The sequence below is a fragment of the Leptodactylus fuscus genome, chromosome 8 (assembly GCF_031893055.1).
Source record: "Leptodactylus fuscus isolate aLepFus1 chromosome 8, aLepFus1.hap2, whole genome shotgun sequence".
Taxonomy (NCBI): domain Eukaryota; kingdom Metazoa; phylum Chordata; class Amphibia; order Anura; family Leptodactylidae; genus Leptodactylus; species Leptodactylus fuscus.
Genome location: NC_134272.1, coordinates 8308599 through 8596956, shown reverse-complemented (window position 1 = coordinate 8596956; position 288358 = coordinate 8308599). Strand labels below are relative to the sequence as shown.

Here is a 288358-nt window from a genome sequence, read left to right as displayed (position 1 = left end):
AGGGTGGGGAGACGTGACGTCTCCCCTCCCAGTACCTGCCCACACTCTCCTAACGCGCCCACACTCTCCTAACCTGGGAGGCAGGGGCAGCGAGACAAAGAAGAACGAGAACACCGGGCACCGGACCAGCCATCTCTGCAGGTAGGTGGACACCAGGGGGGACTAAGTAGCCAGAGGATTAATAAAAAATCACTGCACAGCGTGGATTCTAACAATTCAAGTGTTCAATGGTTAGATTCCATGCTGTATAGTGAATAGGATTGATTTTAAAATCCGATCTCCAATTAGTAAAAAAAACCATTGACTTGCATTGGGATTGGAATTGGGATCGAGATCGGGTTCGAATGAAAAATGATCGGAAATCGGATTTTAACCCATGGACCCCATAGACTATAGTGGGGTTTGCCAGTGGAATGGGGGACGGAATCCCTGAGCAGTTACACAGTGTGAACCCGGGCCACACACATCTTAAATCTCATTCACGCCACTTCTGAAGTCTTTGCGTGGCCCATGACAAACACCTAGTGGTTTCGAATTGTTTCAGCCACAGTATCTACAGTTTCTGTATAGAAGACATTTAGCAAATGATTAATCTCCCGCGTTCCATACATTTGCAACTCGAACAGTAAACTTTTTGAACTTTGTAACAAAAATTGCTCTTCCTACGACCAAGTTTTATGGGGAGATAAGTGGAGACCCTTTGCATGGATATCTCTGAAGACATCGAATCCCCCCCCAGCCTTCTCTTCTCTAGACTAAATACGTTTCGATTTGATAATGTTTCATCATAACTAAGTTCTTCCGTCTCTCAGATTCATCAATTTTCCCTTCTCTGAACTCGCTCCAGCTTTTTGATATCTTAGTTATAGACTGGTGATGAAAACCAGATGTCTTGCTGAAGACGCGGTGACGCCACTGCTGTATACATGGGTAGAAGAATATTTTTTTGTGTTTTCTAGTACAAAGCAAAATCTTGTTGGTTTTTGGTGCAGCAGACCGACATTGCATGCCGAAATTGAGTTTATTATCAGAAGTTCCACCCGATTGTCCTGTGTGGACTCATCTATCAACAGAGGGACATCCAGTATCCTAAAAACAAAAACATTCCTCGGAATCGGAGTGATGGTGACTCAATAGTTATCAATGATATTCCATGTCATGCTGTTTTATACATTTGGCATCCCTTGTGTATGGATCCTGAGCCCTCTCCATACAGGCCCACATGCCTAAGCACATACAGTCCTATGAAAAAGTTTGGGCACCCCTATTAATCTTAATCATTTTTAGTTCTAAATATTTTGGTATTTGCAACAGCCATTTCAGTTTGATATATCTAATAACTGATGGACATAGTAATATTTCAGGATTGAGGTGAGGCAACATCAGATCCCGGAGAGGTGAGTAACAGTATTTATTATGTTCCCTCACCTCCCCTGGGGCTCTGAATATTATAATGTGGGGGTCTGAAAAGACCCCCTAGTATAATAATAGTTCAGGGATGGGCCACTATGTGGCATAATAGAGTTGGGTGCACTACTGTGGGGCATAATAGAGGTTGCATAAGCCACAGTGGCCCCTGCAACCTCTATTATGCTCCATGGCCACTGTGGGACATTATATATATATATATATATATATATATATATATATATATATATATATATATATATGGGTTGGGTGCACAGAGAGGTGAGGAGTCAAAAATGTATGTGTTGAAAATTTTACAGAGTCAAGTCACAGCTGGAAGAAGTGGTCATGGAAGTCCAAAGGGAAGACATCTGGATATGAGTGAGCCTGGAAATGTGGGAAGACGTCTCCTGTAAGCAACAAAATATCACTGCACCATATTCACTGTAATGTTACCGCTAGCACACACCCACAAACCACCCCACCCCCCGCTACCTGATGCAAACGATCAAACAATATTGCGCTGCCCACCCAATTCCCCTGTTCCCCCTCGGTCTTCAGTCTGGGGGATGGGGGGGGGGTCGTCTTTTGATCATACGCAGAAGGCAGCAGAGGGGCTAGGTTCACCTCTGGTCGGTAGCCACTACGCAGTTTCCTTGCTGCAGTTTCATGCTGGGAAAAGTGTGAACAACTCCATGAAAGATGAGTTGCGATCAGCTGCTTGAGTTGGATACATTGTTTATGAGCATAGCAATTCCCCAGTTTATGGAAAGTTCATAGTAAGAGACCTCCAGTCTTCTATTTGTTCACTGAATAGTTGAAATGTGTTACTAATTGCTTATATGTTTTGGTGTAATTAGCACCAATTACCATCTCATTAGTACTTCAGTTTCTCAGGGACTGCGTGGGTTAATGGCCTTAACTGAACTGCAAATGTGTGCAAATACTTCCCTTGTTTAAGCCATGAGACAGACTCTGCTAGTGGTCTCGGGGATGGATCCTGCTTATGTAACTCAGCGCCAATGGTAGGTGCCAGTAGATGATCCTCGCCCTTTCTTCTGGTGACCATGTTACCCTAAGGAGCTTGGATCTACAAGATCATTGATGTTAAATGCTAACATGATGACGAGCACTACTAGAAGATGTAGCGTAGTCTTAGATTCACAGGACCAAGTTTCACCCACATTTCCCAGCCTGAACAGTATACCAGGAACAGGACTTCTAGCTGTATAGTTATCTAGGATGCTAGGAGGAATCCCTTCCATCTTGTCTTGTACGGTCCTCATAGCCACTCCTGAGATGAATTAGAGAGGTTTTACTGCTTCTGACTGACCATGATTGTCAACCATTTATGAAGGAGTTAAAGTCGGGACATTGGTGTCAATGGCTTGGCCTACTGACTCCACAGTCCTGGTGACGATTTGATTCTCCTATCTCATAGTGGTCACATGTTGATACAACATAACTGGAGTTTAGAAAACAAAGACTGACCAAGAGCCAGGAATCATCCTTTGTTGTCTACTTTCCTTCCCCATGCCGATAGGGTTGAGCAATCGGGATTGGAAAAGATTGGATCCCGATCGTCGATCGGGCAAATTTTACAATCGGGATTGGGATCGGCTAGAAAATGATCGGAAATCGGATTTTGAAATCTCAAGATCGTCTCAACTCTAAAAGTGACTTTTCCCATAGAGAAGCATTGACTAGTGTTGAGCAATCGGGATCAGGAAAGATCAGATCCCGATCGGCGATCGAGCAAATTTCACGATCGGGATCGGCTGGAGAATCATTGTAAATCGGATTTTGAAATCGATCCTGAAATCTCAAAATCGGATCAACTCTAAGAGACAACTAAAACCAATTCGCTACCCAACTATAGAAGTGACTGGACCTTTCCTCCTACTGCCATCTTGGCGATCCTTGACCAAGTCTCAAGGTATACGGGGTTCCAGGGATTACTGCAGCAATGTCGATACATGGCTGGTTAAGGGTAAATCAGTAGTGTAGAGACGCAACGTGAATCTCCTGAAACGCTGTCTCATTTTTTTTTAGTTTTTGAAGTTTTTTTCCATTAAAGGGGTTAGTTAAGATAAGACATAAAAAGTAAAGAACGAAACAGCAAAACAAATGACCTGACTTTGAAATATCTTACTTTGAATTACCAGAGGGATCAGACAGCCATTTGCTCGTCTTTTGTTCTTCTTCTATCTCTTTTTGTACACTTTTTGCATCTTGAATTTGCAAACTCTCTACCTTTTGCCAGTGCTGCATTGCATTATTAATGCAAATCCCTTAAATCTGACATAAATGTGTTTTCTCTGAGAAGCGAAGTGAAAATGACCTAAATTGAATAATCTGAGCATCTTCGACACTACTGGCTGCTTGATTAATGGCGCTGTCCACTAGACCGGCTCTTCTGTTTACATCATAAAGTACTTAGCTCAGCACCTGGGAATGTCTGAAGGTTGTGGTCTTGGCTGCATATTATGGTGTTTATTATCGGGACAGATAGTGGGACCTCTATAACTAACACTGGATCGGTGAAGAGTCTAAAGTTGACCCTACACATCAAACTCTAGTCGTCTCTCCATACGCATGCACGCTAATCTCAGACAAGACTGCATGTGTTCTCCAATGGGATGTCATGTACTTTTTGGGGGTGTCTTCTACTACATGAGAACAAAAGGATCAAGCCTATTGAAATTCAACATAGAAGCAATTTTTCCCCTTTACGTCAACTATGGGTGAAGAGTTTGGAGCCAGTTCCAAGGGTTGGCCAGTAATGCCAAAATATGCAGGTTTTGCTCAAGTTCCTCGGAGACTGGAAGAAACACTGGACTCACTGCTAAAGTTGATTGCACTTGATAAAGGAATCTGTTGAAGCCCGAAATGCGTCGTACTGTCCCGCTGTATCCGTTCTTCAATAAAAAGGTTTAGCAAGATCTTCTGGACTGTGTCGTGCATGTACACCAGAGAGCGCAGAGTCGATGTACATAAACCTCAGGTCTTTTTGTGTTAATTGAATATGTTTAACGGGATTGTGCAGGATTAGAAAACATGGCTGTTCTCTTCTTCTCAGGATATGTCTTCACTTCTGTTAGTCACATGGCCATGCTGAAGCTCGTTCGTTTCAAAGATGTGAGGTCATTTCTTGAGAAGAAGAAAGCAGCCATGTTTTCTAATCCTGTACAACCCCTTCCCAACATCCGCCGTACTAGAACGGCAGACTCTGGGTGTTTAAAGAGGGAGTCTGCTCGGGTGTCAGCCGGCCACCAAGTTTTATACAGCAGACAACCAGCGCTAATGCGCGTGATCAGTGCCTGCACCAATTGCGGGCATTGAACTCTCTGGCGCCTGAGAGCGGGAGTCAAGAACAAAAAAAAGAAAAATGCCCACGGTGGAAGGTGTTAAGCAACCCCTGTCTTCATTCTTAATCCTATAACAAAAGAATAGTTGTCACTGTATGGTTCTTCAAAGTTATTTGTCAAAGGCTGTTTTGGATGAGTCAAACAAAATTGGGGTGTTACCCTTGGTCACTGAAAGTAGGTCATTGACTGGGCAGTCAGATTTGATCCTATCAAAATAAATTTGGTCCAAATTGAAAGTGTCCCATTTGCCCTTAAAAGCTGGTATATGGTCCAAAAACAAAAAACGTTAAGGGATCCTATCATTGAAACTCAATTTTTTTTGTCCCTAACATGTAGGAATAGTCTTAAGAAAGTCTATTCCTCTCCTATCTTTAGATATTTTCTCTGCGCCACCGTTTGGTATAAATCCTGGTTTTCGTCGGTATGCAATTGAGTTCTCTCGCAGCACTGGGGCATCCTCAATGCTGCGAGAGAATTCTCCAGCGCGCCTCCATCTTCTTCAGGAATGGGCTCTCTTCACATCTTCTTCCGGCACTGGGGGACAAACTTCTAGGCCTCGAGCAAAGGGCAAAGCCAACTGCACATGCCTGCCGGCCACAAGAAAATGGCCGCTTACACAGTATTGTAAGCGGCCATTTTTCTGTGGCTGGTAGGCATGCGCAGTTGGCTGCCCGAGGCCTACAAGTTTGAAGCCAGCGCCAGAAGAAGATGCAAAGACAGCCCATTCCTGAAGAAGGTGGAGGCGGTTCTGGAGAATTCTCCCGCAGCATTGGGGTTGCCCCCAGTGCTGTTTGAGTGCTGGGGACCGCCTACAACGCTGCGAGAGAACTTATTTGCATACCGACGAGAATGGGGATTTTACCGAACGGTGGCCCAGAGAAGACATCTAAAGGTAGGAGAAGAATAGGCTTTAGGGACAAATAGGGACAAAAAATTGATTTTATTGATAGGATCCCTTTAACAAGTGGTTCTAGGTCATTGACCTACTTTCAATAACTGAGAGTAACTGATCTATGACAGCTTAATAAGATCGTGTGCTGGTGGTTACTCTCGATCATTGACAGTAGCATGCCATGTGTCCGAAATGTCCAATACGCAACTTTTCAGGTCAAATGGAGCTCTTTCCATTCAGACCAAATTTATTCACACTAAATTGAATCTGACTACCAATTTGAGGGAATACGACCCGACAAAATTCATCTTGGAGGAAAGAAGGCTTCAAGATTCTCCAAGGTCTTCCAGATCACAGCTGATAACTTGGGACGCCACCAGGGAAACCTTTTGTGATTGGTTCGATGTCAAGGAACCCTTCCAACAAATAGGGATTGTCCAAAGCAAGAAGGTCGTTGGAATGACTGACAAAGCTAATTTTGGAATTGTACTATGGCCATGATTTTATGGTGATTCACATCAACATGGCGCCCAAGCCTTATTCCAACTCAGATCTACCTCTCCCACTGAGAAGAGACCCACAAAATAATCAGAACATGGTATAAGCTACTGTATATTAATTCTTCCCATTCTTTCCTTTATCGGAGGACCCATACATTCATCTGACTAAGTCAATGGCCCAGTCCTGGTGACGACCATCATCAGGCTTGGATTTTCTTGTAAGAGAGTAACACACGCGCGTCTATCGAAACAGTAAGATTGGGTTGGGTGAGAAAATGCCTTTATGCAAATAAAAAGCGGAAAAATATTTGAAAAACATTAGTAACTTTTTTCTTACGGATGGAAGACTTTGCTTGGCGCGATTCTTTACAATGACTTGATCTTGAATTGTTTTCTCCCTCTTTCAACTCTCACATAAGAAGCTAAGAAGGAATAAGATGCTCTCCTTGACTGGCATTACAATTGTGTTGTCAGACAACCGGCATCTTTCATTGTATAACGGCATTATAATGGTGTCTGGGAGCAAAAAATAGTTCTGCTGATTTTTTTTTTTTTTTTTTTGTGAACAGATTCATCATTACTGTAGACCAAAGTGACAAGTGAGTGAGCAGAGAGAGGGAGCGAGCGGTGTCTGTTACATTAGATAAACCTTTTTAACTTAATAGGCATTACAGTGTTGCCAACTTAAGTGAACGAAACCATGACAGCGAGACTCAGCCACGAACGCGCCGCGCCAGGAAGACGTCGCTATAATAATGGAAAGTTTGAAAAAAAAAAAATCTTATCAGCCGTTCTATTCCATTAATTATCTGTAATGATCCAATTTACGACGTGGCTACAGGGAAAGTTATAATAAAGGACAGATAGACGTCCGGTGCAAATGGTTCGCCTATCGGAAGCCTCTGATGGGTAGCCGTAGTTTATGGCATGGCGTGGCGTGGCGTCGATACAGTCCACAGGTCTCGCGTCTTGCAACTTAAATTTACCGGATGCCTTTTTGTTGCTGAAAATGAGAAGATTGGAATGAACTTTATTAAGCAAGACAACGGATGGAATCCATTAAGACTGGACTTTCTGCCCCTTAATAATTCTTGCCCATCTTGTGTGGTTTCATCTGTGGGGTTGGACCGATCTTGAGATTTCAGGATCGATTTTTAAAATCCGATTTCCGATCATTTTCCAGCCGATCGCGATTGTGAACGTTGCTCGATCGCCGATCGGGATCTGATCTTTTCCAATCCTGATGCTCAACCCTACTCCTCTTTCAAAATCTAAATCTACACGTCATGCGAAAACCAGTTTTCCGGTGTGAATTATAGTAAATCGCTCTGATTGAAGTATCCACCTCTCGGCCCGTCTCAATCTCTGCCTTGCAAAAAAACAAGTGTCAAGCAGGTCAGAAAATTGAGAAGGTGGTGTATTAGTGCAAATGACTGTGCACCAAAAAATACACCACCTTTGCACCAGAAAATGGACACACCTAGTTTAGCTAATTTGTGAAACTAGTAACAAATGATCAGACAGCACCAGCAATGCAAACGGGGAATACACAGAAGTACCTACAATGGAATGGCAGAATAATGAGCTGCCTTACTTGCGATGGCGATTCACATCCTGCTTCTAGCCAGACTCTAGCAAATATCCAAGTTTTCCAGGCTTCTTAAGGACCCTCCTTCACCATTCATGTCTGAAGTCTGAATGACTTAGTCTGCATACTTCACCACATTTTCTTGTCTGCTGCCTGTCCTGACCTCTGCCTGTCTTCTGTTTATGACCAAACTCCACCTGTCTTGACCTGCACCCTGTATGCTACTGAGTGGGTCCACATTGGTTATTGACCTTGTTACAATTGGTCCTAATTCACAGGAACATAAAAAACAGCTGTAATATAATGTCACACAACCGTTTTTGCTTTCATTGGGTCTATTCACATGTTTGTTTTTTGATGTTACATTGTAACTGGCTTTCATATAAATCCTACTTTTGACCATTTCAAGGATCTCTCAATAGACTCGAGCCTATGAGGTATGCATGAAAACGGAGGCCCTATGGATGCCTAAGGGTTGTCAAAAAATGGACCATTTGTCCATTTTTCATAGCGGTATATTGTCCACGGTCATGTGGATATAGTCTAACAAATATCTAATAGTGCAAACAGTCTTCTCTTATGGGTAGACCCTCAGTATGTATTGCACAGATATTGAACAAGTTAGTGGCCTAGGTAGGGATTGATGTACTGAGTTTTATGGCACTTATCATTGGGTTTATATATTATTTTATTACATATCCTATTGCAAAGCCCACTTATTCTTCCAAAATAAGAGGGACGTATGTAATATGTTACATTTTTGCAACAATATAAATAATATTCCATGACTTGGCTCATACAACAAGCACAATAGACCTCGAATAAATTGATTTATTGACATGTCTACGAAAATTGGGTTGAGATCTCTCTTGCCTTTGTGCTATGGCTATTGATGGATGTGCCTATTCTCATACACATTCATTTATTTGCACACAAACAGCCTCGTCCATCTACATATTTCCAACTACTGCAAAGTATAAAATCTATAAATTACAACCCGGCCATAAATCTTTTTGAGAGAAAGTGAGCACTTAAAGCAAACCCGTCACATTGACTCTGCCGGCAGCATGTTATAGAGCAGGAGGAGCCGAGCGGGCTGACGTATAGCTTTCTGGGGAACGATTCAGTAGAACTTGCAATTAATGAGTGAACAGGTTGGTGAAGGGTCAGGGTTTTTTACGAGTTTTTCAAAAATTTCAGCTTTGGCCAAACCCAAGATTTTGGGTGGCTCACTGGTCCTGCCAAGGACAACATCTACAAGGAGTTTGTATGTTCTCCCCGTGTTTGCAGGGTTTCCTCCCATACTCCAAAGACATACTGATAGGGGGGAAAAAAATGTTTCAAAAATTCATAAAGAACCCGGATCAGGATCTTTTCCCACAATACATATGACAAATTGTCTTTAAGCTTGATGTCATTCTTAACACAATGTTGTCTCCTTGCGCTGATAACTCTATAGCAGTCGGGGCTTTGTTTTTGTGATTCCGAGCTCTAGATCCACAGCGTAGACATAGAGATAAATGATAACATTCAGCCTGCCTGCTGTTCCCACTATATATAGCTCATGGGCTTAGTGTATACTGGTTTATGACTGGTCTACTGCACATAAACACAGTGGAGGAGATTTACTAAGCTAAATGTGCAAGAATTCTGTCTTACTTTGTACCAGAAAACCAGGATGGCGGCTGTAGGATACATTTATGTCTTACAGACAGGAGGAATCTTGGCCAGGTCTTAGGATTCAAGATGTGACAAAGGGATGGGGATCAAGACGTGACAATGCCCAGAATACACTAAAATTGTAGAGCAAATTTTTGCAACAAAGTAATCCAACTAAGGTGGTATAAGACTAGACAGTTGTCAGATGCACCAGATGTATCATCCAACCTCTGAGATAAATCTATTGTATTTTCAGACTATCCAGACTAAGGGGCTGATTTATCATCTCTTGTATCGGGATAAATCTGGAATTTCAAAAGTGACCGTTTTTAGCGAAACTCAAATTTTGTTCACAAAAATTGTAACGTTTTAGCATTTTCATAACTGCCAGGTCAGGGACTGCTCGAGCTCAGGGATTTAGGGCGAGTTCCCGGTTTGCACAATCCGGCGAGTTTCCCTCTTCTGCCCCGCGAAACTGGACAGGAGATGGAAACCCGGCGGTCAGTTTTCAAACCCATTTACTTGAATGGGTTTGCAAAGTGACTGCCCGTGTTTGTCTTCTGCCTCTCCGGTCACAAAGTCGGACATGAGGGACAAGCGGAAGACGCACACAGGCGGTCACTTTGCAAACCCATTTGAGTGAAGTTTCCGTCCCCTGTCCTGTTTCTCGGGGCAGAAGATGGAAACCTGGGGGATTGGCTAAACCCGACACTGGGCGCAGATGGAAACCTGCGCTAAATCTCTGAATTCGAGGAGTTATGAAAATGCTAAAATGTTACAATTTTTGTGAACAAAATTTGAGTTTCGCCAACAATGGTAACTTTTAAAAATCCAGATTTATCGTGATACAAGAGATGATCAATCAGCCCCTTAGTCCGGGCGCAGAGGGGAACCCACCCTTACTATGATTTGCACCTGAAAACCAAAGCCAGTTATAGCCGACTGGTGTAGATTTCATTCCCGAGAAGTAGCAAAATTATGAAGAGGCTGAAGCCAAGAAATAACTCTGCCACATCTCACGCCAATGGAGGAGAAGATTAAGGGTTGGGCACGGAATGTCAGTGTTGGATAAACTGACCCCTAAATTTCCACTGTTCCCAATACCCTTTGTGAATGTGGGCCTGTTTACAAATGTGAAAACCAAAACCAAAAAGTTAGATATTTATTAGAAATATTCAGTGTCTCTCCATATCCCCCAATAGTGACACCAGACAAAATAACATGACTTTTACATTGGTCACCCATAAATAGAGTTCTGCGTTTGTGACTAAGAGGAACGCCACATCTGACCCGTCCTCGTGTCTCCCGCACATGTTCTCTTGTATCTGTTTGACATGTCTGCCGCTCGATACTCTCATCTGGTTTGCTGTGCTGCCGAGTGTGACAATGCTGAGCCTCATGAATATACAGCAGTATTAACATAGATATAGATTGGCCTGTCTGTTTGTGTTTTTATGATATGGCAAATCTTTTGATATATAATCCAGCATTTCTTGTATATATAATGTCAGACTAAATCCTGTGTTATAAGACCATATATCACCCAAATGCCAAGTCCTTCCCGTATGCATGATTAAAATGCACCCCATGTGATTAATGAGCTGGTATTGCCGGCACTTAGGATGGAAGACGGAGAGGCAGGTTATTCGGTGAGGTCTAATAGGAATACATAGTACCGGCATTATAATAACGTAGGAAGAGAATGGTGTACAGTACATAGAATAAGACCTAGACTCCGACCTTAGGGGTGGGATTGGACCATCGGAGATAAGTGGTCCACCATAGTTGCCCCTTTGCTTGTGGGTGGTAAGAACCGTTGTTGGACTTGCCGTACAGTCTTTGCCTAGTAAGGGGATACGATATCAACCCAAGGGCTACATTTTGCCTATGGGCTGTGCCGTCGTGGTGCCTTTGGTGGTCCTGAAAGTAGAGGCTTCACATGCTGTGGCCTTCCACCATGATGGAAAATCTCTTTATCAAAGAAGTTTTTTAACACCTTTCAGGGTTTTTGGTCAGTCTGGTCTGGGATTTTGACCAATATGTTTCTGCCTCCCATCTATTCTGCATTTCATGTACCATTGTTGGAATACAACCCAGAGACCAAGAGGAGCAGCAGTACAGGGTTAGTCTGGAATCTTGGAACCCGCATGAGCTGAGTTACCTACTTAGCACTAGACATGGCTGAACCCCCCAAATTTGTTTAGTTTCTAGGGTTCAGCGATTGGGATCGGAAAAGATTGGATTCCGATCCCGATCTTTTCCGGCGAGATCGAGGTCGGAGGTTATCTCAAGATCGGCTCAACTCTATTCATGTATATATCATTAGTAAGGTTGAGCAATCGGGAAAGATCGGATTCCGATCGGCAATTGAGCAAATTTCACGATCGTGATCGGCTGGAAATCGGATTTTAAAATCGATCCTGAAATCTCAAGATTGGCTCAACCCTATTAGTTTTGGGTTCAGCTTACTCATGGTCCCAGATCTGTTCCGATAGGATGGGAAATGACATTATTATACTCTGGGGTCTCTTCAGGTCCAACGAAGGGGAACAAAAATATAAAGAAAATCACACTCTCCTTCCCTCACCACTTTGGACCTACTCATGGCACCAAATGCTCTCTTCCAGTCTCTTTGATGACATCATGTGCCCGGATCACCAATGAGGCTTTTGATTGTATCATGGTGATGACACTGAGCAACATGACATCAATCACAGGCATCATCGGGGACCCCAGGCACATGACAGAACCTAGATAGTAGGGTTGAGCCGATCTTGAGATTTCAGGATCGATTTTAAAATCCGATTTCCGATCATTTTCCAGTCGATCCCGATCGTGAAATTTGCTTGATCTCCAATCGGAATCCGATCTTTTCCGATCCTGATCGCTCAACCCTAGTCAATGCTTCTCTATGGGAAGCATCTTTTAGGGTTGAGCCCATCTTGAGATAATCTCCAACCTCGATCTCACTGGAAAATATCGGGAATGGAATTCCGATTGCGATCGTGAAATTTACTCAATCGCCAGTCGGAATCCGATCTTTTCCAATCCTGATTGCTCAACCCTACTTCTTTGTACTGGTTTGAACTACTCTGAAGACTTCTTGTAACCTCATGGACTTGTATGCGCTTCTTTGGTTCGCCAACATCAAGAACAAGCAATGGAAGTGGGGAGTAAACTATACTGGTCACCCTTTGGGTAGGCTGGCATTGCCAGAACAAAGGATCGGGCACTTGCATAGTTGACATGTTCATTCCTTTATCTGTAATGGAAGGGTCAACAAAACTATACACATGGTTGGCCAGTTCCATCAATTTCGGAGGGGTTGCTTAACACCCTAATCTACGTGTATGGACACCTTTACTGTCAATAGAGTTGTACTATGCAAAGTATGAGGTTGGGACAAGTGCGTCAGGTAAGACATATCGGCGTTGGAGTCTGGCGCCATATCTGTTTGCATCTTTCCAGACGGCCTTATATCGGAGCAGCTTGCAGTAATTAGAAGCATCAGGACGGCTGATCTGGGCGATAACTCTGCGGCTTCTCTCTGCCTCATGATTTATTGAGTCCTTTTGCAAATCCTCCCTCTTAGTAAAGGAAATAAAGTGTGATAAGAAATTCAGTGGTTGTGTCGACTCCCCGAGCCCTTCCCTGCAGTACTGCTGGCAGGTCACATAGAAGGGCAATACACTGGAGCGGACGCCTTATTGATCACTGCCCCAGGGGTTGACAAGTGAATAAAGGAATAATAGAAAAATGGAGTTAAATACGCCATTCAATGCGCTTCGTAAAGGAAAAACACGCTCGGCTAATGCCATCTCTTCAAGGTCTGGTGCAACAAACTGAGAGCACTCACCCATGTAACGCTCTGCTTAACCTATTCCTAACCTATTCACTCTTGTGTTGGTTTGTAATATGTTATAATTTAGTGTTTGGGTTCTGGCGTCTTATATAATGTAGGAAAGAAGTCTCCGACAGCTCAAGAGATCGATTACATACATTAGATATAGAAGTGTAGGGTTACTACCATACCATAATACACACAGTGATGTCACAGTACAGAGATAATACACACAGTGATGTCACAGTACAGAGATAATACACACAGTGATGTCACAGTACAGAGATAATACACACAGTGATGTCACAGTACAGAGATAATACACACAGTGATGTCACAGTACAGAGATAATACACACAGTGATGTCACAGTACAGGGATAATACACACAGTGATGTCACAGTACAGAGATAATACACACAGTGATGTCACAGTACAGAGATAATACACACAGTGATGTCACAGTACAGGATAATACACACAGTGATGTCACAGTACAGGATAATACACACAGTGATGTCACAGTACAGAGATAATACACACAGTGATGTCACAGTACAGGATAATACACACAGTGATGTCACAGTACAGGATAATACACACAGTGATGTCACAGTACAGGATAATACACACAGTGATGTCACAGTACAGACATAATACACAGTGATGTCACAGTACAGAGATAATACACACAGTGATGTCACAGTACAGGATAATACACACAGTGATGTCATAGTACAGGATATTGCCATATAGGCCCAAAGCCTTTTTTTTAGCAGTAACAGCCTGTTGCCATGCAGGCCCAAAGCCTGTGCTAGCAGTAACAGGCTATTACTACTAGTACAGGCTTCGGGCCTATATGGTACTGCTAGCAAAGGCTTTGGGCCTATATGGTAATATCCCAGACCACGTAACGTCTGGGACAATATCATATAGGCCCGAAGCCTGCTAGGGTTAACACTGGACCTTCCCTGGGGCTCCGATTATTATACTTGGGGGTCTGATAAGACCCCCGAGTATAATAATAACGGTAGTTGGATCGCAGCCTGGGCTCGGGCCTACTCACTACTGCCCTCCCTGGCCTATAGTGCAAGGGGAAGCTGGGGCGACAGTGAACAGGTCCGGGGAGGTTAGTAAATAGGCCGCTACCTGCTGGGGATGCTCAAGCAGGTAGCGGCCTATTATAAAACAAAAAAAAGTTATTATACTTACCGATCTTGCTGCTGCTCCCATTGCCGCCGCCTCCTCTTCTCCCGGCAGTAAGACGTCTGCGTATCAGCGTAGGCGGCATGATGACGGCACCTATGCTGAAACACAGAGGTCAGCGCAGGAGAGGGGCTGCTCGGGTTTTTTTTAAGAGCGTTATTTTAGAGGAAAAAAAAGTAAAATAAAGAAAATAATAATTGCTTGCACTGCCACCCCCTCCGGAGCACGTGGGGAACAACAGCTGAGTTGCTCCATGGTGTGTCAAATTGAGGCACATTTTTGGCCACTTCTAGTAAATCTGAACCATTTTCTAAAAAGTTGTGGCTTCAGCTATCACACATAAGCAATGTTATAAAACCAAGTCACCTCTGTAAGTCTCGGAGCCAGGCTTTGTCGTCGGACCCATGAACCCGTCCTGGGCGTCTTAGAGTCTCATTGTGACTTTGGTGATACGTAAAGGGTTAACTCTCCTCCTTCTCCTCCAATCCCAGCGAAGACTAAACTCCCCGGAATCTTCAGCGTTTTGTATTTCACACTCAGATGCTTCTTTTAGTTGCACCAGATCTGCCGCTAATTGCTTATTCATGCCCGGCAGTCTCAGCAGGACCTTATAAGACGCCTCAGCTTCTCTACACGCAGCCAGTATGCCAATAGAAAATTAATTTTTAAACCTCTCTCGCCAAGTTGTGTGAAAAGGAATTCAAAATAAGGAGATTTCATTATGAGTAATGTGTCAGCCTGCATTATCCGATGCTTTGCAGGAGATAAAAGGCAACACGGAGGGCTCTTAAGGTGGCAAAATTTCCATATTTGTTTTAAATTGTTATTATTGCTGCTTCGTACAATGACACCAGGAGCAACGATGGATGGAGAGCAATTAACCGTGTGCTGCCCGTCACCGTGCCGCTGCTGCCGGCTACCTCCAAGCCCTTGGCCAGGAGAGAGGATTTGGCAGGCGCTACTGATCTGATTTTCTGCAGCAAAGTTAACACTAAAGCAAAAGTCAAACTAAATAAAAGATGTGAAAGACGCTATAAAGTGATGAAGAGAACACTGTAACAGTCTCAGAAATGTACTCGCAGCATCATGGGGTGTGAAAAGTTTTGCAATAGATATTGAATGCTCCGGGGGATCCAATCTCTGTAAAAAAAAATAGAAATCCTACTATTTCGTGTATGCGGATCCTATGAATAGGTGCAGTTACAAACTAACCCCATGGGCCTATGCACATGAGGCCTGAAAAGACTGGCCCGTATATTAGATGGAACTCCCAGTCCAAACCTGGCCAGGAGACAGGCAGTGGCATAACTAAAATCTTGTGGGCCCTGATTCTAACTTTTATCCGGGGCCCCCTATCCCCTCTGCAGAGCGAATTCTTGATAGAGGCGGTTACGGGCTCTGAAGCAATAGCTTAGATACTTGAAAGGGATACAGCTTTAGTACTCACAACTGCAGTAATGAAGAATACAGTGAGTGTATTTCATGCTCCACCATGGTCCCCACATAGTATAACGGGCTCCACAGTGGCCCCCACACAGTATTATATGCTCCACATTAGCCCCCACACAGTATTATATGCTCCACATTAGCCCCCACACAGTATTATGTGCTCCACAGTGGCTCACACACAGTATTGCATGCTCCACATTAGCCCCCACTCAGTATTACATACTCCATAGTGGCCCCCATACAGTATTATATGCTTAACATTGGCCCCCACACAGTATTGCGTGCTCCACAGTAGCTCACACACAATATTATATACTCTAAAGTGGTCCCACCCAGTAATATGTGCTCTATAGAGGCCCCCACACAGTATTATATAGTCCACAGTGCCCCCCACATAGTATAACGTGCTCCACAGTGGCTCACACACAGTATTATATACTCCATATTGGCCCCACACAGTATTATGTGTTCTATAGAGGCCCCACACAGTATTATATACTCCACAGTAAGCTCCTATACAGTATCATATTCTCCCAAGAGCCCCCACCACCCTAGAGCTAGTGCTAGTAATATAATCTGGGGTCGGCTCTTTCTCCATCCTCCTGTCTGTGGCATCCTTTACTGTCTGGTGACTGAGGTTTCACGCTCCAGACGGCACTGCTGGGGCCTGTGATTGGGCCTCGGTGGTCATGTGGGTCGTGATGATGTCATTAATTACACCGGCGTGTCCCATGTGAGCGCTAGAGACTAGGGTTGAGACAATCTTGAGATTTCAGGATCGATTTTAAAATCCGATTTCCGATCATTGATTTTGCTCACTCATCGATCGGGATCCCATTTTCCCCGGTCCCGATCGCTCAACTCTAATTGTATATTATATTTACTATAGGGATGAACCGATCTTGAGATTTCAAAATCCGATTTAGATCATTTTCCAGCCAATCCCAACCGTGATCGTGAAATTTGCTCGATCGCCGATCGGCATCGGATCTTTCCTGATCCCGATCGCTCAACCTTACTGGGGACTGATCATAGGCCCCAACAATGAGGTCAGGAGCGCGTGACCACAATTACCGGCTATGGATGCTGAGTCCAGAACATGTGAGTATAAGTATTTTTCATTTTTGTTCACCTCCTTTGGCCCCTGGTGACAGGACTCCTTGCATCATAGTGATGCATAATGCTAGGGGTCCCAGCCTCCTCATAGCTGGACAGTCAGAGACCTCCAGTGCCATAGATCACCATGATGCATGGAGTCCCATCTACTAACTAGGAAATGTGATAGAGATGAGATAGATAGATAGATAGATAGATAGATAGATAGGAGACAGATAGATAGATAGATAGATAGATAGATAGATAGATAGATAGGAGATAGATAGATAGATAGATAGATAGATAGATAGATAGATAGATAGATAGGAGATAGATAGATAGATAGATAGATAGATAGATAGATAGATAGATAGGAGATAGATAGATAGATAGATAGATAGATAGATAGATAGGAGACAGATAGATAGATAGATAGATAGATAGATAGATAGGAGATAGATAGATAGATAGATAGATAGATAGATAGATAGGAGATAGATAGATAGATAGATAGATAGATAGATAGATAGGAGATAGATAGATAGATAGATAGATAGATAGATAGGAGACAGATAGATAGATAGATAGATAGATAGATAGATAGATAGGAGATAGATAGATAGATAGATAGATAGATAGATAGATAGATAGGAGATAGATAGATAGATAGATAGATAGATAGATAGATAGATAGATAGGAGACAGATAGATAGATAGATAGATAGATAGATAGATAGATAGGAGACAGATAGATAGATAGATAGATAGATAGATAGATAGATAGATAGATAGATAGGAGATAGATAGATAGATAGATAGATAGATAGATAGATAGGAGATAGATAGATAGATAGATAGATAGATAGGAGACAGATAGATAGATAGATAGATAGATAGATAGATAGGAGACAGATAGATAGATAGATAGATAGATAGATAGATAGGAGATAGATAGATAGATAGATAGATAGATAGATAGATAGATAGGAGACAGATAGATAGATAGATAGATAGATAGGAGATAGATAGATAGATAGATAGATAGATAGATAGATAGGAGATAGATAGATAGATAGATAGATAGATAGGAGATAGATAGATAGATAGATAGATAGGAGATAGATAGATAGATAGATAGATAGATAGATAGATAGATAGGAGATAGATAGATAGATAGATAGGAGATAGATAGATAGATAGATAGATAGATAGATAGAAGATAGATAGATAGATAGATAGATAGATAGATAGATAGATAGATAGAGTGGCGTAACTACCACCATAGCAGCGGTAGCAGCTGCCACAGGGCCCGGGACATTAGGGGCCCGGTGACAGCTGCTACTGCTGCTGTCATTATGCTCGGAGGTCTTTTCGGACCCCCGAGTATAATGATCGGGGCCCCCTGTTGTGGAATACTTTCCACCAACAGGGGGCCCCGAAGCTGCAGCAACGGCTGAGACACAGGAGCTGCAGCTCGGGCTCCTGTCAGCGCTGCAGGACGCTCCCCCTCTCTCCCCCCTCCCTTTCTCTGCTGTCCTCTGCCCACCAATGAGAGGAGGAGGCGGGGCTTATCCCTGCCGTCCTGCAAGAGCAGAGGAGGAAGAAGCTGCTCCAGGAAAATGAAACTGAAGCTACACAGGTAAGTACTGGGGTTACTATACTTATTACTATCAGGCATTTGGGGGGATTACTTGTGTTTTAGTAACTCCATGTGCCTCATATTAATAGCAGTTAACCCCATCATCTCCCTCACATTAACCCCTGTGTGCCTCACCATAAGAGTTACTGATATGTGAGACATACGGGGGTAATAATAATGAAGATACTTTATTATTACCTCCATGTCTCTCACATATCAGTAACTCTTATGGTGAGGCACACAGGGGTTAATGTGAGGGAGATGATGGGGTTAACTGTTATTAATATGAGGCACATGGAGTTACTAAATTGTAATGCACAGGACCAGATTTTTTTTATCCACAATTTGTCCTGGTATAGCGGTCAGCGGTGACAGTATTTAGTCCTGTAGGGGCCACTAAGGGACATAATACTGTGTGCGGGGCCACTAAGGGACATATTACTGTGTGCAGGGGGCCACTATTGGGTATAATACTGTGTGCAGGGGCCACTATGGAACATAATAGAGTGCGCAGGAATGCGTAGGAGGGACTCGGTCGAGATCTTCGGTGTCGGGGGGGCCCCATGTCAAAAGTTCGCCACGGGGCCCCGCCATTCCTAGTTACACCACTGGATAGATAGATAGATAGATAGATAGATAGATAGGAGACAGACAGATAGATAGATAGATAGATAGGAGATAGATAGATAGATAGATAGATAGATAGATAGATAGATAGATAGATAGACAGGAGATAGATAGATAGATAGATAGATAGATAGATAGATAGATAGATAGATAGACAGGAGATTCTCTCACATTTAGGTTACTCTGAGTCAGTCATTATATATTGATGGCTCCTCGGGGGTTGGATAGAGGTGAGGACCGCCCTGGAGGGGTGTTCTACAACCCTCTGATCAATGTTTGGCTCTCATGAGGCTCAGGATTGTCTCCTATTAGAGGTCTTTACACTTCTATGTAATGCAATTTTTTTTTCTTCTGAATTAATGATGATAGTTTACGATTGAAGATAGAAAGACAGAGAACCAGATGTGTATCTGCCCGCACTGCCTGATCCCCCGCCCGCCATGAGTTATTTTCCCTGTAATCCTCAGTGATGGATTATATATACTGCACATTCTCTGGTGTCTTCAGGCCCCCTTCAGCCTATTCTGTGGGACCATGGAGGTCAATGATTGGCCCTTAGAGGTCAGGTGAGGGGTGTGTGCTGTTGAGATCCAATGCAGCCCATCACAAGAGATCCCAGAACAGACAAGGGAAGGATTTGGCCTTAACTCAGTTCCAGTAAAGAGGAAACATGGGGACATTGTTTATGGCGGCCCCTAGTCATATTTTTGCTTGAGGTCCAAAAATGCCAAAAAAAAGTCCACCCTTGAGAATAGTGTGTGCCATGTCCTGGGGTGCTGCATTGCCCTCCCTTTGCCCATGGCCGTGCCACCTTCTTGCTTCACTTCAGCTCACAGATATCCACGTTACAGATTTAAGCAGAAATAGATCGTTACAGATGACAAATGAAGATGTGAAAAGGGGCGAAGAGATGGCGAAGCCGAAAGGAAAGTAATAACTGTATTTAGAGAACTTTTTGTCTCCGAAATGAGTTTTGATGGATTGTTTCAAGCAAGTGAATCTGGGACAAAGTGGCAGAGAGTTCCAAGGATTAGTGTAATAGCCGTTAGGTCAAGCCAAGTACTTAATCATCTAGGAGACTCCTCACCATAAAGCACGATGAATCTTTACAGTGTCAAGGTAAGATGCCTTAAACCTCTTAACAAGTCATTACTACCGATAGAAAAAATACATTACAGAGCTATTCCAAGGGCCCTGCCTAGATTGTAGCATCGCTCACTGATGATAAGAACGTGGCTCAGCCTAACAATATCACATATACTGTAGGTCTAATGCGTTACTCATCCTGAACTTCCTGGTTCCTAAAAAGGCTACAACTACAGCAAAACCTGATCATCGGGACAAAAAGCAAAAGGTAAGAAACTCTAAATGTGGACCACCCATTATAAAAGAACTTCTCCTAAATGAATAGTCCAGGTGAAGATAAGAAACTTTATCATGTATCTTAGTAAAGAAATCTGTTTCCTACTCCCCTTACATAGAAGTCTACGGAGAAGAGAGCTGGGAAAGACACAAATGCAGCTGATAAGCTCTGCTACACTTTGTCAGGGATACTGTGGTATCTTCAAGATAAGAGTCTACCGTGTCATAGACTAATTTATCAGCTTCATCCTTTCCATAGACTTCTGTGTGTGAGATGGATTCCATGTCAATAAACAAAAGAAGGGGAAAAGCCTAAAAGTGGAGAAGGAAACAGATTTCTTTAATAAAATCCATTACAAAGTTTCTTGAATTCATGTGGTTTTATAGTTTGAGGGACCCTTTAATTCTGATATGATCCCTTATCATTGGTGATTCATGAGAAATTGAGTGACGCTCCCTATTCTATAGTAAGGTGCAATGGAGCCGCATTCCCTTGGTGTGGCCTCTTATAGAATTTTTGGATACATTGTAGGATTTTAGTAAAAATAAGGCACATAATAGAACATGATACAATTGTATCGAATTAGAGGAATAAACAAGTACAGTAGGTGCCCCGTGTAGCCATAATATGACCATGTGCAGGGGCGTAGCCTTAGGGGGTGCAGTGATAGAAATTGCTACTGGGCCCTGGATCCTAGGGGGGCCCAAAGGTCAATATACCACTGATGTAACTGGTACAAGGGTAGAGAGGGGCCCCATTACAGATTTTGCATGGGGGGCCCCAAGACCTTCAAGTTCTACCTATGGACATTTTTGAAAAATTTTTGTAAAACATGAGCCATTTCAATATCATAAAAAAAATAAAGTAAAATTAAATTCAGAAATATAATATACATTAAAGTATATAAAGTAGTGAAAAAAAAATAAATAAGGAATGAAATAAATTAAAGAAATAAAAATACGGCAAAAAATGCATAAAATAAGAAAAAAATCTCTAAAAAATTAGATAAAATAAAGCAAAGTTACATAATAATAATAATGCAGATGCCATATAAAATAAAAAGCAGAAATTAGAGATTGTTTCGCAAAAATAAAACACAACTAAGCAGAATAAATACAGAAATAAAGAAATAAATACAGTAAATAAAAAAAATAAATAAAATAAAAATGGACTTTTTCTGCTAAAGCTGTTTGTGAGACACATATTTAGTGTAAGAGCCTTACAAGGGCTGCGGACAGCAGATCTTCACAGATGGCCGTGCTCGCCTCAATCCTTACTTAACATAAGCAGATTGTAAATACAGGACAGGGCTAGAAGACAGCCACTTTGTCAGCCGCCGAGCGCGCAGCAGAATAGTCTGCAGTAGTAAGCTGGAGGACGCGGGGCAGATGGCGACACTAAGTAATGGTCGGCCATTGGCGGATCCGAGTGTCAAGTATTTATCTTATCAAAATCAAAGCTCCCCACATGTTCTAAGAGAAAGCGGTATGATAAGCCCTGATGTTACGAGAGGATTTATATCATACCCCACCCCCACCGCCAATTCATGCCTCACAACAGGATTTACCAGTGCTGATAGAGCTGGAGTTTAGGTTTGATGGAACTACAGCAACAATCACCTGTAAAAAACGCTTCAAAAAAAGCCAGGCGGTTTTCCCCTCCCGTAAAGTAAATGGGCCGCAAAAACGCCCATTTGTTTTCAGGCCCCAGAGTATAATAATCGGAGACCGGGGGGATACAAACATATAAAAACCACTGTTTCTTACCTATCTCTGGCTCCGCTACAGTCTTCGGTGGTGGTGGCCGTCTTTAATGATGTACGGATGTCACATGACCCGGGATGCAGGGTCTAGTCAAGTGACGTCAGGGTCGTCAGACAACTAGGCCTGATGCCTGTACGGAGCCTGGAGAGGAAAGTAACAGTGTTTGTTATCTTCACTTACCTCTCCCAGGCCTCCAATCATTATACCCGGGGGTCTGAATAGTGTTTGTGTGGGGGCCCATGGGTCTCCTGAAGGTAACCGCTTTATAATGCATATAGGTGTATGTTTGAGGGGTGTCCAAGGAGAATCCCCGAACGGAAACCTGAACACAGATGTGAACCGGGCCTAAGCATCACATTATAAAATAGAATTCTAGTATTTGTAATGGTAGACATTAGAGATGAGTGAACAGTAAAATGTTCGATATTCATTTCGAGTAGCCGCTCAATATTCGACTAGTCGAATCGAATATCGAACCCTATTACAGTCTATGGGGGGAAAATGCTCGTTTCAGGGGTAGGCAACGTTCGATCAAATAGAACTTACCAAGTCCACGAGTGAGGGTCGGGCTGGATCCTCCGAGAAGTCTTCTCTATGCAGCGTCCCCGCAGCGTCTTCCAGCTCTGAATTCACTCTGCCAGGCACCGGGCCTGGGCAGAGCCGACTGCGCATGTCTGCACTACAAGAAAATCAGTCAAAGCGGCCATTTTCTTGTAGCGCGGGCATGCGCAGTCGGCTCTGCCCAGGCCTGATGTCTGGCAGAATGAATTCAGAGCCAAAAGACACCGCGGGGAAGCTGCACGGAGAAGACTTCTAAAGGTAGGAGAAGAACCAGTGTTGGTTGGCCCGACTGTATAGCATTCGGCCAATCAATGCTGGTTCTGCATTGAATTTTTCCATTTGAATAGCGAGTAGTATTTGATCAAGTAAGAGTATTTTGAATACCATAGTATTCGATCGAATACCTACTCGATAGAATACTACTCGCTCATCTTTAGTAGACATGTATAGAAGCAAATACAGATGGATAGATAGTTAGTTGTATTATCCTGTACTGTGACATCGCTGTCTGTGCATACCTCCCAACCATCCTGGATTCAGTGGGACAGTCCTGGATTCCAAGTCTTGTCCCACTGTCAGCAATCAGTATGGTCCGGCTGTTACTCACATGCAGATGTGCTCCGGTACACCCTGGGAGCTGTAGGCGCGATGTGATGACGTTGATATTAATCTAGCGGATCAAATGGAGGCGCTACATTTGGAACTCCCACAGACATGTAGTGTGACCAATCCCTCTATTCTTCCTGGCTACGATATGTAGATTGTAGCATATACTGTAGCTATGGGCTCCAGAGATGGCTCCTGCACCTCCTGTACATTTATGGCATATCTTGAAGATAAGGTGTAGTTTTTTGAAATGGAAATTCTCCTTTAAGCTCTCGCTGTTCACCTGATCTTTTTTTGTAGACTGAAGTCTTCCTGAAGATAAACTTTTTGTGTTAATTTGCCATTGACTGCACATCTTATTACAGCCACGGAGTAAAGCACAAGTCACGAGTTAATTATCACTTTACCTAAGCAACACTTTGGTTTCATCACAGCTTTAGTGAAAATAACCTTGTGGATAAAGTGAATGAAAGGAATGTAATAAAGGATTCATCGTAGCAATGAGAAGACGGGATAGTCAGCGTGGCATCCAGTCGTGGCTAGCCCCGCACAATGTTCACACGCAGAATAACATGAAGTGGAACATTCCTTTAAGGGTGTCTCGTCTCCCAGACTGGAGCTGTAAAACCGAATCGTAAATAAAAACCAAGAAAACGGGTAAAACAGCCAGAAGTGAGAGGTGCGGATCATGAAATGGAGCCGGCGGATTGTACAATTACAATTAGTTCCACATGAGGAGGATCGCAGTCAGACTAAGCCAAGGCGCTCGCTGTTCTACGGGAAGCATGGAGGCTTATTATTTGCTGCTACCAAGTGCAACATGATTTATAAAATATTCATTGCCCTCAATGGGGCCGTTTGACACAAGGATTCTTCCAGCAACTTCCTAAAGCTCCGCTGAGGAAATTGTCATTATAGTTTGCAACTCACGAGAAACGGAACGTGCAGTTTTTAATTATTGGAAATTTCCTTGCTCTCATTTTACATCTGTCTGTACTTTGTACCTGTGCAGTGCGGAAGGGGTTAAAGGGGGATTATAGGACGATTCGATTCTTGGTTTCTTAAATGCAGTAGAAACCTCTCGAAGGCTAACGCCCCAGGGAATGATCCGTGGACTTTCTGTTACAATTTTATCTACAGGGAAGCCACTAGCGTTTCCGTAGATATAATTGGCATGCTGCGATTTCAGAATCCGCGCCGTTTTTGGAAATCACAGCGTGTCCGCTGTAAGAGTTAACAATACGTCCAGAAAGTGTTGACAGGATATAGCCTTGGTCAGAAACAGAGACATTAGCACATTTTCTGTCATAAGATGTTTTTCGCTACAAGTTAGTTTGAATAAGAGTATATAGCGGAACTATGTAACCATACTTGGACATCGTATCATGTGACTACTTATGCTATATAAAACCTGTCCTTTTGCTTTAATAAACTGAAGCATGCTGAGCATGTACCCTGGTGTCAGTCTGTATGTCTCCCGAGCTCGTAAACTTCTTCCTGATCAATCAGAACTACAACAACATAACTAAGGGGGTCTAGAGCCCCTAACACTGTGCTGAGGTTTTTACCGCAAAGTGGGCATGGGATTCGCATGAATCCCATCCACTTTGCAATCACTGTAAAACACCGCGATTTTTCTCACGCCGTTTCCGACCCGTGGGGCCTTGGACTAACACAGTTTTTCCCGCAACGTCTATGATAAGAGTGGTTACCGGGACAGATCCTCATTAACAATAAGCACTGCCGCAACCCCAAAGAACACGTAAAACTAATAGCAAAGACTTTGATATAGATTGCTGTGACTTCTTTGCAACTTACCAAGCACAGCGCCGCGCCTTGTATAGTGGCAGTTCTTGGTATTGCAGCTTACATGATGTCTTAGACCTGAACGATAGCTTTGCTCAATATGCCCCTATAAGTTCCTTTACAACACCATCGTAGGGGAAAGCTCACAAGTCCCATGGAGATCAATGGTTTCTCTATATACTGTACTGATGTGTCAGCCATGACAGTGTCTTCGTATGGTGCACCGGAGCCTCAGCGCTATCATAGATATCAGGGTGTGATGGTTACGAGACCCACCGTCTACTATAGACGTCCACCTGTGTTCTGCAGTCATGTATCATTGGTTTACTTACAATTATTGCCTTGCTTTGCATTATAGTTCACCTTACAGCACAATTGCGGTTGTGCGTTGCTGAATAATTCAGTCATCTGGACAGTAAATCATTTATTAGATTGTAAGATAGTAAAGCATCTTTACACTGTAATCCTAAGATTACTCTACACACCGCATTAATAAACCTCAGGATAATAAAGCTGGGCGAGCAATTTCCATATCAAGTGGTTTGATGTCGGCATTTTATTGTAATGCATGTGGCTGTATAAAATATGGAAGGAAGCTTGTACTTATTATCATTACTTAGAGGGGCGTTCTTATCAGCTCATGTCATGGCGTATCACCGAGATACTGTTTGTTACAGCCCCATTATCTAGAACCCCTGAAATATTCTGCACCATCCAGACCTGTGTAGTAGAGTTCTACCGTACCTGTACAGTAACCAACACGTGTAATGTGCTGTTATGGCAATTGTAACCATCAAGTGTTTTTTTAGCACTGATATGTGAGGACATAAAAGTTAAGTCTCCTATTCAACAAGTACGGTAACTGTTTGTTTAAAGGGGAACCCCCAACTGTCTCTAACAAGTCACCCGCTGGAATCTAAATATCTTCTGGTATATCCAACATTCTGCTGACAGCTTTAAGGTTGCCTTGTCTACCAGTCAAGCACTGGCGGGGTCTTGAGCCCCAGAGCCAATCTGATTGCTGCTCATCGTTCAATCCTGAGCTGAGACAGGGTATATAAATTGAGCACTTGTCAGATACCTGTGACTACATTGTAATTTGTCTTTGTTCTCAGAACTTCTGGTTTTCTACTGAATCTCTGGTGACTGATTTTATCCAAGTAGTAGGAGATGATTCCCCGAGACAAATTGAGAGTCACTGGGGCTGATCCAGTTGAATGAATTTATTAAGTAGGTGCACAACGCGTTTCGGACATGCAGAGCCCTTTCTCAGGTGAAAATATGATTTTATACTATAGGGAATATTGTCCTATTTGCACTTGAGAAAGGGCTCTGCATGCCCAAAACGCGTTGTACACAGGCCTAATAAAGTTGTTCAACTGGATCAGCCCCGGGGACCTTCATTTTTTGTTGGGGAATCGTCTCCTACTACTTGGATCTGTCTGACGTATGATATGTCATTGAAGGTGTCCGGCTGCTCTTCAAGATCCAACGCATTTCACATTTGTCAAGTTGTACCGGTTACTGATTTTGTCTTAGTTATTCCATCTCTTGCTGATTTGGCTTTATCCATGGACTCCTAGACTCAACCCTGGCTTGGATCCCATTATTCTTCTGCTGTCGCTTTAGATACTCTTATAATCTTCTAGTTATGACCCAGCTTGTGCAATCTGTCTGCAGTAGGTCAGCTGGTCTCACTGATGCATCTTTTACGTGGGTCCCGAGCGGCCAAGTCCAACCTGATTGGTGGCAGGCTGTGTTGAACATCTCGGGGTGCATTAGACTCTTCTGACCAGTTTGGTTATTGGTAACATTTTGCTTGTTGTTTTTGATCTGACAATTACCTGATACATAATTGCTTAAACAACAATTCCATAACAATATGACAATCAAACATCCATAAGGATCTCTAGTTCTCTTGAGGTGGGGGAGTGGCTAGATAGATGTATCAATCGTATATTGATAGATACATTGAATACAAGTAAATAGAAAGAGATAAATAGATACATGTTGGGTGGTGGAGATGCCCATGCCCAAGAACCCGAGTGTGGTTGGGGGCTCTTGTGCCCTCCTTCCCATCCAGCTTTGTTTGCCCCTTCATCATAGCAGGCATACCCCTCCCCCCTATACTAACCGCACTGTCATCCCGGCACAGCTGTGTTTTGCCTTTCCTGAGAGTATTTTATCCGTTGCGAGCATGTCGAGCTGTTTGTAGAAAATCCACCACCTTAATTAGCGCTAAATTATAGGCGAATTTCATTATTTGTTCAATAAACTTCCAGATTGTTCTTGTTTTCTGCACATGTCTGCCGTAGACGTGGCTGCGGATCTGGATAGCCTTTTTAAACGCTCGCAGACAGTAAGCAAAATGGTAACATCCGAAGAAACAGATGTCAATAGATTGCGATCATAAAGATGCCGAGAAGTTCACTCCACGTTACCGTTTATGATTTTCTCCTTCGGTGACATGGGGAAATCCAGATTTTTTTTAATTTTTTTTATTTATTTTGGGTTATAATTGACTCTCAAAAAGTGGTTCTTGCTCAAAGGGAAGAAGAACTTGCCGGTCGTCACCCATGGAGTTTTGTAGGGCGTTGGAGAAGACACTGGAAGAGCAGATGGGCGAGGACCGGGCGCTGGGAAAGAAGAGACGAGCATTTGTAGGTTTTATTTTTTTCTGCACCTCTATAGGCCTCTAGAGTCTGAAGAGTAACAGTTAACAAATCCCAAAAATTTTAGGTTATGCCAATCTTGAAATTTTAGAAAATTTATAACAAGTTGAACGAGCTCGAGAGTACCAGGTAATCTTTCCCAAACCTAGGCAACGTCATGACTAAGGGGATCTGGGCTACGTTCCTCCATATGTTGTATATTTATATGTATTTTATGGAATTAGAATTGGTATGGCAGTGTTATCCGGTCATGGTATGGCAATGTTATCTGCTCATGGTATGGTGGCAGTGTTATCTGATCATGGTATGGCAGTGTTATCTGGTCGTGGTATGGTGGTAGTGTTATCCGATTATGGTATGGCAATGTTATCTGCTCATGGTATGGTGGGAGTGCTATCGAGTCATGGTATGGCAGTGTTATCCAGTCATGGTATGGTGGCAGTGTTATCTGGTCATGGTATGGTGGCAGTGTTATCGGGTCATGGTATGGTGGCAGTGTTATCCGGTCATGGTATGGTGGCAGTGTTATCCGGTCATGGTATGGTGGCAGTGTTATCGGGTCATGGTATGGTGGCAGTGTTATCCGGTCATGGTATGGTGGCAGTGTTATCCGGTCATGGTATGGTGGTAGTGTTATTCGGTCATGGTATGGTGACAGTGTTATCCAGTCATGGTATGGTAGCAGTGTTATCCGGTCATGGTATGGTGGCAGTGTTATCCGGTCATGGTATGGAAGTGTTATCTGGTCATGGTATGGTGGCAGTGTTATCCGGTCATGATATGGTGGCAGTGTCATCCGATCATGGTATGGTTGCACTGTTATCCGGTCATGGTATGGCAGTGTTATCTGGTCATAGTACAGTGGTAGTGTTATCCGGTCATGGTACAGTGGTAGTGTTATCCGGTTATGGTATCGAAGTGTTATCCGGTCATGGTATGGTGGCAGTGTTATCCGGTCATGGTATGGAGGTGTTATCCGGCCATGGTATGGTGGCAGTGTTATCCAGTCATGTATGGTGGCATCATTTAGTCACTAATCTTTGTATACAGACAAGTGTTACCTGAGGACACAGTTACATCTGTAATAGCAGTCGTATACTGATGCATTACAATGAGATTTGGGGTATAGAGTTGCAGTATTATTGGGTCATAGTCAGGCTTAGTGCCTAGAGCAGTGTATATACCCTCTACTGATGGACTCTCTATAAAATATTCCTCTTGAATGAAGTTCTTTTTGATTCTCCTAAAAGATCCCGACTTCCGACGCACCAGAAAGTTTTTACCAGCTGTTATGTTTCCAACAAATGACACTAAACAGAATGGTGTTTTCCGTGATGGAGTACAACTATGGGGAAGTATTGTCATCTCCTCCTAATCATTTATTATAATACATAAGGATATTCAAGGGTTGGTTTAACATATTAATAGCCCCTTACTGCTGTGTGAACAGCGCTTTCTGCCCTGGGGGTAGCATTGTTTCTGACAGCGCCATATGGTCCTCTTGGATAATATTAACAGATATTAAGTGGATGCTCACCGCATCTTACAATGGCAGCAGCAACATAACTGACAGCACCATATGGGATAGGAACAAAGAGTGGTCATGTATCGAGAGATCCCTGAATTGGCAGCGCCATTGTACTTGAAAGCCATATGGTGCATCTCAAGGAATGATAACCACTCTCTTCCACGTGACTGCTCAGAAATTCTACTTAGAAGTCAAGTAACTTCTCTGATAGAATTGATGTTCTCTCTCTTCTGTATGTGGATAGATGAGAGAGCCCTTCAAGGATTCAGAAAGGAGATGAATAGCTGGAGAACCCAAAATGTTCTTCTGCAAATTCACTAGTAATGTTGTTCAGGAAGTCGATGATACTTGCACCACCTTAGAACTGTAGCAAGTACGTAAGTGATCTTCAGGCAAAACTCCAATCTCGATTGTGCTGCATCTCCCAAGAGCTATTAGACAACCAAGGTGTATCAGAGACCTCTGGTGCAGATGTTCTTACCATCTGGACCACAAAACTCATGCTGATGCCAAGGAAGTGGTCACTTACAAGCATTGTAGGTCAATGAAGGAGACTTGTGTCCTATTGTCCCAACTGGTCAACTCTTTAGAATGAGGAACCACTCCAAAGAGACACATAATGGGAAAGTCAACTGAACTGGTTAGCTTCTGCATGGGAAGACTGGGAGGAATGGCTATCACCCAAAGGTGAAGATAATGGGCCGACAGCCTAAAGGGTGTATTATCAACTCAACCCTGATGATCAACCAATATCAATGATAGAAACAAGTCTCATTATCCATTTCCTTTGTATTGACCATGGCAAAGAACATGTCCTAATATAAAGTTCCCAAGGGAAATGGATTAGGAAATGGTGGTCTACTAATGGTCATAGTCACGGGGTTCACCAAAAGAGGAGCAGATCTCTGGCTGGTAGAAGGACATCCTAAACTGATGACCCATGTATAAATAATATACCTTAAGAGACAGTTTACACAGAGTTTACGGGCGCATTTTGGCACGTATACACGTGTCAGATTGTTAGCGCTCAAAACAGATCCCGTTCATTTCGATGGGTCGTTACGGGTGTATAACGCGCGTAATTTTGTAGGTGTAACTGGCCCTAAGAGGGAAGGACTTATCCAAACGGGGATGATGGAATCCCTTTGAGTACATTGTATCATTATCTCTGTAGAATCATCTGGTGAATGAAGATAAGACAATGGATACATTGTAAAGAAGACTGAAGACCCAACCCAAACTGCTCATATTATAATGTGTATAATGTCACTGAGAAGCCCTGCAGGGCTGCAGGGTAAATTGGTTAGTATCGGCTAGCTGGACACCACACATACTGGCCCTGATTTATTAGTGTGAACTTAGACAACCAGTCTTACTGGGTCAGTGTACTCTGATTACTGCAGCTCTGGTTGTAGAACTTGGGTTTAAATTTTCCAAAAATTTTGGGATTGGCTGAATCTAAAATTTTTAGGGCTCGCCACCCATGAATCATTATTTTACCTTGAACTCTCTTCAGACCTCAGAGTATAATAATCAGTGCCCCATAAAAAAAAAACAAAAAACACCCACTTGCCATTCGTGAGCCGAATCATGGAATTTTTTTTTTTTTAATTTTTTTTTTTTTTTTTTTTTTTTAATGTAGATTGTGAGCCCCACATAGAGCTCACAATGTACATTTTTCCCTATCAGTATGTCTTTTTTTTGGAATATGGGATGGAAATCCATGCAAACACGGGGAGAACATACAAACTCCTTGCAGATGGTTTTTTGCCCATGGTGGGATTTGAACACCAGGACTCCAGCGCTGCAGGGCTGCAGTGCTAACCACTGAGCCACCGTGTGGCCCCTCTGAATCATGGAATTTGATATTCTTTCCCTGGCTCTCCGTTCTCTTACAACTTTACAACCTCCAGTGGCCACAGGTCATCGTTGAGACAAAATCTCAATCATGTGGGGGCATCGACATGTACAGCAGCCCCAATCACAGGCTGGGGCAATTAACATCAACAAGGAGGCCAAAAGATACCAGGGACACCGGGGAAAGAAGACCGAAGTCCACAGTGGAGCCTAAGAATGGTGGGGAATGGTGGAGAATGTATCAGTGGGGTAGGAAATGGTGGAGAATGTATCAGTGGGGTGGGGAATGTATCAGTGGGGTGGGAAATGTATCAGTGGGGTGGGGAATGGTAGGGAATGTATCAGTGGGGTGGGGAATGTATCAGTGAGGTGGGGAATGGTGAGGAATGTATCAGTGAGGTGGGGAATGGTGGGGAATGTATCAGTGGGGTGGGGAATGTATTAGTGGGGTAGGAAATGGTGGGGAATGTATCAGTGAGGTGGGGAATGGTGAGGAATGTATCAGTGGGGTAGGAAATGGTGGGGAATGTATCAGTGGGGTGGGGAATGGTGGGGAATGTATCAGTGGGGTCGGGAATGGTGGGAAATGTATCAATATTTATCTAAATTTTATGAACCTTCCTTGGACCTCCAAATGTAATACTATGGGGTTGTGAAGAGACCCCCCAGTATCATAATAGTATTTCTGGTTTGGACCAAACAAGTTCGATCTGAAATGGAACTTGCGAGCGAACTCATGAATGAATCATTCATCCCTAACCATTACATTCCAGCCAAATGAATGGCCAACCATGTAGCTGATGGACAGAAGGATCCAGGTTTACACTATGATGAGCATGTTCCCTAGTAGGACCTATGGAAAGGGATTGTTGACATTAACAATGGCATTGGAAGGTCTCAGCTGAGGATTTGCATTGTCTGGCTCGCTGTTAGACTTGCGATAGAGTTAAATTGTCCTCTAGTTACTAAGCCCGATGACTGAGAGAGCAGATGGCAATTCTCCTTCCCCTTTCCTTGATAGCGAAGAAGTGTATGTACTGAGCCGACTGCTCGTTCTGCTTACCCAGGCATGGAAAGTGAAGTTGAAGCAGTTTAGCCTGCCCTTATCTGCACCCGGGCTGTGATTGGAAATCCCTGGTCCTTCGGCGCTGCAGCCCCGGTTGCATTGTCCTGTTTGCCGGTGACACCTTTGCATTTTTGCTTCTGTGCTTTTTAATGAGTGACGCTGAAAAGCTGTGCGCCTTATAAATATTCATTCAGATATGCCCCATCTACCTCGCCTCCTTCAGATGAATTTTTAACAAGCTTCTTAATCTATTGCTCTTTGACAGAAAAGCAATATCATTTCTCAACAATTTTGCTTTCCGACTGCATTCTCCCATGGTGAAATTCACGGTAATGGAATTGATTGTAAAAAAAAAAAGAGACGCTCTTTGTTACGACGTTGCGGTCTAACGCGAGCATCGCCCTACCTGTCTGGCTTGTTCTAGGCTCACAAGACAAGATAACGGAGAGAAGAAGATTGTATCTTTTTGGAAGTTTCAAAAGCGACGGCGCATATTTTTTAAAAGTATATTTTGGCATGTCTCGTCGTCTTCGCCGACTGTCTGCTGTATTATTGTAAAGGCGCAGCCTCCCCTATATGAAATATATTCCTCTATCAAGGCGAATAATGAAATGATATTACCTGCAGTGCAGGCACAGCTGTTTGCCAGGGACACCTTGCACAATTCATTTAATATTCTCCGAATAAGGAGTGGCGGAATCCGTCCTCAAAAACCCACAACATGTCAAGGGAGAGAAGAACATAATATCACAGAATGCTAAACTAGAAGAGACAGCTGGCATCGCGCCAGTCACTGGGTATTACTCGCGAAGAACAGTATAATAATGGTAGAGGAAATTGAATAGAATGTGGTGTAAGGAAACAACTGTAGAGCGCCAAGGCATCATCATGGATTTGGTTGGGATTTGACCGGGGAACTATTGACATTGCTATAAGGTCTTGTACATCTCACCGTATCGGGATTCTATGCCAGTTCGGAGAGGTACAGATCCATGATACAATGGTAATATGATACTATAAAGGTTCCCATTCGTCTTCTGGAGGTCTACAAGCCCCTTAACCCCTTTACGACCAAGGACGTAATATATGTCATTGGTCGATGGGGATGTATGGAGAGGGCTCAGATGCCGATTGTATAATATAACTAACAAGAGATCAAACTGTTAGACCTTCCCCCAAAGGGTATGAATAAAACATCATCTTGTCTTGCCTAAAAAGACTCCAAAAAAGTGGAAAAGTTACTTGTAACGACTAGGGTTGAGCGATTGGGACCGAGAAAGATCGGATCCCGATCGGCGATCGAGCAAATTTCACGATCACGATCAGGATCGCCTGGAAAATGATCGGAAATTGGATTTTGAAATCTCAAGATCGGCTCAACCCCAAAAGTGACTTTTCCCATAGAGAAGCATTGACTAGGGTTGAGCGATCGGGAAAGATCGGGGGCGATCGATCAAATTTCACAATCAGGATCGCCTGGAAAATGATCAGAAATTGGATTTTAAAATCGATCCTGAAATCTCAAGATCAGCTCAACCCTAGTAAGCGATGCAATTTTTTTTCTATTTTCCAAAATTATTTATTTTTTTAAAAGGTATAAACATGGAAAATCCATGATGCGTTTCTGCCACGGTTTTTCCTGCAGTGCTTTTTCATTGCGGCTCACTACGTGGTGCCTTAGCCGAAGGGTATGTTCGCACAGTGGAATTTGTAGAATCTGATTTACCAAATTTCTCAAAATTTGTTCCAAATTCCAACATGTGAATGGACCCTCGATGGAATTTCAGAATTCGGTTAGTCCTGTTGGGTATGAGCTAGAGTTGTGTATGGACCCCCTAGGACAGGGGTAGGGAACGTACGGCTCTCCAGATATTGCAAAACTACAACTCCCAGCATGCATACTTGCTCTGCTGTTCTTGGAACTCCCATGGAAGTGAATGGAGCATGTTGGGAGTTGGAGTTTCACAGCAGCTGGAGAGCCAAAGGTTCCTTACCATAGCCCTAGAGCATTCCCCGTAATTGCCCCAGGGGTGAGCCAGTATGCCTTCTAGGAGTTGTAGTTTTACAACAGCGGGAGTGCCGAAGGCTGCCGACCCCTGGCACAAAATAATACAAGACGGGAACATTTTGATCTATAAACCACAATCGGTGAATAACTCTGTGAGATGTAAGTGGTGGAGCATTAGCTACAAATGTTCAGGCCTTCGCAGGACGGCCTTTTACAAGCGTTCAGAGTATAACGTAACAGGTGCCATTAAAAAGAAAAATCTCTATAAATTTAATTAAACAACATTTAAGCCCCAAAGTGCCCTTAAGCAAATGAATTCATGTTCATGTTCCTTCGCTGGGGCCTGAAATGGATTTAAAGCTTTCGGCTCGAATGCAAAAAAAAAATCAAGCACGGCACAATAAATGTGTTAATGTAGTTGTCATCTATTACATTAGTCGCTAAAATATCTGCGAAACTTCTTCCCTTTCCCATTTGTGCACAATGAAAACCACAGCGCTATCCGAAATACAAGAAGGCGTTCAATGAATCTACATAACGTGTAATATCCAGGAGAATGTTTAGCCATTGATACAAGTGTTTACCCCGTACAATTTCAGGGGACGAAATTTTTGCATCTTATACTCGGCATTGATGTGCATGTGTGTGTGTGAATGGAGCAGTAGCATGGGTGATACCTTGGGGCAGATTTAGGCTAAGACCCCATGTAGCGGAAACCGTGCGCAAAACGTGGGGAGTAGAGATGAGCGAATACTAATCGAAACTCTAGTTTCGAATACCTCGCTCCCACAGGAAAGAATTGCAAGGGGTGAAGTGCAAGGGGTGAAGCACCGCCGCCAGCTGCTCCCATTCATTCCTATGGAGCGAGGAGTTTCAAATAGTATTTGCTCATCTCTAGTGGGGAGGGCATGTCGGGTATCTCTTAGAACGTTTCAGTTAACAGATTTGCCCCAATTTTCCCCAGAAAGCTGAACTCTATGTCCACAGAGGAAAACTCAATGAAAAACGTTGCAGAAAATATCCCAACGCATTTCCAATTCTACCGGTACAATTGTTTTCACAAGGCCGCCTCCTAACATGAAGATTAACCGAACCTCATGTACCGGATCAAAGGTGAAAATGGCCCCACCCATGCAGCAAATAGCTCATCTATACAGGGATTCAGAATGGGGCCCCATGTTGCAGAAACGCAGCATTTTTGTTGCAAATTTTTTGGCAGAATCTGCTTCCTTTATATTGTCCAGTCCTATTGATGCCACTCCTGATATTAGCTAAAAAAAAAGTTGCAAAATCTGCAACAATATTCCATAACGTAAAAAGTTGATTTCTTGGCAGCAAGAATTTTTTTTGACAAATAAACAGTATATTCAGTCTGTCACTGACCGCCCCTACAATGGGGTTAGAAGACGCCCTGGATAAAAGAAAAGAAGCTACAACTACTGCAAACACAAACTAATAATGTATCAGAACAGAAAGTCAGAACATAACATGATACTATTGTTAAAATACAGACTTTCCCTTTAACCCTTAAGTACCATCATGGTGTCTATCTTACACCACTACCATAGACGTATCATTATGATAGAAACAATGACAGTACTTAAGGGTTAAGAGCATGGCTGGAAGCACGTACATCCTCCCAGCTATTCAGGTGCAACAACAACCATAGACAATAGCAACATTGCTCCTGAACATCTGACCGAGCTCTTCAAGTGGGAGCCAAGTGACGCTGCCCAGAGATGGCATCCATGTAAAATGTAATATTCAATGATCGATGCCGACCCCATAGCCAACTACTGAGCTCCAGATAGGACAAGATGCGAGACGACAAGACAGAGATGAAAATCTGAATTTAAAGTATTAGGTAGATGTGGAAACAATGTTGCAAAATAAGAATACTTTAAGACATCAAAGGGTTAATAGCTTATTATGGTCAATTAAGAAAATGAAGGGAATGAGAAAAGAGATATGTAAATCCCATCAATATTCGGTGTGACCTTTGCCTTCCATCAGTTCTTCTTGGTAGTCGCAGACAGTATTTGGCAGAACTGGGCAGGGAGGTTGTTCCCGCCGCCATCTTGGAGAACTAAGCCCAGATCTTCTGTGGATGTTGCTTGCTGCAATCCGTCTTTGTCTTCATGTCATCCTAGACAGATTGCATGATGTTCAGGGCTCCGTGGGGGCCGGATTATCACTTCTAGGACTCCTCCCCCAAAAGGCAAAGGTCACACCAAATATTGATGGGATTTACATTTCTCTTTTGCCCATTCACTTTGACAATGTACATTGTTCCCTATCAGTATGTCTTTGGAGTATGGAAGGGAATCCACACAAACTCGGGGAGAACATACAAACGCCTTGCAGATATCGTCCTTGGCAGGGTTCCAGCCCAGGACTCCAGCACTGCAAGGCTGCATTGCTAACCACTGAGCCACCGTGTTGCAGATATCGTCCTTGGCAGGATTCCAGCCCCAGACTCCAGCACTGCAAGGATGCATTGCTAACCACGGAGCCACCGTGTTGCAGATATCATCCTTGGCAGGATTCAAGCCCAGGACTCCAATGTTGCAAGGCTGCATTGCTAACCACTGAGCCACCGTGTTGCAGATATCGTCCTTGGCAGGATTCCAGCCCCGGACTCCAGCACTGCAAGGCTGCATTGCTAACCACTGAGCCACCGTGTTGCCCCGTATCTTTTAAACATTCCTACACACTCTGTTGGATTTGCGGCTCTCGGCCACCCCCTACATTACGGCGTTCCCCAGCAGGAGATTTCCTTTGCTATTAATCTTAATAATGTTGCGTATTGTATTTTCCTTCCTCCTTTAGGATTCTTTGTACTAAGAGTCTGCACGGTAGCAGCAGAAGGGCTGCCGGCCCCACCTGTACACCGCCACATTCCTCCCGGACATGCTGAGTGAACACATTAAATAATTATGATTCTGCATCCACTCCTGTCACCCAGCTGCTCGCGCCGGCTCATTGGCCACCAGGAGAATCTTTAAACTGTAGGAAGCCCTAAGGAGTTATTTGGAAGGAAAGTGAGCGCGTTCCTGGGATGCCCAGAGCTGGCGGCTTAGCCAGAGCATTTAATTACAACAAATGATGCCGATGACAAGGGATGATGCTTCTCCAGAGCTTACAGTTGGTGAGAGATCCCAGCATGGAAGGAAACATGGACGGTGCCAATGTAGAACACAAAAGCTAAACACTAAGCTTCACCGCCAGGGCTCGACTGCACCACTGCTCGTCCTATACACCGCCATTGGCATCGTAAACCATCTACACGTCCTTACTCTGCTGCTTGTCAAATATTTTTTTGCTCCACTTATTCTAGATTTCAAGCCAATGTAGATTTGAGATTTGTATTATGCATTGCATACAAAACATGTCACTCAAACGCTAGTGCGTGCAGGAGTCTAACTAAGAAAGGAAAACGATTGTAGATCGGATTCTTTGTGTCTACTAGAAAGGTTCTGTTGTCTGAGAAGATTTGGGTATTTGTGTTACTTTCCAGGCTAGATTCTCCGAATATGTAGCTGCAGGTTGTGAGATCAGCGGGCAATCTCTGTCCCATCTTACAATGCTCTAATCTGTGATTGTGTGACACTGACATGGCGGTGAGAAAATGCAAAGAAGAAGTCTCAAGGGTATGAATAACACTAACCTGCACATCCTAAAGGTAACACATCCTCTGACTTACCGATACTGGAAAATCCCAACAGCTGGGAGGAGCCTTGAGGCTTCTGAGCCTTCTTTACTGTCACCAGTACCAGTATATCACCCCAGCCCTGCAGATAGATAGGTTACTGTCACCAGACCAAGCATATCACCAGCATATCACCCCAGCCCTGCAGATAGATAGGTTACTGTCACCAGACCCAGCATATAACCCCAGTCCTGCAGATAGATAGGTTACTGTCACCAGAACCAGCATATCACCCCAGCCCTGCAGATAGATAGGTTACTGTCACCAGAACCAACATGTCACCCCAGCCCTGCAGATAGATAGGTTACTGTCACCAGAACCAGTATATCACCCCAGTCCTACAGATAGATAGGTTAGTGTCACCAGAACCAGCATATCACCCCAGCCCTGCAGATAGATAGGTTACTGTCACCAGAACCAGCATATCACCCCAGCCCTGCAGATATATAGGTTACTGTCACCAGAACCAGCATATCACCCCAGCCCTGCAGATAGATAGGCTACTGTCACCAGAACCAGCATATCACCCCAGCCCTGCAGATAGATAGGTTACTGTCACCAGAACCAACATATCACCCCAGTCCTGCAGATAGATAGGTTACTGTCACCAGAACCAGTATATAACCCCAGCCCTGCAGATAGATAGGTTACTGTCACCAGAACCAGCATATCACCCCAGCCCTGCAGATAGATAGGTTACTGTCACCAGACCCAGCATATAACCCCAGTCCTGCAGATAGATAGGTTACTGTCACCAGAACCAGCATATCACCCCACCCCTGCAGATAGATAGGTTACTGTCACCAGAACCAGTATATCACCCCAGTCCTGCAGATAGATAGGTTACTGTCAGCAGAACCAGCATATCACCCCAGCCCTGCAGATAGATAGGTTACTGTCACCAGACCCAGCATATCACCCCAGCCCTGCAGATAGATAGGTTACTGTCACCAGAACCAGCATATCACCCAGCCCTGCAGATAGATAGGCTACTGTCACCAGAACCAGCATATCACCCCAGCCCTGCAGATAGATAGGTTACTGTCACCAGAACCAGCATATCACCCCCAGTCCTGCAGATAGATAGGTTACTGTCACCAGACCCAGCATATCACCCCAGCCCTGCAGATAGATAGGTTACTGTCACCAGAACCAGTATATCACCCCAGCCCTGCAGATAGATAGGTTACTGTCACCAGACCCCAGCATATCACCCCAGCCCTGCAGATAGATAGGTTACTGTCACCAGAACCAGCATATCACCCCAGCCCTGCAGATAGATAGGTTACTGTCACCAGAACCAGCATATCACCCCAGTCCTACAGATAGATAGGTTAGTGTCACCAGAACCAGCATATCACCCCAGCCCTGCAGATAGATAGGTTACTGTCACCAGAACCAGCATATCACCCCAGCCCTGCAGATAGATAGGTTACTGTCACCAGAACCAGCATATCACCCAGCCCTGCAGATAGATAGGCTACTGTCACCAGAACCAGCATATCACCCCAGCCCTGCAGATAGATAGGTTACTGTCACCAGAACCAGCATATCACCCCAGCCCTGCAGATAGATAGGTTACTGTCACCAGACCCAGCATATCACCCCAGCCCTGCAGATAGATAGGTTACTGTCACCAGACCCAGCATATCACCCCAGCCCTGCAGATAGATAGGTTACTGTCACCAGAACCAGCATATCACCCCAGTCCTGCAGATAGATAGGTTACTGTCACCAGACCCAGCATATCACCCCAGCCCTGCAGATAGATAGGTTACTGTCACCAGAACCAGCATATCACCCCAGCCCTGCAGATAGATAGGTTACTGTCACCAGAACCAGCATATCACCCCAGTCCTACAGATAGATAGGTTAGTGTCACCAGAACCAGCATATCACCCCAGCCCTGCAGATAGATAGGTTACTGTCACCAGAACCAGCATATCACCCCAGCCCTGCAGATAGATAGGTTACTGTCACCAGACCCAGCATATCACCCCAGCCCTGCAGATAGATAGGTTACTGTCACCAGACCCAGCATATCACCCCAGCCCTGCAGATAGATAGGTTACTGTCACCAGAACCAGCATATCACCCCAGTCCTGCAGATAGATAGGTTAGTGCCACCATTGCCATTATTTGGGCCCAGTCTGGCAGTATATGTGTAAATTCACATGGAGTAATTTGGTGCTGATTATGAGATGGATTCTATCCTATATATGCCTCCTAGATTAAGGATATAATACTGCTCCATCTTGTCTGATTCAGCCACAGAACCAGTGGTGTGAGATTCTCTGCAATATCAGACTCAAATATTTTGGGGACTATTAGGACTGTTAGTAAAAGTTTAGCATTTTTTTTTTTTTTTTTTGCCTCAAACAGAGTTTTGTCCACAGAAAAGCTGCAACTGCAAATCCAGTGACGCCTGGGGCCGCCTGGAGCATGTAATTGTATTAGAATGTGTAACACTAATGTGCGATACCAGCAGCGAAAGACAAGATTTGATTGGTCACATCTTAATTATAAAACACGACAATTATGGGTAACATATGGCCGAGGTCATTAACGAATTTTCGATGAAAGTAAAGCATGAAGTGCTGCAAAAGGTTACGTATAACCACTTAGAAAACCGATGTGCAACCTAAGTGAGAAACAAACAGATACAATCTTACATACAAATGTAGAATTAAAAAATTCTATATCTTTAATAGTGCGTGCTAGGGAACTCAAGTTAGGAGAACCTAAAAATAATTTTAGTAATATAGAAAGTATATTGCAAAAAAAAAAAATCTTCCAAAACATAGAAAATAGAGGAAGAATTCAATTTATAATACAATATAATACAAAAATTTGGATATTTCCCAAATTGGGATTCCCAAATTGGTGCCACATGGCACCAACCCCCGTTGCGGCACAGTAACCTGAGGATCTCCGCGTCGTAAGAAAGTGCTTTAAAGAGTTAACTAACAAGTTCCCTGTTGGGGTTGACGGTGATCGCCCCGTGTAGAGAATTTACTAGATCTTCTTGGCTAGCAATGATGAACTGAACAGTTTGGGAATTTTTCAAAAATTTCAGGTTGAACTGAACTCATGACTTTTGGGGTTTGCCACCAATGAATTATTGGTATACTTTGGGGTTTACCTGTATTTGTCATGACATCATCACACCTCATGTGACCACTAAGGCCCAATCACTGTCCTCGGTAGTCCCCCAGCGTCTGATGACATCACCCAGGAGGTCGGAACAGGACAGAAGATCCCCACCAAGAAGCTCCATACCAAGAAGCTCCATACCAAGAAGCTCCATATGAGGTGAGGGAAGGTATGTATCAGTGGTTATTAATTTTTACGCGCCCCCTCTGGGCCTCCCCTTAGTATATCTGGGGTAGAAGAGAACCCATAGTATAATAATAAGACTGCTTCAAAACAAACCATGTGGGCGAAACCTTGCAAGTATTTGTAAAACAATTCTCTTGATGTTCATTCATCTCTAATGGCTGTGAGTTTTTACTGTACTAATAAAGTTATTGATTTTCAGATTATACAAGTTGTGTAACAACAGTGAATACTTTATGTTACGATTCATGGAATGCTTTTAATTGGTTTTCTATGTTCTATTTGCTTTACGATGACTACAAGTTTTTGGGCACATGGGGTGTGGGTTGGTGGGCACGATGCACCATTCCATTCATTTCAATGGCACCACTGGAGATAACTGAGTGCCGTACTTCAGCTATCTCTAGCTCAACACCGACTCCGTCACCAATCTATACAAAAAAATTCTCCAATGGCCTGACCACTGGGGGTCTGAGCTTGGACCCTACCATTAACTCTAGTTATACCCAGTGGTGTAACATTTAGAGGAAAGAAGGTTTCTACACAGACATAAATGGGGGTTCTGGTAGAGCAGAAAATATCGGTTAGAGGACGCTGTCATGGGGTATTTACTAAAAGAGCTAAAAAAATGTTTGGATGTCTTTCCCAAGAGAATCAATATTATAGCATACAGTTATTAGATTTCTGCTTTGGGTTTCCCAAAGATTGGGAACCCCAAAGATTTGTGGATCCCAAGATTTACTCTTACTTGGAGTTGAGCAGTAAAATTAAGAAAATTGACTTCTATCTCGTGAAGATTTGCCTTTTTCTTGGTCAACACTGCAGGACAATATATTGAACTCGATGGACTTCTTTTCTCAACCATACAAATTATGTGACAAGTATTCACATTTTTCCATTCTATTGCTTCATCTCAGGATCAGAAGGATGGAAAAATGGTCCATTTAATGGTGGGCCTGGTCCATGGTCCATCTAATGGTGGGCAATGGTCAATGGTCTATCTAATGGTGGGAAATGGTCCATGTATTTGTTGGCAATGGTGCAAGGTGCGTCTAATGGTGGGCAATGGTCCATTGTCCATCTAATCGTGGGCAATGGTCCATGATCCATCTAATGGTGGGAAATCGTCTATGGTCCATCTAATGGTGGGCAATGGTCAGTGGTCCATCTAATGGGCAATGGTCCATGGTCCATCTAATGGTGGGAAATGGTCCATGGTCCATCTATTGGTGGGCAATGGTCCAAGGTGTGTCTAATGGTGGGCAATGGTCCATTGTCCATCTAATCGTGGGCAATGGTCCATGATCCATGTAATTGTGGGAAATGGTCAATGGTCCATCTAATGGTGGGCAATGGTCCATTGTCCCTCTAATGGTGGGCAATGGTCCTCGGTCCATCTAATGGTGGGAAATGGTCTATGGTCCATCTAATGGTAGGCAATGGTCCATGGTCCATCTAATGGTGGGCAATAATGAATCTTGAGGGACCTTATTGACCATTATATTTTCCATGACACACCCCAATGAAAAGGTTCTGCTTGAAGGACCTTTTCATCCTGGATTTCAGACACACTCACCCTTGGATGGACACTCAGCACAGATGTAACTGTAGGCTTACAATGAAAATACATCACAAAATTATGTTTTTTAGAGCAAAAAAACCAATTTACTGTTACAGTATATCATTATGTATAAAAGTAATGGCTACAGCACAATCATAGAGCACTGCTACATGAGTCACCGAAGAATTCAGAGCCGGCCATAGACGTCATCTTCACCATAGAAGAATTCAATAGATATGGATTGTTTGTCCATTAAGTGAATATTATCTATTCGCTTCATTTTGTCGTTTCAAGGACATTTCACACAACCACTATGAAGACAATAGTTATGATGTGGGTGTGTTGGCTTTGAGGTCAAGTCACACACATAAAGCTAGGTCTGTCCACCAGGTTCCCGCACGTTGCTGTTGAATTTCCTGGAACACACAAAAGCTAACAGACTGTTGCGTGTCACCTTCCATTACATCAACCCAGGAAAGGCATTAAAGCAATGAGCCGTCTGGAGAGAAAGCCCAGTATGGCTGAGATTCTTCCCTGTCTGATCAGATGACACGGAGTATCAATTCTTACACCCCCAAACACAATGTGAAAGCGTTTAGTACTAACCAAAGCCGGTAGAAATGTATTTGTTTAAATTGTCAGGGAAAATTAAGTTGCTTTCGTCTTGGGAGTGGAGTATTTCCGTGGACTCGAGGAGCCGAGGGATTGAGCATATCTAATTCTCTCCTTGTTTAATCCGCAGAATATTCTCCAGTCTGAGCGTTTTGTCAGCTGTTTTTAGAAGTGTCTGTGTAGTGATCCTGTATGCTGACACGAAGCCGTCAAGAAGCAAGGGATACATCAAATATTTATACCCTATACAAATACACCAGCAAAGCGTCTCTCTTATAAAGCATTCATCCAAAGTTGGAGCCCAAAAAACCGCAACTCATCTCGCCAAAGATAATGTGTCATGAAAGATGCAATGTCTTAAATAGTCATAGAAGTGACGACTCAAGGACGGGGATGGTTCTTCTGTACAGTAATGCTACGGGGTGGGAGCCATTTTTATGGAGGGCTGGAGGTAAGTAGACCTGAAGATGGGAGATAAGGAGAACCTCATGAGTAGAGATGGCGAACCACATGTCAAGAACCAGATTCCACCCAAATATTCCAAATTGTTTGGTTTGGAAAAATGAGGCCTATCTTGAAAAGAACACTGTCCCTACTGTGACACACGGAGGAGGCTCTGTTATGTTCTGGGGCTGCTTTGTTGCATCTGTCACACGGTGTCTTGAATCTGTGCAGGGTACAATGAAATCTCAAGACTATCAAGGGATTCTAGAGAGAAGTGTGCTGCCCAGTGTCAGAAAGCTTGGTCTCAGTCACAGGTCATGGGTCTTGTAACAGGACAATGACAAAAAACACACAGCTAAAAAAAACTAAGAATGGCTAAGAGGAAAACATTGGACTATTATGAAGTGGCTTCTATGAGCTCGACACCTAAATCCTATTGAGCATTTGGAAGGAGCTGAAACATGGAGTCTGGAAAATTTAGAATGCACTGCAACACTGTAACATTGTGTCAGTCTTATACTGACATTGAGCCTACCAGACCCTACCTGTGGTGGAGCCTAATAGGTTTCCTTACTTGGATGAGCCGGAGACCATGGTCAGGTCTCCAGCTGCCATGGTAAGCCCCAGAATCCTGTGATCGCACTGTTGGGGATGAGGGGATGGCTAACCCCTTTACATCCCATGGCCTCTATTGACTTCAGCACGTAAAGGGTTAAACCATAGATCAGAATTATCCACCCTCGGCAGCTACCCGTCTGTGTTTGTGAGCCAGGCTGTGGTCAATGATCGCGGAGGGTACAATGGGAACGCCCCCATGATCATTATTTTTCCGCAGAGCATCAACATATTCATCCCGCAACGGGAAGAGGTTAAATAGTAAAACCTTCAAAGATGATGTTGTTTATTTCTTATTCCGTTGTATGAACAATATATTCCATGGAAAGTGCTAGAACGTGCCTGGTCCGGAGCTATAAATTCTCTGCGTGATTAATTTACTGTCCAGAATTTTGAGCGAAGTTTTTATGGAAGTGAAACTATAAAGGAAATAATAAAGCCAAAAAAATATGGGGAAGTTGTATAAATACAGTTATTACCGAGCGCGAAATGTTAATTCATGTTGACAAGTCCATTTTAGGCATCAGAGTGCCGCTGTCTACTTACAATTCTTTACTTTGTGAAGAAAATGTCATCTCAAGTGCCGGGAATTTGCTTCTTTTCATTTGTTAAAATCATTTGTGCAATATTTATTGGTAGAGCCTGGCAGAACTCAAGGGGGGGGGGGGATAATGGAAAGGGGAGCAGACAAATATTTTGATGGTCGCTTTCACGCACAAGATGCAAAACAAGATCAGATTTATCATGTGAATGCTGAACACCCCCTACGGTGTGTTGTGTCAAACACTGATATCGATGGACCACCTGGGTCAATGGGGGAACATTAATGGTGGTATGGTGGTACAGTGGTGAATCCGAAAGGCTGTAGAGTCAATATTGTACTCATTTCCTCCAACAATGCCCTTGGAGACCACCCACCAGAAATGTGTGGCCATAAACAAAACTTGGGTCAAGGTTTCTTTAAAAGTCGGCATTGATTTATAAGGAGTGACCTTCTAAAAGGTGGTGTTGGAGGCATGGATTTCCTTTGTCCATCTAGGAAACTACCATACATACCGTTACCCAGAATTCGTAGGGGGAGATATATGGTTTCTAAGTCTCCCTTTGCTGATATGAGATGCACATCAATGGCCTTTCACCAAGTCAACCAGTATCTTGCTCTGGTCTGGTGAAGGACAAGAACCCCTAAACAACTTTCTGTTCATGGGTGTCTATTTGGAAGAGAAGGTTTGGATTATATTCCATGTCATGGCTCAAGGTTTCTTTGTAGCTCAGACGTTGATTTATTGATGGAACTATCTTCCAAAAGTTGGTGTTATAGACATAGGCTTCCATTTTCCTACTAGGAAACAAATTTTCTTACCTTTTTGCATTGTACTAAGTGAACGTATCAATATCAGAGAGCTGAACTGATGAACCACCATGTACAATTTAGCAACTCCTTGGGGAGGAGGACCAGGGGGTTTGGAGTAGAAGTAGTTCATCGTGGCTAGGGTCACTACTAGATCCTCTGGTGTAACTCATAGGCTGGTGCAGGGCTGAGGGTGGTTGGAGTGTCATTGATGGTAGGAGACTCAGGAGACAGGGTTTCAAATAAAGTCACACAATGGGGGGGATTTATCAACACATCTACGCCAGCTTTCTGGAGTGGATGGATGATAACGTGACACATCTTTAGTGCAAAACTTTTATTGTACCAAAGATGCACCACATCTCCAGTTCTGCACCTTGCTTGCAAAGTAGGGTGGAGATTGGGTCAGGACAAGGTGGCAAATCTTGGTCAAATATACTTATTATAACTCAAGCTGGGTCATGAGAGCCATAGATATCCATTCCAGCCAATGGACGTGACCAGAGACTCTTGATAACTCAGGTGCTCCTTGCACCAGTCAGACTGGTGTAGGAAATGCCAGTGTATAACTTGTCTTCCAAATGAGCAGGGATTATTCCCATCTCCTCCCTGCAGAGCAACATAGACCATCCTTGAGTTGGCTTGGAGCCATCCTTACTAGGAACTCCATTCAGGCTCCTCGGTCTTCTCCTTCCTGCTCTTAGGACGGGGAGGAAGAGACCATCTGTGTCCTCCCATTCCCGCCACCGTTGGTCAAACCAATTATTGAGCTCATGGCAGATTTAGGTGGAAAAGCTTGGAAGTTTCAGACAAAGGAATAATAAAATTGTTCTCGGTGTCTCAGTGTGTGTACAATTGCCAATGCTCTTTCATTGTCCAAGTAAGACTTATTTTATTTAATTCCTCACAAATAGGTCATCAGGAAGATGAAGATGTCTTCACAGTGAAATAATTTCAGGAAGACAGTAGAAGTTTCCTGGGAGTCTATCACCAGATCAATATGAATAAAAGAAGCAATCCATTATTCAATCTGCTCATACATTTTATTCTTAACATTACCACGTCTCCTTTTATGAGCGATGGGAGTTTTGCAATATTTACAGAGCAGCATAAAAGAGAAGTCAACTTTTAAAAAAACCTTGTAGAAGTTGATTTACATTTTAGAATTCACTTTTACGGTAACGTTAAAATATAATGACTCCTGTAATGGCAGATACAGCAGAGTAACCTGCGCAGGTCCAAGGACGATGGTTGTGCCAAAGCCTTGACTGCCGGGCGCCATGTTGGGCAGGTGACAACGGGACTCTGTGAACCTGCCTGTGCAAAGAGAGCTCAGGTCGGGGGAACACGGTGATTCAGCGGTTAGCACTGCAGCGCTGGAGTCCTGGGTTCAAATCCACCAGGAACAACATCAGTGACTTTGTCTTTGCTAGCCTCCTACTTCTCTTACTATTGTATTACTGACCTCTGACCATTGCCTTCCCTTATGACTACTCTTTTGAATTATGATTTGGTACTGCTTTATTTCTCTGGCTTTGATCCTTGGTTTTCTGACTCCTCTTCTGTGTTGTTTGTCTTGTCTTGTTCTCTGTACACTTATTTAGAGAAGGGACCGTCACCAAGTTGCTCCTGTCGCCTAGGGCAGGTCTGGCAAGTAGGTAGGGACAAGGGCTGGGTCAAGTTTAGGACTCATTGTCTTTGTCTTACCCTCTTCCTGGTTTCAGCAGCAGCTCTAGGGAATTACTCAACTATCAATTTCCTTGCAATAGTATAGATCACCATCGGCTCTCAACACTCAATAATGTCTCATGTCTCAAGGGTCACCCAGGGACACCAAAACTTTCATAAAGTATCATCCGGACCACGACACTCTAGATGCAATTGCTATAATGAATAGTAGGGAAGACTTACATTGCATTGTTCGATGACTCCTAGCTGCCATGAGTATGGTTTATATTTATGGTTTTATAGTATTTGCGTTTTTCTGCTTTAAGGAGGCATGACATGCAACTTTTTGTGGTGTAGAAAATGGGGGTTTAGTTAATGTACACTCTATATAATGGCCCCATCAATGCCCCAATACACAGTATAATGGCCCTATATATCACATAATGGCCTCGTCAGTGCCCCAAAATACTGTATAATGGCTCCATCAGTGGCCCCATAAAATGGCTCCATCAGTGCCCCAATACATTGTATAATGGCTCCATCAGTGGCCCCATATATCACATAATGGCCCCCTTAGTGGCCTAATACATTGTATAATGGCTCCATCAGTGACCCCATATATCACATAATGGCTCCCTTAATGGCCCAATACATTGTATAATGGCTCCATCAGTGACCCCATATATCACATAATGGCCCCCTTAATGGCCCAATACATTGTATAATTGCTCCATCAGTGGCCCCATATATCACATAATGACCCCCTCAGTGTAGATGGCAGGCATTGTCATGTTCTTCTCAGCCACTGGGTGTGACCCCAGGGACTCCGCGGCAAACCCCCCGGCTGAGATCAGCACTTACTGTAGTTTATCATAGTAAAAAAAAAACCTGTAATACAGCTAAAGATCAGAAGCCATTTATTACATCCTCGAAAAATTACGGCAACCAGGTCACATGGAAGTTCTATTCACACGCCGCTAAAGGCTGCAATAAATAGCCTCCATTATATATTAATAACATTATGCCTTTCAGTCTCCTACTCGCTGCAGATTTTCAAGCCATTGCCATTGAAAAAAGTCAATCCACCCACTGACAAGCTTCTTTTGCAGCAGGTTTTTAAAGACAGTTATTCTTTCCACATGTATCACTAAATATTATAATCAGCCCAATGACAGCTGTTCTGTTATTCTCCGCGAGATCCTACAGGAGTTAATTTTAGAAGAGAACAGGACAAGGTTTGAGTTATTTAGAGCCCGCGTATCATCTGATATAAACGTTAGCAAGATGTCATCGCGTTAAATGCAAAGTGATGCGAGGCTACGTGACGCTGGATATTAGATTAGATGTAAGAGGACGTGTCCCCAACTCTTGCTCTTGATCCCATCCAGATGAAACATCTGCTCAATGTCTGGAAGCCGCCAGGTCCGGAGCAAAAACTCCCAAGATGACAGAACATGTTGCAGGATTACTGCTAAGATTGTGCACTTGATACAGGAGAAAAAACTGCTCTGATGGTTAAAGGGGTTGTCCCTCGAAAAAGATATATCTCTTATCTGTAGCATAGGGGACAAATGGTCCATCATTGGTGCACCATTTTGGAGGGGATTAAATGGAGCAGTGGTCACTTGAGATAGGCAATAGATTCGAAACATACATAGATGGAGAGGGGTCAACCTATTCTGATCTGATGGCCACATTTTTAGCTTGTACAGCTCCTAAGCGCCGCAATAAAACTTACTGGGGTATTCCCATCAGACATATATAAGTCATAGATATCCAGTAATATTTTTAGGACTTACACTTATCCAGAAAATGAGGGTCTGCTACCCGATCTGACACTCCAAAGAGAAGGAAGTGAGGTGAGCCTGCATAAGCGTAGCCATTTTAGTTTATGAGAGCTATGGAAGGAGCCAAGTGTTTCACGTCGCCCATATACTACCAAGGAACGAGCCAGGTTAATTGACAACCATCTTTTCTTATATGGAGTACTGGAAAGAGAAGAGTCCTAAATATATGGGTGTCAGAGATGGGCCTAAGAGAATAGCAACGTGGATCACATGTTGCCCTTGGCCATTGATAATATATCCCTGTTCTTGAATATACTTACCAGCATCTACATCCCCCTATATTGATGTCACTCCAATGGACCGCAAATGGACCAATAATAGTACAGGGTGCAAATAACACCCCCATTCATCTACACAGACCCATGGTCCATATGAAAAAAATTGCAACAATGTCTGTATTTTGGGCACTTGACGACAATTGCAACAATTGTATATGTTGATCTCTTGGCCGTCGCCTTTCCAGATATACAGGGCACACAAACGAATATAAGATTGTGTTCTTATTTCAGTTTGTCTTCCATCTTACCCTGACCTAACACAAGTCTCTTAGCAGAACTGTTTGCAGCTCCTACCACTTCACCCCATCGTGGGGCAATAGGGCGCCTCTTCCGACTGGCCTCCTAGTAATGGATTGGTTTGCCTTAGATGATAGAGTCCCTTATAATAGACTGCATTCTTGTTATTGACAGCCTAGCCCATGGCCATTCATGAGTCATAGCCATTCAGGAACCTTCCACGGAGGATGAGATTGGTAATAAAATAACACTTATGTCGCAGGTGTTACAAAACTGCCGAATATATTAATATTTCTGACAAGAAAGAAGCAAAATACAAATACAAAAGGGCCTGACTGGCGAGTAAAATGAGAAACATCATTACAATAGCTGTCAAATCCTAAGGAATACAGCAACAGATGTTGTCTTAGAAAATTAAGGGAGGCAAAGAGAAGAAATCTTACTTTCTGATGAATGTCAGCAGAAGCCGCTGTTATGAACATCACAAGATTTCCTACACCTACCAGATATAGCTGTCACAGACTCAGAATACACCCAATGTGTGAGATAAGAACGCCAAAGTCCATAAATAAAATAAGGGTTTAATATATTTTTTTTGGGGGAGAGGGGTATTATAGTTTCTTACCCGTCTCCCACTTGCCGACCTCCATTTTATCCCATCAGCTCCAAGTTGGCCAATATATTGAGCCTTTATATTATATATTATATATTATTATTTATATTGAACCATGGCTTGTCCTTGACCACATCTGTCATTCAGTGCACCGTGACCTTGGATTGCAACAAAGGACCCGAAACACAGATTTGTAGTTGAAAATCTGGTTAGAAAGGAACCGCACTCACCAAAGGGATTGAAATGTATGGCTTTATTTAACAAACTCAAACTCAACGCGTTTCGGGCGTATGCCTCAACCTTCCTCAGGTGCAATGGTTCTTTAGAATCAGGCAAATAGCTTCATTCTTTCTTTGTTTTTGAGATGACCTTGGATTGTCCTTGTTATGTGCTCATGGACTTTCATTCACTCCATGCATTGTCTAAAGTGTGAGGCTGATGCAGGTAGACTACATCTCCATGAGCCGAAACAAGGTGACGGAACCTATGGAGCAGGGGTGTAACTAAAGGCTTACTGTCCATAGTGCAAATGCTCATCTTGGGCCCATTTGAGAAACTTCTCCTTATAACCACCAGATACATTGCCATCGATACATTTTAGCAGCAGTTACATTTCCCTTTCCTTATCTATCTGGCCCAGACCACCATGATGACCTATCTGTGCACACACTTACCATCACTCCTATTCCATCAGGAACACCAGGTGCACCAGAGGACAGGGGTTATAAATTTACCATGCACAGACTGACAGCCATCAAAGGAAATCAAAGACGTTTCCCAGGGCCGGTAATATTCACCAATAGGAACGTGGCATCATGTGGAAGTTTTTCCAGCATGTTTTCTGCACCCTTCTCGGGTAGATAGTGGGCCCTACTCCAGATTCAGCATTGGGGCCCAGGCGCTTCAAGCTATAGTGCTCCATAGGGTTGAGCTATGGGGATTGGAAAAGATCGGATTCAGAACGGCGATCGAGCAAATTTCATGATCGCGATCAGGATTCAAACTGTTAGACCTTCCCCCAAAGGGTATCAATAAAAACGTCATCTTATCTTGCATAGAAAGACTCCAAAAAAGTGGAAAAGTTCCTTGTAACGACTAGGGTTGAGCAATCAGGATCGGGAAAGATCGGATCCCGATCGGCAATCGATCAAATTTCACAATCGGGATCGGCTGGAAAATGATCGGACACCGGATTTTAAAATCGATCCTGAAATCTCAAGATCGGCTCAACCCTAGAGCTACATTATCCGCTGTGCTAACAGAGCAATTCTTATATACAGAATGAATATTTTTTATGTGACTCTTTTTATGGGTAAAATGTATATAAAAGTCCGGTCTCTTGAAATCTCAAAGTATTGCCGGCGTAACATTTTGTACCCGGGCAAGACCATGAGAGCCGCGGTTTGTTGTCTAAATGCTACATATCAGAAAAGTTACACTTGGCGAAAGAAAATAAAAATCACTTTATGACTGTCATAACTGATAAGGAGAGCAAAAACACTGCAATAAATCTGCGCTATAGCCACCCATCAATCTTCAGACACTTGTACTGTAAACAACAGTGTTGGAGGACACAACGGGAGAGGGCAGAGGGAAATGAGGAGATGATGAGTGAAGACACGGTCAGCGGAGAGAAATACAAGGCGTGAAGTTTAGGTAAGGAAATACCAGGAGCAGAGAGGAGAAAACTAAATGTCCTTTAAGAAAAATGAAATCTCTTATGTTCTTGTGTTTTATCAGTAGCCATAGGGCCCCATCACAAAAATAGGAACGGGGTGAAATTTGCGAAAAGGGAGTTTGTTATCAGAATACATCACAGAAATCCAGCCCTGCAGGTAGATAAGTTAGGGTGCTTTCCCCTTGTGAATCGGGGTCTCCATTGAGAAGATATTGTCTCGCCTGTCATATGCAAATTGGGCAAAGAGGGTGTTGTCATTACTCCAAAGAAGTAAGCGGCAACATCTTCATTTCTTGAAGGAGCTCAGTTTAGAAGTTGATGTAGAATGAGGTCTTTCCTTTGCACGAGTCCCTTCTTATCTGTAAGGAGTCCCTGCACGCTGGTGAGGATAGGGAGACCCCACTGAGTAAGAGGGAGTCCTGCCATCAGGAGAGGGGCTGATCTCTCTTCTCTGTAAGAGTGCCTGGTAAGATGTTTGGAGGGGTAAAAAGTGAGTAAATCATGATATTGAACCATTTGCTTCTTAAGTACTGAAAGTTCAGTGCAACCCTACAGTGACATACATTAGCACCATGTACATAGAGAAGCAAGCGAGATAGGAAAGAATGAGTTCCCATTTTAAAGAGAACCTTTCTGTCAAACGGGTGGGGTCAGACAGGAGCAGACAAGGGGGCGACAATCAGCGCCGCACCTCCCATGAGGCGACCTGAAGTGACCGCTTCAGGCGGCGCTATGCCAGGGCCCCGGGGAGGGTGGCATTTTTGCTTACCTAAGCCAGTCCAGGACAAGCTGTCCTGGACTGGTTTAGCGTCACCGAGTGGTGGATTGGGGAGCGCTGCTCCAGCGGCCTCCCCTCACGCTCAGGCAGAGAGCAGGTCCTCTCCGTGCCTGCTCTCTGCCTGCTAACGCTGCTTGACCACGCCCCCTTTGCTCCTCCCTGCCCCCTTTGCTCAGCCCGGCCCCCTTTGCTCCGCCCCCTCCTCGGGGGGGGGGGGGGGCGGCTTTCTGTCGTCTGCCTCGGGCAACGAAACAGGCAGGTTCACCCCTGGCGACAATGTAGGATCTCTAAGAGTCAAACCCAATTGCCTAATACCGCTCACTTTTGATTAGAGAGTCTAGTTTACACATCGGGCTGCGCTGACCTATTGGGAATGGTGGTCTAGAAAAAAATTCCAACTGCATCAGAATCAGAAGAGAGGAGTCTATTAAAGGATGAAAAAATCTTGAATTGAGAGATGGAAGTCCGACAAGGGACCTTGTGCTGGACAAGACCTAATGCTCCCTCCATCAGGTAGGGGGCACCAGCCTTATAAATGGCACCTGATAGTTGGCAGCTTTGCTATAGATTTTGCACTGGAGCTCTGGGACGTCAAATTCCACTTTTGCATAATAGTCTTAGTATTATAATAGCGGCTCCCTGGCATCCCTTTAAAAAATAAAAACATATCCAGAGATATTTTCCCAAGATACTTCTTTATTTCTCGCTCGCAGTCAGTGGACCAAAGCTGAAATGAAGTTCAATCACAAACAATAGGCTGGGTATTTGCATACTTCATGCACAGTACTTGGCTTGTTAGGAAATACTCTGCATAATTCAGCCGGAGTTTAGCTCAGTTAGTTTAATGCATTCTGTGAGGCTCGTAGATCTGAGCGTGAAATTTAATGCCAATCTGTTTTAAGTGACACTGTCTTTCCTGCCACTTCTGGATAAGATGGAAATAAGATATGTCCTTACAGTAGCTGTAGACTGGTGCCCTCATCCCCCCGGCTATGTATGTGGGCGCTATAGAGGCGACAAGAGGCAATCCCATATTATAATTATTCTTATCCAATGTTGTATAGGATATAGTAGCTCGTGCTGGATGACTGATTTGCAAGGCAATAGCAAAGATTTGGAGAGTGCCACGTGACGGAATAGTGTCTGAGAAGGTGCACTGGTGTAAAGAGATCTTGGCTTACGTCCGTCTCAATGCATTGACAGCGCAAACCCCTCACATCAAGGGAAAGGCCATGCTAGAGTAACTGAATAAGGAATATCTAAAATATGGAACCCAGTCCAATCTAGCCCCTAGGCACAATTTCTATAAAGGAGGGATGATGGATCAAAATGGTGCCCCAAAATTGTCATGCAATGGCGTTGAGTAAGATAAGGAATGGAACAAAACCAAAGACGACACGAGAGTAGGCAGTATGAGACAGGTCAAGAGTAGGGTTGATCGATCGGGATCAGGAAAGATTGGATCCCGATCGGCAATCGAGCAGTTTTCACGATCGGGATCAGCTGGAAAATAATCGTAAATCGGATTTTAAAATTGATCCTGAAATTTCAAGATCGGCTCAACCCTAGTCAAGAGGTAAGACAGGGTCCTAGTCTGGAACAAGCCTGGTGTCAGGACCAGAAATAACCCAATAGTCATAGAGTTTAGTATTCAAGGGTCAAAGCGGAAACCTAATCAGGAGTAGAGATGGACGAACCTCAGGAGACTTGTTTTGTGAATACTCATGAGGTTCGCCATTCAGTAGGTTTATTAATTTATTTTGGCATCTCTTCAGTAGAATAAAGACTCAGGGATGTGCCGAAACATAATACACTTCGGTTGTCTTTTGGCCTCTTCCGGCCATTTGGGTGATATCATGGACACCAGGGGGTCTTGCTGAGGCCTGTGATTGGGTTTGAGCAGGCATATGAGTTGGGGTGGGGCATTTTAGCGGAAGTATCATGACATCAGCGCACTATACACATTGTATACAATGTATCTGTAGACTGAGGGTTGGCGTTATGTCAAGGGTGGACACGTTTACACGGAATAGCTGAGAGCTCCTTTAGGAGATTTTCTACTGGGATCCTAGAACTTCACTTTACACCTCCGGGTTCATCTAGGTGGGCAATGGAGGCCAATAGCGGTGGTGAAAAATATATTTATTCTCACCAATTTTTTTGCTACTTTTTCCATAAGAAAGCTTCTAGAGTTTTTTAGTCTTGTGGCCTTCTTAATTCTAGTACGGCCGTGAATTTTTTAGTCGTGATTGATGGCAGAACATAAAATCCCTGCCGGGTCACTTTAGGTGACTGAAGCCCATTTTTCTATTTTATATACTATGTAATTTTCGTAGAAGAAATAGCTTTGCTGGCCGGTTGGATTCGGAGCCTGTAGGATATTAATAATATTACAATTAAACATGGCTTCACCTAAGACGCTGTTAAGGTTTTTCCAAGACACAAGGGATGTTCGGAGAGTCTCCCCCCGTGCTGGCATTGCTGTATGTCTTTCTTTGTATCACCTCGGCAGGTTTTCTCCCACTGAAGGACAATGATGAATCGGAAATGGATCTCCCACCAGGTATACTATTGGCTGTAACAATGAAAATATATTCTTTTGAGGTCTCCATGAGAATAAAATACCTTAAGATAAAAGACTCAGGATTTGTATCTCTAAGTATCCCACAGATCAAATTGCACTCTACAGAATGGAAGCAAAAGAACTTAAAGCTTCGATGAAGAAGTTTTGTCGGAGGGTTTGTTTCCCTTAAAGAGGACCTGTCACCTTCCCTGATCTAGCAAGTGCTTGCGTTCACTATGAGATAACGATACTGTAACAATCTCTTCTATATCCTCTCTACGTCTTCCATTTCTCTGGTATTCCTTCTACAAATTTGTGGAAATTTGCTCTCTTTCCAAAAAAACTGGGCCTTTAGCACCACCGGTTGGATGGCAACTACCCTATTAGGCCTTGCAACATAAGGTAGACCGGACATTGACAATGGGCACATTCACGTTATGAAAAGTCATCAGATGGGGTTCTCTTCTTTTTGGAACACATGTTCTGGTTTGGTCAGGGGTCAATCTTTGGTCACCCCAACTCCCAGCATGCACACTTGCTCTGCTGTTCTTGGATCTCCCATGGAAGTGAATGGACCATGTTGGGAGTTGTAGTTTCACGGTAGCTGAAGGTTGCTGACCCCTGTCCTAGTCAATAGCTGTAGATTTCGTAGTAATCCAACCTACAGTGTCATCACACGACCAGAGATCTGTGTAACCTACATTTACCTTGTGGTGGCGTTCCTGGGAAATTGCACACCATACTAGATGACTGCATAGATCATGGTTGACCTTTTGGGGCTTTTGAATCAAAAATGGATTGACACCCCAAGATATCTTGGAATTTCCAGCTGTACATTCTTTGGACACTGCAGTAACGTTGGATTTGGACGCTATTGAGGTTAGAGATATACAATAGATCATGTTGTACTCTTGTGCTTTCTCTCCGGAGACCGATTATTGAACTTCTTCAAGGTCCACAGGAAGACAGTTCATACACGGCAAGGTTTTTCTAACTGTTCCTGGAAATATTAGCTGATATTCGCAAACGGTAAAAATATCTGAGACTTACTGTACGTGTAACTCTTGATTTGAAGAGACAGAGATAAAACATATGGATAACAATTTACAGAAGAGGAGAGGTGGCCCGAGGGTTGGACTGGCACTACAAAGTACTAGGGGATCCTCCGATGGGACCAGGCGCTAACACCATAATGGTCCAGCAGAAGATGCAAAGGGTGGAAAACTACTGTGGTCTATTTCCTATTGGTTTTTGTACAGAAACCCTATGGAGGGCACAAGGAACCTTATTCTGAGACTGGGAGGACCTATGGTATCATTATAATGCCCATGTGTCCTATTAGGATATGTAAACATGGCAAACAATCTTGTAACAATCATGAGACCAAGCCTTAAAGAAGACCTTTTCACCACCTCCAACATGTCCAGCATGATTCTGGCACAGCTGGAATTTTCTCTCTAGCCCCCACCATTCCCAAGCAATCACTGCTGTTAGTTTTGGTGCCTATTTAGGCTCCGTATGATCAGGTGGGCGGTGTCAGGCAGGAGCAAACATGGGGTGTTATTTTGGGCTCTGAGACTGTCTGCCTCTGATTGGAGCTCTGACTCACGCCCCCCTGCCTAACACCGCCCAACTGACATCATGAAGCTTAACTAGCACATCAGGCACCAAAACTACTTGCACTTGTTACTCAGGAAAGGTGAGGGATAGAGAGAAAATTCTGTGTCAGAATCAGTAGGGCTTCCAAAACACGTAGGGTTTCCAAAACACGTCTGCTTTCTACTTCTTAGGAAGTGACATCATGTGGCCATGCTACAGCTTGGCCCATTCAATTCAATGGCATTCAATTGTAGCTTGGCCATGTGACCAATGGACTCAAGGTCACTCAAGAAACGAGCCATATTCTCTAGTCCTGCACTACCCCTTTAAGGGGATTTCTGGGACTTATATATTGGTGAGCAATCCTTAAGAAGGGCGTTCTACACCCTGGACCTTCGACAATCCACTGGTTGAAGAGGTCATAGCATTGAATTGGCCATGGCACTCAATGGACCTCTTCATCGGCTATGTGACCGATGGACATGACGTCATGACATGCTCGTAAGCGCCACGGTCTCTTCAAACAGTTAATTGGTGAGGGTCCCAGGTGTCGGACCTCAACCCATGACTTGTCCTAACAATAGGCCCTCAATATATAAGTCCCAGATAACTTTTTTAACCCTTCCATATTGTATCCGGTTCTCTGTATAACTGGCTCTATCTATGTAAGGTATTGACGGATCCATTTCTCTGGACGATCTCTACGCTCATCTGATCTGTATACATGATACGAAGCCATAATCAGATTATTATATCAATTCACTTGCACAATTCCCCCCATAAACCAGTAATTCATCCATTCACCTTGATTTCCCTGGCCCATTAGCCGCAATGATGAGCTCTTCTAATGAACTAATGATATTAGCGATTCTGCTCGGATATGTTTAAGGCCTTTATTTGTATTCACACAATCCATCAGAATGAATGACTATCGCGCATACATAACAATACCAGAAAAGCCGGCCCATATTTCACCGTTGCGTTGCGTTCTGCCAGGATTTGACGTATTATTTCTTCACGGTTATTTCCGTCTATTTTTATTGCTGCTGATATCAGGGAAATGACTTCTAAACATATCACTTATGGGCAGGGAAGACGCAGCCGCTTTCCTATTTCCCTGCCTTACAATGATGATGTATGGCTTTACATTAATGGAGATGGTGTTATTCCTCGCCAGGTTCTTCGTATCACGTGCACTGTCATATCTCGCACCTAGGCTATCTAGGTTTACACCCAATATTCGGTATTAAAGGGAATGTCCGAGGATCAATAATTCTCACCTATACACAAGTGTCTGATGGCTAAGATTTCCAGAAATCATGAGGATGGAGTATAATAATTGGCAGCCCAAGAGACCCAGATACCTCCTCTCACCTCTCCAGGGCTTCTCCGGGTCCAACCGGGGTAAACCTAACCTTTCTGCTGCCTGAGACAAACTATGGAAAGGTGCCCCCCCCCAAAAAAAAAAAAAGACACGCACATAGTACACAACCCCCCTTTTTTTGGACCCCACATGGTACACAACCCCCCCTTTTTTTGGCTCCCAATGGTTCACAGCCCAATTTTTGGCCATGACTCAAAACATGGCCACTCTGTTTTTCGCCCCCCTCTTCCCTCCACAGTATATGAACTCCTTTTATTTGAGCTCCACAGTATATGACTCCTTTTTTTGCTCCCCCATAGTATATGACCCACTTTTTTGCCCCCATAGAATGGCCCCATTTTTTGCCCTCCTCCTACAGTGCATGGTAATTATTTTGCCCCACTCATAGTATATGACCTCCTTCCTCCCCCCACAATATATGTCTCCCTATTCTTGGCCCCCAGTTTATGGCTGGGGGGGGGCATTATTTCTATTTTTTAATAGGCCAATACTTTTTACTCACCCATCCATGTTACTAAGGCCATTTCCTCAGGTCGCCCCATGGAAGTTGTGCCCCTGCATCCAATTCCCCTTCTAGGCACCTTTGGTCCTCTTCTGGCCTCCTGTGTGACAATGAACCCCACATGACCACTGAGCCCAATCACATTCCTTACACAGGAGGCTGGAGAAGGACAGAAGACTCCCGTGAAGAAGCAATGGACGTGGAGAAGCCCATAGAGATTGGGGAAGTTTGCTTAGGGTCCTCCCCGGGGCCTCAATCTTTTCAGACCCCAGAATATAATAATAGAACTTCCGGTTTGGACCGAACAAATCTAAACCAAAACTGGCATGCGAACCTCGTGAATATTCACGAAAGGAATCTCATGGACACGGCTCATCTCTAGTATTGACTTGGCGCTCACCAGGAGCAAGAGGTTCCCTTTGATGACATTGGTTCCTGCTTTAATTTTTGGTGACTGGGGCAAAACAAGAGAGTCTAGACCTAGCAGCGGTCCATTCCTCCATGCGACATAGGAGATACCATCACGGCACACGATTGATATGGCCCTCCCCATTTTTCGGGATCCAGGAGCCTTGGAGGACGGCACAGGTTATTTTCCATCTCCATGGGCATGCTTATACAGGAGGCTTATCTTCTGTATTCCATCTCCGTTGTAATCTTCACAATCTAATCCTCCAATCCCATCATCATTGACAAATGACGCTATTAGACGTTGCCTGCCCCTATCTCGCAGTGTCTTCTAATTTAGAACAGCCCTGCAAATATGCATCAATAGGCGAGCAATATTATGTTAAGAGCATGATGGAAAGCTGACGGGCGGCTAATGGCATCAGCCCAACAGTAATTCCTGCTGCAAAAATTGGTCATTTATTTTGCCAAGCCTTTTCTTCTGCGCAAATTAGATGAAGTTTAATATACTGTAAAATTGAATACGTTCTATTCCTTTTCATGGGCTCTGACATGTTGTGAGTGATTTAAAAGCGGCTGCCAAGCCCGTGTCTTTACCATCTTCAATATCTGGAGCCAGCTGCTAAGGAAGAAGAACATCACATCTGATGTGGCCGGGGCCTCGCCGGCTCCCTGGAGTTGGTTTCCTATCTAATGCAATAATCTGGAGTCGTAAGGCAGATGTATTAATTGGTACATTAATTCTGCCTTATTGGCTGTGCCGGGTGGAGAGATGTTCCCCTGTTTATAATCTGGGCACTCGCCTCTCATCGGTAAGCGCCAGGAACTAGGAACGAGTCTCTCCAAAAGAGGTTAATGTTTTAAGAGTTTTTTTTTTTTTTCGCCGTCATTCCGGAAAGGTCAAGCCTTCCTCAGGTGTTGATTTCTTTGCATAATTTCGCCAATCAGTCCTCAGCTGCAGAGGATTTTGTCTGTTTACTATGTTTGTTTCCGTGGACATGTTTTTTTTTTTTCAGTTTTTGTCCATGGTTTTGGAGAAAAATAAGTATAAGCTAGAGCTTTGTCCACCGGCAGCTAACAATGATGGTGAATAGTTCACAATGGTGTGGTCAATGACCATCCCAGGTGGACAGGGCTCTGCGCATGCGCCAGGTTGACCGGGTGGATGCACCTTAAGTAGGGTCCATAATAAAACCAACATCTAGAGGGCGCCTGATTATTAAAGCAGCATTCTGCATTTGCTGCAAGGAAGTATATACCAGATGTAGATTTTACAGTGAACACAAGGTCGACTAGCTGCAAGGAGTTTGTATGTTCTCCCAGGGGTGAACCTAGCCTTTTTGCTGCCTGAGGCGGATGAGAGAAAGCCACCCCCCAATCCCAACCCCCACCACCAACCGCACCCCCCCCACACACACACACACGGCAAAAAGACTATGGTCACCCCTGACTACATAGCATGTAGTCCAAAAATTGCTTCAAGTTTTGGACCCCACGCTGGGTAGTGATTAACCTCCTCCCCCCCACACCGGTATCCGATTACCTGCAGCTCCCTGTTCTTCTTGGTCCAGTCCCCTGTCCGGTCTTCAGAGGGCCTCCCACACACACACGTGTAGGACACAGGCACACGTCGGGTGAAGGCCTGATTACGTGGCCACATCATCTGGCATGTGGGGAGGAGGGGGAGGAGCCGAGGGGGCTTTAGCAGGAAGAGAGCAGGCAGGGAGAGGACCTGCTCTCTGCTAAGTGTGCGGGGCGACCGCAGGAGCAGCGCTGCTAATAGGTAAGTTAAAGCAGCGCTGCGTCCACAGGGCCTCCCCAATCCACCACTCGGTTCTCGTGCCAAGCTGCCAAGACGGTGACTGGACTGGCTTAGGTCAGTAAAAATGCCGCCCCCTTGCGGCCCCGGCATAGCGCCGCCTGAAGCAGTCGCTTCAGGTCGCCTCATGAGAGGTGCGGCGCTGTGTTCTCCCCTTTTTTGGTGGGTTTCCTCCGGGTACTCCAGTTTCCTCAACTATGGATCATTCATTTTTCCAAGACCAAAGCAATGGAGTGGTTCCATTCCATGGCAGGAACCCAACAGATCACTCAAGGTTACCATTGAGGCCATTCCTATCTTTTACATTAAGCCAACATTGTAGCCTGATCTTCTCTACTCTTCAGAATTCCTTATATTTTCTAAGCATTTCAGGGTTAACATGATATTATACAATATATTCCTTACTACTGCGCTAGGCGGCAAACTTTATTCCGTTTTAATATGTCTGCATCTGATCAATACCGTATAATAAGAAAATAGAGACAGAGATATTTCCATCTTTTGCTGACTACAAGGGTACAAAAATTACAGGACGGTTGTCTGAGACGACAAAGACTAAGTTTTATGGAAGTTCATTATATATCATTTAAAGGGATTATCTACTTTCTAATATTGATGGACTATCCTTAGAATGGATAATGAATATTTGATCTGTGACGGTCCGGCAGCTGAGACCCCTGCAGATCAGCTGTTTGGGGACAGTGTGACTCCCGACAATTTATTTAGTTGCTGGGGACTGTGTTTGCGGTTTGAATACTATGGGACAGCGCTGTCGTAGCAAAACCTGCCGCTACAAGTCATATGGTGAGTGTGCACAGTGGCTTTCGTGATGTCCCCGAACAGCAGATCTGCAAGGCTCTCGGCTCTCGGACCCTCGCTGATCTAAGAGATACTTGATAAGCTTGGGTGATGGATACTTTTTAGGTGGACCATGAAGGACATAGGAAGCATCAGAGATGGTAAGCCTAGAAGCCTAGAAGAATTACCACCAAGACTACAGGACAACTGACTGCTGAAGAAACACCCAACAAACTTCTGGGGTTCGTCACCCATGAATCACTATTATACTCTCAAACCACGGTGTATAATAAGTAGAGGCCCAAGAGAGGTGATAAAACATAATAAACCCCTTTCCCCAATTTCCTCACCTCTCCTGGTCGACTTAGGGTGCCAACAATCCCTTGGGATCCTCTTGCAGTCTACTGGGTAATGCCATGGGTCTTGGAGGGCAACTGAATCCTTTTATTGGGCCTTGGTAGTCACTTGGGACATAGAGATACTATGAGTGAGCCCAAGAGAGGTAAGGGAAGGGGAGTATAAGGGTATTAATGATTTTGAAGCAAATTCCATCCAAAAATCAGCAGCAGATTCTTCCCTCATTCTCCCCCATCCATCTGGTTCTAATCAGTGGCGGAAAGTTGCAACAAAGTATCAATCCTCTGCTTCAGCATTCAGCATTCAGCATTCGGAATGCTGAAGCAGAGGATTGATACTTTGTTGCAACTTTCCGCCACTGATTAGAACCAGATGGATGGGGGAGAATGAGGGAAGAATCTGCTGCTGATTGGATAGTCTGACGAAAGGGGGGGCAAAAAATTAGACTGAATATCAACTCAAATTCCTCTTTATTATATTTCCATACTTCCCCTTGATCTCCAGTTTGGGGTCCGGAGTGACCCTAAACCATAATAGTAGCTTGTCCGGTTCGAACCTCACAAATATTCCCAATATAACTCTCTGACGATTCATCCATCTCTATTTGTCTTAAAGAAAAATTTTCAGAGATGGGAAATAAAATCGCTCTCAGACAGTCACCGAGTGGACTTGAGGATGTTACCTGAGCGTAAGTTATAGTCGGCGTCTTGTGCGGGGATCTTGGCGGCCATGCGTTCTGCTCCATTTATAAACTCTAATTAAGGTTTTATTCTTTTTTTTCACGGCCTCCACTAACTTCTTTACGGCTTCCTTCAATCTTGATATGTTTCATGTTAGTTTTTAATTAGGGTTTTTTATCTCCACTTTACATTATTCTGCCTCGATGGCTGAGCTTGTAATTGTCTACCTGAGAATTCGATAACTGCCTATGAATTGCGGGATTTGTGTTTTCGCCCTGATTTTATGCCTCTTTATTATCATTTACTATTAATCGCGCCATTTACACACTTGTTTTTCTTTCTTGACTACATTAAATTCTTACAAGTAGTCACAATAACAAGAGGTCAGGCCATCAATTCAGTGCTTACTTATGCCCAATGCCAGTCAGCATGACAGGAATTTAAAGGGTCTGTCCATAGAGAGGAAAACATAGCTGCTTTCATTTAAAAAACGCCATATCTGTCCGCAATTTGTATAAGGTGCTGCAACTAAGCCTTATTCACCTTCATACAGCTAACATGCAATACCAGGCACAACCATAGACAGGGGTGGAGCTGTTTATGGAGGATAGCAATGTTTCTCTAATCTCATATAAATGCTCTCTGTGCCCCTCTAAACAACCCGGGTATTGTATAGGATATTTACTGTCATTGTGTATATATGTATACAGTCACTCAGCATCTGCAGGACTACAATAGGTAAAGGAGAAAGACTTTAGCCTCCTGTTCTAACACTCAGGTTGAGTGTAGGAGATATTGGGAATCATTAGAAGTTGTGTAGGGGACATTGTGTATCATGATACGAGTGTAGTGAGATATTGGGGATCATTATGATGAGCGTAGTGGACACTGGGGATCAATATAAAGAGTTTTGGAGATATTGAGAATCATTATAATAAGTGTAGAGAACATGGGGAATCCTTATAGTGAGTGTAGGGAACATTGAAAATAGTTATAATGAGTGTAGGGGACAATGGGGATCATTATATTGTGTATATAGGACATTAGGGGGTCATTATATTGTGTATATAGGACATTAGGGGGTCATTATATTGTGTATATAGGACATTAGGGGGTCATTATATTGTGTATATAGGACATTAGTGGTCATTATAATGAGTGCAGGAGACATTGGGGATCATAATAGTGAGTGTTGGGGACACTGCAGATTAGTATAATGAGTGTAGGGGACAATGTGGAACATTATGGATGTAGGGACCTCTAAGACCAATTATAAAGCATATAGGGATCACTGGGAACCACTATAATGTTTGTAGACATTATTATTTAGTGTGCATGAACCTAAGCACGCATGGCGATGGTATATTTAGCGGGAGTGGCACGTGATGGTAAAAAATGAATTTTGATATGTACTGAGTGGAGTTGGCATAGTATACAGTATAGTATGGTATAGGATGGTATGGTATAGTATAGGGTGGTATAGCATAGTATAGTATAGGATGGCATAGTATACTATAGTTTAGTATAGTATAGTTTAGTATAATTTAGTAAAGCATAATATAGGATGGTATAGAATAGAATAGAATAGAATAGAATAGAATAGATTATAGATTAGTATAGTTTAGTATGGTATAGTATAGTATAGGATGGTATAGTATAGTATAGTATAGTATAGTATAGTATAGTATAGTATAGTATAGATTAGGATAGGATAGGATGGTTTGATATAGGATGGTATAGTATAGTAAAGTATAGAATGGTATAGTATAGATTAGTATAGTTTATTATAGTATAGGATGGTATAGTATAGATTAGTATAGTAGAGTATAGTATGGTATGGTATTGTTTAGTATAGTATAGGATGGTATAGTGAAGTAAAGTATAGAGTGGTATAGTATAGTATAGATTAGTATAGTTTAATGTAGTATAGGATGTTATAGTATAGTAAAGTATTGTGTAGTATAGGATGGTATAGTATAGATTAGTATAGTATAGGATGGTATAGTATAGATTAGTATAGTTTATTATAGTATAGTATAGTATAGTATAGTATAGATTAGCATAGTATAGTATGGTATAGTATAGTAAAGTATTGTGTAGTATAGGATGGTATAGTATAGATTAGTATAGTATAGGATGGTATAGTATAGATTAGTATAGTTTATTATAGTATAGTATAGTATAGTATAGTATAGATTAGCATAGTATAGTATGGTATAGTATAGTAAAGTATTGTGTAGTATAGGATGGTATAGTATAGATTAGTATAGTTTATTATAGTATAGTATAGTATAGTATAGATTAGCATAGTATAGTATGGTATAGTATAGTAAAGTATTGTATAGTATAGGATGGTATAGTATAGATTAGTATAGTTTATTATAGTATAGTATAGTATAGTATAGTATAGTATAGTATAGATTAGCATAGTATAGTAAAGTATTGTGTAGTATAGGATGGTATAGTATAGATTAGTATAGATTAGTATAGTATAGTATAGTATAGTATAGTATAGTATAGTATAGTATAGTATAGATTAGCATAGTATAGTATGGTATAGTATAGTAAAGTATTGTGTAGTATAGGATGGTGCAGCATTGAGGGTGAGGTTTTCTAATTTTACAAGTGATACAAATTTCTTACAATGTTTCAGTTGTAAATTCAAAACCTGAGATAAAAGCCACATGACACTTACCATTGCCTTTAGGTAAAAGTTATTTATTAGGGGTTCCCCAAAGGAAATATTTTTTGGAGGGGATACTCAGAACCTGAAGAGTTAGGGAACGCTGGGTCACAGCCACATCATCCATAGAAATGCCTCACAGACCTTATCTACCACCTTTATGTTGCTCTAATGCATATACAAAATAGACACAATTTAGCAAATAATCTTGATCCTTCACCTGCCACCGTTTGTGTATTCACCTTCACAATAGGTTTTAGGAGTCGGATTTCCATCTGTATTCTGCCTGTAACATACATCGGAGGGCAGAGGGGTAATGAGGACTGCCAGACTACATCAGTTCATTTGTAGTCTGTAACCATAGCAGCATATAGATCCAGGAAGGAGCTGTATATCTTAATATCAAGATTATTTGCAAACTCAATTAGTTTATTTTTTCATGTTTATTGAAATTGAGCAAAAAAAAGGTTGCACAATTGTAAATACACGACAATAAAGCCAAAGAAGAAGCATAAACCATATGGCAACTTCCCCTTACATTCCTGTGCAATGTGCAATACATAATTTATACGACATGTGGATTATTTGCAAGCTGTGCTTCTACCTCCATGTCAGGTGCGATGCCTTGAAATTCAAGGTGAAAATAGTTTTTTGTTCTCTTGTCAGCTGCTTGTAACGCCTGCACAAGATCATCGAGTCTCTGCTAAATTTACTTTACAACTCATGAATCCCTTTACACACCTGCTCAGGAATAATTCAAACAGTGCGAAAGGATCCAGTTCTGAGAAAATCAGGAATCGGCTAATGTCAAGACTTACATGGGGTGTGCAAGGTTAGAAACAGAGACCAGTAATGTGCATGGATCTGTGGATAGATAGATAGATAGATAGATAGATAGATAGATAGATAGATAGATAGATAGATAGATAGATAGATAGATAGGAGATAGATAGATAGATAGATAGATAGATAGATAGATAGATAGGAGATAGATAGATAGATAGATAGATAGATAGATAGATAGATAGATAGGAGATAGATAGATAGATAGATAGATAGATAGATAGATAGGAGATAGATAGATGATAGATAGATAGATAGATAGATAGATAGATAGATAGGAGATAGATAGATGATAGATAGATAGATAGATAGATAGATAGATAGATAGATAGATAGGAGATAGATAGATAGATAGATAGATAGATAGATAGATAGGAGATAGATAGATGATAGATAGATAGATAGATAGATAGATAGATAGATAGGAGATAGATAGATAGATAGATAGATAGGAGATAGATAGATGATAGATAGATAGATAGATAGATAGATAGATAGATAGATAGATAGGAGATAGATAGATAGATATATAGATAGATAGATAGATAGATAGGAGATAGATAGATGATAGATAGATAGATAGATAGATAGATAGATAGATAGATAGATAGGAGATAGATAGATAGATATATAGATAGATAGATAGATGCATCGTATTTTGTCTCCTAAGCCTCGGATACAATGAGACAATGTTACAATATACAATAACCGCCATTTCTATCAGTTTAGCTGCGTCAGACCACACACTGGAGTTGTTGTCTATTCGCTGTCCTTGCTCTTGGGACCCGGTAAATATTCACTTCTCTTGCATCGTTGTCTGAGGATTAGAGCAGGATAAAACCTGTTGGAAGAAGAATTACAGAGGCTTACTGGCATTGTTCTCACACCGAGGTCTTCACGTACTCTATAACAAGTTCTAGTTATTTTCTTATACTAAAGTCTTGCTCAGTCATCCGATAGGACTTATAGACATTAAAGGGGCACTCGTGCCAGGAGGGGGTGTAATATAACTCGAGTATTCTCCTTGTTGTCATGCTCCACCCTCTCACGCCCTGTCCTAGGTCTGCTACATTGTATCTGTTTCTCATGTACATTGATTCCATTGTTTTCGGTCTACAAGTCCACCGAGCTAATAGACACAAGTTGATATACCACCAATTTGGTTGCTTAACTGTTGGGCATCAATTTCCTTTTTTGGAGCCTCTGGTTAGACACAACTTGCTACAGTGTATTGTATTGTTGCATTGCACCTATTGGAGTGGATAAGGTAATCTAAAGGCAAATAAGTGCCAAGTGCCCCCTTCTCCATACCACTCCATGGCTCATGGCGGTCATATCTGCAGCTTACTCACATGTCCTATCACTTTCCTCTGTTTCTCTATTACTGTGCTGCTCCCTCTCTCCCAATTATATTGCCGATAACCAATCCAAGCCTGTCTTTGGCACCTTCACACAAAAGAGGGTACCTGAGCAAAATTATCCTGCCAAGGTGTTGCATTGTCTCCCAATCCATTGCTGTGTTTGTTAGCTTGCCTGCTATCATTGGCTCTGCTGCATTCTCAGCCTCTGACTCTGAGCTTCCAGCCCCAAACTATTGCCTGATCTCTGACTTTGCACAAACTCTGCCAGCCCTGACCTCAGCCTGTATCAGGACTCTTCTCTTGCACTGGTGTCTCGTGACCCACTTGGGTTAGCTGTCATCTACAGTGCAACTACTCGAAGAGGTAGTGACCTGGTGCTTCACTGCAGTGATGTCCAGATCCCTATATAGGAGTTTAAGGGTGAAAATCAGGGACAATGCTGTCAGGAGAAGTCCAAAGTCACGCCTGTACGGTGACCCAGTAGGTGAAGTTGGAAATGACTTGCAACATGAACTTTGGAATCATCTCCTTTGGTTGACCCAAGGAACTTCAATCTGTCTTGGCCTATAGAACATAGTCTACAATGTAATGGAATGTGGTCATATAGGGGGAGTCTGGATGTAGTTCCCGAGAGTAATGGAATATTTTTTAGGATTAGCATTCATTACATGTATCTATAATTGAAATCTATGAGGCAGCGTCCACTACAAGGATCCTCGTCATGCTCCTCACATAATCTTCATCATCCCCTCTTTAGTCTCATGACTTCCTTCTCCTTGTTCACAGCTTTGTGCTCCAGGAACTCCCATGAATTATATTTGTATTGATCGGACATCGGCCTACCAAAAATCCAATCCTCTCTATTGTTGCTTCAATACAACTTGATATACATAATTTCCCTTTGCCACAAATAAGCTGACAGGTAATCCATTCACTTCTACATTTCCGCATTTTATTTACAAGTGTATTTCACCAGGTCTCGGCTCAGCTCATTAACTTCTAAAAATCACTTTACATAGACGCGCTGCGCTAAAAGGCCGGCTAAGGGGGGTATTCCCAATGAGATATACAGCGCAGGTATATGGACTATGGATGGGGGCGTTGGAAATGATATGCTGCCCCAATTTACTATGGAGCCCCAAAACTATCTCTGCTGTGTGCACCCACCTCCCTACAGCTCTGTGACATCACTGTGTGTATTATCCTGTACTGTGACATCACTGTGTGTATTATCTCTGTACTGTGACATCACTGTGTGTATTATCTCTGTACTGTGACATCACTGTGTGTATTATCCTGTACTGTGACATCACTGTGTGTATTATCCTGTACTGTGACATCACTGTGTGTATTATCCTGTACTGTGACATCACTGTGTGTATTATCTCTGTACTGTGACATCACTGTGTGTATTATCCTGTACTGTGACATCACTGTGTGTATTATCCCTGTACTGTGACATCACTGTGTGTATTATCCTGTACTGTGACATCACTGTGTGTATTATCCCTGTACTGTGACATCACTGTGTGTATTATCCCTGTACTGTGACATCACTGTGTGTATTATCCTGTACTGTGACATCACTGTGTGTATTATCTCTGTACTGTGACATCACTGTGTGTATTATCCTGTACTGTGACATCACTGTGTGTATTATCCCTGTACTGTGACATCACTGGGTGTATTATCCTGTACTGTGACATCACTGTGTGTATTATCCTGTACTGTGACATCACTGTGTGTATTATCTCTGTACTGTGACATCACTGTGTGTATTATCCTGTACTGTGACATCACTGTGTGTATTATCTCTGTACTGTGACATCACTGTGTGTATTATCCTGTACTGTGACATCACTGTGTGTATTATCTCTGTACTGTGACATCACTGTGTGTATTATCCCTGTACTGTGACATCACTGTGTGTATTATCCCTGTACTGTGACATCACTGGGTGTATTATCCTGTACTGTGACATCACTGTGTGTATTATCCTGTACTGTGACATCACTGTGTGTATTATCTCTGTACTGTGACATCACTGTGTGTATTATCCTGTACTGTGACATCACTGTGTGTATTATCCCTGTACTGTGACATCACTGTGTGTATTATCCCTGTACTGTGACATCACTGGGTGTATTATCCTGTACTGTGACATCACTGTGTGTATTATCCTGTACTGTGACATCACTGTGTGTATTATCCTGTACTGTGACATCACTGTGTGTATTATCTCTGTACTGTGACATCACTGTGTGTATTATCCTGTACTGTGACATCACTGTGTGTATTATCCTGTACTGTGACATCACTGTGTGTATTATCCTGTACTGTGACATCACTGGGTGTATTATCCTGTACTGTGACATCACTGTGTGTATTATCCTGTACTGTGACATCACTGTGTGTATTATCCCTGTACTGTGACATCACTGTGTGTATTATCCTGTACTGTGACATCACTGTGTGTATTATCCTGTACTGTGACATCACTGTGTGTATTATCTCTGTACTGTGACATCACTGTGTGTATTATCCCTGTACTGTGACATCACTGTGTGTATTATCCCTGTACTGTGACATCACTGGGTGTATTATCCTGTACTGTGACATCACTGTGTGTATTAACCTGTACTGTGACATCACTGTGTGTATTATCTCTGTACTGTGACATCACTGTGTGTATTATCCTGTACTGTGACATCACTGTGTGTATTATCTCTGTACTGTGACATCACTGTGTGTATTATCCTGTACTGTGACATCACTGTGTGTATTATCTCTGTACTGTGACATCACTGTGTGTATTATCCTGTACTGTGACATCACTGTGTGTATTATCTCTGTACTGTGACATCACTGTGTGTATTATCCTGTACTGTGACATCACTGTGTGTATTATCTCTGTACTGTGACATCACTGTGTGTATTATCTCTGTACTGTGACATCACTGTATGTATTATCCTGTACTGTGACATCACTGTGTGTATTATCCTGTACTGTGACATCACTGTGTGTATTATCCTGTACTGTGACATCACTGTGTGTATTATCCTGTACTGTGACATCACTGTGTGTATTATCTCTGTACTGTGACATCACTGTGTGTATTATCCCTGTACTGTGACATCACTGTGTGTATTATCCCTGTACTGTGACATCACTGGGTGTATTATCCTGTACTGTGACATCACTGTGTGTATTATCCTGTACTGTGACATCACTGTGTGTATTATCTCTGTACTGTGACATCACTGTGTGTATTATCTCTGTACTGTGACATCACTGTGTGTATTATCCTGTACTGTGACATCACTGTGTGTATTATCTCTGTACTGTGACATCACTGTGTGTATTATCCTGTACTGTGACATCACTGTGTGTATTATCCTGTACTGTGAAATCACTGTGTGTATTATCCCTGTACTGTGACATCACTGTGTGTATTATCCTGTACTGTGACATCACTGTGTGTATTATCCCTGTACTGTGACATCACTGTGTGTATTATCCTGTACTGTGACATCACTGTGTGTATTATCCCTGTACTGTGACATCACTGTGTGTATTATCCCTGTACTGTGACATCACTGTGTGTATTATCCTGTACTGTGACATCACTGTGTGTATTATCCTGTACTGTGACATCACTGTGTGTATTATCCCTGTACTGTGACATCACTGTGTGTATTATCTCTGTACTGTGACATCACTGTGTGTATTATCTCTGTACTGTGGCATCACTGTGTGTATTATCCCTGTACTGTGACATCACTGGGTGTATTATCCTGTACTGTGACATCACTGTGTGTATTATCCTGTACTGTGACATCACTGTGTGTACTATCCTGTACTGTGACATCACTGTGTGTATTATCCTGTACTGTGACATCACTGTGTGTATTATCTCTGTACTGTGACATCACTGTGTGTATTATCCCTGTACTGTGACATCACTGTGTGTATTATCCCTGTACTGTGACATCACTGTGTGTATTATCCTGTACTGTGACATCACTGTGTGTATTATCCTGTACTGTGACATCACTGTGTGTATTATCCTGTACTGTGACATCACTGTGTGTATTATCCTGTACTGTGACATCACTGTGTGTATTATCCCTGTACTGTGACATCACTGTGTGTATTATCTCTGTACTGTGACATCACTGTGTGTATTATCCTGTACTGTGACATCACTGTGTGTATTATCCCTGTACTGTGACATCACTGTGTGTATTATCTCTGTACTGTGACATCACTGTGTGTATTATCTCTGTACTGTGACCTCACTGTGTGTATTATCTCTGTACTGTGACATCACTGTGTGTATTATCTCTGTACTGTGACATCACTGTGTGTATTATCTCTGTACTGTGACATCACTGTGTGTATTATCTCTGTACTGTGACATCACTGTGTGTATTATCCTGTACTGTGACATCACTGTGTGTATTATCCCTGTACTGTGACATCACTGTGTGTATTATCTCTGTACTGTGACATCACTGTGTGTATTATCTCTGTACTGTGACCTCACTGTGTGTATTATCTCTGTACTGTGACATCACTGTGTGTATTATCTCTGTACTGTGACATCACTGTGTGTATTATCTCTGTACTGTGACATCACTGTGTGTATTATCTCTGTACTGTGACATCACTGTGTGTATTATCCTGTACTGTGACATCACTGTGTGTATTATCTCTGTACTGTGACATCACTGTGTGTATTATCCTGTACTGTGACATCACGGTGTGTATTATCTCTGTACTGTGACATCACTGTGTGTATTATCTCTGTACTGTGACATCACTGTGTGTATTATCCTGTACTGTGACATCACTGTGTGTATTATCCTGTACTGTGACATCACTGTGTGTATTATCCTGTACTGTGACATCACTGTGTGTATTATCCTGTACTGTGACATCACTGTGTGTATTATCTCTGTACTGTGACATCACTGTGTGTATTATCCCTGTACTGTGACATCACTGTGTGTATTATCCCTGTACTGTGACATCACTGGGTGTATTATCCTGTACTGTGACATCACTGTGTGTATTATCCTGTACTGTGACATCACTGTGTGTATTATCTCTGTACTGTGACATCACTGTGTGTATTATCTCTGTACTGTGACATCACTGTGTGTATTATCTCTGTACTGTGACATCACTGTGTGTATTATCCTGTACTGTGACATCACTGGGTGTATTATCCTGTACTGTGACATCACTGTGTGTATTATCCTGTACTGTGACATCACTGTGTGTACTATCCTGTACTGTGACATCACTGTGTGTATTATCCTGTACTGTGACATCACTGTGTGTATTATCCTGTACTGTGACATCACTGTGTGTATTATCCCTGTACTGTGACATCACTATGTGTATTATCCTGTACTGTGACATCACTGTGTGTATTATCCTGTACTGTGACCTCACTGTGTGTATTATCCCTGTACTGTGACATCACTGTGTGTATTATCCTGTACTGTGACATCACTGTGTGTATTATCCCTGTACTGTGACATCACTGTGTGTATTATCCTGTACTGTGACATCACTGTGTGTATTATCCCTGTACTGTGACATCACTGTGTGTATTATCCCTGTACTGTGACATCACTGTGTGTATTATCCTGTACTGTGACATCACTGTGTGTATTATCCTGTACTGTGACATCACTGTGTGTATTATCCCTGTACTGTGACATCACTGTGTGTATTATCTCTGTACTGTGACATCACTGTGTGTATTATCTCTGTACTGTGGCATCACTGTGTGTATTATCCCTGTACTGTGACATCACTGGGTGTATTATCCTGTACTGTGACATCACTGTGTGTATTATCCTGTACTGTGACATCACTGTGTGTACTATCCTGTACTGTGACATCACTGTGTGTATTATCCTGTACTGTGACATCACTGTGTGTATTATCTCTGTACTGTGACATCACTGTGTGTATTATCCCTGTACTGTGACATCACTGTGTGTATTATCCCTGTACTGTGACATCACTGTGTGTATTATCCTGTACTGTGACATCACTGTTTGTATTATCCTGTACTGTGACATCACTGTGTGTATTATCCTGTACTGTGACATCACTGTGTGTATTATCCTGTACTGTGACATCACTGTGTGTATTATCCCTGTACTGTGATATCACTGTGTGTATTATCTCTGTACTGTGACATCACTGTGTGTATTATCCTGTACTGTGACATCACTGTGTGTATTATCCCTGTACTGTGACATCAATGTGTGTATTATCTCTGTACTGTGACATCACTGTGTGTATTATCTCTGTACTGTGACCTCACTGTGTGTATTATCTCTGTACTGTGACATCACTGTGTGTATTATCTCTGTACTGTGACATCACTGTGTGTATTATCTCTGTACTGTGACATCACTGTGTGTATTATCCTGTACTGTGACATCACTGTGTGTATTATCTCTGTACTGTGACATCACTGTGTGTATTATCTCTGTACTGTGACATCACTGTGTGTATTATCTCTGTACTGTGACATCACTGTGTGTATTATCTCTGTTCTGTGACATCACTGTGTGTATTATCTCTGTACTGTGACATCACTGTGTGTATTATCTCTGTACTGTGACATCACTGTGTGTATTATCTCTGTACTGTGACATCACTGTGTGTATTATCCTGTACTGTGACATCACTGTGTGTATTATCCTGTACTGTGACATCACTGTGTGTATTATCCTGTACTGTGACATCACTGTGTGTATTATCTCTGTACTGTGACATCACTGTGTGTATTATCTCTGTACTGTGACATCACTGTGTGTATTATCCTGTACTGTGACATCACTGTGTGTATTATCCTGTACTGTGACATCACTGTGTGTATTATCCTGTACTGTGACATCACTGTGTGTATTATCTCTGTACTGTGACATCACTGTGTGTATTATCCTGTACTGTGACATCACTGTGTGTATTATCCTGTACTGTGACATCACTGTGTGTATTATCTCTGTACTGTGACATCACTGTGTGTATTATCCTGTACTGTGACATCACTGTGTGTATTATCTCTGTACTGTGACATCACTGTGTGTATTATCCTGTACTGTGACATCACTGTGTGTATTATCCCTGTACTGTGACATCACTGTGTGTATTATCTCTGTACTGTGACATCACTGTGTGTATTATCCTGTACTGTGACATCACTATGTGTATTATCCTGTACTGTGACACCACTGTGTGTATTATCTCTGTACTGTGACATCACTGTGTGTATTATCCTGTACTGTGACATCACTGTGTGTATTATCTCTGTACTGTGACATCACTGTGTGTATTATCCTGTACTGTGACATCACTGTGTGTATTATCCTGTACTGTGAAATCACTGTGTGTATTATCTCTGTACTGTGACATCACTGTGTGTATTATCTCTGTACTGTGACATCACTGTGTGTATTATCCTGTACTGTGACATCACTGTGTGTATTATCCTGTACTGTGACCTCACTGTGTGTATTATCTCTGTACTGTGACATCACTGTGTGTATTATCTCTGTACTGTGACATCACTGTGTGTATTATCTCTGTACTGTGACATCACTGTGTGTATTATCCCTGTACTGTGACATCACTGTGTGTATTATCCTGTACTGTGACATCACTGTGTGTATTATCCCTGTACTGTGACATCACTGTGTGTATTATCTCTGCACTGTGACATCACTGTGGTGTATTATCCTGTACTGTGACATCACTGTGTGTATTATCCTGTACTGTGACATCACTGTGTGTATTATCCTGTACTGTGACATCACTGTGTGTATTATCTCTGTACTGTGACATCACTGTGTGTATTATCTCTGTACTGTGACATCGCTGTGTGTATTATCTCTGTACTGTGACATCACTGTGTGTATTATCCTGTACTGTGACATCACTGTGTGTATTATCTCTGTACTGTGACATCACTGTGTGTATTATCCTGTACTGTGACATCACTGTGTGTATTATCTCTGTACTGTGACATCACTGTGTGTATTATCCTGTACTGTGACATCACTGTGTGTACTATCCTGTACTGTGACATCACTGTGTGTATTATCCTGTACTGTGACATCACTGTGTGTATTATCTCTGTACTGTGACATCACTGTGTGTATTATCCTGTACTGTGACATCACTGTGTGTATTATCTCTGTACTGTGACATCACTGTGTGTATTATCCTGTACTGTGACATCACTGTGTGTATTATCTCTGTACTGTGACATCACTGTGTGTATTATCTCTGTACTGTGACATCACTGTGTGTATTATCCTGTACTGTGACATCACTGTGTGTATTATCCTGTACTGTGACATCACTGTGTGTATTATCCTGTACTGTGACATCACTGTGTGTATTATCCTGTACTGTGACATCACTGTGTGTATTATCTCTGTACTGTGACATCACTGTGTGTATTATCCCTGTACTGTGACATCACTGTGTGTATTATCCCTGTACTGTGACATCGCTGGGTGTATTATCCTGTACTGTGACATCACTGTGTGTATTATCCTGTACTGTGACATCACTGTGTGTATTATCTCTGTACTGTGACATCACTGTGTGTATTATCTCTGTACTGTGACATCACTGTGTGTATTATCCTGTACTGTGACATCACTGTGTGTATTATCCTGTACTGTGACATCACTGTGTGTATTATCCCTGTACTGTGACATCACTGTGTGTATTATCCTGTACTGTGACATCACTGTGTGTATTATCCCTGTACTGTGACATCACTGTGTGTATTATCCTGTACTGTGACATCACTGTGTGTATTATCCCTGTACTGTGACATCACTGTGTGTATTATCTCTGTACTGTGACATCACTGTGTGTATTATCCTGTACTGTGACATCACTGTGTGTATTATCCTGTACTGTGACATCACTGTGTGTATTATCCCTGTACTGTGACATCACTGTGTGTATTATCTCTGTACTGTGACATCACTGTGTGTATTATCTCTGTACTGTGGCATCACTGTGTGTATTATCCCTGTACTGTGACATCACTGGGTGTATTATCCTGTACTGTGACATCACTGTGTGTATTATCCTGTACTGTGACATCACTGTGTGTACTATCCTGTACTGTGACATCACTGTGTGTATTATCCTGTACTGTGACATCACTGTGTGTATTATCTCTGTACTGTGACATCACTGTGTGTATTATCCCTGTACTGTGACATCACTGTGTGTATTATCCCTGTACTGTGACATCACTGTGTGTATTATCCTGTACTGTGACATCACTGTGTGTATTATCCTGTACTGTGACATCACTGTGTGTATTATCCTGTACTGTGACATCACTGTGTGTATTATCCCTGTACTGTGACATCACTGTGTGTATTATCTCTGTACTGTGACATCACTGTGTGTATTATCCTGTACTGTGACATCACTGTGTGTATTATCCCTGTACTGTGACATCACTGTGTGTATTATCTCTGTACTGTGACATCACTGTGTGTATTATCTCTGTACTGTGACCTCACTGTGTGTATTATCTCTGTACTGTGACATCACTGTGTGTATTATCTCTGTACTGTGACATCACTGTGTGTATTATCTCTGTACTGTGACATCACTGTGTGTATTATCCTGTACTGTGACATCACTGTGTGTATTATCCTGTACTGTGACATCACTGTGTGTATTATCTCTGTACTGTGACATCACTGTGTGTATTATCTCTGTACTGTGACATCACTGTGTGTATTATCTCTGTACTGTGACATCACTGTGTGTATTATCTCTGTACTGTGACATCACTGTGTGTATTATCCTGTACTGTGACATCACTGTGTGTATTATCTCTGTACTGTGACATCACTGTGTGTATTATCTCTGTACTGTGACATCACTGTGTGTATTATCCTGTACTGTGACATCACTGTGTGTATTATCCTGTACTGTGACATCACTGTGTGTATTATCCTGTACTGTGACATCACTGTGTGTATTATCCTGTACTGTGACATCACTGTGTGTATTATCTCTGTACTGTGACATCACTGTGTGTATTATCCCTGTACTGTGACATCACTGTGTGTATTATCCCTGTACTGTGACATCACTGGGTGTATTATCCTGTACTGTGACATCACTGTGTGTATTATCCTGTACTGTGACATCACTGTGTGTATTATCTCTGTACTGTGACATCACTGTGTGTATTATCTCTGTACTGTGACATCACTGTGTGTATTATCTCTGTACTGTGACATCACTGTGTGTATTATCCTGTACTGTGACATCACTGGGTGTATTATCCTGTACTGTGACATCACTGTGTGTATTATCCTGTACTGTGACATCACTGTGTGTACTATCCTGTACTGTGACATCACTGTGTGTATTATCCTGTACTGTGACATCACTGTGTGTATTATCCTGTACTGTGACATCACTGTGTGTATTATCCCTGTACTGTGACATCACTGTGTGTATTATCCTGTACTGTGACATCACTGTGTGTATTATCCTGTACTGTGACCTCACTGTGTGTATTATCCCTGTACTGTGACATCACTGTGTGTATTATCCTGTACTGTGACATCACTGTGTGTATTATCCCTGTACTGTGACATCACTGTGTGTATTATCCTGTACTGTGACATCACTGTGTGTATTATCCCTGTACTGTGACATCACTGTGTGTATTATCCCTGTACTGTGACATCACTGTGTGTATTATCCTGTACTGTGACATCACTGTGTGTATTATCCTGTACTGTGACATCACTGTGTGTATTATCCCTGTACTGTGACATCACTGTGTGTATTATCTCTGTACTGTGACATCACTGTGTGTATTATCTCTGTACTGTGGCATCACTGTGTGTATTATCCCTGTACTGTGACATCACTGGGTGTATTATCCTGTACTGTGACATCACTGTGTGTATTATCCTGTACTGTGACATCACTGTGTGTACTATCCTGTACTGTGACATCACTGTGTGTATTATCCTGTACTGTGACATCACTGTGTGTATTATCTCTGTACTGTGACATCACTGTGTGTATTATCCTGTACTGTGACATCACTGTGTGTATTATCCCTGTACTGTGACATCACTGTGTGTATTATCCTGTACTGTGACATCACTGTGTGTATTATCCCTGTACTGTGACATCACTGTGTGTATTATCCCTGTACTGTGACATCACTGTGTGTATTATCCTGTACTGTGACATCACTGTGTGTATTATCCCTGTACTGTGACATCACTGTGTGTATTATCCTGTACTGTGACATCACTGTGTGTATTATCCCTGTACTGTGACATCACTGTGTGTATTATCTCTGTACTGTGACATCACTGTGTGTATTATCCTGTACTGTGACATCACTGTGTGTATTATCCCTGTACTGTGACATCACTGTGTGTATTATCCCTGTACTGTGACATCACTGTGTGTATTATCCTGTACTGTGACATCACTGTGTGTATTATCCTGTACTGTGACATCACTGTGTGTATTATCCTGTACTGTGACATCACTGTGTGTATTATCCTGTACTGTGACATCACTGTGTGTATTATCCCTGTACTGTGACATCACTGTGTGTATTATCTCTGTACTGTGACATCACTGTGTGTATTATCCTGTACTGTGACATCACTGTTTGTATTATCCCTGTACTGTGACATCACTGTGTGTATTATCTCTGTACTGTGACATCACTGTGTGTATTATCTCTGTACTGTGACCTCACTGTGTGTATTATCTCTGTACTGTGACATCACTGTGTGTATTATCTCTGTACTGTGACATCACTGTGTGTATTATCTCTGTACTGTGACATCACTGTGTGTATTATCCTGTACTGTGACATCACTGTGTGTATTATCCTGTACTGTGACATCACTGTGTGTATTATCTCTGTACTGTGACATCACTGTGTGTATTATCTCTGTACTGTGACATCACTGTGTGTATTATCTCTGTACTGTGACATCACTGTGTGTATTATCTCTGTACTGTGACATCACTGTGTGTATTATCCTGTACTGTGACATCACTGTGTGTATTATCTCTGTACTGTGACATCACTGTGTGTATTATCCTGTACTGTGACATCACTGTGTGTATTATCCTGTACTGTGACATCACTGTGTGTATTATCCTGTACTGTGACATCACTGTGTGTATTATCTCTGTACTGTGACATCACTGTGTGTATTATCCTGTACTGTGACATCACTGTGTGTATTATCCTGTACTGTGACATCACTGTGTGTATTATCTCTGTACTGTGACATCACTGTGTGTATTATCCCTGTACTGTGACATCACTGTGTGTATTATCTCTGTACTGTGACATCACTGTGTGTATTATCCTGTACTGTGACATCACTGTGTGTATTATCTCTGTACTGTGACATCACTGTGTGTATTATCCTGTACTGTGACATCACTATGTGTATTATCCTGTACTGTGACACCACTGTGTGTATTATCTCTGTACTGTGACATCACTGTGTGTATTATCCTGTACTGTGACATCACTGTGTGTATTATCTCTGTACTGTGACATCACTGTTGTATTATCCCTGTACTGTGACATCACTGTGTGTATTATCCCTGTACTGTGACATCACTGTTGTATTATCCCTGTACTGTGACATCACTGTGTGTATTATCCTGTACTGTGACATCACTGTGTGTATTATCCTGTACTGTGAAATCACTGTGTGTATTATCTCTGTACTGTGACATCACTGTGTGTATTATCTCTGTACTGTGACATCACTGTGTGTATTATCCTGTACTGTGACATCACTGTGTGTATTATCCTGTACTGTGACCTCACTGTGTGTATTATCTCTGTACTGTGACATCACTGTGTGTATTATCTCTGTACTGTGACATCACTGTGTGTATTATCTCTGTACTGTGACATCACTGTGTGTATTATCCCTGTACTGTGACATCACTGTGTGTATTATCCTGTACTGTGACATCACTGTGTGTATTATCCCTGTACTGTGACATCACTGTGTGTATTATCTCTGCACTGTGACATCACTGTGTGTATTATCCTGTACTGTGACATCACTGTGTGTATTATCCTGTACTGTGACATCACTGTGTGTATTATCCTGTACTGTGACATCACTGTGTGTATTATCTCTGTACTGTGACATCACTGTGTGTATTATCTCTGTACTGTGACATCGCTGTGTGTATTTTCTCTGTACTGTGACATCACTGTGTGTATTATCCTGTACTGTGACATCACTGTGTGTATTATCTCTGTACTGTGACATCACTGTGTGTATTATCTCTGTACTGTGACATCACTGTGTGTATTATCTCTGTACTGTGACATCGCTGTGTGTATTATCTCTGTACTGTGACATCACTGTGTGTATTATCTCTGTACTGTGACATCACTGTGTGTATTATCCTGTACTGTGACATCACTGTGTGTATTATCCTGTACTGTGACATCACTGTGTGTATTATCCTGTACTGTGACATCACTGTGTGTATTATCTCTGTACTGTGACATCACTGTGTGTATTATCTCTGTACTGTGACATCACTGTGTGTATTATCCCTGTACTGTGACATCACTGTGTGTATTATCCTGTACTGTGACATCACTGTGTGTATTATCTCTGTACTGTGACATCACTGTGTGTATTATCTCTGTACTGTGACATCACTGTGTGTATTATCTCTGTACTGTGACATGTGATATTCTATAACTGATAGGGGGCTACAGCTCAGAAGCAATGATGTAACTCACTAAACAATAATATAACAGATGACATCAGACATCATCACCCCAAAAAATGGAGCTGTCAGGAGTCGGGCGGTCACAGGGTCCTTGGTGTAATGGGGTGCCTTTGTGGGTAACATATGGTGAAATGACATTATCATAGGACATCATTTATCAGAGAAATGACGGCGTATTTTTCCGTTCCTGATCTAATGAGTGTTTAATTACCTCCATATGTAACATGGATTGGCCGACAATGAGAACATTAAAAGATTATTAAGGCTCCATGGAGGGCAAGAAATTCAATGGAGCACATCTAAACAAGGACATGGGGTGGGGTGGGCGCTCCTGAACTGTCCTAGAGATGCTTGCTCAGTCCAACCTATTGAGTGGGGTCTTCATTGTCATCTCCTTCTATCTCTAATACTTTATTTGTTCCTCTTGGGTGTTTCTATAAGGAGATTGGTTGGGCGATGGTCTCTAACCTGTCGCTCTCCAGATGCTGCAGAAACACTACTCACATCATCCTGCTCTCGGTCAAACACAGCGCCACGTATGTGCACAGGCTTACTGTAGTATTGCAGCTCAATCCTGCCTGATTATTCCTATTTATAGATGTTTATGGCATAACCTCAGCATATGATAAAAATGTCCTATAGATGCAAATCTGCATTGTGTCCCTTTGCTTTTTGTATGTACATTACTGGATTGTGTTCCAGGACTGGTGCATGCGCAATATAAAGTCAGATGACATGGGCAGCGTCAGGAGTTGTATGGTGCTCCCTGTTTGACACGTGCACAATACACTCCCAGAGGATGTAGGCAGATTCAGAAACCAGATTGTGTTCCCTGACCAGCGCATGCGCATTACAGTTCCAGATGATAATAGGCAGCTTCGAGAGCTGTGTTGTGTTCCTTGGCTAGTGCGTGTTCAGTAAAGTCCCTGATGACATGAGAAGCTTCAGAACTGTACTATGTTCCCTGGTTGTTGCATAGGAAGTACAATACCAGATGATGAGGTCAACTTCAGAAACTGAATTGTGTTCCTAGATGATGCAGGTAGATTCCAAATCTGTATTATGTTCCCTGACTGGTGCATATGCAATACAACCCCAGGTGACAGGAGCTGCTTTGGGAGCTGTATTGTGTTATCATCTGGTGCATGCGTAGTACAGGTCCAGATGACAGTGGCAGCTTCAGGAGTTCCATACGTGGCGCATGCACAGCTTAGTTCCAGGTGACATGGGCGGCTTCAGGAATGGCTTTGTGTTCCTTGGCTGGAGCATTCAGACCCCAGCCCCAGATGACATGAGCAGCTTTGGGAGCTATATTACATTCCCAAGATGGTGCATGCGCGGTTCAGGTCCAAACTATATAGGCAGCTTCAGAAACTATATTGTGTTCCCTGGCTGCGCATGCGCAGCACAGTCCTAGATGACATGGGCATCTTTAGTAACTGATGATGTCCACTGGTGGGTACTGGGGCTGGTTTATGAGGGATTTTCCTGCTGACACAATCCCTTTAAGTAAGCTTTACCTTCTATGACCGTCCATGTAATGCTTGTTACATGATTATCAGCAGTAATAGGTGTGAACACGCTCCTAACGTGGTAACGGCCATGAATATTGCATGAGATCATTATATAAACAATTTCACCAACATCAGACAATGAATGAATGGTATTCCGCCCGTGACCTTATATCGCTTTAATCTGTTCTTACATTTAAAGGATTTCTGGCGTTCGACATTATTTCAAAATTCAATTGATATAATTTCTCCTCCAGCCGAGTCCTCTAAAAGCTTCAAATCCTTTACAATTTTCTACCAATCTATATTGTAATAGTCATAAATGTTTTAACATTGAAGCAGAGGGTGGGCAGATGATCCGAGGATAATGTACAGGAAAAAACACACAACTACTTATTATTTTCTTGTCTCACAAAGGTACAATCCGGGCAAGATTCATATCCGAAATGTCGTCTGTATAGCCTGGGCCGAAAGTGGATGGAAGAGCCAACAACCCAATGGGATCACGACCAACGTCAAGGATAGAGATGAGCGAATTGGTTTGGAAAAAGTTGGGTTTGTTACAAATCTTGGTTCCGGCCAAACTTGAGCTTCTTGGAAGTTTCCATCGGTGAATCAATGTCATACTTTGGGGTGTCGTCAGTCCTTCGTAATAAGATAAGATAAGATAAGATAGTCCTTTAATAGTCCCACAGTGGGGATACTCAGCATGTTACAGCAGCCTAGTAATACAGATACAGGATAATACACAGGAATAGATTAGTGCAAATAGTCCTCATTAAACGTCTTCTACTACTTAAGGAGTTAATGTGAGAATTTTTTCAAGCATAGCAGAGAAGTGGAGTCATCCGCCATTAGCATGTACTAGACTAAGGTGATCGCAACGTCTATATGCAGGTCATGTACGGAGACGGCTCTTAGATGTCTCGACGCTGCGTTGATGATACTGTATATTATATCATTTAAGGGAAATTCCTCCGATAATTGTTCTGGGCTAAAGACACTGATATTAATAGAAAAGTCATCGGAGTATTCTCCGGCAGAAGATGTCATCATTAGAAGAGCGCTAAAGTCACTGAGACTCCGAGCAACTTAAAGCAACTTAGTAGCCAAGAAAGTTACAGCGAGATTAATGTAGCGAACATTCCCCGTGTTGTCCATAGCAACCGATCAACGCACAGATACATTGTCTACAGTGTCTTGACAGATACAAGCTGCGCTCTGATTGGTTGCCATTGTCATAGTCTTTCCGTATTTTGTTGTCCTCACCTGCAGTGAACATTCAGACACCGCCAAAAGACTGAAGACATTGTTTATGACATTTTTTTATATATTTTTTTTCATCTCTTGGACCTGCCCCCATCTCAAGAACTGGTCCGTGACCACTGAGTGCGCGGTTCTTTCCTTTAATTTCTATTGTGATTCTCAAAATAGCCAAAAACGCTGACTATAGCCATGTGTACACCTGTGCCGGAGTATCCATCAACCTTTGCAAAAAGTTCCATTGACAACTAAGGGGCACATTATATACATTAGTTGTATCCAGTGGGCACATGGGCCAAAATCCAGGATAAGTAATGTAATGTATGTACACAGTGACTGCACCAGCAGAATAGTGAGCGCAGCTCTGGAGTATAATACAGGATAAGTAATGTAATGTATGTACACAATGACTGCACCAGCAGAATAGTGAGCGCAGCTCTGGAGTATAATACAGGATAAGTAATGTAATGTATGTACACAATGACTGCACCAGCAGAATAGTGAGCGCAGCTCTGGAGTATAATACAGGATAAGTAATGTAATGTTTGTATACAATGACTGTACCAGCAGAATAGTGAGCGCAGCTCTGGAGTATAATACAGGATAAGTAATGTAATGTATGTACACAGTGACTGCACCAGCAGAATAGTGAGCGCAGCTCTGGAGTATAATACAGGATAAGTAATGTAATGTATGTACACAGTGACTGCACCAGCAGAATAGTGAGCGCAGCTCTGGAGTATAATACAGGATAAGTAATGTAATGTATGTACACAGTGACTGCACCAGCAGAATAGTGAGCGTAGCTCTGGAGTATAATACAGGATAAGTAATGTAATGTATGTACACAGTGACTGTACCAGCAGAATAGTGAGCGCAGCTCTGGAGTATAATACAGGATAAGTAATGTAATGTATGTACACAGTGACTGTACCAGCAGAATAGTGAGCGCAGCTCTGGAGTATAATACAGGATAAGTAATGTAATGTATGTACACAGTGACTGCACCAGCAGAATAGTGAGCGCAGCTCTGGAGTATAATACAGGATAAGTAATGTAATGTATGTATACAGTGACTTTACCAGCAGAATAGTGAGCGCAGCTCTGGAGTATAATACAGGATAAGTAATGTAATGTATGTATACAGTGACTGTACCAGCAGAATAGTGAGCGCAGCTCTGGAGTATAATACAGGATAAGTAATGTAATGTATGTACACAATGACTGTACCAGCAGAATAGTGAGCGCAGCTCTGGAGTATAATACAGGATAAGTAATGTAATGTATGTACACAGTGACTGCACCAGCAGAATAGTGAGCGCAGCTCTGGAGTATAATACAGGATAAGTAATGTAATGTATGTACACAGTGACTGTACCAGCAGAATAGTGAGCGCAGCTCTGGAGTATAATACAGGATAAGTAATGTAATGTATGTACACAGTGACTGCACCAGCAGAATAGTGAGCGCAGCTCTGGAGTATAATACAGGATAAGTAATGTAATGTATGTACACAGCGACTGCACCAGCAGAATAGTGAGCGCAGCTCTGGAGTATAATACAGGATAAGTAATGTAATGTATGTATACAATGACTGTACCAGCAGAATAGTGAGCGCAGCTCTGGAGTATAATACAGGATAAGTAATGTAATGTATGTACACAGCGACTGCACCAGCAGAATAGTGAGCGCAGCTCTGGAGTATAATACAGGATAAGTAATGTAATGTATGTACACAGTGACTGTACCAGCAGAATAGTGAGCGCAGCTCTGGAGTATAATACAGGATAAGTAATGTAATGTATGTACACAATGACTGCACCAGCAGAATAGTGAGCGCAGCTCTGGAGTATAATACAGGATAAGTAATGTAATGTATGTACACAGTGACTGCACCAGCAGAATAGTGAGCGCAGCTCTGGAGTATAATACAGGATAAGTAATGTAATGTATGTATACAGTGACTGTACCAGCAGAATAGTGAGCGCAGCTCTGGAGTATAATACAGGATAAGTAATGTAATGTATGTACACAGTGACTGCACCAGCAGAATAGTGAGCGCAGCTCTGGAGTATAATACAGGATAAGTAATGTAATGTATGTACACAGTGACTGTACCAGCAGAATAGTGAGTGCAGCTCTGGAGTATAATACAGGATAAGTAATGTAATGTATGTACACAATGACTGCACCAGCAGAATAGTGAGCGCAGCTCTGGAGTATAATACAGGATAAGTAATGTAATGTATGTACACAGTGACTGCACCAGCAGAATAGTGAGCGCAGCTCTGGAGTATAATACAGGATAAGTAATGTAATGTATGTATACAGTGACTGTACCAGCAGAATAGTGAGCGCAGCTCTGGAGTATAATACAGGATAAGTAATGTAATGTATGTACACAATGACTGTACCAGCAGAATAGTGAGTGCAGCTCTGGAGTATAATACAGGATAAGTAATGTAATGTATGTACACAGTGACTGCACCAGCAGAATAGTGAGCGCAGCTCTGGAGTATAATACAGGATAAGTAATGTAATGTATGTACACAGTGACTGTACCAGCAGAATAGTGAGCGTAGCTCTGGAGTATAATACAGGATAAGTAATGTAATGTATGTACACAGTGACTGTACCAGCAGAATAGTGAGCGTAGCTCTGGAGTATAATACAGGATAAGTAATGTAATGTATGTACACAGTGACTGTACCAGCAGAATAGTGAGCGCAGCTCTGGAGTATAATACAGGATAAGTAATGTAATGTATGTACACAGTGACTGCACCAGCAGAATAGTGAGCGCAGCTCTGGAGTATAATACAGGATAAGTAATGTAATGTATGTACACAGTGACTGCACCAGCAGAATAGTGAGCGTAGCTCTGGAGTATAATACAGGATAAGTAATGTAATGTATGTACACAGTGACTGTACCAGCAGAATAGTGAGCGCAGCTCTGGAGTATAATACAGGATAAGTAATGTAATGTATGTACACAGTGACTGCACCAGCAGAATAGTGAGCGCAGCTCTGGAGTATAATACAGGATAATTAATGTAATGTATGTACACAGTGACTGCACCAGCAGAATAGTGAGCGTAGCTCTGGAGTATAATACAGGATAAGTAATGTAATGTATGTACACAGTGACTGCACCAGCAGAATAGTGAGCGTAGCTCTGGAGTATAATACAGGATAAGTAATGTAATGTATGTACACAGTGACTGTACCAGCAGAATAGTGAGCGCAGCTCTGGAGTATAATACAGGATAAGTAATGTAATGTATGTACACAGTGACTGCACCAGCAGAATAGTGAGCGCAGCTCTGGAGTATAATACAGGATAAGTAATGTAATGTATGTACACAGTGACTGCACCAGCAGAATAGTGAGCGCAGCTCTGGAGTATAATACAGGATAAGTAATGTAATGTATGTACACAGTGACTGCACCAGCAGAATAGTGAGCGCAGCTCTGGAGTATAATACAGGATAAGTAATGTAATGTATGTACACAGTGACTGTACCAGCAGAATAGTGAGCGCAGCTCTGGAGTATAATACAGGATAAGTAATGTAATGTATGTACACAGTGACTGCACCAGCAGAATAGTGAGCGCAGCTCTGGAGTATAATACAGGATAAGTAATGTAATGTATGTACACAGTGACTGTACCAGCAGAATAGTGAGCGCAGCTCTGGAGTATAATACAGGATAAGTAATGTAATGTATGTACACAGTGACTGCACCAGCAGAATAGTGAGCGCAGCTCTGGAGTATAATACAGGATAAGTAATGTAATGTATGTACACAGTGACTGTACCAGCAGAATAGTGAGTGCAGCTCTGGAGTATAATACAGGATAAGTAATGTAATGTATGTACACAATGACTGCACCAGCAGAATAGTGAGCGCAGCTCTGGAGTATAATACAGGATAAGTAATGTAATGTATGTACACAGTGACTGCACCAGCAGAATAGAGAGCGCAACTCTGGAGTATAATACAGGATAAGTAATGTAATGTATGTACTCAGTGACTGTACCAACAGAATAGTGAGCGCAGCTCTGGGGTATAATACAGGATAAGTAATGTAATGTATGTACACAGTGACTGTACCAGCAGTATAGTGAGCGCAGCTCTGGGGTATAATACAGGATAAGTATTGTAATGTATGTACACAGTGACTGCACCAGCAGAATAGTGAGCGCAGCTCTGGAGTATAATACAGGATAAGTAATGTAATGTATGTACACAGTGACTGCACCAGCAGAATAGTGAGCGCAGCTCTGGAGTATAATACAGGATAAGTAATGTAATGTATGTACACAATGACTGTACCAGCAGAATAGTGAGCGCAGCTCTGGAGTATAATACAGGATAAGTAATGTAATGTATATACACAGTGACTGTACCAGCAGAATAGTGAGTGCAGCTCTGGAGTATAATACAGGATAAGTAATGTAATGTATGTACACAATGACTGTACCAGCAGAATAGTGAGCGCAGCTCTGGAGTATAATACAGGATAAGTAATGTAATGTATGTACACAATGACTGTACCAGCAGAATAGTGAGCGCAGCTCTGGAGTATAATACAGGATAAGTAATGTAATGTATATATACAGTGACTGTACCAGCAGAATAGTGAGTGCAGCTCTGGAGTATAATACAGGATAAGTAATGTAATGTATGTACACAGTGACTGTACCAGCAGAATAGTGAGCGCAGCTCTGGAGTATACTGTAGGATAAGTAATGTAATGTATGTACACAGTGACTGTACCAGCAGAATAGTGAGCGCAGCTCTGGAGTATAATACAGGATAAGTAATGTAATGTATGTACACAGTGACTGTACCAGCAGAATAGTGAGCGCAGCTCTGGAGTATAATACAGGATAAGTAATGTAATGTATGTACACAGTGACTGTACCAGCAGAATAGTGAGCGCAGCTCTGGAGTATAATACAGGATAAGTAATGTAATGTATGTACACAGTGACTGTACCAGCAGAATAGTGAGCGCAGCTCTGGAGTATAATATAGGATAAGTAATGTAATGTATATACACAGTGACTGCACCAGCAGAATAGTGAGCGCAGCTCTGGAGTATAATACAGGATCAGTAATGTAATGTATGTACACAGTGACTGTACCAGCAGAATAGTGAGTGCAGCTCTGGAGTATAATACAGGATCAGTAATGTAATGTATGTACACAGTGACTGCACCAGCAGAATAGTGAGCACAGCTCTGGAGTATAATACAGGATAAGTAATGTAATGTATGTACACAGTGACTGCACCAGCAGAATAGTGAGCGCAGCTCTGGGGTATAATACAGGATAAGTAATGTAATGTATGCACACAGTGACTGTACCAGCAGAATAGTGAGCGCAGCTCTGCAGTATAATACAGGATAAGTAATGTAATGTATGTACACAGTGACTGTACCAGCAGAATAGTGAGCACAGCTCTGGAGTATAATACAGGATAAGTAATGTAATGTATATACACAGTGACTGCACCAGCAGAATAGTGAGCGCAGCTCTGGAGTATAATACAGGATAAGTAATGTAATGTATATACACAGTGACTGCACCAGCAGAATAGTGAGCACAGTTCTGGAGTATAATACAGGATAAGTAATGTAATGTATATACACAGTGACTGCACCAGCAGAATAGTGAGCGCAGCTCTGGAGTATAATACAGGATAAGTAATGTAATGTATGTACACAGTGACTGCACCAGCAGAATAGTGAGCGCAGCTCTGGAGTATAATACAGGATGTAACTCAGTTTTTTGCTGTTTGTTGTAAAACATCCATCTTTGCAGAGCTGAGGTTTCCGGCCTGTGGTTGTTCGCGCATGCTGGGAGTTGTAGTATACCACATTTGGCAAACCACAGGTCAGAGTCCGCTGTTGTTGAGGAACTTATTGCTACAATTTTTAAATAGACAGCGTCTTCCCTCTGCAGCCCCCGGTCTTATAGTGCTGGGCTGTACAATCCATTTCCTTTCTTCTTTGCTCTCCATCAGCTTAAGACACTTATTTTTCCTTTGACGTCTTACATTTTAATCTGAAGATGCATTTGATGGATTGCAGTCATGTGAGGCCTCTTGTCCTCGGCTTCAGACAAAGCCTACACATTCCAGGGTATAGTAATGCCAGGTCCCCCAGCGCACAAGTCACTGACACTGCCAGCGAGATCCGCAGCCTCCTTTGTCTGGAGGGGCAGCGAGTTCTCACCGATCTGACAGAGCCGCGTCCTTGGCAGCTGTTGGTATTCAGGGCGCAAAATACAATGTAATGTCCAGAGGGGAAAAAAATGTGAGACAATAAAAAAAATCTCATTTATTTGACAGACTAAGGTTGAGACAAAGAACAATCATCGTAAAACTGGAAAATAGAAAGCTTCCTTGTGAAGCCTCTGCGGTCGCGCTGTAAACCACTCTGATATACGTAATCTGTTCTGCTGGGAAGTTTAACTCATGTCTCGCTGGAGGATCATGTCTTAAAGTTGTCTGTGATCAGAGATAAGGGATCGCTTTTATTACTCAGAAACAGCGCCACCATTGTGCGGAGGTTGTGTCGGGTATTGCAGCTTAGCCCCATCACGGTTCTGCAAGCTCAGATAATATCGCGGTTTCTGGATTAGATAGAATTTTACAGTTTGTTCTTGTCACTTTTTGAGAGTGGTAGTAATAGAGACTAAGGGGAGGGTTGCCTGGGGCATAGCTATAGGGGTAACCTTTGCACTGCTCCCTGAAGGGGTCCAAAGGTGCCCCTCTACCATATACTATATGCCACTATTCTAAATGATACAGGCTAGGAGGAACCCGTAACAAATTTTGCATTGGGGCGCAAAAACTTCCAGTTGTGGGTAAAACTATAGGGATACGGAGGTCATAGTCGAACCTGCCCTTAAACACAGGTCAGTGGTGTAAATACTGGAGTATCAGCAGTAGCAGCTGCCACAGGGCCCGGGACATTAGGGGTACAGTGGGCCCTGATTTTTAATTTTTTTAAAATAACCCCAGCAGGTAACGGACCCTAATTACTTACCCATCCCCGTTCCTGCTCATGGCCACCTGTGTTTTCCTTTATCCCTCCACGGGCCCACGAACCCCAAAACACACTTTTTTTCAGACCCTCGAGTACAATGTTCAGAGGCCATGGGGAGGTGAGGGAACATAAAAAACACTGTTACTCACCTCTCCTTCACCGGAGGAGGGCCATGTCAAATGTTCACCTTGGGCCCCGGCCATTTCTAGCTACGCCACTGCCTTAGGTCTTCTGATAGAGATTTGTTTTGTGCATATCGGTGAGGTTCACAGCCAGTTTCATAAGTTTGGTCAGAATCAGAAGTTATTCTTTCTTATGAATAATGAGAATAATAAGCGGAGTCCCGGTAGAGGTGCAACAAAACAAAAAACGCTCATATTTGCTTTTACCTCTCCTGGTCACTCTTGCAATATCAGATGGTCCTTCACGGGCTTCTTTGTTGCTCTTCTGGCCTCCAGGGTGACATCGGCAGCTCCGGGGGATGCTGAGCTCGTGATTTGGATCTCAGGCCATAAAAAGTTCCAAGATTCATGGTCCTATCCATTGTCAAGTGATCAAGACAACAGATATCACCACTAAGATGCTTAGAAGAAATTTGCAAAATTTTACAAAATTTGCAATTCCATTTGCAAAAATGTTTAGCTTTCAATAACACTAGAAGATACATGAACTATACAAGGGACATGCAAATATTCTTAATACATTTGCTAATATAGAATATCAAGGCGCTCCAGAATAATTCTTCATCTTTCCTCTTTGGTGAGACGTTCCAGCTTTGCCGCATTCATTATCAATTTTAAGCAGAGAGATCTGCTCGGCGCTGATAATATGACAGCCTTATCGGGGGTCGCTGATTGCTGATTTTGGCTCCTGTACATATTCAGCATTTTATGATAAGCCCAGGCCTGATGCTCTATATAAAATGCATTGCAAAAATAATAAATGCAACGTTGTAAACAGAAGCAGACGCCGTTATGTCAGGACGGAGGAGGATACCGGGTACTTATACGTCTGGACGCTCCAAAATGAAGTCTTGTAAGGTGACAACGAGATAATGAAGACAAGAAGACATTCAGAAAAGCTTGGGTTCACATAGTTACCTGCACAGGACTCTGCGGCAGCACATAAATGTCTGCACTTCAGATCTATTGATACTCCGCGTGCCGCTATCGAGCATCTCAATGGTACAAAGCTCTTCTTTACTAAATGGATTGCTGTAAATGTAATACCTGCAAATGTGAGACAGCCGTAGACTTAAGTGATAAAATTTCAGCAGTCTACCACTAGGGGGTCTGATCCTACATGAAGAGCAACGGACAGAAGGGGTAATATGTCCCGTTATCAGGCCACCTTGCATTTGACAAGGACATATAAGGCCGGGTTCACACGGAGTTACGTGCCGCGAGATTTGGCACGTAGACGCCGCGTGACCCTTTGCGTGCCGTACACGCTCCCATTCATTTCAATGGGAGCGGGGAGCGTATGCGCCGCGCTAGTTTGCGGCCGTGAATAAATGCACGGCCGCAAACTAGCGCGGCGCATACGCTCCCCGCTCCCATTGAAATGAATGGGAGCGTGTACGGCACGCAAAGGGTCACGCGGCGTCTACGTGCCAAATCTCGCGGCACGTAACTCCGTGTGAACCCGGCCTTAGACCATGCATGCCATGCTAAGAAATTTTGGAAAGGAATATGCAAGTAAATCTGTCTTTGTTGAAAAAGGTGAATTGGCTCTAGCACCACCTTTTAGAAGGTAACTCCTTTTACATCAAGACCTGGTTTTCCTGAAACCTGATCTCGCAATCTGAGAATAATACCAAGTCAGAATATCTTTCCAAATAGATATCTATCTATTTACCCAGAGAATGACACTAGGAAAACCTGGTATTGATCTATAGGGAGCTATATTCCAAAAGGTGGCACTAGAGCAAGTTCCCTTTTTACCACCAAGGAGGATTTATTTGGATATATCTTTTTTTTGTGGTCAGGTTATCTTCTCATACATGTAGTGTCCCCTCCTGATAACCAGCCATGATGACTTTATTGTGGTCGGGTTATCTTCTCATACATGTAGTGTCCTCCTGATAACCAGCCATGATGTCCTTATTGTGGTCAGGTTATCTTCTCATACATGTAGTGTCCTCCTGATAACCAGCCATGATGTCCTTATTGTGGTCGGGTTATCTTCTCATACATGTAGTGTCCTCCTGATAACCAGCCATGATGTCCTTATTGTGGTCGGGTTATCTTCTCATACATGTAGTGTCCTCCTGATAACCAGCCATGATGTCCTTATTGTGGTCAGGTTATCTTCTCATACATGTAGTGTCCTGATAACCAGCCATGATGTCCTTATTGTGGTCAGGTTATCTTCTCATACATGTAGTGTCCTCCTGATAACCAGCCATGATGTCCTTTTTGTGGTCGGGTTATCTTCTCATACATGTAGTGTCCTCCTGATAACCAGCCATGATGTCCTTATTGTGGTCAGGTTATCTTCTCATACATGTAGTGTCCTCCTGATAACCAGCCATGATGTCCTTATTGTGGTCCGGTTATCTTCTCATACATGTAGTGTCCTGATAACCAGCCATGATGTCCTTATTGTGGTCAGGTTATCTTCTCATACATGTAGTGTCCTCCTGATAACCAGCCATCATGTCCTTATTGTGGTCCGGTTATCTTCTCATACATGTAGTGTCCTCCTGATAACCAGCCATGATGTCCTTATTGTGGTCCGGTTATCTTCTCATACATGTAGTGTCCCTCCTAATAAGTTTCTGACAAGTCCCAGAACTTGGAACATTCCTGCATTCAAGGTCGTATCCATTGGCAGCTGATCAAGACAACAGATGTCACCATTAAGATGATTAGAGAGAATCTTTAAAACTGCAAATTTTTTAAGTTGTTTTATTTGCAAAAATGTTTAATTGTCTGCAAATCTAAATATGGTTATGTGCATCGGCGAACATCTTTAAAGGACATGGAGACTTCTCTAAGAATTTTTGGAAAAGTTTTGTGGAAACGGTTATAATTGCCTTTCTTCGCCCCTTTAGGGCGTCCTTGCGTTGCTCCATTGCGGTCCTCTTCCATCGTCCTGGGTGAAGTTCTGATGCTTTAACACAAGTGTCATGACATCGTCAGACTCACCTCCACTTATTATAATCTAGTGACTGGAAGGACCTCAAAGCATAATAGTGGTTCATAGGTGATGAACTCCCAAACGCTTGCAAAATTTGGCTCTATTTCATTCCAAACCAGTTTGCTCATCTCTAGTTGCGACCTTCCAGTATGTGGTTCTAAAGGCACACTTTTCCTAATTTATGTACCTTTCCCAAAATTCCTAAGGGGACAGGCTTGGCCTCTAAATCTCCAAAATCATATTTACAAAGCTTCTTTATTTCTATACAGTCCCTCACAATCATATTTTGCTGAAGGTGGCCATGTTTGAGTTGGAGTGGGACCTCATGGTCACTTGTTATACCCTCGAGTATCCGGACCTGCAGCAGGGCCATTGGACCCTTTTAGGCGGTAACCTCAGTACTAGGGTTGAGCGATTAGGATCGAGAAAGATTGGATCCCGATCGTCGATCGAGCAAATTTCATGATCGGGATCGGCTGGAAAATGATTGAAAATCGGATTTTGAAATCTCAAGATCAGCTCAACCCCACCATATATATAATATACAATCCGGGTTGAGCGATCGGGATCGGGAAAGATCGGATCCCGCTCGGCAATCGAGCAAATTTCACGATCGGGAAAATGATCGGAAATCAGATTTTAAAATCGATCCTGAAATCTTAAGATCGTCTCGACCCTACTCAGCACCCTTTATTGTCATGCCCCAGTTGTTGAGTCAAGACCAAACCCTATGGAAACCCAAACCTCCAACCAAGCCTGACCGTCTTCACCTCTAGGCAAAAAATAGATTTTAACCATTTAGACACTACCGAGATTTGTAATACAAAGCGCCGTTAAAATAAATGGCGCCGTAAGCCCACAATGTCCTTTTACTCGGGGTTAGGTTTAAATCTTGGTCTGGTAGTCGTAGGAAAGGCGAGAAAAAAACACGGATTCTTTACACTTTGCAATATCTTTTATTGATCTCCCATAAACATGATAGAAGGCTGTTGTTGCCCAGACTCGTTTAAGACCCCATAAGTCTCTTTTATAGGACATAATCACAAGGAAAGAAAGAAGGGCCGTCCGAAGAATTCGGCAACACAAAGGCGCTTTTCACGGCGAGGATAACTCAGGAAAGTATACGAGTGAATTTTAGGGCTGGGAGATTTTTATCTCTGCTTCACATATTGCGCTGTTTTAAATAATAGAAGTCGACAGTAAACTTCCTTTACAAAATGAGAACTTACAAGCTGCCCCGCGGGCTGTACCCAGAACCGACTAGCCATTGGGAATAGGTATGTTAGGCAAACAGCTGAACGCTGCAAAATAAAGAAGTCTGCTTGTTCTCCGTCTTCTCATGTCTAGTGAGATCATCTGCACGCCCAGTCAGTGTCTGCGGCACCGGTACGGGCTCCGACAAGGCTGCACAATCTGGCAGAAGGAAAGATTCTTAACAAGGGCTGCTGATTAAGCAGCGGTGGATTTGGTCGGGAACCAACTGGTGGAGACGTGAGTGGGTGACGGCAATTATCTGTAATTTCCTTCATCACTTCGTGTGTGATCATTAATGGGCTGTTTACACAATATTGTTTGATTTAGGCAAATGTTTTTTTTATAATATTTGGGGTGATCTAATAAAGAGAGTATGAAGATATTATGCAGAAGCTGAACGTTACGAAACAAGACTGTGAAGATTTCCTCCATCCAGCATGGAGAGGATCTGAAAGGATAGAGATGAGAAAACTGGACCAGGGTCTTTATGAAGTTTCCAAAAATTCCAGATTTAGCTAAACACCAAACCCCTAATATACTGTGGGGTCCCTTTATACTTAGAGTATACTCTAAGGTCCAGAGGTGGAGCAGTGAGGAAACGTAGTAAGTGCTAACATTCACCTTCCATCACTTCTCTAGGGTTCCATCATGGACCTCTTCGACATCTTCAGGTCTCTTCCAGCCTCCTGGCAAATATCATGGACCAGAGAGACCCCTGAGTCCTATGGTTGGACTAGGCAGTCACATGGGGCACGCTGAAATCATGACATGTCCAAGAGTCATGACATCAGGACATCCCATGTAATTGCTGAGGCCCAATCAGATGCCATAGTATTCCCCCGGATGATGACTGTAGAGGACCACAAAGGTGAACGTGAATGTTCATTACTTTTCTGCACTCCCTTAGGGCTCTGTTTATTGAATGACCCCGGAGTATAATAATAGAACTTCCAGTTCATGTTGTATCCAAACTGGTGGGCAAACCTCATGAAACTCGTCTCACAAGCCAAGGTCGTAACTTGAAGCTCCTGGGTCCTCAACCAACATTGTGACATTGATAATACTGATACATTTCATACATTTCATAGGGCAATGGACCTATGGGCCTCCCTAGGATGCAGGGCCTGGTATCAACTTTGCACCCTCAATACCTACACACTTGCTTGCAAGGTTTGCCCAGCGTTACTACTAACTGTGAGACATCCAGGGAAAAGATTGACTTAGAGGAATCTCCACATTTGAGCATTGACCCACATAAGGGCCTACAATTAGTTCATGATTGTCACGTGAGACAACAAGCGTCACATATCACTGTCACATTATTACAATAAAGGCTAACACCTCTATAATAAACCTGAAGGGAGGTAATATAGGATCATACCAAGAGGTGATGGGGACAGCAACTACTCCCTTCCCCTTCGACTAATGGACTGTTCTATACCTTCTTGCGGTATGCTCCCATACAGATGTATCCACCCTTACCTTATCTCTTATTTGCTTACAGAATCCCTTTTCTTATGAATCACTTTAGCTTAATATTGTTCATTGCATGCCATTCCAGCCAAGAGAAAGACATATCTGTATATTGACCAGATGGAGGTCAACAGGACACATGTGTGTGTGTATTTACTGTACATGCCCTGCCCGAGAGACAAATAGAAAATGTGCTGCATCCATGATGTGAATATCAGCAGCAGAAAACAAGGACCCCTTGTCTAAAAGCTTATACAGTCAGAGAAGAGACTGAGCAGCAAGACCCTGCACAGATTTAATAAAAACTCAGCAACCCTTTCCATAGCCGTACTGCCTGCATACAGTATACAATGTTCCCTGATATTTGGGATGAGCGCCATGTATAAATCTTGTAATTGAAGTCTGTTCCTTGTGAGGGTCTAAAGGTTTTTTGAAGGATGTGATTCCAGCCATGTAAGTGGTTGTTTTGCAGATAAATTGCAGCTAATACTTTACACCGGCTTCACTTGTCATCTCTGACTCTAAATCTAAATGACATTTTCTTGACACATTTACTTTGCAAAGTAACATGTTTTTTCCATTAGTATTTATATCTGGAAACTGGAGATGAAAGGACACACCAACACAACCTCCTGCAAGGATTGCTCTAGTGCTTCAGATGACAGCCAAGTCTGCTAAAGTGTTACATCAAAAAAAAAAAAAAAAAAAGATGCAGATATGTCTTTTATATGTACAAGTAAAGCTGCAGAAGTTATTTATGTGTGAACAGGGGCTGAGGAGACTCGAGAGGGGGTTTATTGATGCTGAGATTGGAGCAATTGAAAGTGCTTGTTTCTCAGGGTGTAACAAAAAAAAATAAGGAAAATTACAGTATATAGAGAGTACTTAAAGTGATTTTACCTCCATGGACATGATATATCTTTCTAAGCTCAAATAGGTTTGATGTTCTATAGCAATATATCTTTATATCAATTGGGGATTTTTAAGCTGATCTTCTGTGGACTGAAATGATAAACTTTTGGCTTCCTGCAGTCACCACTAGGGGGAGCTGGGCTGCATAGGGTTTATGCATTCTATGCAATTATATAACAGCTCCCTCTAGTGGTGGCTCCAAACAGAGATAATTTTACCTGTGCAATTGACTTGTTACAATAGCAATCTGCTTTCCTGTAGGGCAGGGGTAGGGAACCTTCAGCCCTCCAGCTGCTGTGAAACTACAACTCCCAACATGCTCCATTCACTTCCATGGGAGATCCAAGAACAGCAGAGCAAGTATGCATGCTGGGAGTTGTAGTCTTGCAACAGCTGGAGAGCCTACGTTCTCTACCCCTGCTGTAGGGGAACCCAGAAAACTATATATTGACAAGTTATTCATGACTGTTCCTTACAAAGGTAGCATATCATATTATGTTACCATTACCAAAATTTGCCACTAGTATAATATGCTTTTTGGGTGTCCAGTAATTTACTCCTGGCTCCTACTGTCATTTTCCTGAATCAGCTGCACCGCGCATGCGCAGGCATCCTTAGTTAATATAATTTGATTATAGTAAATTATTATGTTACCTTGACCAAAATTTGCCACTAGTATAATATGCTTTCTGGGTGTCCAGTAATTTACTCCTGGCTCCCGCTCTGTCGTTTGCCGCGCATGCGCAGTTATCGCCATGGCATCCTTAGTTAATATATTTTGATTCTATTTTTTCTGTCTTGTTTGCATTATTAGTATTAGGTATGTGGTTGGTGACGAACAATATACAGAGACTATTTGGATGGTATACAGCTACACTGTGTGTCACCAGGCAGTCACAGAGTAGAGGGCAGACAAAGGAGCAGAAATCCCGGGCGCAGCGTCTCTCCCAGCCACCACCTGATTCATAGACACAGCAGAGGAAACCTCTTTTTATCAGCAAATTAAGAAGTAGTGAACTATAAAATTGCTTAATTATTTGCCAGAAATGACTTGTGAATAAGTTCAGACATCAATCACAGACTTATTAGCTTCTATTAGCAGGCGGCATTTATTCCCCTGGCCTGGATTCATCATCGTCCTTTGGCGAGGACCTACAGAGCATTATGGGTAAGCGAAGAGACTGATTTACATGACCCCGTGTAGACGTACAGGACAATTATAGGGAAGGCAGGTTGAATAATTCTGATTTATTTTTTGCAATAGGAATTAAACCAAAGGGATAAAAAATGACTGAGGAATAGCAGAAAATGAGATAAGATGGGGCTATAGGGTGAGAAGGTCACAAGGTAGAGTACAATGGGGACAGATAACAACGTAGCTTGTGCATGGTGGTGCACTTATTGGAATTGCATTGTAGCATAGCTTTTGTCCAGCATAAAGCTCCCCCTAGTGGTGGTTGGTGGTGGTCAATATTTTAGCACTTAATTTCCATGGAACCCTGTTGTGCCCATTGGCTTTGCAATGGGTGGTGTCTTTTTGCACCACTCGTGTTATAGCTGTTGCACATTTTATAATAGGAGGTTCTCCCATACTTTGGTCCATACGTCTGAAGTTACCCATCAGTATGGACTGTTGGTGTCAAAGTTTGGAGCCAGGATTTTCTTGCAAGCTTGCATTATGAGCCCGCACGAGCCGAGCATGACGCCTATTGTTGCCCATGTGACTGTTGTGACCCAATCACAGTCCGCAGTGCTGACTATGGGTGTACAAAAGTGGTGAAAGAGTTTGAGCATAAATATATACAATATTTTTTTTCCACCTCATCTGGTCCTCTATTTATACTCTATAATAATTTACCGCAGTGCACCATTTTAATTTGTCCGAGAAGAATCCCCAATTGTTCGTTACTGGGATCAGTTCACCGATCTCTTGCAAGGTTTGACCCTCTCTTATAGCTTTGCACCACCATTCCAGTGATGGCTTCTAGAGTTGATTTGAATAGTATTCGAAACATAGTTTCGAATGCCTCACTCCCATAGGAATGAATAGAAGTGGCCAGACAGCAAGGGGTTAAGCGCCGGCCGCTGGCACCGGTAGCGCGCCGGCTGCTTCCATTCATTCCTATGGAGCAAGGTATTCGAAACCATAATTTCGAATACTATTTGCTCATCTCTAATGGCTTCCCATGGCTCATACATCCAACAATCCTCCTTTGTAGGAAGATACAAGTCCCTGGAATTCCCTCGTTTAGCTTCTTCCCCGCGCACTCGATGACTTAACTCCTGGGATTTTTAACACCAGTCTACGGCATTGTTGTCTCTTTCTAGTTTTTTTATTTCCTTCCGAGCCGAGCGACTAAATCTGAGAAATAATGCATGCGGCGAATGAAGCTCATTAACAAGATGGGTCGGCTTCATCCCCTGCAGTCCGCAGCTCAGCCACGAGATGCTGGGCTTTAACTGCTGTCGTTGAAGATTACAAGATGATCTATGCCTGTGGCATCTCTTTAAATCCGGCGTCCCCGGGTTCTTTACTGCACAATACCCCGATAGCAGCGCACTAACTTCCCAGTCATTACTACAAATAATCAGCTCCGCGCACCATGCACCGCCAAGGCGAGAAGTAACCACTGTGTATAGAAGTCTTTGAAAATCAATAAGCACATCCAGTGTCTGAAAATAACTTTTATTTATACAGGATTTTTTCTTCCTCCTCGATAAATAACCGTGTTTTATGTGGAAGCGGGTCCGGCCTTTTTTGCTTTCAGTCGGCAGAGCAGCGCATGGACGACTCGAAATAAAAATACAAAACACAAGCCTGTGGAATCGATACCGCGCCGGGCCGCCGGGATTGCAATATTTTTGTCCACATAAATATTTCAAAGGGCTCCTTCCCTTCAGACGCTGCGAGTTTAGAGTCCTGCTGTAATATTTACTACTGACACGGTGAGGGGGGGGGGGGTATTTTTTTTTTTTTTCAATATCGGGGGTCGTGTGCATGAGTTTATTTAGAGTCTAAGAAATATGGATGTCTATAACCGCCATGTGTTATTAATACAAACCCAAAGGGAGTCTTTGTGTAGTGATACAGGGCCCGTGCACTGATTTGCGGTGTTTGCATGTGTATTTGGTGATCTGATGGCTTATAAATGATGATTATCAGAAGAAACACACTGTGTAGTTGTGTAGTATAGTATAGAGTAGTATAGTATAGTATAGTGTAGTGTAGAGTAGTGTAGTGTACTGTACTGTAGTGTACTGTAGTGTAGTGTAGCATAGTATAGAGTAGTATAGTGTAGTACAGTGCAGTATGGTATAATATTGTATAGTGTAGTATAGTACTTTATAGTATAATACAGTACAGTATAGTGTAGTATAGTACCTTACAGTATATTATAGTGTAGTATAATACAGTACAGTATAGTGTAGTATAGTACAGTATAGTATAGTAAAGTACAGTATGGTATAGTGTAGTATATTACAGTATATTTCATTACAGTATAGTGTAGTATAGTACAGTATAGTTCAGTACAGTACAGTATAGTGTAGTATAGTACAGTATAGTTTAGTACAGAATAGTTTAGTATAGTATTGCACGTCAAATAGGTGTCCTTTCACCAGAATTACAACAGCTTTACACTTTTCCTGGCTGTTGCCCTCATGCCCATATACATATATATATATATATATATATATATATATATATATATATATATATATATACAGCCTGCCCATGTGTGCATGCTTTCTGAGTAAGAAGCCGCTGTCAGATACCGCAGGTTTTAATTTAGATCTCCTGAAAATAAAAGGATTAGGCACCAAATCCAACAGCCCGATACTCCTTAACTCCGGTCATTAATGGAAATTAGTTGCACCATCCTATACATTATATGGTCAGACGGTTCTTCTGAAATCAGCAGCTTTGGCCGATATTAATGTAAAGTGTATGGCAGGCTTCTGATACAGTTTGTGGATTTTTGCAAATGAATGGAAAAGCAATGTGGAATCTGCAGTCATATATAACTTTACTCCACACCCGTATTGCTAAACTAAAGACAGTAGAACAAGGAGCAGATGGAGTGACACAAGAGTACGGGGGCCTATAGAAATGCGTAGGTTCATATAGGAGCAATATACACCAAATTGTACATAGCATTATTTTTTAAAATGCATTGGAGCAATGGTTACTAAATTGCACAATCCACTGATTATAGTGGAACGTTGTTGCCTTCCCAGAAGAATACAGATTTCTAGATGTGATTGAGAGACAGCAGACAAACAGGGCATTGAGGGAGTTTGGTTTCCCTTCACCAGTCTAGACAAAGGCCCTGACCGGCACCTGAATTATTAAACGACTTCTTTTAACACACAACTATCTTCATCAGTCCTATAGGAATTGACCTCAGCATCAGTGTGCAGGTCAGACCCCCGTCACCAGGAATATATTTACTTTGGGACACCCCAGTTGCAAATGAAAGGGCCTGGAAGCGGAGCTTGCCCTGTAAAAGTAATAGGCGCAGAGCTGCAGCACCCTGGCGCCCAATGCAGGAGACTGTTTCCTGCTCCTGTTAGTGCAGTAGCTTCAGGCACCCGTAGGCGGCTGGATCAGCTGATCTGTGCAGGGTCTGGGCGCCGCACCCCATTGATCAGATCCTGTGGATAGATCTGTACGACAAACCACCTGGGGAACAGAAAACTCCTTTAAACTTTCCAAACTTCACAGCAAGCTAATGGCCGCCCAGCGACTAACAAATATGGCTACTGCGGTGATGGCACCTCCAGGGGAACGGCTGAAATATTCACAACTAATAAAGGCTCTTAAAATATTAAAGAAAAACATATTGTGCAAGTATAGGCACAAAATGCAGCAGAGCTCTGCAGAATGAAGGCTGAATACTTCAGGACATCCTCCATCAGAACTGGTCTCTGCGGAGGGAGAGAGTGCGTAAGCCGGCGTTGGAAGTTTTCCATTTAATTACTATAGCACAATGGCAATTTCTAGCTACATAATATGAAGAGGCATAATTCCAGAACTATCCGAGGCTGACAAATTAATTAACTTGTCACCAGTTATCTTGCAATCTCTACCACACGGGGAGGAGATGTGCCTTTGGCTCTCACTGATTTACTACTGCAAGGCAGAGCAATTAATGATCAAGCAGTTTGTTGTAATATACTGTGACGGAGGAAGAATTAACAAAAAATATCATGTTCAATCCTTCAAAAAAATCTAAGCTTTCTTGACTGGCAAGGTCTGATAAGAGGAGCCTAGCCGGAGCCGCGCGTTGCAGCCAATGACCTCCACTTTTCATCATACATAGAGTGCAAGGACCCAGCGGTGAACGTCATCTACAGAAACGTTCTGCTATACTGTGCAGCTCAATTACACATTCATTTTTTTAAAAAAAAAATTGGTTTCCTATGAATGAAAAGGAATCTATCACCAGACCCAGCATATCACCTCAGCCCTGCAGATAGATAGGTTACTGTCACCAGACCCAACATATCACCCCAGCCTTGCAGATAGATAGGTTACTGTCACCAGAACCAGCATATCACCCCAGCCCTGCAGATAGATAGGTTACTGTCACCAGAACCAGCATATCACCCCAGCTCTGCAGATAGATAGGTTACTGTCACCAGAACTAGCATATCACCCCAGTCCTGCAGATAGATAGGTTACTGTCACCAGAACTAGCATATCACCCCAGTCCTGCAGATAGATAGGTTACTGTCACCAGACCCAGTATATCACCCCAGCCCTGCAGATAGATAGGTTACTGTCACCAGAACCAGCATATCACCCCAGTCCTGCAGATAGATAGGTTACTGTCACCAGAACCAGCATATCACCCCAGCCCTGCAGATAGATAGGTTACTGTCACCAGAACCAGCATATCACCCCAGCCCTGCAGATAGATAGGTTACTGTCACCAGAACCAGCATATCACCCCAGCCCTGCAGATAGATAGGTTACTGTCACCAGAACCAGCATATCACCTCAGCCCTGCAGATAGATAGGTTACTGTCACCAGAACCAGCATATCACCCCAGCCCTGCAGATAGATAGGTTACTGTCACCAGAACTAGCATATCACCCCAGTCCTGCAGATAGATAGGTTACTGTCACCAGAACCAGCATATCACCCCAGCCCTGCAGATAGATAGGTTAGTGTCACCAGAACCAGCATATCACCCCAGCCCTGCAGATAAATAGGTTACTGTCACCAGAACCAGCATATCACCCCAGCCCTGCAGATAGATAGGTTACTGTCACCAGAACCAGTATATCAGCCCAGCCCTGCAGATAGATAGGTTACTGTCAGCAGACCCAGCATATCACCCCAGCCTGCAGATAGATAGGTTACTGTCAGCAGACCCAGCATATCACCCCAGCCTGCAGATAGATAGGTTACTGTCACCAGAACCAGCATATCACCCCAGTCCTGCAGATAGATAGGTTAGTGTCACCAGAACCAGCATATCACCCCAGCCCTGCAGATAGATAGTTTACTGTCACCAGACCCAGTATATCACCCCAGCCCTGCAGATAGATAGGTTACTGTCACCAGAACCAGCATATCACCCCAGCCCTGCAGATAGATAGGTTACTGTCACCAGAACCAGCATATCACCCCAGCCCTGCAGATAGATAGGTTACTGTCACCAGAACCAGCATATCACCCCAGTCCTGCAGATAGATAGGTTACTGTCACCAGAACCAGCATATCACCCCAGCCCTGCAGGTAGATAGGTTACTGTCACCTGAGGCGGTGGGGGCGGGGCGGAACGAGCATCGTTAGCAGGCAGAGAGTAGGCAGGGAGAGGACCTGCTCTCTGCCTGAGCGTGAGGGGCGGCCACTGGAGCAGCGCTGCATCCACAGGGCCGCCCCAATCCACTGCTCGGTGACGGTGACGCTAAGCCAGTCCAGGACAGCTTGTCCTGGACTGGCTTAGGTCAGCAAAAATGCCGCCCTCCCCCGGGGCCCCGGCATAGCGGCATAGCACTTCAGGTCGCCTCATGGGAGGTGCAGCGCTGGTCATCAGAACCCAGCCCTGCAGATAGGTTACTGCCACCAGAACCAGCATTTCTCCCCATTGCTCCAAAGAGGTAAGTGTAGAAACGGGCAGAGTATAATAAGCGGAGATCCAGGGTGACAAAACCAAACAAACAAACAAAAACATTCATAATCATCTGCTGTTACCTCTTCTGGGCCTTCTGGCGGCATCTGGTGCTCTCCTATGATGTAATGCAAGTCCTGTGATTGGACCATCACTGGTCACATGGTCACACTGAGTAAGGCTGCATTCACACGGAGTAAACGCTGGCGTTTTTTGTGTGTTTTTTGCACATAGCGCCGCGTTAACGCCGCGTAGCGTCGCGTTAACGCCGCGTATACGCCGCGTTAACGCCGCGCTATTTAGCGGTGGCGTTGCCGGCGTTAACGCGGCGTATACGCGGCGTAAACGCGGCGCTACGCGGCGTAAACGCGGCGCTATGTGCAAAAAACACACAAAAAACGCCAGCGTTTACTCCGTGTGAATGCAGCCTTAAAGAGTATAATAATGTGACTGTCACTTTGAAATAACTTTAGCTATGTTTACTATACATGGCTAGAAATTGAATAAAAAGGTTCCTAGTAGCCCTGACAGTGTCATACACTATGTATTATAGATAGGTTCCTAGGAGCCCTGACAGTGTCATACACTATGTATTATAGATAGGTTCCTAGGAGTCCTGACAGTGACATACACTATGTATTATAGATAGGTTCCTAGGAGCCCTGACAGTGTCATACACTATGTATTATAGATAGGTTCCTAGGAGCCCTGACAGTGTTATACACTATGTATTATAGATAGGTTCCTAGGAGTCCTGACAGTGTCATACACTATGTATTATAGATAGGTTCCTAGGAGCCCTGACAGTGTTATACACTATGTATTATAGATAGGTTCCTAGGAGCCCTGACAGTGTCATACACTATGTATTATAGATATATATATAGTCCTAGGAGCCCTGACAGTGTTATACACTATGTATTATAGATAGGTTCCTAGGAGTCCTGACAGTGTTATACACTATGTATTATAGATAGGTTCCTAGGAGCCCTGACAGTGTCATACACTATGTATTATAGATATATAGTCCTAGGAGCCCTGGCAGTGTAATACACCATGTATTATAGATAGGTTCCTAGGAGCCCTGACAGTGTCATACACTATGTATTATAGATAGGTTCCTAGGAGTCCTGACAGTGTTATACACTATGTATTATAGATAGGTTCCTAGGAGCCCTGACAGTGTCATACACTATGTATTATAGATAGGTTCCTAGGAGCCCTGACAGTGTCATACACTATGTATTATAGATATATAGTCCTAGGAGCCCTGACAGTGTAATACACCATGTATTATAGATAGGTTCCTAGGAGCCCTGACAGTGTAATACACTATGTATTATAGATAGGTTCCTAGGAGCCCTGACAGTGTTATACACTATGTTTTATAGATAGGTTCCTAGGAGGACCCCACATGTCTTTAACAATATGAGTCACTCACAATTAGTTGCAGAAAGCCTTTATACATTCAAGGGGTTGTACAAGTTTATAAATCACATGTATTGTCTTACAATAACAGCGCCACACCTGCCCACAGGTGGCATCTGGAATTGCAACCCAGTCTTTTTGAAGTGAACGAACCTGAGCTCTCTTTTGGAGCAAGCAGCCATATTCTAATCCTATAAACCCGCTTAAGACTTGGCGACCCCCAAACTTCACTCTTTTCGTATTTTGCAAAAAATTAATATAATTAACTGTTTTGGCGTTTTTTAATAATATATTGCACAAACGGCACAGTAAGTTTTTTTTTTTTTTTTTTCTTTCTCCATAAATCTTGATACATAGTGATGAAAATAAAATATACAATAAATATCTGTGCTTCCTCATTGTCTCTGCTGGATGGTACTTTTTTGGCAACAACTTTTTTTTTTCTAACCAAAAAAGTAACAAAAATAGTTGAGAGAATTTTCTCATATATTTCATTTGACAAAATATACAACGACAGATATACTCGCTCTGCCAGGGTTCATGCCGTATCTCTGCTAGTGTTATAGAGTTGCACAAACGCGCCGTAACTTGTAGCGACCGGTCACATGTAGTATTTGATTGGTCTAGTGCAAGTTCCCTCACTATGGAAGGATGTGACCCGTTGCTACACTTTACAGCCCGCTCGTGATGTTTGCAGGTCTCAGGTCTACATACAGGTAAGGCCTCATGCACACGGCCATATTACAGCTCTGTACAAGTGCAGGGGTGTACGGAGATGTAATACTGTATCCATAGAAGTCTGTAAGCACACTGTAGCTTTGTATGACGTCAAGGGGTTGGATGGCCAGTATTTTTTTTTAAAGGGTCACAATGACAAAACACCCCAAAAGAAGTCACGCTAACATCAATGATCTACCCACACGGGATATGACAATCACTGGTTGAGGCTACTGGTACCAATAGTTGTCTGGGTATGTATTTCCAGTGTATTAGTCGAGACCCAAAAGTCAACCCAAACAATTGCACTGGGGGCCCCAACAGAGTACAACCAATTTTTGTAAAAATTTGCTGCTAGCTTCTGGATTACTTCAATAGGTATTGGCATTGTAGATTCTAGATCCCTCATGATACACCCAGGAATGCCCCTTTGACACCCAGGAATGCCCACATAATGGTCACTTTGGGGGTAATCTTAGCTCAACCTCACCCTCGGGAGCTATGGGTAAAGGCCAATATTAATGAAAGATCCTGTAACGGGCATATATGAGGACCACTAAGGCTAAGTTCACACGGGGAGCGTAATGGCGTATTTTAGCACCGAGAGTGATGTGGGGAGCCAAAACCCACCTGCCACGACTGTCGCGGCTTCCCCCTCTGGAGTAAGCTCAAATGAATGGGCCGACTCCAGAGATTGCTTCCGCCAGGCGGACGCTGCGGCTCAAGGAACCGCGGCATCCGCCTGAAGAAAGGGCAGCCCGCTTCTTTTTTTCCATGAGCGGCAACATGGAAATAAAGTAGCCTGGCGGTCTCCATAGACCACCATTATGATGTAGATTACGTGCCATAATCCGCCCCCTCTTTGCCTGTGTGAATGAGCTCTAAGGGGGCTACTAAGTATATTGTGTACAGGAGGGGAAGTTGGGGGGCACCAAGGAGGTAGTGTGGGGGTCCCCAGACATGTCAGGTCCTTCCCTACCAGGAGGTAGTGACCAGAGGGAGCAGGAACCTTTAAAATATGAGAATTGGTAAAGTGTTGAGGTCATTCAGACTCTTTAAAAATGGCTGGCCGAACAACCCCTTTAATTTCATACAAAGTTCCATAAGGACTCCATGTGCCGCACAAGCTCTGACCACACGACCAGTGTACATGAGCCCCCAATCTCCGCACCTCTCTGCTTATATACATATTCTCTAGATTTACCTGTATCACCATTTGTACCACAGTAGAATTTGCTGCACTTTATTTTATAGAAATAATTATTTAATCTTTTGATCATTTTTTTATAGAGTTTTCTTGAATTTGTTGGCAAAATGTTAAATATTCTCTGTACATCGGTGACTCTGTCCATGGACAAGTGAATGTTCTTTCAGGGCCCATACGTCCATTTTAACTTTCCAGTTCCTCCTTCTCCCATTGAAAATCCTGACCTGTCATTTGATAGAACATTGCATTAAAAGGTTTGTAAAACTTCCGCAGACGTTGGATAACATCGGGGTCAATTTTTGGATGAGTTCGACCCTTGGACTTTCCCAGACACCTGGGAGCACCTGTATCTTCTGGCTTCTTCAAACATGGAAAACCTTTAGTCTTATTAAAGTAGAAATGCTTATCTGTGATAATCCGTTGGAGACCCAAAAAATCTTGAACTTTGGCCAGTTCTTCCGCTGGGTTGCTTATGAGACGTTCTCCGCTAACAAAAAGGATTTGCGAAAGAGGAAAGTACTGCATCCAACTTTCTAAATGCAAAGCGTAGATACCTATTCTCAGCGCGCTCCAAGAGGCATCGATCAGTCCCAGGGTCCTGTTTTTGAAGGCAAGGACCTCAAAAGTTGGTATCTCTGGTTTCTTGGAGAGAGTTTGTGTGTAATCGGATATGGCACGTGTCACTGGGTTCCTCACCACCACGATAAGCTTGGTGTCTTTGGCCATTGAATGGATCCTTTGGGGAGCCTCGTTAGTAACAAAGTAACTCGGTGTCTTTTCCATGGTTATTTGGCCGTCTACTGTCCTTGGCATCAGATCTCTACACAAAAAGAAGGGAAATCACGTGTTAATAGTTGAAAGTTTGCATACTGATAAAATAGTAATGAAACAACTAAAAGAGTAGGTCAACACTTCCTATAGATAGAATAACATGTCAACTCTTCCTTGAACCCCTACTTATCTCTGTTTTGCTTAGTTCAACAATGATGAGTCAAGATGGCAGGCGACTGCTGAAACTGTTGGCTCTAGTGGTATGGAAACCACATTACTCTCAAGCAGCGCCTGCCACTTTCCATTATGGTTTCCAATACTGGCAATCTGATTGCTTGAAGAAGGTCGGAGACAAGACCTGAAGGTTGTAATTATTTGGATTAAGCTGACGCCAAGGACATCATGGCTGGCCAACCACTGTCCATATTGGCATCACTGACTTCATGGCTGGTCAATCACTTTAGCAGTGGCTTGTTGATACCATGGCCAACCACTAGATATAGTGGTGACATATTGATATCACTGGCTGTAGTGATGTCATGTTTATACCACCGAGCTCTTGGCTGGGCAACCATTGGCTGTAGAGGTGACATTTTCACAACAATGACATCATGGCTGGCCAACCATTGGGCATAGTGGTGACATGTTGGCACTGATGAGATGATGGCTGGCTAAACACTGATTGTAGTGGTGACACCACTAAAATCATGGCTAGCTAACCACTGGCTATAGAGATGACATGTTGATATCAATGAGATCCTGGCTGGCCAACCACTAGATATACTGGTGAAATTTTGATATCACTGGCTGTAGTGATGTCATGTTTATACTACCGAGCTCTTGGCTGGGCAACCATTGGCTGTAGAGGTGACATGTTCACAAAACTGACATCATGGCTGGCCAATCACTGGCCATATTGCATCATTGACATCATGGCTGGCCAATGACTTTAGCAGTGGCTTGTTGATACCACCAAGATCCTGGCTGGCCAATCATTAGATATAGTGGTGACATTGATATCACTGGCTGTAGTGATGTCATGTTTATACCACCGAGCTCTTGGCTGGGCAACCATTGGCTGTAGAGATGACATGTTCACAACACTGACATCATGGCTGACCAACCACTGGCCACATTGGTGACATGTTGACACTAATGAGATCATAGCTGGTGAAACACTACTAAAATCATGGCTAGCTAACCACTGGCTATAGAGAGGATACGTTGATACCATTGAGATCATGGCTGGCCAACCATTGTGGTGTTGACATGTCACAGCTACAACCAGTGCTTGGATGTTGTGGTCAAGTCTAAACAAGTCATTGATAGGGAAAGAAGAATGTAGACAGGTGGGGAATAAGGGAAGCATTGTCATGGGAGAAGTGATAAGACCAGTATTCATCTTTTTGCTATTTAACACCATTTTAAGCATTTTTAAAGCAATTGTATGTGGTTAGACAATCCCATTGAGTCCATTAGACAATGATAGTAGAACCTAATGGAAAAATAGAGACTCCATATCTAGGGAGGGGGGTAGAGAGATGATAGAATGTATCAACCTGCCTCAATAATTCTTTATAGTCCCTAATACTGTAATACACTTATACATGAATACAGTTTGCTTCAATACATTGTGAGTAGAATTGCTCTTTAATGTATGAAGATCAAAGACTGGCATAATAAACCTGAAATAGCTGATGTGATTACAAGTCTCTAAGCCAGCCAAGCCTGCTGCGTGTCCTATAACTGTGCCGAACGCTGACATTTAGAACCAAAAATGTTTTCTTTATCCCTGTAGGAGCAAATAGTTCTGTAGTGAAAAGTTAGGCGAAGACTGAACAGCGCATTTCTCTGAATGTGGATACGGTTTTTGTTCTTTTAACATTATCATATGGTGGGGGAGGGGAACCATCGGAAGTTACACACACATACCAAACAAATACCCAAAGGACCTACCGAACCTCATCCCCTTACACCATCATTGGTAGGACATGATAGTCATAGTGGTCTATAGAGCTATGTGTGTCATGTCCACACTTTTTCCAAAAGACTTTCTCTGGGTAAGCATTCATGCTCTACTCTTTGGTTACCAAAGTCTTAAAAAAATTACTCTATAGCCTCCTACCCTTTGGACACTTGTGTTGCATTGGTTAGAGATTCTGTATCCTGCTTGTGGAGGGGTACAACAGGTAGACAAGCAAGCTGACCCTCCCACAAGACGAGATAAGCAGTTGTCACGTCCCGCAGGTCAGAACCTTAAAAAATATCAGAAAAATGATAAATTCTTCCAGGCATCCAATTTTGATGACCTATGCTTTATGGGCTGAGCTGTGCACAGTCCAGGAGACCAATGAAGGGGATGTGTCTGACCTGCTTAGCACCCCACCATCACTTTGTGTAGCAGATCTACAGGGGTCCCGGGTATTGGACCCCAATTGGTTCCATTACCTATTGATGGGTCATCAATAGCTAAAACCCCTTTAAATAGAATATAATATCAGTCATACATCATATCCCCGAGCACGTCTCTAGAATCCTTCCACCGATTAAACCTGTCCCGTCATCATCCTCCTGGATCAGCTACTGTAGGTCTGAAAGCTTTTACGTCCTGATGTCTGATGATAAATTTTATTGATAAGCGCCCATAAAGCCTTGCACTGCCTTCTGACACGGGGAATAATTGTCTCCTTCCAATAGTGCGAAGTATCTGAGTTCAATTTTCCTAAATCGTCCATTTTTTATGGCCGCAAATGAGAAAAGTTATTTTGTCTCGAATTGAACCTACTGCAGTCCATTTGATTTCAAAAAAGAATATTGCCGAGCGGAAACCATTGACTGTTCTAAATTGGTTTTACCCACTAAACTGCACAACACCCAGACTTCGGTGAAAGGGAATCAAGAGAACTGTAAAATTGTCACATCAGCCGTCACATCTCAGGTCCCTCTAATCACCACGTGAATAAAATCAAGTCTATTCAGATGACGAGATGGAGCCCAAATGGATCATTGTCTAAGAACGTCTGGCCGATATCCCGTCCCTGTCATCAAGCTTATAATACTTTTACAGATATTATGTTGGTGCCTCTGAAAGCATTTTTATATACATGTTCATAAAAAGTCATATCCATTTATAGGCAGTTAGAGAAAACCTCACAGCCCGATAGTATATAAATGCTGTTCCGAGCAGAAAGGTCAATCATGCAAGATCCGAACGTCAAGTTTTGCAGACTCTTTGGTTTTACGGTTTTGTTACTTTGTTCTGTTTCATTGTCTAAGGCGGCGGACTCTGACCTGGGGTTATCTGGCTCTTGGGATACTACAACTCACAGCATGTTCTGACATTGTGTACTTGTCAGGGCGCGATGGCGTTTGTAGTATTCCAACAGCTGGAGAGACGTAAATTGGAGACCATGGCTGTAATGTATGAGGTTATCTAAGCCGAGCCTTGGTACAGAGATGATATTGGGATCTGTCCATGGACTGTGATCTTCCCGAACTGATAATAGAGACTAGAGAAGAGCAAACTGGTTCATTCGGGGCTTGGTTTGTTACGAATGTTGAAAATTTTCACTAACCACAAATCCGCATAATATTATTATACTGTAAGGTCTTTTAAGATGATAGAGTATAATAAAGAGGTCGGAGCTAGGTGTGGTAGATAATAAGCAGTCATACTCACCTTCCCGCAACACCATCTTTGGTCTTCTTTTGGACTCCTTGGGGATGTCATTAGACAAGGACACCCAATGGAGATTCCCACAAGAGGTTTGTCCAGGTGAGGTCATAGATTTGGGTCAGTAGGGTACCCCAGACCACCTTGCGGTGTGCACAGTCTTACAGACCATACATTCTCTAGTAGGAATTCTGGGAAACAAATACACAAATACATTCTCCTTTACAGAAAAAAAAAAACTTACTATAGCTTTGGTTTGACTTTAAGCCCAGTCTATGTCACTAGGATTCTAATAAAACCAGACTTTGATCTATAGTAAGCTACCTTTCAAGGGTGGCACTAGAGCATTTTTTTCTTCTTTTTCCATCAAGGAGAGCTTATTGGATATTTTATTATTTGCAAATTTCTTTCCCAGAATTCCTAATAAAGCATGCATTATCTATGACACTCTTCATACTGCAAGGTGGCCTGCAATGTCTATGACTGTTACGATAGCCAATTCAGTACCCTGCTTTGCACTGATGTGGGGTAAAGCCTCAAAACAGCTGTATGTGGCTGGGTTTCTCCTCCTTTTGGAGGGGGTGTTGGCTTTAATCCCAGTCCATGTCACTAGGTTTCTTAGAATACCAGGCATGACTCTATAGGGAGCTTCTATCCAAGAGTTGGCGGTAGAGCAAATTTTTCTTTTTCCATCAAGGAGAACTTGTTCTTTTCTGTTAACTGTGTGTTGGTACAGAACTTTTCTTGTATTCTATGATGAAATATCTCACTGCAGCAATAAGTGTAAGGTGCATATAGGCGCAACGATAACTACTGTATTGATGGAGAGCTCATCTCTTCTGGTGAACCTAAAGAACCTCAATCCCAGCTGCAAATTACCCCAATTGTCTTCTATACTGTAATTGCTGAGGACTGGACACAGGTTCAATCTCTCTCTATATATCTACATTTATAATTTCCTTAATTATATTTTCTGCCATTGTCTATGGGCCACAACTTTATTGGTAAAATAACCGCGTTGCAACAAATCTGTTACAGTTCCATGCAAATTGTAACATTCCCATTTTCCATATGGGGAGGACGGGGGAGCGTGCAATCGACGGCTGTTAAATCAGTAACTTCAGTAACAGACGGCGAGATATTTGATACAGCTCCAAGATGTCATGCCATTTACTCAACTATGATTAAAAAAAGTGAGCGAGCACCTTGCACTGCACCATATGTAATATAATCTCTGACACTGGCAGCGAGTCATTTTCCAGGGATTGCATGGCTCTGCTTGCTTTAGCAGAATCCTCTAGGTTCATCTGCACTTTGCTTATTAGGCTGAGCCTGACGGACAGGGCACAGATGGGATGTGCTGGGCCGGCATTCGGGCACAGTCACTTGAGCAGTATTTCTTTGCCGTGTCCAATGAGCTGCTTATTAGGTGTAGGGTGATTGGGAATTTCTCTGTGTATATTTGGCCATGGGATAAGGTAGGACAGTGCTGTGTATGGATGATGGATGAGGTTTGGCAACGGCCCTTGCAGAAGATTCAAAAGCATCATTTCCAGTCCCCTTAGCATTGGCCATCGTAGAAAATAACAGCATTAAACCAAAACTTTCAAGTCACGGTGATTGATGAGCCCGAGCAACATCGCTGCTAAGCACATATCTGTAAATACAATTCCTCCCCGCGTCTTATATTGCTCCTGCCCCAAAGTGAACTGTCTGCTGCAAGTCTCACCTGCCAGGTGCAGGGGTGCAACTACAAACAAACATGGAATATCAATATTAATACATAGAATTGGTTTCTTTCATGCTATTTGGATAATCTAACAATGGACACAGTTGCCACTTTATCTCAGGAAATGCCCCCAAACCATTCACTCAGGGGGAAATAATTTTACCCAAACTGTGCAGTTGGTCAAAGCCCCTTTACTCCTATTTTCTGGAACTTTTGCAAAATGCAATGGGAACAATATCAAAAGGGATGCTTGATAAAGGATTGAAGTAGCCAATCAGTGTAAGAGCGTGTTCATATGGCGGAAGTCTAATCAGTATTTGGAAGCCAATGCGAGTAGCAGAACACCAAGAATAATAAAAATGTAAAGATTTGCATCTCTTCTGGGCTTAGATTCCACTCATGGCTTTGGCTTACAAAGAGTGATGTGAAATACTGACCAGAATAATCCTGTCTGAATGAGACTGAGATGAAGATCCTCTGGTGTCCTCATGGTGCAGCAGAAGACAAACCCAATTTGGAGGTGACCTTGTGGCCACTCAATAGTCAGTGGTTGGTACCCTAAATAGGAAACAGGCAGGTGTAACCTGAAGCCCCTGGGATCTAATGCAAAATCTGTACCAGGCCCCCCACATGCGGGTTATACTTGGGTCCAGATCTCCTTATATTGGGAAGAAACACCATATAGGCTTCTGCACCCCCTCAAGATACACCAAGGTGTCCTATGAAAAGCCAACAAGACGCTCAATCCAGTTCAAAGCCTTGGGCAATGATCTGTCAGGACTTCAATGGGTCAGAGCTGTTTCGGTAGCAGGAGCGGATCCTACATAATATTATACATTAATAAGTAATGGGCGAATATCGAGATTGTAATAAGCAAAGAAAATAAAAAAACGACACTGATACTCCCAGGGTCTGTTTTTTGCAGCCTCTTTCGGCATCTTCTCCAATATCACATGACCCAAGATCGCCGCTGAGACCCATGATTGGGTCTCGGTGTTTACATGGGGCTTCCTGGTGTCATAACACTTTGAGCAGGTGACCGCAAGTGGTGAACCCAAAAAATTTCGGTACAATTTTTGAATTTTTTTACTTTAATGTTATGGATAAACAAGGTATCTACATATGTTGCAATTATATCATAAAATAATCCATGATATGATTAGATTTCCATTCTATTTGGTGGCAACCAAAGAGACCAACAATGGAAAGAAAGCGAGTGACAGCGCTCCGTGTTCTGATTAATGCAAAAATATGAGTATCAAATGCGACAGGCGAAGTGAGCGCGATTATTCTAGAAACAGTATGAAAGCTAAATGGCATTGCTTGGATAATTCCCGGCCCTATAACTGACAAGAAGAAGGATTAGACAGATTATAAATAGCAGAGAAATGAAAACAATTAGAAAGAGGGAACGGGCGGCAAGGTAAAATAACTGTGCGCCGCCACCGAAAAAGCTTTTTTGTCAATCACATTTAGAGTGGAAATATAATGAAAGAATAGATTTCCCCGAAGGATGTTCCACTGGATTGGGCATGGAGGAGAGGGAGCGCGCGATATCACTGCAGCTCTATATCACAGCCGGATCCGAAGGGAAGGCAGGGCTGCCGTAATGAAGCCTAGTGACAGCTTGTAGGGAGCATGGACTGTACAAGGAAGGGAAATAATCAGAAAGCTGCGGTCACTGCTGTCAGTCATGGTAGAGGGACGTATGGATGGAGGCGCGGGGGTTGCCTATGAATTTACGAGCAGTAATATGACAGCGGGTTTAGTAGAGATGAGTGCGCAGTGACAGGCACGTCATGCCAGGGGAGATTACCAGATACCGCCTGGAAAGAGTAAAAATATATTTATCGATTGGACGACTGGTTGTGTAGGAATAGCCACAGACGTTATATAAAAAGAATTAGGAAATCTGCGGTGTTATATGAAAATTGGGGCCCCAAATTGTCTGCTGGGTGTTATCAGGCCATCCATATGTCGTGTGTGCTGAGCCTGGATGACTCTTCCTGTTTCATATACACTCTGCGCTCGGGACACATCTTGTTCCATTATGAGATTTGTAACAATTTGTTGACTTTGTTGTGGGCATAAGTTCTATCTCGCACATGTCACTGGAAAAAAGAATGGGACTATGTGGACTGAACTCTGCGCGTACATGAGGGACGGTGATCTTCTGCACCCTGTTATGTAAAACCTTGAAGATGACTGAAGATGAACTAAGAAGCAACTATAAGATGGCTCAGTAGGAGACTAGGGTGGTCTTGTAAAGCTCAGTAGACACAATGGACCCAATGCACATATGGCACAAAAAATAGGTTACTGTCACCAGACCCAGCATATCACCCCAGCCCTGCAGATAGATAGGTTACTGTCACCAGAACCAGCATATCACCCCAGCCCTGCAGATAGATAGGTTACTGTCACCAGAACCAGCATATCACCCCAGCCCTGCAGATAGATAGGTTACTGTCACCAGAACCAGCATATCACCCCAGTCCAGCAGATAGATAGGTTACTGTCACCACAACCAGTATATCATCCCAGCACTGCAGATAGATAGGTTACTGTCACCAGAACCAGCATATCACCCCAGCCCTGCAGATAGATAGGTTACTGTCACCAGAACCAATCTATATCACCCCAGCCCTGCAGATAGATAGGTTACTGTCACCAGGACCAGCATATCACCCCAGCCCTGCAGATAGATAGGTTACTGTCACCACAACCAGTATATAACCCCCGCCCTGCAGATAGATAGGTTACTGTCACCAGACCCAGCATATCACCCCAGCCCTGCAGATAGATAGGTTACTGTCACCAGAACCAGCATATCACCCCAGCCCTGCAGATAGATAGGTTACTGTCACCAGAACCAGCATATCACCCCAGCCCTGCAGATAGATAGGTTACTGTCACCAGACCCAGCATATCACCCCAGCCCTGCAGATAGATAGGTTACTGTCACCAGACCCAGCATATCACCCCAGCCCTGCAGATAGATAGGTTACTGTCACCAGAACCAGCATATCACCCCAGCCCTGCAGATAGATAGGTTACTGTCACCAGAACCAGCATATCACCCCAGCCCTGCAGATAGATAGGTTACTGTCACCAGAACCAGCATATCACCCCAGTCCAGCAGATAGATAGGTTACTGTCACCACAACCAGTATATCATCCCAGCCCTGCAGATAGATAGGTTACTGTCACCAGAACCAGCATATCACCCCAGCCCTGCAGATAGATAGGTTACTGTCACCAGAACCAATCTATATCACCCCAGCCCTGCAGATAGATAGGTTACTGTCACCAGGACCAGCATATCACCCCAGCCCTGCAGATAGATAGGTTACTGTCACCACAACCAGTATATCATCCCAGCCCTGCAGATAGATAGGTTACTGTCACCAGAACCAGCATATCACCCCAGCCCTGCAGATAGATAGGTTACTGTCACCAGAGCCAGCATATCACCCCAGCCCTGCAGATAGATAGGTTACTGTCACCAGGACCAGCATATCACCCCAGCCCTGCAGATAGATAGGTTACTGTCACCAGGACCAGCATATCACCCCAGCCCTGCAGATAGATAGGTTACTGTCACCAGGACCAGCATATCACCCCAGCCCTGCAGATAGATAGGTTACTGTCACCAGACCCAGCATATCACCCCAGCCCTGCAGATAGATAGGTTACTGTCACCAGAACCAGTATATCACCCCAGCCCTGCAGATAGATAGGTTACTGTCACCAGACCCCAGTATATCACCCCAGCCCTGCAGATAGGTAGGTTACTGTCACCAGGACCAGCATATCACCCCAGCCCTGCAGATAGATAGGTTAGTGTCACCAGAACCAGCATATCACCCCAGTCCTGCAGATAGATAGGTTACTGTCACCAGGACCAGCATATCACCCCAGCCCTGCAGATAGATAGGTTACTGTCACCAGAACCAGCATATCACCCCAGTCCTGCAGATAGATAGGTTACTGTCACCAGACCCAGCATATCCCCCCCAGCCCTGCAGATAGATAGGTTACTGTCACCAGAACCAGCATATCACCCCAGCCCTGCAGATAGATAGGTTACTGTCACCAGACCCACCATATCATCCCAGTCCTGCAGATAGATAGGTTACTGTCACCAGAACCAGCATATCACCCCAGCCCTGCAGATAGATAGGTTACTGTCACCAGACCCAGTATATCCCCCCCAGCCCTGCAGATAGATAGGTTACTGTCACCAGACCCACCATATCATCCCAGCCCTGCAGATAGATAGGTTACTGTCACCAGAACCAGCATATCACCCCAGCCCTGCAGATAGATAGGTTACTGTCACCAGAACCAGCATATCACCCCAGCCCTGCAGATAGATAGGTTACTGTCACCAGAACCAGCAAATCACCCCAGCCCTGCAGATAGATAGGTTACTGTCACCAGACCCAGCATATCACCCCAGCCCTGGAGATAGTTAGGTTACTGTCACCAGACCCAGCATATCATCCCAGCCCTGCAGATAGATAGGTTACTGTCACCGGAACCAACAAATCACCCCAGCCCTGCAGATAGATAGGTTACTGTCACCAGAACCAGCATATCACCCCAGCCCTGCAGATAGATAGGTTAGGGTCACTTGAAACAAATGGTATTTTCCCCTTGGGAATAGATGGCTCTCTCACTGAGATATTGCTGATTTTGTCTGTATGCAAATAAGCCACTCATCTCGAGATATCTTGTGGATGTGCTCCAAACAGAAGTAACCCTCGGACTTTAAGGCCAAGGTTGACTTCTTAGCTCTCCCACGACATTAGTGTAACATGTAATTTGTAGTTCCATCTGTTACGGCATGCTGAGATAAGATAGACACAACCACCGTGTATTTGATGACGGACCAAAATTGTTGGGCTGCCAGATTGGGATTATATCACACACGCTGTTCTTCTGACGGCCGCATTAAGACGTTCTCTCTCCTTCCACTCGTCAAAATGTTTGAGATATAAAATAGAAGTCTTTGCTCTTTGAGGTTTTCGGGTTGTTTATTTCCTTCATTGTCCATCATAGGAAATGTTCACAATACTTCAAACCGAGAGAATCCAAACAACCTCCTCCAGGCCGCCTCCGTCCGAGCCAAAAATTCACCTCCATCCTTTTTTTTTCGAAAGAGTTTGGCTAATTGTTGCGAGCCGAGTGCTTTAAACAAATACAATGTAACCAGGTCCATTTGTGGCATGTGAGAACGGTTTCGTTGCCAAAGACCTTTTGCGGATTATATAAATCCAGATTATATTGTTTATTGGAGGAATCACAGCTGTCATTTATCTCTGTGTAGCCGAGTACTTGTTAATTTGATAAGATTTTGCCGCCCTTGAGTAGATTATCCTCTAAAAACAGATCCATTTTCAGGGGAGCGGCAAACTGTGCTCCTTTGGTGTGAAATAAATGGGTTTGAAGTACTTTCTATAGTCTTAAATCAACATTAACATAATTGTACGCTTTGATTTGTGCGCGCGGCTACAACCGCCTAATGTACAAAGTCTTCTGCACACAAAGGCCAAAAATTTATAAAGCAATCTGCCTGTAAAACACCGTACTTAGCGTGACGGGAAATGCACCCGGCGCCGAAAGACGAATGTAGAACATTAATCTAAAAATAAATTATGTATACGGCTACAAAAAGAAGACAAGTCGGTAAAAAACGAGCCCTTGGACTTGTTTGAATTGATATAGCTATATGAGGGTTTGTTTTTTGCAGGATAGGTTGTATTTTTGCAGTGTATGTGATACCAATAGATCACTATGCAAAAAAATTAAGCAAGTGTTACAAAATTTCTACAAAACAGGAATGTTTTCGGAAATAAAAGGGTTAATAGTTTATTTTTGATCACTAGCAAAAGAAAGGGAATGAGAAAAGAGGAATGTAAATCTCATCGATATTTGGGGTGACCTTTGCTCTTTGGAGGAGGAGTCCCGGAAGTGATGAGCCGATCTTGAGATTTCAGGATTGTTTTTAAAGTTCGATTTTCGATCATTTTCCAGCCGATCCAGATTTGCTCAATCGTCGATCGGAATCCGATCTTTTCCGATCCCGATGGCTCAACCCTAATGTTAGCTTTTCCCACAATGATTGGCCAGTAGCTAAGCATTGTGGGAACTAACGTGAGACCTTGATCCTGCCTAACTAGATCGGAATCGGAATATCGTGAAATTTGTTCGATCGCTGATCGGAATCCGATCTTTTCCAATCCCGACCTCTCAGCCCTGGCCCCCACAGATCTAGCCCTGATCTCATCATCATCCAGTCTGTCCGGGATGACATGAAGAGACAGACGGATTGGAGCAAGCAACATCCACAGAAGATCCGGGCTTAGTTCTCCAAGATGGCGGCGGGAACTATCTCATTCTCAAAATTGAACTAATATCAATGTCCATTGATAAATATGTAACAATCTTTGTATCACTGTTACATGTAATTTTGCTACAATGTCACATCTAATCTCCATTTTCCAGGAGTTAAACCTTTTTGATATTTTTCTACCAGGGTAGAATAATTTATTGATTTTTATCATTTGCTGGGGGGGCACATGGGTATAACGAATGTCTCCATAAGGTTGGAGCCGCCATATGTTTGGAGTCATTAGGGCCATAGGTGAGTAATGTAACACTCCGCCACCCCCTGCCACATACTGTACCTATGGCAGGATTGTCACTAGCCTTGAATGATATCAGTAGGTGTAAAAGCTTTATAGAGTAAGCTGATTCCATTGTAACCTCCTCCTCCATTAGCTCCTTCAAGCTGTCAATCTTCAGTCAACTTTGATGCCTTCACAGAACACAATAGGTTACTATGTTAAGCATTCGGATGATGAGGAGTACAGTCACTCATTGCTTGATGCTTTCATCTCCACAATTATCACATGCCATGCCTGTACTGTATGATTCACCCTACTGTAAGGTAAATGAAGTCATCGCGCCTTATAACACTTAATCTTTGCTCCAAGACACACAGTGGGATCACTTTGTACAAAAAAAGGAAATGCAACAGTGCCACTCCTGTCCACAGGTTGTGTAAGGTATTGCAGCTCAGCACTACTTATTCCAAAGGAGCTGAGTTGCAATACCAGATACAACCCCTGGACAGAGGTGACACTATTTCAGAAAAAAAAAAAAACCAGAAGTTTTTATTGACTTACCCTTTCCCTGTTCCAATTGAAAATTGAATGAAAACAGTCAATCTCTATATGTCCACTCTACAGACATGAGATAAGGCCTCTGCATTCACACTTTTCATTACCGTGGCCATGCCTATATCCGGTGGTGCTCGCAATCTATTCTCCTATGTCAGACACATACTGAATGGTGAGTGTCACTTTATATATCATTATGATTTTTGGATATATGGAAAGAAACCATAGAACCTGGAGAAACCCAGATGAACATGGCAAAAATATGCAAACACCTTGTAGGTGCAAGAAGGTAAAAGAGGTTAAACTTCTTAGACTGCAACCCTAGTTGGGATCAAGTGGTCCTATACAGAGTCCTTGCCCAAGACTGGTTGCCATCTCAGGCCCAGGTTCACATCTGCACATGGGTTTCCATTTGGGGAGTCTGCTTGGGAACCCCCCTGAACAGAAACCTAATCCACACAAAAGGAAACCCGCGAACCCCCTAGACTATAATGAGGTCCAGGTGGTTTCTGTTGTACATTTTGCCATTTTCCTGGATGTTCTGCAGACTGTCGACGATGCAAATTGGGTTCTTCTGTTTTGTGTTTCTTTGCCGAAACCTCAAATGAGGGCAAAACAGTTCTCAGCTCCCGGAAGGAGATCCCTAGGGACCTCTAAGGGTATGGCCCTGCATATGAGTTGCAGTGGGAAAGTCTTTCTAGGGTTGTCCATTCTTGGAGTCCATTTGCGTTAGTCGGGAGGCAGCCACCATGGCACAAGTTTTTGAAGCCGAGCCCATGAATTAAGCTGGGAGTGTCATCGAGGCTCCAGCACTCTTCCAATCTGTCTTGATTTCTACCTCTTATCAACTAAGTAACACTTTGGTTCTGGTATAAAGAGAATGTCTGGTGGTTTCCTTGACCAACAACATGGCACCAATCTGATTGTACAATGCGAGTCGTCTGTATAGGGTGCAGTTATCACGACTGCCACACTACATGGAGACCTCGCACAGATATTGTCCTTGGTTATATCCAATCCTAGGACCATAACACCGTCCAGGACCCGGTTATGGCAATTTACCTTAGTGAACCTTGGAGAAATTTGTGAATTGTCTTCCAAAATCGTTTTACACATTTCAACGTTACAAGAAGTTTCCATCAGCAGCTTCTCCGGCGCACAACATCCTTAAGTAGCTTTTCTCCTTTTATTCTTGCATTAAGCAGCATTTCACTTACTAATACCATTCAGTTCTTGACATCAAAGAATTTTATCTTGATGTTACAGAATAGCTGCAAGAAATTTCTTCTCATCCAAGGCTTGGAACCGGTTCGTGACCTTTGCTTTGACAGCGAAGGATCAAACTAAGGTCAGAGTCTAAAATACTAGGACAGATTCATTCAACAGCCGGATGAACAGGACGAGCGGATGTTGGGCGATTTTCTGCTTTGTATTTTAATGTAGGTCTTGGATGTTCTCCACTGAAATGGCAGCTTATCGGCTCAAACATTCAAAGGATTTCCAACAAGCGATCCCGTCCCTTTCCATCAGAGTGGGTTTTATGAAAAGCATGTAAGTCAGATATAGGACTCCAGCCTCTCCATGACAAGTTATAGGAGTGCAGACATAGTGACCCTTCAGCCATCTTGGATCACTTCCAGAGCTGCTACTACAACGATTGTACTGTCTACAAACCCAAGTCCTATAGACTCTATGGCGAATCCTCGAAAGATAGATCAATTCTAGACGATAGAGATCAAGTTCAAGATATTAGGGTTAATAAACGTTGTAGACAATTTCTGAATCCTAATCTATTGGCTAGACCAGGGGTAGGGAACTTTCGCCACTCCGGCTGCTGTAAAACTACAACTCCCAGCATGCCTACTTGCTCTGCTGTTCTTGGGACTCCAATGGAAGTGAATGGAGAATGTTGGGAGTTGTAGTTTTACAGCAGCTGGAGAGCCCAAGGTTTCTGATCTCTCTCGGATCTCTCTCTTTTTGGAGGACCTGGCACACGTACACAGCCAGCTAATATCAATAGGAACTGTGTAATACCTCCTTTCTCCTGTGGTGGCACTGTAGGGAAACTGAACACTTACAAGTGAATTCATTCAAATTTTACAGCTGATTTTTGGGGATTGAAGCAATGAGCTGGTCCTTGAATTAAGAAGGATTGCCTTAAACGGGTTATCCCGGATACAATTAAATCCCTACACTAGTCTAAGCAATGTATATTTACTCACATTTTCAGATTATCTGGTGACAATCCATTTCCCCACTCCAAGGAATGTTACTACTACTCTCCCCCACCCCCCCATCCGCCCCATCATACTTACCTATATTCTTCCTGTCCAGGCTTCCTTCTGCGAGGAATGGCTACTCCTCCTTCTGTGATGTCTGCCCGCCCGTGCGCAAAAGAGCAAAAGTTTTGGCTTTGCACTGAAGCCGACACTCCCTCTCTATGGTGCAAGCGCTGGCAGAGTCACAAAAGAGGGGGAGCCATTCCCCGCAGAAGGAAGCGCAGACAAGAAGAAGACAGGTAAGTATAATGGAGTAGGGGGTGGGCTGAGTTAGTTGGGAAGCGCTAGCAGTGGGTGGGATACCTAGGGAGACAGGGAGAGGGTTTTAGAGAGATAGGGGGGAGGAATGAGAGGGAGATAATGTGAGAGCCTACACCATGTAAACAAATGCAGAAGATACTAGGTGCTCCCAGAGAAACCCAGAAATCGCTCAAAATACTTCCAAATGTATTTGGGTGCACTAGTAGTACTAACAGACCTTTTTCAAAAAAATATTTTTTAGCCTGAAAAAACCCTTTAAGCAGCCATGCCTCTATCATAACCACTTTGTAGCACTGGGCCTATTATCTTTATAGCATATAGCCATGGAGATGCAGTCAGCGGGGCAAAGTAGTACAGATGTGCGAACATTTCCATGATCTTTCAAAAATGAAAAAATTTCAGCCTGACCCAAGATTTTTGGGGTTCATCACTCACAACTATTATTCTCATAAGTCCCCAAGTTATAGACAGGAGGGGCCAGAGGAGGTGCAGAATATTAATAAACAGTCATTCTCATGTTCCCTCACCTCTCCTGGGCTAGCTCACATTGTCCAGTGCTCCTTTGGGGGTGTATCGTGTCCTCTTCAGGCCTCCTGGGTGAGGTCAGTGGTCCCAGTGGTCATTGGGGCTCGGAGGACAAATTGGGAGTGCCGATGTTATACTGCTTTGACGCAAGTATCATGATGTTAGTGTGATATATCATGGTCTATGGGTCTCGGGATGTCACACAGGAGGCCAGAAGAGGAGCACAATGGAGAACTGGACACCATGAGGGAGCCAAGGAGAGATGACGGAGGTGATTATCAGTGTGTATCACGTATATGGCGGCTCCCTTGTGCCCAACTGGCTAGGTTTCCCTTGCAGTAATGTCTAGTGAACTGGAAGAGGAGAGAAATCTACTGAAGACTGATCTTCATAAAAACAAAAGGATGGCATGGGTGAAATCCAGTTGGCCAATCCTTATCTACCCCAACATCTTCCATAGGGTGGTCCCGCACATGAGGTCGTCAGCCGATACACTCGGCCAGCGTAATTTCCTTTTCTGGAGTCAGATCTTCTACAAAACAGTAATTGCAATAGGGATTGTTTTATATATGTATGGAAATCTGGCTTCATAATAGGAAAAAAATCCACTGTCCGTGAAATGGAAGCAAAATTAATTTTCAAAGTTTTGCTCATCTCTAGCGCTTTGCCATTTTTTGTTCATTTTCTTTGCAGTGAGAACAATCCATTTTAATACCAAAGACTCTGGGGCCTCCAGTTAGATCCCCAAAGAGGCTCACGATATGAGAAGAAGTTTATCAAACTCTAAAACTCCTGTTACATTATTTTACTTTCTACAATAAACCACTCACAGATCATCCCGAAACAGATGGGGCGCCCACAAGTCAGATGTTTAGTTTCCCTGCAGCGCCACCCCAGGAGAAATGAAGCATTACGTGATAGTCACTGATATCAATTGGAGGAAACAGAGACGCTCCTAAGTCCCCGAATCATCACCAGAAGAATGTGTGGGGGTGAAACAGATACTTTGTTTCTTATTAGAACGTGTTTGTACTCAGATTCTGATAACATTTACCTTTTACACAATTTCAATTCTATTTAGGCATCATAAGAGGTATCCCAAGGCTGGTAGTGATACCCTTGTACCAAGGAGTGGGTCGATAGGCATTTTGGGAGTCAATACCTGGCCACAGCTTTGGTGTCCAAGGGTCAGTTGGGATGCAAGATGTCGCCTGGAGGCCATGAAGACAGACGGAGCTTGGAGAAGACGTCATTGGTTTTCCTCTGGGTTCCGTCTCTTTCCTAAGTTGTTCTTCTTCCTGAACGACCAGCAGATCACCTAAAACTTCTAACCCAGTTGCCACCTCTGTGTCTATTGCTTACACGTTACACTCTGAAACCAACAGTCCCCCAACTTAGTCTTGTAGACCACAAAATGCTAGATAGACCTGACCTAATATTCGCTAGATTCTGGTTTACTGTACTGGTCTGTGAGTTTCACCAACACTTTACTGTCCCCAGATAATAACTTCTTGTCTGTCCTTATTTTTCCCGAATTCGTGATTTTGAAGTCAGTTAAGACCAATGGGCCGTACATGTAATGCAACTAGATCTTTTTACATGTAACCCCATCAATATTGTGCTCTGGATGAGGAATCCTGGAAGGGATGATCCGGCCCCCACAGATATAGCCCTGATCTCAACATCATCCAGTCTGTCTGGGACTACAGAAGACAGAGACAGATTGGAGCAAGCCTTCATCCACAGAAGATCTATGCTTGGTTCTCCAAGATGGCGGAGGGAACAACCTCCCTGCCCAGTTTTGCCAAAAACTGCAAGTATTGAGAAGAACTGACGGAAGGCAAAGAGCAAAGGTCACCCCAAATATTGATGGGATTTACATTAACCCTTTTATTTTTGGAAGAATTCTTGCTGCAGCATCAGGAAACAAAAACTTTCCTCTATGACTGACATTGGCCAAGCTTTGTCAGCCTTAGTCTCCAAGCTACAATCTCTTGTTTAGACCATTCACCTTGAGAAGGATGCAGAGACGTGTCCTGGTGCTTAATTCGGCTTTCAGTCCCATCCGAAAAGTCCGGGAGTTCATAGAGACGGACTTCAAACAGGCTATTAATACATGATGAATCCATTTTGTGATTTTGCATGTTACCAGGGACCCCAGATGGATTATTTCAATCCAGATTATTGTGTTTATTTCCCATCCGCAGCTGCCATTTATCTGTGTGTGGCCAGGAGGCTCATTAACATGATAAGTTGGTAGCCGGCCGCTGACTTAGCAGCGGCGACTGCAATAAACATAATAATAGCAATAATCATGGTAATTATAATGATCAGTGATAATATTATTGATTTCCTGCACAGAGTTTCTTTGTCAATGCAGCTTTTATGCTAATATCTCGAGCCGAGAGCAATATCCTGGCGAATGGCGCCGGCAGCCCGCAAAACCCAAAGAGTACATGATGCTGGATATAATCGAGACCAAACAGTGAAAAGGTCAAAAATACATATCAGGGCAAAAGCTCCATGCAAGGCTAGGACGTCATAGAGTAAGGGTCTGTTCAGGTCTGATATGTTTAACGGGAGCAAAAATGGATACAAATGGGTACAAATGGGTACAAATGGGTACAAATGTGGGTACAAATGGATACAAATGGGTACAAATGGAAACAAATGGGTACAAATGGGTACAAATGGAAACAAATGGGTACAAATGGGTACAAATGGATACAAATGTGGGTACAAATGGATACAAATGGATACAAATGGGTACAAATGGAAACAAATGGGTACAAATGGGTACAAATGGGTACAAATGGATGGCCACCTGTTTACAGAGACAATAAAGTTAAAAACAATACAATATACATTTTTCCCTATCAGTATGTCTTTGGAATATGGGATGGAAATCTATGCAAACATGGGGAGAACATACAAACTCCTTGCGGTTGGTTTTATGCCCTTGGCAGGATTTGAACACCAGGATTCCAGTGCTGCAAGAATGCAGTGCTAACCACTGAGCCACCGTGTGGCCTCTGGATCCGTTTGTTGAATCTGGTTTTTGCATGCCTTAAACTGATGTAAAAAATGTGATCTCAATAGAGCCTGAAACTGCTTTTAACCTCTTAAAGGGATTTTCCAGCCCTAAAAGGATTGACATCAGTGTTTGATCCATATGACACCCAGACCCCACACTGATCAGCTGTTCTAGTAGACTCCAGTGCCCAGAAGTTATAGCTGTGGAGGGGGATCTTACATTCGGCACAGCGGCCCCATCCATTGCATAGTCGGGGTTCCCAGGAAGTGCCACTTGTACAGGAGAGCCTACGCAAGTTCCCCAAGCACTGTTGTCATTTCTGGAGCCCGGACGCTGCCCCTATTGGGGTTATACGAACATGTACTGACTTGCGAGTGTCGCACTGGACCATCAATGTAACAAATAGAGATGAAATATTCGATATTCGTTTCAAATAGCCCCTCAATATTCGACTATTCGAACGAATATCGAACCCCATTATAGTCTATGGGGGAAAAAAGCTTTGTTTCAGTGAAAAACACTATTAGACTCAGGAGAGTCACTAAGTCCACTATCACACCTCAGCAAATGAGGACAACACCTCTGGAATGCAACTGGGACAGCAGGGGAAGCATGTTTGGGGGCATCTAATGTGCCCAAGTCCCTGTATTACGCCGCTTATAATGCGGAAGCTGACTTTTTCCCATAGGAATGCATTAACCAGCGTTGATTGGCCGAATGCCATACAGAGTACAGCATTCGGCCAATCAACACTGGTTCTGCCGGAGGCTCGTTTGTGAGGAGGCGGAGTCTAAGATCGGTCCACAGCAGTCTCCATTGTGGTCCGATCTCAGGTAGCAGAGTTGACACAGCTCTGCTACACCTGTGATGCAGCAGAACTGGCCGCGTGGTGAGCTCTGCTACATCTGAGATGTTGCAGCGTTGAGTGCACAGCACTGTTACATTTCAGGTGTAGCAGAGTTCAGCGCACAGCCAGCTCTGCTGCATCTCAGGTGTAGAAGAGCTGTGTCAACTCTGCTATACCTGAGATCGTACCCACCTTTGCAGGGTACTTTAGTCTATGTCCTAAATTTTGCTGGATTTTGTGCCACAGAATCATTTAATCTGGGAACTTCAGTCCGACAATATGGTCAGAAATCAAAATTCCACACTTATGGAACCCTATGGATATACTTAGCCTCGTATAATATTGCAAGCGATGACCCAGACACGACACCTCTGTGCAGTAGGCTCCCAATAGGTCCCATTTATACTTATCTACAAATTACATTATGTGTAAACCTAACCGTATTCATTGGACATAGATCATTGTCTACATCCAAATCTACAGCCCGACCTCTGACCTTTGACCTCGTGTGACATCCAACCTTGTTGGAAATAACTTACGAGCGCGCGGTCTAATATCCATCCCATTCTTCATGACTTTAACATGTGAAGCTGTCGTTACTATTGATTCCTAATATTTATTAACTGAGGTCTGTGCACCAGTTATTGCCCCATGAATTTACAATGTAAAGATGAAGCCGTCGTGAATCTCATCAATTGTGATCTATAGGTGAGACCGAAGAACGCAATCCTATCGGCTTAATGCGATGAACACAGAGATCCAGCAATGAAAGGGTGTATGCCGGAATTGTCACATGACATTTGTAAGCATCAAGTGACAATTGATTCCTGGGGAATATGACATTTCCAAATGTCAGGGCTCGAGAAAGGGTTAAAAAAAATAGGAAGTATAAGGGTTAAAAATGGAATGGAATTGGAGTGGTTACAAATTGTTACATATCGTTACATCCATGATTCCAAAACTACAAGGGGGGTGTCTGTCTGGCCTGATTTTGGAGGTGTCACCCCTATGATCTTACCGGATTGTTACTGACATCCTCCTAGCATATAGATAGGCTTTATTTGCAGCAGTCACCTCATTTACAGCACAAGCAGGATTACAATAGAAGATAACACCCCCACAGTGTCACAGAGCAGTTACTAATTAAAGGGATTGTCCAGGTCTATTATGTTGATGACTTTTCCTTGGGATAAGCCATCAGTATGAGATCGGTGGTGGTTCAGCATCCGGCACCCCAACCAATCAGCTGCAGTCTCTCGATTGCTTACTGAGCACAGCGCCATCCATTGTATAGTGGCTGGACTTGATATTGTAGCCCATTCATTTGAATGGTCTCGAGCTGCAATCAGGCCGTGACATCACTGTACTAGTCTGTGGAGTGAAAGCAGTAGCTTTGAATATATATACAAGGATGTTTGTGGTCATCCTAGTATCCTGTGGTCTGTCCAGTGGTCTACTTCCACTAGATAGGACATAAAGATTTCATCCTTGTGGCTCCGCTACTTGGCTACTTCCATTACTCCCACTTACGGTGGTGCACCAAGAGACTCCATGACTCCTCACCTTGGTTCAGTTGGTAAGGATTGATGGACTTGGGTCTACCGTTCTAAAAATAAATGGTGGTCCTAGAGGTGGGGACCCAGTATTCAAGCACTTACTTTGGATAGACCATAAATTTGATTGATGAGAAATCCCTGTAAGGCTTTCATTATCTATAGACATCTCTTCACACAACGCAGCGCAAAGTAGCCATCTCCTCATCTATCACTGCTGATCCCATGAAAACGCTCCCCAGGGTATGTCGACTATTCTGCAAGTACCAGCACAGATCAATCATGGACGTCCATCCCAGGGTCATCCCAACCTGCTCATCCTCTCAGTGCAGAGATACCATCATCCCTCCAGCCGTGTATTTAGGACTGGTTTGCTGTCATTGCTGCCAGTTCCCCCCAAACTCAGCAGGGCATGAGCCGGGCTATCAGCTGGAGGATAGTGAAATGCACTGTTATCTGAAGCCACAGAAGCGCCTGACACTTCTCCGGACGGACATTAAATCACAGCTCGTGGAAGTGATGGGAATCAGTCAGGCAGCTCCGATTCAGCCTCTATGAAAGGCAACAGAATCCCTGGCCTGGCAGAATGAAAATCATAAATCTTTATTATACGCTGTCCGGGCTGATTTCTACCAAAGTTGTTCTACTGGAGGTAGTCTCTGTCACTATCTCTCCTTTCTCTCTCTCTCTCTCTTGTTCTCTCTCCTCTCTCTTCCTTTCTCTCTCTTCCTCTCTCTCTTGTTCTCTCTCCTCCTCTCTCATTCTCTCTCTCTCTCTCTTCTCTCTCTTGCTTTCCCTCTCCTCTCTCTCACTCTCTCTCCTCTGTCTCTCTCTCTTCCTCTCTCTGTCTCTCTCTCTTCCTCTCTCTTTCTCTCTCTCTTGCTCTCTCTCCTCCTCTCTCTCTTGTTCTCTCTCCTCCTCTCTCTTCCTCTCTCTCTCATCCTCTCTCTTTCTCTCTATCTTCCTCTCTCTCCTCCTCCTCTCTCTTTCTCTCTCTTTCTCTCTCTTTCTCTCTCTCTTCCTTTCTCTCTCTCTTCCTCTCTCTCTTGCTCTCTCTCCTCCTCTCTCTCTTCCTCTCTCTCTCTTGCTCTCTCTCCTCCTCTCTTTCCCTCTCTCTCTCTTCCTCTCTCATCCTCTCTCTCGTCCTCTCTCTCTCTTCCTCTCTCCTCTCTCTCCCCTTCACTCTTCTCTCTCTTGCTTTTCCTCTCCTCTCTCACTCACTCTCCTCTGTCTCTTCCTTTCTCTCTCTTTCTCTCTCTTGCTCTCTCTCCTCCTCTCTCTTGCTCTCTCTCTTCTCTCTCTTGCTTTCCCTCTCCTCTCTCACTCTCTCTCTCTTTCTCTCTCTTGCTCTCTCTCCTCCTCTCTCTTGCTCTCTCTCTTCTCTCTCTTGCTTTCCCTCTCCTCTCTCACTCTCTCTCCTCTGCCTCTCTCTCTTGCTCTCTCTCTCCCCCTCTCTCTCTTCCTCTCTCTCTCTCTCCCCCTCTCTCTTCTCTCTCTTGCTTTCCCTCTCCTCTCTCACTCTCTCTCCTCTGCCTCTCTCTCTTTCTCTCTCTCGCTCTCTTTTTCTCTTGTATATTTTGTAAGTGTTAGTAGAATAACCTAGAACTATGTAACAGTAATTCGCCATTCAGTAATTTTCCTTCTTTGACCCTCAGAACTTTCAATCTAATTAAAATTTTCTGTAAAATGTTTCTTTTTGAATTCCAATAAAAATAAACAATAAACAGTCCTGTAAAACGTGTCCCTATATACTCAATAATAATGAGGTTTTAGTGGCCAGCATGAGCCATTACCAATGTGACGTACAGTATATTGTGCAAAAACTTTAGGCAGGTGTGGAAAAAAATTCTGCAATGTTAGAACAGTTTCAAAAATAGAAGGGTTCATCATTTATTGTTGTCAAATGACACAATAAAGAAATGTAAACCCCATCAATATTTGGTGTGACCTTTGCTCTTTGGAGGAGGAATCCTGGTGTGATGATCGGCCCCTGCAGATATAGCCCTGATCTCATCACCCTCCAGTCTGTCTGGGAGGACATGAAGAGACAGATGGATTGGAACAAGCAACAGCCACAGAAGATCTGGGCTTAGTTGTCCAAGATGGCAGCGGAAACAACCTCCCTGCCCAGTTCTGCCAAAAACTGTCTAAAAGTACCAAGGAGATCTGATGGGGGCAAAGGGCAAAGGTCACACCGAATATTGATGGGATTTACATTTCTCTTTTCTTCATTCACTTCATTTTGCTAATTGACAAAAATAAACTATTAACCCTTCTATTTCTACTCCATACCCATGTTTTCTCTGCTTTACGAGATGCAAATATGTGGAGATGACCCCTTTTTTCTATATAAGCTGGTAGGTGGGGTTTTCTTGGGGCCTTCCTTCCAACAATCCCTAGGAAATAGACTATAGTACCCTTCAAAATTTGGAATTCTTCTATTGAATCATTTTTGTTTTAGAGTCGGAGGACCACCATCATGGAATCCTACTCTCCAAGAGATGGGAATGTACGGAGATCAGCAATATTGTATCCTTCTCTTGTATCAAATATGAGACTGGGCACCACTATGACGCTCTACAAGAGACTCTACATCTACGTGGTGTACGAGCTCAACTATTTCAGGGGATCTATCTATCTATCTATCTATCTATCTATCTATCTATCTATCTCCTATCTATCTATCTATCTATCTATCTATCTATCATCTATCTATCTATCTATCTATCTATCTCCTATCTATCTATCTATCTATCTATCATCTATCTATCTATCTATCTATCTATCTATCTATCCATCTATCATCTATCTATCTATCTATCTATCTATCTATCTATCTCCTATCTATCTATCTATCTATCTATCTATCTATCTATTCATCTATCTCCTATCTATCTATCTATCTATCTATCTATCTATCCATCTATCTATCTATCTATCTATCTATCTATCTATCTATCCATCTATCATCTATCTCCTATCTATCTATCTATCTATCTATCTATCTATCTATCTCCTATCTATCTATCTATCTATCTATCTATCATCTATCTATCTATCTATCTCCTATCTATCTATCTATCTATCTATCTATCCATCTATCTCCTATCTATCTATCTATCTATCTATCTATCTATCTATCTATCTATCTCCTATCTATCTATCTATCTATCTATCTATCTATCTATCTATCTATCTCCTATCTTCTATCTATCTATCTATCTATCTATCTATCTATCTATCTATCTCCTATCTATCTATCTATTTATCTATCTATCTATCTATCTATCTATCTATCTATCTCCTATCTATCTATCTATCTATCTATCTATCTATCTATCTCCTATCTATCTATCTATCTATCTATCTATCTATCTAGGGGTGTGTGAATAAATGAGTGGGCATACTGAATTTCAGCATGCTTTATCAAAGCAAAGTAGACTGGCAGTGACTGGCAGTGGCTCATTCTCTTCTTTCCATTGAAGAGGGTCCAAAACATAGCATGCATGTGTATGGGAAGAGGGTCAGAGAGAATGACGGTCCACCAGATGAACATTGGGCCAACAGGTAAGGCTAGGTGTACACATGTGTCAGGTTCTCCATCGTTCGGATCTGGTGGAAGACCCAAATGATGGAGAGGCCATCTGCTAAAACAACGGTTATCTGCAGACTCCTGCAGACCCCATAAACTCTAATGGGGTCTTCTGGGTTTCTGTTGGGTTTCAGCCAGGTTCTCCATTGTTCAGATCTATTGGGGGACCCAAATGATGGAGTCCCCATCTGCTAAAACAGCGGTTATCTGAAGACACTTGCAGACTCCATAAACTCTAATGGGGTCTTCTGGGTTCCTGTTGAGTTTCAGCCATTTTTATATAATGGAGACTACGGAGGGTTTTTATACTGACTGCCAGATTTGGAGTCGGGAAGGAATTTTTTCCCCTGAAATGGGGCAATTGGCATGAGCCTCATGGGTTTTTTTGCATTCCCCTGGATCAGCACTGTTGGGATTGTAGGGTTATAGGTTGGACTTGATGGACTGATGTCTTTATCCAACCTCATCTACTATGTAACAATGTAACAATGTAACTATTATAGCCACTTGAAGAAGCGCACAACCACCATGCTTACGACGTCCTTCAAGAAGCCTCAGTTCCTCTGAGCTCATGGATCGGCAGTTGTGTTACCCGCCCCCAGGTAAGTCCTATTGACGTGCTACTATGGCCCTTCTCTCCTGCGCATATATTAGGCTCGTATTTTTGCATATCATTCATGTATTAAATATTTCATCCTCGTTCTGATTAGTGACCATCCTGCCAAATTTCGGGTCCCCGTAGAGCGGAGGTTGGCAGCCTGTGACTCTCCAGTTCTTGTTAAAGTGCATTACAGGTTGTCCAAAGCCGTTCCAGAGGGTTAAAATTGTAGGTTTGTGCCAGAGCCGCGCAGTTTATGCAATCAAAATTCTGCAATCTCTTTCCAAAGCGCTCGCTACATAAAACAGTAATTATGAGAAACACTTAATTAAGGGGTGATGCTTTAAATAAAAGGAATGCCGCATGCGGGAAGGGAAATTAAAAAGCCTGAGTCTTATTTGCATGCGTGATGGTAAAGAAAAAAAATACATGCAGCTAATTACAACCACAAACTGATAAGGAATAACTCACATTGCTATCTGCGGCTCCTCGCTATCGCAGGCGATAAGAACTCGGCACACACCGCACATCCCATCCCCGAAATGCAATCACTTTCTAATACGCGCAATTATATCTCGCCTGTCCTGATCAGTACTCGTTGCTAAGGGGATATTGTATTGGGTGCATTCTTCCATATCCATAAGCATGATGGATAGTTATGAGAACGTGTATACTAGGAATGTACTGTAACCACAGCAAACAATTTAAAAAATTCTTTTTTTTTTTGCACCGTGCTTACAGAGGTTTTCCATGAAATTTTAACAAAATTCGGAATTATATGAGCGTTACACTGGGTGCACACTGGCGGGCGCTCGGGTTTCCGTTCTGCTGAACCCATTTATGCCTACAATGCAACCTCCGGCATAAATGGGTTAAAAATCCACAGACCCCATAATGAGGGTCCGTCAGGTTTCCACCCAAAAAATACAGAGAGAAAAGTCCTGCGTGCAGAATCCTGGTCCGATATTGGATATAAAAAGTAAGGTAGACCATTTATTCCTGCAGCTAGTCTGGTCATTGTATCTCCTGCATCGGTGGAGGACAATCAGGTGCAACCTCCCCCGGGCTGCACCTGAACCGAAATCTATGCCAGTTATGTAAATGATGATAAATCTGCACATAATGGTAACACCCAAGTGCAGGGCCAGATTTGCAGTCAGATGACACTTGATGCATTCACCTCTATAGGGATTTCCCATGCATTATGTTCCAACGGCACGGCATAGGATTGGACCTGCTCTATAGTCACCCATGTTGGAATGGAATAAGTTGGAAGCCCCCATAGACGTGAATGCATCACTGGAACTCATCACTCCAAGTGTCATCCAAGTGCATTCCACTGCAAACTCACAGAAACGCACTCGCTCATGTGCCTGGGGTCTAAATCTGATGGGGACAATCAGGGGTGAACCTTCTCCTTTCGCCGCCCGAGGCAAACTACAGAAAGCCAACCCCCCCCGGAGGAGGGGGCATGGCCGATCGTAGGGGGCATGGCCGAGCGGAGGGGTGAGGCTTAGCGCCGTTCGCAGGCAGAGAGCAGGCACTGAGATGACCTGCTCTCTGCCTGAGCGTGAGGGGAGGCTGCTGGAGCAGCGCTGCTCCAGTGGCCTCCCCAAACCACCGCTCGGTGCTAAGCCAGTCCAGGACAGCTGGCAGGGGAAAGTGGCAGGGGAGGTGTAATTTTTTGTCACAATGTCACAAACTGGAGGTGACTTTATTCATGAGAAACCTAGCCTAGCCAAGGATCCTTCTGCATAATGAGTCTTGCTTCTGTGTCTGCTTCACCACGCACGCAAAGGGATTCCTGGTGAGGTTAGATGCAACATCTTCTCTGAAGCTTCAGACTACCAAGATCATCGTACCATAGTAGATGGGGTTGGATGAAGACATCAGTCCATATCTTAGCAGGTACCGACTAGCATTCTGCTTAAAAATCCACAAACCCCATATGGGGGTCCGCTAGGTTTCCACCCAAAAAATGCAGGCAGAAAAGTCCTGCTTGCAGAACCCTGGTCCAATACTGGTCTGGTCTTCATATCTCCTGCATTGGCGGAGGTCTAGCAGGTGCAACCGCTACCGGGCTACATCTAAACCAAAATCTATGCCAGGTATGTGAACACGACCAAGGCTTCCAGAAGAGACATCTGGAAAGAGTCATGGTGACCATTTAGCTCCATGTAATGGATGGTTTGAGTCCATAAAGTGCCCCCCCCCCCTTCACCAATGACATCCAAATGCCCTGGTAGCACTTATAGACAAGAGTCATCTCCATGGCATAAGCCCAAATTGTGCAGTTGGCAGCTCTTTGTCTAACTGTCCCCATACACATTCGATTTTTGGCAACCAAATGACCAATTTGTTCATTTCAGCCAATGAACAGCTGGATATCTGACATGTAGAAGCCACAAATGGCCACTCACTAGATGTTGGCTGTCCCTGAACCAGATCAGGCATGCTGGGCAACTTTGGATGGCTTGTTGGCCAAAAGTCTTGGATTCGTTGCACTTCTTCTTTTAATAATGAAATGGCCCTAATTTAGCTGATTTGGGATTCTTCGTAAGAACGATCCCATCATCAGTTGGCCACAGGTTGGCCATCCGAAATCCAATGCATATGACCGTCTTTGGTGGTACATATGAGGTTCATCTCCAACAATGAGCGTAGAGCGTCTTTCCATCAATAGTTCCGGCTCCGCTTGGGGATGTCTACGCACATTGACTAGCACTGGACGGCCGCAGGTCTTGGATTTCCTGATTAGTGTAAATATCAAGCACAGACCAATTAACAATCCCTAAGCCTGCTTATCACTTGTCATTTAGTGCGAGAATCCGGCCAACGCTAAACACACCGCTATCGATTTAACATTAACAGCCCGAGATCCACTCCACATAAAGTGCAGCACAATGTACAAGACACAAAGAAGCCGCCGTCTAATGGGCCACACCAGCTCTTAGCTAGTTTAATTGCTCCAGGTAATGGAGATGAATGTCAGGCCAAAGATAGTAATACAAGCAGTAAGGCGCAAGAGAATTAACCCTTGTTCGCTGTGATGATTCTTCTGATAGGCAAATCTATCATGTGCTATTAAAGAGGACCTGTCACCAGGTATGAAAAGTCCATAATCTGTCACCCTGAACGTTTTGATACTTTGTTTATCCAAATCCGTTCAGCTATTCCAAAGATATAAGCTCTTTTAGAATTGATACATAGTAGGGTCTAATAGCCAAGTGGGCAGTAACATAGCACACAGAGACTCCGCCCATTAGGAGCCACAGTGTCACCACTCACTTGTCTAGTAGACGCTACTTTGCATGGACATTACATGGGCTTGTATCTTTGGAATGGCTGAACGGGTTTGTATCAATAAAACACTGAAATGCCCATGGTGACGGGTAATAGAGGTCATTGAGCTGTTCAGACCTGGTGACATGTCCTCTTTAAAGGGGTTTTATTAAAGGGATTCTACCACTAAAATCGAATATTTTCTCACTAACTTGTAGGAATAGCCTTAAGAAAGGATATCTGTCTCCTACCTTTAGATGTCTTCTCTGCGCCACCGTTCCATAAAAATCCAGGTTTTCACCGGTATGCAAATGAGTTCTCTCGCAGCATTGGGGGCGGGCCCCAGCACTCAAACAGCACTGGGGGCGTACCCAATGCTGCGAGAGAACTCTCCAGCGCCTTCTTCAGGAACGGGGTCTTCTTTGCGTCTTTTTCCTGCGGTGGCTACAAACTTGTAGTCCTCGGGCAGCCGACTGCGCATGCCTGCCGGCCACAAGACAATGGCTGCTTACAATACTACCGCTGACAATATATAATTAAAATTGCAATAATCCACTCTAAAGGTTTTCCAAAATAATATTCATCAATTTGTTACAAATGACAAAACCATCCAATAGAGAGATAGCTCCAATGTATAACATACGGCTCCATGGTTCTCCATCTCTTGGTCCATCATTACATACAGCTTTAATAATGGGAAATCAGATTTCCTTGGAATTTCAATCTCAGCCGTGTCATACATCAGTGGGCCCTTTAATAGGTAACCCATAATTTGCTTCAGAAGACATAGAGATGTAGTGGCGGAAGGATAATGAAATCTATAGTGTTGAGGATTTTATTTATTTGTCTCTGTCTGTCCTCTGGATTATTTCACATTTAGCTATGGAAAACTCTCAATATACACAGATGCTACAGTTTAGGTTTCTCCTGAGTAAGGACTTGGCTCCATAAGATGACTCCTTTCCTTACGTGCAATGAGAACATATGGGTGGCGTATAAAAGCAGTGTCGGACTGAAGTTTCTTGAGTCCATGAGATACAATTATTCTGGGTGTCCATCCTCCAGGAAGCCCTAGGAAATAGATCATGGTGTGCCTTAAATTTGAGCGTCTTCTGGACCATTATTGTGTTAGAGCCTGGGCCATTTGGAGGATCCTTTGGTATTTTGTTGGGCCAGTCCAACACTGTTCAGAAGGGTGCCATCTACACTATATAGTTACATAGTTACATAGTAGATAAGGTTGGATGAAGACATCAGTCTATCAATTCCAACCGATAAACCTACAATCCCCCAGAGTGTTGGTCCACAATAAGGCCAAACACCCCATATACGCTTGAGAAGAGTGCTTTGTTGAGGGAAACCGCCCCTAAAGCTTGGTTCCCATCTGCATTTGGTGCAGTGACCCCAAAAATCAACGAACTATAAAGTTTACAAGAACAGACTCACGATGGATCCCATTATACTCAATGGGGGCAGTGGGGCACTGTTGGGTTCCACAATTTTAACCATCCATGCATCTGTCGTTCTGGTCCTCCGAAGGACCAGAACAATACACATTGGAACGCAGATGTGAACATGGCGTAACAGATGGCTGGTTGACCTTAATCCATTGTGTATGGCACCGTTGAAAACCTAACTATTGGTTATTTTTTTAGATACAAAAAATATTGAATACAATGTATTTAAGCCCCATGCTCATGGCCATAGAGAGTTAAAACATGAGAATGTTATTGACATCACCCCCCTGTAAGCGGAGATGTAAGGCCGGCTCGTCAGCTCTGCTTAATGAATAGGTCATTGACTTTAATAAGAACTGATCAGATACGGAGGCCGTTTGATTTCATTTCCCCTGTGACTTTATTATTTTTGCCTTTGTTGTATCCACATTCTCTTGTTGCCTTTGTAACCTACTTCTCGGTCTGTATTATGTACTTGACTTGTCGTATTTCTTGAAAACCAAAATGTCTTAAAAGCGATGTATTAACAAAAACAAAAAAATAGACGAAAATCAAACTCTTAAGACTCTCTAAAGAAGTAGCAGAGCCTGAAGTTAAGAGGACACATCAAATCTTCTGACATGTCGGCTTCAGTAAATGTTTGCCATTCTGGAACATTTTATTGAACTTTTGGTTCTTTGTCGTTACTTTTTTTATTCTTTCTGGAAATTTAAGAAGAAATTGAAAAATAAATGTTACCAAAATTGTATATTTGTATTCCATTTGAGGTCCACGGAACACGGAGACATTCTTCCACCAAAACCAAGGCAAGCACGTTCCAAATGAGATGGATTGGACTGTTCTGTGAAACCTTCCCAGTTAACTTAGATTGGCTTGTGATGGGATTGTATTATGGTGGACCCTTATTAAAGTCCACTAAAGGATCTCCTAGTACTTTGGATCACTGAACACAGATATGGGGTAGGTCTTACCCAGCAACCCAGTCCCAAAAATTGCTTCAAGCAATTGCAAAAACTTTGCAAGATAATAACTTTTTGATTTGTGTCCACTTGTGGAACCACCATGCAATCGTAAGGAGACTTAAAGCTATATATGCTGTCATTGGAACTTTGAGAAACTGGGAAGGAGCCTTGCAACATGACTAGGGATTAGAGATGAGCGAACAGTGTTCTATCGAACACATGTTCGATCGGATATCAGGGTGTTCGCCATGTTCGAATCGAATCGAACACCACGTGGTAAAGTGCGCCAAAATTCGATTCCCCTCCCACCTTCCCTGGCGCCTTTTTTGCACCAATAACAGCGCAGGGGAGGTGGGACAGGAACTACGACACTGGGGGCATTGAAAAAAATTGGAAAAAGTCATTGGCTGCCGAAATCAGGTGACCTCCATTTTAGACGAATAGTGGATTTCAAATCCGGGTCATATGAGAATGTGAACTTTGTGACTATGAGACAGGGATAGCTGTACAGGCAGGGATAGCTAGGGATAACCTTTATTTAGGGGGGAATGTTATTAAAAATAACTTTTTGGGGCTCTATCGGGTGTGTAATTGTGATTTTTGTGAGATAAACTTTTTCCCATAGGGATGCATTGGCCAGCGCTGATTGGCCGAATTCCGTACTCTGGCCAATCAGTGCTGGCCAATGCATTCTATTAGCTTGATGAAGCAGAGTGTGCACAAGGGTTCAAGCGCACCCTCGGCTCTGATGTAGCAGAGCCGAGGCTGCACAAGGGTTCAAGCGCACCCTCGGCTCTGATGTAGGAGAGCCGAGGGTGCACTTGAACCCTTGTGCACCCTCAGCTCTGCTACATCAGAGCCGAGGGTGCGCTTGAACCCTTGTGCACACTCTGCTTCATCAAGCTAATAGAATGCATTGGCCAGCGCTGATTGGCCAATGTATTCTATTAGCCTGATGAAGTAGAGCTGAATGTGTGTGCTAAGCACACACATTCAGCTCTACTTCATCGGGCTAATAGAATGCATTGGCCAGCGCTGATTGGCCAGAGTACGGAACTCGACCAATCAGCGCTGGCTCTGCTGGAGGAGGCGGAGTCTAAGATCGCTCCACACCAGTCTCCATTCAGGTCCGACCTTAGACTCCGCCTCCTCCGGCAGAGCCAGCGCTGATTGGCCGAATTCCGTACTCTGGCCAATCAGCACTGGCTAATGCATTGTATTGGCTTGATGAAGCAGTGCTGAATGTGTGTGCTTAGCACACACATTCAGCTCTACTTCATCGGGCTAATAGAATGCATTGGCCAATCAGCGCTGGCCAATGCTTTCTATTAGCGTGAACTGAGTTTGCACAGGGGTTCTAGTGCACCCTCGGCTCTGCTACATCAGATTGCTACATCTGATGTAGCAGTGCCGAGTGTGCATCAGATGTGTAGTTGAGCAAAACTGACTCAGCACTGCTAAGTCTGCATTCGCATAGGAATGCATTGGCCAGCCTTCGGCCAATCAGCGCTGGCTCTGCCGGAGGAGGCGGAGTCTAAGGTCGGACCTGAATGGAGACTGGTGTGGAGCTATCTTAGACTCCGCCTCCTCCAGCAGAGCCAGCGCTGATTGGTCGAGTTCCGTACTCTGGCCAATCAGCACTGGCCAATGCATTTCTATGGGGAAAAGTTAGCTTGCGAAAATCGCAAACTGACAGGGATTTCCATGAAATAAAGTGACTTTTATGCCCCCAGACATGCTTCCGCTGCTGTCCCAGTGTCATTCCAGGGTGTTGGTATCATTTCCTGGGGTGTCATAGTGGACTTGGTGACCCTCCAGACACGAATTTGGGTTTCCCCCTTAACGAGTTTATGCTCCCCATAGACTATAATGGGGTTCGAAACCCATTCGAACACTCGAACAGTGAGCGGCTGTTCGAATCGAATTTCGAACCTCGAACATTTTAGTGTTCGCTCATCTCTACTAGGGATCTAAGACAAAACCATTAATATTAAGGATAAGACAACCCTCTGCAGGCAGCTGTTTTTGGATTCTTGGCCAATATCAGTGAAGAGCTGGGTACGGGTTGGCTAGATGCAAGACCATTGATATGAGTCTGGAGGAGACAAAGTTCTCCAAGGTAACACAAGTCCTTGTTGGGACTCCCTGCTTTTCAAGATTTGGGCTAAGGAGATAGGCAACCCTAACTCATACACATTCAAACTCATCTCCAAATCTGGCCAAAATCTGCCGCCCATTGTTTGTACGTTAAAACAAGAAGCCTCCTTCTCGACAAGCAAGCTCAACCTATGTGTAGGGACAGAATTTGGAAAGGACCACCTCAAATCCCTGTGTGAATTTAGCCTAAGTCTCAGTATAAAGCCACAAGTTCTTGACTTGCGTTTCGATAACTAAATCCAGAAGTGTCAATGTCGTTCTTTTTACTCAAAAAAATGACAAACCCTAATGTACAGGTCTCCGAACCAGCAAATCCTGCGCGTAGACAGTGTCTATGTAATCTCTTTGCAGCAAAACACTTTGCACGCTGCCTTATGCCTACCCATGCAGTAATGGAAGTGTATTGCTTTTACCGAGGCCACTGTACATTATTGCAGAAATCCCAAAGGATCCGAGCGCTCTGCGAGTTATAGGGAGAATCTTATACAATGTCGGAGCTGCATTAGATTTAAGTAAGCAATATGCTATGGCTTTCGCGGCTCCATCTCTGCACAATGGAAGAAAGATCCATCCAGTTTATTCCATATTTAATATCCATTTTCGCCACATGTTGCAGTCGCTGTCTTAAAGGGTTACAGGCTCGGCGTCCCCAGACTTGTCATCAAATCCATTTCTTCTCAGGGCTGCTGGAGGTTACAAACAGCAAATCATCCGAGATATAATCTTTTCCTTGAAACTAATCTTTATTGAAGAACTCATAACCTCTTGTAACCTTCCTCCCGCTGCCTCCCAGCTCCTGTCCCGCTTACTGTAAGCCGACAGCTTTTGGGAAGAATGCCCACATGTGGGATAAGATAAGAGGGGGCCGCCTCCTCCCGACAAGGTGTCATGAGGCTTCTGTGTGATTTAAGCCCTCCGTTGCTCGCCCACAAGCGGCAGGTAATGTTTGTCCCCTGAAGTTCTTTTAACCACAAATGAACCGTGAACATCGGCAGAGATAGAACCCGTGTTGATGTGTTAAAGCTGAGTGGTAATAAAAGGAGATCAAGGCAGTAATGATTCCACTGCAGTTTACAAGCCGCGGCCACCCTTATGCTATTGACAGTTCAAGGTCCTCCATTGTACTGAAATATCCATTGCTGGCAGCAGACCATGGTCGGAAGCGTTACGTTACGTTAATATCCACTTCCTGGAAGTGATGGCAACAATGTATATGGGTGATAATCGGGGAGAGGAGGTAAGAAGTGGGGGAATGGGAAAGATAATGCCCCAAAGAGCTGTTCACATAGAGGACTTTGGGGAAATGGGCAATACAACGCCCTAAGGGGTCCATCACATGGAGGAATGTCCAGCTGACTTTGAGATGGATTTGTCTCAAGATAAGCTCTAAACTCCATCTGGAATCTGTTTCCCAAAGGGAGGGAGTGACGGATCATTCTTGATCTTCTTGCAAATTCCATGGTGGAATCAGTCGCAGAACCCGTAGCATGAGATGACTGCCCCATTGTTTATAAGGCAACCCTGCGATGGAGAGCGCATGGTCTGCTTTGGCTTTCCGATGTGGAATATGGAGAGGAAAATCCTTCAATACCTCTCCAAATTCTGTTGCGTGAAAATTCCCTAGAATTAGCTGAGGTTTACAAACTAAACTAAAGTCTTTTTATAGGCACCATGTCTTACAGGAGAATGGGCCCAATGATGAGCAGAAGGATATATGGCGTTAGGAGCCAAGTGGGCGAAATGTACAGGAAAAGCTGCCAATAGATAGATATGAGATAGAGAGATAGATAGGAGATTGATAGATAGATAGATAGATAGATAGATATATAGATAGATAGATAGATAGATAGGAGATAGATAGATAGATAGGAGATAGATAGATAGATAGATAGATAGATAGATAGATAGGAGATAGATAGATAGATAGATAGATAGGAGATAGATAGATAGATAGGAGATAGATAGATAGATAGATAGATAGATAGATAGGAGATAGATAGATAGATAGATAGATAGATAGGAGATAGATAGATAGATAGATAGATAGATAGGAGATAGATAGATAGATAGATAGATAGATAGATAGATAGATAGGAGATAGATAGATAGATAGGAGATAGATAGGAGATAGATAGATAGATAGATAGATAGATAGATAGGAGATAGATAGATAGGAGATAGATAGATAGATAGATAGATAGATAGATAGATAGATGATAGATAGATAGATAGAAGATAGATAGATAGATAGATAGATAGATAGATAGAAGATAGATAGATAGATAGATAGATAGGAGATAGATAGATAGATAGATAGATAGATAGATAGATAGGAGATAGATAGATAGATAGATAGATAGATAGATAGATGATAGATAGATAGATAGATAGATAGATAGATAGATAGATAGGAGATAGATAGATAGATAGATAGATAGATAGATAGGAGATAGATAGATGATAGATAGATAGATAGATAGATAGATAGAAGATAGATAGATAGATAGATAGATAGATAGATAGATAGATAGATAGGAGATAGATAGATAGATAGATAGATAGATGATAGATAGATAGATAGATAGATAGATAGATAGATAGGAGATAGATAGATAGATAGATAGATAGATAGATAGGAGATAGATAGATAGATAGATAGATAGATAGATAGATAGATATATGATAGATAGATAGATAGATAGATAGATAGATAGATAGAAGATAGATAGATAGATAGATAGATAGGAGATAGATAGATAGATAGATAGATAGGAGATAGATAGATAGATAGATAGATAGATAGATAGATAGATGATAGATAGATAGGAGATAGATAGATAGATAGATAGATAGATAGATAGATATATGATAGATAGATAGATAGATAGATAGATAGATAGATAGATAGGAGATAGATAGATAGATAGATAGATAGGAGATAGATAGATAGATAGATAGATGATAGATAGATAGATAGGAGATAGATAGATAGATAGATAGATAGATAGATAGATATATGATAGATAGATAGATAGATAGATAGATAGATAGATAGATAGGAGATAGATAGATAGATAGATAGATAGGAGATAGATAGATAGATAGATAGATAGATAGATAGGAGATAGATAGATAGATAGATAGATAGATAGATAGATAGATAGATAGATAGGAGATAGATAGATAGATAGATAGATAGATAGGAGATAGATAGATAGATAGATAGATAGATAGATAGGAGATAGATAGATAGATAGATAGATAGGAGATAGATAGATAGATAGATAGATAGATAGATAGGAGATAGATAGATAGATAGATAGATAGATAGATAGATAGATAGGAGATAGATAGATAGATAGATAGATAGATAGATAGATAGATAGGAGATAGATAGATAGATAGATAGATAGATAGATAGGAGATAGATAGATAGATAGATAGATAGATAGATAGATAGGAGATAGATAGATAGATAGATAGATAGATAGATAGGAGATAGATAGATAGATAGATAGATAGATAATATAGTCTTATAATACTTTACTCCTACCATCACGACCACAGAATAACACTGTAGCTGGATAGATTCTGGGAAATCCATATCCCGGAACTTTCCTTTATTTTACGTCTGAAGCATCATCTAGATTGTGACTCACAGATACAATTATAGCTCCTAATATACTGTGTTGTGTCTCGGAGCAGATATTGATATCACATTATTGCTAATACAAACTATTATGATAATATAGTGATCTTACACACAGTTATAGGTGGCCTACACGACGTTTCATGGAAAGAATTAACCCAATGTGGCTCCATATACATGACTGCGAGCAGTGTCAGTGTGATAGTTGTGTTTTTCGAAACATTGACTCATTCTATTTTAATAGTCCCATACACAAGTCCATGTATTATCTGGCCAATGAGCCTGGGGTAAATCTCAGGACCGGTCCTATACCCGCATTGGCGGTCCCTATATTATCTATATAGATAAGACTAGACCATATGAGACTCCTTGTTGGCCATTCTGCTGAAACGCTCAAGTCCCACTGTCATGAGGTCATAATACTCTGTCCATGGGAAAATAGCCCTGGAGCCAGGGATGAAGACCACCATGGACCTCTGGATCGGCGGGGACCAGGAAATCTTCATTTTGGGGTTGGTTTGGTCACTTCTTCCCATTTGATGCTATGGAGGTTGGAACTAGGACCAGACATCTCATCCCCACCACAGATGCCCATGAGACGCCTCACCCTACATGAGCAGCTTAATAACGCAAGCCTTTATAGGATTAGGAGTCATTTATCATCTCTATTACCTTCACACCATACCCCAGTCATCCCGATGCACTCTTATACATTGGTAATGTTTTTTTTTTCCCAGAAGAGGTTTTATATAATGGGGTCAGTAATGGGGACAGCAATTATTCTTCTCCTATATCTAATGTACATATAAATCCAGACTGCAGTTCCTCGAGACTTTAATTGGATACATTAGTGTTCTTAATAATAAGCTCCCACCGGGGCCACATCTGATGAAGGTTCATCCAATCCTGACAATATAAGGTACCTGCTTCTACCGACCCTTATAAGTGATATTTTATCCACTTTTAATTACTCTACAACACGTTCTCTTTGAGATCACTTGATGTCCTCGACCAAACTTCCTCGGTTCCTGCCTACAGGATTTTGCTTTTATTTCATCCTCTAAGACCTGAAAGCCGAATTCACGACTGTGCTGCCTTGCCAGAGGCAGATTTCCTTACATCTCCTGCTCGGCAGACTCCGAGCCTCAACCATTTGTCGGAGAAGTAAGTTGAATGTGTTGATTCTACGAGATTCTCGCTGCGATCTCTGATGAATCAATATAGAAGAGGCTCATTCATCACCGCTACATCGTCCTGTTCTGCACAGCTTTTACAGAAACATATCCCTGCAGGGAAGTGGGCAGCTTCCAAATCCATGGTGAAGCCAGGTTGTAGATTATGTAAGATCGCTGGTGGTGACCGGTTCTTGAGTTACGGAGAGCAGAATGGAATATTTATGATTCATGTAAGTCAACTTGGCAGGAAAAACAAAGTATTGAAGTGTTTACATGAGTGGTCTCCAAGCCGTTGCTCTACAGCTGCTGAAAAACGGCAACTTTTAGCGTGCGAGGAACGGTACCTTTGCAACAATTGGAAAGAAACAACTTTGACATTGGTTTATGGATAAAGAAGAGTTCTAGTATGGAGAAAACAATGTCTATTACCAACTCCAAAGTAAGGGTGGCTTAGTGGTCAGCACTGTTGACTTGTAGCTCTGGGATTAAGGATTCATCTGGTCAAGGGTTTGTTTGTTATCCAAAAACAAACAAACTGATTGGTTAACTTGAGATTTAGTTTGGGAGCCAATCGGGAACAGAGACCACTAAGAGGGATGGCGATATCTGTAGAATTTGTTGGCATCATTTAATGTAAAGCCATCATTACTTACATAGTGAGGTCATCTTTTATGGCCTTAAATATGGGACAACAGAAGAACGGCGCCATAACAATGTCAACAACTTCCCAATGGGCTTGTGGCCAGACAATGGCAAGATGGAGATGTCACGAAAAACGTTCACTAGGAAATGTCACAATAATGATTCTAGGTGGAATCTCAGATGGAAGCCATGTTGTAGGTCACGTTCTCTTTGTGGGTTTAGGGAACATGCCAAGCGTGATGGTTAAATGTGTCCAAAGAGGACAATCCTATTCATGGAACGGTGGGAGAGGACATACAGTAAGATGGTGCCCAGACTATTAACGTATCCGAAAACTCAATACAAAGGGCTAAGTGTTGTCATTGTCATTGTAAAAGTTGGCCAACCTACGACTGGAATTCACCATACCGTCGTAAGTCTCCTTGATAAGTTCTCTTACATTTTGTGTGACCCACTATGATCAAAATGGCCACCATTACAGCTCTAGTTTCCCTGACTACTAGGGAGAATTGACTAATCTTGGAAGGCCAGTTTTCTGGTTCAAAAGTGGCCAAATTTTGCACCAAAGATTTGTCACTCTGTCCAGTTTCAGACCACTTAGAGTGGACGGAGCCTTACAGGTACACCTTGGTCCAACAGATATATTATAAGTCCCATAGTAACTATAGTCACGGCCATATTACTTAGCACTTGACATAGAAAGTTGACAAGGAGTAAAGATTAATTTTTTCAAAAAATTTTACATTATCTTGGACTCCTTTCCACCTGAGATATTTGACATCATCTTCCTCCATTCAGAACACCTATACGTGCCCCTATCACTGCTGTCTACAGAGGTCCATTCCTCAATTCTACAAAAATCTGAGAAAACGAATGGTCGGCCATATTGTGTAACATTTTGTAACAATGTATCCTCTATCACGTCCTAGCTTGGATTCCCAGGGCTCTAGTGTCATGGGGTATGCACAACCCCCATGTAGACCCTTGTCTAAATTTCCCTCCTGATTTGTTCTAAAATACCAGATCTAACGACAAGACAACAATGTAGTGTGAACAGAGACGAGAGCCCGCGATCCTTCTCAATGTTATTCTAAACTCACGCCCTGTTTTGTTGATCCTACTTGGTGACAAATTGTTGATCAATGTTTATTAAGCTCCAACACGCGGCCTTATAGGAAAACCTGACTGCATATTAATTCTAATTAAAACAAGGTAATTGAATCTATTAGAAACTTTGGTCTTCTTTCCCAATTGACGCCACCGTTCCTAATTGTGGATGTTATTGACTTTGTGGATGAGCGGAGAAACTTAAAGAGAATGTTTTACCATAACATTAACAAGTTTTTGTGTTGAAGATTTTTTTTTTTTAAGAATTTTTATTTTTTTTATATTGTCCATAGTTTTTTAGTAGATTCAGCAATTTTCACTCTGACCACTAAGCCTGATAATAGACTGACATTGCCCAATTCCATAAGGGTTTTCTTTGCAGCATCCCCTCTCTACACAAAGAATGTTTAGAAAACACTATGCAGATGGTGGACATGTTGGGTGATGGGCCCTACTGATATCATATTGACAACATATTCCAAGGATAGGTCCAAACATGTACAACCCTTGCACGTTTTTCACTTGTCTGCAGAGTCAATAACATAAACTATGTAGCATTTACTCAATAAGGGAGACCAAAGCTTCATTTCTTAGTAACTCTTGTTTAACAGATCTCGCAAGGGCCCTTATGATGAGCTGATCACAAAGTGTCCGGGACTTGACATCTCCAGCTGCATCCAGTGGGATCATCAGGAAGTAATCGCTCAATCTCCCCACAGCACCACTGCAGGTGAAACGGAGAACTACACATTGTCAACTGAAATCAATAGGCTATATCTGTAACACAGGGCTAGAATATTAGGGATTACATGTAAAGAGAACATCTCCATTGTTCAGATTTCTAAATAAGACAGCCCCTTTAAAGAGCACCTTTCACCACATCTCTAATCTTCAACACTTTGCACATCTCAATAGACCAGTTCAGTGATTCAAGCACACTTGGAACTTTATTTCTACTCCCCACCATTCCTGAGTAATTTGTGTTGTTAGTTCAGGCATCCAATATACTACTGAGCTGTCTTCTTTCAGGTGGGCGGTCCTGGGCTGCCACAGGTAGTCAGGGACCGCCCATCTTACAGTAGAAGCCTAATTAGCATATCAGGCATCAAAACTAACTGAACTCATTGCTCAGGAATGGTGGGGGCTAGAGAAAAAATTCCAACTGTGCCGAAATCAGCGGCATGGTGGCTATTAAAGGATGCAAAGAACTGAAATTGGTGGAGGTAGTGAAAAGTTCTATATAAAGGATGCCAATGGTGGATGTACAACAAAAAAAAAGTCATACTCACTTATCCCATTGTACAGTTCTGGTTGCCTTTCCCTCCCATGCCGGGACTTGTTGGGATAGAAGTGGAGAGGCCCGTGACCGCATGGTGGCCCTAGTGGTCATGAGTAAGGGAGTACTGACATCACTCAGATACATCACCAGTTCCTCCATTGGTCATGTAAGCCTCTCCACTTTTGGCATGGCGATCCATGGTCGGGGGAGAGAAAGGGACTGTGAGAGTACAACAAAGGACCAGGAATAAGTTAATAGCATAATTTTTGTTTTTGTTCCATCCCCCTTGGACATCCCCTTTAAATCTACTGTACAAGCAAAAAATAGACACCTGGACCTTGCCAACATGGAGTTAATACTAATATTATGACATGGAGAAGTAATAGAGCCTCGTTTAAGCCGTAATCTTTGTAAAGGCAATTAATAATCATGAACCCGCGTCTGCCAAGCTCATAAACATTGTATTCAAATTCCCCGGTGATATCCCACAAGGGAATAAAAAGCAGAATAAAATGGCTGCTGCTGCAAATTATATCACATAGATCACGGCAATCAACACCAAGGCTTTGTCTATTCAGCACTTATTGACTTTTAGAACCTTAAAACACAAGAAATATATCTACCTATGACATCTATATAGAGCATGGTGCCGAACATTGACTCACAGTGTCCGTTTTCTCCAAGGCTAAGTACCGGGAGTCGTAGCCAAGCCAATCTGTTAACTTCTCGTATAAAGTTTTTGTTGTTGTTGTAGCTTTTAAAAAGGATTTTTTTGGGGGGAGAAAAGAAATGGAAACATTTCAAAATTTGTAAAAAGCTCCAAAAATATCTCCAAAATAAATGAGGTTTGTGTGCGGAGTCTTTAAAGGGGTATTCCAACCTAAATCACAGGGGATTGGTGACCCAGTGGAGGACTATGGATCCCCTATGTCCCAATCCAAACCCACAGCTAGAAGGAACGTGTACGGAGCAGTGACCATTCATGGTCTATGGAACCAGCCTTGGTGATCATGGCGGGTCACAGTGGTCAGACTCCAAGTGGTCCAGTATTTATCCAGTGAATAGATGATAACTACAGGTAACCAACCTGTAAGGGTAAGAAATGGTTCCTGGGAAAAAAACTTTCTCTCTAGAGCCATCTACAACTGCATCAAAGCCACCCCTGGTCAAGATGTCCAACTATAGGCGCTCCATTGACCTCATGCAACTGCCTTCACCACTATCATGGTGGACACCAAGATAGCAATGGCGGTTGGAATGGAGGTCTATCCTCTTTCTGTTTTTATCTTGGATGCAATCATAGTTAGGAATTGGTCTGAAGACCAAGAGGCCTTCACAAGGAAATGTCACACTGGTCCTATTCCTGGGATTATGGTGTAGGGTGATGGTAGGTGGACCCCTCTAGCCTTCATTTCAGGTACACTAATAGCTCAGTATTACAATATAGGGCCAGGGAACCAGTAGGACGGCCATTTCTCCAAAGTATCCCAGAACATGGGCAATGCTCATGCTAATGTGAGCAGTCTGAATTATCTAAACCTGCTACCATGGCCTGCAGGGTCTCTGGACTTGTTTCCATCGGGACTTCATTGGTTGACAATTACAATGGGAGCTGCCAGTAGCCAATGTTGACGATTTGCATGCCAAAGAGCATTCAGCATGGCAGACAACCATTAATAATCTCACTCATACCAAGCCAAGACATGTAAGTGTGCGTGTATTTCGCGGATCGGAATCCGGTCTTTTCCCGATCCCGATCACGCAACCCTAACTGCGCCCTGAATATTTTATCATTTCCATTTTATATTATTTGCAAACCATTAACCTATCTCTCCATCCTTTGGTTTCCGGAATTCCATGGTTTTCCCGTCTTAGCATTGCCGACACAATGTTCCAAAGTGAAAAAAAAAAATGTAATTTTGTAGCCAATTTTTGTAGCCCGTAAAGAAATTGTTGCCATCCCGTATTCCGCTGCAGACTTCGGCCCGGTGGTTAAAACGTTGCCGTGTGCTGTCAGGTTGGCGGTTGACTTCTTCCGCACGGGATGGCATGTTCAATCAGCCCATGAGATGTCCATATAAATCTAATATCACTGTAAGGGGATAAATGACCTTTAATAACACATCCAGAGCCGGAGAAGGTCAGAAGTTGATTGAAAAATCAATCTATTGGAAAAATGTTAAATAAACTTTGCCGAGATTGTTGCTCCATAAACAGAGCTCTCTGTCACATAAAGACATTCGATGGATATCACGCGGGCAGATGAAGGATTTATCATGTTCATACCAAGAAAAAAAATCGCTTCCCCCCCTCCCCCAACCCATGGGGCCCATCATCTCAAATGATGAGTTAAATTGTGGAATGTATTTTTATGGCAATTTAACTTTATGGGATATTTTCTCGATTTTACCGCGGGTAATTAAATTGTAAATGAACAAAATATTGAATGAATTACCGGATTCTATTTCACATTCGGAAGGTTTACACCACAAACAATCGTTGGCGGCATGGCGGTGATATTAATTTTTGTGTTTTGTTTTGTTGAATGGACTGTAATGATACGGAAGGATCAGGAGATCGGGTGATACGTCGGAGCCAGGTTTTGTTATTGTGTTTTTTTAGCTAACGTGATGGATTCTGCAGCTCCCTCGCCGTTATCTAAAAGCCACGGTCCTTGGGAGATATACATTGTATTCAAGTCGTCTCTCTAGAAGCCAGATCTAGCATTTGTAGTCTGAGCACATCGGGAAGAGATGGGTTACTGTTATCGTAGCTTGGAGGGTAATGATAGCCCATAGAGGGTGGGATCCAAGATCGCTCGAGGGTGGAATGAGAGTGGGTCCACCAATTATTGAAAGACCGTCTCCACCCAATAAATAGACCCCAATGATAAGCAATTGGATCCATATGGATGTCTTCTGCTCAACCTTGAGTGGCCATTACTGTGCCAGGGTTCCTTGGTTACTCTAGCGGGCCATTCCAACCCTCTTACAAACCTTATGGGTGTTTTTGTCTTCCCTTGGATCAACACCGTAGGGATTGTAGGGTTATAGGTTGGACTTGATGGACTAATGTCTTTATCCAACCTCATCTACTATGTAACAATGTAACTATGTAACTATGTAACTATGTATGGCCAATTTTTTGCATTCACGTGAGCCGGAAATGGCCAACTTCCCGAATCTAAAGATCCACATTCTGAAGACAAGTCGTCATTTACCTACAAGAACTTGTCTTCATCTTAAAATTTTAGATTACTGCCGACCCGTTCCCTGTAGCTGTAACCCTCGGGGGCTGAAGATATTTCTATTTTAATCATTGACATTTGCATTATATAGTCTGCTGCAAAGAAAAAAAAAAAAACAAGTTCTCCACCCGCTTGGTAAAGAGCGGCATTGAACGAGTGGCCTGTGTGAAATGAGTCAGACGTCTCTCTCCCGGCCTGTCACTCAGCATAACTCCAGGACTCCTGCGCCTGTCACACTATTGTATTATCACACAGACGGGTAATGTTTACAGATTAGATCCTTTCAAAGGATCACCTGGAAATATCTATTTTCAGGAGTCGTTGAAGTTTCTGCTGTCCGAAAATGAAAATCTTTATATCTAAGGAGCACTTTTCATCACTCAGCGAGAAGATGAGGAGATGAGATTATTCTTTCATCTGTGCTCTAATCCTGAGATGTCTATGGACTCAGATACCGCGGATATGTAGATGTGAAAGACACATCTGATATTACAATTATCTGCGATGAGAATAGGACCCTGATAGTGAAGCGAGAGAGGCGACCAAACGCGACCACCGGTGATGTTGCATTTCAGTGCCCGATTCTGTAAGAGACGTCCGGCGCCATCTTTCTTCCCTCTTACACATGGCTTGTGGCTTCAGAATTTGCATTTCATTCCTGAATCATCATATCATACCCTTGTGGGTACAATGGTGTCCAAATAATGGCGCCCTGAATTGTAATTTAAAGTGTCAGATGTAGTACTATATATCACATACTGCTTAATAAACATACTATACATGTCTCTCCTCGTACCTGAATAGTAAACATCTAGAAGATCTAGCTCATGCACCTACCATGGAACTCCTTCAAGTGTCCCTCCAATTATAAGACAACTTTTCATAACTTAATAGTACAGGTGAATATAAGAAACTTTGTTACAAAACCTAATAAAGGAATCTGTTTCCTTCTCCAATTATTAGACTTCTCATCTCCTCCTTAGCCTTATTGTTTGTTTCTGTATAGAATCCATCTCCGTACTCAGCATCGTACACAGAAGTCTATGGAGAGGGAAGCAAGGGAGGTGAAGACTGTCAATTGATTCTTGATTGAGTCTTCTTGTGAAACAGAGCAATGCCATAAAAACTTCCTGACTCACAATGTAGCAGCGGCAGTTATTTGGGTGTCTTCCCCAGCAACCTTCGTCTACCTACTCCTTAGACTTCTATGTAAACTCAGTAACTCAACCTAATAAATAGAGAAGGAAACAGATTTCTTTAATAAAATATATTACAAAGTTTGTTATATTCACCTGAACTATCCATTTATAAAGTTATGTTATACTTGGACGCACACTCTAAGCTCGCCACACACTGTTAAAAGTTGTTGACCAAACGCTCATTTAACTGACACCTGGGGTTGAGCCGATCTTGAGATTTCAGGATCGATTTTAAAATCCAATTTCCGATCATTATCCAGCCGATCCCGATCATGAAATTTGCTTGATCACCAATTGGGATCAGATCTTTCCCGATCCTGATCGCTCAACCCTAGTCAATGCTTCTCTATAGGAAAAGTCACTTTTAGGGTTTAGCCGACCTTGAGATTTCAAAATGTGATTTCCGATCATTTTCCAACCGATCCCGATCGTCGATCGGGATCCGCTCTTTCCCGATCCCTCTCGCTCAACCCTACTGACAGGTATTCCTCATGACTTCTCCATACACATGCATGTCTGTTATGGCCAAGCATGCACGTGCTCTTCATTGAAAGAGTGGAATATGCCAGTGCCCATCTTATCGGACAGTATCTTATTGCCCATACAAACAAAACATCCAGTATGTGGAATTTCTATATGTCCAAACTTTCTTTCTCCTGGGACACCTTCATACACAGATATAAGATAGTTGTTCAGGCTTGTTGTCATTGGCAGATTAGGATTATGGGTACGTTTAGGTTTGTCTGTTAACAATAGGATTGAGATGCAGTACCTGTCTCAACCTATGGACAAGAGTGGCGCTGTTATGTAGTCTTATCTTACATTCACTGTTCTCAGAAAACTTATCTTATAACAATTGGTTATAGATCTCCACTAAGACTAGGTTCCTATCTGTGCACAGATATTAGTGGTCCACATTGATTATGATGGGTTCCATTGGGTGACCACCATTTTTATACTGAATCCAGCGAATAGATAAGTCCTAGTGGCGCAGGTGTGAACTCAGCCTTAGACAATTATCCATAATGAAGTAGAATGTATAGAGTGTAACATTGTTTCTATAGATATCCACGACTGTGTACGGATACTCGGCTGCCGGTCAGGTGTAAGCCTCGCGAGCCCTAATGCGATAATAAAGCCTCCGACAATACTCGTTACTCGTCGCTCCCACCAACCGGCAGGTCATGAATACTTAATGCGTCGCTTATGTATTCAGTAGTGATACAAACACCAGTAAATATAAAAGTGGATTTCACAGTTACAGTTTGGGATAAAATGAAGCCAATTACATCCCGCTGTGTGCAGCCAGATTGGATTCATTAAATGTTAGATAAGAAGTACATAGAATAATTAATTCTCCCATTTTTCTGGTAATCCTTTTTTTTTTTTTTTCCTTAACTCCCAACACAAGTTTATTAGAACAATAACATTTTATGCGGAGTAAAACATTTCCTTATTACAGTAAAATGCAGAATATGGCGGGGAAATCACGTCGCTTCGTTACCGCCAAAATTGGATAAATTAAATTTGCAATTTTTGATTCTGCCTGCAATTTTTAATAATTAATTGAAGACTAAAGCTTGTGGAGTCTTCTAGACAATGATGTAGCATTGACTGAGTCGTCTACGTCACGTGGGGGGATGAAGAGCGTTGGGATTCTCCACTACAACTCTCAGCAGGTTCTGATGGCCCCTTAGGGAGCATTCACACGGCGTAACGTCCCGCGAGATTTGGCGCGTGTACGCCGCGTGACCCTTTGCGTGCCGTACACGCTCCCATTCATTTCAATGGGAGCGGGGAGCGTATGCGCCGCGCTAGTGCCGCAAACTAGCGCGGCGCATACGCTCCCCGCTCCCATTGAAATGAATGGGAGCGTGTACGGCACGCAAAGGGTCACGCGGCGTACACGTGCCAAATCTCGCGGGACGTTACGCCGTGTGAATGCTCCCTTAGAGGTTACAACTGATAATGACACCCATCCAAGTGAAGGGCACTAAAAATATAGATTTGGGTGGAGTGGTCTGGAAACAAGGAGAGCTAGAGGATGGAAAGATAGAAAGCAGATGGAGAGGAACTAATCTAAAGGTGGTCCAACCAACTCCCCATACACAATCCTTCTAGTCGAGCCTACGTGTCCTTTCAATGGAATTAGATGCTCCCTAGCATTGGCTTAAGGGATATGTGGCAAGGAGTGGTGTTATGCATAGCTCACACAGGGAATAAAGGTGTCTGCCACATAGGAGAAATTGGGAAATATCAAGGAAAGTGCAATACATAGGATAATCAGGAACCAAGTGGCATGGCACCTAGATAATCTGGATAGAAATGATCTGGCACAATGACACTCTAGAATGGCTGGTCTGGCACATAGATGCTCTAGAATGGCTGGTTTGGTACATAGACACTCTAGAATGGCTGCTATGGCACACAGACACTCTAGAATGGCTGGTCTGACACATAGACAATCTAGAATGGCTGGTCTGGCACATAGAAACTCTAGAATGGCTGGTCTGACACATAGTCACACTATAATGGCTGGTTTGGCACATAGACACTCGAGAATGGCTGGTTTGGCACAAAGACACTCTTGAATGGCTGCTATGGCACATAGACACTCTAGAATGGCTGCTATAGCACATAAACACTCTAGAATGGCTGGTCTGGCACATAGACACTCTAGAATGACTGGTCTGGCGCATAGACACTCTAGAATGGCTGGTCTGGCACATAGACACTCTAGAATGACTGGTCTGGCGCATAGACACTCTAGAATGGCTGGTCTGGCACATAGACACTCTAGAATGACTGGTCTGTCACATAGACACTCTAGAATGGCTGGTCTGGCACATAGACACTCTAGAATGACTGGTCTGTCACATAGACACTCTAGAATGGCTGGTCTGGCGCATAGACACTCTAGAATGACTGTTTGGCACATAGACACTCTAGTATGGCTGCTATGGCACATCAACACTCTAGAATGGCTAATATTGAAAATGGACACTCTAGAATGGCTGGTCTGGCACATAGATACTCTAGAATGGCTGGTCTGGCACATCAACACTCTAAAATGACTGGTCTGTCACATAGATGCTCTAGATTGGCTGGTCTGGCACATAGAACCTCTAGAATGGCTGGTCTGGCACATAGACGCTCTAGAATGGCTGGTCTGGAAAATTTACAAGTTTTCAAGGAGTGGTCTGACACATACAGTGGAAAGAGTAGATTCGCACCTAGAAGAGCTAGGAAGTGGTGGCCTGACCAGCAGAAGAGCTGTGAAGGAGTAGTCAGATGCATAGACAACCTAGGAAGGATTGATCCGGCACTTATTAGACCTATGAAGTAGTGGTCTTTATACAGAGACAATCTGTGAAGCAGTGGTCACACAACTAGGAGAGTTATGAAGGAATGATTTGTCACTTAGAAGAACTGGAAAGGAGTGGTCTAACACCTAGGAGACCTGGGAAGAGTGGTCAGACATGTAGGCAATCTATGAACAAAAGTTCTGCTACCTAGTAAACACCAACTAGTAAAAAAAAAAAAAGCATAAACTTAACCTCTCTATAAGTGATTGATGATTGTGCTAACGCTAACAACCGGCTACACAACAAGAAAAGGTGTCGGATACTTCTCGCTGCGTCTCATTACTGCCAACTCCTTGAGTCTACGGCAATCTCTTCACAACCGCCTATGCCGAAACATCCACTTATTTCATTCAGTCACTTGGCAATGTGCACAGGGACACGTTATTTACTGAGCAACCAAATAATTCCTGTAATGTTTTAATTGGCCAAAAATCAAAAGACGGAATTAATATTTTGTAACCTTGGAATTCATTTGGACAATTGGAAACAACAGGAACAAAAGACATTTCGCTGTCAGGCAAAACATATTTTGCCGCTTCCTACAAGGCCCTGAGCGATATCACATCCTATTATTATAATTTCATTTACATCGTCCTTGCTTTTCAAAGATTCATTGTTTTTTGGGGGCAGCATGGTCCTGCAGAGCGTGAATATTTGTGGTTGCTGATAGTCAGGAATTTGACTGTCTATTCAAAGCCACAACATACAGGACTATGTTACTGCTAAACCAATGACGACAATGGTAAAAAATTGCAAAAACAAAATGCAAACTTATCTCCCTTTGTATGGTGCCATTGTTTCCAAGCTGTGATCACACATGGGCTGGACCACTCCAATCAGTGAATGTGGGCAGACCATAGACCTTGGCCATTTGTCCTACCAATTCTCATGACCCTTGGCCAAAATGCCCAAATCACTTTCTCAGTAGAGTCTTACAAAGAGTGTCACTGTCTACTGGAAAAAAGTTGACTCAACAAACTTGCATGGGAAATTTTGGAGCCAAGGACAAACCCCATATAACACTCATGTATGGTGGCTACCTTCGTCAGTCAAGTAAGGAGCCAATGATTACTGTACATCAGTAAAATATGAAGACCTTATGAATGGTCCAAGAGTTTACGGAGAGTATTAAGTCCTATAAAATTGAACAAACCTCAAGAAGAGCTAAAAACCCATAGAGGAGCCATTTACAGTGTTGGACTTGAATTCCTTGGGTCTTCGGCAGAGAATATTTTTGAGAACCTAGCCTCTATCCATGTAGACATGGGACATCATCAAGGTCTAATGGATTATTTAGCAAGTAAGTAAAGGTGGTCATACACATTAGATACATCTTGACCAAACACAACCAATTTGGCCAACAATCTAATGTGTATGTGGCAGTGCCCTTTGGCCAAGGTTAGTTAAGTCTTAAGGCTAGGTCACACGGGGTTCAAATGAATGGGCCTGGTCCAGAGGGTTCTGTTGCAAGGCGGACGCCATGGCTGAATCAGAAGAAAGGGCAGCTCGCTTCTTTTTTCCGCAAGCGGGAACAAACCGCTTGTGAAGAAAAGAACGCTAGCAGTCTACATAGACCTCTATTGTAAGGGGACAGATTTTGAGGCCGATTCCACATCGAAATCCGCTCCCTCTTGCCCCGTGTCAACTAGCCCTTAATATTCCGGATCCTTCAGTTCTCAGTTTGGTCTAGAGCTGGTTGAAGTATATGGCTAGCTTTACACCAAAGTCAATGCCTAACAAGCCCAACTTTTTAGACACGCAAAATTCACAATACAGAAAACGGATACAATGTACAGACAGGTCAAATGGTATGGACCTTCAAAAGTAGAAAATGTTGCCAAACAGTTCCGACAAAGGCAAAGACAAGTGATTATATATCTACTGTCTATAGCAGACATTGGCGCCGTGTAGAATCACACTTATGGAGATACGGCCGCCGTGACCCGATATGCCCCTGCTCGGGGGTATGGTATCCATCGCCAGGTTTCAAGCTGCTGAACTGAGAGATTAAATAAGTAATGAACAAATTCAATATGTCAGGAGTTTACTTAAGAATGGATTTATTTTTTCGGGCTCTGTTTTCACTTATCCTTTTCTATAATTTGCAAAATGCCAGCAGGATGAGATTACCAATAAATAATGTTGATTTTATGCAGCTGGTAGGTGCCCCATGAAACGTAAAAAAAAAGCATATTTCGCTAATCTCTAAGAGCTTTAATTCTCTGCCATCCTGCTGGACAAGAGAGGTTTTGGTAGAGGAACTAATCCAATGGAATGGAGTGTCGATGTAGTGGGAGGGCAAGAGGGATCGGCTCTGTTTGCCCAGAAGATTCTCGCTAATGGCTTGTGAAACGTGGAATTGTTTTTCATTATACAGTCAGTGATCAAAGCGGAGACTGGATTCAGACTGATGGTATTTGGTCTCGGAATTAATGATTCAGCAATAGGAATACGGAGAGAGGTCGGTGCGGAAATTCAGAACATCTTCTAGAAGTCACAATTATGGGGCACATGAATGAATCTCATTAAGTTGGTTAAACACATTGATGGTAATAAATCATTGAATGGTCTTTGTCTGGTCTCGGTGCCTTCTCCATGTGTGCGCTGGTGGATGCCTCTCTATTCAAAACATGTTAGAAAGGAGTTTACGTTGGAGGCACACAACATTATCTATCTAGACAGTATTGAAAAGTATACGTGCTGGTAGTATGGCCACCAGCAAATCTCTAGGTCCAAGCAATACAACAGAGTTCCTATTACATCTTGGAAACTGTCCAAGTCTACACAGTAAAGCTAACAAGTGAATCGCAAATAACAGATAACATCAGTTGGAGGCACACACATTTTCTTCCTGCATTATCTATCTAGACAGTGTCGAAGTGTATGTGTGCTGGTAGTATGGCCTCCAGCAATCTCTAGCTCCAAGCACTACAACAGAGTTCCTATTATATCTCGGAAACTGTCCAAGTCTACACAGTAAAGCTAACAAGTGAACCGCAAATAACAGATAATGTCAGTTGGAGGCACACACATTTTCTTCCTGCATTATCTATCTCGACAGTGTCGAAGTGTATGTGTGCTAGTAGTATGGCCTCCAGCAATCTCTAGGTCTGAGTAATACAACAGAGTTCCTATTACATCTCGAAATCTGTCCAAGTCTACACAGTAAAGCTAACAAGTGAACTGCAAATAACAGATAACGTCAGTTGGAGGCACACACTTTTTCTTCCTGCAGTATCTATCTCGACAGTGTCGAAGTGTATGTGTGCTAGTAGTATGGCCCCCAGCAATCTCTAGGTCCGAGCAGTACAACAGAATTCCTATTACATCTCAGAAACTGTCCCAGTCTACACAGTAAAGCTAACAAGTGAACAGCAGATAACGTCAATCTATCGTCTTCTCGTACGGCCAGTGTAAAACCAACCCTACATCTGCCATCCCGTCGGTGGCCGCCTAATCCTTGCCGCATTGCTCTGCACTCATTTACAGAAGAAAGCAATGGTAATTCTATAGAAAGAAATGAAATGGAAAGTTAGTAATCTCATACAACAAATCCCAGAGCCTAAAGCATTTTTGTGGTCTGTGTTCTTGTGTTTAATGATTTTCTCCACTCGAAGCTGATCATATTTTTATGGGTTTTTTTTTTTTTTACTTTTTTTTTTATTATTCGGATCAGAATATGCTCTGAACAGCATGCAGAGGATTGAAATCTCCGAGTCACTAGAGGCAGATTGGCAAAAAGCTGAATAATAAATAGGATTATTGCTATTTTATGTTAACTACTCTTGTAGCAAAGGAGATGACTGCAAGTCAAAGGAATTGGGCGAGATCTAATCGGTATAGACTTGTTATAGGTACAGGATGGGGGATGGGGGGGGCTTGAGAATACATATTGATGAAGAACAATGGTACTAAAGAGTCATGTTTGCACGGGTCCCGTAGAGAAGTCGTCTTGTGGTGTGCAGGAGTCTGAGTGGGCTGCTGAGGATTTTATTTAGAAGGTGTAGGTGCTGCTGCAGCTGCCGGTGATACATGACGTACGGATGTACAGAGAATGTTCTCACTGCCGTGTGTTAACTGTTTCAAGATTGGAAATCTTATGTCCAAAAACATTTCATTTGCAAAAAGTAACACGGCGTGAAGGAAAGACCCGAGAGCCATCAGTCAAGTACAGAACTTGGGAGAAGACTCAAGTGTCAGGTTAAAAACAACGTTGGACTGATAAAATGATTCTGGGGTCCAATGTCCAGTGACCCCTAAAAAATATACCGTAGTACCCTACAAATTTGGGTGCCTTCTCCTGGAATATCATTGCCTTAGATTTTTAGTTTACCGGAGGATTCTCTGGTCATCTGTTGGATCAATTCGACGTCCATTTGGGCAGAACATCCATTTGGGCAGCGCCTGAATATAATCTGACTCTCCCACTATCTATATGGGGCTATACGTGAATAGATTCTTCTGGTACCCCGTCTACCTATATATACTAGGGTCCAGGCTGTGAGGTTCTTGGTAGCCTTCACTTTTCCTCCAAATGGCACTTTTCTCCCATCGGGGGGTTTGGATAAGACTTCGTCCCTGGTCTCGGAGCTTTAGCTTTGGTTTTTGGGGCAGTGACTCTATAAAGAGCACAATACTTTTCTCAATGAACAAAAGGATCGACACACAGATTTGCTCGTGAATCTGGTTTAAAGGAAATGTGCTCGTACCATAGAAGTTGAATAAACGGCTTTATTGGCAGTATAAAACTTGTACACAACGCGTTTTGGGTGTAAAAATCTCCCTTCCTCGGGTGTAATAGTTCTCCAACATTGGGCCAGATCTCTATCCACAATATAGTTACCATCATACAGAATTATGCTATGAGCCGCTCGGTGTTTCAATGTTGCAATACTCTTCCCAAGGGATTGTCAGGTCTCATTAGGTCTGCACAACTTTTCTGCCAAGGCTAAAACTGTCACGAATGAGTCAACTCTTTGCATCAGCTCTTCCAACCAAACGACAGGAGTCATCTCCTGTCCAAGAGCCGACAGCTCACTACATAGTCAACCCCACTCTTTACACAGATAACCACACCCCCTAACTCCGCCTACAAATGGGTCATCTAACTTCCTTTTCACCCATGACATCATCATCCAAGATGTCATACCATTAGGTTAAAAGGTGAAGTGCAGGGGGTGCTTGACTTCCTATACAGAGTAGATAGTAGACGTTATCAAGATGCATTCACAAGTCGAAGGATCTGCTCACTAAAAAGAATCAAAATCCCATCTCTAGTCCCGTGTCCTCCCCAAGGATGGGCCAGCAATGAACCAAGTCTTGAGAAAGAGGTCCACATTGGAATAATCCATAAAACGGGGTACAAACACTAAGACATCTGCAAAACGATACAAAAACACTTAAAAAGATACATAGTATCACAACAAAAAAGCAAACAATAACCTACTCAATAGATAGAATATGCCTCTGTTGGCCGTAATGTCATGTCATGAGTAAGAGGCGACAGTCTTGAAACGCGTAAGACACTTTATATCCATTTGTAAGTGACATCATTTAATGGTATCCATTTTTCACAGTAAAAGTTAGGTTTTATATATAACTTTTCCTCCGATGCTGGAATTTTTTTTATTTTTACGCACTTATGTAATACAAAATAGCCTTAAACAAAGGAGCGTCCATTGGGATGTTCTCCCGGGTTGACGTCTCGGTTCGGTTGATGTGTTGGGTCCCGGTGACAGACTCCCTTTAACTATAGTCACGGATGACAGCTCCGTCCTGAGAGAGTTGAGCTAAAAAGCAGCCAATAACTTGAAGTTGTCACTCTATTTGACATAACACTTCAATTACCTACAAGTGGCAGCCGAAACCTCAGAAATCGACGTCCAACGCGTTTTCCCTTTCAGCCCAACCTCACCTTCCATAGGTTTTAATCACCAATGCCAAACCATCTTTACCCTCGCTACGACTAAGTACTGTGAATGTCAACGCTGTCAAACGACGGCTCAGAGGGCATGCTGGGAGTTGTAGTACTGCAAAAACGAGAGGGCCACGGGTTTGAGATGGCTGGTATAAATGAGGACGTTCATGGTCAGGAAGGCAAAGTGATCAGTCATCGGGCTCCAGCCACGAAACGCGCCTCGCCGCCACTAATAAGTCACATAGAGCCGTCTGCAGTCGCTGGAAATACTTCAATTTATATTTTATTTAACAAGAAGGAGATTTGCTGGCTGCGAATGGAGAGATAATCAAGATCAATATACAATGCGGCACGTTCATTTTCACTAGAATATCAAATGGCTTTTTATATAAAAGCCAAGGTTGTGCAGCGATTTCCATTCACAAGCCCCGCGCTCGGCTTACAAGGTCACCGTGTACCGTCACATGGACCCATCTGCTTTTGTTTTCATAGTTGCTGCTGATCTGAGCCGCCATTTATTTCTTTCTTTCTGTTTTATTATAATGGGATTAGTTTCTTAAAGGAACACTTCATCTGTAGGAGTTACAGAATATCCACCATTCATCTTCTTCTGCTCTTCACAAACCTCTCTCTTTCTGTGAGGCAACTGGCGGCGGCACAAGCTCTCCCCCCTGACATAGTAATAGAGGAAGAATGGGCAATCTAGTAATAGGGGTTAAATATTACATTGTATTGATGATCTAGGTATATACAGTCCTATGAAAAAGTTTGGGCACCCCTATTAATCTTAATCATTTTTAGTTCTAAATATTTTGGTGTTTGCAACAGCCATTTCAGTTTGATATATCTAATAACTGATGGACACAGTAATATTTCAGGATTGAAATGAGGTTTATTGTACTAACAGAAAATGCGCAATATGCATTAAACCAAAATTTGACCGGTGCAAAAATATGGGCACCTCAACAGAAAAGTGACATTAATATTTAGTAGATCCTCCTTTTGCAAAGATAACAGCCTCTAGTCGCTTCCTGTAGCTTTTAATCAGTTCCTGGATCCTGGATGAAGGGATTTTGGACCATTTCTTTCTACAAAACAATTCAAGTTCAGTTAAGTTTGATGGTCGCCGAACATGGACAGTCCGCTCTCAAATGATCTGAAAACAAAGATTGTTCAACATAGTTGTTCAGGGGAAGGATACAAAACGTTGTCTCAGAGATTTAACCTGTCAGTTTCCACTGTGAGGAACATAGTAAGGAAATGGAAGATCACAGGGACAGTTCTTGTTAAGCCCAGAAGTGGCAGGCCAAGAAAAATATCAGAAAGGCAGAGAAGAAGAATGGTGAGAACAGTCAAGGACAATCCACAGACACCTCCAAAGAGATGCAGCATCATCTTGCTGCAGATGGTGTCACTGTGCATCGGTCAACTATACAGCGCACTTTGCACAAATAGAAGCTGTATGGGAGAGTGATGAGAAAGAAGCCGTTTCTGCACGTACGCCACAAATAGAGTTGCCTGAGGTATGAAAAAGCACATTTGGACAAGGCAGCTTCATTTTGGAAACAAAAATTGAGTTGTTTGGTTATAAAAAAAAGGCGTTATGCATGGCGTCCAAAAAGAAACAGCATTCCAAGAAAAACACATGCTACCCACTGTAAAATTTGGTGGAGGTTCCATCATGCTTTGGGGCTGTGTGGCCAATGCCGGCATCGGGAATCTTGTTAAAGTTGAGGGTCGCATGGATTCCACTCAGTATCAGCAGATTCTTGAGAATAATGTTCAAGAATCAGTGACGAAGTTGAAGTTACGCCGGGGATGGATATTTCAGCAAGACAATGATCCAAAACACCGCTCCAAATCCTCAGGCATTCATGCAGAGGAACAATTACAATGTTCTGGAATGGCCATCCCAGTCCCCAGACCTGAATATCATTGAACATCTGTGGGATGATTTGAAGCGGGCTGTCCATGCTCGGCGACCATCAAACCTAACTGAACTTGAATTGTTTGTCCAAAATACCTTTATCTAGGATCCAGGAACTGATTAAAAGCTACAGGAAGCGACTAGAGGCTGTTATCTTTGCAAAAGGAGGATCTACTAAATATTAATGTCACTTTTCTGTTGAGGTGCCCATACTTTTGCACCGGTCAAATTTTGGTTTAATGCATATTGCGCATTTTCTGTTAGTACAATAAACCTCATTTCAATCCTGAAATATTACTGTGTCCATCAGTTATTAGATATATCAAACTGAAATGGCTGCTGCAAACACCAAAATATTTAGAACTAAAAATGATTAAGATTAATAGGGGTGCCCAAACTTTTTCATAGGACTGTATATATATATATATATATATATATATATATATATATATATATATATACATTGTAACCCCTTTAATCTTTACATTGCACACCATAGCAGCCCTACAATGTGACTCCAGTCTTGTCCTATTCACTTCTATGGGATGAGGCCGTAACCAATGACATTGCACGCCCGCTGGGAAATGAATGGCACACCATGTAAATAGTGAAGGGTAAAAAGGGATCACAAAAAAACAGCTGATCAGCGGTGGTTCCAGGTGTTGGACCTTCACTGATCTGAACTGGACAAGTTCTTAAAGTGGGGTCTAATGGTGTAAGTGGGTTGTTGTCCTCATTGGCATCTGATACAAACTACCTGTAATATTTTGTTCTAATGTTATAACTTGTCATTATTCTACATGTGTATTACATCTGATATACTATATACTACATGTGTGCTACACCTGATACTACACCTACATATGTGACATGTATACTACACCTGTATAATACATATATAATACCCTGCAGTGGCGTAACTATCGGGGTAGCAGGGTCCACGGACATTAGGGGTCTGGTGATAGCCGCTACCGCTGCGTTTTTTCCCCCCCGTTACCTGGCGGGATTGGTAAGTGACGCCTTGGGCCCCACAGACATCATTATTATACTCAGGGGTCTTTTCAGACCCCCAAGTATAATAATTACGCCACTGATACCCTGCATATACTACATACACCTGCATTCTATGTATATACCACAACCACAAGTATATACAGTATGCTACAGGTGAACTATACCTGCATAATAGATATATATTACCCTGTGTTACTACATGTGTACTACATCTACATGATACATATATACTACTTTGCATATACTATAAGTGAACTACCCTGCAAATATTGCATGCACTACACTTGCATACTGCATATATACCACACCTACATATGCTATATGTGTACTACACCTATATAATACATATATACCACCCTGCAAATACTATATGGGAATTGCACCTGCATATGACAACTATACTACACATAAATGTCCCATGTGTGCTCCTGCACGCCTGCCTGTACCTAACCTGCACTTACTATAGTCCCCCCGCCGTTACTGTATACTACATAAATACCGCCTGTGTGTATCTGCTTTACCGATGTCATTTGTTTTCTCCCTTCTGGTGGATGAAAGGTTAGTAAAGCTCTTCAGAAAGTGACTCTGTGAAAGGGAAGAAGAAAAAAAAGAAACAAAAGCCCGAGAAGCAAACAGTTCATTTCAGCGAAATCTAGAGACAACGTTCACTCCAAAAATATCTGCACTTATTCCAGAAAGTAGAGGGAGACGATATAAACCTGTAATAATCAGCAGCCAACACAAAGCAGCCGATACAAACAGCGCCGGTGACATCTCTTTTATTTGTGTTCTCTCTTCCGTTTGCCGGGAAAGTGACTGTTAGAAAGATGAAAATCATTTGACATCATTTTCTATTGCGGCCTGACAAAAGGCAGAGCTCGGGGAAAGGCACAACTCATTTAGAAATATTCCTTCATCACCAATCCCAAATTCTTCTTTTGTTCTTGAGAAAGTCAAGTCGTAAGTCTTATAAATCCTACAAACAAGCTGGGACGGCCTTATAAATAATTGTTACACTACAACTCCCATCAGCCCGCAAACAAGCGCCAAAGTGGAATCGATTACTAGACTACAGCTTGGATCAGTCGCAGGCTTCATCAATGACGGATCTGTATATCAGTATATAGCGCTTATAGAGAAATACTGCAGCACAAATGGTGGCTGTCACCTGGAGAGTTCACCGATCCTGTATAGGGAATGAATCTGCAAGTACGGCGAGAATTTTACAGCCTCTCCCAGTATGATTTAGTAAGGAACAGATGTAAAAAGAAAACCAGACCCAGACACAATGTCACAGTACCAGCTACAGAGCCCACAATACTAGACACATTGTCCCCCAGGACCAGCTACAGAGCCCACAATACTAGACACATTGTCCCCCAGGACCAGCTACAGTACCCCCAGTACTAGACACATTGTCCCCCAGTACCAGCTACAGTGCCCCCAGTACTAGACACATTGTCATCCTGTACCCGCTACAGTGCCCCCAGTACTAGACACAATGTCCTCCAGGACCAGCTACAGTGCCCCCAGTACTAGACACATTGTCCCCCAGGACCAGCTACAGTACCCCCAGTACTAGACACATTGTCCCCCAGGACCAGCTACAGTGCCCCCAGTACTAGACACATTGTCCCCCAGGACCAGCTACAGAGCCCCCAGTACTAGACACATTGTCCCCCAGGACCAGCTACAGTACCCCCAGTACTAGACACATTGTCATCCTGTACCCGCTACAGTGCCCCCAGTACTAGACACATTGTCCCCCAGGACCAGCTACAGTACCCCCAGTACTAGACACATTGTCCCCCAGTACCAGCTACAGTGCCCCCAGTACTAGACACATTGTCCCCCAGGACCAGCTACAGAGCCCCCAGTACTAGACACATTGTCCCCCAGGACCAGCTACAGTACCCCCAGTACTAGACACATTGTCATCCTGTACCCGCTACAGTGCCCCCAGTACTAGACACATTGTCCCCCAGGACCAGCTACAGAGCCCACAATACTAGACACATTGTCCCCCAGTACCAGCTACAGTGCCCACAGTACTAGACACAATGTCCTCCAGGACCAGCTACAGTGCCCCCAGTACTAGACACATTGTCATCCTGTACCCGCTACAGTGCCCCCAGTACTAGACACAATGTCCCCCAGGAACAGCTACAGAGCCCACAGTACTAGACACAATGTCCCCCAGGAACAGCTACAGAGCCCCCAGTACTAGACACATTGTCCCCCTGTACCAAACACGTTGTCCTCACATACCAGCTACAGTGCCCACAGTACTAGACACAATGTCCCCAAGTACCAGACACATTGTCCCCCAGGACCAGACACATTGTCTCCCAGTACCAGATATGTTGTCCCCCAGCACCAGCTACAGTGCCCCCAGTACCAGCCATAATGTCCCCCAGTACCAAACACAATGTCGCCCAGTAACAGACACAGTGTTGCCTAGGACCAGACACATTGTCCCCCAGGACTAGACACAATGTCCCCCAGTACTAGACACACTGTCCCCCAGGACTAAACACAATGTCGCCCAGTAACAGACACAGTGTTCCCCAGGACCAGACACATTGTCCCCCAGGACCAGACACAATGTCGCCCAGGACCAGACACATTGTCCCCCAGGACCAGATACATTGTCCCCTAGGATCAGACACAATGTCGCCCAGGACCAGCTACAGGGCCTTCAGTACTAGACACAATGTCCCCCAGTACCAGCTACAGTGCCCACAATACTAGACACATTGTCCCCCAGGACCAGACACATTGTTGACCAGGACCAGACACATTTTCCCCCAGTACCAGTTACAGGGCGTTCAGTATCAGCGACAATGTCCCCCAGTACCAGCCACAATGCCCTCAGTGTCTTTCACAGTCTTCAGATTTTAAATATAGACAGTAAGGATAGCCGAGCCTCTACTTGCCACCTTTGACAATTTCTCTAGTAATTTCGGCCCCTACAATATCATCCTGCAGTTCCTACTGCCACAAACAATATAAATAATACCATTATACAGTGAAACATCCAAATTATAACTCACGAAAGGGCCAATAATAACTTTATAATCAATTCTAGATAACACTGTCACAATCTACTACTAAATAAGATTTCAGTCTGCTCCTTGGGTTACCATCTTTGAAGGACCCCTAGTATTTGGATAGCATTGTATGGGCTCAGTTTGTCACCCTATAACACCCACCACAGTCTTTGCAGTTTAAGCCACAGTGTCCCACCAAAATAGGCAGACAACCCCTTTAATGCTTTGTTTGCCTGCGATCTGTACGTGCCCTATAGGATCACTTATTACTATATGTTTGGTGTTATCTGTTGCGAGTGATATCTCTACGAGAAAGCACAACAGTCAGGAATGAATACATGGCTATAGCCTGATGCCAATCGTCCATAGATCTAATAGTCACATTTGTTCTAGGACAGGAGACGTACAATAATGAAGGGGTCAGGGGTCACATTTTGCAGCTTCCTGGGCTCATTATGACAGACCATAAATCACAGGCCTGAGAAGATGACTCCATATCTGTCACTTATGTCTTTAGTAATTACTGGCGCTAGTGAAAGGGACAATCATCCCACCAGTATAATTACAATTACGGACTGTCGCCCCAAACCGTCACCTCTTGTGCTTTTGCTTCCTATACGGGCACATCCCTCCATGTACTCAGCGGGGAGGGCAAGTTCTCATTATCCATCCAGCTCGGGAGAAGGCCTAGACGAGGAAATGACCACAACGAGTCCAATACAGCAAATAACTGCTGTGTATATTAATGATGGTGCTAGGTTTACTATGTCCTATATATGTTGTAGTATACTGCGCCATTAGTCATCAATGGGTACAGATAAAGTCTACGAATACCTTCAGATGGCCAATGCAAGAGGAACATGTGGGTGACGTCAATGGGATTGCATTAGTCATCAATGGATACAGATAAAGTCTACGAACACCTTCAGATGGCCAATGCAAGAGGAACATGTGGGTGACGTCAATGGGATTGCATAAGTCATCAATGGGTACAGATAAAGTCTACGAATACCTTCAGATGGCCAACGCAAGAGGAACATGTGGTCAATGTCAATGGGATTGCATTAGTCATCAATGGGTACAGATAAAGTCTACGAATACCTTCAGATGGCCAACGCAAGAGGAACATGTGGTCAATGTCAATGGGATTGCATTAGTCATCAATAGGTACAGATAAAGTCTACGAATACCTTCAGATGGCCAACGCAAGAGGAACATGTGGTCAATGTCAATGGGATTGCATTAGTCATCAATGGGTACAGATAAAGTCTACGAATACCTTCAGATGGACAACGCAAGAGGAACATGTGGGTGACGTCAATGGGATTGCATCAGTCATCAATGGGTACAGATAAAGTCTACGAATACCTTCAGATGGCCAACGCAAGAGGAACATGTGGTCAATGTCAATGGGATTGCATTAGTCATCAATGGGTACAGATAAAGTCTACGAATACCTTCAGATGGCCAACGCAAGAGGAACATGTGGGTGACGTCAATGGGATTGCATCAGTCATCAATGGGTACAGATAAAGTCTACGAATACCTTCAGATGGCCAACGCAAGAGGAACATGTGGTCAATGTCAATGGGATTGCATTAGTCATCAATGGGTACAGATAAAGTCTACGAATACCTTCAGATGGACAACGCAAGAGGAACATGTGGGTGACGTCAATGGGATTGCATAAGTCATCAATGGGTACAGATAAAGTCTACGAATACCTTCAGATGGCCAACGCAAGAGGAACATGTGGTCAATGTCAATGGGATTGCATTAACTTCTGTTGATATAAAAACTGGCCTATTAAGGGTGGTCCTTCATATCATCGGTGGTCTATCACTCTCAGAAGTCAATGCAATCCATTGACGTCAACCACACGATCCTCTTGCGTTGGCCATCTGAAGGTCGCATTCTTGGAGTTCTGTCATCTGTATTGGCATTTGGCATTTGATATTGACTTCTTGGAATTGCCTCAATTATTAGATCTGACTGGGATGGTACCTACAAAAACTTGATTATTTTTAGTTGGGTTGGTGGGCCTTAGGTTGGACTATGTACAGAAGTGAGGTTGAGCTTTCAGTTGGCTTTCAATTCCATAAAATGAGAGGTAAGTAGTCAATATGGTGGGTTAATTAAATGTCGGCAACATAGCAATGCCTGGGTGTAGACCCTCCATATGGGTTACCTCTAGGTTTCCAGTAGGAGTCACAACGCGCCCTATATTGTAGTATTTGCCACCCCTGAACCAATGGAGGATATCTAAAGAGAACTAATGGACCTATGGAGACTATGGTGTCATAAACATGCTACCATTTTTTTTAGGGGCATAAACGGGCCTCCTTTCTCAGCCCATGCCCCTTTTTTAAGGCTCAAGGCCCATCTTTTGAAGGTGCACTTGGATGTCGGAACTGACTATGTTGACACAGCATCCAGTTAATCTTATTCGGGAGTTTATTTCGAAGGGTTTTCTGTAACAGGAGATTTTGGGAATCTGAGAAGTTTAGGTCAGTTAGATCAAAGGGGAAGGACATGGGGTGGAGGAAAGAAGGCAGTATATACCATAAATTTGGATAGGGGTCAACAAGGTAAGTAATTCTCCACCTAACACTAAATGGAAGACGATGGCACCCATTTAGTGTTGAAATGGCCCACCGGAGTACCAGATGATCCTCAAGTGGGCCTAACACCATAATGGTCCCCAAAGGGTTCTATGGTCCATATCCTATGGGTTGTTAAAGTGTTGGCCCCAAGGATCAATGTATCTGGTGGATCCAAGGAATCTCAGTCCACTATTGCATAATTACCAAAACCCTTACCTTGAGCACCCAAGTGGCTTGTCCTGCCCTTGTCCCCGGGGGATTATATTATAAGGGCTACCTCTGGCTTGTTAGAGTGTGGTCCCCTGGAATCAATGTATCTGCTGGGTCCAAGGAATCTCGGTCCGACATTGCATGATTTCCAAACCCTTACCTTGAGCACCCAATGGCTTGTCCTGCCCTTGCCCCCGGGGATTATATTATAAGGGCTACCTCTGGGTTGTTAAAGTGTGGGCCCCAGAATCAATGTATCTGGTAGGTCCAAGGAATCTCAGTCCAACATTGCATGAGTTCCAAACCCTTACCTTGAGCACCCAATGGCTTGTCCTGCCCTCGCCCCTGGGGATTATATAACAAGGGCCAACTCTGCTACATACACCGGATACCAGGGTGTTTTTTTTTTCATCTTGCATCCCGATCCAAGACTAATCTCCACCACCAAGATGCAATTTCACAGGACAAGATAATTAAAATTGGCAAAATTGCTGCACCCCAGGGGAGCGTTTTTTTTTTTTGCAAATTTGCAAAGCGACCCCCATTGTTTATAAAGAGTGATGACATTGTAGCCAAGCCGCATCTCCCGCATTTCAAAAAGATCCTCCTAGGAGCCTGTGTTAGCGTGTCTTCCGTAAAATAAAAAGCTGACGCCTGCGAGAAAAAACCCCTCAGGGACTTAATATTATAAAGGCATGAAAAAAATGGTAGCAAAAAAAAAAAAAAGCATTTAGAAGTATCCTCCAGTTTACTGGGTAAAAATGAGGCCTGTCAGTGACGGCTCGCGCGGCCCAACCTCATAGGCATGTGATGAATTGATGTCTATAAAGGAAGAGAATTGAAAGCCATATTTCTCTCCGTCGGAAAGAGTGGCAAGAAAAATGTCATCCGCGATTTGCAAAAAAATATTTGCCAGGGAGCAGAATGGATGTTTTTTTTTTTTGCCCCTCCGACGAGGGCCGGCACCTTCCAAAAGAAGTAATGGATGTCATTATGTATTGTGCATTGCAGGTAATAGACGCTTAGACGCCAATAACACCGCCATGACTCCGGCGACTACATTATACTAATGAACTGCTGCTGATATTGAAGTTTGCAGGGGTTCTGTTTACTGCAGGGCTGCCGCGGCCTCCGCCGCGAATACTAATACCTCCGGAGATTGTATTTTTTTTCCTCTCTAATAAACGCCTGTGTTTTTATATTTTTTTATGATAGGAGACGACCTTCAAATCTTTATTGCTTTTTATAAATAAACACCGAGACGCCGACATGAAATAACACGTCACGCGTGCTTTACCCCGGCCCGGCCCAGGCAAGGCTGTGAATTTTTACTATGGGATTGCCAAAGGGCATTCTAGAATGAAGGAGCGATGATGATGAGGATGTGACATTTATCTGTTAGATTATTCAACCTAAGTTTGGTCTTTAGACCGTGTTCGACTTGACTTTTAAATGCTTGATGGTTCCAATTTTTTAAGGGGGGGGGGGGGGGAGATGTGTTTAAAGGGATCCTGTCACCATGAAATTATTTTGGCATCATGTTATAGAGCAGGAGGAGCTGAGCTGATGGATATATAGTATTGGAGGGAAAGATTCAGGATACTTTGTATCCCTTATTCTTAGTTTAAGAGTCCAGTGGGCGGGGCATTCTAAGGCGGGACTGTTCGGTGTTAACCAATAAAATACAAGTCAGACCAAATATTTTCCCACAAAACTATATATCAGTTTGCTCAGCTCCTCTTGCTCTATAACCTGCCACCTGAAGATGTTCAATGTGATATGTTCCCTTTAATATCATTTAATGGGGTTTTCTCCTATCCATAGGGTCACTCCGACCACAACTGATCAGGAGATTGGAGTAAAAGTCGGACACGGTGCACATTGCTCCATTTATTTCAATGGAACATTTCAGACTGGTCGAACCCCCATCGATCTGCAGGTTATTCCCTATCTTATGGAGAGGTGCTAACTTGAACCCTTTAAAAGAAACGAGTCCCCATCACAATGGTCTACTTTTACTTTCAAATTTAACATATTTTTAAAGAATTTTTGATTTTTTTTTAAAAAAAAATTCAGGTTTTTCAAAAATACTAAATCTGGCTTATTTTACTCTAACCACTAAGCCAAATAATTGATAAATAATAACAGGGCACAGTTATTGTTATTTGCAACAGTTACCTCATTTGCATCACAGATAAGACAAAGAGGTTCACAATAGAAGATAACACCTCCATAGATAACACCACTGACCCATCACTACTGACCATAGATGATGTCACAGCTTATCGCACGAGGCATGTCTACAAACTGTCCCCTGGACCCCAATGAGTCGTCTCTGGACTATTCCTGCCTATGGCCATGACTGGACTGTAAACCATATCACTCAATAACAGAGGAGCTCAAGGTCGGTTCCGTCCAGGGCCTCGTAGACATCCAATATTTAGTCATTACCCCTATAGGTGACGTCCGCCCGTATTCCAGGGATCACATTGCAGGTCGTTGATAAGACTCCGCTACGTAGATAAGATTTAGAGCTTCATTGACCAGACAGAAATGACTCTGCCGCGATGAAGGCAACACTCCAAGCCGAATCCCCTGATATTGTCATTTTGCTTATCAATACCAATGGTCAGGACGAAACCGCTCATTTTAATTGAGTAAAATCGATTAAAATTGTATTATGTAAATCTATAACGTCCGACACTTTGGCCCCTTTGAATGGACGGTCATCAGGGAGAGGTTAATGGAGAACTGCAAGGTTGGGGATTATAGATTTCTTATAATACAATTTGCTTTGATTGTCCTTTCTGAAAGTGCCGCAATATTATTCATTGTTGTTTCGTCAAGTAGGTTGCATATATTATTGTCTTAAAGGTACAGTCCGTTCTATTTAGAGAAGGGTGAAGAGACTCAGAAAACGCCAACTTTTTTTCACTAGCCCCCGCCACTCCTGAGCAATCAATGCTGCTAGGTTCAGGTCCCAATATGCCAAATAAGTTTTCTACTGTTCTACTTTCTGTCCAGAACCCCCCACCTGACAGTAGAGACCTAAGGGGGTTATGAGCAGTAACCCCTCCCTCTATGATATCCAAATGCCCTATTAGAGAATAAATAGCCCTTAGTATGTCGCCCTGATGGTGTAACTACTTTAACTACACTTTATATCTGTATACTTTTCATCTGGATATCCTAGCCATTGGGTTTGCTCACCTGTAATGCTCTGGACCATTTTTAACCGACCCTTATAGATGCATTATAGCAATGGTCTGTATTATACTTCAGAGCTGAAATTATAATTCTGCTATTGATCACTAGAAACAGTCAACAATCTTGTCGTCAGACACACCCCTAACCTGTTAACTCATATCATACAAGATTTTCCTACCTATATAGTGCAACGTTTGTACCTTCCAAAAGATTATGATTTCAGCTCTGAATCAACCAAGACAGTGAATGAAGCTCTGGACTCGAATCCAGGATCCGCAGTAATGAATAATGCAATGTAATATTTGCTTTACTTCTGTTATAATACATATGTAAGCTATAATATGATGTCACAGGACGGACGCTGTCATGTCCCCAGAGCTGCAGTTTATTACAGGGGCTTATTCATTTGCATACAAAGCTGTTGACAGTCATTAAGTGGCTTTCCATTGAATAGCAATTAATGATCGATACGTCGTCTAGTAAGCAGGGAATCGACTCTCTCCTTGTGCCATTAATTCAGCTATTTGCATTTTCAATGTTTTCTTTCCTGGACTTGTTTTGCATGGAGGGAACGTGTGAGATTATTGGTGGACAAGGCGCAGCGCTCCTAGTCTTTTCAGCAGACATATGACATTATTCTTCCTGATACCCCACGATAGACATTTCATGTAAATATTCACTATATATGTAATGTGATTGCATTGCTACTTGCATTGCTTTATTAGTTCTGCTGAGTCCCACTTGGTTCAATAATAACTATGTAATACCTTATGTCTCCTGTGGGGGCACTGCAGGGAAAATTAATGCTTGTGGCTAGATTCTTCCAGGGTTTACAGATGAGGACTGGATCCTCCTGCACAGCTCGCGCCAATGCCATAGGTTGGACTTGATGGACTGATGTCTTCATCCAACCTCATCTACTATGTAACAATGTATCGCAGGTTGTTGGGTGGTTCTATCTTCACGATCACACTGCACCACCAACCTGCACGGATATTACAAGTCATCCAAGGATAACCAATAGATCTTATAGGGGAGCAGAACATAAAATGACACATAACATAAACCACTTGGAATATCCGTTTGCTCGAATTCTTTTTAGGATTTTGGATACATCTTTCTTTAGAATTGGATGTTCTTTGGTATTTTGCTGGGTTAAAGCCTTGCAGGGACTCTTTGGCGAGTTGGGTAGAGGACGTTTGATGACAATCACACATAATGTAATTAATCTCTTCCCTTTAGCTTCCATCTTCCTATCTCTACATAAGATCTCCAGGTTGCTGCTGATGTGATGATAGCGGTAACATTATCCGGCCTCCTTTGTGTAGCTTATGTGCAGAATTTATTCCCGGGATCTGAACAAGCATTAATGTCTCCTTCATATGTTATGCTTGGATTAAGAAGCTTTTATTCAGTGTTTTTTGGAAGGTTTGCTGTGATAAAATAAATTGAATCGCTGATAAGCATCTGGCTCGTATGCAATGAACATAGGTCACCACTCGCGCATGGGAGGAAGCAGATTTTACGGTGAAGTTTTCAGCTTTTTTGAAGGGCAGGTGAATGTCTGTCTTTTTGTTTAACAGCTTTGTGATGTTTAGGTCAAAGGTTTCCAATAAGGGCTAAGAAGGGTCCGCACAGATACCTGAGCCCGATACTTAATCTTATAGGCAATTATGGTGTAAGCAATGCCATTGTAGGTAAGATAAGACGTATCAGTAGTATATGTGTGATACCTATAGAGATCAAAGGAAAGCTGTACCGTGCGTTCTGTAAGGCGAGGTTCACATGGAGGAATCTGCGGATCCTGCTCCCAAATCTATGGTAGAGTCCCAAATTCGCCCCCCATTACTTTCAATGGGAGGTATCTATGGTAGATTCCATCCCAAATTTGCAACCCATTGCTCAGGAAAAAACAGCGACCTGCTCAATCTTGCCGCGGGCGTCCAATTCATCTGCATTGCATTGGCATTCCGTCACATCAATCCCGCGGCCACATATGGTGGCGGAAAATGCTGATAAATTCCTCTTCATTTTCTGCCATGTGAACCAAGCCTTATGGCAGGAGAGAGTAACCCAAATAGCATAGAAATCTGCCATGGATTTGGGAGCGGATTCTGCTCCAAAATCCATGGTAGAATCCCAAATTTGCCCCCCATTACTTTCAATGGGAGGTATAGATCGCAGTAGGAAGCGGGAAAAACCAGCGACCGGCTCAATCTTGCTGCGGGCGTCCAATTCATTTGGGAGGAACACACTGCATTGGCATTCACCTACGGCAATCCCGCGGCCGCGTATGGTGGTGGAAAATACAGATGAATTTCTCTTCATTTTCTGCCATGTGAACCAAGCCTTATGGCAGGAGACAGTAAAAGGGTTGAGCAATCGAGATCGGGAAAGATCAGCTCCCAATCGGCAATCGAGCAAATTTCACGACTGCAATCGGGATCGGCTGGAAAATGATCGAAAATCGGATTTTAAAATCGATCCTCAAATCTCAAGATCGGCTCAACCCTACTGTATGTATAATACACAATTAGGGTTGAGCGATCGGGATCCTAATCGGCGATCGAGCAAATTTCACGATCCAGATCGGCTGGAAAATGATCGGAAATCGGATTTTAAAATCGATCCTGAAATCTCAAGATCATCTCAACCCAAGAGAGTAACCCAAGCGCTAGTTAGGCAAGGTTCACACGTAGAATCTACCATGGATTTGACATCGGATTCCACTTCCACCTGCAACACATCCCCTTTAAGAAATATCAGAACTTTCTGTGTAGGTTCGTCGACGAAGAGATGCCTAAGAATAATTTCCTATAACATATAAGTATCTTCATATAGTAGCCCTCCATACAATGTCTTCTATACAATGGTCCATGATTACAACACCATTCTGAACGGAATAGACATTTTCAGACACGAGAGCCGTCTACATCTCATGGGACCATGTAAATAACATATTATATATCCTTCAATGCAGCAATTGGAAGATTGACGTCAGCGTTTATAGGACAAAGCCTTTAGATTTTACATATTGTATATGATTGTGTATAAAGGAATTGGAATATAGTGTCATTGTATCTGAAGTATTCCGGATAGACCATTACACTATGTACGGGAACAGGTTTAGATCACGTGTGTGTCATGCTTATCTATAGACTATCAAAGATTGCTATTTTATTGCACCAATAAACAGCGGTCAACAGGTTAATATATTATTGATGCTGATGGAAGAGGGAAGGGGAGCGGGTTATTTACACAGTAATAGATTCCATGTCCATCCAAATGCCGATAGGTTAACCCGCTCACCACCCAAGGGACTCACAATCCAATAAACAGCCATGCATCACATTGAATCGGCCGGGTTCTTATTTAACAGTCATTTGGTTAGGGCCTTTGGTTCCCAGCTAATATCTATATATGAGTCAGTATGGATGAAGATATCGCTGATAACTATATTCTCAAGTCAAGTCAAGGTGGCCCCATGTAAGAGTTAGAATGACAGTCCTGGCAGTAGAGCGCCATATACTGACACTGGTATCATCGACTTGAACTAATGCTCTGTGGACATTGGGTCATATTTGGATCTTCACTGCAGAAATAAAATCTATTTTACTTGGCCCTAATGACCAAGTGGGACGTGACAATAAGGAACACATGGCAGTAGGTGGACCACGAGGCCCTATGCACACGAAGCAAACTGGATCAGAAAATCCAGTCTGTGCATTGAACAGATTTCCCAGTCCAAACCTAGCCAGGGGACGGACTCCTTGCACCATAGTGATATTGTATGCCAACCCATGGATTTGCTGCTCCATACTGTATATAGTATAGGAGAGTAAAACTCTTAGCAGTCAGGGATTCCTCGTATCATCAATCACTGCAACGCAAGGAGTCCTCTTCTCCTGACTCAGTTCAGGTTGGAACTCTGGCCAATATACTGATTTGCATTGCCCTGTGCCCATGGAACCCAATACTGATTTTATATCAGGGCCTTAAGTTCTACCTATACTGCCATTGCACCCTATAATGACTGGAGCATGTCCACTCTACTAGCCCATATTTTGTGGCTCATTTTCATCTTATTTACTAGAAACCAAAGTCAAGGATGAACAAACTGTGGAAAATCTGAGGGTGGCTGCAAAAACAACTCATATTTACAAAGATGTACATGCAAGTTATCAGTATCATAGAGGAGGATGGTTCTGGACCTTAACAATTTGGAGACATCTTTGGTCGCACCACAATCTACTCCAACCACAATGGAGAATTCAAGAATCAGGTCATAATCCCCGGGTGCTAGAATGTATCTGGATGTTATGTCAAAAATATCAGGGTTCCCTCAATAACAGGGCGCAGAATACATTAACACAAATCCTTGCAGTTCTTGGACTTGGGTAAAGCTGTTTTGTGTTTGGTTATATTGTACAGAAGCGATGTCGTTACCGCCATGATACAGCTGAGAGTCAGGACAGACAGCGTATAGTATAAGTGGAGTGTGATAGATGGGAGCACAGAGATGCCCACACGTCTACACAAAGCAGAGTTTTCCTAAAAGCTGCGGCTCTTCATTCCGCCTGTCAGTCTTCACCGCTTGTTTATAAATGATCCTCTCAAGTTGGATTATATCTTTACTTATGTCCGTTATGGTAGATTTCAAGCTGCCGGGGAAGCTCCATTGTCAGTGGGTGAGATTTCTATTTGTTTTGTGTCTCTGGGTATATCCTTCATTCGCTCCTCTATATATAGTGGTGTCTGCCACACTGCGGATCCCTCGGGCTCATATATGGGATTGACTTGGATTTGTGGTGGACAATACAATGAGCCAATAACAATACCATATGTAAGACCAACCTGCTCCAAAAATTTGAGATTTTCATCAGAATTCATTGACATTATACATGTTACTTTGTATGGGTCGCCTTTAAAAAGTTAAAGGGATGTTCTAAACTTCCAAACCCAAGTTGCCTCTATGCCAATGGTCCCCCCCGACGGTCTCCTTTCACAATCCCATAGCAATAGTGTATCACCCCAATGCCAATCTATCATCTACTATCCTAAATTATAACCAATGGGGATCGTAAAACCCTAGATGCCAAAAAAAAGGGAAAGAGTTAAGTGACCCATGAAATACAAATTGACCCTTGTTGGTCTTTAAGGTATACTTTAGGAAAACGTAGATTCTGTAGTCAAGAATATAATCTTTAAAAGAGGCAAAGGTCAAGCTGTCGACCACAGGGACCTGTTTTGACTCACAACAGCTCTGGTGTATCTGGTATCTGTCTTCATCAATAAGAGATCAATAACTTAGATATGAGGCAGAATGACTGAGGATAGGACAATTTGTCAAAGCTTCATGCCCAAGGGAGTACTAGATATCTGTGCAACCTCTGAGTTGTATGGAGCTGTAATAAAGCTGGGGTGATATGCTGGGTCTGGTGACATTAACCTATCTATCTGCAGGGCTGGGGTGATATGCTGGTTCTGGTGACAGTAACCTATCTATCTGCAGGGCTGGGGTGATATGCTGGGTCTGGTGACATTAACCTATCTATCTGCAGGGCTGGGGTGATATGCTGGTTCTGGTGACAGTAACCTATCTATCTGCAGGGCTGGGATGATATGCTGGGTCTGGTGACAGTAACCTATCTATCTGCAGGGCTGGGGTGATATGCTGGTTCTGGTGACAGTAACCTATCTATCTGCAGGGCTGGGGTGATATGCCGGGTCTGGTGACAGTAACCTATCTATCTGCAGGACTGGGGTGATATGCTGGGTCTGGTGACAGTAACCTATCTATCTGCAGGGCTGGGGTGATATGCTGGTTCTGGTGACAGTAACCTATCTATCTGCAGGGCTGGGGTGATATGCTGGGTCTGGTGACAGTAACCTATCTATCTGCAGGGCTGGGGTGATATACTGGGGTCTGGTGACAGTAACCTATCTATCTGCAGGGCTGGGGTGATATGCCGGGTCTGGTGACAGTAACCTACCTATCTGCAGAGCTGGGGTGATATGCCGGGTCTGGTGACAGTAACCTATCTATCTGCAGGGCTGGGGTGATATGCTGGGTCTGGTGACAGTAACCTATCTATCTGCAGGGCTGGGGTGATATGCTGGGTCTGGTGACAGTAACCTATCTATCTGCAGGGCTGGGGTGATATGCTGGTTCTGGTGACAGTAACCTATCTATCTGCAGGGCTGCGGTGACAGACTCCCTTTAAAATGGATGGCATGTTTATGTTGCTTTAAATAATCTAGCAGCGACTTGTATTTCCACATCTGGCTGTAAAGTGACGACTACTAAGTCTAGCGAGACAACAGTTGGTGAATCACAAGATTCCTACATCTTCATTAACGTCCACCAAACTGACAGCTGGCTTTAGTCACCACTACATTCATTCTGCCTTCTCCTTAGATTGTGCCCGTCTGGCACCGGCAATTTCTGTTTTATGCTTTGCAGATATAATAAATGATTTGCTGCTGGAGGGATCGGCACTTCCAAGTTTTCCTGGCAGAGACTGGACCGAAATACCTTTTTATCTCATTTTCTAAGTTGCTCCTAGTTTAGCCTTAAACCAATCAGCGCAGTTACTGCAAAGTAATTTGTTGCAGGCTGTTCCCTGCTTGAGAGAAAGTAATATTGTTTTTATGCTTTGTTATTTTATTTTTATGTGACGCCAGCCACATGCAATGCCAGCCATATGCTCTAAACCGCACAATGAAAACTTATGAGCAATTGAAGGACAGATGGAGAGGTGCGGAGAAAAGGACCCTTAGCCCAAGGATCTACTCATCACCGGCTCCGCAAATAAATATTTTACAGCCGTGACTGTTCTTAAGGTCAACTGGAGTTTTGAGGCCTCCTAATGAAATAAAGTTTCTTTTTTACGCTCCCAGAATATTTCCATCGACTATTCTGAGATTTACGAGGCTCTTGGATTTTTGGGGAGATTTTGCTCTTGAACAGAAAGTTGTAAAAACCGAAAGAGCTTTAAACAAAGGGAATGATGTCACCAAATGTTGCCGTATAGTATGATGGCTGCACATTAAAGGGAAGGGTCACCTTTGGGCTGAGTTCTCATCGACATTGAAGACTCTGTTCGGAACCTTCATCAGATGTACCAGAAAGAAACAATGTAGCCTGCAGTGCAATGGGTTAAACTTATAGCCAACTTGGTGGAACCCAAAGAGGGTATCCATCAAATAACAGATTTGGCAACGATAATGGAACATAAACCAGAAATGACAATTCGTGTTGGGCTGAGGTTCCTCGAGCCCATCAGAAAAAAATATTCTGGAGATCCACCCTACAACAACTCCAAGGAAACAGACCATAGTACCCTTCACATGTAGGGATCTTCTCCTGGAACATTTCAGCATTTTTCACACTGTTCCCATCAAGAGATTTTCTGGGTCATTTGGACACTGATGACAATGCATATGAGAATTCAGTAAGTCATTGAAACCAGCCTTGGTGGCCCATGAAGTGTTCGAAGGGCATGTGTCTGAGTAACAACTCCAATTTGCAAGGGATAAGTGGCTTGCTATTAGAGTAGAGCCCAAGGGGCCCATAACCAGGAGGCTCTCAATACTCTCATCATATAAAACACTCAAACCAATCAATGGACCCTAGTTATATTGCTTGTTATGAAGGCTAAGGACTTTTAGTCCATCCCTTTCCATTAGCCATTAGATTTGGTAAGGCTTTTCCATTGGATTCGGATGGATATTGACTTACAGGATAGATGTAGCACCTATGGGTAACGTTTTAGAGGAGGGCTAATTTGCATTCCTTGTCTTAAGAATCATTGCTAGGTATGAGCAAACCCGTTCAGATTGAACTAGATTCAACTCAAATTTTCCAAACCATTCGGGTTCTTTGGGGGCTCGTCCCTTATGAGCCACCATTATACTCTCTTTGGATACTGCATTCATATGTCTAGGTTAAGTTTGGACATATAAGATTTGTTGCCATCCATTACATGGGCGCACCATGGTCTTGAGCAGGTCCATTGGGTTGAAGGAATGATCTCAAGCGTTGAACCAATAATGGGCTAAGAACCTGACCAGACCCAAAGGCTGAGAAAGCCTTGGTTATTTTCTTATTTATAGATCTGGCCCGTATCTATGCAGAATAGAATACACTTTATCATTCTGAAATCTTATTCTTAGGTTTTTTTTTGCATAATATTCTAAGTAAACTGTGAAATGATAATAATATTGTCAAGTAGATTATAAAAAATGTAGTGTACTGCGCGGTAAGTCGGAACTCCCCAGAGATCATAGGAGCCGCACTAACACGAGCTAATCTGACCTGTGGGTCATCCTGACTTGACAGTCGTATTACTCAATGTCTCCATAGGTTAGGAGTGAAGGAGGAAAAGGACTGATAATGTATTTTGCAGATAGACTCACTTATCTAATGCAGAAAGCGTGGAGAGAGGAGGGAGAAGGCTTATGGGGCTTTGGTGTAGGATCGGCAGAATATGATCTTTCATTGATTACCAGCGCTCTACAGAAATCTGTACATTCCTGCGAGTATTCAGGTCATAAAATATCAGATCTGATACATTCTCCCTGAGATATTACGCCCAAGGCAATAGGGCTGCGGCCACTGGGAATTCACCAGCAGTGCGCCTTCTCAGAAACAGAAGGAACCATCATGTTATCTCATTTAGCCTGTTTTCATTCCTCTACAAAGTCACTTTTGGGTCTCCAGATTTGGTCGATCTACAGATTTCTGGTGATTTGTATCAAAATGTTGCAAATCCAATGGGTAAAGATTAAAACACATATTCAGCCAAAATCAAGTGAGAATCATAAAGGATGGGAATGGACAGATGGTTCTTCTTTTGTTTCAGTCCACGACTAGTTTGGGCTGTTAAAAAACCTGAATATGGGACCTTACCCTGAAAGAATTCAGCTGGGAAGGGGCTGAACAAGGACCACTTGGGGTTAGTATTTGGAGACAGAGGGGTCTAACTTCAACAAGACCCCTCTACAGATCAGCTGCTCATCGGGACCATGCTTATGATTTACAGGCCAGTGGTGTTAGTTGATCAATCTGCTGCTCAGTCCCATTCAAGTAAATGGGATGGGGCTGAGATAAAATGTCAAACACAACCCAATGGCAATGTACCATGCAGTACCCGAAAACTCTGGTTCTTGAAACAGCTGATCAGTGTTGGATTCCCACTGATCTGATATTAATGAGCTATCTTAAAGGGGTTGTCTCATTTCTAATGTTGATAGCCCATCCTTATAACCCCTGCAGATCACTGGTACCAAGACAGCGTGGTTTGCGGTATTGTTTACTTATTGTGAGTCGTGCTGTTCACTTGCCGTACAAACTGTAGTGGTAGTGGTGAGTGTAGGTATTGCAGCACTGGCCCATTAAAATCGATGCAGCCACTGCAGTATCTACACTCACCGCTATCACTCCGCAGATCTAATATTGATGGCCTATCCTTAGAAACCGGATAACCCCTCTAAGGACAGGTCATCAATATTCTAATTCCAGGATCCCATCTAACCTACAATATTTCCCTCACCAGGACAGCCCACCAGATCATGACTCCCTTTTCTAGTCTCTACAGTGCCAAGTCCGTCTTGGAGCTTCTTCTACATCAATTCTAGTTTTGTTTTATTAGACTTGTCCTTTCCCCGTAACACAAAGGTGTAATGTCACATTGTAACCCAACACAGACACTTCAGGAACGTTGTCTACATTGGGAGGGGGGCGGGCTAGACGGTTATAAAGGTTTAGCGTACACCATATTAGCTCAGCTCATTTGATCTAGAAGTCTATTGGTTTCTTATTACCCTCGAATTGCCTGTATATCTTGGTATGCCGGAGCGCACAACATGAACTCCCCAGAGTGAGAGTAAGCGATAACTTATATTCTTGTTTATTATCTTTTACATGCTTGATTGTCTTGGTTATAATCTTTTCTTTTATTAAAATCACTCGGTGTCTGGTGTCTTTGTTGTCTATCCTATGAACCCACCATAAAACAGCTGCCATAATGCACGAACCCTACAGGTAGATACAATGTACTTATAGACATTATACATTTGTATCCAACAGAATAACAGAATATTACAAGTCTACAGGCTAATGTCACAATGTCTTTCAGGGATTAAATGGAAAAGCCTCCTCCTTTCCATGAACGTCCGGCCACTACGTAAAGTTACTGATGTTATCTGCAATGACAATGTCACCTTCTTACAGAACAAGGATTTATTTTATAATTTTACACTTTCAACATATAAAACATACAAAAGAATTCATTAAACTTTCTGCCACATTGGAAGCAAAGAGTTGGACCCTCTGGGGGGACTTGAAATGTTATGTAATTGTATATTATAGAACACTGCAAAGCGGTGCACGGAAAACTATTATTACATGAGCTGTTCGCGGGAGAAAACCCAATTAATATACCGTCTAAGGAAATTCTGCAATAGTATCAGTAAAAGGTTGTCAAATCTGATGAAATTTTCTAAAAACAGATTACTATGATGTAAAATAACAAAAGGAGTCATATTCATTTGACCGCTTCCCTGCCTGGGCTTCCCCAGTCACATCTACGACTGTAGTGAGGAGTTGGCGACAGAGCTTACACGTCATTGACACGCTATTTCTGGGACAGTAGCCTGGAAGTGTCGACCACAAACAGCAAGGGAGTGGTAAAATAAGGCAGGATTCACATTGGTGTTGGAGTCCACTTAAAATCAGCAGATAGAAAAATCCTGCAAGGGTGACTTTTCTCTTTCTTGGTTTCAGTATAAAATCAGTGGAAACCCAGTTGTCACGGGATGGTTAGAGTCTATACTATAGGCAATGTGTAATATATATTTGGTGTGGAATGTATTCTCTAACCTGTTATATACATCAATGTGTAGTTGGCTGATTAGGGTCTAGTGTGTTAGCACATTGTATGCAAATACCTCTAACTAGTGAGGACCAGTGAGGACAATGGGTGGAGATAATCTGATCTGTGTCTCCAAGAAGATGTTGGATGGTGCATTGTCCATAGTAGACAGGGAGTTTGCTCTCCTTGGTATAGGTGAGGGGGGAAGGATCTGTGACTCAGCCCTTCCCACCCACAGATATAGGTGTAACAGTCTTAGTATATAGTTGTAGCTAGCAGTTAGTATGTGTTAGCCGGCCTGTGCACAGCTCTGCAGAGAGCCAGGATTTAGTTACAGGACCAAGGAGCCAAAGCTATCATTGGATTGTGACTTCTGTGGACTTATTGTTATTACGGTTGATGTGACCGCCGCCGGCTACTAACTTTGTGGATTACAATAAATTGCTGTTGTCTCCCGACCTCTTGCGTCCGTGTTGATTCAAGATATCCTCCGGAGGAAGACGTATACCTTTGCTCCGTGACAACTGGTTGGCAGCGGTGGGATCAACAGCGGACAGCGAGATGGACTACAGCAGCTCAGCGATTAATGGAGCCACAACCTCAGAATACAGGAACTGGACTATGGCAAGTCTACAAGTAAGGGCCCGGGAACTAAACCTGAGTTACCAGGGAAGAACGAAAGAGCAACTGATCGAGGCACTGGAGGAGATGACCCTGCAAAGCGACCATGAGGAGGGCTGCCCCCAGGAGACAGTAGAGATACGGGAGTGGCAGGTACAGACCCAAAAGAGCAGATGGGTTGTTTTGTATGAGGAGGAATTGGCAGTGCTGGGGCTAGGAGCAACTGCAGAGCAAAGGAGTAGAGCATTACAGAGGGCTCAGGAAACGGAGAAGGAGGAACAGAGAATGGCGCATGAAATGCGAATGGCTGAGATAACTACGCGGAATTATAATCAAACGTCGACCCCCAGCCCAACAGTGAGAGAACCACCATATGTCTCCCATAAACACTTCAAGACCTTTGATGAAGCAGCTGGGGATGTTGATGGATATTTTCAGGACTTCGAACACCAGTGCCGCCTGATGGAAGTCCCAGAGAAGGATTGGGTCCGGTATCTGGTGGGGCACCTACGAGATGGAGCTGCAGAAGCTCTCAGAGCCATGGACCCTAGTGATCAGCGGGACTATGAGGCCATTAAAAGAGCGGTGCAGAAGTATTATGCAGTCACTCCAGAGACCTACCGAGTTCAGTTCCGCTCTTTGTCTTACTATGGGGGAAGCTCCTTCCACATGTTCGCCCACAAGTTGAAGCAAGCATGCAAGCGCTGGCTAGAAGGAGAGGAGGCTGTCACAGTCGATAAGGTCCTCCAAGTCATACTTAAGGAACAGTTCTTTTCCCAGTGCCCCGCTGAGATCCGTGAGTGGGTGCTGGAACGGAACCCAGCCACAGTGGAGCAAGCTGCTTCCCTTGCAGATGAGGGCCTGACCATCAAGCCGCAGTGGAAGAGGTTGTTTGCAGAGGAGCGGAAAACTACCACAGTCCGCCAGACACCCTTCATCCAGCCACCCACCTTTCGTGCCCGGCCTCAGGATTACAATTCCCCCTCTACCCCTGCCCCAGCCCATCGGCCTCCAGCTATGAACAACCCTGTCCCTAGACAACGACCTACTGGAAGAATGCTAGAGCGCAGATGTTTTGGGTGCGGGCGGCCTGGACATTTTCAAGCTAGTTGCCCTGTTAACATGGGGGCACGGGCCACCGTGGCATCCTGGCCTATTCACTACCTGGGAAACACCCCTAGGACTGAAAGTTTGGCCCCATTTCCAGATGACTCCATGAATGACCCATCTGTTCCACCTCCAGGGGTCTATGGGATTCAGCCTTCCGCCACACATCCCGCAAACCCTCAGCGGAAGCACTTGCAGGAGGTCCTACTGGATGGCCGAACAGTTGTTGGATTCCGGGACTCAGGAGCTTTCCTAACGGTAGCGGACCCCCGAGTAGTTCGACCCGAGGCCCTAGAGGAGGGCCCTGGCCTTTCTATCGAGTTGGCAGGAGGTACTCGGAAACATATTCCTAAAGCTACCGTGGAACTCGACTATGGTTATGGACCAAAACGATGCACAATTGGTGTGATGAGCGGGCTGCCGGCCGATGTTCTGTTAGGCAACGATGTTGGAAATCTACAGTGCCACTTTGTGGGAGCAGTGACCCGAAGCCAAGCTCAGAGAGACGCCAACATGGATCGACCGGATTTTCTGCCAGATGCCAGCCCTTCAACCCTACAACTTTACCATTCAGTACCGCCGAGGGAACCAACACCAGAACGCAGATGGGTTATCCCGGCAGGAGGACATATGAGCTATAGAGACTGATGTGCATTCCCCAATTTACCTGTGTAGGCCAATTGTGTCATGCACATGTTTTGAGAGGGGGAGGGGTTGTCACGGGATGGTTAGAGTCTATACTATAGGCAATGTGTAATATATATTTGGTGTGGAATGTATTCTCAAACCTGTTATATACATCAATGTGTAATTGGCTGATTAGGGTCTAGTGTGTTAGCACATTGTATGCAAATACCTCTAACTAGTGAGGACAATGGGTGGAGATAATCTGATCAGTGTCTCCAAGAAGATGTTGGATGGTGCATTGTCCATAGTAGACAGGGAGTCTGCTCTCCTTGGTATAGGTGAGAGGGGAAGGATCTGTGACTCAGCCCTTCCCACCCACAGATATAGGTGTAACAGTCTTAGTATATACAGTCCTATGAAAAAGTTTGGGCACCCCTATTAATCTTAATCATTTTTAGTTCTAAATATTTTGGTGTTTGCAGCAGCCATTTCAGTTTGATATATCTAATAACTGATGGACACAGTAATATTTCAGGATTGAAATGAGGTTTATTGTACTAACAGAAAATGTGCAATATGCATTAAACCTAAATTTGACTGGTGCAAAAGTATGGGTACCTCAACAGAAAAGTGACATTAATATTTAGTAGATCCTCCTTTTGCAAAGATAACAGCCTCTAGTCGCTTCCTGTAGCTTTTAATCAGTTCCTGGATCCTGGATGAAGGGATTTTGGAACATTCCTCTTTACAAAACAATTCAAGTTCAGTTAAGTTTGATGGTCGCCGAGCATGGACAGCCCGCTCTCAAAAGATCTGAAAACAAAGATTGTTCAACATAGTTGTTCAGGGGAAGGACACAAAAAGTTGTCTCAGAGATTTAACCTGTCAGTTTCCACTGTGAGAAACACAGTAAGGAAATGGAAGACCACAGGGACAGTTCTTGTTAAGCCCAGAAGTGGCAGGCCAAGAAAAATATCAGAAAGGCAGAGAAGAAGAATGGTGAGAACAGTCAAGGACAATCCACAGACCACCTCCAAAGAGCTGCAGCATCATCTTGCTGCAGATGGTGTCATTGTGCATCGGTCAACTATACAGCGCACTTTGCACAAGAAGAAACTGTATGGGAGAGTGATGAGAAAGAAGCCGTTTCTGCAAGCACGCCACAAACAGAGTCGCCTAAGGTATGCAAAAGCACATTTGGACAAGCCAGCTTCATTTTGGAAGAAGGTCCTGTGGACTGATGAAACAAAGATTGAGTTGTTTGGTCATACAAAAAGGCGTTATGCATGGCGTCCAAAAAAACAGCATTCCAAGAAAAACACATGCTACCCACTGTAAGATTTGGTGGAGGTTCCATCATGCTTTGGGGCTGTGTGGCCAATGCTGGCATCGGGAATCTTGTTAAAGTTGAGGGTCGCATGGATTCCACTCAGTATCAGCAGATTCTTGAGAAAAATGTTCAAGAATCAGTGACCAAGTTGAAGTTACGCCAGGGATCGATATTTAAGCAAGACAATGATCCAAAACACCGCTCCAAATCAACTCAGGCATTCATGCAGAGGAACAATTACAATGTTCTGGAATGGCCATCCCAGTCCCCAGACCTGAATATCATTGAACATCTGTGGGATGATTTGAGAGCGGGCTGTCCATGCTCGGCGACCATCAAACTTAACTGAACTTGAATTGTTTTGTAACGAGGAATGGTCCAAAATACCTTCATCCAGGATCCAGGAACTGATTAAAAGCTACAGGAAGCGACTAGAGGCTGTTATCTTTGCAAAAGGAGGATCTACTAAACATTAATGTCACTTTTCTGTTGAGGTGCCCATACTTTTGCACCAGTCAAATTTTGGTTTAATGCATATTGCACATTTTCTGTTAGTACAATAAACCTCATTTCAATCCTGAAATATTACTGTGTCCATCAGTTATTAGATATATCAAACTGAAATGGCTGCTGCAAACACCAAAATATTTAGAACTAAAAATGATTAAGATTAATAGGGGTGCCCAAACTTTTTCATAGGACTGTAGTTGTAGCTGGAGTTAGTATGTGTTAGCCGGCCTGTGCACAGCTCCCGCAGAGAGCCAGGATTTAGTTACAGGACCAAGGAGCCAAAGCTATCATTGGATTGTGACTTCTGTGGACTTATTGTTATTACGGTTGATGTGACCGCCGCCGGCTACTAACTTTGTGGATTACAATAAATTGCTGTTGTCTCCCGACCTCTTGCGTCCGTGTTGATTCAAAAGACCATCCGGAGGAAGACGTATACCTTTGCTCCGTGACACCAGTGAAACCCATTATAGTCCATGCTTTCTGCGGGTTTCCATGTGTAACCACTTTATATCTCCGTCTTTTAGTTCCCCATGCAGACCGAAGAGCGGAAACCCGAATGATAGTGTGAACCCATCGTAACGGATCAGCCGACCCGAACAGCACGCACCCATAGAATTGAATGGAAGCACTTGTGACACTGATTTTGCCGGCGGCCGGACGTCGTCACAGGTGCTTCCATTCATTTCTATGGGTGCGTGCTGTTCGGATTGGCTGATCCGAACAGTGTTCGCTCATCTCTAATCGTAACCCATTCAGAGTCTGTCTAAAATCTTGGATAAAAAAAAAAAAAAAAAACACAAATTGTTTGCCTGACAAGATCATGGGAAAAAAACTTCAGATTCCCGACAGATCCCATTATAGTCAAATGGGTCCCTCGAGATCTGTTGTCGTGAATAGACAGAACTGTGATCAAGTCCTTTCTTCTGTTTCTAGGTCACATTACAGATGTGAACCCACGACAGTTCTTTTTCTTATTTTACACTATTGTAAGATGTTTTTGCAAAAAAAAAAATTCATAGGATTGGCTACTATCCGTTACAAAGAACATCTCTCACTCTGGAGGACCCAAAAGTTTGCAGCTGTATATGGACATGGTGTAATACTTAATTTCACCTGTGGTGGCACTGTAGGGAAACTGAGCACTTGCTGTATTGTTCCACCACTGGCTACAGTTGATCACTGTGATCAAGTAAGTCATTTACTATTATCAAAGAGAGGACAAACCCTTTAAGAATGGGACAACTAGTAAGTATTATCAAAATTTAGACATGGTTGGGCTAATGTATCTTTAAGTTAAATCTTTCCGGGCACATATTTAAAGGTACTTTCACATCTGTGTCGGAGTCTCCGTTCACAAATACCAGGCAAACAAAATAACAGCTGATGGATCTTATTCTAGTCAAGGGGATCCCTTGGGATTTGTTGTCACCCATCATTTGATGGACCACTTCTGTCCTATTCCGTGATGGACCAAAAGAATGGATATTATTGGAATGGAAAATGGAATTATTATTATTATTATTATTATTATTATTATTATTATTATTATTATTATTATTATTATTAACACATTGTTGCAAGTGTGAACGTGCCACGGCTGTAAATTCCGTCAGCATCCTAACATTTGAACTACAAGACGATGAATTGCGACGACTCGGAATCCAGACAAAGCCTTAACCTTAGCTCAGGTCACTTCCATTTTAATTCGACAGATCTGTTTGCAGCGAGGTTTAGTGTCTTACGGGGTGTATGAATATTTAAGGGGATGCGTTTTTAAAGGCAAATATGTTTAAAATTTAATCAATCATGTAACGTTAGATTTATGTTTGTTAGTTTGTAGTTAGGAAAGGGAGTTCTGGAGGAAATGTATCAGGATAACGATCAATGTCAATGTGTAGCTGCAAATGTAAGGCTGAATATATTACACAATGTGGTCGTAGACATCAAATATCACCTGTACGGCGTAAAAGAGGAGGCCAAATGGTTAGAACTAATCCCAGAAGCTTTTTGGATGATTAAGGCTACATGACATGAGCCCAGGGGTAAAATCAGGACAAGTCCTGTTCCTGTCTGTTTTGCATTCTGGGCTCATTGTTGGGTCCATGGTGGGCACACACGGCCCACGGATATCATCTATGTGTCTTATATGTCATTACCCGTCCATGCAAACATTCAGATTGTCATAAAATCCTCCGTATTGACCAGTCCCGGAATCTGCCCAGATTTACAGACCACATAGTAGGGGCCACACTATGAGCTCAGGACAATATAACAAGATATTTCATTTATATCCATCATTGACACTTTAATACAAAAAAAATCTCTCTATTTTTAACATTTTCCCAATTTTCCACTCTATTTTTGTGCATTGACAATGGAGAAGGATTTTGGCGCAGTTATTTCGTAACAATGTGTCCTCGGCGAAGCCTGCGCTGACCATGGCAACACGACAACCTCTTGGCATCATCGCATCCAATGTAGCCTGCAGCGTCTAGCGGTTGTAGTATATTCAATGCTGCCTGCCAAATGGCTGATATCAGGGCTGCCTGATGGACAGTACAGGCTTCGGCAGTAGAGGACAGTGGGGAATCTCTGAAAAGAGAAGAAATATGAAGCCATGTTTATTGTTCCCAATGATATCAGAGGTGTCCAGCTTTGGCTAACTGCCCGACACCCATTGATAACAGCCCTTCTGACGGTGCAATTATATCGGGGGTCATTAGTAATACCATTGTACACTCAATGACTCAATGAGCGTTCCCCAATAGCTATTGTAGTGGCCCAACCTGCAATAGACCTTCCGATTCACAAAAATCCACAAATTAGTTTTTTTATCTTCTTTGTAACCATATTGAAATGTACAACAACTCATTCTAATGTATTGCGCATGGCTATGGGATGGACAGCCGCAATCATCTCTGTAACATTATAGCAACAATCATTGCGACAATCTCATCTTTAAGCTTAAGTGCAAACCTCTTTGGGATTCCCCACGTTGGGTCATTATTCTGTATCTCGCCAGGTCACGTTCCGTCGTGGTATCCAATGATAGAACTGATCTCCTCCAGAATATCATGTCACTACTTGACCTTTGTAGAATTTCTTCCTCTTGGGTTATCTTGTGTCAGAAGGAGGCCATTAGCTGACTCCTTTGTGGCTTTAGGACCCTACTGGGGAATCTCTGTTACAATATAATTATTTGGTAACTCCTGGACTCCAGTGGGAACGTTCGGCTTCTCTAAGAGCCACGCTGCTGTCAGACCTCTTAGGGACTCTCCTCTTAAACCACAGATGAGTAAGCTCATTATTTTTAGCTACCGCTGAACATCCGGGCAGGAGAGTTACACAACTATTTTTGTCATATTGCTATTCTTTTGTGCACAGTGATACATTTCATACCTTTACAGGTTAACATGCAGATCTATGGAAACTCACAGATATAGAGCGGCCCCGTAGCATTGATCAAAAAAAGTGATGGCTTTCAAAAGAGAATGGGCTGGTTGACCCCTTCCATGACCCTTTCAAATGACCCCCAAATAATGTAATTTGAAGCTGGTGCTCTTGTGCAGGCAAAACAAAATTCTATCATTAGAGTTGGACTCCATAGTGGTTACATGGTCTGCCTATATGGCTGGCACCTCCTTGGCCAATGCAATTCCACCACCTTCTGTAGACCTGAAGAAAAGCTACAATAAAATATTGTAAGGTTCCAAAAAATCTCGGAGAGTCTTGACATCCACCAGAAATATCATAATTCTGATATGATGTGGGTCTCACCTTTGGAACTATACATATGTTCAGAACAGAATCCCAAGCCCCCGCGTCCTAGCCTGGTGACTCGGCCGATGTTACTGGATGGAACCGCTCAACTGTTTTTGTAACTCCCATAGAAGTGGCCATATCAACAGGTGGAGAGGGGGTTGGAGAACCATCCATGGGCGCTGCTGATTTGTCACCATATCAAGAAGGGGATCGGGATTAATTTAACCCTCCCATAACTGGATGCTGGGGAGCCATTGCCAAATCACCTCTCCCCGGGTGCTATTGCCAATCCCCCCCTTCTTTGGTTTCATATAAGCACTACTCAGTATAAAAATGGCTGAAACCCAATGGACACCCGTGGACCCCATTATAGTCTATGGGGTCTGGAACTGTTTTAACTGCTGCAACAATTTGTTTCCCAGAGCTGGTCATCTTGTTCCACTAAACTCGGGATATTATACCTCGATCCAAGAGGTAATGAAGGAGACATCTGTGTATGTTTAATTGTGCGCTATGTACTTATGGCTCACACTCTGAAAGTCGAACTCGCAGAGAAGTGACACCAGCTGACAGGTCTCTGCCTCCATCGGTTTGGCAGACACATAAACCCCTGACCAGAAGCATCCAGGGAGGTTGTGGTTACTCGCCTCTCACAATAACAGGCACATTTCAGCTGCTGCTGAAGGTCAATCACTGAACATAGGATGAAAGGGGATCCTCTTGGGGCCCCCGTGGAGAATAAGGCTCTGGTGTGTATGTTTCGCCTAATTGCAGATCTGACATTTCAGGTTGAAGAGTCACAGAGATGAGCAATGCCCAGCGTGGATAAATGTTCACAAGGCGGGATGTCTGCTTGTCAATATTGCTTGATCACAAAGGTATAAACTGGGGAGGGATCACTTTGCCCATCTCGTAGATTGAATTCCAGGGGCTGCTCTGTTATTTTCTTTTTTTTTTAGGTAAAGGAGTTGTTCTGCCATGGATCCGGGTCAGTAATCCGAGAATCAAACCAATAGTTGCCTGTATAGACATATCATCATATGCATTAGGTCTATATACTGGGCAAATATTGGCCATTGTGCAAAAAAACATATTACACGATGATCATTGTTCAGCCGCTCGTGACACTTCTACTAGTTTCTCTATTAATAAAATATATGGCGATATACACTAGCCCAGAGGCAATAGGTGAGGGCTAGGATTATAGTTAGGGTTACGGGTTAGGATTGAGGTTTAGCATTGGAGATTAGCAGTTAGGATTAGGGGTTTATAGAGTAGGATTAGGGATTCATTTGTTATGGTTAGGGGTTTATTGGTTAGGGTCTGGGTTTACCCATTACGGGTTTATTGGTTAGGGTTTGGCTTTAGCAGTTAGAGTTAGGGGTTCATTGCTTAGGGTCTTAGTTTATTGGTTAGGGTCTGGGTTTAGCAGTTAGGATTAGGGATTCATTGCTTAGGGTCTGTGTTTAGCAGTTAGGGTTAGGGGTTTATTGGTTAGGGTCTGGGTTTATTGGTTAGGGTCTGGGTTTAGCAGTTAGGGTCTGGGTTTATTGGTTAGGGTCTGAGTTTAGCAGTTAGGGTCTTGGTTTAGCAGTTAGGGTTAGGGGTTTATTGGTTAGGGTCTGGGTTTAGCAGTTAGGGTCTTGGTTTATTGGTTAGGGTCTGGGTTTAGCAGTTAGGGTTAGGGGTTTATTGGTCAGGGTCTGGGTTTATTGGTTAGGGTCTGGGTTTAGCAGTTAGGGTCTGGGTTTATTGGTTAGGGTCTGGGTTTAGCAGTTAGGGTTAGGGGTTTATTGGTCAGGGTCTGGGTTTATTGGTTAGGGTCTTGGTTTATTGGTTAGGGTCTGGGTTTAGCAGTTAGTGCTAGTGGTTTATTGGGTTAGGGGTGTATTGCTTAGATTCTAGGTTTAGCGATTAGGGGTTTATTGCTTAGGGTCTTGGTTTCTTGGTTAGGGTCTGTGTTTAGCAGTTAGGGTTAGGGGTAGGGTTGAGCCGATCTTGAGATTTCAAGATCGATTTTAAAATCCAATTCCCGACCATTTTCCACCCAATCTCAGTCGTGAAATTTGCTCGATCGCCGATCAGAATCTGATCTTTTCTGATCCCGATCCTCAACCCTAGTCAATGCTTCTCTATGAAATCGCTTTTAAGGTTGAGCCAATCTTGAGATAACCTCCGATCTCAATCCCTCTGGAAAAGATCGGGTCGAAATATCGATCGCGATCGTGAAATTTTCTCGATTGCGATTGTGAAATTTTCTCGATCACCGATCGGAATCCGATCTTTTCCAATCCCGATCGCTCAACCCTAGTTAGGGGTTTCTTGGTTAGGGTCTGTGTTTAGCAATTAGTGTTAGGGGTTTCTTGGTTAGGGTCTGTGTTTAGCAGTTAGGGTTAGGGGTTTCTTGGTTAGGGTCTTGGTTTATTGGTTAGGGTCTGTGTTTAGCAATTAGTGTTAGGGGTTTCTTGGTTAGGGTCTTGGTTTAGCAGTTGGGATTAGGGATTCTTTGCTTAGGGTCTTGGTTTCTTGGTTAGGGTCTGTGTTTAGCAGTTAGGGTTAGAGGTTTATTGGTTAGAGTTAGGGGGTCAGCAGTCAGGATTAGGAGAACTGTGACTACATATAATATATTCCTCGTGCTTATGACGTGAAGTGATGTGAACAGACTCTAAATTGATTGTTATAAAATGATCATTGAAAAAAAAAAAATGATTCTGGTTTTGTCAATGATATTATTTCTTTAGATAACAGATAAAGTTCCCTCTATTAAACCTTTCACTGACTGATGTATTGATAAGTCCTTGTATCCCATACAATGTAAAGAAAACAACCGATTGTCTGGACTCCATTCCTATTAATATAAAGTGAAAAATATATAAAATGACAATACAAAAATGCAGTAAATTTCTGGCTGGCGGTGTTGGATCAGATACATAGCAAAGCCCCTCTATTAACTAACACAAGCACATAGAACTTGGAATAAATGGTGCCTATCTCCTTGCAATTTAGGTGCTTCTATATATCTGTATGAAGAGAATAAACCAAGGCTGTTCATGCATGTATGCCGTCTGGGAAGAGTCTAAGGACTGTCAGTTAAAGGCAGGAGCACTGTGCCGCATACGAATGAAGACCGGGGAGTATATTCTGCACAGAAATTGGAATATTTTTTTTCCCTTTCACTGCCTGAGTCTGTTCACCCAATCATAATATGCACCATCTTCATAGTAATAATCCCCTTGCCAGCTCCTATCACTTTGTGGTAATGTTTCCTAATGCCTATGCAAAGTTCTCATCAGATGTAAAATCCATATTTAGATTTCTCCACCCTGGAATCATCCTGTAATCACAGATAAGTGCTTAACCGGTTCAACACATTGGAGGCTGCAAAGATACCACTGACTCTACGAGGAGGGGTAAAGGACGGGTTTACGTGTCGCATGTCAATGGTGTCCACAGACTTATTGATGGCAGGATAGACGTAGATGTCAATGGGCGGACATCTGAATGAGTGAATGGATGAATGGATACATAGATGGATGATTTATCATTGCACAGGCGGGCAAATAATTGATACCAAGGCAACTTAGCATAGGTGCCCTTCTATATCAGGATCTTGGCTTTGATCCTTGTCCAGCTATGCCCATATAAAAAAATGCACAGTTGGTCAAAACCCTTAAAGTCTGTGTGACCGAGTGACTATCATATGTGCATGAGGATGTGTCCAGGGGATGAAGCATTTGCCTGATCCTTTGTTCTAGGGCAGGGGTAGGGAACCTTCGTCTCTCCAGCTGCTGTGAAACTACAACTCCCATCATGCTCCATTCACTTCCATGGGAATACAAAGAACAGCAGAGCAAGTATGCATGCTGGGAGTTGTAGTTTTGCAACAGCTGGAGAGCCGCATGTTCCCTACCCCTGTTCGAGGGGCATATAAGCTGGTATATATCAAGGGTGTTTGACAGCAGCTTCTTCCCCTCTACCCACTGAGAATGAAGTTACCTGAGCATGCATGTGTTTGGGGGAGTTGGAAGAAATAGCTATTAGTCAAACATCTACATAGAGTTAAAAACAAACGTTTTGCTACTTATACACTTTAAGTTATAGTAAAAAACAGGGATTTGCAACAATGTAATACAAAAGGGCAAAAACCAAGATTTCACCCAGTTGAGCAAAGCCTTGGACGTTCCCATCTTGTTACAAGGGTCTACTGAGAACTACCTGGTAGGCTACTGAGGTTCATAGTCAAGATCTGTCTTTGGATTATGTTGTACTTTTTGGTGGTTTTGGAATACGACTCTGTTTTCATGGACCCAACCCATGAAAAAAAGTGGAAAAACTTGGCCAAGAATCAGCCCAGATGTGTGCTATAGCCTAACTTTATGGAACTCCATTCTATCAAGAAAATTCTATAAGAATATTCAGTAAAATCAATGAGTTGTCCATGTTACTTTGTAGTTGTGCCCTGTTCTACACGACATGATCGGACAGTAGATGGATAGGACCAGGACAAGCTCCATACATCGACTTCATGACTCCAGATCCGAATGGATACATTGTTAACCACTGAGCCGCCATGTCGAGAACCTCTCCAGCGCAGTCTTACGACGCCTCGTTCATGACCCATCATATATTCCTCCTATTTGTCACGTCTTTATAGTTACCTATATGTATGCGCCAGTCAATATTTCTGCTGTGACAGCTCCATGACGGTGTGTAGTAAGCGCATAGTACTTAAATTACCTTCATTACTTATGGCTAATTACTGAATTAGCAGCAAAGTGATGTATTACTCTTTGATGCAATTAAATATGTCAGTTTTTTACTTAATTTTGTTTCTTGAAGGAGCTTTGATTCGGGATTAATCTCCTTTGATGTGAGTCTTTCTGAGTTGCCACCACTTCACTAATCCTTTATATTCTGATGGGTCTCTTGACAAGGAACTTTTCACGGTGTAATATTTTCTCCCAAATCTATCAACGAATTACTTGTATATCTGCTGATGCCAAAAATCTCCTCCTAGTGGCCTAATATAGGGTCGTCCTACTGGGTTTCATGGAGTCCATTGAGTGGTTCCCGAGAAGACAGTGACAGCGTCCATGTCGTCCTTGCACTGCCCTTGATCTATTGTGATAATTCTGGTGCGCCACCAGTGTAGGGTACCATTATTCAACTATTCCTTTGGGAAATGATGAATAAATTAACAACTGGGCGTTACCATTCTCTTTGTTGACATGGGTGTGTCCATGTACAATCTAGCATTGTCAGCATTGATTGGACAATCTGAGCATACATACACCCCCAAGTGGTAACACCCAACTTATCCAACAATGGAGGAATGGCGCGGAATGTTAAGAACAGATTCTCCGGGATTGTTATTGTATGTGATATTTACTAAACCTAGTGATAAGCCATTAGACCCTACAGTATGTACATGACGAACCCAGCTCGTAAAATATAGTCTTTACTAAGGGCAGGCAAATATCTGAAGATTCGATTCGTCTATTGTACAAATGATGTGATCCTCTGTTTCAGTTCAGTTCGAACTTGTTCCGATTGAACCAGAAATTAAATTGTTACACTCTGTCAAATTGGTATACTCTTCAGACTCCAGAGTATAATAGGTGGAGGCCCATGGGAGGTGTAAAAATAACATTTATACTTACCTTTCCTCACCTCTTACGATTGGGGTTGAGCTGATCTTGAGATTTCAGGATCGATTTTAAAATCCGATTTCCAATCATTTTTCAGCCGATCCCAATCGCGATTGTGAAATTTACTTGTTTGCCAATCGGGAACCCGTCTTTCCCGATCCCGATCGCTCAACCCTAGTCAATGCTTCTCTATGGGAAAAGTCACTTTTAGGGTTGAGCCGATCTTGAGATTTCAAAATCTGATTTCTAGGGTTGAGCGATCAGGATCGGAAAAGATCGGATTCCGATCGGCGATCGAGTAAATTTCACGATTGCGATTGGAATCCCGATCTTTTCTAGCGGGATCGAGGTTGGAGGTTATCTCAAGATCGGCTCAACCCTAAAAGTGACTTTTCTCATAGAGAAGCATTGACTAGGGTTGAGCGATCGGGATCGGAAAAGATCGGATTCCAATCGATGATTGAGCAAATTTCACGACTGCAATCGGCTGGAAAATGATCGGAAATTGGATTTTAAAATTGATCCTGAAATCTCAAGATCGGCTCAACCCCACCAATTTGCGATCATTTTCCAGCCGATCCCGATCGTGATCACTGATCGGCATCCGATCTTTCCCGATCCCCATCGCTCAACCCTACTTATGAGTCTACTTGCAACATCCAGTAATCTGTGTCTTCTTCCTCCAGACGCACGAAGTCTCAGAAGAGTGCCAAAGCCGGCATCTAGTACGCTCCTGTGACGTCACGACATTCAGTGCACCCAAACACAGGAAAGGAAATCGAGCCCATGTACAGACCAGATCAAATACATTACAAGACGCAAATCAATCATCTTGGAATGCAAAAGACAAACTGTACTTACCGTTTATGTGTCGTCTCAGATAGTGACAGATGTGATGTTCATCGCCACTAGGTGGAAGACTGTATTTTACCAATCTGTTGACATCTGTCAGACACACGCCCTAGGAGCCCATTGTCTGCACACATTACTATTTCATTAGTCTGTGCTGGGGGAGATGTATCTCCTAGTTTATCTTGCTAGCTCTTCTCTGCTCCAGTTCACACAGGCAGGGTGCATTAATGCAGTTACAGTTGGCTGCTTTGTGTAGACCGCCCGCTGGTCCTAATTCTTAAGGAGAGGCGGCAGTTAATGATTATGGCTGTGATTATTGGATGGCGTGTATGGCGGCATGCACAGCACGTTACACTGATACGCATCTACCAGTGATGAATGAACAACACAGACAAGCTACATTACGGAAGACGCCAAGTGCATAAAATGTACAAAAGGGACAGATTCAGGAAATCCGACCCCATAACATGAGGCTTATGGACCCCAACGCAAAACCTATACCAAGCCCCCAACAATAATGTATACAGGTAGTCCTCGGGTTACGACGTTTCGTGGTTACAACTAGAGATGAGATAAAAAGCAAAGCTCCCTCGTAACAGAAAACTGCCAGCACTCGCAAGGACGGAAAATCAACACCGGTTCTGCAGCAGGATCTTCCTTGATAGTCAGGAGAGCTGGTAGCTTGCTGTTACGAGGGAGCTTACTTTTTCTCATAGGAATGCATTGACCAGCGTTGATTGGCCAGTGTACAGCATTCGGCCAATCAACGCTGGTTCTGCCGGAGGCTAGTCTGTGAGGAGGCGGAGTCTAAGATCGGCCCACAGTAGTTTCCATTGTGGTTTGATATTAGACTCCACCTCCTGGCCAGCGTTGATTGGTCGAATGCTGTACACTGGCCAATCAATGCTGGCCAATGCATTCCTATGAGAAAAAGTCAGCTCCAGCATAAACGCAAGCTGCCAGCTCTCCCTGTACAGTACGTGATTTAGTGTGCAGCGCCTCGGAACCGAGCAAGACTGTACTGTACTGTATATGGTACAGTCTTCCTCGGTTCCGAGCCGCTGCACACTAAATCACGTTGATCCGTTCCTACATGGCGTCGTATGGTAGGTTTCCGACTTACATCGAAATACGCGCAACAACAGTTCAACATCGTAAGTCGAGGACTACCTGTACCTCTTCATAGGAGGATACACCTTATGAGCCCCCATGTCCAAAGGGATGATCAAACCAATTCATTTAGAACCAGAATCGACACAGATTTTCCAAAAATTTCAAGTTCTGACTCTAACCAAAACTTTTGGGGTTCGTCACCCACAAACTTTTGATTACTCTTTAGATGCCAGAGTATAACAAGTGAAGGACTAGCGGAGGTGAGCAAAAACAACAAACCCACTCAGCTTGACTCCTTGACTTATACTCACCTCTCCTGGGTGATCTCCAGTATCCTCTTCTGGCCGCTGGCTGTATCTGGGATCCTAGTGGCACCACTGAGGCCTGTGATTGGGCCACATGGGATAGTCAGGGTAGACAAGTGCTCCAGTGCTGGATTACAATGCCCGACTACGACATAGGAAAAATGCAGTATTACATGCTCCCCATTGAAATCAATGGGTCATTTCAATATTATGAAACACTATCGTCTTGAAAAGCTGATCATCTCACGACTCACAAATCTAGACATGTCCAGACAAGAGGAAAGTAAGTCAGGACACATCTGTATTATACTCTGAGTGGTCACCATGTAATACTACATTTGTCCTACAGGGGGCGCATTCTGAAACGTGACAACCCCATTACATGCTGATTATAATCCCACTTTACAAAACTTTTGATCACTGTAAGATGTTTCAAGAATTTTCTTAGGCAGTTGAACAAAGTTCTAATTATATTAGAAGATGAAATAGCAAAAGAGAAGCCGGAACTGCATAAAGGTCGTGGAGAGGAATTTTCTTCTCAGATGGTGTTGCCTATAGGAGTCATAAAGAAATTGCATATGTTCTGTTCTCTCTCATTATGACATTGAAAGCTGTCACACAATTCAAGGCTGTCAGCGAATTCAGCAAATGCCACAAATGGAACAAATAATGGAAAATACCAAGAGTGGTTTCTGATGGGAGATGTCGGCGGAAAGAAAGATTGGGTAGCTCTGTTACTTGCGTACTGTGTTGGTATACTTTGGATTCTCCATGGGACCATTCCTTGCTCACTCTTTTTATGGCTTCTGTTGCAATTGGCCTTCTGTCTACAACCCTATATCTTTTATTTGCACCCTGGCTTTCCCTCATCCATCAAAAGGGACCATGTTTCTCAGTGTCAGAAGGAGGTTCCTTGGGTTCACCCTCAAACAACCCCTTGAAATTAGGCCATAGTACCCTTGAACTTTGGGTGTCTTCTGCTGGACCATTATTGTGTTAGCAGAGGATTGCTGATACTCTAGTGGTCCAATCTGTCTATACAATATATTGAGCACAGGGACCAAGGCGCATAACTTGACGAAGTGCAGAGAGTACGGTTGCACCTGGTCCCGGGAGCCTTAAGAGGTCCATAATGAGCCTCTTCCCAATATGATTATGGTAGGGGAGCCTGGTACAGATTTTGCACTGGGGCCTGGATCTTCATGTTGCACCTTTGACCGGGACCCCCCTGATCTGCCTCTGCCCCAGCCCATTTTCATGCCTCAGTACATTATTGCTTGCATTTGCTCCCTACACAGGTTCTTACCCCCCAGGAACGGGGCTCATCTCTCCACCGTCCCCATAGAAGCTGCACGGCCTACCTCTATAAGCCCTTGTTATTTTCTTGCTCCAGACAATCTCTCAGAAAGCAAGAAAGAAATCAGCAGAACTTTGCGGGTGTGCAGATAGGATTGTCTTGTTAAAATAACATTGAAAAGTATTATTAAGGAGAAAGGATTTAGCAAGAAACAATTTTTGTTATCGTTATCCAGCGCCGATCTCTAACCGGTGTAACATGACTGTGATCCCCGCAGATGCCGGCAGCCAACCGCCTGCTAATCCCACTTCTGCCTGTCACACACTACGCTACTTACTGTACATTGCCGGGATTTTCTTCTGTTTGCAGATATTAACCATGTTTGTTTTCTCACTACTGTTCTGTTTGTATAGAGAAATCCCGGGTTAGATTTCCCATAGATGGCACTTGTGTAGTGTTTAACATATTTACCAACCATCTTGTACAGGGATCGCACCGTAAACTATACATGTTATGTATGCATAAAATGGACAGCAACAGGGTCCGTGGCAGGGGATCCGCGCTCATTGGAGATAAGGCACAAGCCAAGGTATCCAAAACAAATTTCTTTATTGGTGTAGGTAAAAGACAGATAGGCATGACGCGTTTCGTGCCAGATCTAGGCCCTTTTTCAGGTGCATCTGACCTGACGGGACCTGTTATTTTTGCACTTGAAAAAGGGCAACTGGACGGACTCGGGGCCAGCAGTCCAATACACATAAAATCCAGGGATCTAAGCTATATACAGATGTGTCCTCCATCCTCTTAGCTAGTCGTGTCCAGATATATTCAGCATAAAAGTGATATGATATCACAAGGTGATATGCTTCCTATATGTGCCTAGATGTGGCCAACGAGTGGTGGTTTTGTGTATTGCAGCCTGTCAAGGGGTTTGCATATTGCATATTGTATTGCATTGATTTAATGAAGTATAACAGCCCCCTAGATTTTATTATACACAGGATAAACCATTAGTGTCTGATCATTGGGGGTCCGACATCTGATCCTTGCACCGATCAACTCATCTGGCTGCTTTTGGATGCTGGGGGCTATTGCTGTGGATAGGACCATAAACAGGTGTACCCTGGTGCCACCACTATGGATTGGATGGGGTTACAGCTTTGGACCTATTACTTGAATAGGAGCAGAGCTACAGTGGTAATGGGGACCGTATTCAAGCAATAGTGTGGCCCCAGGGAATTACAACTCTACCCCTATCACTTGGATTGGAGCAGACTTCTTCCACTGCCGTCCATTACTGACACCTGGAGGTTGCGGGAACAGCTGATCTGTGTGGGGTCTGGGAGCAGGACTCCCAGCGATCAGATACCGATGACCAGTATGCATTTGGGGCCAAAAATCCCATTAAGCTTTGCAGTTAACAATTGTAGAATTTTCCTAGAATTTTCTGTATCGCATAAAGTCTAATCTTAGCGCGTCAATTAATTAGCATTTGTTTTACCATATGTATTCCTTGCTCCAATGCCGTCTGTACAGATTTATTATTCATTGACTATACTAATTGTTTTGTTATGACAGAACATCACATGAAAACAATTAGTATAATCTGAATTATATTTTATCTACAGGAGGAAAAAAAAACGGAGATTCAATTAAACTGTAATTCTACTATAAAATATTATTTGTAAAAGTGTCTGGTGGTGACAGAATGTATCCGGGGAAAATAAGAACATTGTATCGACAGCCTGGACCTTCGTGCCCAAAGAGATAGGAGAGGCCGCGCGCTGGACCCTCGTCGTGTTCCTAAACCGCCAAGGACTCGCTAACTAACCAGTTACCATGATGACAAGGATCCCATGAGGTTTGGAGGGTAGCCGGCCGAGGATGAGGACAAGGACCCTAGAAGAGTCGTGAGGATACAAGGTGGCATTCCACATACTGTACGCCTACCAGTCAGGTCTGGCCGTTCTTCACATTCCGATCAAACATTCAAGGGCAAATTGTTTTCAATAGAAATTATGTTTATTGGCTTCTCGCCAGTATTTTTATGTATTTTTATGAAATATATCCAGAAAATATCCAACTCTACGGTATAACGGTCCCATAGGATAGTCCAGATCTGGACTCTAGACTATACTACAGATGGCCATTTGGCTCTCGAGACTGACGGAACCAGTAAATGAGTCTTCCAATAGATAATATTTACCACTTGTCCCCTGAACCAATGGTAGATGTATTTTGGAGGTCGTCCACTTGCTTTGGCCCCCGTCCGTTGCAAAAAAGAGGGATCCCAGTCCTTCAACCACCAACGTCAACATCAACCCAACCCATAATAAAGAAGAAGATAAGCAGCTCTATCATTTAGCACTGAACATCATATTGTGGTGCCAATAAAATAATTGTTATTGTTGTCATCTGAGCCCTCCCCCCCTCCACTTCCACCCTCCACCGGAAGCCATTGGATAAAACCTGTCTCTAACTCTAGGCCACCGTTACCATCCATCGGCCTACCATATATAGGTAGGGTCTACATGGAGAAGACATTATAATGTTGGGTCCACATGGAGAAGGACATCATAATGTTGGGTCCACATGGAGAAGACATTATAATGTTGGGTCCACATGGAGAAGACATTATAATGTTGGGTCTACATGGAGAAGACATTACAATGTTGGGACCACATGGAGAAGACATTATAATGTTGGGTCCACATGGAGAAGACATTATAATGTTGGGTCCACATGGAGAAGACATTATAATGTTGGGTCCACATGGAGAAGACATTATAATGTTGGGTCTACATGGAGAAGACATTACAATGTTGGGACCACATGGAGAAGAAATTATAATGTTGGGTCCACATGGAGAAGACATTATAATGTTGGGACCACAGGGAGAAGACATTATAATGTTGGGTCCACATGGAGAAGGACATTATAATGTTGGGTCTACATGGAGAAGACATTATAATGTTGGGTCCACATGGAGAAGGACATATTAATGTTGGGTCCACAAGGAGAAGACATTATAATGTTGGGTCCACATGGAGAAGGACGTTATAATGTTGGGTCCACATGGAGAAGGACATCATAATGTTGGGTCCACATGGAGAAGGACATTATAATGTTGGGTCAACATGGAGAAGACATTACAATGTTGGGACCACATGGAGAAGAAATTATAATGTTGGGTCCACATGGAGAAGACATTATAATGTTGGGACCACAGGGAGAAGACATTATAATTTTGGGTCCACATGGAGAAGGACATTATAATGTTGGGTCTTCATGGAGAAGACATTATAATGTTGGGTCCACATGGAGAAGGACATATTAATGTTGGGTCCACAAGGAGAAGACATTATAATGTTGGGTCCACATGGAGAAGGACGTTATAATGTTGGGTCCACATGGAGAAGGACATCATAATGTTGGGTCCACATGGAGAAGGACATTATAATGTTGGGTCTACATGGAGAAGACATTATAATGTTGGGTACACATGGAGAAGGACATATTAATGTTGGGTCCACAAGGAGAAGACATTATAATGTTGGGTCCACATGGAGAAGGACGTTATAATGTTGGGTCCACATGGAGAAGGGCATTATAATGTTGGGTCCACATGGAGAAGACATTATAATGTTGGGTCCACATGGAGAAGACATTATAATGTTGGGTCCACATGGAGAAGACATTATAATGTTGGGTCTACATGGAGAAGACATTATAATGTTGGGTCCACATGGAGAAGACATTATAATGTTGGGTCCACATGGAGAAGACATTATAATGTTGGGTCCACATGGAGAAGACATTATAATGTTGGGTCCACATGGAGAAGACATTATAATGTTGGGTCTACATGGAGAAGACATTATAATGTTGGGTCCACATGGAGAAGGACATTATAATGTTGGGTCCACATGAAGAAGACATTATAATGTTGGGTCCACATGGAGAAGACATTATAATGTTGGGTCCACTTGGAGAAGACATTATAATGTTGGGTTCACATGGAGAAGACATCATAATGTTGGGTCCACATGGAGAAGGACATTATAATATTGGGTCCACATGGAGAAGGACATTATAATGTTGGGTCCACATGGAGAAGGACATTTTATTGTGGGGACCACATCAAGACAGGCATTATACCAGTGGGGCCATAATTATGGAGCTTTAAATGGCGGGACGGCTTTATAGAGAGGGGCCACATGGAGAGGGAACATTGTGTTGGGCCTACACTATTATATTATACCATATTATAGTCAGTAATTAAAAGGGTATTATACAGTGTGGGAGAATAAAGGGATATAGGTGGAGATGGAGGCATGGCTTATGACACCCGAATTCACCATGAAGTAGTTCGGAGGTACTGCTCCTGATAATGTTACCCTACTGGCTTACTTTATTAATATCAATGACTGGCTTTCCTATCTTCCTCTTGCATACACGTACTGTAGCATGTCTGCCTAGGTGGCCAAATTCCCATATATGTAGTCCATTGTATCTAAATTGTTTCGATGCTGAGGTTGTAACCACCATCTCCGCCAAGTCCAGCCCTTTACATCCTTCAATTCTGGCACAGTTGTGATACTATCTCTAGCCCCCACCATTCCTGAGCAATCGGTGCTGCTAGCCAATATGCTAATTAAGCTCTATACTGTCAGGTGGGCGGTCCTAGACTATCTCGTCTTGCTCATTAACAATGGGACCTGCAAATTCCTAATAGGTATCAGCTAATAAAGGATGCAAAGAGTTCACATGCTATAAATATTACATATCATATAAAAATAGGAAACTTGGGCCATAATACCGCTATCAATACCCCAGTATGAAATGCCTTGTGGCACCCGATTCTGTCTATTGGTCTTGCCATGGAATAAAGTCATTGTAAAACGTGCAAAGCAACCTTATTCTACCACGGAAAGAGCTGATGGCGCCATCTCTGCACAATTTCATTATGTGATTCCATGATTACATCCATAGGCTCTTTCCCCTTTCCCCTCACCCCTATTCACGGTACTGCTGAGCTCAGAATGGCGGTATTATAGAAATAAATGCTGACGCTTGTGTTACTTAACCGGCTCCCTCTGTCATTCTCTCCCTTTATTTGGCTATATTTTTCCTGCTCGCTTTCGATCGTGGCGGTGTAAATAGACAAGACCGTTGTAATGACTTAATTGAGCTACACAAGTGATACTATAGAAAAGAGTGATATATCTATCAGCAGACGCCTCTTGGACGGATATGCTCTGGCAGAGGCACAACACAGCTGAGCGAACACCGGTATCAGTCAATAAGACAATCAACATCGAAGAGCACGTCCCGCCGCACGGAAACCTGCACCATCAGGGGTTTGCTGCTGGTTCTTGCTAGGAACTCATCGCTGATTGGTGCCGGGACTGAAAGGAAAGGTATCTGGGATGTGATCTGGTCAAAGAGGAAAGATCCGGAGCAGTTCCATATAATGCACATGGGTTGCACAGGGAGATGCAACCAAAGTGACCTGCCCTTATGTAGAGGTGACCTAGATTTATTATTGCAGATCACAATGTTACTGCCGGACCTGGAAAGGTGACCAAAAGCAACATCAGATACATATCGAAACATAATGCCAAAATAGTGCCACATATACAGTAGTACCCTCTATATAACCGCAATAATGCAGGATGAGGATGAAAACAAACAATTTGCAATATTCAGGTCAAATCCGGTCAGTTACGAACCGATTCGCTGATCTCTAATTATAACGGCCCCATCCTTATAGCCTTCAAGAATATAAGGACCCCTCCTATAGGCAACAAACATTATAATGGCCCCTCCTTGTGGTTGCTACAATATAATCGCCCACATAGTATAATGACCCACTTCTTTTGGCCCCAAATATTATAATGTTCCCATCCTTGGAGCCCCCCCAACAATATAAGGGTCCCTCCATGTGGCTCCTACAATATAATTGTCCCTACAGTATAATGGCCCCCTACTCCTGGCACCAAATATTATAATGGTCCCATCCTTGTAGCCCCCAACAATATAATGGCCCCTCCATGGTACTCCTACAATATAATCGTCCCTATAATATAATGCCCCCTTCTTTTGGCACCATATATTATAATAGCCCCATTCTTGTAGCCCCCAACAATATAATGGCCCCTCCATGTGGCTCCTACAATATAATCGTCCCTACAGTATAATGGCCCCCTACTCTTGGCACCAAATATTATAATGGTCCCATCCTTTTGGCACCAAATATTATAATGGCCCCATCCTTGCAGCCTTCAACAATATAATGGCCCCTCCTTCTGGCTTCTACAATATAATCGTCCCTACAATATAATGGCCCCTCCTTTTGGCACCAAACATTATATTAGCCCCATCCTTGTAGCCCCCAACAATATAAGAGTCCCATCCTTGTGGCCGGTCCACGCCACCGTTGCTGATGTCTTCAAAGAAGAGCAGACCGCAACGTTCGGACTTCATTACTTCGTCCCTGACGAAGAGAGTCAGGGGCCGTGCAGTGATACAAGGAGCTGACATCTTGTTGCTTTGCCATTGTACCCATCTCAATCCCTCTGGATGTAGATGGGTTTGAAGCCAGGATATACCTAAAGCACTCAGGATGGTAGGGCGGCATCCGGAATTTAGGACTGGTCCCACTGACACCAGGATGATTGAATAGTATGTGAATAGTCTTATAGGTTCCAGACACTATAAACTATTGATGGTCTTCAGATAAATCCGGACATCCCACAGAACGTGTGTACCTGTCTATTGCAGGCTGGGGTAATCATTTGGGCGATATTGGGTAGTGACAGCAGTAATAAGGACGGCCCTGCTGGTAAAGGGTAATGTAGGGATTAACATCAGTGATGGCCTAAGGCGTGGCAGGAGTTAGAGAGGGCTTGTCATTATTCGTATACATTGTAGTCTCCGTGGTAGTCGCGTTCCTCTTCCAAGTAATTCATTAATCCATTCTTAACTTGGCATTGCCCTTCCTCTTGGCACTGGCAGCAGTGACTGGGTAGCGCCAAAGTGGGCAACAAGGAACGCCCAGATACCAATGTAGTCAGAAATCGCCAGGAGGAATAAAAAAGGAAGGCATAATGCAAAGTAATAAGAGAAGAGGATCAGAATTATTATATTGTGGGGGAGGGGGGGGGTCGCGTTCTCATTGATAGCAGTTTACTTGGTGGCCTAGGATAGGATAATACATAGAAAATGAATAGTGCCAAAGCATACAGCAGCTACAGTATATAGACCCATATGATGCGCACACAATACGTATCAGGCTGTATATAGCTGCTAGCCATAGTAGTACATTGTTATAGTAGGGGATGTCCCGCCTAGAGAAGGCCGCAGCAGGGAAAGCAGAGGAACAAAACTCCGGACACCCCACTGAGCCCTGCGAAAAAGGGGGTGATGTAGGGTGATCCTATATATATATATATGGGTGCTTAGGCTTATCCAGTATGCATTGCAATAGGTTTTATTATACTACATAACCCCTTTAACGCTCTCCCTATACACATGCATGCTCAGTTCATCTAAGTGTCCAAGTGCTTCCAATGTAGAGAAGGAATAACCCAATGTCAGACACCTCTGTTGGCTTCTTGTCTTCCTGGATGGGGCATGTTGGAATTCAGCACGGCCAATCCTTTCTTCCCGTGATATCTACCAAACCTCAGCTAGCATTTTATACGTATTAGATGGTTGATTCGTGCTAGTAGAATCGGTCATAGCAATACAGTGTTGTGCAAAAGTTTTAGGCAGGGGGATTCTGCAAAGTGTTAATCGTCTATCATCCAGTCTGTCTGGGATATGATATGATGAGATGGACGGATTGGAGCAAGCCTTCAAGATGGCGGCGGAAACAACCTCCCTGCCTGCCCAGTTCTGCCTAAAAACTGTCTGAATGTACCAAGAATAAGGAAAAGGGCAAAGGTCACACCAAATATTGATGGGATTTACATTTCTCCATTCACTTCATTTTGTAAATGGTCAGAAATAAACTATTAACCCTTCTATTTCTGAAAGCGTTCTTACTGTGCAGCATTTTCTCCACGCCTGCCTAAAACTTTTGCACAGTGTAATGTCTAATATGAATTGCCACCTTCAGTTTCATCTTCTCCAGTTTGCTGATGCCGAATACAACTACTTGGCGCCCTAAATACCCCTAATCTATAGAGAGTTATTTTCGTCCCCCATACGTGGGGGTGCCATCCTCGCCTTCGCCGCGGCCTCGACGCCAACACGAGTCTCTGTTATTAATACAAATAGTCCCGAGCAGCCGCACATAAGCTACGAGAGGATTAAGAGGGACGCCATTGAAGGCTTTGTTTCGGGCACTTTTCCCTTCTCTCCGCAGCATATGTTCCTCCATTGTTACCGTTGAATAGACGAGAGAAACAATGGCGTCACTTCAAGGCTTTAACCCTTCCAGCGCTGCAGCCCGGCACACGGTTAACCAGCCTAATCTAACCCTTCCCGGTGTCTACTCTTTTTGGCTCCCCGCGAGCCTTGTGTAGTAATAAAAGCAGAATCGGGCCTGGCTCGCACCCGGCTTGTCCCACCGGCGCCCGCATGCTGCTTAATTTGAATCATTTTGATGCAATTAAAAAGCTGAAAAGGATTTAAAAGGATTTGTAAAGCGGTAAACACATTGCAGATTGGAGTGCTGTGTTTTTCACTCAAGCGCTTTTTGTTTGGAAACAATCTGTTAAACATAAAAAGCCCTCAGCCCTTATTCATACAGCGCTGGCAACCTTGAATTATCAGCAGCCAGAGCCTTTCCATTATTTATTAGCCGGATCCGTCTGCATGTAGCGTGTGCCCGGCCAGGCTCATACGTGTGCACACGGATAAAGATGAAGACCGAGGACAAGAGGAGACCGAGCCGGGTCCTTACTCATCGCTCAGAACCGCCATTGACTACTGCAGAACATGATTATATTAGGACAAGTATGGACTGGGAGCTCTATGTAGGGATTAATAGGGCTGATCGACCAACAAATGTGTGCAGTGTACAGAGCAGGAGACAAACAGCGCCATACACTGAGCAGTGGTCAGGCCAGGTACTGCAGCTCAGCGCCAATGACTGAGTCACCAGGGATCAGAACATTGATCAATGGGAAGACTTTGTGATGGAAGGTGGTGGAATAGGTATATGGAAATGGGGACGCGATTCAATTATATTAATACAAAAGTACCCAGAGGGGGGAAAATGTGTACAGGACTAGGTATTGGATCCAGTGATTTAAAAAAAAAATAGATAGATAATAAGATAGATGAGATGAGAAAGATACAAGATAGATAGATAGATAGATAGATAGATAGATAGATAGATAGGAGATAGATAGATAGATAGATAGATAGATAGATAGATAGATAGATAGGAGATAGATAGATAGATAGATAGATAGATAGATAGATAGATAGGAGATAGATAGATAGATAGATAGATAGATAGATAGGAGATAGATAGATAGATAGATAGATAGATAGATAGATAGATAGGAGATAGATAGATAGATAGATAGATAGATAGATAGATAGATAGATAGAGTGACACATCCAGACATGACACTTTGGTATTGTTCTCAGATGAGGACAGTTTCTAGCAGATGGTATGTGGCCGGATATTGTCTATTTGACCTCTCTCTTCCTCTCGGCCCTTGGGCTGGAGCGCGGATTATATTATTACCTGATTATATTATTACATGATTACTTCTAGGTGCAGTAGACGGGATAAAACAGTCTGAGTGTGAACAGGCTCTTGTGTAGTCTAGTCACATGGAAGTAATCATGTTATTGTGGAAACAGTCGGTGTCGTTCCCTCTATTGGAGCAATAGACGGCGAATACAGTCGAGATTCTGCAGGTAAATACACGTGAATATTTATAAGGCTCGGAGAGGGGAACTTTGACTAGGGGCGTCTGTGCGGAGTGATCGCTGTCGCCAGCCTCCATTAACCAGTGATTAATTAAGCCTGAGATCTGCATATGCTAATTCATTACACCGCGCGGTTTCGGAGGTTTCGCAAGTGCGGCTGATTATTTAGCAAATCAGTGTCACAGAAAGCAAAGTTTCAGCTCTTTGAGCCTGTCAGACACGTACGGGGGAAATTAACCACAATTTCCTATTCATCATGGGCGAAGGTATCAGGGGATTGGTAACTAGTGTATCCTGATATTCTCTTCCTCATTAGAAGTGGATAAACACAGGGCTCGACCTAATACCTTAAAGAGGACCCGACGCGCCTGCGCAGGGAAAAACTTGTAACAGAAAATACCGTAACTATTCCCTAAAACATTCTGCACCGTTTGGTAGAAAATTTTATTGGGCTTGCAGTGTCTTCTTCACACCCACATCATTAGGTCAGGTAGGTAGCCCAGTACTTAAAGGGATTGTCTGCATTCAGAGGTATAATTAAAGGTTCACAACCCGTTATGCAAAAGCTCAACTTATCATCACATTCCGTCTGTACGTTTTAGCAACATTTACACTTCCCTTTTGTTCTCTCTATACCCTATGATGACTAGTACACAACATACCTGTAGACACAAGCTCCCCCATCATTCCCATTACCTTTGCGGAGGGCTGCTGGGGAGGCCATAACTCTTATTTGTTTCTTGTGTAGCCGCTCTGGCTCATGGTCACATGATCATCTCCACTCTACTTAATGGACCCGCACTGGGAGTAGAGGAGAGTCGATAAGAGATGAGAGTCCTGGGGAGGAACGAGAGTCATGGCCTCCCCGGCTGCCCTCCACTAAAGCAATAAATGGGGGTCTTGGGGACCGAGGGTTGTATTAGTAAAAAAGCAAGAATGGGTTAACCTGCACATTTAGCCTGACCCGGCACTGGAGATAGTCAACGTAGAGCAGTTGGCTATGGAAGTGAATGGGGGCACCGTCCACCACCAGTCACACCCACATGGCGGTGGTCAGGCTAAATGTGCAGCGGGGGGACAGGTCCTCCTTCTCGGGTTAACCCCTTTAACTGATGCAGGAATGTATTGATAAGCTTTTTTATTCCCCATGTCACCCCTTTAGTTTTTTTCAGTTAAAGGGGTTAACCCAAGAAGGAGGACCTATCCTCTTTTAACAGGTAATAGTCTAAGACCCCCACCCATCGCGAAAACGCGAACTTACGCAGCTGAGTCTCCGATCGACTTAGCCTATGAGCAGAGTCTGATACAAAGTTTCATACAAAGTCTCAGCTATAAAGTTGAAAGTTTCTGAAACTTTTTAACAAATGCAGCAATAAAGTATAGTCGCTGCAGACAATAAAACCTCCAAGTACCGGGCATATTGGATCTCAGGACCCAGGTGACACCCTCAGAAGTTTATTTCCCTGCGGCTGTCTAATCTTCTAGTTACAATTAAGCAGCACTCCGGCTGACTCCGCACGTGAATTATTCATAGACAATCCCATCCCCTTTACTGCCATCATCTTCTCCGTCCCTGACAATGATCTGAGACCAAAGAAGAGCAAACGATTGCTCCGAGAGTCATCGCGGCCACTTCTCCACAGGGGTAGTTATACCGAGTCACTGTCATAGACGTGGACTTCATTAATATTAGGAATGGAACGTCCTCAGAGATACATAAGAGCAATGAAGAAGTATCTGGGGTGACGTCTGGGATGAGTGGTGGACGGCTACTTAGCAGCATGCGGAGAACGGCCCCAGCATGTTACTCATTACCTAATGTTCCTTCAGCCCATTACACAGTCCTCTCTGCAATGAGGTCTCTTTACTTGCTAGTCACATCCGAGGAAGACATCGATGACCACAGAGAAGAGTTCTAAACTTGCTAGAGCAAGTTAAAGGGAGTTTCCAGGCTTAATAATTGATGAGATATCCTTAGGATAGGGCACAAGTAGAAGATCGGTGGAGGCCCGACACCTGTGGTTTCAAGAAGCCTCAGCTACTTTTTGGTGACCGATGTGGCCCCTTCACTACTTGCCGAGTACAGCGCCATATATTGGTATAGTGGCTCTGCTTGGTATTGCAGCATGAATGGGATATGAACTTGCCTTGAAGAGGGTCTTCGTAAGTCAAAATGAACTGCTAAGGAATCAGAGAAAACAAGATGGATTATGGTTATGCAATGTTGGACTGAGGTTCCTCAAGCCCAAACAATAAAATGATTCTGGGCACCCCCTGCAACAAACCTTTGGAAATAAACCATAGTATCCTTCAACTGTGGGTGTCTTCTGCTGGACCATTACTGGATGTGGAGGATCCCATGTTGGGGAAGAACATGATTGGGTTTGTGGAATTTCAGCTTGTCCTATCTTTAGGGTTGAGCAATCGGGATCGGAAAAGATCGGATGCAAATTTCACGACCGCGATTAGGATCAGCTGGAAAATGATCGGAAATCGGATTTTAAAATCTCAAGATTGGCTCAACCCTAAAAGTGACTTTTCCCATAGAAAAGCACTGACTAGGGTTGAGCAATCGGGATCAGGAAAGATCAGATCCTGATCGGCGATCGAGCAAATTTCACGGGATCGGCTTGAAAATGATCGAAAATCGGATTTTAAAATTGATCCTGAAATCTCAAGATCGGCGCAACCCTACCTATCTTCTGTTATCAAGGGAGATAAGACACCTACAAAACTGTATCCCCTATCTAGACACATTTAGCATGTCCCAATGAATGTTGGAAGGAATAGCTGTTGGCCAAACGTCAACTATGGCATGTGCATGACCCTGGGGTTAGAATGGCCTGAGAAGGACAAGGGGGCCCTGATGGTGTTTAAGGAGTTTTTGAAGAATTATAGCAAACGCAGGGGCAGCTGAGCTGGGTTAAAAAATAGTCATATCCTATCCCCAGCCCTCCATCGTACAGCCCCTATCCGGTGACATCACTCACATACATCACCAGTTCCTTGCCTGTGTTCGCTGAGGACACTGGTTGGTCTCAGTGGTCATGTGAACCTGGCAAGTCCCGAATGGGAGGGAAAGAGGGCTGGGACTACACAATAGATCGCCAGGGATAGGTAAGTATTACTTTTTGGGTGGTGTTTTACACGCACCACAGCCACTCCTAAGTTTCCGAACATCTTTGGACCACCCCTTTAAGATACCCCAGCGTCATCCATGAGCATAGCCATAAAACAACCTGCCAGCAACGGATGCCTGTGGTGTGTGAATACCCGGCTGCCTCCATCTGCTTGTTAGGAGGTCACCCTTGCCTGATGTTTAGCTGACGTTGTTAATAGCAATGTAATATGCCATTAGCAGATATGTTCCTCGAAATGGATGTAAGCTATTTATAAGCACATTCAGCTGCAGACGTGGGCCATTAGATGGGGGTTTACACTGAAGGAATGCCAGCCATCCCAATAAATCAATTAATATAAATGATCGCCTTAATTAAATAAATACTGATGACACTTGTAATTAAATGGAAGCAATTTCAATTTATTTCCCTATCGCTGGAAATATACATCATACTCTGTAATGAGCATCCAATGATCCCGACCGCGCACCCAAAAATGACAAGAAATGGTCAACGGGAAGCAATTAGGATTATTACAGCCGGAATACAATGTATCGGGAAGCTCACGTATCGGAGAATCAAAGACATAGTCATAGGGGTGATGTTACAGGGTGTGCAATACCCCAAAATACCACTACAAAGCCTTTGGAGGACCCGACAGCACCCTAGAACAAGACCAGGAGCCGCAGGAACAAAGTTATACTTGGCCACAAGGTCTGTAGTCTGTACCCATTGGAACCCATAGCTCTGCATAAGAGCTGCAGACACAACAATGTTACATTTTCTTATGACTCTTTCTATATCTTTAGATACTTTGTATATCTACTGTATATGCTATGTAGCCATTCAACCTTTAGGTTCACGACTTCTCGCACGGATCTCATCAGGAAACAGCAGCCTCGTGACGGCTCCGCCAAGCGGAACGCAACTATTGAGCGATTTCTGCAAATAAATCAATGCAATTATTTTAAGTTAATTGAATTAATAGTTGATTTGTTTCTTGTCGTAAACGTCCCGCGCATCAATAATAAGACAGACAGACGGGCGACTCTGACATAAGATGGAGCGTTCCATAGAAGCGTCTCCGGATTATTCCTCGAACCATCCCAGATAAATATTTTAAGCCCTCGCCGCAGCCGTCGCCGACTCATTAGCAGGCTCGAGTGGTAACAAGCGGGTTTCCAGACTGCCACAAAGGTTACTGATTGTGTTGTGCAAGAAGTACATTGTCTGAAGTGCCAAGGTACATGTGCCGTTCTCCCGGGGGTCATGGAAAATGAAATTAAACAGTAGGCTTGGTGGAACTTGATGTAACGCAGTGTGTGATATGTACGGCTATCCCAGGAGGGAACTCGAACGCGCAGCAGAAGCCAAAGAAACTGAAGACTCGTATTTAAGACAGATTAGAAAGATTGCAAAGCGGAGTTCTGCATGAATGTGCAACCAATATGGAGAATTAAAGGAGCTGCCGTCCATATGTCAGAGGGGGCTCCATCCCTTCCTGCCGGGCTTGCAATATAAGGATGGCCAGCATGCAATACTATATTTGCCCTGCAGGGGTAATGCCTTGTTTTTGACATGTTTTTTAGCTGGGAAATTGGTAAATAGCTGGAATGACTTTCACTTTTTTTTTTTTTGCATTTTTTAATTCTGCAAAATATCTCTAAGCTAAAGGCAAATGTAAATACAATGGAAAGAAGCAGCTCAGGTAAATACATGGAAGGGAAGGGGAATGGAATAAAGTTCAGTGCCTGAGGAGACATGAAATAGTAAACACCTTTCTCAAGGGGCATCGACTGCGAAGAAATCCAAACTCAAAATAAATCTAAAGCTGCCATAAAATGCCGGAGCGCACCTGAGAATATGGAGGTAAATGTGGTCTAATCACATACAATAAAGTTAGCGGAGAGACAAGGCAAACAATACATAATGGAGGACGGAAAAACTGATAGAGTTCAATGGGACTGTCCAATATTATCCTCAGGAGAGGTCGTCCATATCAGACCATGAGTCCTAGACATTGTGGTATGGTTCTATTTATATATTGAAATCTTTATATAGCCCTTTGGGCTCCTTCAGACACTAAGACCCAGGGGAGACCTCTACCTCTACAGTGGTTGCAGCTGTAGGAGGGCCCTGAAGTCAGGGGGGCCCAAAAGTCAACCTCAACAAATTAAGGGTTGGTGAAACTTCTTTGATCTCTTTTCTTCCTTTCATATCTGTCAGTCTGTGCATTGTAAAATTATTCCCCCTGTCCTTGGTGCATTGGAGTGAGAAGATTTATGATACACAACCTTCCACTGTCAGAAAGGAGATGCAGAATATAGTCAAGGAACAATTCTTTGGGGGAGGATGTGGCACAAAAGGTGCGGGGGTTGACTAGGAATGATGGAAAGCTTGTGTGTACAGAGACGTTGCGAACAAGTCTGATGGTCTGATTTCCGATAGAGAAGACAAGGGGAATGGAAGTGCTGCTACAACGTCCATGTGGGACACGAGCGGAGATTTTGCACCAGGGCCGGTGGTGTGACAACGCATAAGACTTGTCCTAACCCATGTATCGCTATATACTGTACATCTTTCATACGTGTTCCTCACAACCCAAGGCCCCGTCCTCCTTGTAAAACGATATTGAGCTACTGGTGTGATAAGGAGAGATGTCTTATATGGACAATCAATAAGTGAAATATTTCAGACTGATCTGTCCTGCCGGAGCGAGATGAACCGAGCGTCAAGAGATTGATTTTCAGTTTAAGGGTTTGTCATGAATCATGAAAGGTTTTCAATCCTCATTTGAACTAAGGGCTGCAGCCCGCTGACTCCCAGGGCTCCCGTACCTTTGAGCCGATATTGCCGAATATGCGCTATCTCTGGTGGTAAAGTCTCGGTGTTTGTGATGGGCTCCTCTGGGGTGTAAGCTCTCAGATAACTTTGATGGTTCATTGTTACTTTGTAAGTCTCAACAGCTGTGGTCAGGGCAGATGTCTCTGATCTTCGGCTGCTGTTCCACTCAGTCTCTTCGGCTTACATGGACTATATTGTAGCAAACTGAAATGAAAGGAAACTAAATTCCCAAGCGCCACATTAAGGTTCAGCTCTGAGAGCGTCGAGGGACTGAGGATTTATAGCGGATCCAGATCTTTCTATATGTTTTATGAAGTCATTGAGAATGAACGTCAACCTGACCCCAAACATCATAGAGTCTCAAGAGGTTCCAATTCACATTTATAGTACTTGAGCCATGTCTAAGCTTCCTCTGTACTGTCTATTACCTTCTGGTAAGATTATTGACATCTGGGTATTGTTTTAACCAGGAGTCTCCTTGAGTTCAGTCACAGAGGAAGATAAAATATTTGGAGAAATTCTACAGGTTACCATTAACCTTAGTAGGGTGAGTGATCGGGATCGGAAAAGATCAGATTCCGATCGGCGATTGAGCAAATGTCACGATCGTGATTGGAATTCCGATGCCGATCTTTTTAGGCAGGATCGAATTCTCACGTTAGTTCCCACAATGCTTGGCTACTAGCCAATCATTGAGGGAAAAGCTAACAATAGGGTTGCGTGATCAGGATCGGGAAAGATCGGATCCCGATCGGCGATTGAGCAAATTTCACGATCGGGATCGGAATTCTGAGCCCGATCTTTTTAGGCGGGATCAAGTTCTCATATTAGTTCCTGCAATGCTTGGCTATTGGTCAATCACTGTGGGAAAAGCTAGCATTAGGGTTGAGCGATCGGGATCGGGAAAGATCGGCTCTCGATCGGCGATTGAGCAAATTTCACGATCGTGATCGGAATTCTGAGCCCGATCTTTTTAGGCGGGATCGAGTTCTCACGTTAGTTCCCACAATGCTTAGCTACTGGCCAATCATTGAGGGAAAAGCTAACATTAGGGCTGAACGATTGGAATCAGGAACGTTTGGATCCCGATCGGCGATTGAGCAAATTTCACGATCGGAATCAGCTGGAAAATGATCGAAAATTGGATTTTAAAAATGATCCTGAAATCTCAAGATCGGCTCAACCCTAAATCTTAGATAGCCATTGGCCAAATTGCAAATGGCCAACCTCTCTATCTGGGCTTAGTTCTCCAAGATGGCGGTGGGAACAACCTCCCTGCCCAGTTGTGCCAAAAACTGTTTGCAAGTACAAAGAAGAACTGATGGAAAGCAAAGGGTAAAGGTTCGTCATAAACTTTGCAAATCGATACAAATAAACTAATAACAGTTCTATTCCGGAATGTTTTCCTACATCAGATCCAGATCCAGAATAACTTTCCCACATTGACTGAGTTACAGCTATATACGTGTACTCTACATACTAGCAACAAATGGTTCATCTTCATCATTACCTGTGTTCTTCATGCAGAACAGAAACATAAGGAGTGAGAATACTATCCGAGACCTTGAGCTCCGACATCTAATAGGGTTTCAGTTCTAAAGTGAAGTGAGTCAATAGAATGGCTGTCTATTCAGAACAATGAACTGTCATCACAGATTTCCAACATAATAGCAAATGTAGGAGAAAAAGAAGAGTTCGCAGATAACGGGAATTCATCAAAAAACATAGTTTGCTGCTAAGGAACCGAGTATTCAATGTCGCCTCATCGCAGGTCAAATGTGGAAATTCTCTAATGAACAACGCAGGAGTCAAAGTTGACAAATTAGCTGATGATGTGCGGAGCGCGAGGCATTGTTCTTACAAGTCTGTCACTGATAAGTGGGATTTACAGATGTGCAATTAATAAGTGATTGTCGTATGTAATTAAGAAAGGCTTCATTTATGGGGAGCCGAGTGAAAGTGACATGTGAATAGTGCGCACCGTTCCTGGTATGCGGTGACCTCTGCTGAAAACCGAAACACGAACCTGAATGGTCCACAGGTAAGGCGAGGGTTGTTCAGTAGGTGCAAATGGAGCTGGACAATGTGCAGTCACTACACGGATACATTCGTTACATAAGGACATATTAAAATTGCATTGGATAGTTTGTGCTATACTTTGCTCAGTTAGATAAAAATACGGCTGTAGCTAAATAATGATGCCCAACACATTGCATGAAGACACGTGAAAAGACTGGGGGTTGACGTACAATGATAGCCCACGTGAAGTGACCAAGGTGGCCGCCCACTTGTGCTTGGGATTTAATTAGAGATGAGCGAGTACTGTTCAGATCAGCCGATCCGAACAGCACGCTCGCATAGAAATGAATGGACGTAGCCGGCACGCGGGGGGTTAAGCGGCCGGCCGACGTCAAAGCGGAAGTACCAGGTGCATCCATTCATTTCTATGGAGCGTACTGTTCAGATCGGCTGATCCCAACAGTACTCGCTCATCTCTAGATGTAATGTGTGATTTTCCAGGAGAAGTAGTATATCTTGTTATATACAGAATAATATCAGCACTGGTAGTACTTTCTCCCTGTCTCTTAATCTTAATCTCCCTGTCTCTCCTAACTCATATAAGTATACATAATAATTTGTGCCATGTTAACAATAAGCACAGATAGTACTGCCTCCTCTCCTTTTATATAATGTAGGTACATATAGTACTATTCTATGCCTTTAACTGTAAATTTTATACGTGCAGATAGTATTACATTCTTGTTTCATCATGTACATGATGTAGGCCCAGATAGTACTGCCTTCTTGTTTCTTCATGTACATGATGTAGGCACAGATAGTACTGCCTTCTTGTTTCTTCATGTACATGATGTAGGCACAGATAGTACTGCCTTCTTGTTTCTTCATGTACATGATGTAGGCACAGATAGTACTGCCTTCTTGTTTCTTCATGTACATGATGTAGGCACAGATAGTACTGCCTTCTTGTTTCTTCATGTACATGATGTAGGCACAGATAGTACTGCCTTCTTGTTTCTTCATGTACATGATGTAGGCACAGATAGTACTGCCTTCTTGTTTCTTCATGTACATGATGTAGGCACAGATAGTACTGCCTTCTTGTTTCTTCATGTACATGATGTAGGCACAGATAGTACTGCCTTCTTGTTTCTTCATGTACATGATGTAGGCACAGATAGTACTGCCTTCTTGTTTCTTCATGTACATGATATAGGCCCAGATAGTACTGCCTTTCTTGTTTCTTCATGTACATGATGAAGGCACAGATAGTACTGCCTTCTTGTTTCTTCATGTACATGATGTAGGCACAGATAGTACTGCCTTCTTGTTTCTTCATTTACATGATGTAGGCACAGATAGCACTGCCTTCTTGTTTCTTCATGTACATAATGTAGGCACAGATAGTACTGCCCTCTTGTTTCTTCGTGTACATGATGTAAGCGCAGATAGTACTGCCTTGTTTCTTCATGTACATGCTGTAGGCACAGATAGTACTGCCTTGTTTCTTCATGTACATGATGTAAGCACAGATAATACTGCCTTTGTTTCTTCATGTACATGATGTAAGCCCAGATAGTACTGCCTTCTTGTTTCTTCATGTACATGATGTAGGTACAGATAGTACTGCCTTTCTTGTTTCTTCATGTACATGATGTAAGCACAGATAATACTGCCTTTGTTTCTTCATGTACATGATGTAAGCCCAGATAGTACTGCCTTCTTGTTTCTTCATGTACATGATGTAGGTACAGATAATACTGCCTTTGTTTCTTCATGTACATGATGTAAGCCCAGATAGTACTGCCTTTCTTGTTTCTTCATGTACATGATGTAAGCACAGATAGTACTGCCTTTCTTGTTTCTTCATGTACATGATGTAAGCCCAGATAGTACTGCCTTTCTTGTTTCTTCATGTACATGATGTAAGCACAGATAGTACTGCCTCCATGCTTCTCTCTAAGACCAACGGAGATATAGAAAGTACTAACTGTTTATTGATACAGGAACTGACAGTGTTTTCTCCCTGTCTCTTCTTGGCTGTTGAACAAAGCTACAACCACCATCCCCAGGGGCTCCAATTGATCGACTGATTGAAGTGGTTACAGTCCATGGCCTCTTCAGTGTTTACCACCAGCAGTGACATAAATGGCATAGACTTCATTTATTGGGACTGCAGAATGAATGAGTTTAGTCTTCAGATGACGCCCCAGTATTGTGGCCCCTTTAATGGAGTAATGGTTGCTGTTACTGATCCCAATGTTATGACTATAACTTGCACTATTCTAAAGTGTGTTATTGGGGAGGGGCCAAGTTTAAGCCCCAGATTCTTCAATATTCTCAATTTTCCGACAATCATAGAAAAATAACTACAAGCCCTAGAGGCAAATACAATATCTTCTACTAGAAATCTGCCTTGTATCTACAAACCAGCAAAGAGAGCAGCCTGCTGCGAGGTTGCCCTTTAAGTGTTAAACTCCAACACTATTGCCTCCCTTGTTATTTCTGAGTCTTGTTGTTGATCTTGCAGTAAGACGCCACATCCTGAGCTCTCCGGCGGATTCTCGCTACCTATCTGTCAGAAAGTACAATGTAAAGACGATCTAGTTTCCCTCTTAATGCATTATGTTGGCTTACAATCCCTCCTGAATAGCGTCTGCATTTGCATTTGCTTGAGCTCATTGCCGGCGTGATATTATGTGTTTCTTTATGTCACGCGTTAAATCTTCTAGAATTTCTCCTTTCTGTTTAGTAACTTTTTTAAATGTTCAATTTTCGGCATGACAATGTGCACATTTTAACAACCACAATGGCAGCAAATATCGAGGCGAGCCGGCGAGATTTATAAAGGTATTTCCATCCACAGAGCAACACAATTACACATGTAAGACTTTTCCAGAAGTATAAATTTAATAGTGAACCATAAATTGTCCCGGCGTTATAGAGTATGGATAGTTTTATCAAGTCGCCGAGGAGGCTGCGGCCTCACAATGGAATTCTTCGTAAACCGCCTGGAGATACGTATGGGAGTACGGTTCTATTACCCTACGGGAGCCGGTATTATAGAGCGGCATTGCAAACCCTGTCTGGTCATATACATTGGTGGTCTGTCACTAGGATGGCGGTGCCGCGACTCTGCCCATAGAGAGAATACAGTATTAAAGGGATCATCGGTCACTGACTATAATGACTGTCCCTATATAATAGTGCATATGAGTTCACAGATTGGCGGCACAGCCTACAGATTGGAGATGAGCAAATTGGATTTGACCTGAATTTTCACCCACCCAAAAATCACCATTATCCTTCGAAACAGAGCAATGGTCTGGAGAGTCCTAGACATTCCCGTAAAGAAGGAAGGGAACAGATAAGCTGTGACATTACCAGTACTGGATGTAACGATGGGGCAGAGGTGATATCTACAGAGGTGTTATCTTCTATTGTAATCCTGCCTGTGATGTAAATGAACTGCAAACAAAACTAAAAAATTGGCCAGTGGTCGCCTATTATTAGGTTTAGTAGCCAGATTGAAAATTGAAGGATATGTTTTGTTTTGTTTTTAGGAAAATTTTAAATCATCAACAATTCTTAAAACATATTTTTACAACTTGGATAAGAAATAGGTCATTGTCAGGTGACACATTCCCTTTAAGGGATAGTGTTGAGCAAGTTATCTGATCTGGCAGCAGCATGTTATAGAGCAGGAGGGGATGCCTAGATTAGTATTTATAGTTTTGCAGGCGACGATTCACTAGAAATAGCAATTTATTCACTTGAAAGGTTCCGAATTTCTAAAGAAACTTTACATAAATCAATAGTAAAGGCGAAGATAAGAAACTTTGTAACCTCTTATCTGGCTCCCCGCTTCCCCCTTGAAAACTGACTTTCACTCTGAAATCTCTGCTTAAGTCCACCTTGCTAGAGGATGAGGAAGACAAGGAGTCAGATTACAATAGAATAGTCTGTGGAGAAGGGAGGGAAGGAGTTAGTAGATGCTGAGGACGCTGCAGGGGATGGGAAGTTTCTACTTCAGCCTAAGTGGTTCCTTCACACCAATGCCGGTCAGGACTTCTCTATAATGTCCTGTATGATCCTGCAGCTGCTCCTAAGTGAGTCCTTTCTGTGTGCAGTGTATGGCAGACACCATAGCAGCTAGTCTCCCCCAACAACATCAATCTGAACCGGAAGTAATAGAATATTCTGTGATATCTGGAGAACCAGGAGTATGTAGCGGGACGGGGGAACTGTGGATAAATAACAAACTGTAATACTCCCCATCCCGGACCCGGACCCTTCCATCATGGCTGTCTTTGTTGTCTTTCAGGCCACCTGGGTGACATCACGACTCCCGGGAAGCGTGCCCATGTCATGATACTTGCATTGACGTTTCACACTATCGACCCGCCTACAGAGGACCGATCTCAGATCTCAGTGGTCCAATGTTGCGTGTGATATCACTCAGGAGGAGTTGAGTGTTGGCTGCCGCAACGGATCCCTGGCATGTTCATTATTTTCCCAAACTTACCCTGGGCCTCTGCGTAATATACTTAATACTAGCTGGTACCTGCGACTTGGTCTGCGGTGATTGTAGCAGTGGGTATATACAGGTGCGGGTAAGGTTTTCGTACTGTGTATAAGGTATGGGATATGAAATGTAACTTTGTATCTTGTTTTTGCTATAATTCAGAGAATACGTGAGACTTTTGTGTTGGATGTAATTTGTATTTGAGCTGCTATATATACGGTGTTGTGAGAAACTTTACATAGTGACTTTGGGACAGAAGTATTTGAAGTTAACCCCTTCCCGCCGGTGGCATTTTTTGATTTTCGTTTTTGACTCCCCTCCTTCTAAACCCCATAACTTTTTTATTTCTCCGCTCCCAGAGCCATATGAGGTCTTAATTTTTCCTGGGACAAATTTTTCTTCATGATGCCACCATTATTTATTCTATATAATGTACTGGGAAGCAGGGAAAAAATTCAGAATGGGGTGGATTTGAAGAAAAAATGCATTTCTGCAACTTTCTTACGGGCTTTGGTTTTACGGCGTTCACTGAGCAACCAAAATTACATGTCCCCTGTATTCTGTGCTTCGTTACGATTCCGGGGATACCAAATTTATATGGTTTTATTTACATTTGGACCCCTTAAAAAAAATCCAAAACTGTGTTAAAAAATTATTTTTTGAAAAGTCGTCATATTCCGACAGCCGTAACTTTTTTATACGTGCATGTACGGGGATGTATAGGGCGTCTTTTTTTGCGGGACTGGGTGTACTTTGTAGTTCTACCATTTTCGCAAAATGTTATTGCTTTGATCACTTTTTATTCAAATTTTTAGCAGAATCAAAACAGTGAAAAAATGGCGGTTTGGCACTTTTGACCATTTTTCCCGCTACAGCGTTTACCGAACAGGAAAAATATTTGTATAACTTTGTAGAGCGGGCGATTTCGGACACAAGGATACCTAACATGTATGTGTTTCACAGATTTTAACTACTTTTATATGTGTTCTAGGGAAAGGGGGGTGATTTGAATTTTTTATCCATTTTATTTATTTTTTTATATTTTTTTTACTTTTTTTAAACTTTTTTTTTTGCATTTATTAGACCGCCTAGGGGTATTGACATGGGTGGGCGGTGTCGCGGATTGTCAGAGCGGTGGGGGTCGGCAAACATGGCTGCTCCGGAGCGTTAAAGAGAACCTCCTGGAGTATCGTTAAGGTGAGGGGCAAAGTGGTAAAGTATATGTATATGAGATTGTGTGGGGTTAGGGGCGAGGCTGGAGAGGGCAATAGGAATTTTGTGGCTTGCTATGGTCCAAAGTGTGTGAGATTGCAGAGATGGTGGTGTGAGTTTGGGTTTTGTGGGGGTCCTGGCACAAATGTATGTGCGCTATTGTGACGAAAAGTAGCCTATTGTTTAATCGAGTGTAATGACTATGTTTGTGGAAAATTTCAGCCAAATCGGTGGAGCGGTTTTTCCGTGATTGAGGAACAAACATCCGAACATGCAAACATCCAAACACACAAACCCACAAACCCACAATCTCACAAACTTTCACATTTATAATATTAATAGGATACTATGGGGTCTGAAGCAATGATTTGTGGATAAAGCCAAAAACCCTGGATTCTGTCACGTTTGGAAATTTTGTAACAAGTCTACCTCGTTCCGAATGTGTTCACTCATCTTTCTTCCCTTTCCGCATGCTATATCTATAACTGTGAGAAGGAGCCCTTTAAGAGCTAATCCTCTTCTTACATCTCACCAAATAGGATTGCTTTGGATGATTGTGAATTTGCATATGTTAGAGGTGTCCGTCGTACCTGCGCGCTTCGCTCTAACCACTCAGCGTTGTTACCAGTCATGAAATGCTGCGGCTAATCAGGAAAATACAGTGATATGTATTCCCGGCCGCAGAGATGGTGTTTGCACAGGAGCCGCATCTGACGCAGCCTCTGTCTGATGGATTATGGAATTATGTATGATCCCACCTAATATCAGAGAATACCGGCATGGGGGGGGGGTATACCGGGGGTGGGGAACAAATCCATCTGTGTATCCAACATGGCATACAAGAATCAGACCTCAAGTTATTGGCAAAGGGCTATTCCGACAACATGTCCTCAAGTGTTCACCATCCTGGGACGGGGGCGATGTTATTGTTTTGGGGTAGTTACAATGTTCCACAAATAACTTCAGTAGTTGCCCTCATTTGACCAACAGCCATTCTTACAGCCCCCAACCCTTCCTATATACACATACATAGAATGGGAGTAAGCCATTGTGTTATTTCCTTACAAGGGCCCCTCTCACTGTCTTCAAGTGACCAAAAAGAGGGGGCAGAGGAAGCAAATTAACCCCGTGTTCGGAAAAGATCGGATTCCGATCGGCGATCGAGAAAATTTCACGATCGCGATCGGAATTCCGAACACGATCTTTTTAGGTGGGATCGAGATCGGTGATTATTTCCCACAATGCTTTGCTACTGGCCAAGCATCGTGGGAAAAGCTAACAATGTTAGCGTTCACACTGAGTATTGTATACTCAGTGTGAAGGCTCCGCTCCATAGGAATGAATGGAAGCAGCCGGCACACAGCCTTAACCCCCTGCACGCCGGCTGCGTCCATTCATTCTAATGGGAGACTAGCTAACATTTCTAGCAGCTACTTACCTGCAGAGATGGCTGGTCCGGTGCCCGGTGTTCTTGTTCTTCTTCGCCTCGCTGCCCCCACCTCCCAGGTTAGTGTTAAAGAGCTAGGAAGAAGGCGGGGCTTGTGGCTTAGGAGAGTGTGGGCGGGTACTGGGAGGGGAAACGTCATGTCTCCCTGCCCTGTACCCGCCCACACTCTCCTAACCTGGGAGGCGGGGGCAGCAAGGCGAAGAAGAACGAGAACAGCGGGCACCGGACCAGCCATCTTTGCATGGAAGTGGATACCAGGGGGGACTAAGTAGCCAGAGGATTAATGAAAAATCACTACACAGCGTGGATTCTAACAATGAAAGCGTTCAATGGTTAGATTCCATGCTGTATAGGGAATAGGATTGTTTTTAAAATCCCATTGACATGCATTGGGATCGGAATTGGGATCGAGATCGGGTTCGAATGAAAAATGATCGGAAATCGGATTTCAAGATCGATCCTAAAAAGTCAAGATTGGCTCAACCCTACCCATAACTGCTGAATCAGATTACACAGGGTTTGTTTGTAGTCTGTTATCATGGCGATGCAAATATCTGCAACAAAAATTGGACACAAAATAATAAAATAATCAAAGTGTTTCAAAAAGTTGCTTCCTTTAGATGTATCGGGGCAAGTAAACATTGTAACACCTTGCAAAGGAGCAGAATGAATTTTTTGAGATGTGTTCACATGGTGCGGTACCATTGCTGGGGCAGTAGTTGTGGGGTTTATCCTTGCCGCAGGGGTGTTACTGGGTTTCTCTCCCTGTGGGTGCTGTGTTCAGTGGCGCACCCAGTACTCTATAGAGGTCGCCATGAAGTGGCCGGTGGGCTTATACACCTTGATCAATATGTAACTAAGAACCTCACGTTCAGTTTTGTACATTCTACTGAGAAGCCCAAGATCAATGCATAATACTGCGATTTGTGGTCCAAAAATGTTGGTGTATCTCTAGTGGGCAATGATAGGCATCGCCTGTAACCCGAAATTAGAGACCAGCCGGGACCCGGCAAGCATCAGAATGGCAGTAAGGGTGCATGCACACTACGTAACGCCGGGCGTGTATGAGAGCCGTACACGCCGGCATTACAGCAGACTGCCGAACACTTCCCATTCACTTCAATGGGAGCGCTCGTAAACGCCGCTGTTACGAGCACTCCCATTGAAGTGAATGGGAAGTGTTCGGCAGTCTGCCGTAATGCCGGCGTGTACGGCTCTCATACACGCCCGGCGTTACGTAGTGTGCATGCACCCTAACAAGGGAATTTATTATTTTTTTGTGTTAACAAAAACCCTGTTATTAGGGTTGCAAAAGTCTACACACCCCTTCTAGAATCAGTTTGGTTGAATGTGAAGACTGGCGCGCTTTAATTACAGCTGAGATGATGTTCACCTTGTCTAGTACTCGCTGTTTTATTCCGTTTATTGGTTCCCAGTCTGATTTTGATGTGATCTGCAAGCATGTAGAATTTAATTGGTTTCTTGGCTGTCCATAGAAATTCATGTCTTACTTCTAGTGCAGAAGGAAGAGATGTGAAGTCTTCATCCTGCCGACAAGTACTTGTGAATCTGTGATTGGTAAGCAATCCTGGCACGGCGGCGTCTGTCTCAATACCAAGTGCCGAGCAAATGTAGATAAATAGAAGTACATGCTTATTGTATTATACCATTCACAGTCTACTGTTATTTGTCAGTGGAAATGTATCCTCAGAACACAAAGTACCGAGAATGGGAGCAAACCGATCCGCTCCGAGCCCCGGGCACAGACAACAAGTCCACAGAAATCTACATGTCTGTTTCTGCAGCTTCTCCAGATAGGGGGAACTCACAAGGTGACAGGCGCGGATTATTGCCCAACGTCTGGAACTGTAGAAGAAGAAAACTGACACATTGATGCAAAAGCTGAAGAATACAAGAGCCACAATGGACGGTCTATTAATGTGTGGGGGTTAAAGGGGTTAGAAGGATTCCCGGATATATTCTAAATACAGGTTGACCCCGATGATCAGTTGTAACCCACGGGGAAATCCACCACTAGTATACACATGTATAAAGCCTTGTATTTAGGGTTGAGCTGATCTTGAGATTTCAGGATCGATTTTAAAATCCAATTTCCAATCATTTTCCTGCCGATCCCAATCGTGAAATTTGCTCGGGATTCGATCTTTCCCAATCCCGATCAATCAACCCTACTTGTATTTCTAATCTTGGATTCCTTTACTAAGAGGAACATGGAAAGATCAGGATTGGTGTCGGAATGGCCAGTCTTGATACATTCCCACCATTCTTTGTAGCTGCTCTCTCCTACATGAGGGTCCTGAATATGGGATCACAATGCTCTAAAATGGGTTTCTAAACCTGACAACCCCTTAAAAAGTTCATGTCTATTAAAACGATCCCCATTAGACAATTCCATCCCCCCCAATACTATGGCAGGACGTATAAGTCGAGTTCATCCAGAGCGAGCTCATAAAGCTTCATCTGCAGAGTCGTAGAAGCGAAAGGGTGGGGAGAAATTTAATACAGTGCCTACATTTTCCGGATCTCTGACTATCCGATAGTCCCTTTGGGCTTGCACATCGTATTCTATAGAAATGTAAAGGAAGCAGCAGGAATATGATCAGAGTCCTTTCATCTACTCTACATAGATGTCATACGTTTCTTTGCCTCATGTCTTGAATACAAATCGCCAATCTTTAATATCTTCACAATTGTGACAACGAGAGATGGCGAACCTCACGGGATTCCTAAATATTAATGAGGCTCGTCCACCAGTTTCACCTTGGATGAATATGTTGGAACCCAGAATATAAGAAGTGGAGGCTGAGGCTGGAGAGGTGCGGAAATCGAATAAACAGTGATACTTACCTTCTCTTACCTCTGCTGGGCTCACACATGGTCCTCTTGATACTTACCTTCTCTTACCTCTGCTGGGCTCACACATGGTTCTCTTGATACTTACCTTCTCTTACCTCTGCTGGGCTCACACATGGTTCTCTTGATACTTACCTTCTCTACCTCTGCTGGGCTCACACATGGTCCTCTTAGGTCATATTCTGGCCCCTGACACCACTTAGACCTGTGATTGGGAGGCCCTTGACGCTTCTGACTTCTGAGATCCAATCACAGGCCTAAGTGGTACCTTGTAGCGAGTGACGTCACCCAAGAGGCCATAAGATGACCAAAGAGGACCCCAATGGTGTGAAACAAAATTGTAAAATTTATGTAAAGAACATAGGGGCTCATTGCCCTCTAATCTCTGATTTCCATTGTCATCTTACATGCAGATAAGAGAGGAGGCGACGCTTCGAGAAGTTGCAGAGTAGCTCAGCTTGGACATAGAAGTGGGGAAGGGCTTGTGCTGTGGCCAGTTGCCTTACAGTCAGGCAGAAGTTAAAGGGCATGGCTGATCTCCGGGGACACAGGTGTATACAATGTATATATCTCTCACAGTGGTGTTTGAAATATGAAGCAGAATAGGATAAGAAAAAGGAGAATATTAAAGGAGGAACTTCTCAGATTCTTTGTGTATGTACATTCTATATTTAAGAAGTGTGTGGGTGAATAGAATAGAAGAGATCTGGAACCGAGCAGCAAAGACTAATAACATAACCTGCTGCTTCGCATACAGTTCTAGATAAGGTCATGAAAGTATCAAAGAAATGTAGCCCCACCCAGAATCCGCCATCTCTTCTGCTGGTGTAGATTCTGCAGGGCAGCTGCATTTGCCACATGGCTGTTACTTTAAGGTTGTTATGCTTACTAGTCAAACCTTGGCTGGGTCGATACAGTAGAGCCAATCAGAGCTGTAATTCAGCTGGAGCGGGGCATTGTAACCTGTTTCTGACGTTGATCACTTGCCTGTGATTACTTTAGCTTTCTAGGCTCTGTGTTCTCAGAACTTAGTACCCTCCCTGGGTTAGGGGCTTTGCTTTGCTCCTGTTGATTTGGCTTTATCTGTGACCTTCTGGACTCCCCTGTGGCCTGGACTCCTGATATTCCTCTGCTTTATTTTTGGCTATTGTACGCTCCTGATTTTTGGTCCAGGCTTGTGTGTTACTCCCTGCCGGCCATAGAGTTTGTGGTTTGGCCTGTAAGTGCACTTGTTTTCTGACACTATGTTCTGGGTTTCCAACTTGGCAACTTTGTAGCAAGCTTCAGTGAGTACCTCGGCATGACCTTAGGCTCTGTGAAACAGATAGTATTATTTTCAATTTTATTTTATGAGGAATTGCCCCTTAAAGGAATACTCCAGGCAAAATATGGGGAAAGTACGGTTACAAAGCTGTCTGCCCTATGTACACTGTAGTCAATGATCGGTGGGGTGACAGGTGTCAGACGCTACTAGGGTTGAGTGATCGGATCCCGATCGGCGATCGAGAAAATGTCATGATCGGGATCGGCTGGAAAGTAATCAGAAATCGGATTTTGAAATCTCAAGATCGGCTCAACCCTACTGTATATATAAAATATAATTAGTATTTGAGCGATTGGGATCGGAAAAGATCGGATCCTGATCGGTGATCGAGTAAATTTCACGATCGGGATTGGCTGGCAAATGATCGAAAATTGGATTTTAAAGTCGATCCTGAAATCTCAAGATCGGCTCCACCCTAGCCCCTACTGATCTGATATTGATTACCTATGCTATGGATCAGTCTTGGATAAGCCCATTAAAGTCCCAAACAACTCCTTAAAGGGATTGTAGCAGCGTTAGAACATATAGGGTACGGCGGGTGAATTTCATGTTGCTAAATTTATTCATACCAAGCTTTGTACTCGATAAGCAAGCTGTCATACAGCAAGTGTCTACGTTTTGGTGGATTAACAATTCACAATACCGCCCTGTCGCTCGCATTATATTCCTGCCACTCCATTCCTTTCCTATATATCTTGGTTATTTCCAGAGAACCCATAGAGAATGAATGGAGTGTCAGGGTTCATGCTCAGCCCGGGAGACCCCCGTTCTTTGATCATAGACCAATGGCTCAGCCTCCCGCTGATCAAGTTGTCTACCTGATCTCTAGGGAATAACGTCTAGCGTTGACACAACCCCTTTCACTATATCACTATACACATTTCTCTTGCCTCTTATTGTTAAATCGCAGTGTTGGCAGCCATTGTGTGTGATAAGCCGTAAACAGGCGACCTATCTATCCGGCAGGATCCCGCGCCTCATGAATATGAATCAGATGTCATGAGCATTACTTGTAAAGTGCACCAGTGATGCCTCTCTTTTGATTGCAGCCAATTACGGCAATTTCCACTTGTTATATGTAATCTGTTTCACATCTCACTTGATGTTCCAGATAGAACTAAATATATGTGATCCTTTAACCCCACAAGCTTGCTGAAACCTGGTGTCAGAGGTGGGCATCGCCCCCTGCTTAGATACCCGATTTAATGTGATGCCGCTGTCGCTAAATTTATTTATGCAAAGCTTTCTACTTGATAAGGCAGCTGTTGGAAAACAAGTATCTAAATTTAGGAGGATGACTGCGAGAGATAAGAATTCACACTGATGCTGCAAGGAAAACAGAAACACGCTTCTATCACTTCCCCAGGTGCGGGAGAATCTACAGTACAAAGCGCAGCGGCGAGTCTATACTGTACAGCCTCTTACCGCCATCTAATTAGTCCTAACCTACATATAATACACATGGACACCTCTATACATAGTATAGGTGTAATTATCACATTGTAACATCTGAGGACTATACACAAGTGAGGAGCTCTGTATAGGTAACGCCGCTTATCTCTTCCTGCAGGAGCCATCTATCAGACGTCACTTCTCTCCGGTGACAGCACTGACTGACATGGAGGACTCTCTGTGGTCCTGAAGAAGGTCCTTCAGCTGCTGCAACATGTATCAGAGAGGTCTGTGACTGCAGAGCATAATATACACCTCAGCTGCTGCAGAACATCATCAAATGCAACAGCTGCTGCAGAACATCACAATAGACAACTTACAAAACATAACAAATAAATGATAGATGCTGCAGAACATCATAATACATCTCAGCTGCTGCAGAACATCATCATACACACCTCAGCTGCTGCAGAACATCATTAAATGCAACAGCTGCTGCAGAACATCACAATAGACAACTTACAAAACATTATAAGAAATAAATGATAGATGCTGCAGAACATCATAATACACCTCAGCTGCTGCAGAACATCATAATACACCTCAGCTGCTGCAGAACCTCATAATACACACCTCAAAGTAAACAGTGTAAAAACAATAGGTTACTGTCACCAGAACCAGCATATCACCCCAGCCCTGCAGATAGATAGGTTACTGTCACCAGAACCAGCATATCACCCCAGCCCTGCAGATAGATAGGTTACTGTCACCAGAACCAGCATATCACCCCAGTCCTGCAGATAGATAGGTTACTGTCACCAGAACCAGCATATCACCCCAGCCCTGCAGATAGATAGGTTACTGTCACCAGACCCAGCATATCACCCCAGTCCTGCAGATAGATAGGTTACTGTCACCAGACCCAGCATATCACCCCAGCCCTGCAGATAGATAGGTTACTGTCACCAGACCCAGCATATCACCCCAGCCCTGCAGATAGATAGGTTACTGTCACCAGAACCAGCATACCACCCCAGCCCTGCAGATAGATAGGTTACTGTCACCAGAACCAGCATATCACCCCAGTCCTTCAGATAGATAGGTTACTGTCACCAGACCCAGCATATCACCCCAGCCCTGCATATAGATAGGTTACTGTCACCAGAACCAGCATATCACCCCAGTCCTGCAGATAGATAGGTTACTGTCACCAGACCCAGCATATCACCCCAGCCCTGCAGATAGATAGGTTACTGTCACCAGAACCAGCATATCACCCCAGCCCTGCAGATAGATAGGTTACTGTCACCAGAACCAGCATATCACCCCAGCCCTGCAGATAGATAGGTTACTGTCACCAGAACCAGCATATCACCCCAGCCCTGCAGATAGATAGGTTACTGTCACCAGAACCAGCATATCACCCCAGCCCTGCAGATAGATAGGTTACTGTCACCAGATCCAGCATATCACCCCAGCCCTGCAGATAGATAGGTTATTGTTACCTTACACCTTATCTACACCAGCACCAGAACTAAAACACAGAACCATCTTCTTTGTAGTGGCCAGGGCAGGTTACTGCAGATTTGCCCCTATTCAAGTGATTATAAGCAGTTACAGTTCCTGTGCTTTTGGCTTTATTCTCTGTGTTAGTTTTTGGCTGCTATGAACAGCTGGTTTTTGGGGGTCCTGGGCATTTGACCTCCACCTATCTGATATTACTGAACTACTCTAAGGGTAGGTTATCATATAGCTGTAAACCGAGAAAAACCCTGTAACTTCCTTAAATATGGCGCCCACTAAGAAGCTAACCCATAATATAAGTATATGCATGTCTCAGTATACTGCAACACAATAGCATTGAAGTATATTGTAAAGGTGATCAGACCCCAAGATCACAATTAAAAATATTTTTTTTTTCTATTTTGGAAATTTTTTAATTTATATAGTACCTGACGATAGGAAATACTATATAAATTTGGTATAGCCATGTTCATCCTGACCCACGGAATACAGGTAACATGTCATGTTCACCACACAGTGAACGCCGTAAAAATTAAAGCCATATAAATTTGACATAAATGCGTTTTTTTTCCAATTCTACCTCATTCAGAATTTTTTTCTAGCCTCCTAGTTCCTCATACAGGATATTAAATGGTATCAATAAAAACCTCATCTTGTCCTGCCTAAAACGTTGCCATTTCCATTTCCATACTTGTAAATATGAAAAAGTTACAGGTATCGGAACATGGAGACACTATTTTTTTTTTCTATTTTGCAAAGTTTTTAATTTTTTAAAAGGTATCAAAACATTGCAATACTATAAAATTTGGTATCGCCGTATTCGTCCTGCCCCCTAGAATACAGGTAACATGTCAATCATACCACAAAGTGAACACCTTAAAAATTAAAGTATAGATATTTGGCACAAATGTGTTTTTTTTCCAATTCCACCTCATTCTGAATTTTTTTCCTGCTTCCCAGTACATTGTACAAGATATTGAATGGCACCATTACAAAGTACAATTTATCCTGCAAACATTAAGCCATCGTGTGACCATCTGTGAACCAAACAAAATATATATACGGCTCTTGGAAGGTGGGATGGAAAAAAAAATAAGCAAAAATGAAAATTGGCTCGGTATTTAAGGGGTTGAATATACAGGACACAATTATTTTCCTGCTGTTTTGCACCATTTGGGTCACATGTCTTCTATATTACAATGACTGGCTTTATTCCCGGGCACTTAGCTTTGGATTCGAGGGACCCAGAATGTGCTGAGCTCAGCATCGTATCAGAATCTTCTATCCATTCCTATGTTTCCATTCTCCGTCAGAATGTTCTTACTATCACAATACTCAGAGTTCCCTGGAGGACGTGACTGGCTACCTGTTTGTAGATGGGTGGATATTACTGACGCTCATCGTACACTAGTATCTCCCTCATGTGCCGTAAATCTTCACTTCAATAGCTTTTATTTCGATGGCGCTGCCGAGGAGTGAAAATGCTGAATGAAGGTTTTTACTTAGCAGAGTGATCTTTACATTGTTTGAAGGCCTAAACTAATTTATTCCTTGTAGTCTTAATTGAAATTTCTACGAACATTGGTGGTCGCCATGATATCATCCATTACCCCAAATATAAAGACAGAATCACAGACAGAAAGGGTTGTCCACTATGGAAATTCCTTCGATCAATTAAAGCCACCCCCACCCCCCATGATATGTTCAGGACTGAAGATTCCACTAGAAACCTGGTAGTGTTTGTTTAATTCTCCTGCAGTGCCCCCATAGGGGAAATTAGGTATTACACATTTTGAATTAAAATATTTGATGCAGTGATATGTTGAGTCCTCCAGGGCTAAAGAGATTATTTTAATTGTTTAACCAGGTTCTTGTTTAGGAGGCCCACTACAATAATAAAGGGGACGTCCAAGGTCCTACAAAAATTGAATGAAGTGAGTGAAGGGGAAAAATTGTCCAACAAACACAACCAAGAGGCACCATTGTGGTCACAATTTTTTTCCCTCACCTTTACATGGGTGGATGAGGATATGACTACTTCAGCAAGGACCAATTGGAAAACTGGTGCACAGATCAACTGGACAACTGGTGCACAGATCAACTGGACAACTGGTGCACAGATCAACTGGACAATTGGTGCACAGATCAACTGGTGCACAGATCAACTGGACAACTGATGCATAGGTCAACTGGACAACTGGTGCACAAATCAAGTGGACAACTGGTGCACAGATCAACTGGACAACTGGTGCACAGATCAACTGGACAATTGGTGCACAGATCAACTGGTGCACAGATCAACTGGACAACTGATGCATAGGTCAACTGGACAACTGGTGCACAAATCAACTGGATAACTGGTGCACAGATCAACTGGACAATTGGTGCACAGATCAACTGAACAACTGGTGCACAGATCAACTGGTGCACAGATCAACTGGACAACTGACGCATCTCCTAAACTCCCACAACTCAGAATTCCCTTATAAGGTATTTCAAAATCACACAAGCCCTTTAAATGGTCCCAGACAAGTCAGCAATGTAATCTCTAGGTTCTCTATCACATTAGACTATAAAATAACAGACCACAAAACTTAAAAAGTTGCAATTTTTGCAATATTTTGTCTAAAGAAATTGTGACTTTTTTCTAGACTTGCATGTCCCCTTTTTTTTGCAAACAAGTCATAATGATTGGACCCCTAACAGTCTAACACCCCAAAAACGTATGCACATGGCATGGTATGGTTGGGTATAAGTACAGACTATAAGGGCTGTGGGGTCAGTAGGCCAAATGGCTGGCAGCCTCGGTCAGACAGAAGTAGCTGAGCTGATCTAATCCATTGATTCCTACCAAAGTAACAAACGATGTATCAAATTGTACAATATTAATGATTGTATAATATAAAAAATTAGAAAGTTTTAATTTTAAAGCTGGGGTCAAAGATGGAAAAAGTTAACAAAACTGGCCCTATCTCTGATTCCGATATAGAGTGTATATAGGTGAACGTATAAGCCTCCGATCCCATATAGAAGTTGTCACATTGTTGAAACATTGTGTCATATTACTGAGGATACTTCCGTATTATTGTGCTGTATGGGGGCACCGCATGGCATCATGTGAAGTACCTGCGGCCCTACAGGGACCGTGTACGCCTCTCTGCAGACTCCATGTACCCCGCCATGTGACCGAGCCCTTAGTACATAATGTCTTGGAGTAATTGCGAGCTCCACAAGTGTTTCGTGTGACTGTATAAGAGAGATTGATAGCGCTAATGAAAGCGCTCTAACCTTAAAGTTCAGCAATCAGGAAGGCTTAATAGAGCCCATAGGAGCTCGGCATGACTGCCACTTATCTCCACCCAGGTAAATGATGTTTTTGCATACTAAATATATGACTATAATAAAATGACTTCCAGTGCAATGAACATCAGGAATCCGTCGCTTTGGAATCTTTTCTGTCCTTTTAGTTTCAGGCGAACAAATTCATTATCAATTCCCCTCTATAAACATCACAAAACCTCACGGCGGGCGAAGGATTGGGAACCACAGAGCAAAAGAGACAGATTGGTGGAGAGCTCCAAGGTAATACATGGAAGGGGCGTATCGGTCACCAGATAGAAATTGTCATGACCTGACGGCCCAGAGATCTAAGGAATAGTCCATATACCTGGGACATCCACTATATCCAATGGACAATAAGGTGAGGTCTGTTCAGCACCAAAATCTGCCCCATTATATTCATTGGAAGGAAAAGACCAAAGCAAAGAGCTTATCAGCCGCAGAACCCGCAACACGAGATACCGTGCTGACTAGTCGCTGTGGAAAACTCAGGACTGGAAAGGAGAAAGGTATTTCAGGTGGAAGTGAACATGTGAACAGGCCCTAACACTATAACACGCTCTGCCACCTGATGTTGTGATGGATTCAGTACAAGGCAAAGGTACAGAGCTAGACTGGTCCATGGGACGTACATCATGGCTGCCATATCTAAGGTCAAGAAGGAAGTTCTTCCCCAAACATTAGGACAGGGGGTTTGGTCTGGGGGGAAAGGGGGGGGAGGGCATTCTCCTTATTTTGGATTAACACTACAGGGTGGAAGGTTCAGCAAAATAGACTAAACTGTGCTACATGTTACATTATTATATGTGTTACTATGTTTATTACTATGTAAGTTACTATGTTATTATGTATGTTACAATGTTACTAAGTTTGTCACTATGTATGTTACAATGATGCTGTGTATGCTACAATATTACTATGTACTGTATGTTACTATTTATGTTATTATGTATGTTACAATGTTACTATTTATGTTACTATGTATGTTACAATGTTACTGTGTATGTTACAATATTACCATGTACTGTATGTTACTATGTATGTTACTATGTATGTTGTTACATTGTTACTACGTATGTTACCTTGTATTGTTTGCTCTTGTTTTGGAAGTTCTCTGGAATTCGACGTGATGAAAACCATAGAAGACCATCAAGAATCATAAAGGATAGACATTGTCAGGCATCACATTGTGTTTAAGGTTTTCCTACAGTATAAAGCATACCTCTGATGTAACGCTGTATACAGGGCCCTGTGTCTCCTATAACAATGTCTACCCTACAGAATACCTGCCCAAAGGATGACAAGAAAGACTCGGAGTGATTGGAGCCCCATTGGATATATTTTCCATTTATGCCAAGAGTATTCCTGGTATATTCAGGAAACAAAGTTCTCTAACAGGATACGGACAGAGCCCAACAAGAAAGAAGTCAGGCCGTGTGTCATTAACCCTTGCACTCACTGGAAAATGAGAAGTGGAGTCGTCTAACAAATGGTTAATATAGTAAACAATGGGCAGAATTCGGGATCTTCAGGCCTCATCCCTCTTTTACTACATTGACTGCAAGTTACTATAGATTATAATAATACCCAACCAATAACAGGTCCAGCCATATGAGCCACTGAAGCTGAACGCCAAGGGTTAACCACGTCTGCTATCAGTCACCACACCCGAGGGCTTGTGCAATATACTTCGAGGTTCTTCTGAGCTGACTTAAAGACATAACACTCCTCGGGGCATCGCACATCACACATCACATGTCACACATCACATGTCACACATCACACGTCACACGTCACACGTCAGACATCACACAACACACGTCAGACATCACATGTCACACGTCCGACATCACACATCACATGTCAGACATCACACAACACACGTCAGACATCACACGTCACACGTCCGACATCACACATCACATGTCAGACATCACACAACACACGTCAGACATCACACAACACACGTCAGACATCACACGTCACACGTCACACATCCGACATCACACATCACACGTCACATAGGCCTCTTACAAAGAGACATTTCATGGGTTACACCAGGATGGAGATAAATATCTCATATGTAATACTAATATTATGAAGCTTAGATATAAGGGCAGTGCTCAGACGAGGCCTCGGACAGACCTCGGAGCGCTCAGTACTCGGAGGATCGCCGACCCCACAACACAGTTTCTGGTTTTCTTGCTAGTTGTTACTCCGGCAGGCTCCGGGGACTTCTCCAGGACTTTTGTCCTTTCCTTTGTGTATTATAATATTCTCTACTAACTAAAATATAACAACAATGTATCAACTATATATCATAATAATATTAGTGATAGAAGAGCGAAGAGGCCGAGGTTATAGTGTAACGTGTATGTAGGATACTGTATACTGCTTATAGCACCATATATACTGAATACTGCTTATACCATATATATACTGTATACTGCTTATACCATATATACTGTATACTGCTTATACCATATATACTGTATACTGCTTATAGCACCGAATATACTGTATACTGCTTATAGCACCGAATATACTGTATACTGATAATAACACCATATATACTGTATACTGCTTATAACACCATATATACTGTATACTGCTTATAGCACCATATATACTGTATACTGCTTATACCATATATACTGTATACTGCTTATAGCACCGAATATACTGTATACTGCTTATAGCACCGAATATACTGTATACTGATAATAACACCATATATACTGTATACTGCTTATAACACCATATATACTGTATACTGATAATAACACCATATATACTGTATACTGCTTATAGCACCATATATACTGTATACTGCTTATAGCACCATATATACTGTATACTGCTTATACCATATATACTGTATACTGCTTATATCATATATACTGTATACTGCTTATAACACCAAATATACTGTATACTGCTTATACCATATATACTGTATACTGCTTATAGCACCATATATACTGTATACTGATAATAACACCATATATACTGTATACTGCTTATACAATATATACTGTATACTGCTTATAACACCATATATACTGTATATAGCTGTATGTACTCTGTATACTGCTTATAATAACATAGATACTGGGTACTGGATACTACTTATAATACCAAATATACTGTATACTAATTATAATATCATAAATACTGCATACTGTATACTGCTTATAGCATATATACTGTACATGATTAATGCTATATACTGTATACTGTATATAATGCAATATATAATGCATATAACTTATAACACCATTTAGACTTCATGCTGTATATTGCTTATAGTGTCATATATACTGTATACTGCTTATATGACCCTGTGTACTAATAAAGACCATATATTATATAATATATAGATACAAATTCAACACTTGGTTGTTTCAGGAGAGATAGATAGAAGATAGATAGATAGATAGATAGATAGATAGATAGATAGATAAATAGATAGGAGATAGATAGATAGAAGATAGATAGATAGATAGATAGATAGATAGATAGATAGATAAATAGATAGGAGATAGATAGATAGATAGATAGATAGATAGATAGATGATTGATAGATAGATAGATAGATAGATAGATAGATAGATAGATAGATAGGAGATAGATAGATAGATAGATAGATAGATAGATAGATGATAGATAGATAGATAGATAGATAGATGATAAATAGATAGATAGATAAATAGATAGATAGATAGATAGATAGATAGATAGATAGATAGGAGATAGATAGATAGATAGATAGATAGATAGATAGGAGATAGATAGATAGATAGATAGATAGATAGATGATAGATAGATAGATAGATAGATAGATAGGAGATAGATGGATAGATAGATAGATAGATAGATAGATAGATAGATAGATAGATAGATAGGAGAGAGATAGATAGATAGATAGGAGATAGATAGATAGATAGATAGATAGATAGATAGATAGATGGATAGATGGATGGATGGATGGATGGATGGATGGATGGATGGATGGATGGATAGATAGATAGATAGATAGATAGATAGATAGATAGATAGATAGATAGATAGATAGATAGATAGATAGGAGATAGATAGATAGATAGATAAATAGGAGATAGACAGATAGATAGATAGATAGATAGATAGATAGATAGATAGATAGATAGATAAAAGATAGATAGGAGATAGATAGATAGATAGATAGATAGATAGATAGATAGATAGATAGATAGATAGGAGGTCTTTGGGGAGTTTCTTTGTACCCCTAGCACTATATACAATACACCGGCCATTTGTTCCTCTCCCCGATCACTTTTTGTATTCCCTATTACTTTGATCTTCCCAATTTGGCCAATTTTTTGTAAATCTGCTATAAAATGGTTCCAATGTGAATGATTTCTATTCCAGGCGATAGATCTGCCTGTGTGTACAGCGGTGTATATGTGATTTGTATTACAGCTTTTTCCTCTATGCACATTATACTGTAATGTATGTTATGAATAATTTACCTTGGTAGATCTATAGATAGAAATATATACTGAAACACGCGGCTGACATAACTTTTTGGCTGACGTTCAAGCTTCAGACACCATCAGCTATATCCATCTAGTAAACACAATCCTGTATAAGAGAGCGTATATATATATATATATATATATATATATATATATATATATATATATATATACATTATTATAGGTAGAGCCTTTGCTATAGGTCCATCTGGGCCTGGGTTATCCCATGTATAATGGTGCATAAGTTCCTATACTGAATACACAGGGTATAGAAGACAGATATAGATAGACAGAGGATCTTATCTATATACTCATCCCTGGCACAAAGGGAATGCTATGTGCAATAGCCATTCAGTAGTAAGCCATGTTCCTTATGTTGCACATACTGTCGCTTTTCCCTATCTTGTATGAATGATCACATTGCCATCTGGGCAGGATAGAGTTAACACTATGAGCTCTGCAATAGTCATAAGACTTACCGGTACCACTCCAGCCCCTTCTCATAGTTCCTATCAAAGAAATGAGGCTCTACGCCAACCGCCCTGACATCAGGATGGGCTCGTAAAGCTTCCAGCAATGCACGGGTGCCCCCTTTTTTCACCCCAATAATAATGGCTTGGGGTAGCTTTTTGTCTCCATACTCTATAGTGCTGTTCACAGACAGTCGCCGACTAAGCTCGTCCTCGGTGGTGCTGGATTCCTGAGTTTCTCTCTCTAAATACCCAGTGTGAGATTCTGGGATCATTTCTGTGGCCGCTAAAGGAGTGCTATCCCAGGTAGAGATCCCCTTAAAGGGTGTATGCATGTCATCCCCTGTATAATCCGAGGGTCTGGTGATCTTTTCCCGACTAGATATTCGAGGCTGGGTATCTCTAGTCGTGTAGGTAGGGTGATTACTTTTATGAATTGGAGCAGTGTCAGCAGCACTGAAGTCATCCAGTCTGGGAGACACGCTGGGGAGAGCTGTGCTGTCAGTGCTGAGGCTGAAGCTTTGCTGGTACGATTCCTTAGTCACCTTAGCTGATCCCTGGAGTGAAATGTCATTGTCTTGGTCATGGGAAAGCTGGATCTTCTGTGCAGTGTGGATGGAGTTGAATCCTGGTGCTGAGGAAATAATGGTTGAGCTGTCCAAGGTGCTGAAACCCTGGGAAGGGGCCAAAACTGGAGAGTTGTCCAAGGTGCTAAAATCCTGGGAAGTGGCTAAAACTGGAGACCTGTCCAAGGTGCTGAAATCCTGGGAAGGGGCTAAAACTGGAGACCTCTCCAAGGTGCTGAAACCCTGAGAAGAGTCCACAGTGCTGAAACCCTGTGCAGTCAATATAGCAGCTCTGTGCAAGGTGCTGAAGCCTGGTCCTGTCTCTATAGGAGCCCTGTCTAAGGTGCTGAAGCCCTGAGAAGTGTCCACAGTGCTGAAACCCTCTGCGGCCACAACAGGAGCCCTGTCCAAGGTTCTGAAAGGCTGGAGAGAGTCCAAAGAGTCCACAGTCCTGAAGCTCTGTGCTGCCACAATAGGATCTCTGACCAAGGTGCTAACCCTCTGAGCTTCCTCGATGGGAGCCTTTTTCAAGGTGCTGAACTCCTGGGAGCTTAGGATGGGTGTACTGTCCAAGGTGCTGACACTGACAGCTGTGGAGGGAACCTGGGAAAGATCTCGAGGACTTTTCCTTGACACTGTGGAGTCTGCAGGGGATTTATGTTTTTGGACCTCCAATGAGCCAGGTCTCTTAGTGGCAGGGTGCACTGGAGTGCTGCTCCTCACACTAGGCCACCCAGGTTGTAGCACAGTAGTCAGGGTCCTGATCCTGCTGAAACTTGCAGAAGATGCCGGCTGTGAGGGCTCAGGATTGCTAAATTCCACCACAGCCAGGGGGGCTCTGATGTCTCCAGAGGACTTCTTGTATTCCAGATCAGCCTTCAGGGCAATGTTCCCATTCCTGTGGATACTGCTGCCAGTGCTAGATGGTACAGAGGAGTCCAGGCTACTTGTGCTGGTCACTGGCCGGCTCTTGTTACTTCTCCTCCTTTCGGGGGGTCCAGTCCCTGGAATAGATAGATCTGGATTGCTGGTGTCTGGCCTTAAAGAAGCAGTTCTGATAACATCCACTGGACTCAGCCCAGACTCTGCCTGCAAATAGATCCCAGCGTCCTGCAATGGGAACTGCAACGAGCTGTAGCAGCTGAGCAGGCTGTAGAACAGGTAAGTGACGGATAAGGACAGTGTGAACAGGAACACAAGTTTCCGGGGAGCCTTAATGGAGAACAGGGATGTACCTGGCCACCACGGGGCCATCGCTGATCGCCAGCCCCAGACCACAAGACATGGTTTCAGCCGAAATCGTGCATGGAGCCGCCTGCAGAAACAGCCCCTGGAAGAGGAGATGTCTTGGAGATCGGGGAGGATGGAGATGGCTGTCCAGATGTCAAGGAGCAAAAGAAACTTGGAGCAATTAGCGGTGAGAGCTGCAAGACTTCAGCGGATCTTATCCCCCCACCTCCAGGCACAAAGCTTCTTCACATGGCAGAGATCTCCCTGCAAGTGCCGAGGCTGCAGAAGGCAGAGGAGCAGAGACATCCCCGAGGTGTAGTGTGCACTGACTCCTATGGAGAGCCGGGCATTGCAGCAAACCCAGCCCGGAGATGGATGTCACCAAGCCTGTTGCAGAGACGCCACTAGTCTGAACAGCAGCAGCAACTTCAAGCCGAGGAAGAGGCGTCTGTAGGATCAGCTCAGATCTGCAGGAGGCAGCAAGTAAGCACCGCCTCATGCCTCAGAGTCTCGCCCACCTATGTGGAGAGGAGAGACCCCTCACCTGCCTCCTGCTACCTATAGCCTGCTATACATCTAATGGGGAGGGGGATACAGGCTGCACAGCTGCAATGTCACTAATATATACTATTGTACATACATTTATTACATAGATGTCATTATTATTACTATGAAGTCATTACTATTATATTATTACTGTATTAGCATTGCTTTTATATTATTATTATTATTATTATTATTATTATTATTATTATTATTATTATTATTATTATTATTATTTCTACTACTACCACTATTATCCTGATATCAATATTATTCCTATACTGGATCAGCATTATTATCACTATAGTAGTAGTATTATATTAACATTATTACTGCTACTATTATATTAGTAGTGATATAGTATTTGTATAATATAATAATTAGTATATTAGTGTTATTATTACAATAAGTATGTTTGCATATTGTTATTGTTATTATTATTATTATTATTATTATTATTATTATTATTATTATTATTATTTTATTATGATTGATATTGTTAATAATAATAATAATAATAATAATAATAATATGTATTGTTTGTTTTCACTATTTACTGTTGGGTTAGGTTGCTACCACTTTCATTACAGTCTGTTGCTCTGATCCTTCATAGCCCTGCCAGTCCCCCAGAGCCCATGATGTTGCCCAGGAGTCTGGAAGATGACTGAAGTGAACCATAAGGCAGCCCAGGAGAGGTAAGGGGTGGTGAGTATCAGTGTTTACTATGTCTCCATACCGCACCCCCACCAGCACCCCCTGGGCTTACGCTCCTCTGTTAGAGATCCCAGAGTATAATAATAGCACTTGAAGTTTGGACAGAACAAGTTCAGCCTAAAACAAACCTGGCAGCTAATCTTCACAAATATTTGTGAAACGAATCTCACGAGGTTGATGACCTGTCCTCAGCTTATATCATCAATAAAAGATCAGCTTTTTGACCCTGGTGCTCATACAAGTTCTGTGACCCCTTCACTGTTTGCATTGCGCACCATTTGTTTCATAACAACCATGCAATGTAATTAATTACAGTTTTTGTCTCATTCACTTCCATGGCACAAGGCTGTAATATTATCACACGACGCCCTATAAAACAGACAGTGTGTGCCATAATCAGTAAAGGGGTCACGGCATTCACACGAACGCGACCATCAGCAAGGGTCCCAGGTGCTAGGCTCTAGACAAAAGATCCAGACAACCCCTTTGACTGATTTAAACTCTTTTTGCAACCTTATCTAACAAAGGGTAAGGCTTATTGGTAAATGGGAAGAGCTTGTTGACAGGAGGCTGAGAGCCCAGAATTTCAAAGAAACATTAAAATGTTGGCAAACTTCTTTGTTGCAAATTAAGGCAAGTAATAGGTTGTGCAAATACAGAAGAGACAGTCTAAAGATATGCTAGCTTTATCATTCAGCCTTAGACACGTGCGCACTATATAAGACTGTCTAGTCTGAGTGTTCAGTATCTTATGTATAGACAACAGTAGTAAATCCGCCCCGGGGTCTCTGCGGGGTAATTCATCACATTGTCAGCACTGTGTATAGTACATTTACATGGCTACAGGTTATTTCATCTATGACTCAGCAAGTACTAGCCACATATGTACAGTCCTATGAAAAAGTTTGGGCACCCCTATTAATCTTAATCATTTTTAGTTCTAAATATTTTGGTGTTTGCAGCAGCCATTTCAGTTTGATATATCTAATAACTGATGGACACAGTAATATTTCAGGATTGAAATGAGGTTTATTGTACTAACAGAAAATGCGCAATATGCATTAAACCAAAATTTGACCGGTGCAAAAATATGGGCACCTCAACAGAAAAGTGACATTAATATTTAGTAGATCCTCCTTTTGCAGAGATAACAGCCTCTAGTCGCTTCCTGTAGCTTTTAATCAGTTCCTGGATCCTGGATGAAGGTATTTTGGACCATTTCTTTCTACAAAACAATTCAAGTTCAGTTAAGTTTGATGGTCGCTGAGCATGGACAGCCCGCTCTCAAATGATCTGAAAACAAAGATTGTTCAACATAGTTGTTCAGGGGAAGGATACAAAACGTTGTCTCAGAGATTTAACCTGTCAGTTTCCACTGTGAGGAACATAGTAAGGAAATGGAAGACCACAGGGACAGTTCTTGTTAAGCCCAGAAGTGGCAGGCCAAGAAAAATATCAGAAAGGCAGAGAAGAAGAATGGTGAGAACAGTCAAGGACAATCCACAGACACCTCCAAAGAGCTGCAGCATCATCTTGCTGCAGATGGTGTCACTGTGCATCGGTCAACTATACAGCGCACTTTGCACAAATAGAAGCTGTATGGGAGAGTGATGAGAAAGAAGCCGTTTCTGCAAGCATGCCACAAATAGAGTTGCCTGAGGTATGAAAAAGCACATTTGGACAAGGCAGCTTCATTTTGGAAACAAAAATTGAGTTGTTTGGTTATAAAAAAAAAGGCGTTATGCATGGCGTCCAAAAAGAAACAGCATTCCAAGAAAAACACATGCTACCCACTGTAAAATTTGGTGGAGGTTCCATCATGCTTTGGGGCTGTGTGGCCAATGCCGGCATCGGGAATCTTGTTAAAGTTGAGGGTCGCATGGATTCCACTCAGTATCAGCAGATTCTTGAGAATAATGTTCAAGAATCAGTGACGAAGTTGAAGTTACGCCGGGGATGGATATTTCAGCAAGACAATGATCCAAAACACCGCTCCAAATCCTCAGGCATTCATGCAGAGGAACAATTACAATGTTCTGGAATGGCCATCCCAGTCCCCAGACCTGAATATCATTGAACATCTGTGGGATGATTTGAAGCGGGCTGTCCATGCTCGGCGACCATCTAACTTAACTGAACTTGAATTGTTTGTCCAAAATACCTTTATCCAGGATCCAGGAACTGATTAAAAGCTACAGGAAGCGACTAGAGGCTGTTATCTTTGCAAAAGGAGGATCTACTAAATATTAATGTCACTTTTCTGTTGAGGTGCCCATATTTTTGCACCGGTCAAATTTTGGTTTAATGCATATTGCGCATTTTCTGTTAGTACAATAAACCTCATTTCAATCCTGAAATATTACTGTGTCCATCAGTTATTAGATATATCAAACTGAAATGGCTGCTGCAAACACCAAAATATTTAGAACTAAAAATGATTAAGATTAATAGGGGTGCCCAAACTTTTTCATAGGACTGTAATACCGAGAGCCAGACTCAGCAAGCACTGGCCACATATGTAATACCGAGAGCCAGACTCAGCAAGTACTGGCCACGTATGTAATACAGAGAGCCGGACCTAGTGATTACTGGCCACGTATGTAATACAGAGTGCCGGACTCAGCAAGTACTGGCCACGTATGTAATACAGAGTGCCGGACTCAGCAAGTACTGGCCACGTATGTAATACCGAGAGCTGGACTCAGCAAGCACTGGCCACATATCTGATACAGAGAGCCGGACCCAGCAAGTACTGGCCACATATGTAATACAAAGAGCCAGACACAGTGAGTACTGGCCACGGATGTAATAAAGAGAGCTGGACTCAGCAAGTACTAGCCACATATGTAATACAGAGAGCCAGACTCAACAAGTACTGGCCATGTATGTAATACCGAGAGCTGGACCCAGTGAGTACTGGCCACGTATGTAATACAGAGTGCCGGACTCAGCAAGTACTAGCCACGTATGTAATACCAAGAGCCGAACTCAACAAGTACTGGCCACGTATGTAATACAGAGTGCCGGACTCAGCAAGTACTGGCCACATATGTAATACAGAGTGCCGGACTCAGCAAATACTGGCCATGTATGTAATACCGAGAGCCGGAATCAGCAAGTCCTGGCCATGTATGTGATGCAGAGAGCCGGACACAACAAGTACTGGCCACGTATGTAATACAGAGAGCTGGACTCAGCAAATACTGGCCACATATGCAATACAAAGAGCCGGACTCAGTGAGTACTGGCCATGTATGTAATACCGAGAGCCGGAATCAGCAAGTAATAGCCACATATGTAATACAGAGAGCCGGACTCAGCAAGTACTAGCCACGTATGTAATACAGAGAGCCGGACTCAGTGAGTACTAGCCACGTATGTAATACAGAGTGCCAGACTCAGCGAGTACTAGCCATGTATGTAATACACGGAGCCGGACCCAGAAAGTACTGGCCACATATGTAATACAGAGAGCCGGACTCAGTGATTACTGGCCACATATGTAATACAGAGAGCCGGACTCAGCGAGCACTGGTCATGTTATCCTTCTCTCTGTAATAGGGGGGCATTGAGTGTGCTGACCAAACTGGACCCGGGATCCCGGGATCTCCTCTGTATGGCTGTTTTGTTGGGTACAATGTTGCTACTAGATCCCTTTTCTCAGCTGTGATCGGTTTATCTGTCGGGCGATCAGATGTTCAGTTCTCTCTTACCCTGATATTATGAGTTAGCTGAGGCTTTCGTATTAGATCTATTCAGCAATGTAACACGGATCTGTGTATTGTTCTCCTGCCTGGATCTCCTGTACTGTCTATTATCTGGACATTCGGAGCTTTATCTCTGTGGTTGTTTCTATGGCGCTTTTTATTCTAGTCATTGTTATTTTTACAAATGTAATGAATTTTGCATATCCGTACACACACATTAACTTCTGTGACCCCTCATGGGCGTTCAGCAAACACCGACACAGGAATTAGAAATTCTCTCATTTAGATCATTTTTATTCTTCACTTTATTTTGATGCCTTTTTATAGCTGTTTATATACAGTGAGACCTCCAAAAGACTAGAAGACCCCCCCATTAGACAGACCACATCTTCTAGGACAGGTTTCCATACTAACTGTCTTCTTTGAGAAGACCACCTCTCTATAAGACTACCTGTCTAGAGTACTACCTCTCTAGAAAACCACCTGTGTAGCAGACCACCTCTCTGAAAGGCCACCCCCTATAAGACCACCATTCTAGAAGACCACCTGTCTAGAGGACCAGCTCCCTAGAAAACAACCTCTCTAGAACACCAATTCCGTAGATGACCACCGCCCTAGAAAAACACCTCTCTTGAAGACCACCACCCTAGAAGACACCCCCCAGAAAATCACCTGTCTAGAGGACCACCACCCTAGAAGACCACCTGTCTAGCAGACCACCTCTCTGAAAGACCACCCCCCTATAAGACCACCACTCTAGAAGACCACCTGTCTAGATGACCATCTCCCTAGAAGAACACCTCTCTAGAACACCACCTCTCTGGAAGACCACCACCCTAGCAGACACCCCACCCCCAGAAAATCACCTGTCTAGAGGACCACCACCCTAGAAGACACCCCCCAGAAAATCACGTGTCTGGAGGACCACCACCCTAGAAGACACCCCCCAGAAAATCACGTGTCTGGAGGACCACCACCCTAGAAGACACCCCCCAGAAAATCACCTGTAAAAAAGACCACCACCCTAGAAGACCATTTTGGAATGCAATTCTTTAATTGCAATTTTTCTCAAAGAGGTTTCATTATATTCTCAGTATATTCTCAGCATGTTCTTATTATTAGTAGCATGTCTTATCTTTATGTACTCCTTGTTTTATGGATATTTTTGTGTATTATCTGATGGAGGTAATGCAGTGATGTGACCCAAAATATGTATATCCAAAGGCACAAGTACCATTCTATAATAAGTCATGCTGCAGTGTGTGGTGAGAGGTTTCCACAAGTGGCATGTAACCGTATCCACAAGACAGGAGGAAAAGTCATTGCTGGTGGTCCGACCACTGGGGCCCCCACCGATCAGGATAAGGAGTGCCTAATGGGAATAGAGCAGTTGTGAGCATGCTCGGCCACTGACTTAGGTGACTTTTGATCTCTGTTGTCCCCATAGAAGTGAATGGAGCGATTAGGCACTTGGGATCTCTCCTTCTCCTGATCTGTGCGGGTCCCATTGGACAGACCTCCACACATCCTGTCAATGTGTCATTAGTAGGAATACCCCTTTAAATGGAGTCACTAGAATCATATCAGTCCAGTCCCATAGATAGGGAAGGGTTGCCGGAATCAAACAGTGTTGTCACTTACTTATTTGGAGCAATGGCAGAACCCTCGTTGCTCCTAAGACTTCTCCATGACAGCGATAGCTTGACAGTGGAGACATTGGGAGAAGACCATTTGGTTCAGGTGCCCCTGACCTGTCTGTGGGGCTGAGCTGCTATACTGGGTTCAGACGTACTCCCTATAAACAAGACTAAATCTCTGAAGATATTTTGCCTGTAAAGAGGATTTTTCACCGTTCCAGTTCCCTCCGTCTTTCTCGACCACATTTTTTCTTTTGTGCCGTGAAGCTTTGCCAAATAAAGAGATAATTCCACATTTGTGACTCTATTGTGTCTTCACTTGTTTAGCTGGAAATTACATATTGCATTTTATAACCCAGATAGGAATATGAAGCGTTAGGAAAGGAAATTGTATTAGCCATATAGATGCCATGCAATGTTGTCTCTGAGATTTACTGTTTATTCTTCCCTCTACAAACACACGGATTATGGCCTGTTTAGGGATCTGTGCATTGAGCAGAAACACTAGGAAAATTGCTCTCGGATCACCTTGTTTGCTGAAAGTCTGCTCGGAGGAGCCTTGTCCTTGTCTACAGGCCATGCAACAAACGCTGGATGCCAAATACATTGCAAAATTCCTGACGCTAGAAACTCTCTCATTGCACGACATGCAAATATCACAAGGATTTTCTAAGGATTTCACTTTCTTTAAAACATTTCCTTGTACCAATGAGGTCTGCAATGTGTCTTGTTTTATATGAACCTATCATATATTTACATACAGTTTAGCCTGTTTAATACTGGATTCTGGACCCCAATCTATTACACCAAGCAGACAGTGACTACTCTCTAGCACTGGAGGACCCACAATATCCACATATTATGCAGATGGTTCATTGATGACTAAGGGCTGTGCAATACTTCATTTGTCCTGTGGTGGTGCTGCAGGGGAACTAAACCCTTGTTCCCAGGCTCCCTGCAGATTACAGCAGCAGCAGATTACAGCAGCCACAGATTACAGCAGCAGCAGCAGATTACAGCAGAAACTATGCAGCACCTTGAGATCTGCTTTCAGTAAAACAATATTGCCCAAACTGAGGGATTGGTGCCATTTGTTCCACTAATGGTGAGAAAATCCTATAGAACGAGCCCTTGAGCACCATAAAATGGATTTATCCAAATATTTCTTGGATCGCTTTTATTTACTCTTAGTCGTTAAGGTAGATGATAGCGTTATGGCTGCATATCGCCGCCACTAGTGGGAGCTTGGTACATCAGTATTGATTCTTGATTCAATGCAGTGAGCTCCCCCTAGTGGCGCCATCCTTGCAGCCAGGACAGAAATTTCTTTATTGTTTCCCATTGTACAAAGCCTTAAAGGGGATGTCCCATTAGAGAAACGTATCCCCCATCCACAGGGTAGGAGATAAGTGTCAGATCACTGGGGGCCAGACTGCTGGGTTCCTGGTGATCAGGAGAACGGGCTCTGAAATGTTCCTGATGAATGGAGCTCCAGTGCATTTGTATGACGAGACCTACATTTACATGGGGCTGCAGGAGATTGCAGACCTGGTGGTCCCATAGTAGTGAATGGAGAGCTGGCACTCATTTCATCCCCTGTTCTCCAGATTATTGGGGATCTCAGAAGTTGATCACCATCGATCTGTTACTTATGTCTATAATGGCCCTTTAAACAATGTTTCCTTTTACTTCCTCTTTCACCTTATTTCTAATCTTCAATGCCCAGTCTCCACCTCCGGACCCCATATATGGGCTAATTTCTTGCCCAATTTTGGAGGCAGCCATGTTTTCCTCCTATGTGCATTTCCATTACTTCCTCCTATGGCGGTGTTATCTGCCGGTGCACATTGTTTCGTTAGGCCGGGGTCCTCCTCCGTTTATCTCGCACTCTCTCTGCAGACTCCGCCACAAGAAACCCTCCTGGCCTTTCTATTGCTTGTGTCATTAAGTCAACCTGTTTACTATGCCAGTCTGCACAGCGACTTAGATACGTGGTGAATAGAGATGAGCAGAATGTTCCAGCAGACTCATGGTTAATGCAAAATCTGGAGCATTGGTGCGGCTTAGTAGAAGGTGAACCAACCTGTCCAAATATCATGAATTATATGGTGCATGGCACTTAGCACGAGGAGCATTTGCAGCTTTGAGGCCATGCTGGACATGAATGGCAGAGTCTGGTGAGAACTACAAGTCACAGCAGGGAGCTAGTGGCAAGTGATGGAGTGTTTGGTAACAGACACAAAACTACCATCTGTATCACACAAGGGCAGTCATTTGCAAGCATGTGACATTTGTTATGGCACCAATTAACCCCTGAGGGCATGTACAGTGCTGGCACTATGTAGTATAATCTATGGCATGGGATGGCGAGTACAGGAGCTGCGCCCGCACCATCTGCACCTGGTGGGGGTTGTATATTATAGTAGACTCTGCTGCAACAGCTGACATTGGAGATCACACTCAGTCTAGACATTTAAAGGGATTGTCCTGGGTAAAAAGAAGGGATAGATAGATAGATAGATAGATAGATAGATAGATAGATAGATAGATAGATAGAATCTCATTCCTCCCACATAAAATACTAAAAGCAAAAATAAATGAGTCCTTGTTGTTCCAAATACAGTATTCGCGCCCTTAATGGGTTAAAGGAAATGCATGCAGATAGTGCATGACAGTAGTAAATAATCGTCAGACATTAAGCACATCTGACGTGACATGAGACGCACTAACAAGTTCCATCAGGCGGTTCTGCGGGTTCTTGAGGCGCAATCCCAGCTCTCTGCTGCCCCCCGCTGGACACTTACCATCGTCTCCATCGCCAGCACATCTGATACTTGTTCCCTTTCCTTCCAGTCTATGATGTATATACTCAATTTTTTTTATAATGGTTGGCAGGGGACTGGATGTACGCAGGGGTCTTCCACAGACTAGAGTTCTCTTGAAGTACAATCATGAATATTTTATCCCCAGCATATGTTTCATAAGCCTTGCTTACGTTCTCTATAATGTACACCACAATGTGTCCGCCTCCGGCTATTATACTGGGGTAGGTGAGGGCAGAACAGGCAGAGAATTACTGTATATATTCATTTCCATCCAAAATCAAACCTACAACTTTATCTATTGGAGAAAAAGCTAAATGCAAACCGCCAAGGAAATTCATTTGCCAAAAATGGGGAAAAAAAGTTGCCATCCAGATGTAAAAGAGGTGAATGGCTGCAGGCTGGGGGTATATAAAAGAGGGCGGGTATGTGGTCAAAACTGGTCCTTGAAATCCCATTAGGTGGTGCATTTATACCGGCTTAGATTGGAGTTTATATCACCTGCACCAGCTGGGAGCGCACCTTATTTATAGCAAGGCCTCCGCGTAAATCAGGCGCACCCTCTCGCAAGACTGTGCGTCTATACTGAAGACTACATTGTCTCCGCAGGTGCAGGGATCATGCCTTATAAATCTGGGGATGGCCCCATCTATACCCCCCCCCCCCTCTCTCTCCACACCCCTGTAAGGAAAATGGTAAATGGCATAAACCTGCATGCATTTGCAACCCTTTCATCCCCATAGAACCCTCCCTTGTATTCTCCTGCCTGTTTTCTTGCATTCTCTGCAGCGTTGTCTTGATTTTTGTTCTTTCATGTAATGTCACAGTTTAGCCGCAGTGTCATTGTCACATTTTACAGAATGTTACAGGTTAAGGTGTGCGGTATAAATACATGTATAATTCTGAAAACACTTTGATTTACTTGATTTATGCAGAGTTTTATTATGTAATGGTTTTCAGGGTCAAAATTAGCAAATTATTTCTCCTGCAGGAGGAAGAAACTTGTCTGTAGCGCCACCTGCAGGCAGGTAAATAGGTTGCCAGTTCTTCCCTCCTCTATTACGATCATTATATTCTGGGTTCTCGTCAGACCCCAGTGTGTAATAAGTGGAGGCCCAGGGAAGTTTGGACACAATATTCCCCTTTCCGCACCTCTCCTGGGCTTCTACTCTTCATCTTTGGGATCTTCCAGATTCTTCCAGTGTCTTCTCTGTTATCAGGGCCCCCTGGGACATTACTGAAGCCTAATTGGACCTCAGCAGTCACATGGGGTGATATCACAAAGCTTTGAACAGACCCCAGAGCATAATACCAATGCATGGGTGATGAACCCCAACATTTTGCATTTGGAATTTTTGCAAAAGTTCATAACACGCCCAGCTTGGTTCACTCATCTCATTTTTGGAAAATTTGTATCAAACCCGATTTATTACACTCTGATTCACTCGTCTCTGCTAGTCCGGTTTCCAGGCTCTTTTATGGGTCTGACTCTGACTTACATGGCACATTCAACATTCTTCCTTCCAGGGGAGATCTAGATCATGGAGAAATGGCAAGCTTCTGCGAAAGCTCCTCAACCAGGACCCCCAGTGTTGCAGATACAATAATGCACCAAGCGAAATTCAGGGCTTCTGTTACAGGAGAGCAGAGCCAACTCTCACTCCTCTAGTGTGCCACAGCCCAACTCTGACTCCTCTAGTGTGCCACTGTCCAACTCTGACTCCTCTAGTGTGCCACTGTCCAACTCTGACTCCTCTAGTGTGCCACTGTCCAACTCTGACTCCTCAAGTGTGTCACAACCCGACTCTAACTCTGACTCCTCTAGTGTGCTACAACCCGACTCTGACTCCTCTAGTGTGCCACAACCTGACTCTGACTCCTCTAGTGTGCCACAACCCTACTCTAACTCTGACTCCTCTAGTGTGCCACAACCTGACTCTGACTCCTCTAGTGTGCCACAACCTGACTCTGACTCCTCTAGTGTGCCACAACCCGACTCTTACTCCTCTAGTGTGCCACAACCTGACTCTGACTCCTCTAGTGTGCCACAACCTGACTCTGACTCCTCTAGTGTGCTACATCCCGACTCTGACTCCTCTAGTGTGCCACAACCCGACTCTTACTCCTCTAGTGTGCCATAGCCCAACTCTGACTCCTCTAGTGTGCTACATCCCGACTCTGACTCCTCTAGTGTGCCACAACCCGACTCTGACTCCTCTAGTGTGCCACAACCCGACTCTAACTCTGACTCCTCTAGTATGCCACAATCCGACTCTAACTCTGACTCCTCTAGTGTGCCACAACCCGACTCTGACTCCTCTAGTGTGCCACAACCTGACTCTGACTCCTCTAGTGTGCCACAACCTGACTCTGACTCCTCTAGTGTGCCACAACCCGACTCTGACTCCTCTAGTGTGCCACAACCTGACTCTGACTCCTCTAGTGTGCCACAACCCGACTCTGACTCCTCTAGTGTGCCACAGCCCAACTCTGACTCCTCTAGTGTGCCACAACCTGACTCTGACTCCTCTATTGTGCCACAGCCCAACTCTGACTCCTCTAGTGTGCCACAACCCGACTCTGACTCATTTAGTGTGCCACAACCTGACTCTGACTCCTCTAGTGTGCCACAACTTGACTCTGACTCCTCTAGTGTGCCACAACCTGACTCTGACTCCTCTATTGTGCCACAGCCCAACTCTGACTCCTCTATTGTGCCACAGCCCAACTCTGACTCCTCTAGTGTGCCACAACCCGACTCTGACTCATTTAGTGTGCCACAACCTGACTCTGACTCCTCTAGTGTGCCACAACCCTACTCTGACTCCTCTAGTGTGCCACAACCTGACTCTGACTCCTCTAGTGTGCTACAACCCGACTCTGACTCCTCTAGTGTGCCACAACCTGACTCTGACTCCTATAGTGTGCTACAACCCGACTCTGACTCCTCTAGTGTGCCACAGCCCAACTCTGACTCCTCTAGTGTGCCACAACCCGACTCTGACTCATTTAGTGTGCCACAACCTGACTCTGACTCCTCTAGTGTGCCACAACTTGACTCTGACTCCTCTAGTGTGCCACAACCCTACTCTGACTCCTCTAGTGTGCCACAACCTGACTCTGACTCCTATAGTGTGCTACAACCCGACTCTGACTCCTCTAGTGTGCCACAACCTGACTCTGACTCTTATAGTGTGTCACAACCTGACTCTAACTTTGATGTTGACTCCAAAAGTCATGGTCGGAAGACAAGAAAAACCATTGGTAGTCAAGTCAACACTCTGTGCCACATCTTTGCATCATCTGTATCACCTCCACTTCCTTTATAATGGCCCCAACTGGTGTGAACCCAACTGGTCAAATCAATTGGGCAATAATCCAATTTGTTACAAATTTCCACCACAATTTAGGATTTAGGCAAATAATATTTCATATTGGCACTAAAGAGCTTGAAAGGGAACTGGATCAATTCCTAGGACAGGTTCATAGATGGCTTTTCAGGGCCACAAGGATCTTCCAAATGTTATCAAAATGAATTTTGGAGAATCCCCCCATCCCTAATTCCATATTCTATATTGTGATGGTATTTAATATCCAACCTCGAGCTAATCTAATAAATCGCTGCCCCTAGAAGTGCACTATTTATATCTACAAGCCTCCAATGTGTTGACAGGCACTTGGTAGAGATTTTCTTCTAACCCCAAACCCTGCACTGCTGAAGAAATGAAATTAAATGAATTGTTCACACAATATGTTAAGCAAAGCGAGGAATATGCTTCCCGCATGTAAAGTACCAGCTGGTCCATCAGAAGATTGTTTGGAATTTCAAGTAGAAAGAGATATGATATAAGGAGGCTTTACAGGCGGCTGTTGTGAGCAAGGAAAGAAAGCGCTATCAGAAGTGCAGCCTATTAGGTAGCGTCATGTCCTGAGTGAGCAATTAAGTCGAGGTGTTAGAAGAACAGAGAAAGCTCTTGGTTAATCCTTGGTATTGTCATTAATAAAGTGAATTGCTGTCTCGGCACCTTCTGCTCCAGCATTAAGCCGGCTGCATCAGGCCAGGCTTTCAATCAATTACTTTGCATTATTCACGGCACATCATTAAATAATAAACAACAGCTTAGTTTGCTTGAAAGATCCCTAAAGAATATTGTTGGTGAAATGTCTGATTGTGAAAGCGAAAGGCAAGAAAAGAAGTGTCAGGCTGAATGTTTCTGCCTTAAAGCGTATTCGTCTTGCAACTTTTGGCATAAATGAGAAGTTGGTGTGAAGATATGAAACATTGTAACTTGTCTGTTTAGTGGAAAGTGGCAACTCATCTGCTGCACGTCAACCTGGAGACTTCCCCGTCTTCGTAAGAATGTTCTGTCTTATAGAAGTTCACATGTAGCAAAATTCATTCTTAGCTCTTCTATGTATCAGGCAACTCTTTCCCAAATCTTCCAGATGTTAAACATCTCTTCTAGGTATAAGACCAATCCTTCCCAACTCGTCTAGGTGTTAGACCACTCTTCTACAGATCTTCTGGTTATGAACCAACTTAATCCCAACTCCTCTAGATATTAAATAATTGTTACCAACTTTTCTAGGTGTTGGACCTCTCCTTATGTGCTCTTCTAGGTTTTAGACAGCTCTTGCCCAGATCTACTAGATATTAGGCAACTCCTTCCCAACTTGTGCAGGTGTTAGACCATTCTTCTTCAGATCTTCTAGGTATGGAGCAACTCTTTCCCAACTCATCTATGTGTTAAACCGCTCCTTACCAACTCTTCTAGGTATAAGACCACTCTTTTCCAACATTTCTAGGTGTTGGAACTCTCCTTTCCAAGTCTTCTAAGTTTTAGTTAACCCTTCCCCAGATCTTCTAGGTATTAGGTAACTCCTTCCCAACTCTTCTAGGTGTTAGACCTCTCCTTCCCAATGCTTCTATGTATCCGGCCACTCAGTGGCGTAACTATGGTTAGTGTGATGGTTAGAATGGTGGGGCCCCGTGGCGAGCTTTTGACATGGACCCCCCCCCAGTATTATGTCCCATAGTGGCCCCTGCACACAGTATTATGTCCCATAGTGGCCCCTGCACACAGTATTATCCCCCATAGTGGCCCCTGCACATAGTATTATACCCCATAGTGGCCCCTGCACACAGTATTATACCCCATAGTGGCCCCTGCACATAGTATTATCCCCCATAGTGGCCCCTGCACACAGTATTATGTCCCTTAGTGGCCCCTGCACACAGTATTATCCCCCATAGTGGCCCCTGCACACAGTATTATGTCCCATAGTGACCCCTGCACACAGTATTATGTCCCATAGTGGCCCCTGCACACAGTATTATGTCCCATAGTGGCCCCTGCACACAGTATTATGTCCCATAGTGGCCCCTGCACACAGTATTATGTCCCATAGTGGCCCCTGCACACAGTATTATCCCCCATAGTGGCCCCTGCACATAGTATTATACCCCATAGTGGCCCCTGCACACAGTATTATACCCCATAGTGGCCCCTGCACATAGTATTATCCCCCATAGTGGCCCCTGCACACAGTATTATGTCCCTTAGTGGCCCCTGCACACAGTATTATCCCCCATAGTGGCCCCTGCACACAGTATTATGTCCCATAGTGACCCCTGCACACAGTATTATGTCCCATAGTGGCCCCTGCACACAGTATTATGTCCCATAGTGGCCCCTGCACACAGTATTATGTCCCATAGTGGCCCCTGCACACAGTATTATCCCCCGTAGTGGCCCTTGCACACAGTATTATGTCCCTTAGTGGCCCCTGCACACAGTATTATCCCCCATAGTGGCCCCTGCACACAGTATTATCCCCAATGTGGACACCTATAAACAATTATTATACTCTATATATCTTTTCAGACCCCAGAGTATAATAATCAGAGACCCAGGGGGAGAAAAATATTTTAAAAAACTCTTATTCACCTATCTCCCGTCTCCTACGCTGTCGGCCTCCGCTGTAGTCCATCTTCAATGACGTCAGACGTCACATGACCCGGGACGCAGGCCGGGGTCATGTGACGTCAGACGACTAGGAGGAAGCCTGCCCGGATCGTGGAGAGCTAAGTAACAGTGTTTTTTATGTTTCTTACCTCTCCCGGGCCACTGATCATTATACTCGGGGGTCCGAATAGAGTCCGAGTATATTGTGCAGAGAGGTCACTAGGGGACCAGTATACTCTTTGTAGTACACTAGAGGGCAGTATACTGTGTACGGGGGTAATAGGGGGCAGTATACTGTTTGTGGGATATGAGGGGGCAGTATACTGTGTGTGAGGTCACTAGGGGGCAATATACTATGTAAGGAACTAAAGACGCCCCCAGACATAGCTTTACCTGGATCTCCAGATGTGTATAATCCCCCCCCCCCCGATTCCGCCTGATTAATGGGAGTCCTAACAATGGAAACAACTTTGATTTTGACGGAGAATTTTCAAGTAGTAGCAATTGTCCAAAATATGCAACTCCTTCCCGGTGCCCAGTCAGACCCTTCTCCCGGCAGTGATGTCTGACCATCAGCCGCGTCCTTGCATTTAGCGATTTCCTCTTTTCTGCTTGTCAGCGTATTGTGTCCATGTACTAATGTGAATTAAATCTAATGTGGGAGTCTGAGTGAAGGAATAAGCGGCGGCTCGCCCAAGGCGTGGTGGTAAGTGATACGCGGAATCGCCTTCTTCAGGATTATCCACTTTAAACCTGATCATTCTCCTGAGCTCCTTAAAACGAACATCTACTCGGCGTAATCTTGTTTTATTTCTTTCAATAGCTGTCAAGGATTAATTCAATGATGCTTTTGCCGATATCCTCGCGCCGTCCTGCTGAAGATATTCGCCAAGGAAATTAAAACCAACTTTAATGGGGACGTGGGTGTCATAGAGCGTCGCAGGAATAAGGAGGAAGGAAGATTTCCTTTCTAACAATACTAAGAAGCCCTGGTCAGATCTCAAGACATTTCTGCATTTTTAAATACTGCTTATGATAGAACGCCGTGTTCCTCTGTTATCCCTCCTGGAAATGACAACATGGAATTACTATTTCCCATTTCAAGTGGATGTTTCCTTATATTGTCTCCTTATATTGTCACTTATATGTCACCTTATATTTTCTTACATTGCCCAGTTAGTAGTGACAGTGTCTGGATATGATCTGCTGACAAGAGGAGTGTCCAGTTGTCCATTTTGTTCTACATTTCCAGGAGGAATAATAGAGGTATAATGAAAGTTGTTTCTGTTGGCAATGAAATAATTTTTGCATACACATACATCCTCTTCATGCGCTATTAGTAATGGTAACTATGTGTTAGACTGGATGAGATTGGAGACAATGATGCATTAATATGGGTCTCAGTGGTCAAAGCAGCAACCAAGCCCAGGGGTCGGGGGGGGGGGCACATAGGTTACTCTCTCTCCACTAGGGCTGGATCAACTTCTTTGGTCTCCTTTCTTACTTCTTACTTCAGTCTGTGCATTGTAAATGTGTTACCCCTGTCCTCTGGTGCACTGCAGTGTGAAGATTTATGATACACAGCCTTCCACTGTCAGAAAGGAGAAAAGTAAAACCTTAATGCCAAAGTAGCAGTAAGTCAGCAACCTATAGTCAAAGAAGGATTCTGTGAAGGGAAGTAGTGACACAAAAGGGGAACAATTACGGGGTGGGACCGTTCACATTTTTTTTTACTTTTCGTCTTTTTGTTTTTACATTCATGCAGCTGTTTTCGCATTGTTCACTGTGCAGCCGAAATGACATATTCGCTCTATTCTGCAGGTTTACTTGATTTCGTCAGTAACAAATTTGTATCAATTTTCTTATGATTTAATCCAAAATTGTGAAACAGTTTCTTTAAGTCTCAGAATTCTGACCCCGTCACTTTTGATATCGCCATGTTCGGAGCTGTGCAGGGGGTCCTTTTGTTGGATGTTTCAGTTGTTTTTTATTCTATTTGCAACATCAAGGCTATTTAGAATGTTTTTCCCTGCGACAAGATTCAAGTTCCCAGTACTCGGGGTCACGGTGCATGCTCAGCTCCTAAGTGTCCGCCCAATGTTTGCCGTACTATTGCGTTGTATGTCAGGAAGGGGTTAATTGGCCCAATATGTTGGAGCTAATAGGGACATGGTGGACTACATAGGCACAGATATAAGTATCCTACAACTATAAGGATTGACTACATTGTTGCAATGCCCTGAGACTCATTGCATGGCCCCGATGCCCCCCAGGGTGTGCAACATTTACCCCCATACAGTATATAGTAACCCAGGGATAAGAGAACATGCGGCGCTCTGTGCTCGCTCCCAGCCTGCACCGGCATCACTTTTGTTGTTCTGTTGACTGCTATTTTTCCATCATAGACCATATGGCGCAGAGAAGAGACTGTGTATTTAGCAACTATTAAAGCAGCAATTCACATCAATGTGTTCTCGCCGAGTCTCGAGGCTCCCGCTTGCTTTATTTTTCGCCTAGTACAGTGCTTTTATTATTGAAATCTTATTGCTGTTATTTCATGGGGTCCATTGAGAAGAGATTAGAGGATCGCAGGGATGTCGATGCCCTCTTGACAGTAATGCCCGTGCAAAACGCTTTCAGGTTTACAATTGTTATTTCCACACCCAAATGATAATGGGAGCGGTTACCTGGCAGCCCTTCAACATTCTCCATATGGTATAATGGCTCCAAACGCTAAGTTCTCTCCTCTAAACTGAGGCAGTAGTCACACTTGGCTTATGGGAGCAGCATGGGGCTAAAAACATTATATCAGGTTAACCCAGTATGCATCCTCTTGCATTGCCTTGTGACCTTGGGCAAGTTGTAGCAAAGAAGCGAAAGGGAGTCTGGATTAGGAAGAGTCTGATCTAGTGTGTTAGGCTGATACTATGGGATTTATAGGGAGTCCTCTACATGCAGACCTTGTCTAATTCACTCTTGTTCAACCAGATCAGATCGGAGCTATCCTAAGGTATCTGATCCCCCAAAATGTCCTGTGTATCCTGTGACCCTAGATTTTATATTTTTGGCTCTGATTATTGTGACAATTCTGGTGACGCTGGATCTGGTGACAGTAACCTATCTATCTGTAGGGCTGGGGTGATATGCTGGGTCTGGTGACAGTAACCTATCTATCTGTAGGGCTGGGGTGATATGCTGGGTCTGGTGACAGTAACCTATCTATCTGTAGGGCTGGGGTGATATGCTGGGTCTGGTGATAGTAACCTATCTATCTGCAGGACTGGGGTGATATGCTGGTTCTGGTGACAGTAACCTATCTATCTGCAGGGCTGGGGTGATATGCTGGGTCTGGTGACACTAACCTATCTATCTGCAGGGCTGGGGTGATATGCTGGTACTGGTGACAGTAACCTATCTATCTGCAGGATTGGGGTGATATGCTGGTTCTGGTGACAGTAACCTATCTATCTGCAGTGCTGGGGTGATATGCTGGGGTCTGGTGACAGTAACCTATCTATCTGTAGGGCTGGGGTGATATGCTGGTTCTGGTGACAGTAACCTATCTATCTGTAGGGCTGGGGTGATATGCTGGGTCTGGTGACACTAACCTATCTATCTGCAGGGCTGGGGTGATATGCTGGTACTGGTGACAGTAACCTATCTATCTGTAGGGCTGGGGTGATATGCTGGTTCTGGTGACAGTAACCTATCTATCTGTAGGGCTGGGGTGATATGCTGGGTCTGGTGACAGTAACCTATCTATCTGTAGGGCTGGGGTGATATGCTGGTACTGGTGACAGTAACCTATCTATCTGCAGGGCTGGGGTGATATGCTGGGTCTGGTGACAGTAACCTATCTATCTGCAGGACTGGGGTGATATGCTGGTTCTGGGGACAGTAACCTATCTATCTGCAGGGCTGGGGTGATATGCTGTTTCTGGTGACAGTAACCTATCTATCTGCAGGGCTGGGGTGATATGCTGGTTCTGGGGACAGTAACCTATCTATCTGCAGGGCTGGGGTGATATGCTGGTTCTGGAGACAGTAACCTATCTATCTGCAGGACTGGGGTGATATGCTGGTTCTGGGGACAGTAACCTATCTATCTGCAGGACTGGGGTGATATGCTGGTTCTGGTGACAGTAACCTATCTATCTGCAGGGCTGGGGTGATATACTGGGTCTGGTGACAGTAACCTATCTATCTGCAGGGCTGGGGTGATATGCTGGTTCTGGTGATACTAACCTATCTATCTGCAGGACTGGGGTGATATGCTGGCTCTGGTGACAGTAACCTATCTATCTGCAGGGCTGGGGTGATATGCTGGTTCTGGGGACAGTAACCTATCTATCTGCAGGGCTGGGGTGATATGCTGGTTCTGGTGACAGTAACCTATCTATCTGTAGGGCTGGGGTGATATGCTGGTTCTGGTGGCAGTAACCTATCTATCTGCAGGGCTGGGGTGATATGCTGGTTCTGGTGACAGTAACCTATCTATCTGCAGGACTGGGGTGATATGCTGGTACTGGTGACAGTAACCTATCTATCTGCAGGGCTGGGGTGATATGCTGGGTTCTGGTGACAGTAACCTATCTATCTGCAGGGCTGGGGTGATATGCTGGTTCTGGTGACAATAACCTATCTATCTGCAGGGCTGGGGTGATATGCTGGTTCTGGTAACAGTAACCTATCTATCTGCAGGACTGGGGTGATATGCTGGTTCTGGTGACAGTAACCTATCTATCTGCAGGGCTGGGGTGATATGCTGGTTCTGGTGACAGTAACCTATCTATCTGCAGGGCTGGGGTGATATGCTGGTTCTGGTGACAGTAACCTATCTATCTGCAGGGCTGGGGTGATATGCTGGTTCTGGTGGCAGTAACCTATCTATCTGCAGGGCTGGGGTGATATGCTGGTTCTGGTGACAGTAACCTATCTATCTGCAGGGCTGGGGTGATATGCTGGTTCTGGTGACAGTAACCTATCTATCTGCAGGGCTGGGGTGATATGCTGGTTCTGGTGACGGTAACCTATCTATCTGCAGGACTGGGGTGATATGCTGGTTCTGGTAACAGTAACCTATCTATCTGCAGGGCTGGGGTGATATGCTGGTTCTGGTGACAGTAACCTATCTATCTGCAGGACTGGGGTGATATGCTGGGTCTGGTGACAGTAACCTATCTATCTGCAGGGCTGGGGTGATATGCTGGTTCTGGTGACGGTAACCTATCTATCTGCAGGGCTGGGGTGATATACTGGTTCTGGTGACGGTAACCTATCTATCTGCAGGGCTGGGGTGATATGCTGGTTCTGGTGACGGTAACCTATCTATCTGCAGGGCTGGGGTGATATGCTGGTTCTGGTGACGGTAACCTATCTATCTGCAGGGCTGGGGTGATATGCTGGTTCTGGTGACAGTAACCTATCTATCTGCAGGACTGGGGTGATATGCTGGTTCTGGTGACAGTAACCTATCTATCTGCAGGGCTGGGGTGATATACTGGTTCTGGTGACGGTAACCTATCTATCTGCAGGGCTGGGGTGATATGCTGGTTCTGGTAACAGTAACCTATCTATCTGCAGGGCTGGGGTGATATACTGGTTCTGGTGACGGTAACCTATCTATCTGCAGGGCTGGGGTGATATACTGGTTCTGGTGACGGTAACCTATCTATCTGCAGGGCTGGGGTGATATACTGGTTCTGGTGACGGTAACCTATCTATCTGCAGGGCTGGGGTGATATGCTGTTTCTTGTTGGTTTCATTATGCATAGTCAGGTTTAGTGCTTAAGGCAGTACGCGCTGTAAATACAGCCCTGGGTATGTCCAATAACCTATTGTCATTTTATGGCCATCACATGTGTCCCTTTATAGCCATTCCATGATGTCTGTGCTTTATTAAGCAGCAAATGATGAACAGAAAACAGTGTTTGTTCATTTCAGTACTTCTAGCTACGTCTTTGCAGTAACATCTTCTTATACAGTATATTGTACACATTAATACTTTAACATAGATGAAGAGATAGATGATAGATAGATAGATAGATAGATAGATAGATAGATAGATAGATAGGAGATAGATAGATAGATAGATAGATAGATAGATAGATAGATAGGAGATGATAGATAGATAGATAGATAGATAGATAGATAGATAGATAGATAGATAGGAGATAGATAGATAGATAGATAGATAGATAGATAGATAGATAGGAGATAGATACCAAAACATCATTACTTTATATATTTTCAGAATTCTATATAACATATTAGTGTTGTGCCTGCTTAGCCAACCCCCATGATAGGTGAGTTTAGTTGATAATGTAGATGTTGGGATCTTTGATAGAATGTTCAGTGTAAAACAGAATTTTCTCCTCCCCGGGGTCTCCACTTATTATCCTCCAAGGTCTGGAGAAACCCCAGAGTATGAAAATTTCCTACAATACATGACAGATTTCAGTTCCTCCAAGACGAATTGCCAGTTGTTTGGTTTTGTTAATTTTAGGGACTCCTAGGCAAAGCAATACCACAGGAAGCCTCATGCAGCCAGCCATTGACTCTGCAGCAGCCACTTTAGGACAAATGTGGCATTACATGGTGACCATTTAAATGGAAGGACCTCCTTGTAATTCAATAATGACTAAAGTCATCCAGAACATGACACGGCCCTCTTCTATGCTTTATAGAGGGGGCTCATGTGGGCGAACCATCCCATTATGATGTTCATATAGTATGTCTTCTGGAGACAACCCCTTTAAGTGTTGTAAACCCATTGAGTAATGCCCTAATAAAGCTGCATCTCTAATGGCAGACACACAAGGCAGACAAGCATTTATGGCTTCTCATGACCCATTGGAAAGTGCTTATGTGGAAGTGACTGTAAAATCTACTGAGCTGCCATTCCACATAAAACATTATGCCAGGTGTCAGTCTTGGGATTCCTTCAGACTCCGCTTCTTGAAACTGACCAGAATCTTTATTGTTGCATTAAGAAAAATGTCAGTAAGGGAACTATAAAGTATATTTCTTTTATGACCATTGTTTCTTTTTAGCACTTGTTTTGTTCACATAATTTATTGTATTTTCATCTGCAGCATGGCCGGACGTACGGAGGAATATATAAATCACCAATGCACATTACATTCTCTGCCATCGCACAGGAGTTTAGATTGGTAAACCTGATCCTGCATATAGGACGAGGCGCGCAGGGTTATGGCCGGCCCCAAGCTCGGGGAGATAAATGTCTGGAATGCTTGACAAGAAGCAAATATGGAAATACCAGAATATCCATTAAAGGGGTTGTCAGATATCCATTAGCCAAGCTGTTATCTCTGGGGGGGGGGGGTCCCATCAAGCCGCACATTATAGGCAACATGTTACCACCATCGCTTTATTTACCACTAAGTACGAGAGGGCCAGTGCCAATGGCGGCTACTTATGGGGGGAGGTGGCTCGGGCTGGTAATAAAAAAAAATTCAATGTGTAATTTATTTTATGACCCCCTCACCACCACCTGACTTACTATAACCCAGTGTGTATTGTAGGGGGTATTAGCATCTCCTGTATGGGGGGGGAGCTTGTTCACAAGGCATTGGTAAACACAGAATGCAGCAAAATGGTGTCATAGTCACAAAATGTGTTACAATAACACAACATTTATTCTGTATACACCAATATACTCAAACTATTTATTTTGTGTAATGGGCAATATCATCTGTACATTGAAAGGTTTATTTCTGATTTTTTTTTCTACTTAAGATTATCTGTTACCGCTGTAGCACTGTTTGCTTATGGAAGAGGGTGTACCAAGTATCAGAAAAAGACGTAGATTGCTAAGCTGTATAGCTATAAGTATAACTAGGAGGATGCTGGGCTGTATAGCTAGAGGCATAACCAGTAGGAAGCTCGGCTGTATAGCTAGAGGTATAAATAGTAGGATGCTCAACTGTATAGTTAGAGGTATAACCAATAAAAAGCTCGGTTGTATAGCTAGAGGTATAACCAGTAGGAAACTCAACTGTATAGCTAGAGATATAACCAGTAAGATGCTCGGCTATATAGCTGGAGGTATAACCAGTAGGATGTCTGGCTGTATATATAGGTGTATATCCAGTAGGATGCTTGTCTGTATAGCTAGAGGTATAACTAGTAGGATGCTTGTCTATATAGCTATAGGTATAACCAGTAGGATGCCTGGCTGTATAACTAGAGGTATAACCAGTAGGATGCCCGGCTGTATATTTAGAGGTATAACCAGTAGGATGCTCAGCTATACAGTTAGAGGTATAACCAGTAGGATACTTGGCTGTATAGCTAGAGGTATCACTGGTAGATGATGGACTGTATAGCTAGAGGAATAACCAGTAGGATGCTGGGCTGTATAGCTAAAGATAAAGCCAGTAGGATTCTTGGCTGTATAACTAGAGGTATAACCAGTAGGATGCTCGACTGTATAGCTAGAGGTATAAACAGTAGGATGCCTGGCTGTATAGCTAGAGGTATAACCAGTAGGATGCTCAGCTATACAGTTAGAGGTATAACCAGTAGGATACTTGGCTGTATACCTAGAGGTATCACTGGTAGATGATGGACTGTATAGCTAGAGGAATAACCAGTAGGATGCTGGGCTACATAGCTAAAGATAAAGCCAGTAGGATTCTTGGTTGTATAACTAGAGATATAACCAGTAGGAACAAAGAGATTGTAATCTCGCTGTATAGAGTGCTGGAAAAACCCAATCTGGAACACTGCATCCAGTTCTTGAGATCCAACATAGAAAAAGAAAAATTGTTAAAATGGAACAAGAGCAAAGGCGACTACAAAACTGGTGAAAGGTCTGGAGTATAAAGCATTTCGGGAAAGATTTAAAAAGTTTTAAAAATGCTGTAAAGGTATAAAAAAGGTTCAGAAGGGAAGTGTAAAAAGAACCACATACAAGAACAAGGGGCCATAATCTGAAATTTAAGGAGGTGTCAGGAAATATTATGTCAGTGACAGAGTAGTTGAGGCTCGGAATAAACTTGCAACATCAAGTGAATGTAAACCTGGCGGGGATGTCTAACCTAGGACATAGAAGAGCGGGCCAGACGGACCAGGAGGGGCTGCCATCAGTCTTCTAAGTTTCTATGCTTGCACCAGGGCTTCATTCACGGTCATCCATTCGATATATCACAGCACCCCCATCACTGCGTTCACCTTCTTATACCCGCCAATGATCTAATGTTCTAAAAACCGAAACATTCTACTGGTGAGAATAATCTGGAATAACTTGTGCAGTGCTTAAAACTTCTGACTATTTAACCATGTGACCATTTAACCTTGGTATTGGCGAGATTTTAGACATAAACTATGCATAATATTCTTCTCTCGGAAAAGCCGATAAAAAAGTGGCTAGCAGTAGCGCGCCTTATCTCGGCTTATTATATTATAACTCACTGCGGAATTCCCAGAGTCATTTAAATACAGCGAAGCAGAAAAATATATTTGTGTAATAAAGTCTATTAGTTGTGTAATGAGAAAATAACACACACACATGGGACTCGGCACTTATTACAACCTGCGCGGGATGCAAGCTGACAATACTGTCACCTCCGGGGTTAACATATGGGATTATCTTTATATCCATTAGTGCATAATTTCAATAAAACATGCTCAGCCACATACTGCGCCAGCGTTTTACATGTACTTTTATTATATAGGTGGGAGTTATAGCAGCGAAATTATAGGGCAGAGCAGAAATGGCGCTTCTTGTATCAAAGATGTAACATGAAGGACCTGGGACCCTGAACAAAATCTGTAACAGGGCTCACGGGCGCAAGGAGGGTTCATGGCTATTATACTATGTGAGACCTGGGGACATTATACTGTATAGGAATCATACTATGTGAGACCTGGGGACATTATACTGTATGTGTATTATACTATATGGGACTTGGGGACATTATACTGTGTGTATTATACTATGTGAGACCTGGGGACATTATACTGTATGTGTATTATACTATATGGGACTTGGGGACATTATACTGTGTGTATTATACTATGTGAGACCTGGGGACATTATACTGTATGTGTATTATACTATATGGGACTTGGGGACATTATACTGTGTGTATTATACTATGTGAGACCTGGGGACATTATACTGTATGTATATTATACTATATGGGACTTGGGGACATTATACTGTGTGTATTATACTATGTGAGACCTGGGGACATTATACTGTATGTGTATTATACTATATGGGACTTGAGGACATTATACTGTGTGTATTATACTATGTGAGACCTGGGGACATTATACTGTATGTATATTATACTATATGGGACTTGGGGACATTATACTGTGTGTATTATACTATGTGAGACCTGGGGACATTATACTGTATGTGTATTATACTATATGGGACTTGGGGACATTATACTGTGTGTATTATACTATGTGAGACCTGGGGACATTATACTGTATGTGTATTATACTATATGGAACCTGGAGACATTATACTGTGTGTATTATACTATATGGGACCTGGGGACATTATACTGTATGTGTATTATACTATATGGGACTTGAGGACATTATACTGTGTGTATTATACTATGTGAGACCTGGGGACATTATACTGTATGTGTATTATACTATATGTGACCTGGGGACATTATACTGTATAGGAATTATACTATGTGAGACCTGGGGACATTATACTGTGTGTATTAGACTGTGAGACCTGGGAAGATTATACTGTATAGGAATTATACCATGTAGGATCTGGGGACATTATACTGTATAGGAATTATACTATGAGAGACCTGGAGACATTATATTGTGTTGGAATTATACTATATGGGACCTGGGGACATTATACTATATAGGAATTATCCTATATGGGACCTGGAGACATTATAGTATGTTGTCCCTTGGTGCCCTGTTATATGCAGAGGGGATGCCGAGCTCCCTTCATCATCAGGACTGGATGGGTCGCCCACTTTTTGTTGGGAAGGTTCCCTGACATGATCTAATCATCGCTTCTCCTACTCTCGCCAGAATCCCAATAATTAGCATTCCCAGCAGTCAGATACACAGGGTGGCAGAATGCAGTGAACAAGGGCTGATCTGCAGTACCAATTCTGGCCACTACACAGTGAATGGCGCTGTCTGCATTCTGCTCTGTTCTCTGTGAGCAGCCAATCAATAGAGGTAGATATTGATGGCCTATTCTTAGGATAGATGACACTCCCATTGAAATTTGTGTATTCCATTATACATTGACATCTATAGGGGCTTCCAATTCTGTTATGATGACACAAAGTAGCCCTATAATCAGCCATGTCATCGGGACGGAATAGATCGGTAACATGGTCGTGTGCAGGGGTCACCTACAAGGAATATCACATTTACTAATCTCGCCATTATTCCGTTTCATCTATGATAAATGAATAGAACAATGTATTACAAAACAATGTTCTTCCAGGAACCCCGCACCAACCTCCGACTCCCAAGAATTCCCCTTATCCCGTAAAACAATGCTATTCTATGGTTTCCGTCCACTTCTAGCAGTAGAATAAGCCGTCCTCGCGCATAGAGTTAACGCTGCCTTCTCAGTGACTGACGTTTTGCTGCAGAGTTCAAGGAAAAGCTGAAACTCGTGTTTTCCCTTTTATTAGAAGGAATAGAAATATCTCGCAGCGTTGTACAATAAGAAACAATGCACACAAAGGACTTTGGAGACCTAAGTAAAAGTGGGTCAGCCTCGATGATTAACCCTGCTTTATTTAATAAAAGACATATTGTATTTCTCTCCACCACCGATTGTATTTTCAGGAGTTATGACCTAGAACATGGTGAGAAATGAAAGTTGTCATTCTCAGAGGCGCCAACAGGTTTTATCCTTGAAACTCCCGCTGGAAAATAAGTTTCAGTCTTGAATTGCAAACTTACGACGGAGAAGGAAAACTTTTAGAAAATGACTTCCAAGAGAAGACTTATAGTGTAACTCTATACAGAGAAGAGATCAGTCCCGGTCCCCGGTGGGGTTCACCGTCTCCTTCGTCTCTTGGGCATGTCCACCATGTAGAGAAAGGGAAAATTTAAGAAATTATATGAACTTCATGTAGTCCCAGCCCTGGTCAGAGATGAACCCAGGACCCCAATTTTGTAAAGAAATGGTGATGACCATTGAGCTACCCTTAGGCTACCAGAAGTTGTGAAAATAGCATTGCTCGAGGCTTTATCTCTTATCTTTACTTATCCAGTAGGTGGTGCACCCCTGATCCATCGATATATGACCAGGTGGGAGGAGGCGTTGGGTCAATAGATCACTCCGAGTCAATGGCAGGTGACCTGGTTCCGAGCAATGAAGTCATCCACGTGCGTTAGCCATAGGGAGACCCAGTACAAGTTGCTTCTGCACTGATACCAGACCCCTGCTCTCTTACCTTCTCTCAATCCTGCTATCCCACCAATGTGCTGGCGATGCCACTTGGGTCATCGTTCTCTTTATCACATATTCTGGTCCTGCCTGCTTGAATTGAGGTTCTGGAGGGAGGTCAAGGCCATGACAGATTCCTTCTTTATTCAGGGGGTTCCACTGGACCCATTGATTTATCTCCATGGCCTCCCCCCCAGACACCTTGGTGAGGTGTCCTCCCAGCTGTTTCTGCACCTTTCTACAGCTACAAAGACCCTTATTGCATGTAATTGGAGGTCGGTGTCTCCGCCGTCGGGGCCAGATTTACTTGGACGGATGAAGGATATTACTCAATACTCAACAACTCCACGGAAGAGTTCCAGACTATCTGGTCGCAATGGGATGCTTATTGTATTCTTCAAGGCCTCTAGGCCGTTTACAGGTCTCTTCCCCTCCCCCCTTGCCTAGTGTGGGTCCATGTACTCTTCAGAACTCTTTGATTCTCCTTTTCCTTTTCTGGCCTCCTCAATGACGTTATAAGCCATGAGGGATCACTAAGGCCTGTGATTGGGACTCAATGGTCACGTGGGGCATGCCAACGTTAGGACACTTAGATGCAAGAAAACAGGGAATCACTCCGGATCCAGTGATGGGTCCCAGGGGAAACGAGTAGGATTTTTTGTTACTCTTACCTTCCCTAGGCTTCTGTTTATTGTACTCTGAGGTATGAAAACACCCCGAGTATAATAGTAGTTGGTGGTGAATCCTAAAAAATTTTGTGGTCAGTGAAACCCAAAATTTTTGGGAAATTCATAATGAACCTAGCTCATTTTGAAGCAGTTTGCTCATCCCTAAGCATGGCATAGCCTGTTTGGATGATTCCTTGACTTTCATCCTGGTGAGACCTGCCCACAGTATATTCCCATCTCAAGACTGGTTGAGATGGGAATGACTCTTTAGGTTTAGGTCACACTAAATTTTTTGGCAGCCTTAAAATCCATCTGCCAAAATGGCTTCCATTGACTTCAATGGGAGCCGCTCGCTTCGTTTTTTCCGCTACCTAGTAGTGGGAAAAAAAAGCGAGTTGCCCTATCTTGCTGCGGATTCCGTGGCTGACTCAGCTGCAGCATCCATGGCACTATACTCATTAATTCAGACCTAATCCAGAGCAGAATGCCATGATGGGATATATACATGCGAGGTTCTTAGCACACTATTTGATGAAATTGTTAGAGCCCATCTGCCCCGACAAGAGCACCGTATTAGGATGGGAACCTATACAGGTATTCCTCTCTTAGGGCATTGTCTGGGCCTACGAAGTAAACGTTCCCATTTGAATGAGTTTGCCTTGTCGGGGCAAATGGGCTGTCACAATTTTGATCAAGGAGTGCACTAAGAACCTCAAATATTCGACTATTCGAACCCCATTATAGTCTATGGGGAAAAGTGCTTCATTTCAGGGGATGCCACCATTCGACTCAGGAGAGTCACCAAGTCCACTATTACACCCCAGGAAATAATGCCAACACCCTGGAATGCGACTGGGACAGCAGGGGAAGCATGAGCGCATGGGCAGCACTGCTACATCGGAGATGAAGCAGAGCTGGCTGTGCGCTGAGCTCGACTACTGCAGAGTTGAGTGCATGGCCAGCACTGCTACATCAGAGACGCAGCAGAGCTGAGTGTGCAGCAGTGTTCAACGCACACTCAGCACTGCTACATTTCAGATGTAGCATTGCTGAGTATGCGTTGAACCCTGCTGCACACTCAGCTCTGCTGCATCTCTGTGTGTGCTGAGCTCTGCTGCTTCTCCGTGTAGCCGTGCTGTAAATCACCTGATTTAGCCAGCCAATTACTTTTTCAGATTTCTTTTTTATGCCTCTGTTGTCATAGTTCCTGTCCCACCTCTCCTGCGCAGTTATTGGTGCAAATAACGCGCCAGAGAAGGTGGGAGGGGATACAAATTTTTACTGCGTTTGCCTCGTCCTATTCGAGTCCAATCAAATACCCCGAACGGCCTGATAATCGATCGAATATGTATTCGACCGAACAGTGTTTGCTCATCTCTATACACAGATAATAGCAGTAATGCCGTATAAACTTCAGATGCCTAATATGTATGTATGTCTTTTCGCACTCTACAGAGCGCTGCTGCATTTTGTGTGTTTGTGTGTTTTATTACATAGTATCCAGATGAATAGACAATGACATGTATACACGTCTGACAGAGTGGGGCCAGCGTTACAGTGCTCAGGCTAATACGGCTCATAGAGGGGTTCCTCTCCTCTGTCCTTATGTCCTAATAGGGCCTATGGCCAGGACTTGTATAAGATCGAGCTCATTGTGTATGTATCTTTTTATATTAAATGGAAGGCGATTTTGCAGGGACGTTTGGTTCTTTTGAGTCTTGGAAGTCACCTGCGCTGTGCCAGTAATCTATGCTCAGACTCTCAGCGCAGTATTATCTGGCCTGCAACGCTGCCCTCCTGCACTTTCAAGTCCTATGAGAAGCATTTTTGTCGTTGTTAAGAAGAGAAATGTCCCACTGTCCCATAAAGTGAATTGCTCGATGTTATCTAAACACTGTGAAATGATGATACAATAAAGGACAATAGAAGGCTTTTGGCTGGAATATGTTTCCTGGCAGATACAGAATGGGAAATAAGTGGAGTATATGTTGCACTCCTGAGAGTAGGCTTTAGTGTTGCGGCATCCATCTCGCAGAGATACAATGTAACGCCATGCCGTTAGAGGCTCGATGCCACTCTGTAGCTACTGTCGCTATTTACTATACAATACGACCATCCTCATCTCAAGCTGTTTCCGTGCAGACTTCTAATGCTGATCACTATTCACTACCTTCATAGTTGGAGGGAGTTCAGACTGAAGTCTGTAAATCCCAGACGTGCTCTTATAAACCCAACAATAAGGAGTATAAGCAAAGAATCGGCGACGAGTTGTTAAAACTTCTATTCAGACATTTCAAGGGAAGAAGATAGGTGACTACCAACAGGACTCCAATTACCTGACTACATAAGAAGAAAGGAGTGTTTAGTCTGCAGAAACACTGACGTGAGCGCAACGAGCGGGGTAGATGGTATAGCAGTAGGATGTGGGACTTGGCAAATAAGGAACGCCACCTACAGGCAGAGGTGTGCAGTTACACAATACTATGGTTCACTATGAACGTCCCGCTGTGGACATGGTAGTCGGAGACCCCATGTTTGCCACTGTACTGTGTGCATTGATACAATATACGGCAATACAATTGTAGTGCAATGCACCATATTGTAGAAGCCATTCATTTTAATTACACAGTGTCTATTGGAGCATGCAATAATAGCTCAGTAATGACCGGTCTAGGAACTTCCCCAATGTAATAGCAACCAATCACCGTCCCTTGATGATGTTCAAGGGGGTGGCAGATGGGACCAATATGGCAGCACACACGCGCCTCTACCATTTAAATGCCTGGGCTGCAATTCACCAAGGCATCTAAAGGGTTATCAGGTGGCAATGATGGCGGGCAGTGGTGGGTACCTGCTATATGATGCATCCTGTACCTGCCAGGTATGGAAAGGGCTCAATTGCTGAACCTTCCATGCACCACCTTAGTGACATCATGATATAATTGCAAACATGTCATTAAGGGGTTAATAATAGGAGTCAATTTATTTCTAAAGCACTAGGAGGAAAGATGACGCAGAATGGTTAGTTCACGGGGAATGCAAATACTCGGGAGACCTGATCAATCCAGATCCATAAAACAAGTGAGATTGAAGGTAACAAGCGCTAACTGTATTAACCAATGTAATGAATCACTAGTTACCCATGAATAGAATGCCAAAACTTTAGTGAAGACTGACACACGGGCAAACCAGATGTAATGTGTGGAATTAAAAAACGTGTGAACATTAACCGCTTGCCAACCGCCCATTGACCGTCAGCAATTAACTCTGTAAATGCCAGGAGCCAATGACAGCTGGAGACCTCCGAGAAAAGGCAGGGACACTTTGTTATTGTCCCTCAAGTATGGAAACGGCTATGATACGAATCCTCCGGCTCGGCGGCCATATCTACAGCCAAGTGCCAGGAAATGCAGGAGCTGCTGGGTCCTAGAGAGTCCTGATCGGCTAAGAGCTTGCATTCCTCTCGTAACTGGGGCTAATAATAATAAAATAAAAATTAAATAAATAATAAAAGTAAAGCCCCCCCCCCAAAAAAAAAAAAAAAAAAAAAAATTACAGGGAACAATGTGCAAAAATTAAGTCAAAAACATTATTATAAAATTGAAACAAAATGTCTATCACAGGTTCTAACCCTGGCCCCAAAAACTCAAATAGTATCTAAAAAATTTTTTAGTAATACTTTGTACTATTAAAAAAAAAAAAAATGTGAAAAATAGATCTTTTTCCTCCATTTTTTGCATTTATCTGAGTATTAAAAAAATAGCACAAATAAAAATGATGAAAATATATAAAGAATGACTGGAAAAAATATTTATTAGAAATATTAAATATTAACTGTTACGTCAATATTTAAAATTTATTAGAAGTTATTATTTATTAAAAGTTTGGAATGATTATATTATATTATTTTATTATATATTATTATAATATTTTATTAAATTTTATTATGTGAATATAAATAATAATAATAATAATAATATAATGAATTACATTGTATTATATAAATAATTGAAAAATGAAACCAACAAATATGTCAATACAACCAAGTAGAGTAATGAATAAGGAATAAGTAAGGAATTTTTTCCCTGAATTGGGGCAATTGGCATGAGCCTCATGGGGTTGTTTGCCTTCCCCTGGATCAACACTGTAGGGATTGTAGGGTTATAGGTTGGACTTGATGGACTGATGTCTTCATCCGACCTCATCTACTATGTAACTATGTAACCATGTATGGAGGATATCACATAAGAGGATGTCTCGGAGCTCAGATTTGTATGTCTCCTTAAGACTGTTAAGAATAATGCGAGAAATAATTTCTTATCCATCAGGAAGAAGACAAGGGCTGAGGTTTCCCCATAAGATCCGGACCAAGGGCAACGTCAATGTATTCTTCCTTCTCCATCTATGGCAGTATTATTACAATCACCGCCCTGGGAAACTGTTTCAAAGCCGTCATAAAAAAGTGACAGCGAGCGTTGGCTCATTTGCATTTCATTACCCAGCATTCCTCGCTCCGGTGAGAGTCGGATTTCATGATATGTGATTATGTAGGAAAGCGCACCTGGGACCTGTCTGAGACATCAGAATATTCTCATAAGTGCTTCTTTTTATCATTACGGTAATTTGTAGCCGAGAAGGATCTATTACTTTTAGACTCGCCATAATGTTTTGCATTCGGAAATTTTTCTAATTCGTGTTTTAAAAACAAACAATTTCCGTCTACTGTCATGACACGTATATAAATATAGCCATCTGCTGCCAAATATAGCAAGGTGAGACACTCTAAACATAGAGCGAACGCGCGGCTCGCCGACAACGAAAGCTGCCAAATTGCAAATGTGACCAATTTGTGATGTCAATATTTCCATACAGAGATAATTAGGTTGGATTTTTTGTCGAAATATCAGCCAAGAGCTGACAACCCTCTGAAAAATGATAATTTTGTCCATTGGAAACCACAAAGCAATTTGTGACCCGTAGACATCAATAATAGTAACACAAGCTACATGGGAGGGCAAGATGTTCCTTCGATGTTCTGGAGATGACTTCAGTGCTATGCAATATTCACTTGTCCAGGATGAGACATACATGGCTGTTTTTGTTCTAGAAACGGTTCCGCACCTGCCCATGGGTTGTCCATGATGCATTGTATTAATTGTGGATATGTTGTAAGACCACAGGCAAACTTTGGACCAGTGTGGGGTGAATTGTGGCCAAGGTTGGGTGAAAATCATGAAATTTTTGCAAATATTTACAAGGATAGTAAGTTTGCAAGTTTCAGTTGTATCAAAAAGTCATGACGTTGGAACAACCCACATGACTGCTGAGGCCCAATCACATTGCCCAGGGCCAGTGACATAACCCAAGAGACTGGAAGATGGTGCAAGAGAGGACCGGACGGAGCCCCAAAGAGGCCAGTGACATAACCCAAGAGACTGGAAGATGGTGCAAGAGAGGACCGGACGGAGCCCCAAAGAGGCCAGTGACATAACCCAAGAGACTGGAAGATGGTGCAAGAGAGGACCGGACGGAGCCCCAAAGAGGTGAGGAAAGACTAGTACCAATATCTCCTGGGTCTCCTCTTATTAAACTCTGCAATATGAAGATATAGTGATTTTCGGGTGCCATACCCCAAAAGTTTTTGGTTTAGTCGAATCCCAAATTTTGGGAAATTTTCTAAAAAATCCAGCTTGCTATGAACCAGTTTGTTCCTCTCTAGTAAAGGTTTAATCCTAAACATTGCAGCCCCAGATAATTGCTTTAGCTATGACCTGCTGTGTGTAATCTCCTCCAAGCGCACGTAGTGACAGAGGTTCTTCCCCTTTACCTACATCACCCTAACCCTAGAAATTTTTGCCCAGCTCTCTATGGGTTTTGCACCTGCCTAGAGGTGTCTGTTGATGTCACCTTACTTTACACATTGAGGGGGTCGACAACAAGACCCCCCTTCCCCCGTCATAGTCTTGTATCAAAAATAAATCCAAAATTTCTTCTGCCTAGAACATTCCCAATCCTATGTTTTTTCCTATGTAACACATGAGGGCTGCTCGATGGGTCACCTTATCCAAAGTCAGAACTTTTCTCTCTTCGTTTCCCAGTCAGCTCAGTCATTTGTACAATACAAGGGAAGGAGGTCACGACGTCTTCATGCACCTTAGGACATGTTATCACCTGCAAGACTTTCTCATAATAACAAACCCTTGGAAATAGAAAAACATGAAAATCTACTTTATTTCTCGAGACACCTTCATCTTCGAGTCATGAGGGTCCTAAGAGGGCACAGGAAGAGTGATTCTAGGTTTGAGACAACTCTTTGCAAGTTGGAGAATGTGCGAGGGAAGTAAATAAGGAGCAAATGAAACCTACAAAAATTATGGAAGAATATACAAAGTATCTAAAGTGCAATCATTCTTTTGTCATAGACTTTCCTTCATCCAGAGCAAAGGTTCAGTTCACTTAGGTACGGTGACTTGTTGGCACACTCATGCCCCTCTTAGTTATGCCCATGCTGTTGTTTGGTTGTGCAGAAGTACAATTGCGCTGCACAAGGGAAATAGAGGAAAACTTCAGAATCTTCATGTGTCCAAGGGAGATTGCAGCGTCTACTTTGACCACAAGGACAGAAGGGGCTCCTATAACTATGCTCATATCAATGGCATTTGTCTTTTGATAAGCTGGTACCTCAGAGGCGGGGCTTAATTCTTCATAAAGGAGAAGGCCGCATCCCATGAAGATCAGAATGTCTATTTGTTATCATGATTGTATTGGGACTTTGAAAGGAACCTGCCACACTGGATAGTTTCCCAATCTCCATCACAATACAGTAGGACCACCTACTGGACTCCTAACCCTAAAATGAACCTACAATGGCCAAACCTCTCTAACTAAATTATATATCCTTTTGCTCTATAACATGATGAAAATTGCACCTCATTTTTAAAGTGACTGATTCCCTTAAAGGGGATGTATAACCAGAAAATCAACTATTTTTAAACTAACTCATAATATTAATATAATTTATATATATATATATATATATGGTGGGTTTTTTTACATTTACCTTGTTACTATCCATGTTTTCAAAAGTACTATATCGTGTAATTTCCACTCTCCCCACTAAGCCTAATAATAGACTGACAATTGCCAATTCTGTAGAGTTTTTCTTTGCAGTAGTCACTTTGTTTACGTCACAAAAAGGAATACAACAGAAGGTAACCCCTCTATAGATACCACCATTGACCCATGATTGCATCATTATTGACAATAGATGATGTCACAGAAGATACTTATAAAACTCTCCCATAGACCTTAATGAGATGGCTCCAGACTATTACTGATTATGGCCATGGCTCTGCTGTAAAGCAGATCACTAAATCCTGAGACAAGATGGCCACCCACATAATAATGTACAGAAAATAGAACACAAAAAAAATTGTACAATCAGAAAATAAAAAAGTGATACATTTCACTATTGGGTTTTAATAAATACATTTTAAAAAACGGTGATACATTCCCTTTAAATGCCTAATATCCAACTGATAGATTAGGATGAGCCCAGTTTATGTCCCCCGCCCGTCCTGGATTCCGATTCCCCATCTACATATGCACAGCTGTCGGTCGACGCGTTTCAGTCCGGCCAAGTAAAGCCACTTCTTTTCATTTACCCGAGACCTAATTTCATATATATAGCATGTTGTCCTTTCCATCCCCGGCATACAAATAACCGCCACTTGTACAATGAAGCCGAGCTCTCTCCACATTCTCAATTCATCCCACCTTCCAGCTCTAATTCCCCCAGAGAGCCCGCACGCAGGGACACGGAGCCAGACTCAAGGTTATTTTTTGTATGTCACTAAGACACGTATTTGGCTTAAGGTTTCTCTCCAGATATTGTCTTGTAACTCTTCCACAAAGCAATCGCTTTCAAAGAACAGAAACTCTACTGAACCAGTCCGGTCTTTTGATCAGGATCCAGCTGGGCGCAGCGCTGCCTTGGCATCCTCCAAAAAAAATAGAAAAATAAACTCAACAACCATTATTGTAGCGGATCAGAGGACAACGGCGGAGTCATCAGGGCTAAGCAAAGACCGGTCATCCCTGATATATTATCCCTTAAATAAACAACACGTCTCCGCCGGCAATGTACAGACTCTTCGCGGGGATTTTTTTTTGTTTTTTCCGTACATTGGTTTTTTAATGAACTCCCAATGCGTGTCATTACTGGTACACGGCTTACACTCCGCACATCAATGATTAAGTAAAATGGGTGTTGTTGCATGGATAATCACCAGAAGCTAATGCCGCCACCGCAATAACATGAAATTAATATAGATGCAAATGTGATGCAATTGCTGGAAATGAACTGTTTACATTGGGGATTTTAATTCATACGGATATAAAAAATAAAAATAAAAAAAAAAAAATATATATGAAAAAAAAAACATAAATGAGAAAATATTAAGCAATCAAAGGCATCCACAATATACAGACATAATTTTGTCTAATATAGCAGAGAAATGCTTTAATGGCGCAGAGAAGCCTCTTCGCACGAATTTGGCGGCGCGAGAATTAACTCATTCTGGCATTAACAGGAAGCAAGGGGATCGTTTGCAGCACAGCCTGGCTGGGTGCGGGTGTCGAGCTGAGCCCCACTATGCGGTTCGCTTGCATTGGATTAGCAATGACATAAGCAGTAGAAAAAGAATATAGGAAACACAGGAATGGAGGCATCGGTGGCTTTATGATCCTACGGAAATCCATTTGTTGCGTTGATGTGTTTAGAGGCGACTCCTAATGCAGATGATATTAGACGTTTGGTATCAAGGTCTATCGGATTGTACAAATTGTATCCATTACAAGTCATCAACCCGGACAAGGCTCCTCTATGTAATCACAAGAGGAATTTCAGGTGAATTTCAGGTGCCGAAGCAGAGCATGGAGTAGCCTAACCAGTGGGGAGTAGGGTTGAGCAATCGGGATCAGAAAAGATCGAATCCCGATCAGCGATCAAGCAAATTTCACGATCGGGATTGGCTGGAAAATGATTGGAAATCAGATTTTGAAATCTTAAGATCGGCTCAACCCTATCGGCGATTGAGCAAATTTCATGATCGGGATCGGCTGGAAAATGATCGGAAATCGGATTTTGAAATCTTAAGATCGGCTCAACCCTATCGGCGATCGAGCAAATTTCACGATCGGGATCGGCTGGAAAATGATCGGAAATCAGATTTTAAAATCGATCCTGATATCTCAAGATCGGCTCAACCCTAGCGGGGAGTCTGCAGATGAATTAGGCGCAGAATCCACAATCCATGTCCAGCTCCGATCTCTACTTCCCATTGAAAACAAGGAAAGACAGAATCAGAACAGAATCTGCGGCTGATTTTGATATGGAATCCACCCTAAAATCGGGAGCAGATTCTGCCATATGAAATGGGCCTCATATTAGATAACACAAGGAGTTTTATTGACTGATGTTATCCATGGGAAAGGAAAACAACGTTTAGGCCAAGGCCCCATCTAATGGGCCGCACGAAAAACCACGGTGGAACCACAAGATGGGTTTTCCCAGTTTCTCATCAGCCAGGGGGCCATTAGAGGTTGGAAGAGGACCTGGGGGGAGTGTGAAGAGACCCCAGAGTATAAAAATAGCACTTCTTGTCAGATTGACCAAATTTTGCCCAAAACAAAACCAATGAAAATATTTACTAGCATACTTTTGTTACCTCTTCGGGGCTCCTCATGGCGTCTGATGTCTGTGTCTTCCTCCTCTCTGAGGTCCTACGACCGGGGTCACTGAAGAAGCCCAACCACATGGACACCAATATGAAGTTAATCTAAGCCCATTTGGTCCCATGAGCTTCAAACTACACCTCTGCTGGGGATCCTGATTTTATTCTTCCTTTCTATTATTAGCTTTTGCAGCTGCTGCTTGACATTGAGGAAGTCCACTTGTCTTACTCGCCGTTGTAATACCCAAGTTCTTCTTGTGTTCAGTGGTCTCCAGTGATTTTCCATTTAATATACATGTGAACTGTTATAATTATTCAGACCTAGTTACATTAATTTACATTTATCAACATTGAAATTCATCTCCCATGTTCTTGTCCATACAGAAGCTTGACAAGGTCACATTGAGGTAGTCATTTATTTACATCACTTTCTTCCTTGTAATGGTCAAGTTGGTAGATTAGTAAGACTGGTGGTCGTCTGAGATTGGGAGATAAGTGGATGTGGTCCATAATGGCCCCCATATTTGTCTTTGGTTGACCATGTGACACATACTATGGAAATCAGTTGGATGTTTTGATCGTGATGAATCGTAACAGTGATCTATGTCCTTCCATGGAGTGCCTAAATTTGGGCATCACAAGTGGACAACTCTCTTTAACACAAGTGTCGTGACATTAAGGTGATCCATGGCCTTAAAGACCTTCTGGGGGTGGGGGTCATTAAAGTTACCCAGGAGGCCAGAAGAAGACTACAAGGGAGCCAAGGAGAGGGTACACTATGATCGGAGACCCAGATCAGTTACTTACCTCTCCCTGGCTCCAGCGCACTCTCCACAGATCTCTTCAATGTTGGAACAGATGTCACCTGATCCAGGCCAGCGTCGCGATCCATAATGACGCTAACCTGGCCCACATGACGTCTGTAATGTCACCAAACAGGCCCAAAGCCTACCGGAGCGCAGGAGAGGTAAGTAACAGTGGTTTTCTTTGTTCTCTCACCTCCCCTGGGCCTCCGAATATTATATTCCAGGGTCTGAAAAGACCCCAGAGTATAATGATAGCAGTTTCTGTAGGGTTCACGGGCCCGCGGTCTCACTTACCGATCTCCACTCCTAATCACAGCCGCATCCACAGAAGGGGAAGCGCCGGCGGCCATGAGCAGTAGCGAAGACTGGTAAGTACATAGGGCTTATAAAAAAAATACATCAAGCGTCTGCCGGACCCCTTAATGTCCCGGGCCCTGTGGCAGTGGCTACCACTGCTACCCCGGTAGTTACGTCAATGCCCCCCGTATAATCAGAGCACTTCTGGTCTATGATTAACAAGCCCAAAACGAGTCTTTGGACTAAACCATCCAAAATGAAACAAATCTTCAGGATCTTTTCTAATCTTAGCACACAATAAGATAATAAACCATAATACACCACGTTGTGGTTCACTAACTCACTAGGGGTTTCACCCGTCCCATGTCATAGGCCACAATGTTTAAAGGGGTTGTCTAGGAATCTCAGTTCTTAGGCAGGAATCTGGGGAAGCTCCCATCAGTCCTATAATACTAGGACGTCCGCCGGCAAAAACCTAAGGACTTCCACTGGCACGGAGCTCAGAGGACAGGTGATTTTTATTTTTTTAATGTTTCATTTTGTTATGTTTCTTCCCAAATACTGGGATTCCTGGACAAACCCTTTAAAACATTCAGCGACCTCAACGGAGTCATGGGAGGAATATGCAAATCTGTCTTCCATGATGTAATTAGGAAGTCAGGTGCCTCATTGTTGCAAACCAATAGAGGGCGCTCACTGGAATGTGCAAGCCGGTCTTCCTTGATGTAATAGGAATCTCAGTGATATAGCCCAATAAACCATTCTGTCTTCCTAATTACATCAGGGAAGACAGGCTTGCACAGGCTTTGCATATTCTTCCCATGGTCCCTTGCAAAGTGGAGTGCTAAAGGCTTAATAAGTCTCCACACACCTATATGGTGGTCTCTCCCCAAGGAGTGACGATATCCCCCTAACCCTGTCTAAGCCTCTCACCTCTACCAGGTTAGTCTTCTCTACATCGGGCTGACAAGATGCAATAACATCGAAACGGCCATCCTCGGTTGAGAGACTATACCTGGTAATAATCCCAGCGTCATTGCAAAACAAAGGCCTGTTGGAAGGTCGAGCATGATGCTAAAGGGAGCAAACCTTTATTGGGCTATAAAACTGAGATTTTGTCTTCCTAATTACATCATGGAAGACAGATTTGCATATTCTTCCCATGGTCTCTTGCAAAGTGGAGTGCTAAAGGCTTAATAAGTCTCCACACACCTATATGGTGGTCTCTCACCAAGGAGTGACGATATCCCCCTCAACGGAGTCAGGAAAGGAACCAGTGATGTCACTGACATCCTTTCCTTAGGGGGCAGGTGAGTAGGATTTTTTTCTTTTTGTGTTTCATCTTCCCCGGCCTTCTGCCCAAGTTCAAAAAAAAAATTTCTTTAATAAAATTTTGAACCAGCTTTTTTTTACGAGAAGGTTGGAAACGGTCAATTATTCCGCGCACAAGAGGTCTATTATTCATTCATTCCCCTTATTGATGATGACGGCGTGCCAACCATCAATGGAAGTGACAGCGGACTCGCCACTCCTACTGTCCTCACCTACCGAAGATGAATACCACAACACATATGTTGCTTATCTGTGTTTCCAACCACTTTTATATCCCTAAATGAAATTCATAAAACATGGGAAGGGAAATTATAAAGTCACAATGCAGCTTCAGAGAAGCGCCTGGATTTTTCAGGTCAGTGGACCCATCCTATTAATGTGATGGGCATAGGCAAATTGAAAAAAAAAAATAAAAAGAAATGGAAATCAATTTTAAGGAATCTATCTGTGGAAAACACTGGCTACGCCAGGCTGCTCAACCATGTGACATAAGCAGTCAGTCTGCCTGAGAATTCCAGTGATAGAAATGTCTGCCGCAGCTCAGATCCGCAGAAGAGAGTAAACAATTCTTCTTAAACGTTGCACGTGTCCACTATGAAGCTGGAGACACGTCAGCTCAGGATGAAGAAGACATTGATGCAACTTGGATTGTGGAATCCATATTAAATGGGAATATAAGAATACATGCATTTTAATTGTTGGAG

At 43.1% G+C, this 288358-nt stretch overlaps 1 protein-coding gene across 1 annotated transcript; it reads right to left on the bottom strand.

Moving 5' to 3' along the window:
• Window positions 1-109060: 109060 nt before the first annotated feature.
• Window positions 109061-247400, bottom strand: LOC142216170 (uncharacterized). The gene is made up of 2 exons (XM_075283778.1): window positions 245212-247400; window positions 109061-109975 (listed from the first exon to the last, which is right to left on the bottom strand). Exons 1-2 carry the CDS (start codon window positions 247020-247022, stop codon window positions 109339-109341), a joined length of 2448 nt encoding a protein of 815 aa, XP_075139879.1. The 5' UTR covers window positions 247023-247400; the 3' UTR covers window positions 109061-109338.
• Window positions 247401-288358: the final 40958 nt, after the last annotated feature.

Bases quoted from the DNA above. Each gene is read 5' to 3' on its own strand.
- LOC142216170 (XM_075283778.1), bottom strand. From the start codon at position 247,022: ATGGCCCCGTGGTGGCCAGGTACATCCCTGTTCTCCATTAAGGCTCCC. The intron at 109,976-245,211 runs GTAAGTCTTATG...CTTTTTGTGTAG, and splicing joins AAGGGGCTGGAGTGGTACCG to AGATCTGATGCCAAGGACAG.